Genomic DNA, 266,797 nt, shown 5'->3' on the forward strand with positions numbered 1-266,797 from the left:
GGTTCCATGTGATTCCAAGGCCACCGAAGTAGGCATAGGTCTCACCACAGTTGCCCCAACGCCACTACGAGCCGACGCCTGCGCCTCGAGCTCGATGAGCCTAACAGACAAAGCCTCCACCTGCCCCCGAAGAGTGGCCAATTCTCCTTGCGTCCGCTCACAACAACCACAGTCCCTACACATGACTATGTTTACCCTACTCTATACGGTGACAAATTCCCAAGATAATCTTCTGATGAGCTACTCTGATAATCAAGAAACACTCACTGAAATACGAGACGCGAAAACTACGCTAGGTTTTCCCAGAAAAACTATTTAAAAGCTAAGCGCAGCAAATAAGTACAAAAACGGTTTATACAAACAGTACTCGCTGCTGCTGGTGCTCTCGCTCTGGCTGTCACAAGACAACTGCTGATTCAAGTGACTAGTGGCTAACGGCCGCGAAACAAACAAAAGACGGTTTTAGGGCGCTTTCTGTTCTAAACGATCAAGAAAACACTAAGAAATCTAACACGAAAACTACGTAAAGTTTTATCAAGAACTGTTAGTTACTATGCAGAGCAGATAAACACAAATAGAATCCCTTCCTTAGTGGAAGGTCGTAAACAAAATGCAAAATAAACGCTTTATACAAACATTTGTTGGTCCAGATTGTCCCTCTCCTCAACGGCGATTCCGCGTAGATCCCTCAGAATGACTGGTGGGTCAGATCGTCCATAAACAGCCCTTATCGATCTATCCCAGGCATGTTCAATAGGGTTCATGTCTGGAGAACATGCTGGCCACTCTAGTCAAGCGATGTCGTTACCATGAAGGAAGTCATTCACAAGATGTGGACGAAGGGGGCGCGAATTGTCGTCCATGAAGACGAATGTCTCGCCGATATGCTGCCGATATGGTTGAAATATTGGTCGGAGGATGCCATCCACGTATCGTACAGCCGTTACGATGCTTTCCATGACCACCAGCGGCGTACGTCGGCCACACATAATGCCACCCCAAAACAGCAGGGAACCTCCACCTTGCTATACTCACTGGACAGTGTGTCTAAGGCTTTCAGCCTGACCGGGTTGCCTCTAAACACGTCTCCGACGATTGTCTGGTTGAAGGCATAGGCGACACTCATCAGTGAAGAGAACGTGATGCCAATCCTGAGCGGTCCATTCGGCATGTTGTTGGGCCCATCTTTACCGCGCTGCATGGTGTTGTGCTTGGACCTCGCCATGGACGTCAGGAATGAAGTTGCGCATCATGCAGCCTATTGTGCACAGTTTTAGTCGTAACATGACGTCCTGTGGCTGCACGAAAAGCATTATTCAACATGTGGCGTTGCTGTCAGGGTTCCTCGGAGCCATAATCCGTAGGTAGCGGTCATCCACTGCAGTAGTAGCCCTTGGGCCTTCTGAACGAGGCATATTATCGACAATTCCTGTCTCTCTGTATCTCATGCATGTCCGAAAAATATCGCTTTGGTCCACTCTGAGACGCCTGGACACTTCCCTTGTTGAGAGCCCTTCACAGCACAAAGTAATAATGCGGGCGCGATCTAACCGCGGTATTGACCGTCTAGGCATGGTTGAACTACAGACGACACGAGCCGTGTATGTCCTTCCTGGTGGAATGACTGGAACTGATCGGCTGTCGGACCCCCTCTGTCTAATAGGCGCTGCTCATGCATGATTGTTTACATCTTTGGGCGGGGTTAGTGACATCTCTGAACAGTCGAAGGAACTGTGTCTGTGGTACAATATCCACGGTCAACGTCTATCTTCAGGAGTTCTGGGAACCGGGGTGATGTAAAACTTTTCTTGATGTGTGTACAAATCCATGCCAGCATTTGCGAAGAAATAGAGGGTATGAGAGTATTTCTTCGGCATCACAAAACCGGGACTAAACCGGTGCCCCGAAAGCAACTTTTGGGATGCTCATATTTTTTAATACGAAACCGGGAGAGTCCTGGAAAACGGGGACATTTGGCAACCCTATGTCAAACACAACTGTCGGTAATTTTTCACCTATGTGTTAATGGAAATATTTGTTCATCTCGTCAATCCGATTGTGAGATACTGAATAGTGGCGGGGGGATAAAATGTAATATATATTGAAAACTGATTAATGATTGCTGTTTAAATAACTAAAAAAGAGATTTTGAAAGAATAATTTTAAAAAAATTGTTAGGTACATATATCCTGAGTGACCTTTAGCTGGCGTTAATATCAGCAGACCCTCAATATTCATATTCAATAAATTTAAATTTACGTACTTCTTTTCTCGTTAACGCGAGTGTGCATAGAGCTTAGTATGACAATACTGGTTCTGGATCGCCCCTCTTCTGCTCACGCAAGTTATTCTTGTCTGCTTCGATCCTCTTGATGCAGGATTCTTGGCACGTCGCGGAATGATGAACAGTCGGGTTTGGTCGTCGTGAATGTACGAATGAAATTTTCTGTCTCGATCAGTTTCTATTACACCTTTAAATGTACCATTGGAATATACATTTACTAACAATATTAACTCGGCGGAGCTACAACTTACAGAGACAGACAGATGAATATATGGAAATGAATTCCCATGCTGTTTGACAAAGTGTAGGGTAACGACGCGGGAGACCCACATCGTCGTACTAGGCAAGGTCCTAATGGAGGTGGTTTGCCGTTGCCTTCCTCCGACCGTAATGGGGATGAATGATGATGAAGAAGATGACAGAAGAACTCCCAGTCATCTCAGGGCAGGTGAAAATCCCTGACCCCGCTGGGAATCGAACCCGGGACCCCATGCTCGGGAAGCGAGAAAGCTACCTCGAGATCACGGGCGGCAGATGACGAATATATAGAGATTAAAAAATTGAAGAGTGTATCTCTACTTGTTTTATTTGTGACCCATTACTATTGCTGGTACAAAAAGAACGAGAGAGAAAAGAAAAAATAATAATATGTTACATTAAAATTGCCCCCCACTGTGCACTGACGTCATACAGGGGTGCACAGTTTCTGAGCTTATTTCTCTTTTTATGGGTTGATAACCCCGGCCGGTGTGGGCATAGCCTTTATTTTTCGGCCATTGGAGTTATCCTAAATGGTTACCAATTTATACAGGGTGAGTTACCTAACATTACCGCTGGATTTATTTCGTAAACCACATCAAATACTGACGAATCGATTCCACGGACCGAACGTGAGGAGAGGGGCTAGTGTAATTGGTTAACACAAACCATAAAAAAAATGCACGGAAGTATGTTTTTTAACACAAACCTACGTTTTTTTAAATGGAACCCCGTTAGTTTTGTTAGCACATCTGAACATATAAAAAAAATACGTAATCAGTGCCGTTTGTTGCATTGTAAAATGTTAATTACATCCGGAGATATTGTAACCTAAAGCTGACGCTTGAAACCTTGTAACAAACACGGGCCACGGTCGGCGAGCAGCATCTGCAGGGACATGTTTACGATGACGACCGTGTTTACGAGTGTGGCTGTAGTGCACTGTTGTGGTTTGGTCTAGCTGTCGCAGTGTCCGCATGTAGCGCTTGCTGCTATTGTTATTCTGCATTCGTCTCCGCACGCAGACCAACTGTAGTACACCGTGTACCGGACGTCTGTGATAGTGTAGTGTTGTAGGAACTGTGACCATGGTGTATTCGAACTCAGAGAAAGGCGGAGATGATACTCATCTATGGCGAGTGTCGACGAAATGCAGCTGAAGCCTGCAGGGTGTATGCAGAACGGTACCCGGACAGAGAGCATCCAACGTGCCGCACATTGCAAAACATCTACCGCCAACTGTATGCAACGGGTATAGTCGTAGCACGCAAACGGGTCCGTAACAGGCCCGTCACAGGAGAAGCGGGTGCAGTTGGTGTGTTAGCTGCTGTTGCCATGAACCCACACATGAGTACGCGGGAAATTTGCGAGAGCCGGTGGACTGACAAAGGGAGGCCGCCAATTGTGAAATTCAGATTCTATTCATACTGCGCATAATAAAAGCTCATGGCCAGAGGTGTAATGTGGCAAAGCACCAAGATGCACTTGTCAGCCGTTGTCGAGAAAATAGACAGTTAAAAGAAACCGTTGCGGTGAAATACTCTCGACGATTGGTAATTTTCTACAGTGTCGTGGCGCAGCGGTAAGCGCTCGGGTTCGTAATCCAAAGGTCACCGGATGGAATCTCGCGCCATGCAAATTTTTTTTATTATTAGTTTTTTGTAATTCAAATATATATATATATATATATATATATATATATATATATATATATATATATATAAAGTATTAATGAATTGCTTATGCATGTTGATGAAGGCGGATCGCTCTCCAATTGTACCGCCTCCATTTTTCCGTTTGTTTAACGGGGTGTACCAAAGCTCTCCCGTCCGCACTGATTTTCGACGATGTTATAAGTTGCGCTAGGGACCGCATGTACCTTCTTTCGAAGTTAGCAGGCAACTACGCTGTTATGCGGCGGCTCGTTTCGGCCCATTCAACATCTGTCATTCAAGTGTAACGAGCGAGTAACGGAGTTTATATTTCATTCCTGCCACAGCAAATTTGTGTTCGTGGGGTCTCTATTCTAATTCGAACGTTTGACTTACGCTATACGTATTCGTTTCGGAATATCGTTTCTATGTCTTCCGTTAACTATGCGTGGTTAACATTATGAAGACAATTAATAACATTTGTGAAATACAACTTTGTTTGCGGAAAACATAATGATGTTCGAAGTCGCCAGTTTTTCCACGACAAACGACTTTCAACAACTTATTATATGCATTATTGTTGCAATTGATTATATATATATATATATACCAGAGCGCTTACCGCTGCGCCACGATGCCGTAGAGAATTATTAAGAATTATTAATCGTAGAGAGTATTTCACTGCAACGGTTTCTTTTAACTGTCGATTTTCTCGACAACGACTGAGAAGTGCATCTTGGTGCTTTGCCACATTACACCTCTGGCCATGAGCTTTTATTATGCGCAGTATGAATCGAATCTGAATTTCGCAATTGGCGGCCTCCCCTTGTGAGTCAAAGTACTGTCATGCGCATACTGCATCGTCACCGCTTTCACCCGTTTCATGTGTCGCTACATCAGCAATTACATGGTGATGACTTTAATCATTGAGTGCAATTCTGTCAATGGGCATTAACAGAGAATGCGTTGCAGTTCTACGCAGCGGCGTGATCCTTTGTGAAATCTTCGATGCGGTGACAACTCGTTTCCATAACAGCAGCCCGAGGAATGTATTTCAACTCGTCGCTCGCACTTATTCAGTGGGGACACCGTCCGTGCATCCGACATCCGCCGACGAGGTAGGGTTCTTGCCATTTCTACGTCGTTGTCGAGCACAGAAAATTCAAGTTTTCACCACGTTGCAGAGCACAGAAGATTCATGTTACACGAAGTATTGTCATTTTTAGTTCATCACGTGCACTTAATACTTTGCAGGCAGGTTTCGTATGTTTTTGCGCTTCGGTTTTGGCCTTCTTTCATACCGTTGCATTACACAAAATTTCTGTAGTGTCCTTTCCACATACTATACACATAACAAGAAAAATACAACCACAAGAATAAACTGCTCCTATTCATTTGCCGACATGCCATTTTCGCTTCGTATATACATTGCAGTCTGATTGTCTTTTGTTCTAGTACATTTTGTTAAATTATAATTTCGTTACATTGTTCAATTCCAATTAGATGAGTAAACTTTTTACTCTCATTTGGTTTTACATTCTTTACATAAGATTCATACAACAATAGATTCGTTTTTCCTTTATGGCCTAAACTGACACATACATTTCATTTCAATTTACAGTGACTTCTTGTCGGAGCATATTTATCAAGTTCAAAGAATTAAAGAAGTAAACGATAGTCGCTACAACAGATTCTACGCGGAGCTTAAATAACTACGTGTGACCTCGCCTCTCTAGTATTCTCCAGGAAGGATCTACACATCACAGGCTTGAGGAAATTTCACGGAAAGGCATTTATGTGCTCAGTTACGTCTCGTTGCTGGTCATAACTACGTTCTCAAGAACAAAATAGCCTTTAATTGTCTCTTGTTTCGAGGAACAGGGCATCCAGTTTTTTTAGGATCTGACAGTATGCCTTCCGAAGAGATTACGTATACTAAAAATTTTACCTTTTCTCATCCGAAATTAGATTTCTTGAGATTTGCTGTTACTCCATATTCGGAAAAACGTCTCAATATTTGTTCAATTAATCTTAAATGTTCTACCCAAGTGGGTGTAGTGACTAAAAGGTCGTCCACGTATACTGTTACCCTACTCAAAAGTTCGGGTCCTAGCACCCTATCAAAAATAAATACACTTGCACTTACGTTCAATCGAAACGGTAATACTTGAAATTCGAAGCTCCTGCCCCCACACACGAAGGCGGTTTACTTCCGACTTTCTTCATGTAGTTTTATTTGCCAATATGAAGACTGGAGGTCGATTATAGTAAGAAATTTAGCACCTGTGGAATTTCATAAGCTATTCCTCTAAATTGTCTGGACGTGTTCGGACTGGTACAGTAATCTTATTAATGTTATGTGCATGAGGACCAAGCGCACCTTGCCATCTGGCTTGCTTACAGCCAAGATAGGACTACAATAAGGGGAAAATGATGGTTGTATTGTGTCCCATTCAAGCATCCTGTTAATCTCTTTTCTTATTGCTTCCCTCTTTGTACATGGTATAGGGTATGAGGTAGAACAAAAAGTTTCGTGAGGATACACTTCCTTAATAATATCTGGTCATTTTTCAAATACATGTGTATAAGCAAGTATCAATTCCGTAAGTACCCACTTGCTGTTCTTTAGACAAGCACTTTGATTCACTTAATTTGTGCTTACTGTGACGACGTTTATTTCTTCTGCTGATGACTGTTCGTTATTGTATGTGTTGACAAACGTAACTATGAGATTTACCAATTGAACTTCAAAGTCGTGAGTAACTTCAGTCTTACATCTATTAGTACTTCCCCTGATTAGGTCTATTAGAAATAATTGGTTATTTACAGTGAAATGACATTGGCTTTTTCCTATATCAGTTTGTACTTGGTATGTCCTAGCTGTATCCATATCGATTAAACAATCAACTATTAATATCTCTACTATCAAAAGATTGTATCGTACAGAAAACTGTCCTAATTGTACAGGAATTGAGGCTTGTATCTTGACTCCATTTCTGATCAGTGGCAGTTTGTACCTAGCAATTTTGCACTGGCAGTGTGGGTATACGTCCACATTTCTTCAATACTTGAAAGAATCCCTGTGACATCAAATTAGTCGTAGCACCTGCGTCAAGCACAACGGATACTTCAAGGTCAAATATTTTGGCTTTAATGGTAGCTTGTACCTTGTTCTCTATCAAGATTTTCTGCGTAACCTCATTACCTTGATACAGATCATCTCTCACATCATTACCATGATCGTGTCTGATAAAGCAAGTCTCGATCAAGCTCGTGTCCCCACTCCCCTCCAAGGTCACAGAACGGGAGCCTCCCGTGACCGGTTCGTTTTCGGGCGTCACGATGGCATCGATCTCTAGGTTAGGCGTAACTTCCACTATGTTGACCACTGGTGTTTGGTTACGCCAATTAGTGTACTGAGAGGCTCTTGACTGAAATTCTGTTTGGCTCTGCGTGTTATTTGGCATATTTGTGTTACTTTGCTGGCCGAATTCCGTTGTTCAAAATGGGTCAAATGGCTCTGAGCACTATGGGACTCAACTACTGAGGTCATTAGTCCCCTAGAACTTAGAACTAGTTATACCTAACTAACCTAAGGACATCACAAACAACCATGCCCGAGGCAGGATTCGAACCTGCGACCGTAGCGGTCTTGCGGTTCCAGACTGCAGCGCCTTTAACCGCACGGCCACTTCGGCCGGCTAATTCCGTTGTCTGTGGGCTATTCCGTTGCCTGTTATTGTCATGCGTTTGCCATGCCTTCGGCAGATTATTGCCGGTAGCTTGTGTCTGCCCATATTGTACAGGCTGGCCATAAGCTACTCGCCCATTTTAATTGTTTCTTCTAAATTTTTGCCCATTTCTTTTATATTGACATTTGTATTTACGGCTTTGTCCATTGCCGTTGTGTTTACCGTTACTATTACCATAGGTTTGTGTGGCGTAACTTTGCCATTCGTGTTGCACTACACATCCGTTGTTCACTTGTTGGTCCGTAAATCTCTGTGTCGTTATCGGCGTATTAACAGGTTTCGGCTGTACTGGTCTCTCTTCCTATATTAAATCTATGGAGTCCAGTACAGATAGAAAGTATTGAGTGTCGTGTTCCAGGATGGTAATCAGTTTTTCCCTAATGCGGGCAGGAAGACGGCTCTTTAAAATTTTCAGCATGTCTTCTTGAGATACTGGGTTCGCCTAGTATCTGGTTTTATTCAAATATTTTTCAAAATGACCCCTTAAGCTTTCATACTTGCTATTGAACGTAGCTGGGTTGAATACTTCAAGTCTGAGCCTCTCTTGTGCGGCCTCCGACCAATACTTATCCAGAAATGCTCTCTCAAATTGTTCATAATAGTGGCAACGTTCCGCCATGTCCGTAGCCCATAGCAGAACGTCACCCTGTGTGTATCCAGCAACAAATCTAATTTTCTGGGCTTCGGTCCAGGTACGAGGTAAAACATTTCGAAACGCTCTGATAAATTCCACAGGGTGTGTTCTTTTCCCTTGAAAAGCAAATATCGGATGCCTAAGTGATCGCTCATCTACAAGTAATGTTGACAAACACGCCGCACCGTTAGTGACAGGAGTGTCTGTGTTCGCTTGTGGGGTGGCGCATGGCAACTGCGCTTGGTCGACAAATGCAACTGCCGGCAACTGTTGTTGCATTGTGCAACCTTCACTATTTTCCTTCGACGGGCTAACCCCGTATTGTGGGTAACCAGTGAAGGTATCTAACTTCTCTAAAGGCATAGGTTTGCTTTCTGTCATATATTGTTTTGGAATACCAGTAGTTTTAGCAACACTGCCTCGTAACGTTTCCTCTTTCTTTAAAGCCGAGTATATTTTAGCTAGGAGTTGACTTTCTTTCTCCTTTAGAGCTTCTTCTACAGCATCTACATAAATTTTTGCATTCTGAAACTACTTTTTCAGCAAGGGTGCTGCCCTTATCCAGTATCACATCTTCAGCCATTTCAGTTATTTCCTTTACATCTGCACATAACTTAACTCTCTGTTTCTTCACAAATTCTGACTGTAAACTTAACTGATCTCCTCTTAGACTCAACTTGTGTATTTCTGTAGTAGGTGTTTGCGTACGTCTTGCAGCTCGCTGACTACATTCGTCACATTTTTTTACTGACACATCCACTTGGCTTTGCGTCTCCTGAATATGCTTCACTGAGGTTTTGCAACTCACCTGCAAGTTGTTCCTGTTTACAATATACGGATGTCACCTTTTCCGTTAACGTATTTACAGGATGTTTCAAAAATGACCGGTATATTTGAAACGGCAATAAAAACTAAACGAGCAGCGATAGAAATACACCGTTTGTTGCAATATGCTTGGGACAACAGTACATTTTCAGGCGGACAAACTTTCGAAATTACAGTAGTTACAATTTTCAACAACAGATGGCGCTGCAAGTGATGTGAAAGATATACACTCCTGGAAATGGAAAAAAGAACACATTGACACCGGTGTGTCAGACCCACCATACCTGCTCCGGACACTGCGAGAGGGCTGTACAAGCAATGATCACACGCACGGCACAGCGGACACACCAGGAACCGCGGTGTTGGCCGTCGAATGGCGCTAGCTGCGCAGCATTTGTGCACCGCCGCCGTCAGTGTCAGCCAGTTTGCCGTGGCATACGGAGCTCCATCGCAGTCTTTAACACCGGTAGCATGCCGCGACAGCGTGGACGTGAACCGTATGTGCAGTTGACGGACTTTGAGCGAGGGCGTATAGTGGGCATGCGGGAGGCCGGGTGGACGTACCGCCGAATTGCTCAACACGTGCGGCGTGAGGTCTCCACAGTACATCGATGTTGTCGCCAATGGTCGGCGGAAGGTGCACGTGCCTGTCGACCTGGGACCGGACCGCAGCGACGCACGGATGCACGCCAAGACCGTAGGATCCTACGCAGTGCCGTAGGGGACCGCACCGCCACTTCCCAGCAAATTAGGGACACTGTTGCTCCTGGGGTATCGGCGACGACCATTCGCAACCGTCTCCATGAAGCTGGGCTACGGTCCCGCACACCGTTAGGCCGTCTTCCGCTCACGCCCCAACATCGTGCAGCCCGCCTCCAGTGATGTCGCGACAGGCGTGAATGGAGGGACGAATGGAGACGTGTCGTCTTCAGCGATGAGAGTCGCTTCTGCCTTGGTGCCAATGATGGTCGTATGCGTGTTTGGCGCCGTGCAGGTGAGCGCCACAATCAGGACTGCATACGACCGAGGCACACAGGGCCAACACCCGGCATCATGGTGTGGGGAGCGATCTCCTACACTGGCCGTACACCACTGGCGATCGTCGAGGGACACTGAATAGTGCACGGTACGTCCAAACCGTCATCGAACCCATCGTTCTACCATTCCTAGACCGGCAAGGGAACTTGCTGTTCCAACAGGACAATGCACGTCCGCATGTATCCCGTGCCACCCAACGTGCTCTAGAAGGTGTAAGTCAACTACCCTGGCCAGCAAGATCTCCGGATCTGTCCCCCATTGAGCATGTTTGGGACTGGATGAAGCGTCGTCTCACGCGGTCTGCACGTCCAGCACGAACGCTGGTCCAACTGAGGCGCCAGGTGGAAATGGCATGGCAAGCCGTTCCACAGGACTACATCCAGCATCTCTACGATCGTCTCCATGGGAGAATAGCAGCCTGCATTGCTGCGAAAGGTGGATATAGACTGTACTAGTGCCGACATTGTGCATGCTCTGTTGCCTGTGTCTATGTGCCTGTGGTTCTGTCAGTGTGATCATGTGATGTATCTGACCCCAGGAATGTGTCAATAAAGTTTCCCCTTCCTGGGACAATGAATTCACGGTGTTCTTATTTCAATTTCCAGGAGTGTAGAAGACAACGCAGTCTGTAGGTGCGCCATTCTGTACGTCGTCTTTCTGCTGTAAGCGTGTGCTGTTCACAACGTGCAAGTGTGCTGTAGACAACATGGTTTATTCCTTAGAACAGAGGATTTTTCTGGCGTTGGAACTCCACCGCCTAGAACACAGTGTTGTTGCAACAAGACGAAGTTTTCAACGGAGGTTTAATGTAACCAAAGGACCGAAAAGCGATACAATAAAGGATCTGTTTGAAAAATTTCAACGGACTGGGAACGTGACGGATGAACGTGCTGGAAAGGTAGGGCGACCGCGTACGGCAACCACAGAGGGCAACGCGCAGCTAGTGCAGCAGGTGATCCAACAGCGGCCTCGGGTTTCCGTTCGCCGTATTGCAGCTGCGGTCCAAATGATGCCAACGTCCACGTATCGTCTCATGCGCCAGAGTTTACACCTCTATCCATACAAAATTCAAACGCGGCAACCCCTCAGCGCCGCTACCATTGCTGCACGAGAGACATTCGCTAACGATATAGTGCACAGGATTGATGACGGCGATATGCATGTGGGCAGCATTTGGTTTACTGACGAAGCTTATTTTTACCTGGACGGCTTCATCAATAAACAGAACTGGCGCATATGGGGAACTGAAAAGCCCCATGTTGCAGTCCCATCGTCCCTGCATCCTCATAAAGTACTGGTCTGGGCCGCCATTTCTTCCAAAGGAATCATTGGCCCATTTTTCAGATCCGAAACGATTACTGCATCACGCTATCTGGACATTCTTCGTGAATTTGTGGCGGTACAAACTGCCTTAGACGACACTGCGAACACCTCGTGGTTTATGCAAGATGGTGCCCGGCCACATCGCACGGCCGACGTCTTTAATTTCCTGAATGAATATTTCGATGATCGTGTGATTGCTTTGGGCTGTCCGAAACATACAGGAGGCGGCGTGGATTGGCCTCCCTATTCGCCAGACATTAACCCCTGTGACTTCTTTCTGTGGGGACACTTGAAAGACCAGGTGTACCGCCAGAATCCAGAAACAATTGAACAGCTGAAGCAGTACATCTCATCTGCATGTGAAGCCATTCCGCCAGACACGTTGTCAAAGGTTTCGGTTAATTTCATTCAGAGACTACGCCATATTATTGCTACGCATGGTGGATATGTGGAAAATATCGTACTATAGAGTTTCCCAGACCGCAACGCCATCTGTTGTTGAAAATTGTAACTACTGTAATTTCGAAAGTTTGTCTGCCTGAAAATGTACTGTTGTCCCAAGCATATTGCAACAAACGGTGTATTTCTATCGCTGCTCGTTTAGTTTTTATTGCCGTTTCAAATATACCGGTCATTTTTGAAACACCCTGTATATTGCAGGACAAGTCGGTAATTATTTCTTGTTTTAGTTTTTAACCGAATTCTGTCAACTTCCCGGATAGTGCGTATAGTTTTGCTCACTTCACTGAATTGTTGACTATTACTAATCTTGAAATAATTAAATGCCTGATTTTGCTGTGTAAGCTGTTGCCCTATATTTTCCTGATATTCTGTGAACTGCTGTGTAAACTGTTGTCCTATATTTTCCTGATGTCTTGTGAACTGATGTGTTACACTCTTAAGTTGCTGTGTTACAATTTCTTGAAACTCCTGTTGTCTGGTAAGCTGTTGTGTTATTAGTTGCATGAATTGTGTCAAATTGTGGGTGTCACTAGTATTTACATTGCCTTTTCGAACTGTTTCCTTCTCTTGCGTTCGCGACGTCGTGAGCAAATAATCAAAGGAATTTTCGCTGTCGCGCGCTTCAGTTTCACTATTTGAAAAAATGTATTCCGGTAAGAACTGAAAAATTGTCTCATCGATCGTCATAAAAGTGACGTGGTGATTAGTTATATTACCAGTGTAACCATTTTTTAATAGTGAGACGCCAACTTAGTTGTTTTGGTAGCCATCGGGCAGTTCACGAGTTGGCTCGTTACTTCCAACTGTTTCCAAGCTCGGGTTTCTGACATCTTGGCATATAGTATTTCGTAATGAGTTTACAACAATGGCCATTTCCTTTGACTCCATTGTGAACAATGTTTAACAAAATTATGAAAAGAAAAAAAAAAGATTTTGTTTGTACCGGTACTTCTCAATTAAAGTAGATTTATATGAGTAGTCATTAATGCTCCTAATTATTTTCAGATACGGCCTTACAGAATCTGAATGAATTATTTTGCACTCTAGTGTTGACTTTACACAAATTTTCGTCTTTCCTATAGGAATGCATTTTTCGTAAAGGATATTAATTGGAAGGAAAAGATATAATCTACTGCTGTATAAGCATACAGCGTAGCAGCTTCCTACACTAACCGCAGAAATTCGCATTCCCGGCGCATCTTAAGTGTAGGCAGAGTTTAATTCTAATTTGCTCCTTCAAGTTTTTATTAGTCCCAATCTCACGTACATGTAACGAGAGCAACAAAGGCCTCATTAGCTTCTTGTAACGATAAAATGAATCATTTATCTCAACAATTGAAAGATCTGATCATATTTCGCTCGGCGCCGTCCTTTGAACAGTCGCCATTGGACAGTGGCGGGGGGGGGGGGGGGGGATTAAAATGTAATATATTATGGAGACTGATTAATAATTGCTGTTTAAATAATTAAAAAAAAGATTTTGAAAGCATAATTGAAAAAAATTGGAAGGTACACTTATCATGAATGAACTTTAGCCGACATTAATGTCAACAGACCCTCAATATTCGATAAACATATTCAGCATTTAAATTTACGCACTTCTTTTTCTTGTTACCGCCATTGTGCATAGAGCTTGGTATGACAATTCTGGTCTCAGCACACAGCCTTAAGGCGGTACTTGTACAGCCTCAGCAGTGGCTACACAGGCGCCCAGCGCCCAAGTTGAACGGCTTGCAGATGGACAGATTGGATCTTCGTCTATGGAAGATCAGTCCGGCCTCCATCTTCAGTCAGTCACCATTGTGACCAGCAAGACTGCGGATTGCTAACCAGAAGTCCCCTCCCTGGTTGGACAGTTCTAGCTTATAGCAATAGACTCCAAGTTTGCGACTGCTTGTACACATTGAATTTAGCAGAGCAGCCCACAACACAATAGAGCTGGTCTTCAATCAGTACCCATGATGCAGATGTAATGGCCTGACTATGAGAATGAGCTTGAGGAGGGCACAGGTTTTGTTGCAAGTGATGACGTGATCCGCTCCCAAACTGGTAACCGAATGTACTCTCGTTTTCTGAGTCTGCCACCGCTCTCACCTGCTATAATATTTAACTTCAAGGTTTCAGGGCGTTCCTTTATGGGAAGTCTGCATCCTGAAAGGCGTTCTTATGACATCTCTGTATGAAATTACTATATTTAGCCTCGTTACAGTAGAGCGTTCTGTCTGCTCCACGCTGCTGCCAAAGCGCTAAATCGGTTGACCTTGGCTTCCTTCTCACATAGTCTGATGAAACGAGCTTCCAGTTTTTTGTACTTTGGGCTTCTCATGTTGACATTGGTTAGAAACTTGCGCAGCCAGCAGACGTGCCCCATTGAGTGACGTCTCAGTAGGTTTCTAACCAAATTTTATTCCTGAAATTGCTTACTGTTCTAGTGTGCAACACTGCATTTAATTCTCGCTGCTGCTGATAAGTCTTCACAACTTTGTTGCTACCCACTATCAAGCATTCACATAGGTTTGTAGTGCATGGAAGTGTACATGTGCGGAGAGGGCAGTGATTGTCATTGGATAGTATTGCGTCTGCATGTTAATATGACTGCGTTTCAAGACACACAGAGCCAAAAAAGGTATATGCATTTCTTCGCCATCTTAAAGATAATGCCAGAAGAGATGAAATCTGAAAGGCACCGCTGACTGCAACAGCAAAGATATATAGTGTTTCTGTATAGTGTTTCACTGCGAATCATACAGAGAGTTAATTGCAGAACAACGAGCAATGGAAATCTCTGTCAAGAAATGAAGTTTCAATCTCCGAGAAAAGATATTATGGGAAGAAGAATTGTCATTCGTTTTATTTTCCAGGAAGGCGTTGTTATCGTAGTATATTAGAAGATAAAAGATCTTTTAAATGACGAGACTGCTTGCACAAGAGCTTTCCATTCGAGTGGAAGAAGTCTTTGGGTTTTAGGTAGAAAATGCAATGATGGAAGGCGCATTGTGATGGAGAGATCCGATATTGTAGTAGCTAGGGCTACTTTTCTGCGAAAAAGAAACAACGCCAGGAAAGAAAATCACCATAGCTTATTATTTACCTCATGAGACCTAGCACAAGCAAAATCACATCAAAAAGAACATCTGGCAGGATTCCAAAGGAAGTGGAGGACTGAAGGTACCGACTGTCAGAGGAAACAGACTTAATTGTGTGTCATGCCAGATCCTTTGAATATGGCTGTATCGAAAGCGCAAAGCTATTACTTACACACTGCAAATCCGGTGATTATCATGAAGAAATGAACAGTGATGTGTTTAAACACAAGTTTTCAGATTTATTACGTGATCCAGAAGAGGTCGTGTGGTCGTCTTGGATAACGCCAGTTTTCATTCAAGAAAAAAGGAGAAAATTCTTAATTCAAATATAGAGAATAAAGAAAGTGCACAGTGACTGGAAAAGTATTTCAATTTCAGGCAACCACATAAAAATGGAGATGTTAGAGGAATTCAGGCGCCACAGGCACCTTAATCAATATGAACTCGGTAGTTTATCAACAGATATGTGCCACGAGGTTGTGAGTCTGCCACCTTACCAAAGCTAATACCATGCCGTAGAAAATGTGTGGGGCCTAGTACAAAGAAAAGTCGCATACAGAAACTGCAGAGTCAGAATGAAAGATGTGCAGAATGTACTTTATTGTTTATGTATTACAACATGCTCCTTTATAATATATATAATACTAAATGTATGTATTGTGTGTATGGAGTGCAGCGTAATGTAATGTTTGTGTTGTATGATGATGATGATGATGATGATGATGATGACGATGATGAGAGAAGAGAAGGGGCGAAAGCCGGTGACAGGACATAGACTACTCCTCGCCAATAGCACCAAGGGGGCCGCCAAGTTTAACGTCCCCATCCTACAGACGAATCACCATCAACAGTCTCACATAACCTCACTTCAACTCTCTACCTCGTCAATGACGGATGGAGGGCTGGACAGCCTTCTAACTAACGGAATAGTGCTGCTGGGACGTGATTGGATTTCGAGAGGATTAGCAGGGGTCTGTGACTTGGCAGGGGACATCTCTTACTTGTCGAAATCGTGTGCATTCAAATGCTATGTATCGAAGAATGGAAGATTCGTGAGAATATGGCAGATAAGGGATATTCTGACGAAAGGGGAGTTGAGATGTGAGCTCTATACCGCTTCTTATAAGTTGTGAGGTAACGGGCGAGTCGTCGTGCCCTGAAAATATAAGCTCGCAGGAAGCAGTGGCCGCACGGACCGCTCGGCCAGCCGGGGCCCGGCAGCAAACAACTGGTGCCGAACGTTAGCCGGACGAGAGGGGTAGCCCCAGCGCGTGGTCCATCGAGCAAGTGGCTGGGAATTCCTTGGTGAGGCTGTGCGCCGGGAGGGCCAAAGATGGCGGACTTTGTGAAACCTTAATGGCAGACATTTCACAGTTTGTATAGAAATTAATAATAGCCAGATGAATCATGATACCTCAAAAAGAAACATGAACATTACTATTATTTGCACGACGATTCTGATGGTGTAATCAGATTTTCAATATCTTTATTACATAAAAAGTTCTCGGTTTACTTGCTGCGTCAAATTTGAATAAAAGCCCAAGCTTTTGATGACTACCTCCGTCATCTTCGTCAGGGGTAAGACTGACAGTCGTGGACCAGTGAGGCTTCAGCTTTTATAAGCAGTGGACAGCTTCTCATTGACTGGATGACGTCACGGTGAAAACGGCGAGTACGGAGCTGGCAGCCTCTCTGTCCACAGGTTTTGTTTGTGCACTGTATCCAGCGTTGCTTGCAGCGCCATTCATCGCAACAGGCGCAGAAGTGCGAGGAATGTAAGAAGTCTCCCTCTGCACTCTTTCTTTATCAACTGCGCGCTTCCATGCATTGCTGAGTGCATATCCGAAGTCTCTGTCGAAATTATTTTCACATAGTCTAATTTCAACTGCTTCCCTGATGACAGAGTCCCAATAGTTTGAAGCGGGAGCATGTATTCTTGTTTCATCGAATAAAATCTTATGTTTATTTAACGAACTGTGCTCAGCCACCGCTGATTTTTCTAGATACCGGTATTTCAGGTGACGCTGATGTTCCACAAAGCGATCGGCAACAGTTCTTATAGACTGGCCCACATACTTTTTGCCACACTCCCAAGGAATGGTGTAAATTCACGGTACTCTCAGGCCGAGATTATCTTTCATGGGTCGCAACATTTCCTTAATCTTCCTGGGTGGCCGAAAGACTGGTCTGATTCCCTGCCGGCTCAGGACTCTACCGATCTTTGATGGTCGTTGCACCGCAGAATGGTAGCCGCGCGATCTGTTGGTCACCTTGATCTGTTCGAACAGCGTCCTCCCTAGGTTTCTTCGCCAGAGTAGATCTGATATCACGATCAGAATATCCATTTTTTCTGAATACCTTCGTCAGATGGTTAATCTCGGAGCCGAGATGATCCTTGTCCGAAATAGTCCTTGCTCTGTGTACCAAGGTATTCAGCATACTCTCTTCTGAGCTGGGTGGTGAAAACTACGTGCGTTTAGATATAAATCTGTATGCGTCGGTTTTCTGTCCACAGAATGTCCGAGACGTCCATCTGATATTCGCTCCACCAGCACATCTAAGAAGGGCAACTTCCCATTCTTCTCCATCTCCACTGTAAATCTTATGTTTTGGTGTATAGCATTCGCCGGCCGGAGTGGCCGAGCGGTTCTAGGCGCTAAAGTCTGGAACCGCGCGACCGCTACGGTCGCAGGTTCGAATCCTGCCTCGGGCATGGATGTGTGTGATGTCCTTAGGTTAGTTAGGTTTAAGTAGTTCTAAGTTCTAGGGGACTGATGACCTCAGAAGTTAAGTCCCATAGTGCTCAGAGCCATTTGAACCATTTGCATACCATTCAAATGATCAACAAACTGCTGCAGTGTCTCATTGCCATGTGTCCTGATTAAAAATGTATCATCAACATACCTGAAGAAGCAGGATGGAGGTAAGGGAGCACTGTTCAACGCTCTTTCTTCGAAATCCTCCATGAAAAAGTTAGCTATGGCTGGTGACAGTGGCGAACCCATGGTTGTTCCATCAGTCATTTCATAATATTTTCCTCCATTCAAAAAATAGATGGTCGTCAAAGTGTGTCGAAATAACTTCAGTATTTCAAGAGAGAAATGAGCAGCCAACAGTTTTAACGTATCTTCCACCGGTATCTTTGTAAACAAAGAGACCACATCTAGGCTGACCATGATGTCATTCGGACCTATCCTCATCTGCTTTATGATATCAACAAACATTTTGGAGTTATTAATATGATGGCTACAGTGGCCGACTATAGGTGCTAATAATTTGGTTAAGTATTTTGCCAACCGATATGTAGGAGACCCAGTAGCACTAACAATGGGTCGCAACAGGACCCCATCTTTATGGACCTTGGGTAGACCGTATATCCTGGGTGGCCTTGGTGCTCTTGGTCGCAGATTCTTCACTAGTTCTTCTGGGAGGCCAGAGTTCTTCAGTAGCTCCCCTGTCTTCCTGCTAAGTGCTGCTGTGGGATCCCGTTTAAGAGAAGCCGTCCACTGCTTATAAAAGCGGAAGCCTCACCGGTCCACGACAGCCACGACAGTCAGTTTTACCCCTGACGAAGATGACGGAGGTAGTCATCGAAAGCTTGGGATTTTATCCAAATTTGACGCGGCAAGTGAACCGAGGACTTTTTATGCAAGGGCTCCGTCGTGAAAGACTTCGTAGTAATATCACTATTAGTTTAAAGTTTAGTATCTGACGGTAAATTATACAAGTAACACCCAGCAACGAATTTCCAAAAATCTAAACAGTTCTTCCGATTTCGTCGATCTACATGTCTTTAGAAAGCTGTTAGTGTAAACCTAAATTGGTATGAATTACAGGCATGTAACTTAAATAGCACATGAGTTATTGGAGGTCAAAGTCACCGATTACTATCGATCACGTCAGGCCATAAGTACTCCACAGTGACAAGAAAAAACGGTAGCAGCATGCTTGTTAATATATTTATTCCTCTATGTCTTTGTTTATATTCGGTATATACTAGTGATGAAGAAATTGGTTAAATATTTACTGTGTTTTAGAAAGCACAGAGACATTAGGCTACTGGCCTACCTTTTGTTCTATTTCTTTGATACACGTTTATTTAATTTCTTTATGTATCTAATAATGTGTGTTAGAGCGTGTTTATGGTCCAGCCATAGAAATATTTATTTAATTTAAAGTTATTTAAATGTACAGCTTCTACAGTGAAGACGTAGTGTGCGTTTAGAATTGAATATCTCGCGAGCTGTGTTGTTGTTCATAACTAATTATGTGCTATAGGAATCTACTGTTTCCCTGTTATTCAACTTATATTTTATTTAATTGCTGGACCATCGACGCCAATAAGTGTTTTGCAGAGATATGCCGCATTCTCAAAAGTACTTGTACTATCGTTCTCATCATTTAAAGTCGTTAAGATAGTACCTGCAGATTTTATTCAATTGCAATCTTTCATTTATAAATTTATATGTTACATTCATAATTCGCAATTGCCGAGTGATAGAAACATTCGACCATTCGATTCATGTGTGTATTCTTATCGTATACTGTAGACTCAGCAGTATTTGGCCTGTAATGCGGCAACTACATATCCCAGCCCCTAGACAACGACACCAGCCAAAACTTTTAATATTACAACTTTGAGTTGGAGGGTACGTTGTTTGAAAGTCTGCAAAGTGTTGTGGTCTAACATATTAAAACCTTCAATATACGTCTCGCAAAGTGACTGCAATAAGAAAATTGGGGGTTAACATGAAGATTTCTACAGAAAGACAGCCAGTAGCAGAAGTTGCATCGTTTGTTTTCTCGATAAATAAGAGGCAAAAGTCTTCTGTGAGTTTTGTGTATCTATCTGACATCTTTAACAGGTAGACTAAATTTACATCTACATCTGATTGTGTACTTCGTAAAACATCGTATGGTGCGTGACGGAGGGTACCCTGTACTACTAGTCATTTCCTTTCTTATTTCACTCGCAAGTAGAGCGAGGAAAAAAAAAGGCTATCTATATGCCTCTGTCTGAGCGTTAATTTCTCGTCTCTCCTCTTTGTGGTCCGTACTCGAAATGTATGTTGGCAGTAGTAGAATCCTTTTGCAGTCAGCTTCAAATGTCGGTTCTGAGAAGCGTTGCTCGACTAGAACATCGCTTTCCCTCCAGGGATTCTCATTTGAGTTTTGAAACATCCAATCATTAATTTTGCGGGAGCCAATAGGAACGCTTCTACCGGTCTGTATTCTGAGGGAAGCCCAGTTCTGCAGGTTCATATACATTTCAGACGGGACAGGTATTTTACTATTGTTCACTGGGTCAGCCTTTCTGGCATATTTCGGAAACACTTTTCAGAACATTTCGGTTTGCAGGTGGATGGAGAGAAAGCATATTGTTCAATGTCTTGGTATTTACCCCAGCGACACTTAAGCGCTCAGTCCTTCTGAGAAGGACAGGACAATTTTCGCGAGTCTGAAATCATTAACAGCTGTCTGGAACGGGAAGCCGTGTCTTGTTGGCTGGGTGCGGTACAGCCCCGACATGCATGCAGAGGTTTGTGACCCAGTGGGTGCGGTCACAGCTGTTCGCATGTGACGCGGTGGCGGCGCTAGGGACGGGGTGGAGGCATTGCAGAAGTGGAGAAGAGAGTGAAACATCCAACTGCCCCCATAGACCGACAGGTCTCAGCAGGATTAGTTCGGGAGCAGTATTCCGGAATTCTAGGTGACTTATTTCCACCAGGATGATAAGGCTGACATACAGAACATAATTAGCGTTGGATATCTTCAGCTATTTGACAACGGTTACCACAAAGTTTGGTATCGGAGGAAAGGACTACTTAGCCTTTGGGAAGCCCCTAAAGAAGCCACAGACGCGTCTGTTACTGTTACTAGAGAGTGTAACCCGGCTACAGGAAAATAATTAAGCACCATGTAAAGGGACTCCCATGATCAATTTAATTAATTAGTCAATTTTCGTCGGGCGGGTGGGAGTGAGGGCGAGATTACCACGGATATCATTCGCGAGTTGGTGAGGTAAACAGGCGTTTTATCGTTGCAGTGAGATCTTTTAACGAAAGTTCAATCTCCCACCTACTCAGGGAGAGATGGCCGCCGTAATGAAATCAGCTATATTACCGAATTTATAAACAGATATGAAGTAATAACCTGACATTTACAACTCCTCTGTGCAGCTAATTGTCTACCTGAAGAGACTTTGTAGATGACGAGTCACTGGTTATCTTAAGAGAGTTAGAAAGTGAGGAGGCATCCTGTGGCAGAGGTAGAGCATCGTCTCAGCAGTCCGTCGTGAGCCAAAAATGATTTTAGTGTTCTAGTCCTGTGATGCAGGACGTAACAGTTGACAAAAAGAAATTTTTTTCACGTAATGACGGAACACTAAGGGGAAATATAGCCTTTGCCATACTGTTGTACAAGACTTTCACAAGTAACGATACTTTAGCGATTTGGAAACGCATGTATGCTTCAGTGTCTTTTGTCTTCGAAAATAACTTTGTATAAAAGAAACGAATCCACATTTCGCGAGAAATTCTAGATATGTGATCAACAACATACCTGTCTCGTATTTCCTAATTTGGATTTTTTAAACTGGGGAGAGTCTATGTCGGAGGGGAGGAGGAATTGTATTTAGAAATATATGTCCAAGCCAGGCCTGCTTGTCTCGAAGAGTGCCGCAGCCAGTAGCAGGGACAGTCATATGGGCTTGGCCGATGGAAGCAGAGTCTTAGCCTATGCCGACTGGTTATGTACAAAGAAAGGCTGCAGTTAGTCAGGACTTGCCCACAGCTGTGGGGACAAGTCCCTGCAGCAGTGCACGTGTCGCCATCTGGGTGGTTGCGTTGTGAACTAACTGGTGTGCTGGTTGAGCAGCAACAGAAGCAGACGCTTGTGTCGTGTTTATTCTCTAATTTTTATGTGGGAATTTGGGAAGATTCAATATGATGAGTATTTGCGCTGGACGATTATTTCCCCCATGTAAATTGATTAGCCTACAACTGGGTGGTCACGGTGAAAGTATCTCCGGCCTCCGACCATCTGGTATGGCCAGCATGTGGATACCGGGAGATGGGCACACAACTACCGGCGTGGCTGTTATGTGTGTTGGTCTCAGTTCTTTCCCGATCGGGGCGGCCGTGGGTCTGGACAATCCTGCAGTCGATATTTCACGATCATGAGTGTGTGCAATTGGAAGGTTTTTCTCCAGATATGTTCATTGGAAGCTGGAAACGTTGTGGTGGTCGTGGTGAATAGTGTAGTACGTGAGGGAGGTGGCTCGTATTCTCAAATGTCAGTGGATACAAGAGCTCGGAAATGTACAGTGCTACAATTTATTTTTTGCGGAAATTTAATTACTTGATTTTGCAAAACGCATGTGCGTCATTCACAGACGTTGAAAACATGTTCTATTGTGAATAAGAATCATCAGAAGGTAGTGGTGAGTATTTTAAGCGATCTATTTGACTTACACTTTCGAGAGCTCTTTTCCCTACCTTGTGTCCTGTAAACTGTTAAGCAGTTGAGTGAAGTAGCCACTTGAGAGAGAGAGACAGAAAGGAAGGCAGGCAGGAAGCGAGCTGGAATTTTCCAACCAAAGAAATGCTGCCGCCTGTTGCTTTGTTCAGGGCCACAAGAACAAAGGGAGGTCTCCCAGGCAGGTACGCATGTATTAGCACACAAGACTCCTATCGACCGACTGTGCAGCTCCTGACAGCGGTTTCTCTGCACGCAGTGTGGTCTCACAATTGGTGTGGCAGTGGACTGTGCAGCCCCTGACGGTGGTTTCCTTGTGTGTGGTGTGACCGCGTAGTCGCTGCAGTACGTCCTCATTCCATCCTACTGCATTACCATTATTTGCTGAAAAGTATTCCCCCCTACTCTCGTCCATTATCATCTCCTTCCATTCCTCGTGTAATAGGCTATAGATGCAGTCATCTGTTGTACACTTGTGAGTAACACACATATTAAATCCTCTCTGTCCAACAACAAATAAGACCTTCCTTTCCGACCTTTCTCCTGTCAATTCACAAGTGGGGGAGGACCCCTGTCTCCTACAAATTGTTTAAATAAAGAATATGCAAACTGAATTTTGTGTCATAAGATTCTTCCTCTCCAGCAGCTCAGCATAGACAGAGAAGAGTATTTGCTCTTGCATCAACATCCCACCAATTCCCAAGTGGAAGAAGGGAAGGAGAGTGGGGGTAGGGAGAGGAGGCCTAGGGGGGTATTTTTCAGGAGGAGGAAAAGTAGCTCAGAACTGAACTGGTGAGAGGAGACAAAAAGAAGTTTCCCAGGATTGACATCCCTTTTCCCAGAGTGGTGGGGGAGGAGGATAGGGAGGGGAAGGGTGGGGGTTTCTCAGAAATGTGGATTACCTCCAGGAGGTCATAAATCAATCTCCAGAGACTCATTAACCAATGAGCATAACAATAGTTTAAGGGCAGAAGGAGGGGGATAATTCGCCCTTGCATGTATGCGTGCCCCTGAATTTATGCAACCTGCACAAACAAAATGCACCATAATCGGCTTTGCGTAGCTACCCTTCTTCACCTGTGCTGCTCAAAGCAATTGCAAGTGGGGGCAGAATGCTCCCCTGAAAAGGTGGACATGGGGAAGGAGTACAATGTCACAATAATGTTGACTGGGAAGTGTACTGAGCTCAAAGATTTGGAGATCAGGATCCCCATGCAACATTATATCTCCCCAAACCAGAACACTTCGACCACTGAAACGATCACGTTCCGACAATGTTCCTGAGTGCATTATTTTGTGTCCTGCCTGGGAGACGGCACGTGGGTCTGCTCCTGAGATCTGCAAAAAAGGTCGAATGAAGGAAGCGAGTAGGAGCAGGTGAGGTCAAGCACTTTGGTACTGCAAGTAAAGTTAAAGCACTTTTCCTGATGTACAAACATATGCAAACATATTACTTAACTTTTGGTACAGATGAGCACGTAGGTGTGAAGCTGTTCATGTATCAAAGCAAACAGTTACTAGAAGTTACAAAGGCAAAGTCTGTAATGGCAAGCCCTCCTACAAGTAGAAGCTAAGGTGCTAGGTCGTCTGCTCTTGGTCAACTGGGCTGAAAGTGGAGAGGCGCTCGTTGAGCTCCACAGTGTTGGCTAGATGGTGCTGTGGTCGGCGTAGTTCGTTCGCTCTCGTAGTGCCAACCTACGAGCGTGAACCTACGCTGTGGCATCGGAACTACCAATGCCACACATTATATGTTCCCAGCTGTCACCAGTTGAGAGTATGTCCATAATTACTCCTGATGCTGAATCAGCTCTGATCCAAAAAAATCACATGACTCCACACCTCATTGGTCGGCTCCCTGTGCTCTTGGCACTATAGCAAAAGGTGCTACCAATGTGCAGGTATTACCAGAACACAATGTACCAGGTGTCAAGATCAGCAACATGCTGTCACCATACCATTGTAGAGCGTGAGATTCTATGCCTTGCAGTCCTGTTAAATGTAGTTCCAATTGCACCTGCTGTTTTATGTGGATCCCTTCTTGCCTGTAGTACAATGTAGCGGTCATCTGCTGCTGTATTTGCTATGAGCACTTGCTCACCTCCGCTACACTGTAAAACACAGCTCCTTTACTGAACAAGTGCTCGTAGCTCTTTAGGCAAGCATTTCAGAGCCTGTGTTTACTAAACAATTTTACCTTGTTTTGATCCATACAATCTACTCCCAAAACATGGAAAACAAAGAGCTTGCACTAGAAGTGAATTGTTTCATAGTATCAAAGATGAAGAAGTGCTCATAGCTCTTAAGGTACGCATTTTGAACCGATGTTTACTAGAATTTTTGCTTCGAATGATCGTTCCTGTCGTATCTGCGAATATTGGTAATTACTTCTGGAACACTCCATATACCCTACAACCTAGAATGAGATTGTTCATGTCGATGACGTAGTTATTGTACATAAGTGCTGTATTTTAGCTGGGAAACATTTTTTCTCAATCCAGCACCAGTCGTGAGTAAACCGGAAACCTTTTTTGTATCACGGTTGATTGGTGGGAAAACCTCTTTAAAGCTGGTATCCAGATATTATATAAAAATGTAACCTTCAGGCAATGACGACACGAGAAAGAACAACAAATAATTTCAACATTCTTAGTCATGAACTGAAAGCAAAAGTAGATAATGAGGAAAGAGCGAGCAAGTGATTTAAAAAAATTCAAAAAGCTAGCGCGCTAGAAGAGCAAATTTCATCACATGCAAGGATTATAGGTATCTGCCAGATGAAGTGGAACATTTACCACCTTGCAAGAGAAGGGAAAAGACGTGAACAGAGATATATACGTAATAACCTGTTTACAGACGAGAATGAATATGAAACTTCCTGGCAGATTAAAACTGTGTGCTGGACCGAGACACGAACTCGGTAGAGCACTTGCCCGCGAACGTCAAAGGTCCTGAGTTCGAGTCTCGGTCCGGACAGTTTTAATCTGCCAGGAAGTTTCATATCAGCGCACACTCCACTGCAGAGTGAAAATCTCATTTCGGGAATGAATATGTTAGCCGGGAGGGGATCATTTCCAAAGTCTTTATGGAGCATGACCATCTGATTATACAAAAACAGCTCAGCTGTTACAAGATCTTATGCGCTCATATATATATATATATATATATATATATATATATATATATATATATATCACATGAAAGTGTTATTACTTTGTCAGAACCTGTATCTGAAGAAGAAACAGGAGGCATGATAAAAGTCATGCCAAATCACAGGAGCCTAGTAGACGGTACCTCCTATGAATTTTATAGAACTTTCAGCCCAATCATAAAGAACGAGTTCTCAGAAGTAGCGAGGGAGAAACAACGCTGTAAATATTTACATTCTGGAAATGAACTCGGAATTACCCGGCTCGTCCCCGAGAAAAATAAGCCACAAAGAATAATGGACTTCAGACCGATAAAGGTGTTATAAGCAGACTCGAAATTCATATCACGTGTCATACACTCAAGATAAAAAAGACGCTTACAGCATTTGGGAGAATGGTTTAGTAAGAGAGAGTTCTCAAACACTTTAAGGTACCACCAAAGAAGTATGGCCGGCCGGGGTGGCGGAGCGGTTCTAGGCGCTACAGTCTGGAACCACGCGACTTCTGCGGTCGCAGGTTCGAATCCTGCTTGGGGCGTTAATGTGTGTGATGTCCTTAGGTTAATTAGGTTTAAGTAGTTCTAAGTTTTATGCGACTGATGACCTCAGAAGTCCATAGTGCTCAGAGCCATTTGAACCAAGTGTACACAATAAAAGCATCATAAATGAAATTTGTTCCTTAAGAGACATAGCCTTCTACTGACGGCAGCATCATGCATACAAACATTAGGGCTACTGAACACAGGTTTAGAGAAGGAGTTTGTTGTAGCATTTCACATTTCCATGAGCAACAATAGATTTACAGCTACCAAATGTGTATGAAATGGTTTCCAAAGTGCAAATAAATGGATATCTTGTAGAAGCATTCTCAGTGCAGTGTCCTGTCGGACATATCGGGACTACACAATGGTTCACGATAGTTCACCATCAATGTCTATGCTGATGATATTTTCATAATACCTGCAGAACCCCAAGACATCCTCCAAAATCTTGGACAGCATGGATGTTTACGAGATAGCACTGTGAGGAACTATGAACAATGATGGAACACAACTCAATGAAAGTGTGATGAAACATAACTCAATGAAAATCCACGTCCCTTGCTAAATCATTTTAACGAATGTGTTGAAATGGAAGTGATGGTTGCGAAACTACCTGCAAGACACAAACGACCTAATTGACGTCAATTACAAGGAAATGGTACAAAAAATAAGAGTATCTCTAAGAGCAAATAGGGAAATTGAACATCATTCAAAGGACTCAATGCGCTAACACATGGGCCCTGTCCAAATTGTTGCATGTTGCACATGTCATACCCACTGATAGAAAATATATAGCAAAAATAACTAAAATACATAGATTGGTTCATTTGGAAGGGTGTATTTTTCCATGTAGCCAAGGGATCAGCTGACGAAATCACCTACAGAAGGTGGCCTAGGTTTCATAGACTGTGAGACAAAGTCTTCAGCCCTTGTCGTGCAAAATCTATTAAATACACTGAAATTGCCTGCAAGACGATCGGATTTACTAAAGAGTGCCTGAGAAAACGTGACAGGAAAACATATGTTACTGACAGATGCCAGCAGCTGTATGTCGGGCATTACAAACTGCAACATATGTATTAGAGAAGATTCCTAATGAAATGTTAACGACTGGGAGAACGGTGTGCTGACACATTCCTCTCCTATCCGCATCCTCAGCTGAGGATGACATGGCGGTCGGATGGTCCCGATGGGCCACTTGTGGTCTGAAGACGGAGTGCTTGCTAATGAAATGTATTATAGGTCAAAGACAATAATGGAAACATTTAGAGGAAAACTCCATGTGCAAGATGACATGGGCAAATCTTACCAACAAACCCATCAGCTGACATACATGCTCACTGGCATGCATGTTTGTAAATGATCCAATCCCAACAGCATTGTGTCGCCACAAAATGAAACAGAGTAGTCATCCAGTCCTTTGGGGCAGTTCGAGATAATTTTCCCACACAAGCAACTTACCGTTTGGCACCCAACTCCTGGCCCCTTTCCCATCTACCACTTTCACCTGCATCAGGTTTTCGTTACGAATTGTGATCTACAATGTATACAAATCTTGGATCTAGGTGCCCCTCTCAGGTTTGCACCCTAAGCAGCCGCTACTAATTCTGATATGTGCTGTATGGCAGTCTTACAGATGCGCCTCTGGCGCCCCTCTTAGCTCGGTGCCCAGAGTGGCGGCTCGTGTCGCTTGGACCTTAAACTGGTCCTGCATAGCGCCAGAACTGCGGTATAACTGACACACCCATATACTGAATAGCAAGTTGCCACAAAATTACAGGTCTGTGGAAAAGGGTAAAGTTTGATGTAGCAAGATTGTTATCAACGAATGTTGACGAAATAAACATGAGGAAAATAATTTATGCTACGGTTTATCAGCATGGATGATATTTGCACCCACAGATTTGAGCAACTTTTCTCAAACCTACAAATTCCAGGTTTACGCATGTCTCAAATTGCACAAATCTTCTGTTCACATGGGCAGATGTGATGTGTACAGATAGAACGCTGCATGTGGACTGGTCTTTATGGAAAACTTTGAACTACTTATTTGTGCATGTCAAAGAGGTGGTGGGGACATGCACATGTATAAGTTTTAATTAGCAACTGTCTGTTGGTTTCCTGTGGCACACAGCACTTTTATCTTCCAGTGCTGTAAAAGTGTTTGTGGTCCCTAATTTATCCCTGTGCGAAATTAATTTCGGATCCAACATTTAGCTTTCATCTTCCTAGTATTTAGGTCTTGTCACAGCTCTAATGCCATGATCTGATCTATAAAACATTGATAACTGTCAATGTGATTTCAGTTGACACCATACTGAAAGCTGTGCGAGCACATAGAATTTGTGGCATGCCATGATCTGTTAGGGATCACAGAACCTCAAAATATGAGAAGTGCACGACCCGTGTTCAGGCCTTGGTAAACGAGAAAATTTGTTTATCAACTTCGTCTTCGTCTAGCCACGGATTTGTCAAACAAACCAGTACACATGTTCCGAAGCTGACATTGTTCGTTTCCGTGAGTATTTTGACAATAGTGAGAATGGCTACAAATGCGGACGAAGCATTTCTGGCCTTGTCTTGGGCACTGTGTTTAAAGAAGAAGAGGAAGAAGAAGAAGAAGGAGAGAAGAAAACAAGATTCTGATCCAAGGAATGACTTAAAACGAGAGAGAGATTTAACGATTAAAATCTGCTAAAGAAAATATGACTCTCAGAACCCAATGATTACATCAGCTTTCTTCGACTGGGCAATGAAGTTTTTAATATCTTGTTAAGGCCCTTGTAGAAGAAGAAACTCATTTCTCGATTCGCTCTTATCTAGCCACAGTTGTGTCAAACAAGCTTGTACATGTACCAATAAAGCTTGTCAATGTAACCTGAATTCTGCAGCGGATTCTTTTTCTGTATGCTGTATTTTGACTGTAGTGGGAATAGGCTACAAATGCAGGTAAAGCATTTCTAAAACATTGTCTCTGATACTGTGTTTAAAGAAGAAGAACAAAACAAAACGCTGGTCTGGGGAGTGATTTAAAATGAGAGATAAATGTACACACGAAAACCTCTTAAAAGAAATTACACTCAGACCTTGATGATTACATCAACTTTCCATGGATGGACAGAGAAACTTTTAATAACTTGTTTGGTATTACTTTGTCCTTAAACTGGAAAAGAAGACACAAGTATTCGAAAATTTATTCTCTTCTACTTGGTGTTATAATTACAGTTAGTTAAAGTATCACTATATGGGAACATATAGCTCACATCATCAGTGGAAGAACTGGAGAAGAAATTGTTGATTTTCTCCTTAACCTCTTCCTGTATAATATAAGGCTGGGAAAGATGTGACACCACCACTATTTTGGTAACTGCAAGTGCTATTATGTTTTTATCTTTGATCGGAGTTTCCATGCTTTTTGAAACTCACAATACAGTCAGATAAATTGTAATAAAACTATTTTTCACTAAACATACTCAGCGAAACGTCGAATCAAACAGCGACCGCCATCTTATCAAACTTTCTGTCAATCAAAATTTCTCACAAACACAGCAAACACGATTTAAGCTGTTGTAGCTGTTATCAAACGGAAATTATGTCCTGATTACGACCTTCTTGTGCATGCTATGCTCTTTGAATTGCAATGTAACTGTGTTGCTCGAATTATGATTAATTTTTGCTCTCATCTATAAGATTGGGTGGGGTAAATAATACCATATTTGTTTTTGCTTCATATGAAATAGAACAGGGCTGGCCACAGCAGGGCAAACTGCATGCATGTCGCATGTGTGGGCTGCTGGTGTGCCACAGCCCGGCCTGTCTCTGCTACAGTCTGGGACCGCGACTGCTGTGGTCGCAGGTTCGAATCCTGCCTCGGGCATGGATGTATGTGATGTCCCTAGGTTAGTTAGGTTTAAGTAGTTCTAAGTTCTAGGGGACTGATGACCTCAGAAGTTAAGTCACGTAGTGCTCAGAGCCATTTGAACAATTTGAACCGGTCTGTCCCTCAGCTTTGTTTGGTCCTTCTCAGAGGTACTTGGAGCAGTGTGCCATTTCGTTTAGCATTATGGTGCGGCATTTCTCGGTAGGTACAACTCTCTGAGTTTAGCAAAATCGTGCTGTCAGCGCTGTTTAACCTTCGCTGTTTGTTCATGCTATGAACGACACGCACAGGTCCAAGGGCTATTTGTGTAAAAAGAGGAAGTCTAGAAATCTCGCGTTGCTGTCCCTTAAAATGAATGGGAATGACAGAAGGGAGGGATGAGAATTCTCAATTCGCATAACGACAGATACTGCATATTTACTATGAAATGACATTACAGTACTATGAAGAAAGAATTTAAAGGTTTAGCTGATAAAGCAAGAGCAAAAAATTTCAACGATTGACAGACAGGATTCATTGTTCTGTATATAAAATGCACTTTGTGCTAAATATGCAGGCCTGGATCACTTGAAGAAATTGGTCGTTCAAACTGTAAAATTTCTGAAGTCGCATTGTCAGTTGTAACTGATTTCAGTGGAAGAGTATGGAGACTTCATATATTACTGCAAAGTGTGTTGATTAAGTTTTGGTCAACTACATCTTATCTCCATCCGATGAAGAGATGCAGTGTTGTAGTGAAGCAATAACTTTTTATTTTTTCTCAAGCTCGAACACCAATCAACTCAGAACACAAGTAAATACAAATAATACTAATAAAAATCAAAGAGTAAAGCAGATCTTCTGAGCGCTCTTCGGCACAGAATAATGCTGCGTTTCTTATGCATTCACAGGTGTTCTTCTGGCGACTGCCACAAAGCCTCCCCCCCCCCCCTACTGTAGAGCAGAGCTCCAGGAATGTAGGGGTATTTATATTTCATCCGACGTCCAGCTCTCGTGTGTACTGAAGGCACTGCTTGAACTTCTTCAGTGACAGTGACAGTCCTGTTTCCTCTTGTGGCACTGAGACAGTGTCATTCATGTCCAGTGCTGTGGAAGGTGACACGTCATGTTCAGCATGTACATCTTCTTTGATCGGTAACATATGTGCAGGTTTTAAACGTTCCAATGGAACCACTTGGGTCTTCCCATTTTGTTCATCCTGTGAGAGAACCCTGTAGGGCCCAGACTATGGGGGCTGCAGCGATGACTTGATGGCGTCTATGTGTACATCACATGTGTACATGACCGTAGGTTATTGCCCCATGTCTTGAGACAGCAGATGGGCGAAGTGTGGCCATATGCTTGTGCACCATTTGTAGTACATAAGGCAATTCAGTCTGTCGTGCCCCGGTTTGATTGGTGAAGAATTCTGCAGGCAGTCTTAAGGGGGTCACCATAGAACAATTCTGCAGTGGATACCCCTAATCTGCTTTTGATGCTGTACAAAGGCCCAACAAAACCAGTGGCAATGCTGATGATCAAGACTGTGTATGGCACATTAAAGCGGCTCTTAACATTCTGTGCCAACGTTCCGCCATTCCATTGCTTGCTAGGTGGTCAGCCATGGTACAATGATAGTGAAAACCGCAGAGGTTGGCCAATTCTGAGAACAGCGTCGATTCAAATTGACGCCCCTGGTCTGTGGTGACATGTAAAGGGCAGCCGAAATGTGCAATCCATGGCGAAAGAAAAACCGTGCCACCATTTCCATGGAAATGTCCGATAATGGAACCGTCTCCGCCCATCTGGTGAAGCAGTCCACTACAGTGAGGAGGTAACGGTATCCTTCTGATGGCAATAGAGGTCCCCCGATATCCAGGTGCACATGTGAGAAACGTTGTAAGTGGGAAGTCTCCCACTGCTTTGTGCACGTGTCGCCCAGCCTTGGCCCTCTGACAATCTAAGCACGTATTTGCCCGACTATGGCAGACCTTCTTTATGTTGGGCCACACAAATCTTTCCATCATCAGCTTCACGCTGGCGTTTATTCCCGGATGACCCAGCCCATGGATGCTGTCAAATAATTGCCATCGCAATTTCTTAGGTACAAAAGGTCTCGGTTTTTCCTGTGATGCACCGCACCAAACTCGCAAATATTCACCAGCAGGCTGTATCTGCCGCAGACGTAACCTGGATGTACTGTAGAAACGGAATTCGGGGAGTTATTGGTCTGTCTCTTGCACAGCAACCAGCTCCTTGTGGTCAATAGCCTGAGAGATCGACTCCAGCCGAGGCAGGAAATCCGCCATGACGTTCTCAGCTCCTTTTATATGCTGCAGGTCTCTCGTGAATTGGGCGATGAATTCAAGTTCTCTAAATTGTCATGGTGAACATCCATCCTTGCCGATGTAGTCGCTCAAGGAGTAACTGTTTAAAATGCGTATACTTACGCATGGAGGAAGGGTGGAGTATTATATTCGTGCTGATCGTTGCTGTTTTTACTGTCGAGCGCTCTAACAGCGATCAAAAATTTAGTATCTTTGTTTACAATGCCGTGGTGCTGGAAAGTGAGATTGAGCATTGCAAGGCATAATTCTGGTTTATCAGGAATGAACTGCGGTGGGCGTATCTTGATCTTGCTGGTGTCATCCGCAGACGGCTGTTCCTTGACGCAATAGAAAAGTTCAAAGCAGCATTTTCCTGGTTTTCAATGTCGCGTCGTAAATCTTCGATGTCTTTCAACAAAATATCGCGCCGATCCGTAGTACTCTGTGAGTCGAGCGGACGTGCCGACTCTGAGGCAGATGACACCGATCGGTACTGCATTTGCTCGTCAAAAACGGAATTCAATATACGGGGTCACCACTTTGGTCAACTACAGATTATGTAGATCTGCTGAAGAGATGCAGTGTAGTAGTCAAGTAATAACTTTTTATTTTTTCTCAAGCTCGAACACTAATCAACTCAAAACACAAGCAAATACGAGGGTCACTCCAAAAGAAATGCACACTATTTTTGTAAAAATACAGTTTTCATTCTGCATGTGCAAAAGTTTTACAGTATGTAGATACGTCCTTCCCGCTTGTTTTCAAACTTAGTTCAACCTGTTCCCGTGAGTGGCGACGTCACAGCATGTCTTCAAGATGGCTGCTACACTTGACGTTCGTCAGAAGCAACGTGCTGTCATAGAACTCCTGTGCTGTGAAAACGAGACAGTGAGAACATCCACAAGAGATTGAAAAAGGTGTATGGAGATGCTGCTGTCGATCATAGTACAGTTAATAGGCGGGCAAGCAGGTTACATGATGAAAGTGGGCATGGCAATATTGAGGATTGTCCTCGCAGCGGCAGGCCTCGTAGTGCACACACTGCCGCGCGGGATTAGCCGAGCGGTCTAGGCGCTGCAGTCATGGACTGTGCGGCTGGTCCCGGCGGAGGTTCGAGTCCTCCCTTGGGCATGGGTGTGTGTGTTTGTCTTTAGGATAATTTAGGTTAAATAGTGTGTAAGCTTAGGGACTGATGACCTCAGCAGTTAAATCCCGTAAGGATTCACACACACACACTGCACACACTCGAGACAATGTGCAAAGAGTTAACGAATTGGTGACTGCTGACAGACGCTTCACAGTGAACGAATTGTCACGCTACGTTGGGATAGGGGAAGGAAGTGTCTACAGAATACTGAAAATTTTGGCGTTAGAAAAGGTTTGTGCCAGGTGGGTTCCCAGGATGTTGACAGTGGCTCACAAAGAAACGAGAAAAACGGTACGCAGCGAACTTTTGGAACAGTACGAGAATGGTGGAGATGAATTTCTTGGAAGAATTGTGACAGATGATGCAACATGGCTCCATTATTTTTCACCAGAGACGAAGAGGCAATCAATGGAGTGGCATCATACACATTCACCCAAGAAAAAAAAATTTCAAAACCACACCTTCTGCTGGAAAAGTTATGGCTACGGCGTTTTTCGATTCCAAAGGACTCTTGCTTGTGGACATCATGCCAAGTGGAACCACCATGAATTATGATGCATATGTGATGACACTGAAGAAACTTCAAGCTCGACTGAGACGTGTTTGACCACATCGGCTGGATGTTTTGCTGTTGCACGACAATGCATTGCCACATGTCAGTCAAAAAACCATGGAAGCGATCACAAAACTCGGATGGACAACACTGAAACACCCACCTTACAGTCCTGACCTGTCTCCTTGTGACTATCATCTCTTAGGGAATCTGAAAGACTTTCTTCGTGGAACAAGGTTTGAAGATGATGACTCCCTTGTGCATGCTGCCAAACAGTGGCTCCAGCAGGTTGGTCCAGAATTTTACCATGAGGCTATACAGGCGCTGGTTACAAGATGGCGTAAGGCAGTTGAGAGGGATGGAAATTATGTGGAGAAATGAAAATATTGTTCCTAAAGGATGTTGTGTCTAGACAAGACAGCCTAGACACAATGAGAGGAAGCCGAAAGGCACGCGCTAAGCCAAAGCAGGGTGCGTGAGGTCTGAAACAGGATACGTAATGAATGCTATAAAGAAAAGTACGTAGTTTCTGGAATACTTAACTTTAATCCATCCTTTTGGTACATCTGGAGATTGTGGCGATACAAGTGAGACTCTTTAGATACATGCAATGTTACTAAAGGCGCCTTGCTAGGTCGTAGCCATTGACTTAGCTGAAGGCTATTCTAACTATCTGCTCTGCAAATGAGCGAGGCTTCGTCAGTGTGCATCGCTAGCTACTTCGTCCATACAACTGGGGCGAGTGCTAGTCCGTATCTCGAGACCTGCCTTGTGGTGGCGCTCGGTCTGCGATCACACAGTGGCGACACGCGGGTCCGACATGTACCAATGGACTGCGGCCGATTTAAAACTACCACCTAGCAAGTGTGGTGTCTGGCGGTGACACCACAAAGGATGTATCTAGACACTATAAAACTTTCAAAAATGTAGAATAAAAGATGGATTAAAAAAATAGTGTGCATTTCTTTTGGAGTTACCATAGTACAAAGAATATTAATAAAAATCGAAGAGTAAAGCAGATCGTCTGTGCGCTCGTAGCTGCAGAATAATGCTGCGTTCTTGTGCATTCACAGGTGTTCTTCTGGCGACTCCCACAAAGTCAAGGGACACGGCTGGAACGATTTTTCAATTTAAAACTCGATATTGTTGAATTTGTGATGGAAAAGGAGTATAAGAACGAAAATTAGAACATCTGGAATGGAATTTTAAGTGGACTAGGCAGCACACTGCCCACAGTAAGATATTGTAAAGTAACTTCTTTCTGATTTGAGGGGATGCATTTAAAAAGAAAATAGCGTTGTAGAAGGGTCATATTCTGACAAAGACACTCCACTACCCTAAGCTCACTACCATTAAATAAAACGCGAGGTCTGCGGAATTCATTGAGGCCTTGCAACAATTACAAGAATAGTTTTATAAAAATTTTGAGTACGGTGTCAATCTTACATCGGTTTCTGTGCTATTTTTGTGATCATTTACTGTTTCGTTGCAAGCAGCCCTGTGCATATGCCGATGTAACTGATTGACCTAGAAGGTACTTCCATTTGTAATATACGCGCAAACGAAGTTGACTCTCGACACGGTGGCTGATGGGAGCGACTGTAAATGGGAAATGCCTTTACAGTCGCTACCATCAGCCACCGCAGCGAGTGTCTATTTTGTTTGTGCGTATAGTAATGACAAACATTTTCACGTCAAAACTGTCCAGGACGTCTACATTGCTTTCCTCAGGTAGTGTTTCCAAGTCTCCATAACGAGATTGCAAAAGTACTACAATATTTCGATGGACGTATTTGCGCGAAAGACTTTTTCGATTATGAAACTTAAAACTTCACGACTACGTGGCAACTTGGGGGCGAATCTCTTTGAAACAGTCTGTGTCTATAAATAGTCATGCCTACAGTTCAGATGAAAATTATATTATGTCTTCAGTACGCCAAAAATAATGAAATAACACTGAAAATTTGTTTCGTTTGTGACATATGTTGTTGAGAAATGAGAAGTATAAGATCAAATAGTATGCAGTGGGACTGCATTGCTATTTAACGCCGGCCGGAGTGGCCGTGCGGTTCTAGGCGCTACAGTCTGGAGCCGAGCGACCGCTACGGTCGCAGGTTCGAATCCAGCCTCGGGCAGTCACATGGAGCCAGGTCAGGACTGTAAGACGGGTGTTTCAGTGTTGTCCATCCGAGTTTTGTGATGTGTGTGATGTCCATAGGTTAGTTAGGTTTCATTAGTTCTAAGTTCTAGGCGACTGATGACCTCAGAGGTTAAGTCGCATAGTGCTCAGAGCCATTTTTTTGCTATTTAACTGCGAGCGTTCGCAGTTTTCTGCTATTCCTCCTTCTCGCGCTCTGACAGCGTGACAGAGCGGTGGGGGAAATGAGAAGCAAGCCGAGCACTTTGGGACTCGCGCCGGGAAAAGCCCACGAGCCGAAATCCTGCCCGCCCCTGAAATAGATACTGTTTTGTCACATGATATTCTACGGACTCATGTTTTTTTTTTTTACTAGTTACGTATCATATGTGAATAGGTAGATTTAAAAACACGGTAAGTATTCTAAATTTTTGTTGCCACACGTTTTTCGTACTGTAGCATTTAAGGGATACCATAGAAATTTTCAGTGGCTTGTGCTAAGGGGTCCTTATTGCATTATTGTAGTATCTGTTAAAAACATGTGAAAACACTTGTGTAATTACTGTCGCACTTTTAGGATTGCAAGAAAGACTGCTCTACTCACCCGGACAACAAAGCGTAGGCCCTACTACCTACATCTCCTTACTCCACGAGCCACTGTGAAATGCATGGCCCTCATGGCAAAAAGCAACACCATTCAAAGCAGAATTACATATTCATTCCGTGGTAAGATATAATAAGTGAATTCTACATTAAATCTGTTAAAATACGGGAAATGGACTCAAACAAAATATAGAGTACAATACTAGCAATATACTTGCAATCCATTTAAATAGAACAATCGGCACTCAGAATCGTAAGTAATAACAGATACAGAACACTATGCAACGAAAGCAGCTTCTTTTATAAAACAAAAACAAGTTTGGAATCGTTTACCCCACCCAACACTGCGAAAGCAACCACAATACGAGTAAAATATTTACAACGCAATTCAGCGTGTGCAATACACAAGAGAAGTCTTAAACAGGTGCACACCGTGATGAAACCAACGTGGAATACTAAAAATCAGCCAATAAGAAAACTAGATGATGGATTGATTAACATGCATCGCTTCAGATGGCGTGGCATCGAACCAAAGGCATGTTACCAAAGGTCATATTACACGCACAAACAAAATTGACACTCGGCGTGGTGGCAGATGGGAGTGACCGTAAAGGCATTTGCCATTTACGGTCTCTCCCATCAACGACTGTGCCCAGTGTCAACTTAGTTTGCTCGAATATTACACGAGTTTCTGTCTCGTGTGAGGTTTCACATTACTTGTGTATATAATTTCGGCGTTCAAATTCATGCCTATGGAAATCCGGCTTCATATTCTAAACTCTTTGGGCAGGGGAAGTGCGATCTCTGTGCAATTGTACTATGATTGAGAGTCTCTGAATCGCCTCTCAGTGTTTGTTTTGAAAACGTAGACCATGTGTTCGAAAGAGCTTCGTAATAAAGTTTTGTTCTTTTTAGAGAACAGAAAATATGCAAATAATCTCGTCGACATACTTTCCTTAATAGATGTTAGTTCAAGATTATGTCTGATTCGAGAGTTGTTTGTGTGTAGGTGGTGATAATTTTATTTTTTAATTTATGTTTCTCGTATGGCAGGGCAGTGAGAAGAAATCACAGGCAGCGATACTTGCATTGGAGCTTGCATTTTCAGAAGTACTAAAACGAGGAGACTTGCATAATGTGCCCCAGAGTATTACACTAAATGGTAAGTTCAGCTTGTCTTCAGAATTAGTCTGAACGGACAGGTGGTAGTGCCCTTACTTATCATTTTTTATTTACACACTAGTTGAGAAAAGGCATAAACTAAAAGCTAGAACCTGTCACGTCATCAGAGGAGACAGATGTCGATCTCTCTGTCAAGTATCCTGTATGTCATTGGTAAGAAGCATGAGAGTAAATTTGCTCAGGGTTTAATATTTTCACTGGGCGATAAATTGTTCTGTGCTCACTTGTTTATTTAAAGCATTAAACATTTAGATACAATGTAATTAGAAAGGTTTAGATAATTGAGGCGGCGTGCCATATAAAAACTAAACATCCTGCTAACTGAAAATGTGGAGAATTGAAATTGGATCAACATTGTGCATGTGCAACAGCATAATTAAACCTTCGGTTTAGATTGAAAGTTTAGAAAAGTTACGTGGTGGTGTCGCATTGTTTGTAGTTTATGTGCAATATATTATGTACATAATGTGCTCAAAATAGTTGCCAGAGATTGGTCTATTATACAGGGTGTTTATAAATGAATATAGGAGTTTTAACGCTTTATAATATTTATTATATTAAACTTGCAATTACAAATGATATGTCAAATGAAAGAGCTACTCAAACAGTTTTACCAAGAACCTTATAAATGTTCAATGTGAGCACCATTTGTCACACGGCACACACAAAGTCTATAACGGAGTTCTTCCCAAATGCTGGATAGGCTGAAACGGGCACTATGACAGGGCTTGCTTTGCATGGCCTCCACGTTCACCCAACCTAATTTTTAATGCTTTATAATATTTATTATATTAAACTTGCAATTACAAATGATATGTCAAATGAAAGAGCTACTCAAACAGTTTTACCAAGAACCTTATAAATGTTCAATGTGAGCACCATTTGTCACACGGCACACATAAAGTCTATAACCGAGTTCTTCCCAAATGCTGGATAGGCTGAAACGGGCACTATGACAGGGCTTGCTTTGCATGGCCTCCACGTTCACCCAACCTAATGCCATGCGATTTTTTCCTTTGGGGCTTCATCAAGGACTGTGTGTACGTGCCTCCGCTACCAGCGAACCTCCTTGAATTAAGAAACTGGATTGAAGCAGCTGTTGCTACAATCACTGAAGTCACACTTACTAACGTTTAGGAAAAACTTGGCTATAGACTTGATGTGTGCTGTGTGACAAATGGTGCTCACATTGAACATTTGTAAGATTTTTGGCAAAACTGTTTTAGTTGCTCTTTCATTTGACATATCATTTATAACTGTAAGTTTGACATAATAAATATTATAAAGTGTTAAAACCCCAGTATTCATTATAAAAGCCCTACATAATACAGCATTTCTCAATTTAGTCCCTCTGTACTGCTGCTTATTTATAATGTGAAGACGGTTAAATGTGGAGTGAATATTGACTAATATAGATTCACACTGAAATTGGAAATAACCACACAAAAAAGGAATTACTTGTCATAGGAATCATGCGTAGCATTAAAAACTTGGTAAATGTTGTCAGTGATTAGTGTAGACCTCAGACTGTATTGCAAACCAGTCTTTTACCACAGCCTTCATATTCACATTCACAGGCTTCACCCAGTGTGAACGAAATTGTCAGCCTCCTGTCTATCCTGTAATGTTAAGCTGTCACCATAACCAGATTTTCTAACACTATTACATTGTGGTAAGGTAGCCATGGTAAATACTTTCCCCATCTTTGCCCTACAGAACTAGACTATCTGTGGAAGTGACTGTAAATTATGAATACCTAATATACTGATTCGTGATAACTTTGTACACCTGTTCCATGCATTGAGAACAACACACAACTCATCATGGTCTGAATAACTTTTACATTTTTAGCCATGATTTTATCTAGCTGGACCAGAAGTTTGGTAACAAAAGGCTTTTTTCTTCTAGGAGACTCACTGTGTATTCTGAGCAGCATGGACTTAGCAGAGGAATATCATTCTTATAGGATTTAATAAGGGACTTAAAATGACTACTGAGACATTGCCCAGATTGGAGTTAATGGAAACGTCCAATTCCACCCATCTACTTTGACCAATGACGTCACCAATATAGCAGAAACGACCATTCACAACTACTCCCATATCGCGACTATGACATCATTACGTAAACATGACAATAAACATGAAAAGTCATTGTAACCCTCCCAACCCAACCCACTATAAGAAGCAAGCCCATTAGAAACTACAGTGCTCCCCTGTTCTACATACTCCTGAATTAACTCCACTAACTCCCTCTTTGTACGATGTTCAGCAACCCTAAACACACATTGAGAAGACCCAGACCCTGATACCACAGCCCCCCCCCTCCCCCCCACGCACATAAACCAACCACAGGCGTACTCCTCCCATACTTCCTCCTACCGAACTGTGACTCATGAATCTCAACCACTACTCCAGGCGCACCCAACTTACCCTTGTATTTAATGTACTCTGAACAAACCATGCGGCAAAAAGAATACCAATCAAGGACCATTTGCTCACTCACACTCACCTCATGCGCACAAAAACTGTGAGAGGACTGAAAATAAAAATGATAACTCATCAACACAATTTCACGCGTGCCCAACCTAGACTTCTAGAACCAAGTGCCAAGCGAATGGAGCGCTAAATGTTATCATGCCGGTTCCTCTACATATAGCCGTCCCTGGCCCGAGACACCAGAACTTTCCTTAACTTTATATATTCACCACATGCAGCACATTTCACCAGCTTGGCCAAAAGTCCAAACAGTTGCAGGAATTTGATGAGCGACGTAGTACTGTCACCCATCGTGCCCCACAACTGAAAACTGTTGACTTTATCGGCCATATCCATTCCTAACAATGACATAAGAAAAGTAATGTAAAAAATTCAAAGACAACACACCACATATGACACTACATTAACATAGGAATAACCAAAAATTAAACCATCAACTCACTCCAAAATATTCCACTAGAACTTCACTAATCGCCAGAAGAACACCCAACAATGTCAACAACTCCAATGAACCCAATATGACACACAACACACAAACCCCACCAGAGAGCACCACCAACCACAACCACACACCACCTACAAACACATCACAAGTGCACACTAAACCAACAACAAAACGATACCCGCAACCCATGAACACGCCACCAGAGAGTACCACCGACAGCACAACAAGGCATCTGCAAACACGCAACACTCACAAACTAAACTTTGCGCCGTTGTGACGTCACACACAACAATAGACTTATGTCGCGGGTCAAAGCCAGCGGGTGGTATTGGACCCTTCTGGTGACCCCAAAATTGTATGTCCAGCTTGACTGGTTGAATGCTGATTATGCCCTCTGCCCTCGATTGTGATGAGGGCTGATCTGTGGTCTATGCTTACATCATAATTAACATACTCATTGGTATAAAAATTACAACTTCTAGATAAAATCAGAAAAGGTGTGTTATATAGCAATCAAATCACTGAGAAGCCTTTCGTTGCGTATTACGTAAGTAGGGCCTACATATATTTTGCATCAATTATGAGAAAGGCAAAGGGACCACTTCATCATCCATTTTCATACAGTGTATGTGTGCTGTGGCACAACAAGCAATTACAGTATTCTACATTGATACTCTACAAACCACTGTGAGGTGCATGGCAGTGAGTATATCCTGTTGTACCAGATATAAGGGCTTTTTCCCTGTTTCACTCACATATGGTGAGCAGGAAGAATGATTGCTTAAAAGCCTCTGTGCACACTGTAATTAGTCCAATCTTGTCTTCGCAGCCACTATAGGTATGATTCATAGTGGGTTGTAATACATTTCTAAATTCATCTCTTTGAAGTTGGTTCTAGAAACTAGTGACACTCTCCTATGGGTCAAACAAAACTGTGACCAGTTGTGCTGCTGGTCTTTGTCTCTGTTTAGTATCCGGGATTTTCCATGTAAAGTAGGACACACTTTCGATATGTGAAAGTTTAAAATTTGGTACTTTTTATAATTTTTTTGGAAAGGCTGAAGTTTTTACTGTTTGGCAACAATGGTTTGTCGCCCATTATTGCTTTCCCTCCACAATTTGTAGCCATTTTTATAATGCCATGTATTTTTCATGCGATGGAGTGTGAATTATTGGAGATTTTGGAACTTCATTTCAACTAATTGAAAGGTAAGAATTAGTATATCATTATTTGCATTGCTGTTACATATCCTAATGTATTGCATAAAGAGTATAAAACTGAAGTAGGTAAATTATAGGTTGGGGTAAATAATATAATACAACACCATGAACTTTCATGTAACATGAGTCACTTTCAAGTAATTAAGTTTTTATACCAAGAGAGATGTTAGAGGTAACTTTATCTTGTTCAGTAATTTCCTTCTTAGTGTGAATGTGTAACTAATATCACTACTAATAACTTCCCAATTTCAACCAGTAATGTAAAAGCAGAACATTAAATGTGTATCATGAGTCACATCGTCTGAGTCACAGTTTTATTATTTTAAGGTTAGAAGAGGAGGACGCTCTTAGCAGCAGGCTGAGTAAGAGGAGGGAAAAGTTAAAAGAGTCAAAGAAAATATGAAGAATTTAAGAATCATCTGGAAGAAGCTCAAAAAATTCAACAGAAGCAGAAAGAAAAGTCTCTACAATTGAGTCAACATAAGCAAGGACTGTTGTTAGAAGAAAGAAAAGCTAAAAAGAGTGAGAGAGTTAGAAAACATAGGCAGCATAAGATGCAAGATCAGCAACCTAGTAAAGCAAGGTAGTCACTGTATAAGCCACATAGTGCTCTGGATAAAGCCATGACTCAAGTGCTGCAATTGCTTACATTATCATGTACTGTCAACTATACCTGAAAATGTAAAGGTACTTCCAACCTAGTCAGATGGACTTGCCTCACAATTTAAAAACAAATATGTTACTGCTGCTGTACCCCAATTTCAATCATATCTTAATGTGGAAATCCATTGGAACTTATTTGCTACAGCCCATGGTAAAGGAGCCATAGATGGAATTGGTGCAGTTGCAGAACAGCTAGGGGGTATGCAGTAAAAAAGCAAAAATGTATAATAGGTGATGCATCAACTTTCGCTCAGGTAGCTGCAGGTACCACAACTATGCAGGTTTTTCATGTGTCTATTGATGAAATTCAAGGAATCAATACGAAACTTAATCTGGCTTAAATATTTTCTTCAGTGCCTCAGTACCAAACATAAAAAGCGTTCACTGCTTTCACTACAAGAAATGAGTACTACAAATATATCTGCTGTCTCCAAAGAATTGTGCTGCTGCAGATCATCATACTGAAGAAACTAAAGAAAGTATGAAAATTGGAGACTGGCACAAAGTAGAATATAACAGTAAATATAATGCTGGAGAAGTACGTGCAGTTTTTGGAAATTCTTACTTAATTAGTGTAATGGAGTGTGCTGGTTACTATTGGAAATGGTCTGTAAAATTTGCTGAAATTATAAAGAAAATTAATCAACTTGATGGTGTCAGCGCAAGGGCACATTTTCAGTTTTCTGATTTTTAGTTGAATTTACAGTTCATTTTCCCAGATATGCTCTTATAATTTTTCATAATGTTTGAAAAGTGAAATGTTGATGTTAGGTTTATCTTATTTGGCACATAATGTCATATTTTCATTTCTCTGCTAGTAAGAAAAAAGTTTTTCGAATAAGAAGTAGCAAGTAACATGAGTCATGTAACATTGAGTCACACATCTTTTTTAATATATTACAATATTTCACATGGTATAAATATTTTTAGAAATCTGTAATTCTGTCATTTGAATGCCAACCTAATATGCATTTTCTGTGATCAAAACCAGATCCATACTCGTAATAGTTTGAGGACACTTTTGACCTGAAATGCACATTAGGAATAGGATGTCCCAAATTTGTAATGTGAGTCACAACATAAATTACATTGTTATTCTTTAATTTTAATGCTCTGCCCTGCTTAAATAACACTTCAAGATCTTTGCCTGAATAATGCAATTTATAATGATGATTTGCATAAGAAAATATGGTTTTATAGATTGATAACAAGTCAACCTAATAAAACAGTGATTTCAAAATGTAACGTGAGTTACCATGGAATCTCCCACCCCATTAGTCCTACATGGCATGAGCATGACAGATGAGCAGTTTTCTAGAATGGATCGCACGAGTGTTTTGTGTGCTATCTCCTTCATAGGCTGATTGCATTTCCTTAGTATTCTGCCAATGAGCCACAGTCTGCCACTAGCTTTACATACGATAGAGAATATTGTGTGATCGTTCCATTTCATGACACACACACACACACACACACACACACACACACACACACACACACACCTCCTGTGCATCTACATGGTGCTGGCTGGATGGACAATGCCAGGATTGCAGTTTGGCAGGTGGCAGGTTGTAAGGGGTGGGTGAGTAGATGGAGAGAGAGGTGGGAGGCAGGATTAATGGTTTGGGGATACATAGCTAGCGGCTGGGAGAGAGACAACCAGTTTGCTGGCTAGGAGTGTGGGAGGGGTGGCAGATGCACAAGTGTGGCACATGATATATGGGTGTTGGAGCTGTTGGGAGGTGACAAATGATGGTGATGTGGAGGTATTAATTGGGAGTGGGTGCTGCTACTGAGTCATTCTCATCGACCTACCTCCCTGCTTTCCAGCCCTTGCAGACTTTCTTCAGTGGGAAGTCATTGACAAACTTCATTCCAGTGACCACTTTCCTTGTCACATTAACCTACTGGATGGAGGATTGCTTCAACAGAACCCACCACAGTGGATGGTCAGCAGGGCTAGCTGGATCTTTTCAGCCAGCTGGCTGTGTTTGAACACCATAATGGCCTCCAGGAGTGAGTGGACCACATTACGAGAGTGACCCATCATGCTGCTGACTTATCCATCCCGAAGTCTTCACGTCATCTTAGGAGGCGACTTATATGTTGGCGGACTGATGAGTGCCCTTCGGCAATCCAGTATAGGCATCCTGTTCTTTGATGGTTTAAATGCCACCCAATTGCAGACATCATAGCCTTTCAAATCTTGAGAGCCAAGGCTCAACATATAATTAAGGAGATTAGGAAGAGGTCATGGCAAGCATTCCTGGACTCTATCAATGGTTCCACTTGGTCTGCAAATGTTTGGGAAGCCAGCCAGAGGATTTCCAGTAAATGGAGTCATTTGCCAATAGCAGTAGTCGTGAAACAGAGGTGTCTCCAAACACCTCCCAGAGACATCATTCAGACACTGGCAGAGCATTTTGCAAAAACTACGGCCCATTCCAGCCAGCAACAGATGTTTCGCCACTACCGTGTGATGTGGAGAGGGGCAAGTTGGACTTTGGACCCAACAATTCTAAGTCCTACAACTCCCCTTTCTCCAGGTCACTTTCCCAACTCATGGTGAAAGGCAGTTTTGATACCTCTCCTCAAACCAGGAAAGGATCTCGTGTGTATCAGTAGTTACCGGCGTATCACCTTAACAAGCTGTGTTGGAAAGGCCCTGGAGTGGATGGTCAACTGTTGTCTGTCATTTTGTTAGAGACCAGACAACTCCTTAGCCACTCTCAGTGTGGATTCCGGAGATTTCGGTCCACCGTCGACAACCTGACCCTGCTAGAGGTGGTCATTCATCAGTCTTCCCTACATAACCATTACTGTATCAGCATGTCCTTCAGTATCAGTAACGTGTGCGATACTACTTGGAGACACAGTATTCTCACGCAGCTGCTTCAGTGGGGCTTTCATGACCACCTCCCCATCTTCCTGTGGTCTTTCCTGTGTTAGCAGTTTTTTAGGACTCGAGTTGGTGACACACTGTCCAATCATATTAAACAGGAGAATGACATCCCTCAGGGCGGTGTTTTAAGTGCTGCCCTCTTTGCCATAGCCATAAACAGCTTCATGTCTATGGTAAGGTTCTTGTACAGTGCTCCTTATTTGTCGACAATTTTGTTGTTTTCTCTTCCTCCTCTAGTATTGCAACAGCGAGCAGTCAGTTGCAGCTTATGTTGTGGAGCTTAGATGAGTAGGCTGTAAAGACAGATTTTCAGTTTTCTGCAGATAAGAGTGAGTGAGTGTGTGTGTGTGTGTGTGTGTGTGTGTGTGTGTGTGTGTGTGTTTTCACTTTAATCATTCTCATCATATTTTTAATTTACCAAACTTGCATATGAGGAACACCACCCTACATTCTTGAGTCTCAGTGAGGTTTCTGGGACTCATTTTTTGCTCCAGATTGTCGTGGCTGCCACACCTGAGAGACCTGAAAGACAGAACCCTCAAGGCACTGAACATTGTAAAATGCCTTAGTCACAGATCTTGGGGAGCGGACAGGGTACATCTGTTCCAGTTTTACAGGACTTATGTGCGTTCGCTTCTGGACTGTGGGTGCACAGTGTCTGGATTGGTGAGGCCTTCTTATTTGATCATTGACGCTGTCCACCACGAGGGAATTGGGCCAGCCTTTTCTCCACTTATTTGTGTGCAGCATGTGCTGGAGTCATTTGGTGTGGAGCAAGTACATCATCAAACCTAGGCTTTTAACCGTCTACCACCAAGGTTAGGGCAGAGGCCCAGAGTAATTTTAGATTTGGTGCAGTATAGGAGAGATTGCACTCCTGCTTCTGTTTTTCATGCGATATTATCTGACATTTTATATGAGCATCACAACTATGAAGCTCTCTTTACAGAGGGTCTAATCAGGAGGCCTCAGTTGGTTGCTCTGTGTTTTGCCAGATTGTGTCCTCAAGGTCTGACTGCCTGAGACTTTACTGTCTTCGATGCAGGTTGATTCATGAAGATATGCAAATATTTTAATATGTTATTCTACAAGTAAAACTAAAGAAAAAAGTTCATATAAACATAGGCCCGCAAATCTTTAGTCACAGAGTTATGTCTAATAAAAGATTTTTCCTGAAATTAGCAACTTTGCTAATATGAAGCCATCAAAAAACTATACGAAGTTAAAGTAAAGCACAGTTCCCATTTATTTTGTTGTTATTGATCTTTTGAATCTAATAAAACATGTCCCAGACGTGTATCTGCAGTAGTTTTCCATAACATCCAGAGAAGCAAAGACGTAATTTTGCAAAATTTTTAATTTATTAACTACTTGGCCCAATTTGTTTTTTAAATTCCAGACAATTGCATAAAGTTTCCAACAGAAGTTGTAGAGAATTTAATTTTGGAAAAATGATGGTAATAACTTTAACTGTAACTGTATGAATGTGTCAGATAATCTGCTTTTATTAATACCAGCACACTTGAATTCATGTTAAACCAGAAAAAACAAAAGCTCAGTGTTAAGGAAGTTGTACAGTGTACATACAATTTCACAATACATTCACAATAAATGTTCAAAAATGTCTCCACCGAGGCATCCCTATTTCATAAATAACCTACAAACTACAACAGTTGCTATGTGGCTTCACTTAAATACACTGTCGTTATTATGTACTTTCACTGAACGATACAGAAAACTAACTGTTTCAAGGTCAGGAAACAACTGAAACAATGGTTGCCAACAATGACATAAATGTTTCTACATTCTTAATGGAAAGTAAGCAAATTTACCTGTATAATAATCTTTGCTTCTCTGGATATTCTGGAAAACTACTGCAGATACACATCTGGGACATGTTTTATTAGATTCACCAGACCAATAACAACAAAATAAATGGAAATCATGCTTTGCATTAGCCTCGTACAGTTTTGTGACGGCTTCATATTAGCGAAGTTGCTAAATTTCGCGCAAAATCTTTTATTAGCCGTAACTCCGTAACTAAACATTTGCAGACCTTTGTTTATATGAACTTTTTCTTAAATTTTACTTGTAGAGTAACATACTAAAATACTTGCATATCTACAACCAATGTACCCAGCAGATAAAGTAGTCCAGAATATCCAGGATGCCCTGCTCAAACTACCATGATTGAGGAAGGTGGTGTCTTTCTGCTGGGTACCAGGGCAAATGGGTATTGTGAGGAATGAAAGGGCGGATCTAGCAGCCAAGGAACTGTGTCATGATCCTCAGCTGTTTCAGCATGTCATCCCCTGCATGCTGTAGTCTCGCTGTTGTGCTCCAGAGTCTGGCATCAGTGATAGGATGAGCGACTGGAAGTGAAAAACAATAAGCTCTGTGTAGTAGAGTCCACAACTCAGCCATGGCATACCTCTTTCCAGCCATGTCGATGGGACAAGGTCCTCGTTACTCGTCTTTGTGAAGGTCACAGCCCTATGATGCATGGCTTCTTGCTCCAGCGGAGGGCCTTCCAATGTGTGGTGCTTGTGGCGTACAAATCTCTGTACACCACATTTTTTGGCCTGTGTTTTATTTTCTGACCAGTGGGCCATGGTGGGTTTGCTGATGGATCTGCCCTCTATTTTAAGTAACTTTCAAACAAATGTGGTTCTAGTTTTAAAGTTTTGTGAATTGTCCAACATTTTTCCCAAGATTTTTGGGAGGTGGTTTTAATGTATTAACAGGGTAACTGTCTCACCCATACTTTTTCCAAATAGTCAGCTAGTGACGTTTGCATGTGCCTTTCTGTTACCTCCCATGTAGTTTTACTTGTATTTTAATCTGATGCATAGTTAGTTTTAATTGTGGAACAATTTTTGAGTTTTTAGCCACATCCGTCTGTTTTGATGAGTGTAAGGGCACTGATAACCTCACTGTTGAGCACCCATAAGCTCCAAACACAAACACACACACACACACACACACACACACACACACACACACACACACCATAAGAAGTTATGCAGTAATACCAGCAGAGTTGGTAGATGACAAGGTTGCTTTCAAAGGTGGTCCTACCTCTGATGGAGTAGTATAAGCCTCTGACCTGACAGGAGTAGGAAGCGCAGGGTGGGTGGGTTGGGGAGCTTTTGCACCTGGGTCTTCCAAAGGTATATTATCCCAGAGGCAAGGGTTTAGGAGAGGGGAATAGTGTAGGGATGGACTAGGATGTTGTGTGGTTTGGGTGGGTGGGGTGTGGGAAGGATCTTGGTAGGATGTTCCTCATTTCAGGACATGGTGATTGATAATCAAAGCCCAGGCGAATGACGAAGTTAATTTGTTTCAGTCCAGGTTATATTAGATGATGGGGTAGGTGCTCCTTTGTGGCTGGTTCTTCGGGGTGAAGGGAGGATTAGGGGTGTGTGAGGAAATGCCACTGGGAATTTTTTTATGGGCTGGGTTTGGGGGGGGGGGGGGGGGGGGAGTCTCTCCAGGCTCTTGTAAAACTTTAAGCATACTGGGCAAGGGAGTTCTCATCACTACAGATAAGCCATTTGTGGGTGGCCAGGCTGTGAGGGAGGGACTTTTTGGTGTGGAAGGGACGACAACTGTTGAAATGCAGATACTGATAGTGATTAGTGGATTTAATGTACAGAGGTGTGGATTGAACCATTGGGGAGGTGGAGTTCAGCATACAGGAACGTGGCATGTTGGATTCAGGAGGACCAGGTGAAGCAGATGGGAGAGAAGGTGTTGAGGTTGTGAAGAAACAGTGACACTTGAGTGGATATCATGAAGATATCATCTGTGAAGCTGACCCAGACAAGGGGTTTGGGATTTTGGGAAGCTAGGAAGGTTTCCTCTAGATGGCCCATAAAAAGGTTGGCACAGGAGGCTGCCATACAAATTCCAATGGGTGTGCTGCAGGTTTGCTTATATAATCTCCACTGAAATTGGTAGTAGTTGTGCGAGAGGATGTAGTTGGTAAAGTGTATGATGAATGAGATAGTGGGTTTGGAGCCTGAAAGACATTGGGAGATGTAGTGTTTGATAGTGGTAAGGCCACGGGCATGAGGATGTTGTATAATGAGACAGCATCAACAGTAGGGATCAGGAGGTGAAGTGGTGGGGACGGTAGAGAGTTGTTGAAGAAAGTGGTTAGTATCCTTGATGTGAGAGGCTAGGTTTTGGGCAATTGATTTGAGACGTTGATGAACAAGAGTGGAAATCTTTCAGTAGAAGCACAATAACCATTTACAATAGTGCATCCAGGATTGTTGGGTTTATGAATTTTGGGGAGCATATAGAAGTTGGGTGTGCAGGCCCTCGTTGGGAGAGGTTATGGGATGGACTTTAGGATCTCAGAAGGAATTGGAGGTTATGTTGGACTTCTGGAATGTGATCACTGTAGCGGAGCTTTTAGGTGGAGGGGACAGATGGCTGACAGAAGCCATCTGTCAGGTAGTCTCTATGATTCATCATAAAGTGGCAGAGCCTTTGTCTATGGGGAGGATGATTCAGCCAGGATGTGTGGCTGTTCTTTCTCCTGCTGAGAGATTGGTGTTATTTTGATGGGACCTAGGGAAGGATGGTAAGGCCAAGTTGGAGGTAAGGGATTCCTGGAAGGTGAACAGGAGGTGGCTGGGGGAGGGGGGGGGGGGCGGACAAGGTCATGGTTGGATGGTAATATGAACTGGAGAAGACAAGGTTCATTGTTTGGATTACATTGGCTTTGGTTGGTAGGATTGGTGACAAAGATGTGTTCTCACTGTGGGGATCGAGAGAAAGGGAATAGGTATCTGTCAAGTCCAGTGTGATTACACTTGGGTGTGGGGCTGAGTGACGCATTTGGCTATGACTGAAACTTCAGTAGGATTGATGTTTCTGGTGGGAAGCTTAACAACAATGTTTCATGTTTGGGTTCTGGATTTCATTGAGTGTTGAAAGTGAGTTTCAGAGGATATGGCAAATGGAAAAGGTCATGTAGGCAGGGCCTGGATGCTGCGAGGGGTGGATGAAGAGCTTAGCAATGGTAGGCATAGGAGTTGATGGGTAGCAGTGCTCCAAGCAGGGAGTGAGATGTCAACAGGTTGGACAATTTATCGATGTATTGTGTGGAATGCTCTTCCAGGTGTTAGAGGGCAAGGGTTTCAATTTTGGAGATGTGTTTGGGATTGCATAGTAACATTATCTTGCAGAGGGAGCAAAGTTGTTTCTGGGATGCCTGTGCCATGGAGATATGTTTTTGCAGTATCAGGTATGTAAGGGGTAATGAACTGCCATTATTGGAAAAGGTGAAATGAAGATTGTTGTGAGAGGAGGGATGGGATCAAAAAAAAAAATTATTGTATGATCAGAAATATTATAGTTAGGCTTTTGAGTGGTGGTCCATTGCTTAGGCAGCAATTAAGAAACAAAATGTGGAACTGGGGTCTAGCTATGGGGAGTGACACTTTACTGAACAGGTGCAGATAGATGGAGCAGGGGTCCAATTGGGTTAGGTTGGTGCTAGGAAAATGGGAAATGGGCAAATGAAAGCTTTAGGTGGCTGTAAAGGTTTCTGGATAACAGACTGTGAGTTTGGAGATTGAAAAGGATGGATGAAATTGTTCCGAGGGCAATAGAATTGTTACATATAAATATTTGTATGAGATGACAGTTTCCAGCTGTGACTTATTGATACCGTAGTCATAGGATACCCTTTTTTTGAGGTACACAATATTACATTTCTAAATATTTTAAAGTAAGCTACCAATCTTTGCATCACTTTGAAATCTTATCAAGATCTGACTGAATTTGTGCAACTTTTCTGAGACAGTACCTCATTATCTGCATAAAGTCTGAGGTTACTATTAATATTGTCTGCAAAGTCATTAATATACAACACAAACAGTAATGGTCCCAGCACTCTTCCCTGGGGCACACCTGAAGTTACTTCTATCTGTTGATGACTCCCCATCCGACGTAACATCGTATGCCCTCCCTTCCAATAAATCCTCAATCCAGTCACAGATATCACTTGATCTCCCACATGAACATACTTTTGATAATAAGCATTTCTGCAGTACTGAGTCAAATTACTTTTGGGGGGTCAAGAAACATGGCATCTTTCTGACTGCCTTGATCCGTGCACGAGGAAGACCCCCCAATGGAAAGGCAGAGGGGGAAAGGAATAGTGGAAGTTTAGACTTGCAGTGCTGAGTGGGAAGTATTGCTTGCCAAGGTGGTTTCTATTCATACCTATGAGGTGGGGCACTTATGCCTCATTGACTGCTTGAAGGGTTGCGGGGCCACTGCTCGCCTGCTCTGGCCCTGGGGACTCTGGCCTGGCTCATAACTTTCTCACCTTTTTGTCCTCATTTTTTTATGGTTGTTGTTTTGTCTATCCTAAAATGTTATCATCTTGTGTGAGCTGCTCGTTTTTATGGGGTAATGGAGGGTGAGGTACTGGTGGTTGGATGAAGAGGGTGCATCTCCCACTGCATGCCGTGTCCCAGGGACCTCCAGCTGCATTCTGGGCAGGTCACCTCACCCACTCTGTTCCCTGTCACTCGTCTCCTGCATCTCCTTGCTTTTATCTGTGTCTTATTGCATCTTGGTTACAGTTGGGCTTCCAAGGATTTGCCATTTGTGTCCTTTTTCTGAGAGTTATTCCTGGTTCGATACATATAGGAAGAGGCTGACGACCTCGCAGTTTCTACATCTACATACTTACTCTGCAAGCCACCTCATAGTGCATGGTAGACGATTCTCTGTACCAGTACTAATTCCCCCCCCCCCCCCACCCCCCCCCCTATTACGTTCACAGATAGAGTGAGGGAAAAATGATTGTCTATATGCCTCCGTATGAACCTTTACTTCTCGTATCTTATCTTCATGGTCCCTACATAGAAATGTGCGTTTGCGGCAGTATGATTGCTCTGCAGCCAGCATCAAATGCCACTCCTCTAGAACTTTCTCAGTAGTGTTCTTCGAAATGAATGTCTTCTTGCCTCCAGGATTTCCCAAAGCGTATCTGTAACAATTGCATGCTGATTGAATCTAGCAACTTGCCTCTGAACTGCTTAGGAGTCTTCTTTCAATCCAACCTGGTGCGGATCCCACACACTTGAAATGGTCACACTAGTGTTTTATATGCTGTCTCCTCTACAGATGAACCACACTTTCCTGAAATTCTTCCAATAAACTTAAGTTGACGATTCGCCTTCCTTACCACAATCCTCACATGCTCATTCCATTTCATATCACTTCTCAGCGTTACACCCAGATATTTAAGCAACGTGACTTTTTCGAGTAAGACACTATTAATGCTGTATCTGAAAATAAAGTTTTTTTTTTCCCCTACTCATCCACATTAACTTACATATTTCTACATTTAGAGCCAGCGGCCATTCGTCACACCAACTAGAAATTTTGTCTAGGTCATCTTATATCATCCTGCAGTCACTGATCTTCAACACCTTCTTGTACACCACAGCATCATCAGTGAAGGACTGTATATTGCTGCCCACCTGCTAGATCATTTATGTATATAGAAAACAGCAACGGACCTATCACACTTTCCTGGGGCACCCGTGATGTTACCCTGTCTTCAATGAACACTTGTCCTTGAGGACAACATACTAGGTTCTATTATATAAGAAGTCTTCAAGCCTGTCATGTACCTTGGAGTCAATTTTGTATGCTCGTACCTTTGTTAACAGTTGACAATGGGATACGGTGTTAAATGCTTTTTGGAAATCTATGTATATGGAATCTACCTGTTGCCCTTCATCCATAGTTAGCAGTATATCTGAGAGAAAAGAGCAATCTGGGTTTTGCATGAGCAATAATTTCTAAAGTCATGTTGATTCATGGACATGAGCTTTTCGATCTTTAGGAAATTTATTACATCCAAACTCAGAATATGCTCTAGAATTCTGCGGAAAACCAATGTTAAGGAGTTTGGTCTGTAATTTTGTGAGTTCATTCTTTTACCCTTCATATACAGGAGTCATTCACACTTCTTTCCAGTCACTTGGCCTTTTATGCTGGTGGAGAGATTCACGATAAATTCATATCAAGTAAGGGGCCAGTGACATAGACTACTCTTTGTAAAACCAACTTGGAATTCCGTCCAGGGAACCTGGTGACTGATTTATTTTTCTCTCTTTCAGTTGTTTCTCTGTGCCAGGGATGCTTATTATTATGTCATCCATATGGGACTTTGTGTCACGATCAAATGATGGTACATTTGTAAGCTTTGCCTGCGTGAACGGTTTCTTAAATGTGGTCTTCAAAACTTCAGCATTCCTTTTGGTGTCTTCCACTGTGAAACCAGACTGATCAATAAGTGATTGGATGGAAGCCTTAGACCCAGAACCAGAATTTTATTGGGTCCTCCTCCAGATCTTTAGCCACGGTATGACGGTGGTGGCTGTTGTATGCTTCACACATAGATCTTTTCACAGATCCACAAATCTCTACTAATTTTTGCCTGTTGTCATTTGCGCATCGTCTTTTGAACCGAGAGTGGAACAGCCTTTGTTTCCTCAGCATTTTCTGAATTTCACTTTTAAACCATGGTTGGTCTTTTCTACCCTTAACCCACTTACTAGGCATATACTTACCCAGAATATAATTTCCAATCTGTTTAAACTTTGCCAATAATTCCTCTATGTCCATCATTCTGGTGCAGTTCATTGTCTAAGTGAGATGCTAACAGCTGCTTATCTGTTCTTTCGAACAGAAACACTCTCCTAGTCCTCTTGACTGATTTATTAACTTTCATAACCATAGTTGCTATGATATCATGATCACTAATCCCTGTCTCTATACTGACACCATTGATAAGGTCTGGCCTGCTGGTAGCTACAAGGTCCAAAGTATTTCCATTGCATGTGGGCTGCAAAACTAGTTGCTCGAGACAGCTATCAGAAAACTTGTTCGAAGGTGCTTCACAGGACTGCCTGTTTTTCCCCTTTAACTCCAAGAAACCAACAAACAGACCTCGATTCATGGCTTTCAGGATGACATGAGAAAAGCTGGAGTGAGCTTTCACATGATTGATAATTTCAGAATCCATGCTGGATGACATGGAGAAGATCCCCCTGTTTGAGATACCTCATTACGTTTGAGCTCAAAATGTGTTCTAAGATTCTGTAACAAATGGATTTCAAGGATGTTTGTCAAGGATGTTGGCCTTCTTGTAGATGGGTGTGACCTGTGTTTTCTTCTAACTACTGGGCACAGTTTTTTTGTTCAAGGTATCTTCAGTATATTATGATTAAAAGAGGGCTAAATATGCCACAAATTTGGTATAGATTCTGATTTTGATTCCCTTAGGCCTTGGAGCTTTGTTCAATTTGCCAACTCTTAACACTTACTTCTTTCTTCTTGGCTGTGGTAAGGAAATTAAAGAGGGTCACTACTGCTGGGTGTTCTTTTGTGAAGGAACATTGGAAAACTGAGTTAAGCATTTCCACCTTTCTTCACTGCTCTCAGTTTCAGCTCCTGTCTCATCCTTCAGTGTCTGATGCCACTAACAGCCTTCACATACGACCAAAATTTCTTCAAGTTTTGTGAAATGAAATGTTTGTTGATAATATTCTGCTAAGGTAGTTACTGAAGGCTTCATGCATTGCACCCTTGAAAGCTAAACAAATTTAATTCAAAACTCTCTACCTGTAGCCCTATGCTTTGTTTTACAAATATTATGCAGTACCATAAACTGTGTATACTTTGACAGATTTTCAGATCCAGATGTGATTATTGTAACTGTTTTTTTTAACTTCTGTGATAGTTATGTTAGTGAACATAGGAGCTTTTATGTAAGGATTACATACTAATTAATACAGTACATTTTCTAAAATGCAAAGGAAATATTAGAAAAGATTGTGGTTGGGCAAAGTTAGCATGGATTTGGAGATTGGCCTCTACTTCCACCATAACTGTCAGCTACGTTCCATTTCTGGTCAATATTTCAGAAATGCAATGAAACTCTGACCACCCAGAAATAAATACAATTTTTTAAGTGTTCTATTAAGTCTTATAAAAGAAAAAAACCTAGTACGGTATATAAATTAAACAGTATGACCCATTATCAAAATTATAAATATACTGAAAGGTACTAGAATAGAGTACCACACATGTAGCTCCAAATTTAGTTTCGCATAATACCTTAAATTCAATCCATCTTAAACCTAAATCTTCAATGGAAAACACCTGGTACTGTGAGAACGAAGGTTATCCATTCTTCATTTAATGAACCAATACCTGGCACTTCTGGCAAAATAAACTTCATTCAAAGTATCCAGAGATATTTGACATTGTATGTTATACCTGAATCACCACCTGGACCACAACAGCTCGCAGTTTGATCTGTGTATGACTGACATTTGCTTTTCTTAGTTTTTACAATTACAAATGAGTCTTCGTCTATGTACCGATGGTGGCCTTAGCAACCAGAGACTGCAGTCGTGTGTGTGTGTGTGTGTGTGTGTTTTCTATCTCCGAGGATGGCCATGTTGGCTGAAAGCTCATTTTCTCACTCTTTTGTTGTGCCTATCTGCGACTCAGCATCTCCTCTCTATGGTGAGTAGCAACTATACTTATGTAAGATGGTTAATTTTTGTTTTCCTCAGTTCCACACTGTCATGGCATCAACACTTTCGTAAATTGTGGGTGTGTGTAATCCTGGGGTAACAATGACCAGCGGTCAAAGTAAATCCAGATTAGATTAGATTAACACATTACAAAAATGTAATTAGAAAAACTTGAGTTTCATTAATTTTAATGATCCTCAGTCAATAAACAGTAAAATTATGTACATGAATTAAATTCAAACTTCTAATATTTACAGGTTTAATACTTACATCTGCTTTCATTAAATCCATCATTCAGACATTTGCTAGTTTCTTGGATATTACAACCAAGCATTGTCAAAAGTTAAAGTAAATTATTCATTTCAGTGATCCTCAGTTAAGAACAGTCAGATTTTGTACAAGATTTAAAATTAAACTTCCACTATTTACAGACTTAAGACTTCCATCTGCTTTCCATACATCCATCATTTACACAGTAGGTGGTTACTTGGCTGTTACAACCAAGTATTGTCAAAAATTAAAGTATAATAAATTTTCATTAAAATGGTCTACTGCACTTGTTGAGAAACTCAAGGATGGAATAGAAGGAGTTGGCCACCAAAAATACTTTTAAATTATGTTTAAATTGTGCCTTGTCTGAAACTAAACTCTTAATGGTTGCTGGTAACTTATTGAAAATATGCTTTGCTGAATACTGGACTCCTTTCTGGGCAAGAGTAAGTGATTTTAAATCTTTATGTGTATTGTTCTTATTCCTAGTATTGATACTGTGTACTAAGCAATTAGTTGGAAAAAGAGATGTATTATTTACAACAAACTTCATTAAGGAATAAATATACTGAGAAGCTGTGGTTAATATGCCCAATTCTTTGAATAGGTTTCAACATGATGTTCTGGGATTGGGCCCAAACTCTTTGCCTTTGCATATGTCTGCTTGTCACGGTATATGTACGGATGGATATGTGTGTGTGTGCACGCGAGTGTATACCTGTCCCTTTTCCCCCCTAAGGTAAGTCTTTACGCTCACGGGATTGGAATGACTCCTTACCCTCTCCCTTAAAAACCACATCCTTTCGTCTTTCCCTCTCCTTCCCTCTTTCCTGATGAAGCAACCATGGGTTGTGAAAGCTTGAAATTTGTTTGCGTGTTTTTTATTGTTTCTATCTACCAGCACCCCCCCATGAACCATGGACCTTGCCGTTGGTGGGGAGGCTTGCGTGCCTCAGCGATACAGATAGCCGTACCGTAGGTACAACCACAACGGAGGGGTATCTGTTGAGAGGCCAGACAAACGTGTGGTTCCTGAAGAGGGGCAGCAGCCTTTTCAGTAGTTGCAAGGGCAACAGTCTGGATGATTGACTGATCTGGCCTTGTAACAATAACCAAAACGGCCTTGCTGTGCTGGTACTGCGAACGGCTGAAAGCAAAGGGAAACTACGGCCGTAATTTTTCCCGAGGGCATGCAGCTTTACTGTATGGTTAAATGATGATGGCGTCCTCTTGGGCAAAATATTCCGGAGGTAAAATAGTTTCTCATTCAGATCTCCAGGAGAGGACTACTCAGTAGGACGTCGTTATCAGGAGAAAGAAAACTGGCCTTCTACGGATCGGAGCATGGAATGTCAAATCCCTTAATCGGGCAGGTAGGTTAGAAAATTTAAGAATGGAAATTGAAAGGTTAAAGTTAGATATAGTGGGAATTAGTGAAGTTCGGTGGCAGGAGGAACAAGACTTTTGGTCAGGTGAATACAGGGTTATAAATACAAAATCAAATAGGGGTAACGCAGGAGTAGCTTTAATAAGGAATAAAAACATAGGAGTGCGGGTAAGCTACTACAAACAGCATAGTAAACGCATTATTGTGGCCAAGATAGACACGAAGCCCACACCTACTACAGTAGTACAAGTTTATATGCCAAGTAGCTGTGCAGATGATGATGAAATTGATGAAATGTATGATGAGATAAAAGAAATTATTCAGATTGTGAAGGGAGACGAAAATTTAATAGTCATGGGTGACTGGAACTTGACAGTAGGAAAAGGAAGAGAAGGAAACGTAGTAGGTGAATATAGGGAGACGAAAATTTAATAGTCAGGGCTGACTGGAACTTGACAGTAGGAAAAGGAAGAGAAGGAAATGTAGTAGGTGAATATGGAATGGGAGTAAGGAATGAAAGAGGAAACTGCCTGGTAGAATTTTGCACAGAGCATAACTTAATCATAGTTAACACTTTGTTCAAGAATCATGAAAGAAGGTTGTATACATGGAAGAAGCCGGACGATACTGGAAGGTATCAGATAGATTATATAATGGTAAGACAGAGATTCAGGAACTAGGTTTTAAATTGTAAGACATTTCCAAGGGCAGATGTGGACTCTGACCACAATCTATTGGTTATGAACTGTAGATTAAAACTGAATAAACTGCAAAAAGGTGGGAATTTAAGGAGATTGGGCCTGGATAAACTGACTAAACCAGAGGTTGTACAGTGTTTCAGGGAGAGCATAAGGGAACAATTGACAGGAAGGGGGGAAATAAATACTGTAGAAGAAGAGTGGGTAGCTTTGAGGGATGAAATAGTGATGGTAGCAGAGGATCAAGTAGGTAAAAAGATGAGGGCTAGTAGAAATCCTTGGGTAGCAAAAGAAATATTGAATTTAATTGATGAAAGGAGAAAATATAATAATGCAGTAAATGAAGCAGGTATAAAGGACTATAAACGTTTCAAAAATGAGATTGACAGGAAGTGCAAAATGGCTAAGCAGGGATGCCTAGAGGACAAATGTAAGGATGTAGAGGCTTATCTCACTAGGGGTAAGATAGATACTGCGTACAGGGCACTTAGAGAGACCTTTGGAGGAAAGAGAACCACTTGTATGAATATCAAGAGCACAGATGGGAATCCAGTTCTAAGCAAAGAAGGGAAAGCAGAAAGGTGGAAGGAGTATATAGAGGGTCTGTACAAGGGCGATGTACTTGAGGACAATATTATGGAAATGGAAGAGCATGTAGATGAAGATGAAATGTGAGATATGATACTGCGTGAAGAGTTTGACAGAGCACTGAAAGACCTAAGTCGAAACAGGGCCCCCAGAGTAGACAACATTCCATTAAAACTACTGGCGACCTTGGGAGTGCCAGTCCTGACAAAACTCTACCATCTGGTGAACAAGATGTATGAGACAGGCGAAATACCCTCAGACTTCAAGAAGAATATAATAATTCCAATCCCAAAGAAAGCAGGTGTTGACAGATGTGAAAATTACCGAACTATCAGCTTAATAAGTCACAGCTGCAAAATACTAATGCGAATACTTTACAGATGAATGGAAAAACTGGTAGAAGCTGACCTCGGGAAAGATCAGTTTGGATTTCATAGAAATATTGGAACACGTGAGGCAATACTGACCCTACGACTTAACTCAGAAGATAGATTAAGGGGAGGCAAACCTACATTTCTAACATTTGTAGACTTAGAGAAAGCTTTTGACAATGTTGTCTGGAATACTCTCTTTCAAATTCTGAAGGTGGCAGGGGTCAAATACAGCGAGTGAAAGGCTATTTACAATTTGTACATAAACCAAAAGGCAGTTATAAGAGTCGAGGGGCATGAAAGGGAAGCAGTGGTTGGGAAGGGAGTGAGACAGGGTTGATGCCTATCACCAATGTCATTCAGTCTGTATATTGAGCAAGCAGTAAAGGAAACAAAAGAAAAATTTGGAGTAGGTATTAAAATACATGGAGAAGAAATAAAAAGTTTGAGGTTTGCCGATGACATTGTAATTCTGTCAGAGACAGCAAAGGACTTGGAAGAGCAGTTGAACGGAATGGACTGTTCTTGAAAAGAGGATATAAGATGAACATCAACAAAAGCAAAACTAGGATAATGGAATGTAATCGAATAAAGTCGGGTGATGCTGAGGGAATTAGATTAGGAAATGAGACACTTATAGTAGTAAATGAGTTTTGTTATTTGGGGAGCAAAATAACTGATGACGGTTGAAGTAGAGAGGATATAAAATGTAGACTGGCAATGGCAAGGAAAGTGTTTCTGAAGAAGAGAAATTTGTTAACATCGAGTATAGATTTAAGTGTTAGGAAGTCATTTCTGAAAGTATTTGTATGGAGTGTACCCATGTATGGAAGTGCAACATGGACGAAAAATAGTTTGGACAAGAAGAGAATAGAAGCTCTCGAAATGTGGTGCTACAGAAGAATGCTGAAGATTAGATGGGTAGATCACATAACTAATGAGGAGGTATTGAATAGAATTAGGGAGAAGAGGAGTTTGTGGCACAACTTGACTAGAAGAAGGGATCGGTTGATAGGACATGTTCTGAGGCATCAAGGGATCACCAATTTGGTATTGGAGGGCAGCGTGGAGGGTAAAAATTGTAGAGGTAGATGTAGGTTGCAGTAGGTACTGGGAGATGATGAAGCTTGCACAGGATAGAGTAGCATGGAGAGCTGCATCAAACCAGTCTCAGGACTGAAGACAACAACAACAACAACAACATTCAGACATCAGTCAATTTGATAACATGAAGATCACTTTCTGCTTATGGGAGGTGGTGTGGTGGGGGGCGCAAAGGGGTTGATGGTTGGGGGAGGGATGTTTTTTCCAATTGAATTGGGTCCAGCACTGTTGACGTGCATAGTGTTAGTGACAGCAGTGTGAACAACGGTGCTCACTACAAATGGTGTATAATTTTGAAGGGTATTCATAAATATTACAAGGTGTACAACTTTTCTTTCGCTGTTTGCCGATAGGTGGCGACAACAGTAAGTAGCGGTAAAAAGAAACAGATCGCAGATATCAGGCAGTTAGCTTGGACCTCAGTCAACATAACATTATTCAAACATTACTCGATTTGTGTCTGCATCATAAAGTTGTTCTTGATTGAAAATGTCAGTTTACGAGCGTAATTCTCGTCATTTGTGGGAGGTGTTACTGTTTTGTTTCAGTATGAGGAAAACTACGGCTGAGTCTCATCAAATGCTCTCAAGTGCGTATGGTAAGGACGCTGTTAGTGAAAGAACATATCGTGAGTGGTTTCAATGCTTCAAGAATGGTGATTTTAATGTCGTAGACCAGCATAGTGGTGGAAGAGAGAATGTTTTTGAAGATGCAGAATTGGAGACATTACTGAGTGAACACTCGCTTCAAACTCAAGAAGAATTGGCACGATTAGTGGTAGTGACACAGCAAGCCATTTCAAAATGTCTCAAGGCTATGGGCATGATTCAGAAAGAAGGAACTTGGATCCCGTGTGAGCTGAAACCAAGAGACGTTGAACGGCATTTGTGTGTTTGTGAACAGATGCTTCAAAGGCAAAAACGAAAGGGATCTCTGCATTGCATTGTGACTGAGGATGAAAAATGGGTTCATTACGATAACCCTGAACGCAAAAAACATGGGGATATCCAGGCCCTATTTCCTCATTGACGGCCAAACCAAATGTTCACGGCTACAAGATCGTGCTCTGCATTTGGTGGAACCAGTTCGGCATCGTATACTATGAGGTGTTAAAACCAAGTGAAACAATCACAGGTGCTCATTATCTAATGTGTTTGAGGAGAGCAGTAAAAGACAAACAGCTGCAATACAGTGAGAGGCACGGTAAAGTGCTTTTGCAGCATGACAACGCTCGACCCCACATTGCAAAAGAGGTCAAAAGATACTTGGAAACTTTAAAATGGGAAGTCCTACCCCAGCTGCCGTATTCTCCAGACATTGCTCCCTCTGACTATAACGTGTTGAGATCAGTAGCGCATGGCCTGACTGACCAACACTTTCTATGAGATCAGTAGCGCATGGCCTGACTGACCAACACTTTCTATCTCATGAAGAAGTCACAAATTGGATCGATTCGTGGACTGCTTCAAAAGATGAACAATTTCTTTTATGCGGGATTTGTACACTGCCTGAAAGATGGGAGAAAGTAGTGGCCAGCGATGGAAAATAGTTTGAATGATACATGTGTAACCAATTTGTTTCATTAAAGCCTCAAATGTTGGGGAAAAAATGGCGAAAGCAAAGTTGTACACATTGTATTATTTTAAATTATTCACTCCACACTTTGAATATAGATGCTGTTTTGTACACATCTGCATCTCGAATTGTAGAAATCTTTCCAGTGTAATAGAAAATTTAATACAAATTGTAGTATGATACTACACTTGACAGAATTCCACTGTGTATGTCAGCCTGTGTGTCTTGAATAAAATTGGTGCTGGTACTTTGTATTCTGCTACAAATACTGTTTTTCCTATTCTGTAATTTTTTTATGAATTTTACAGAGAATATTTTTTTCTTACATTCTGACATTTTGAAACAGATGCTGCATATAATCAACATAGTTGTGCTCTATAAATGGGTATTACATTGCAGTCATATCAAAGACAGCAAAAAGTGGATGCATGTATAATGCGTAGTTTTCTCCCATTACCATTAAAGTATGATTTGGCCCTAAGTATAAACTTTTTGAACTTGGTATATAACTCACACACTTGTGACTGCTGTTGAAGTGTGTTTCGTTAGCTCAAGTGGAAAGCAAATCCTCTTGTCATCAGTAAAGTACCACATGAAAGTATTGTGTGGAGTTATGGGTTTCTGAATGGGGCACCTTCTATTGGGCAGTTGAATGACCAGTCCATTGTTGAAGCAGATTTATGGGAGCTTCCTTTGCTACTAACTTGGAACTCATTAGCACATTAGCAGAAACAAAGTCTGCATTATCATGTTGGCATTGAAGTATCAACCACCCACTGAGGATTACGAGGTAAACTATTCCCTTCACTATGTTCTGTTCAAGAAATAATGACCCGTACAACTTATTTACCAACACTGCACGAATACATTAACTTTTTGCGAATTATAAAGTTTGTAAATTCATATGACATTGTTGCCCGAGATAGCTTGGTCAACAAATTCAAAAGGGAAACACTATGAGGTAGTGGTTTTACTGTATTCTATAAAACTGTTCTTCTCAGGCAGCATTGCCTAAGGAAAGACATTAACAATTATGAGAAGGATAGATTGGTATTCACCATAAAGATGACACGTTAAGTTGCAGACAGGCACAATGGAAAGACTGTTACACACTGAGCTTCCAGCCAAAGCCATCTTCAAAAAAGAAGAGAAAACACACACACATTCACACGAGCAGGCACTCCTCATGCACATGGGACCGCTGTCTCTGACCTGAGTCTTGCCTTAGTGACCAGAGATAGTTGTCATATGTGCATGCTCATGTGAAAACGTGTGTGTGTGTGTGTGTGTGTGTGTGTGTGTGTGTGGTTTTATTTTTTTTTCTGAAGAAGACCTTGGTCGAAAGTCGACCTGAGTCTGGCTTGAATGGCTGCAGATAGGGGTCGTGTGTGCAAGTGTGTGCCTGCTCATGTTAGTGTGTGTGTGTGTGTGTGTGTGTGTGTGTGTGTTTTCCTTTCCTTTCTGAAGATGACTTTGGCTGAATGCTGAGTGTGTAATGGTTTTATTGGTGTGCCTGTCTGCAACTCAATGTGTCATCTTTACGGGAGTAACAATCTATCCTTTTCATAATTGTTGGTATCCCAACCTGGACTTTCCAAAGAAAGACATTCCTGTTTCACTAATAGCTATTGGGTGTAAATAAATTCTTTATTTGGCATTAGTGCCCAATTTTGATCTTAGGTTATTGTTGAGCTATGCTATAGGTGTGCTGAAAGTGACCTTCTAAGATAAAAACTAGGCGGAAGTGTAGAATAAAGCACAACCAAACTTCCTTTCTCAGAAATTTTGATGTCTTTGAATAAGTGTTGCTATTCAGTGTAGATATCTATGATAGGTGTAGTGTTGTAATTGTGTTGAAATGTTGTCTTGTCACCAATGTCTTAGTGTCCGTCTGCATAAGACACTAAAAAGAAGAGCTACGTGGCACCACCCTTCTCTATCACGTTTTTACTACACTTTATTCAGATGTTATAAAACTCACACTGACTAAGCAACATGACTTTTTCTTTTTTTTCTTTTATGTATGTGCAGACAAATCTTCCATCACCTTAGACAATTTGTGTTTTGCTTTTTTGACTTAGTTTTCAACCTTTCAAAACATACAGCAAACACTGTGTTTTGGCAGCTTTCTGCCATCCCCTTCTTGCCCAAATACAAGTCATCAAAATGTTTTCCACATAAAAGATTTGAACCAATTTCTACTTGTTTGAAACCTGTTGCACCAACAGATGTTAGGAACCAAGACTGATTACAGCACTCCGTACAAAACGGCCACTGGTTTTAAATACTGTTTTGTCACAAACATTCTTTTCTATTTCTTGAGATACTTAATTGTATAGAATGGTGATTGATAACCCAAAATAAGCCAAACAAACAAATCATTTTTCACATTTCACTGCTGCAATTCCACATGCAATAGGACAGGTAAGTTTTTCATCCTAAGGTAAAGTTTGTAGAAGCTGTGGTTTTCTATCCTACTTGGTGTAGATAACGAAAGTTCAGTATCAGTCTGCTCACAGTGACTACTGGAATAAATTGCAGTTTTGAATGGTTGGTAACAATTAAGATCATGCATTGGACAGCTGGCTTGGAACAGAGTCCAAAGCGCAGTAAGGTGCTCATAAATGTACAAGATCAGTTCAGAGTGAATCCAAAAGAAAGAAAACCGTGAAACAAGCAACTGCCAATCTCAGTATCAAATGGTAACAAGCAAATGGCACTATCTGGTCGTATGCTGATATTTAAGTGGAGAACTTAGCAAAAGGGCATAACCATTGTGCTTTCGGGTTGAGCCACTGCAGAGCCACGAGTAATTGTTACTATTGCCAACCATAGCATTTCATACTCCGTATCAATTCTGCAGTAGGACAAGGAACCCGAATAACTGTTGAACACAAGATGTATTCCATAGGCTAACATTTTCTAAACTGCTTTCATTGTTTGAAAGGTGTTTTGTAGAATTTCAAACACTTTTTGGAGCAATTTAGGTATACTTCAGGAATATAATTCTCTGTTAACCATACAAGAACATTTGGAGATCTGAAATGTCTTGCTTTGTCCATAGTTGGAATTCCTTGTTGATGGGTATTAGATATATTATGTTGTGAAAGTTCTTAGTAGATCAGAGGTTGATTTCATTTTCACCACTTCCAGCACATACATAAAAGGAAAAAGGTAACTGCAGTAACTTCATGCAGTTATGTAATATTACAACAAAAGAGCGAAGTGACCAAATCATTTCTTCTGTACAGCAGAGTAGTTATTACATTCTTGCCAGTCTGATTGATATCTTTTTTTGAATGTCTGAAACTGCCCTTTTTCTGCTAACTGTTTGATTTTTTATGGCAGTTCGTATGTTGTGTTTTTTTATGTACCAACATCGAGTGTCTGCAGTTTTTTCATTTTTTGCATGGACCTTGCTGTGGGAACCATCAGGTTTTGTCTTCTGAATGGAAAGGGTGCTACAGTATTTTATGAAACAAAGTGAAGCTTCACCGGGATTTAGAGGATGTGTGATATTATGTCAATGATTACAAAATTGAGTCAAATTTACAAAGAACTTGGCAGTATGAGCCCACTTATCAGTACGATGTTGCACTCCCTTTGCCATGAATACGTATGGTTGGGAAGTGCATCGTAAATCCATTGTATCTTCTCCTGATGAAAACTCTCCCACAACTGTTGTATTTGGTCCTTGATATCCTGTATACTGGAACTGGGGTGTAGTTGACATCCAAGCTGATCTCACATGTTCTGTTGGGCACAGATATAGGTATCTTGGTGGCTGCAGGCGTACCACATCACGTTCACAGAGAAAGTACCATGTGTGGACAAGCATTATCCTGCTGATAAATGACATAACAATAGTGTTGCATGAGAGGCAATGCATAAGAATACAAGATGTACGTGACATAAGATTGTGCCATCTGAATTACCACAATCACTACCAGCCATGTCCAGAAATTATACTCAGTGGCTCCTCACACCATGTTGTCGGCAGTAACACTGCTGTCTGTGCCTCCCCAAGACAATGGACGAATGAGACGTCTTCCGAGGTTGCCACAGCCCTCGCTGGCAATGGTCATGTGGGGTAGTGCACAACTTCATCGATGAACACAGTGCACTGCCATTCATCACCAATTCATGCTTTCCTGTCGTGACACCATTGCAAACACAACCATTTGTGTTGCAACATTAATGGCAGTCTATGCATTGGACAGTAATTCCATAGTATGGCTGCTGCTAGTCTCTGACTGACGGTGCAGAATGACATAGAATTTTGCCGGGGGTCTATTACTTGCTTTGAGATGGTAGGTGCAGATGAGAAGAAATTACAATGTGCCTGGTGCACAGCGATCCTCCCTTGTCTCGATCAGATGTTGTCAACCAGATCCTTGATGATGAGTATGCCTGCCCTCACATATCCATACGGTCCAACATTGGCCGTCTGTCACATCTGGATGTCCCGGAATTTTGGGTATTGCAGGATTTGACCATTGGACCAAATGGAGATACACAATGGGGCTCCTTTCAAACTTTGTCAGGTGCTGGTAACACTGTCTCACATGGTATGTGGCACCTCCACGTCCTTCTCAGAGGTCTCTCAACATCTGATGCTGTTCATGCCCCACATATACTGGACCAGGCCTAGCAGCAACACTAAACACAAACAACATTAATGTACTCTGGTAGCCATTCTACCTGTTACAGAAAATTGCAACTCTAATCATTTACATATTCGCTGACGGTGGAGTTTCATTGACATTCAACCATGTCTTCTGGGTGCTTCATAGGCAGGGTAATTTATAAATGTTACCTTAGCAATGTATTTAGCTCTTTGTGTAACCAGTGCTCTCAAACAGGTCTTTCCCAGACAGACAAATATTCAGTGATGAAGTGTCTAAACAAGAAAAAGAGAGAAAATTATAATCATCATAAATTGCAATATACAATAGTATTGTTGCTTGTTTCTTATAGTGGAGCTCTGGTTTAGCAATGGATTTTCTAATGTACAGACAATGTATTCCTTCTTCCTCAACATAGTGAAAGATATAAATGAAAATAGCTGTGCCTATTCATTATCTTTTATGACTTAACAAAGACTTTTCGACTTTGTAGACCACGAAATACCACTACAAAGACAAGGCATAAGGAGTTAAGGGCAAGGCATTCAGTTAATTTCAATATTATTTGATCAGCAACATTAGTTGATCTCATGTGGTGCAATATTTAAGGCCAACTCAATTCAGGAACAAAGAATACTTTTTGGGTGAAAAATGAGTATTTGATGTTAGTTAATAAGTTTGTGAATGTTTATTTAGTGACCAGAATGAGATTTTCACTCTAGTGAGTTGGGGATTCTTGCATTGGCATCTAATATGAGACCGTTTATCCTGCCGTGATTGTATTTATTAACAATGAAGCGACAGATCAGTTTTGACACCTTGGTCATTGTCAAGTGAACATGATCAGTTAGATCATATGTCACTCCTCATAAAATAAACATGTGTTGGTGACAGTGCATGATAGCGAACAAAAAACATTAAAGCAGTGGCAGATACAGAAAAAACTCAAGGAGGTGGTGCTAAATATTTCTGCTTCTGAATGTAAACTAGCTTCCTAATCTGCAATTAGTTCATATTTATAACGCTACATATCGAAGGTTCTGTGTACAAGAAAACAATAGAATATTCATGACTTCTCTCAAACAAATGCCAGACGGAATATTGTATCGAGATCACTAGAATGGCCGTGGCTTTTCTCGTAGGTATGTGTTAGCTACCAGACAGAAACGTTTAAAATACAATGACGCATGTGCTACATAGGAAAGTACAACTACTCGATAACTCAATTCAGTCGAGTCGACTGTGGGATGACTGATGAGGGCGGCATGGCCCGCCACTGCATTAAAGACAGCACTTTCAGTGGTTGACATGTATTGTCATGTCTTAATACCTTCAAATAATTTTTATTTTATTGGCTTGATCTTTTTCTAGTAGGTCATGTATGATGAGTGACAAACATATTCCCAAAATTGGGCAGTAACTAGCATAATTATTAATAAATATTGGATAAATACTGTTGAGATATTCATTTTGTCCATTTACTGAAGTACACAAAGTACAATACATCCACCTATGGGAATGATTGTTAAAAACATGAAATTTTTAGATGGCACAGCAAACAGTAAATATAAGACATAAGAGTATTATCAAATTCCTTTCAAAAAACAGTGCAACACTATGTAACCTACATTTTAAACTGTTTCCAGCAGAGCTTTTAGTGACAAACCACAGGGTTTCATACCCAAGTTGAAAGCTTTTCGCCTGATAATCTATTTTCACAGGAATGCTTTAGGTTCACTGAATAGTATTGCAGCAGTGTAACTCACTGCCATTAATGGAGGAGTATGCGTTGCACTTGTTGCATAATATTTTCTCTGCTTGATTATGTTATGGTAACTGTTCAAATGAATATGAAAGTGAAAAAAACTGTTAATGTAAAGTGAATACAGACTTGTTTACTTGATCCAGCCATCCAGACCTTTTTTTTACCCATAGTTTTTCCTATTCATTCCAGATGAATGATGAAATAGTCCATACTTATAGACCATCGCCAGCACATTCCCCTTCAGTATCCCTTTTAAATGGAAATAAATTCTTAACCTAGCATGCCTGTTGTTGTTATATCACTGTCACTCTGTAATTTCATAATTGAGCATTTCATTATTCTGATATCTTTCTTTTAATAAGTTGCAAGTGTATTCTGTGAACTTGCGCCATTGATACAGTAGTCCATTTGAACAAAAATAAATATTTTCTGTTTCCTCTATCATTCTACTTCAGTTATTCTTTATGTGTTCTTTGCAAGTTTTAACACAGTTCACAGAAAAGTACTCGAATACTTCCATAATTCACAAATAGTCTTGGGCACATTCGAGTAATTTAGGAGTCCATTCAACAAATAGCAGAAGCATTGAGCTGTTGACAGGCACACAAAAAGAGAAGAAAGATTTACTAGCTTTCGGAATCAATCCTGTCTTGAACTAGAGTACAAATACACACACAAAAACCACACATACTCACATGCAAGCGCACACACATATGTGCCCCTACATGGTGCCATCTAGATGTGCAGTGCCATGACTGTGGTTCTGCAGGTGGTCTGGGTGGAGTGGATATTATGTCAGGTGGGGTGGGTAGAGGCAGAGGAACATGGGAGGCAGGAGGAGAAGTTGGAGCGGAGTAGCTAGTGGCTCAAGGCGAGGTATCTAGTTTGCTGGCTAGGAGTCCAGGAGGGTGGGGGAAGAATGGCAAGTGTTTGGGGTTGGCATGTGATACACGGCAGCTAGCTAGTGGTGAGTTGTGCATGATGAAGATGCCATAGTGAAATTAATTGGGAGAGAGTGCTAGGACAGAGAAATAGGTAACTGTTGGGTGGAGGGTATGGGGACAGTCGGTTAATAGAGAGTGAGGCCAGGAGGGTTAAGGAGCGAAGGATGCACTGCAAGGATAATGCCCATCTGCAGAATTCAGAAAATCTGGTGGTGTAGGGAGGAATGCAGATGACCCGGTTTGTGAAGCTGCCTTGTAATCGAGCATTTTGTGCTCAGCTACATGTTGTGCCACTGACTTGTCAGCTCTGCTCTTGGCCATAGATTGGCAGTGGCCATTCATTCTGGTGGACAGCTGCTTGGTTTCATCATACCAACGTAAAAAGCTGTGGAGTGATTGCAGTAGAGTTAGTATATGGCATGACTGCTTTCACAGGTGGTCCTGCCTCTGATGGGGTAGGATAAGCCTGTAACCAGATTGGTAGAAAGTGCTGGGTGGGGGAATTGGGCAGGTCTTCCACCTGGGTCTTCCACAAGGACATGTTCCTTGAGGCATGGGGGTTGGGAGTGGCATACAGATGTACTAGGATGTTGTGTAGGTTGGGTGGTTGTGGAATATCACTTTAGGAATGCTGGGAAGGATTTTGGATATGATGCTCCATTTCAGGGCATCATGATTAATAATCAAAGCTCTGATGAAGGATATGGTTCAGTTTTTCCAATCCAGGGTGATAAAGGGTGACGAGGGGACTACTCCGTTGTAACTGATTCTTGGGGGTGGTGGGAGGATTAGGGGTGTGTGAGGATATGGCGTGGGAAATCTTTGCAGACTAGGTTTGGGGGCAATGGCTATGCTTAAACGCCCATTAAGTGATTCTGAATTACTGTATTAACATTTGTCTGTCTTATTGCAGAGAGTGATGCAGAACAAATATATAAATTGTGGCTGCGAGAAAGATATGAGGAATACTTCGACAAGTTGTTGTGGACCATAGAGAAAGGAAAACTTGCAGCACAGTTACAAGCTCTGTCGAGTGCTGTGAAACTTTACATTGTACTGGAAGGAAGATACCCATTGGAGAATACAATAAATAGTGAATACTATTTTCCTTTGAACAGGTTAAAGGTAAACCTACTTTTTTGCTTTTTGTGGCTTGCTGTGCAAGTACTATTAATCTCCCAAATTTCTTTCTTAGTGAAGAGATATTTTTGTTTCTGAATATATATTTATCTTTTATGTCATGCTGAGAAAGTAGGAAGATTTTCTCTTTACGCTTTTCACACTGGATCTTGTTTAGTCTATTTGTTTGACTCAGGTATTTAAATAAGTAAAAGTAAAATGTTGTGTAAGGGGTGACCAAAAAGTTTTCATTAAAGGTGCTGCTGCATTGTATATGCAATGTAGTGTAACTCTAATGTGGGTATATAAGCATTGACACGTAGTCATAGGATTAGCGTGTGATTCATGTCTTTCTGGTGTGCATGTGGTAAACCCAGAATCATAAATTAGAGTGACATTATTACCAAATGCATCCATACAGGACCAAAGTACTATTATTATTTTCTGCTAAAGAACAAACATCGGAGACATCCATTAGAGAATGAAGGATGTGTGTGGAGGAGCACATCTGTCAAAAATCACTGTTGTGGAATGGTGCGACAGGGGTGATCTCCCCCATGCAGTTAAAAAAAGTCCTGAAGGGTCAATGATTTCTGTCGGACAAGGATGTGCAGCAGGCAGTTACAATCTTCTTCACACAGCAGGACACAGTGTTTTACCAAATGGGTATCTTCAAGCTTGTGCATCGGTTGGATGATTGCTTCATTGCACATGAAACCTTCTGCCTGATTGGCGTTCCGATTCTGAAGTGGAAACTTTTTGATCACCCCTTATAATTCACACCTAAAACTAGCGGAAATCTGTTGTGCCATACAGTACAAAATCTTTCAAGCATTATAGATGACTGATATATTTGATGTATTATTTCCTTCAAGCAGACTCTTGTTTTCATTACTACAAGTAATAAACAATGCTAATTAAAATTCTAATCTTGTTCTGATTTCCATGGGAAACTCTCATTAAAATTGAATAATAGAAAGGTGTAATATATATGATTCTAAAAGAATGAGAATTACTTTTCCGAAAAAGTATGGTGTTTTAACTCTTCGTAGATACTGGGGATAACAGTTGCCGTATTACATAGCTTGAGACCTCTATTATGCATCATACATGACAACCACAGGATATTTCATCTATTAGTGTTGCCCTGTATTACTGTATCAGCTTGCCCATTCCACCCAGATTGAGTATTAGTGTTTCAGTGTGTTGCATTGTGGCACACAGACTGCAGTTGTCAAATGTGAATACATTCAATGAAGCACAGGCAGTAGACATTTCAACAGCTTACAAGCTACAAAGGCAGTCACTTCGGTCCAATAAATGACTTTAAATGGCAATAAATGACATTTTGTCGTGCATGCTTCAGATCTGTCTGTCTGTCATTCATCAGTTGTGGAAGTGCTAAAGTGACACAGGTCAGGCCACAATTTATGTTGGACAACATTCGTGACTCATTACTGCCCACAGGAAGACCAATATCATGGCACACTTGTTGTGGCATTATACAACTTCTGCAAGAGAACTGCAACTACCCAGTAGGATGACCACTGATGCCTTTGTGTTCAATTCGACTGTATGGAGTGGATAATGAAAATTGATTTCACAACCCTATTAAAGTTCTTCACTCAGGTTGGCAACATAGCTCATATTCTGTTGGGTTGTACCAAACCAGTGGGCAACTTGCAATAAATGACTCAAAATTTCTGCTGATTCACATTATGTGCATGTGCAGGGGAATGCATAGTGAAGTTTTAATGCAACATGTTTCCAACAGTTTTGCAGATTTGAGCAAGATTTTATGGTGGTGTCACATGGCATAAGTAGTTCTGGCTGTTTGGATCTTGCTTTTGTCCATGTTGAGTACATCAAGGACTCCTGTGCTGCATGTGTTATCTACTAAGTATACTGTCTGTGCTGAATTTTTTCTACTTACCCTATAATATCTGGGCACACATCTGCACCATTATCAACAGTTTACAGAACTTTCAAGTGATACAATTCAAGTGCTGCAAAGGTCAGTGATGAGTCCTTTATCAGTGACACTGAATACATGCCAGACAGATTTGTCAGACATTGTGTTGCATCACTGACTCCTGAAGATAGTATTTCACAGACATGCAGAGGCATGAAATTGAAAGACTCTAAGATGTGATGATAAGAGGAATGTAGACTAATGAAAATAACAGCTATGGGAAACTTTATATGCTACCTGTTTTGAAACTGGAGTTTGCGGCAGTGGGCAGACAATACAGTACAATGCAATGCAATGCAATACAATACAATACAATGCATACAACGGAGCAAATGACTGTTTACTTACTGAATTTTCATGCTCCTCAGGAAGATGAAAGGATACCACTAATGTTGAAGATAAATTAAAAGTTCAGATGCAACACTTCGTAGGATCAGCAGTGTAGAAGGAGCTTGATTTCCTTACAGCATTTTGTGTAATGAATAGCTGAAAAACTGTTACTGTTATATTCAAGATTGTACTCAGGACTTGTACTTTGGTGCCACGAATGTTCACATGTTTGTTTGACTCAAGAAAACAAAAACATGACTTGGTGTACCCTACAAGATAGATGTCAGTCCTGTGAAAGTCTACGTACAAAGTTTCAAGAACCTGTGTTAACTACAATACTAGAGAAGGAAAGTTGCTACTCACCATATAGTGGAGATGCTGAGTCGCAATAGGCACAACAAAAAGATTCGGACAATTATAGCTTTCGGCCATTAAGGCCTTTGTCAGCAGTAGACACACATACGCACACGCGCGCACACAGACACACTCACACAAACGCAACTAGCACACATGTCTGCAGTCTCAGAGAACTACAGAAGTACAGGATCGTGAGGCGTTCTTCAGCACCTATTGTCACTTCCATAGGGATTGTGAGGACAAGATTATACTAATTACAACATGCACAGAGGTATTTAAATAGGCATTCTTCTCTCACTTCATATGTGAGTGGAAGCAGAAGAAACCCTATCATGTGGTACCATGCTAAGTGCCCTGTGCCATGCATTTCATGTCATTGTATGTAAATGTTGTTAGGTACAACTCATATTATATTCATGGTGAATGGCAAAATATTTTGGAGATTTCCACAACAAATGCTTCTTGCTACACTTGCTACAGGTTAACATCTATTACATCTTTTGACTTTCTTCAAACTGATATTTCTGTCTATGTGCCAGAACAGATTTGAGATCACATTTATATTTTTTGGGAGGGGGGGGATTGCTGTATTTTTCATTTTTTACAAACACAATTGGATCATATAAATATAAAATTTTTCCAACAATGGAATATCCGGGATGAAATAAGCCTCCGCATCCAGAGATGTTAATGGCCATGTGGGTTTTTATATATCTGACAAAGGACTTTGTCCAATAGACTCTATTTATAAATGTGCCTGTCTGCTACTCAATGCCTCCTCTATGAATTATAGAATGTTTTTCATTCATTCATTCATATATTTAATGAAGAATCTAAGCACAGAACCCTGTCCCATTTACATAAACTGTTATTGAGCAGTGAAGTCATTTGTTATTTGTGCAAAGCACAACAGAATAGCATTTTAACAAGAGAAAGTCATAGTCTGTTCAGCTAGAGTGATTTCTATTGTTGCTCTGGGAGCATTCAGGACCTAACTTGTGTGTGTAAACTACAAAAATACTGCTTTCCACAACAATTAAGTCCTTAAATGTTGGTAGCCCTGTGCCTGCTGTACGGACGTCTGAGTCACAGCTCTCGTACAAGATAAGTAATTTAAGTAGTAATAAACTGTTTTTAACACTTTAAACTAATTTATTACATTAATTATAGTGCTCTTCAAGCGTACCATTAAAGGTTTTTGTCTTACTCGTGTATTTTCACAGTAATCACGTAAAGTTCGTTTTGTTTACATATCACGGCCAGGCCGAACTTTTGAGCTTTCAGACTAAACTTCATACTGCAATTTTAAGTGCATTTACTGATAGTTTAGTGTGCTAAATACGTTTGCTGCCCCTTTATATCTGTAGAGTATCGTCATCTCTTAAGTAATTTCCAGTAATAAACTTCTGAACCACTGTTTACATTGTCGCGAGTAGGCCTAATTTTTCGTACACGTATTTTCATTGTTTTCCGGTAACTTAATTGTCTTTCTGTCACTAAAATCGATTTGTACCATGAGTGTAAAGTGCCTGACGTGCCGTAGAATCGTTAGCTCCAGGGTCTGGTGTGATGGATGTAGTAACTTTTTTCATTGGGGTGATTGTAGTGGCGTGGGAATTTGGAAAATGAGCGAGACTCATCAGTGGTTCTGTAGGCTATGCAATAGAGACAGAAAGATTGTGGAACAGGAGGGGAAAATTGCTGCCCTTCAGGCTGATTTAGATGAGGCTAGGCGAGAACTGGGCAGGTTAAGGGGGGAGAAGGGTAAACAGGGGTGGGAAGTGGCAACAGGCATAAGGAACAGGCCAAGAAATTCTTCTGACAGCTTTGTTATTTATGTACAAAATAGGAGTGACCTGTTGCCTCAGTCAGAAACTGATGAGCCACTCACAGAAGTAGATGTAGACAGGGCTCAAGAAGCTTTCAGCAGCAAATTGAATAAGAATGTAGGGAAGTCTGCAAAGAAAAAGAAAGTCTTATTGCTAGGCAGTTCGCATGCTAGGGGTGTGGACCAACTTCTGCAGGATGAATTAGGGTCAGAATACCAGGTCACAAGTTTTTTCAAACCTAGTGCTGGACTGGGGCAGGTTACAGAGGATTTAGGTTCGCTATGTAGAGGCTTTACTAAGGAAGATACCGTGGTTATTGTGGGTGGGCCGGGCAACAGTATTGACAGAGATCCGGGGTGCAGCATAGAGTGTGACCTGGCAAAGATTGCATCAACATCGAGTCATACCAGGGTTGGGTTTGTGTTGGTTCTGGAGTGCCACGACCGACCTCATTTGAGCTCTTCTGTCAGGAGAGTTAATTTGGAGTTGGAACGGGTACTTGGATCTGGTGCAGGGTCACACATTGGTGTGGTCCCTGTTGATTCACTCTGTAGGTGGGACTATACTAGACATGGCCTACACCTCAACAAGAAAGGGAAGGGTAAACTGGCTGGGCTGATAGCAGGAAATTTAAAGGGGGGAGGAACTACATCTCATGGTGGAAACTCTTTTTTAGTGTAAGATCAGTGTCCAGTGGGAAACTTAGCCAGGCAAGTACTAAAGATGTTAAAAAAGTTCAAGATACTCACAAAAGTAAAGTGAAAAATAATGTTAGTATATTTCATCAAAATATTGGGGGATTGAAGAATAAAATTGATGAGCTTCTGCTTTGTTTAGAAGATATAGAAACTAAGAATGTAATAGATGTACTATGCCTGTCTGAGCATCACATTGTCACTGATATGCAAAAGGTTAGCATCAATGGGTACAAATTAGCTGCACATGTAAGCAGAGATAATATGATGAGAGGAGGAGTTGCCATATATGTCAAAAGCTTCCACAGTGTAAAAAATTTAGAAACTAAAAAATTTTGTGTGGAGCAACATATGGAAGCATGTGCCACTGAACTAAAACTAAATGATGGCAGTTTCATAATTGTAACAGTGTATAGGTCCCCCTCAGGGAATTTCCAGCTATTTCTAGAAAACTTGGATGCTCTGTTGTGCTATCTGTCAGACAGGGGGAAGCAAATTATCATTTGTGGGGATTTCAGTGTTGATTCCCTGAAAGTGTGTAATAGGAAGAATGACCTTGTAGTATTACTCAGTTCTTTCAATTTGAGCTTCGTCATTGATTTTACTACTCAGATAACAAAGAACAGCAGGACATCAATAGATAACTTTTTTATAGACCAAGATAAGTTTAAGAACATAAATGCTTATCCTGTTGAGAATGGTCTTTCAGATCATGGTGCACAGCTAGTTACAGTACATGACATAGCTCCATGCAGTATATCAAATCAGAATTTCAAAGTAGTGCGTTCAATTAACAATATAAGTATTGCAAACTTTAGGGAAAGCATGCAGCAGATAGACTGGGATGAAGTGTATAAGGAACCCGATGCAAACTTGAAATATAACTTATTTCACGATACATTTTTAAGGGTATTTGAAAATTGTTTTCCCAAGAAAATAGTTAAACACAATTCCAAGAAAACATATAAAAAACCTTGGCTAACTAAAGGAATAAGAATATCTTGCAACCATAAAAGAGAACTGTATCTAACAGCAAGAGGGAGTACTGACCCCGAAATTGTTCAATATTATAAAAACTTTTGTGCGGTACTAAGAAAAGTTATTAAAAAGTCCAGAAGCATGTGTATCATGTCTGAGATCAGTAACTCTGATAATAAAATTAAAGCAATTTGGAATATTATTGAAAGGGAAACAGGGCAACCAAGAGCAGGGGAAGACTTTAGTGCCATAAAACTGAATGGCAAGTGTACTAACAAACAATCAGAAATTGAAAATATTTTCAATAATCATTTTTTAAATGTTGTGGAGAAAATAGGATCTAGATCTTCACTAGAAGAGGCAAGGCTACTAATAGAAGAGGCCATACCTGTGCAGTTTGAAACAACTGTATTTCCACCAACCTCTCCCTCTGAAATCAGTAAAATAATAAACTCACTGAAAAGTAAAAGCTCTTACGGAATTGATGGCATTTCCAGCAAGGTACTTAAAGCCTGTTCCCCACAGATAAGTAGGATTCTCAGCCACATATGTAATAGCTCTTTGGAGCAGGGTGTTTTCCCCGATAGACTGAAATATGCCATTGTAAAACCATTGCATAAAAAGGGGGATACGTCGGATGTCAACAACTACCGCCCAATCTCTCATCTGACAGCTCTATCAAAAATTTTTGAGAAAGTAATGTATTCAAGAGTAGCCTCCCATATTTGTAAAAATAAAGTACTAACAAAATGTCAGTTTGGTTTTCAGAAAAGGCTTTTCAACAGAAAATGCTATATATGCTTTCACTGATCAAATATTAAATGCTCTGAATAACCAGACATCACCCATTGGTATTTTTTGTGATCTCTCAAAGGCCTTTGATTGTGTAAATCATGGAATTCTTTTAGATAAGCTAAATCATTATGGTTTGAGGGGGGCAGTGCACAAATGGTTTAATTCATACTTAACTGGAAGAATGCAGAAAGTTGAAATAAGTGGTTCATGTAATGTTAAAACAACAGCTGATTCCTCAAACTGGGGGGGCTATCAAGTACAGTGTCCCACAGGGTTCGGTCTTAGGTCATTTACTGTTCTTGATATACATTAATGACTTACCATTCCACATTGATGAAGATGCAAAGTTAGTTCTTTTTGCTGATGATACAAGTATAGTAATAACATCCAAAAACCAAGAACTAAGTGATGTAATTGTAAATGATGTTTTTCACAAAATTATTAAGTGGTTCTCAGCAAACGGACTCTCTTTAAATTTTTATAAAACACAGTATATACAGTTCCGTACAGTAAACGGCACAACTCCAGTAATAAATATAGACTTTGAACAGAAGTCTGTAGCTAAGGTAGAATTTTCAAAATTTTTAGGTGTGTCCATTGATGAGAGGTTAAACTGGAAGCAACACATTGATGGTCTGCTGAAGCGTCTGAGTTCAGCTATGTATGCTATTAGGGTTATTGCAAATTTTGGTGACAAGAATCTCAGTAAATTAGCTTACTATGTCTACTTTCATTCACTGCTTTCGTATGGCATCATATTCTGGGGTAATTCATCGTTGAGTAGAAAAGTATTCATTGCTCAAAAACGTGTAATCAGAATAATTGCTGGAGCCCACCCACGGTCATCCTGCAGACGTCTATTTAAGGATCTAGGGATCCTCACAGTAACCTCACAGTATATATATTCACTTATGAAATTTGTTGTTAATAATCCAACCCAGTTCAAAAGTAATAGCAGTGCACATAGCTATAACACCAGGAGAAAGGATGATCTTCACTATGCAGGGCTAAATCTGACTTTGGCACAGAAAGGGGTAAATTATGCTGCCACAAAAGTCTTTAGTCACCTACCAAACAGCATCAAAAGCCTGACAGATAGCCAACCAACATTTAAAAATAAATTAAAAGAATTTCTAGATGACAACTCCTTCTACTCATTGGCTGAATTTTTAGATATAAATTAAGGGGGGAAAAAAAACAACTTAAACATTAGTGTCATGCGATATTTTGTGTAATGTAATATCTTGTACAGACTAATCTTTTATTAACCTGACACGTTCCACATCATTGCGAAGTGTCGTATTCATGATCTGTGGAACAAGTATTAATCTAATCTAATCTAATCTAATCTTCATTTGACATTGTAATGGTGTGCCAGTACATACTAATGAATGTCCACAGAAAGATCCAACATGTCTGATAAATTGTTTATTCTGAAGACTCAGCAGATTTTTGAAATATGAACTTACCATTTTCAGTGCAGATTTACTCATTTTTTACAACACAAGAGCAAATGAAACAAGATTATCAGCTGAAAATTTTGGTAGCACATGTCGAGTTAGTTGGCGCACCTAGCATTGCAGACAAGGCAGTTATTGATGACCCAGAGATTCTTTTGTCATCAGGAGAAGGAATTCTTTGAGGCAAAGAGAAGTCACCCACTATAACAAGAGGAAGCTCTCTTTTACTCTATATATGACAATAGATTTTTGCTTTTGCTCAAGAAAAGTATCAAAAGTGTTTACTGTTTATGACTCACTGATGTCAGTGGCACAAATTTAACATTATTTTACCTTGCTGCAAAGTGTGCATATTACTGGCCTCTTTTGTGTGTTGATGTACTGAGGGACATATACTTCATTTTAAACTTTTTATGAAAAAATGTGGAACATATTTTAAAGTTTTTGGTGTTATCAGGATTTTTCCCACAATGCTTGCCAAAGACCTATGCTGAAGACATTGCTTGGTTCATCCTGTTTCTCTTGAAGAGAAAAGCAGACTGCATGATCAGCATATTACAAAGATTTTTGTTGGAATCTTTTTACTATTCTTTGTTCAATTAATTCAATGATATCTATATAATTTTATTTTTCTGAAATATGCGTGTAATTGATTTTGTCATTCCACATTGTATATTAACTGTTTTATCTACACTCATTTATCCAAATACTTTCTTCTCAGATATAGAAAAGTGAAACTTAATTGTTACTATGAATAGCAGACTTACTTCTTGGTAGATTTTAGTACAGTGATTACTTTTTTTATTGAGCATTATGAATGTTGGGTAGCAGCCAAACTTTTAAAATTATGATTAAATTTTAAAAATATGTGCTCTTCTTTTACAGTTTATCGTCAGCAAACTTCTGTCAAATGAGAGGGCAAACAGTCAACTAATTACCAGGCTACTTGAATATACATCTTGCAAAGACTTCTTACAGTTTACTTGGAAGGTGCTTCCTTCAATAGTTGTTATGGAAAGTAAACCCAACGAGATTTTTCTTAATAACTTAATTGAATTACTGGATAAAATTCCAATCCCAAGGAAGGAAGAGGAAGGAAAAATGACTTTGTTGCTATACAGCAGTGAAGGTTTGCTTTCCTGTGTCCTTCTTTCTAGAATTATAATTCATTTAACAATTCTGAAACCCTTACCTGCTATTTTTATAAAGATAAGCAGTCTAGAAGTTTTCATTTACCTTGGCATCAGTATTATGTGAAGAGATGTCCTGCAAACTGTTCAGAAGTGCCATTAATTATATCATGTACCTCTACATCTGTACTCCTATTCATATTCAGCAAAGCATGCCTGCTTGTACTGTCGATAGTTATATGCACCTTTCTCAGATAATATGTGGAAGACCGTTGCTGAAAAATGTCTTGCTAGGAAATGTAACGTGCTTCTCTACATTCTTCTCTATTCTTGTTTATCCGGATGAGCTCAAGTAGCTTAATTTTTTTCTGTGGCTTATTTTCACTACTTTGTTTTCGTAACAGAGACTTTGTGAATTTTTAACATGTTTATAATTCTGTCACTTACTTTATTGAGGAGCAATTACCTACAAGTCTGCTTATCTAGTACTGCATGTCCTCAAATATCCATTACCTCTCATTTTTGATAGCATTGCAGATTTCAAACAAGTGAGCATAGCAATCAATTTATGTACCAGGTGATCAAAAAGTCAGTATAAATTTGAAAACTGAATAAATCATGGAATAATGTAGATAGAGAGGTACAAATTGACACACATGCTTGGAATGACAGGGGGTTTTATTAGAACCAAAAAAATACAAATTTTCAAAAAAGTCCGACAGGTGGTGCTTCATTTGATCAGAATAGCGATAATTAGCATGACAAAGTAAGACAAAGCAAAGATGATGTTCTTTACTGGAAATGCTCAATATGTCCACTATCATTTCTCAACAATAGCTGTAGTTGAGGAATAATGTTGTGAACAGCACTGTAAAGCATGTCCGGAGTTATGGTGAGGCATTGGCATCGGATGTTGTCTTTCAGCATCCCTAGATATGTCGGTCGATCACGATACACTTGCGACTTCAGGTAACCCCAAAGCCAATAATCACACGGACTGAGGGCTGGGGACCTGGGAGGCCAAGCATGATGAAAGTGGCAGCTGGGCACACGATCATCACCAAACAATGCGCGCAAGAGATCTTTCACACGTCTAGCAATACTCTGTTTTTTTTTAAACCCACGTTATTCCAAGCATGTGTGTCAATTTTTACCTCTCTATCTACATAATTCCGTGGTTTATTAAGTTTTCAAATTTATACTGACTTTTTGATCACCTGGTATGTTGGGTTCCACAGCTGCTTTGAATTTGTTGTTAGTTAAAAAGCAAGGAAGGAAAATGGGCACACTTCAAAGAATGCCCTGTGGGGCACCATTGTCATGTTTTAAAGAGACAAGGAGTTAAAAATGATCTATTAAATGAAATGTTTGAAGTTGTCAGAGGGGCCTCATGTTAAAAGCTGCCTGAGGATAATTTACCTACGAGTGCCAATTTGGTTCTTCTCATTATTGCGATAGGAGGAAAATCTATTGCGTGAAGTCTGTCAACGAAAGTTTTGTGTAGCTGTCTGCGATAGAGTTCAGATATCATTGGTGGAGGGATATTTTCTGGATCCACATGAAAACAGCTGAGAAACTATTTGGACTCCCAAGATCCAGATGAGCCAGTGTCTTTCATTCCTTACTTCTCTGTGTGAGACGCACAACATGCTGTAATTCATGCTGTTGTGACTGCGTAATGTATCACTGGCCAAAAACAATGCAGAATCCAGATCTCATATGGAAATGTATGATTTGTTGTTAAACTAATCAAAATCCAGCTGCCACTTGAGACCCGACCCCTCACAATGTGCAAGCACGTTGGCGTGCCAGAAAGCTGGATACTGACTGAGTCGATAACTCTGACGAAATGTAACACCAGTAACACCAGTGGTGGCCCATTGTCTTCGTTCAGTAATGCACCACCTGGGCACAATAGGATCAATAACAGCAACTTGTGCACCTCACACAGAGACTGATAAAAGCAGAAGAGGAACAAGTTACAGTTACTGGAACTAACTACACAGATTCAACCGAGATGTGCACTCCATACTGCAATGTGATTAAAAGGCGAATGATATTAAGTATGATGTATTTTCCTTTGACAGGGAGGTGCACCAGTTACCATAGGAACTTGGTATACCATATTTTAAAAGAAGAAATGTAACAAGGGAACCTTACTGATTAGCTCTCTTCAATTTTCCTTGTACTTGGAGAATTTGAAGCTCGGTGCCCAGAGAGCAATATCCTAAAGCATTACAACATAGCTCTAAAATATAAATTATTTATATAGTCACCTGTAGCTAGTGCACCACCAAAAGTCTTGTGTTCATTGTAATCTTTAATAAAAATAATGTCCTTTTGTTTTTAATTACTTTTATTTATTTATTTGCATCTAAATGTAACAAAACATGCATTAGCAACAATTTTATGAAAAAGATTGCTACTTGCCATAGAGAGGAGACTTCGAGTCCCAAACAGGCATAGCAGAAAGACAGCCATACATTTTAGCTTTTGGCCGAAAGGTCCTCTTCTGAAATAGAAAGCACGCACGCAGTCACACAAGCACAATGTGCACATGACCACTGTCTCTGGCCACTGCAGCCAGACTGATTTGTAACTGTGCATGATGGAAGCAGCAGTCTGGTGGTGGTGGTGGTGGTGGTGGTGGTGGTGGTAAGGAGAAGGCATGGTGCAGGAATAGGAAGGGTGGGGGAACATATAGTATCGCTTGATGTATCATGCAAGGACAGTGTAGGGCTGGTAGATGCAGTCAGAAGGTGTGAGAGGAAGGAAAAAGAGACATAATGAAGGTGAAAAGGAATAGTGGATGCATTGGTGGAACGAAACACTGTGTTGTGCTGGGGTTGCAGTTAAACAGAGAACCGACTCGTGGCGATAACATATTAGACCTTCTGGTGACAAACAGACCCGAACTATTTGAAACAGTTGACGCAGAACAGGGGATCAGTGATCATAAAGCGTTTACTGCATCGATGATTTCAGCCGTAAATAGAAATATTAAAAAAGGTAGGAAGATTTTTCTGTTTACCAAAAGTGACAAAAAGCAGATTACAGAGTACCTGATGGCTCAACACAAAAGTTTTGTCTCAAGTACAGATAGTGTTGACGATCAGTGGACAAAGTTCAAAACCATCGTACAATATGCGTTAGATGAGTATGTGCCAAGCAAGATTGTAAGAGATGGAAAAGAGCCACCGTGGTACAACAACCGAGTTAGAAAACTGCTGCGGAAGCAAAGGGAACTTCACAGCAAACATAAACATAGGCAAAGCCTTGCAGACAAACCAAAATTACGCGAAGCGAAATGTAGTGTGAGGAGGGCTATGCGAGAGGCGTTCAATGAATTCGAAATTAAAGTTCTATGTACTGACTTGGCAGAAGATCCTAAGAAATTTTGGTCTTATGTCAAAGCGGTAGGTGGATCAAAATAAAATGTCGAGACACTCTGTGACCAAAATGGTACTGAAACAGAGGATGACAGACTAAAGGCCGAAATACTAAATGTGTTTTTCCAAAGCTGTTTCACAGAGGAAGACTGCACTGTAGTTCCTTCTCTAGATTGTCGCACAGATGACAAAATGGTAGATATCGAAATAGACGACAGAGGGATAGAGAAACAATTAAAATCACTCAAAAGGGGAAAGGCTGCTGGACCTGATGGGATACCAGTTCGATTTTACACAGAGTACGCGAAGGAACTTGCCCCCCTTCTTGCAGCGGTGTACCGTAGGTCTCTAGAAGAGCGTAGTGTTCCAAAGGATTGCAAAAGGGCACAGGTCATCCCCGTTTTCAAGAAGGGACGTCGAGCAGATGTGCAGAACTATAGACCTATATCTCTAACGTCGATCAGTTGTAGAATTTTGGAACACGTATTATGTTCGAGTATAATGACTTTTCTGGAGACTAGAAATCTACTCTGTAGGAATCAGCATGGGTTTTGAAAAAGACGATCGTGTGAAACCCAGCTCGCGCTATTTGTCCACGAGACTCAGAGGGCCATAGACACGGGTTCACAGGTAGATGCCATGTTTCTTGACTTCTGCAAGGCGTTCGATACAGTTCGCCACAGTTGTTTAATGAACAAAGTAAGAGCATATGGACTATCAGACCAATTGTGTGATTGGATTGAAGAGTTCCTAGATAATAGAACGCAGCATGTCATTCTCAATGGAGAGAAGTTGTCCGAAGTAAGAGTGATTTCAGGTGTGCCGCAGGGGAGTGTCGTAGGACCGTTGCTATTCATGATATACATAAATGACCTTGTGGATGACATCGGAAGTTCGCTGAGGCTTTTTGCGGATGATGCTGTGGTATATCGAGAGGTTGTAACAATGGAAAATTGTACTGAAATGCAGGAGGATCTGCAGCGAATTGACGCATGGTGCAGGGAATGGCAATTGAATCTCAATGTAGACAAGTGTAATGTGCTGCGAATACATATAAATATAGATCCCATATCATTTAGCTGCAAAATAGCAGGTCAGCAACTGGAAGCAGTTAATTCCATAAATTATCTGGGAGTACGCATTAGGAGTGATTTAAAATGGAATGATCATATACAGTTGATTGTTGGTAAAGCAGATGCCAGATTGAGATTGTAAGGGATCCGTGATCCCACAAACATAGATGCTAGTATCCGATGCCCAGGTTGATAGCAGACAGGAGTGGATTGTTGAGCGCTGCAGGAGGCAGTGAGACCTAGTGTCAAGTGCAGAGTAGTACTAGAAAATGTCGAGTGAGCTGTAGTGCTGGAAAGATGGGCAAGAATGGTGGTCGAGTGAGTTGTAAACGTTAAAATTCAACGGAGTATGACGTGTGAGCATGTCCCCCTGATCGTCGTGGGGTTGACCTTCACTAATACCGATTCGCGAGTGATATGAAACCAAAAGTGGCAAGTGCCGAATTACGTGTTTCGTGTCAACCGTGTCGGCCAGCAAAAACCGTGGATTGCAGTGAGGATTGTTGTGGATGTTAACCATCATCATTGCGTGTGACGAAATACCTGAAAATCAGCAACCAATAAGAGATATAACCGTAATTAGATGTGTAAGGCGAAGGTAGCAACTGCCTCAGAATTTGTGTGTTAGTAGAAAATATACAGTTTGTACATCGCAACCTTTATGGTCCTTAATAACAGACAAACTTTCAATCATTCCACTATTCAATTTCAAAACAGCTGCACTCGGTTGAAATGCCCCGAAACTACAGCAGAAAGCCGATAGCCTTTCATCCATTAAGCACACGGTCATATAATCATAATAATTAACTGTTTGGCGGCTGCGATAAGTTATACCAAATCCAGTAAAGGAATTTAAATGGGGGTGTTTCAAGATTCATTGGAAGAATCCTAAGGAAATGCAATCCGAAAAGAGAGGAAGTAGGTTACAGTACGCTTGTTCGCCCACTGCTTGAATACTGCTCAGCAGTGTGGGATCCGTACCAGACAGGGTTGATGGAAGAGATAGAGAAGATCCAACGGAGAGCAGCACGCTTCATTACAGGATCATTTAGTAATCGCGAAAGCGTTACGGAGATGATAGATAAACTCCAGTGGAAGACTCTACAGGAGAGACGCTCAGAAGTTTCGAGAACATACCTTCACCGAAGAGTCAAGCAGTATGTTGCTTCCTCCTACGTATATCTTGCGAAGAGACCATGAGGATAAAATCAGAGAGATTAGAGCCCACACAGAAGCATACCAACAATCCTTCTTTCCACGAACAATACGAGACTGGAATAGAAGGGAGAACCGATAGAGGTACTCAAGGTACCCTCCGCCACACACCGTCAGGTGGCTTGCGGAGTATGGATGTAGATGTAGAAGGGGATAGATAAGTAAAGGACAGGGTCTAGTTAAGATTTGAGGCCAGGGGGCTACAGGAATGTAAAATATGTTGCAGGTAGAGCTCCCCCTGCAGAATTCAGGAAAGCTGGTGTTAGTAGGAAGGATCCAGCAATCATTGAAATGAGGTACATTGTGTTGGGCAGCGTGTTCAGCAACTGGGTGGCCCAGCTGTCTCTTGACCACAGTTTGTCAGTGACCATTCACATTAACAGACAGCTTGTTATTCATCGTGCAGTTTAGTTTGTAGATCAGATGATCCCTTTCACAGGTAGTGCTGCCTTTGATGGGATAGGAGGTGCCTGTGACTGGACTGGAGTACATGGTAGTGGGAGGATGTATGGGACAGGTCTTGCATCTTGATGCATGGACACAAGCCATGAGGCAAGGGTTTGGGGGCAGAGGTAGAGCAAGAATGGACAAGGATATTGTGTAGTTTTGGTGGGTGGTGGAATACCACTGTGGGAGGGGTGGGAAGGATAGTGGGTGGGGTATTCCCCATTTCAGGGCACAACAAGAGAGAGTGAAAACCCTCTCAGAGAATGTGTTTAGTTGCTCCAGTCCTGGACGGCACTGAGTCACAATGGTTCTGCTCCTTTGTGGGCAGGTGTGTGACAAGTGGTAGGTGACTGGAGAGACAAGGCACAGGAGATCTGTTTCTGAACAAGGTTAGATGTGTAATTTCAGTCTATAAAGGCCTCAGTAAGACCCTTCCTATATTTGGAGAGAGACTGTTCGTCACTGCAGATCTAACAACCACGGGTGGCTAGGCTGTATGCAAGGCGCTTCTCGGTACAGAATGGATGACAGCTTTCGGAAGTGGAGGTACTGCTAGTGGATGGGTGGTAGATTGAATACAAACAGAGGTACTGATGTGACCATCCTTTAGGTTGAGGTCTAAATTTTGGGTTGAAGATGGAATGGAGGATCGACTAACAAGCTGTCTGTCTCCATGAATAGCCACCGGCAAACTGGCCAAGCAACAGCTGGACCACCCAGTTTCTGAACATGCTGTCCAATACAATGTGCTTCAGTTCAGAGACTGCTTCAAAGACTGTGTCATGTGGATCCTTCCTACCAGTACCATCTTTTCTGAACTGCACAGGTGGGAAATCGTTTTGCAATATATCCTACATTCCCATAACCCTCCCTGTCCTCAACCATCACTAGTCCCTGTCCTGCACTTACCCATCCCCTTCCCTGCTGCCACTCCAGCACAACATAGCCTTCCATTCCACTAACGCATGCACTAGTCCTTTTCCCTTTCAATATCTCTCCTTTTTCTTCCTCCCAAACTTCTGTATTGCATCTAACAGCTCCATGCTATCCCCACCATGTCCCTGTACACTCCCATAAGCTACACTACACATTTCCTTACCCCAACGTGGTATCCCCTCCCCTCCCTGTCCTGAGCATTTTCCTTATCCCCACCACTGGATCCCCCAGGAGGCTCGCCAGTCTTTGGCGAGTTGGTGCTTGGCTACCACAGGGCCCCAGCTTTATCTGTCCTCTTGATATTCTTTTTCCCCTTCCTTGGGGAACATGTCTAGGGTGTTATTGGAAATGTTTCGCAATGTCTGTCGCTGACATAAGAACAGTCTCAGCTTTGTATTTTCCCTTTCTTTGTTTCCCTTCTCCTCTCGTTCCCCCGCTTCGATGTTTGAGGTTCCTCTTTCTCTTCTTCCTCTATGTGCACTTCTGAAGGCTGGTCCGCACATCTGATGTGTAACAAGTGACTGGGTAACACGTAATTCTCAGCCCCAAGTCGACATGAAGGGTTCACACGTACCCCGTGGTACAGGCCAGGCCCAGGAAGGGGTGACTGCCTGTGCTGCAACCTTCCCAAATTGCCAATTGGTCCCTCTGTCAGGTGTTCGGGAGGTGTGACCTGAGGTGTGGACAATCACCTAAGGCGGATGAAGGGGGTGCCCCAGTTGGAAGGAGCATCCCATTGGAGACGCTGGCAATCATGGGGTATTTTCTTGCAATGATTCAGTTATCTTCACAATCAACGCCTCCAAAAGGTAAAGTTAATGAGGCTAATGATTCAGAGACCCTTCCCGCTCCACCCCGGTTCCTTGTGGTCTCACGTACTGAAGATGGACAGTCCTTCGCCACGGTAAATCCATTTATTATTCAGAAAGGTGTTGAAGCAATTGCCAGCCCTATGAAATCCTGCTCTCCTTTATGGGATGGCACTTTGCTTTTGGAGACTACTTCTGATTCTCAAGCACAACAACTGCTTTTCACCTTGGTGTCATTTACACTAGGCTGCTCGATGGTCTAACTGAGGCTGAAATCCAATCTTACCTATCTGATCAGAGTGTCATTGCCGTCTATCGTGTAATGAATATGGTATATTCCTCCTTAGTACCCAACCGCACTCTTTTTCTCACCTTTGATAGAGTGGTGCTTCCATCCAAGATCAAAACAGGCTATGAAATTATCACAGTCCGGCCATACATTCTGAACCTGATACGCCACTACCAGTGCCATCATTTCAACCACCCTAAGATGTCTTGTCAACACCCAGCCAAATGTATCACCTGTGGTAGGGATGTGCATGAGGGTGATTGTCCGCCTCCTCCTCCCCGCTGTATCAACTGCAATGGCGGCCATGTTGCCAACTCTCGGGATTGTCCTGTGTATCTTAATGAGCGGACAGTCCAAGAGATCTGAGTAAAGGAAAAAGTGCCTTACCCAGTCACTTGCAAGTTATTGGCTAGTCGCAAACCCTGCGTTCTCCCGTCTGGCACCTATAGTTCTGTTCTTGTTACCCCTCAACCCATGAAGGACATCGCCATGCGGACATGTGACGACCAATTCAGCTCTGAGGCTGTGAAAACACCCAGTGTCAAGGTAGCATTGCCATCCCCCTGTTCAGTTGTGCAGCAAGCCATCAGACTGTCGCCTCAAGAGGCGAAGCCACCAGCTACACAACCGGTAGACTGGAAAGGACAGAAGTAGTACTCCCACAAAGACATCCTCCGTCCCTCCAGCCAAGCACCACCTGAATCTTCCTCTAACGGGAAAGGCTCGAAGAAGTCCACCAAAGGCAAATGGTCTTCTCCTTCGCCAACTTGAAGATCCTCTTCGGCGGTGTCACCATGCGATAACTTAGCCCGGGCGGCCTCTATGTCACCGATGCACACCACCAACCATTTTTCAGCGTTGGACTCCACAGACCGACCACATAAGCAAGCCAATGCTTCTGTGGACCCCATGGAGCAGGATCCTCCTGCTTCTGTGCCCTGTAGTGGTGATTCTTCACAGTCTGGCACTCTGCAGCTGCTGAGGTAACACCCCTACAGCTCTTCTTCATGGCTCTCCTCCAATGGAATGCTCGCGGCCTTCAGTCCTGCAAAGAGGATTTACAGCTGGTTTTAGCATTTCAGCGTCTCCTTGTATTCTGCCTTCAGGAAACAAAATTGTCCCCTTACGACTGCTCTCAGCTTTCACATTTCTTATTGGTTCGTTTTGACCTTCCCCTGAGGTTGACATTCCACCTGATGGGGGTGTCATGCTGCTCGTACGGGATGACATTCATAGTTAATCCATTTCCCTGACTACCCATCTTCAAGCTATGGCAGTTCGCCTGTTCCTTCCCACTGACCTTTTCCCCCTGTATCACTTATGTCCCTCCGTCATTCAGTGTCACCAGGGCAGACTTCCTTCAGCTTATTGGGCAGCTCCCTCCCACATTTTTGCTACGCAGTGGCTTTAATCCGCACCTTTGGGGTTCTCCCAGGACCTGTCAGAGAGGTGCCCTCATGGCCGACCATCTTAACCATCTTAAGCTCTTCTGCCTAACACTGGAGCACCTACTTTCCTTTCTGACTCCTCGCACACCTATTACCATTTGGACCTATCCTTCTGCAATGCCCAGCTTCCCCTTCACCTTGATTGGCTTGTTCTTTCTGACACCTACTCGAGTGAACATTTCCCCCCGTGCTATCCATTTGCTGACTCCTACCACATGTGCGTGCACATCCAAATGGCAGCCTACTGAGGCTGACTGGCAGCTTTACTCCTCCCTGGTGACCTTGGCGACCTCCAAAGAACAAGATTTCCCCAGTTGCAATGACCAGGTGGAATATCTCACAAACGTTATCCTTACTGCTGCAGAACGTTCCATTCCTCGTACTTCCTCTTTACCACATTGTGTCCCAGTCCCTTGGTGGACTGAGGCATGCCGCGACGCAATTTGCGCATGGGGACGTGCTCTCCGCATTTTTACCTGTCATCCTACGCTGGCAAACTGCATTCATTATAAATAAATGCATGCAAAGTGTCGTTGCATTCTTCGGGATAGCAAAAGAGCTAGCTGGATTACATTCACTAGTTCTTTTATAAGTTCCACCCCTCCCCTGTCGTGTGGGCCAACCCCACTGGCTCTCTGGGACCAAGATCCACTCCCCAGTTTCTGGCCTGACAGTAGAAGACGATGTCATTGTAGACCCTATTGCCGTCTCCAACACCTTGGGCCACCATTTTGTGGACATTTCGAGCTCTTCCCACTATCACCCTGCCTTCCTCCATCGGAAATGAGTGGAGGCGGCTCGGCTGATACCGCTCTCTTATCCGAAACATGAGTGTTAGAATGCTGCCTTTACTATGAGGAAGCTCAGTTCATCCCGTTCCTCCACTCCAGGGCCAGACACCATCCACATTCAGATGTTGCAGCACCTTTCGCTTGCGGGCAAGCACTTTCTGCTTAACACATACAACCGCATCTGGGCAGAGGGCAAATTTCCCAGACGTTGGCGTGAATCCACCATCATACCCATACCTAAGCCCGGTAAGGAAAGAAACCTTCCTTCGAGCTATGCCTCATTTCTCTCATCAGCTGGGTTTGCAAGGTGATAGAACATATGATTCATACCCAGCTGGTATGATGGCTCGACTCTCACAAATGTGGATTTTGAATGCGGTGTTCTGCAGTTGACCATCTTGTTACTTTGTCCAACCATGCCATGAATGGTTTTCTGTGGAAATCCCAGACTGTGGCCATGTTTTTCGATTTGGAGAAGGCCTATAACACCTGCTGGAGAATTGGTATCCTCCATACTCTTTACGGATGGGGCTTCCGTCGCCAGCTGCCCTCTTTCGTTCAGGAATTTTTAAAAGACTGAGTTTTCAAGGTGCGTGTGGGTTCTGCCTTGTCGGACACCTTTATCCAGGAAAACGGTATGCCTCAGGGCTCCATCCTGAGCTTTGCCCTCTTTGCTTCCACCATTAACCTTATAATGGCCTGTCTCCCGTCAGGCTTCTCCAGCTCCCATTTTGTTGGCGATTTTTCCAATTGTTGCTATTCTCTACAGACCTGTCTCACCGAGTAGCATCTTCAGAAATGTCTTGATCATCTTTCCTCCTGGAGCATTGACAATGGCTTTTGTTTTTCCACTGATAAAACCGTCTTTATAAATTTCTGGCAGCACAGTTGGCTTCTCCCACCATATTTACATCTTGGGCCTGTTGCCCTACCATTCATTGAAAATATGAAATTTCTGGGGCTCATGCTCAATAGGAAACACTCTTGGTTCTCCCATGTACCTTACCTGGCAGCCCGCTGTACGCGGTTCCTTAGTGTCCTATTTATTATATTTTAATTAATTAATTTATTTAAGAAATTTGTTTAAGAAAATTCTCTGCTTCTTATTTATTTTTGGTATTTTTAGTTATTGGTTTTTATTCAGATTTTAGTTTCAGTCTTTTGAAAGCTGAAGAATATAAATCCATGGTTTTAAATAGCACAGGAGAGCTAGATATATGTCCCGCAGCGTCAATCTCACTGATACTCTTCGTCAGAACTGCTCCATCTGAAATCTCTAAAATTTTTATTTCGCTACGAAGATCGTTCAGCACAACTTGGTGCTGTGTTGTATGATGTGTATGGATTGATGTGTCTAACTTTTTTATCAACAAAAAGTTTATTGCTTCTTCTCTCGAAGAATATTGACCATGAAAAGATGCAGACCTTGAATGCGTATTAATTTCTTGAATTTGTTTATTGTGCCATTGACTAACTAAACATTCACAATGAGCTTAATAGTGTCACACAACAATAACAAAATCTCTCCAACGTAAAACACATCCGGTCTCTGTAATCACTTCACACAGAGTCCCCAAATATACATCTGTAGTTACTTATTCCAGAGAGGTGTGTCCGTAGCATGGAACGTCCAGTTCTCGCAGGCAGTTTATACTACTCTCGGCATTAATAATTTGCCGCACCTGAGTCAAAGTTTTTCACCATTTATGATCAATTGCATCTACATTTTCTCAATGGTACTTCCCGGGGTGCCGATCGAACCACCCAACTCTGTTTGTACCGGTCCCTTGTCCATTCAAAATTCGACTATGGGTACTTTGTTTATGTGTCTGTATGTCCATCCCTCTTATGCCGTCTCAACACTATCCACCATCCATTTGGCCACTGGCACCTTTTACGCTAGCCCGATTGCCGATTGAGAGTCTGTATGCTGAAGCTGCTGAACTACCACCGTCCTACCACTGTGACTTTCTCCTCAGCAGGTATGCATGCCGTTTGTCTGCCATGCATGGCCACCCATCCTATGCCTCCTTCTTTGATGATTCCTTTGATCGCCAGTATGGGGCGCGTCCCTCTTCTCTGTTACCTCCTGGAGTCGGTTTTCGGCTCGTGATACAGCGACTTAACTTCACACTACCTGCAACTTTCCTGGTGGGTGTGAACCCTTCACCAACTTGGCTTTGTGGTGCAGTCCACGTTAACCTTGGCCTTCATCCACTTCCTAAGGACACTACTCCAGCCTCGCTCTATCACCTTCAGTTTCATGACCTTCGCATGGAGCTGTGCGATAGTACCTTTGTATACACTAATGGCTCTCGGACTGACCATGGGGTTGGGTATGCCATCATCATTGGCACCCGTGTCTTTCAATATTGGCTTCCGGCACACTGCTCAGTATTTACAGCCAAGCTCTTCGCCCTGTGTCATGCCATAGAGTACATCCAGTGACACAGACCTTTCAATTGTGTCCTCTTCTCAGACACACTCAGCACCCTTCAAAGTCTATGTGCGCTGTACACCGCCCATCCCTTAGTGCAGCGGGTCCATGAAAACTGTCACTTGCTCAGTCTTGGTGGAGCCAGTGTGATGTTTCTGTGGGTTCCTGGTCATGTCGGTCTGCCAGGAAACGAGGCTGCTGACGCTGCTGCCAAGGCTGCAGTCCTCGTACCTCAGCCCACTAGTTCCTATATTTCCTCCCATGATCCTTGTGTTGCTGTCTGTCAGGAGGTGGTGTCCCTTTGACATTGCCAATGGTTCTCCCTTCACGGGAATAAGCTCCGGCTTATCAGGCCTCTCCCAGCAGCTTGGACGACCTCCTCTCAGCTCTCCTCTCGGGAGGAGGTCATTTTAACTAGGCTACATGTTGGGCACTGCCTTTTTAGCCATCATCATTCGATAAGTGGCACTACCCCACCACTTTGTGCACACTGTGCCAAAGTTTTAACTGTCCGCCACTTCTTGATGGAATACCAATTTTTTAACCATTTACATTCCAGCTTGGTTTGGCCGTCTGAGTTATCGGCCATTTTAGTAAATGATGCACAGGCTATCGACTGCATTTTACTTTTTATCCGCCAAAGTAATATTGCGAAGGCTATTTAATTTTTAGTTTTGGACCTCCATTTCTGTACAGTGTCTTTCTTAGCCCTTTCTCCATGTGCCTTTTTTTTAGCTGTTTTCTCTTATGTCAGTTGGGACTAACATACAGTCACTTTTTAACTCCTCTCTGTCTTCGTGTTCTATAGTTTTGACTTGGGTGTGTATGACCCCAGTTGTTTTTGCGCCCTAAAGCAAAACAAAACCAAACCCACCACTGGACTGCAGTTACACTGCAGTTGCACCTCAGTATGGTTGCAGCGCCCAGTGACAGTGGCCGAATGTGTGCATGTTGTGCTTGTGTGACTCTGTGCGTGCTTTCAACTTCACTAGATCTTGTTGCTTGAAGCTAAAATATATAGCAGTCTTTTTGTTGTGCCTGTTTCCAGCTCAACATCTCCTGTATATGGTGAGTAGCAATCTATCCTTAACACAATACTGTTCTTATTCCATCCTGGATTTTCTGTCATTTGAATTTATAACATTATACATTTAATTTTTTCATCCACAGGTCACTAGCACAATACTCTGCATTTATAGTTGAAATTTTCTTTAGTTGCATGGGCATATGTAGTAATAATGAAAAACACTAATAGCACAATACTTTCGATTTTACTTTTACATGACTCTGTTATTCATTTCTGGCCATATGGACACTTTGCTGTAAGCCATATCTTAAGGTCTCTCTTATGTTTTTTGGCCGTTAACTTTTTGAATTCACTGTGCTTCTTTGATATATGGACTGCTTTCCATTAGTCTAAGTGAAAAATCTTCCTACCTCCTTGTACTTTAACCATGAAATTCCATCTTTCTGCTAGTACCATGCAATGAGTCCAATATATATTATCTTTAATGTTTCTGACTATAGATGTTGCCTATAGATGTAGATGTTAGATTAGTACACACACTTGATGTTTCCAATACCCAATTAAAGTACTACTGACCACAGGAAAATATGAGTATTCACTGGAAAATAAAATTTGTACAAACATGTGAAACATCAGTAGAAAATAAAATATTTTGTTTGTAGAAATTTAACAGTATTATTGATGTATATAACTTTCTCATTTTAACAACAAGGCCTTTTGTATGTCTGTATATAGTTTTAATTTATTTTCCTATGACCAGTAATTAAAATAAAAATGTTGTTTTTACTAAAAATTATTATTCAGTATTTGTTAACTCACACGGAATTTAAATAAAAGTAAGAAAAAAGGTTATTGTTAATTAAATTTGAACAAGTTACTTTATGACTGCGTAACTCTTACTCTGTACACTAAGTTACCTGTGGCAGTGTTTAATAAGCTGCAGTCCAATTTATGAGCGATGGCAGTTTACGCAGGTCGAGGCACAGGCGATAATTGCATTGTTGGCAGTTCCAAGTGACAGTTGCAGTATGCACATGCATGTGCTTTGTACATGAAGAAAGTCCTTTGAATTATGTCTCTTTCACTTGCTTATGTAGTATTTCACTCTTATCACAACCATCAGTGGTGTCAAATTGCAAAAAATTGAATAAAAATTTACTAAATAACTCACTCTCTTCACATTGGCTACTACATTCACAGTGATTGCTCAAAACACTACTGAATGCTCATTGACAGTGCAGAACAAGCTGAAACTCGAATGCCTTTGTTTGTGATTCAAGCTATAGAAACGTTTTGTACTTAACTGTACTCTGAAATATTCCAAATTTAAAAGCAATTTTTTGAGATTGTGGTTATAAGATTTTAGGAAATTGATGTATTGCCTTTGACCGTCAAGTCCTATAAGCATCAAGAAAATCAAAGATTACCAGTCCATGAGGTCCACTTGTAAGTTTATTTCAAGATTCAAGTATAAATGTGAATCAGACCACACTCCATATTTTGGCTGATGGTTGATGAAATATGGTTTTACCAATTTGGCTAAGAGGTTGAGTAGCATTCATGCATCAAGATATTTCACAATAATGTTCGTTCAAAGGAATTGTAGAGGCCAAGGAGCATAGGTAAAAGAAGAGTGTCCTTATACATTGCGCACAATTGTATTTAAAGGGAATACGAGGTCTGTTCAAAAAATTCCAGAACATTAGTAATTTAGCACCAGTGGTGTGTTGGAGCAAAATATTGTTGATATCCCTGGACACTCCTGTGTTTAATGTGTAACTGCTGGAAGTTTCATTTTTGTATGTCAGTTAGTTATTGTTCAGTGCTGTATTGAGTATAATGTTGTGTTGCACAGTTTGAAAATTTCGAGATGGCTGAGTTAGAGGAGCAATACGTATGCATTAAATTTTGCATGAAACTCCAGAAAACCTTTACACGGACATGCCGAAGTTGCAGTAAGCCCACAGTGATGAGTGCTTAAGCCATACTCGGTGTTATGAATGGTTCACACAGTAACATTTCAATTGGATCATGTCATTAAATCCTGACACAGCATCTTGGAATGCATTGTGTTGCCACAAAATTCATCCCACAGCTCATTAATCAAGACCGGAATGACCTTCACCTCACAATCTGTGAATAGCTTTTGGATCACACAAATGAGAACAAGATGTTCTTTAAGAGAATCATAACTGATAATGAGACATAAGTCTACAGTTATGAGGTTCAGACAAAGGTTCAATTTTCACAATGGGTCAGGGAAGGTCCTCAAAGTCCAGAGAGAGCTCATCAGGTGAGGTCAGATGTCAAAGCCATGCTGATAGTTTTCTTTGACTTTGAAGGATTAATTCATCATGAAATCGTACCACAGTGACAAACTATCAATCGATGGTACTATCGAGACGAGTGCGAGAAAATGTAAGAAGGAAACGGCTTGAAATGTGGCGAGACAATTCATGGCTCTTGCTTCACGATAACATGCCTGCACATTCATCCCTGTTGGTGCATTACTATTGCACAAAAAATGAAATTACTGTGCTGCCTCATCGTCTGTACTCTTCAGACCTGGCTCCTGGGAAAATTTTTATTTCCAAAGTTTAAAACCTGTTGAAAGGATGAAATTTTGCAATGATAGATGAGATAAAAGAAAATTTGCAGATGGCGCTTCGCGCGATCCAGCAAGAGGCTTAGCAAGACTGCTGCCAGAAATGGGGACGGCAGTGGGAGCTGTGTATCAATTGGGAGGAGAGTATTTCAGAGGATACCATGCACAATAAGTAAAAGGTAAGCATAGAAAAATTTTGTGGATAAAGTTCCAGAATTTTTAGAACAGACCTCGTATTATAGTAAGTTTGATTGGTGTGCTGATTTATACTTTCCTAATCGTTCTGAAAATAAGTCCAATGTTGTAGCTAAAGGGTGGTCTTTTACAATACGTTCTTATCGTAGAAGTGCGAAAACAAAGCAAAATGTTTATCAACAGTCTTCCAAAGAGAGGATGGTATGGCTCTCTATGTATGTATGTATGTATGTATGTATCTATCATGAGGGAAGTTCTGGTATGTGCGACTTGAAGGAGTACACATAATGTAATTCAGTAGATAAAAAATCTACTCACCAAGTGGCACAGAACCCGTGCTTGAAAGGAGGCGATAATTATGCAAGCTTTCAGAGGCAGTGGCTCCTCCCTCCGGCAGCAGGGTTGGAGGGGAAGGAAGAGGGGTGAAGGGAAAGGACTGGAGAGGTCTAAGAAAAGGGGCAGATTTTTCAAAAGTCATCCACAACCGTGGATCAGGGAAGACTTACCAGACAGAATGAGAAGGAATTTTAGCAAAACATTAAAAATTAACCCTGTATATTGTGAGTGGCACAGTGATCAAAACATTTGATTTGTGTTCAGGAAGAAGGGGGATCATATCCACATGAAGCCATCATTGCGTAGATTTCCTGCTGCTCCCCTCTGTCACATGCAGCAATGCCAGGATGGTTCTTTCAGTTGAGATCATGGCCTTCTTACACAATTGTTCATCTGAAGTAGTACTCAATCTCTATCAATTTCAGTATCAGAATGTTGTTGAACTGGAAGCTTTCTTGTTTTCTTGAACAAGGCACTCCTAATTCATGTTTGTCTCTTGTGATTACTTTCCATCTAGTGGGGTATAACGTGTTCTGCGTGAAAATAAATTTCTACTACAGTTGCAATGTTATTGAATCTTTTGTGAGTGTTTCTGTACTAACAATAGTGCGGGATTGTTTTTAAAGCCTTCCAGTGCTGGAAATATTGTGCCCCCTTACTGATATTTCCCATAAAATTGAGTGTGTCGTCTGTAAGTAATGCAGTGTCTGTCTCACAGTACTGCGTGGGAAGTATCTCCATCCTTAGTGCCACACTTGATGTTTTATCTTTGGATTATTTCATTGAATAGTGGAATGAAATTACCTAGGTTATGTGGAAAGAAGGTATTTGCAGTTATCTCAACCCTTGACATGTTATTTTGATTAATATTACAGGACTTGAGTAACCATTCAAATAGATGCTCACACACTGAGATAGTGAACAATGTCAGAATAAGAAGTTTCTTATATAATGTAAAAGTATTTGTTAAAGGAAGTATTAATTTTTCATGTTTCAGAACAGAACTGTTTTGTGCCTAAAACTCAACTTATGCAGAAGTGGCTTAACAAAGTTTGGAATTGTATGAGCAAGTGGGAGTACTGGAATTACTCTCCAGTAACTCAACGGCATTTGCTTGTAGTTTTGCTTGAGAAACTCCTTCCACATTTGGAAAAACCACTGCTTCTTACAGACTATTTTATTGACTCTATGGATGTGGGTAAGTATCCAAATGTACTTTCCATATGAAATGTGCTTGTGCTTCTAGCACTCTAGTTGGTGTCAGACAATGGAGTTAAATCTATGTGAATGAATATTATCTGTTGACAACTGTGTATATGGGTGTGGGGGGCATGCATGGTAGATCCAACCTCATTTGACACTTGGAGAAATTTATTTTCTAATAATTAATTCTTTATTGCATTGTGTTTTGTATACAAAAAAATCTAAAGTGTACTGTTTCCTGACGAATAGCTCATTTGATCTGGTTAATTAATTTGAAGTGAAGTAACCAAATCTAGTTTCACAGAACGACATTTTTTCATGACAATCTGTTTCAAACCTGTCAGTGAACACAGCTCCATTTCAACCAGTTTCTGAGCAAACTCGCTGAGGGAACTGCATGAAACATGTGTTTGGAATCGGGTATACCTCAAAAGGCCATTGCTCACAGCAACACATTAAGTTGCTTGTGTTCAGTAGACCAAACAACGTAAAAATTGGATGTAGCTGACTGAAGGCAAGGAGTGCGGACTAGTTTTTGTTTTCCTTCTTTTCAAATGTTTCAAGGCATTGAATGCGCCAGTGGGCATTTAACCCACAATACTTGTTGTGTGTAGTTCAGGCAGAAGTGTGCTTTTTTTAGGGTGTTTTCTGGCCCAGTCATTCAGGTTTCGTGAACGTGGACCTGGGTGTTTATTTCAACGTTCTAGTGTTGCCCATTCTTCTGTTTCTTCATGATGACTACTCCTGTCTTCCAAGATGATAAAAGTCTTGTTCAGCAGTCTGCATACATACATTTATGGTTTTTCAAAAAGACATGCACACTATGACATCTTAGTTGGACAAATTAATCACTCAATCTTAATCCCATAGAAAATGATGGGGATTATTTGGAACAACAGGTGAATGTAGCAGTCAAGACACCCGCAATTTAGTGGTTCTACAGGGCCTAATCATGAGTGTGTGGCTTCACCTAGATATGGTTTACCTGAAAAAACTATTGGACTCATTTCCTCGTCAAATTTAAGTTGCTATCCAGGCTTGAGGTGGTGTTATGTAATATTAACATGATGCCTTTTGGGGGGACTAATCTTTTATCCAGTTTGCTTATAATGGTAAAATAAATGTGTAAGTCACTTGTAGAAGATGACTGTCTCCATGAAGCTGAATGAATCAAGTGTTTTTTTTTTTTTTTTTTTTTTTTTTTTTTTTTTTTTTTGTTTTTTTTAAGGCAGGGAAAATTATTTGCCTTTACACAAACTTTCCCCTTAGATTTATCATAGTTGCGAAGTTTGTGCATTTCAGTCTGAGCAATAACTCTATGTGACCAGATAGATATTTCTGTGCAGTTTTCATTACATCTGTTTTATTTCGTCCACGTATTGTCTCCACATTCCTGTCTTCCTATAGGCACCGATTTCCCTCTGGACTCTGTCACTTTTTACTACCTCAATAGTGACCAGTAAACTGTTTAGTAGATGTAAACAATATTTGTGTAAGCTTTCGCCATTTATATTTGTTGAGATATGTACCTTTCTTTACAACTAAGCACCTGTTGTGAATGTTTAACTAAGTTGGGGGACACCCACACTTGCCAGTACATTTTTTACATTTAAAAATCGCAATAAAACACTTTGAAAGTTTGTAATACCTGTATTTCTACTCTTTAGCCACAAAGCAATTAGGTCTGGGACAACACAAAATGGAAGTTATGGTATATTCTGTGCAGAAAGTACAATTTCCTCCTGCATCTTTAAGAGAAGTGGTTACTTAGAAGCCTAGTAGCTGTAAATTTTGAAGCAGCTGTTGAAATCAACTGTGTGATGTGTTATAGGTAGGGACAGGAAAATATTGTTGGATTTCATGACTAATTTCAGTGTTATTTTCTGCCAATTTCAGTGTTGTTTTTGCTAAATTTGTTGTTATTTGTTATGACCGGTAAGGGTTCTGCAGAACCCTCATTCTCCTTATTCTTTAGAACATAACTACACACATATTACTCAAGCCTATTTGAGTAAATAGTCATTACTTGAGAGCAACAATCTAATTTATTGCCATATTTAGATGCAATAGACCTATCCAATGTAAAGGATCTCAAACAACTCTGTTATGTAATATCCAGCAGTGTTTTTCTGTGGAATGCTTCTGCTTAAAGGATTCCCTGGAGTGACAATGGTGTTTGAGGTTGCTCTTCTACATTGGTCCTCATGTCAGAGCATCACCCATTGTGTTCACAACAGTACATGAAAGCCAATGAATACCTCAGACAGAAATTACAAAATACAGCCAGAAACTTAATCTAGTACATGTTACAAATCAAGTTCACTGCATTTATTGACATCATAGATCACATTTATTTAAATTATTAAAAAGGAGTAATATGTGTTAGATATAATCAATTAAATAAAAGTATTAATTTGCAGTTTCAGTAGAAAGCATTGTTATAACTCCGAAGTTCTGTTCTGAGACATTATGTTACTCATCTGTCAACACTTCACTGTAGTCTGGAAACAGCCACCCAGAGTGTAAAATTGAACACAGAAGACAAACTACCTTCATCACAGCACCTGACATTTGACAATGCCCATATACCCTTCTGATATGGGAAGTTGCTGTTTCACTAAATTATGAAGGGAGTCGTACATGGCTGAGATTTGCCGTTCAAGGTATGCATAACAGTCTCACTGCCATGTCAGCTTTAGTAAAGTTCATCATCATCATCATCATCCTGTGACTAAAAGAAAAACTTAGAACTGTGAACACAGTTTACATAGATCTGTGGCAGTAAGAGTTGTTAGCCTAATTTGAAGGTGCAACTGTTTCCTTCACCTCTGCCTGAAGTATTCGTCCCTTCATAGTTCTCAAAAGTTTCCTGGTTTATCGCCAAAACTTAACTTTTCCACAATAATCCCACAGTCTTCATTTTTAACTTGGAGTACAGATAAAGTTCTGACCTGGCAATGTCATATTTCCTGATATTTTTGTGGAACAGATTGTACCACAAACAAAGCAGTCTGGGAAGATCTGTAAGGTGAACTGCACACTTTTTGTAATACGTGAGTATAAGAATGAAAATAACCAATTACAACACTTCAGCTTCACTATTAAGTTACCCGACATGGCACCCACACCTTTTAGTTCTTTCAGCCACTCAGAGAATTGGACACACAAAATCATGCAAATGTGTTCCTGGCAGTAAAAGAGAACACTAACAAAGTTTATTTCAATATGTATCCAATTTTATTTTTACTGTTTAATGAATGAAGTTTGTGTTGACTGCATGATTTGTTGGGTAGACAGGGGCCCGGGTTAGGTCGAAATGTGATCAGATACCTTGTTGATTTACATGATTCAATAAATAATGTGCTGAATTTGGTTTTTTCATATTTGTACTTGTGTACCATGTAAATATGTAGTTTAATTAATGCGTCACATTAACAATTTCTCAAAACAATATGACTTTTTTGTGCAATCAGACTATGCAAAAGAGTCAGGAGATTTCATGGCGGTAACTAAAACCCTTACTGGAATGGTGATCGTTGGAAACTGAATATTTTCATTTGAGGTCACATCTAAAGCCATAGTTCTTTACACAGAAAATCAGCTGTCATCTTACACAATTGTCAGCATTGATTACACACAATTGTTAGCATTCACAAGAAGAGACAAAATCCACTTTCAGCATTCAGTAATTGTCAGTTACCAATATTAGTAAACTGCTATCCTCAGATTTACATTTTGCTCCCGGAAATAGGGAAAAGCCAGATTTTGTAACGTTTCACAAAAAAAAACTGATTTTGCATTGTGTTGATAGAAATCAGAGATTTCAAAGAATTTTTTCTTAATTGTTGATGCAAAATTTTCCTATCCCTAGTTATGCGATACTGTAGAAGTGAAGAGAATATAAGTTCACCACAGCACATGAATACGTCAACAGCTGTTCTTGAATGATATCTGTGAAATAAAACAATTTCTTACCTGTTCTTCTTGCATTAATTTTTTTAAATGACCAGTACTGGTTCAACATAAACCATTTTCAGATTCGTAGACCACAATATAATAATTAATTAGCAAATACTGTACGAAATACAAAATGTTACCATACTATGCCAACACCAAATGCATCGAAACTTTCCTGAATGTATTGGTTACAAGAGTCCAATTATCAGCAGCCACATGATAAAACAGTGACTTGGTAGAATCCACACTTTAGCATAGCTGCTGACATATGGTATATTTGTCACATTTGAATAACACACCCATACTGAATTAATAGTAAATTTTGTTGTTTGGTGTGAATAGTGTTCTTGGAGGTACTTAATTAAAATTTATTTATTTTATTTACACGTCAAGTTCCATAAGACCAAATTTAGGAACAAATCTCCAAGGTCATGGAACGTGTTAGTACATAAAATTACAACATAAAATTAATAACAGATAAAAATAAAATGTTTATGAACCCGAAAAAAGTCAATCCATAAGTTTAAGTAAACGCAATCATCAATACAACAAGAATCTGCTTAATTTTTCAAGGAACTTCTCTACAGAATAGAGGTGACCCATGAGGAAACTCTTCAGTTTCGAGTTGATAGTGCATGGATTACTGCTAAGATTTTTGAATTCAAGTGGTAGCTTATTCAAAATGGTTGCAGCAGTATACTGCACACCTTTCTGCACGAGAATTATGGAAGTCCAGTCCAAATGCAGGTTTGATTTCTGCTGACTATTAACTGAGTGAAAGCCTCTTATTCTTGGGAATGAGCTAATATTGTTAACAAGAAATGACAGTAAAGTATATATATGTTGAGAGGCCAATGTCAAAACACCCAGACTCGTGAACAGGGGTCGACAAGAGGTTCGTGGACTTACACCACTTATTGCCTGAACATTCATTTCTGAGCCAAAAATATCCTTTTAGAATGGGAACAGTTACCCCAAAATATAATACCATATGACATAAGTGAATGAAAATAAGCAAAGTAGACTAATTTTCATGTCGAATGATCACTCGCTTCAGATACCGTTCACATAGTAAAAATGGCAGCATTAAATCTTCAAACAAGATCCTAATAGTGGGCTTTCCATGACAGTTTCCTGTCTATCTGAACACCTAGAAATTTGAACTGTTTGGTTTGATTAATCATATGCCTATTATCTTAAATTAATACGTCAGGTCTTGTTGACTTGTGTGTTAGAAACTGTAAAAACTGAGTCCTACTGTGATTTAGTGTTAGTTTATTTTCTGCATGCCATGAGCTTAGGTCATGAACTGCACTATTTGAAACCAAGCCAATGTTGCACAAAACATCGTTTGCTACCAAGCTAGTGTCATCAGCAAACAGAAATATTTTAGTTACCCATAATACTAGAGGGCATATCATTTATATAAATAACGAACAGAAGTGGCCCTAACGCTGATCCCTGTGGCTTGTCAAGATTAAGATATATTATCCGTGGTGTTGCTGTGGGACTGTCTTCTTTATGGCTTGCTTTTTCATGTGATAACTGTTTTGGTGTTGTGCTGTGAGACTGCCAGTTGTCTGCCAACAACAACCATAGGCAGAGGGCCACATAGGAGGGCCCCCACCCATCACCGTTGTCAGGCGCAGCACATACATTCTAGCTGTCCCACCACACATTTCTTGTCCCCTATCATCTTGGATATCCGTATGCAACAATCATCACTGTAGTAAGTCATCATAAATGTTAAAATAGACATTACGATTGACTTCAGTCTGTTCATTCAAGATCGTATTTTGATCTTGCTTTTTGCGAGTGGAAATTTCTAGTTCCTCCAAGACATTAAGGGGTCATCCCTTTTTGGACCTGTGTATTATTTCCCAATTTTGCCCAGTGTTTGTGATTGAGTGCTGTAAGGTTTCTGTATACGCACCAAATTCTGTTTTGTTCTGAGAGTATGTGTGGTCCTTCCCATTTGACCTATGTACTGTTTACAGTAATCATTGCATTTAATCCTCAGCACACTTGAATCCCGAAACTCATTCCTAATATTACCGATTTAATGGCAGAGCTTGTTGGTGTGTGACTAGCATCATAGGACATTCCTGTGAAAGAAATAATAGAAGTCACCAAAAAAAAATCTCCTCACATACAAAAAATAGTAATAGGTGAAGTGACTGAACTAGTGGAAATGTTGCAAATGGTATTTTTGTTCAATTACTTCACATTCAGTGATAAATTTTTTTAACAGAAATGTGGGTTGACTGTGCATGACAGTTCAGTTGGAACCTTGGCCAATATTTATGTAAACTACTGAGAAAACAATTTCTTTGATGAAAATTACAAAATATCATGTGTTACATGAAATATGTAGATGATTCAATTTTATTACACAAAGGAGATAAAAGTGACATTAACCCTAGAACAGGCATGCTTTTTAGTGTTGCAGAAGCAGGCATGTAGTGTATTATGTACACTTTGATGATAAGTAGCTATTTATTGCTATTGCTTCATCATTTATTGCAGTAATTTACATTACATCATTTAATGTGTGCAATTAATATTTAAGTACAACAAAAAACCAGTTCAAACTTGCAAATTTCACTTTTTTTATCCACTCGATGTCTAGTTTCAGGCCAAGACACGTTTTGAAATCATTGTACATAATGAGAAATGGTATTTCCGAAAACGTAAAAACCATGTCAGAAATGTGCAAACAAACAGTTACAGCACATACAAATTGTTCATTTGCACATTTTTGACATGGTTTTTACATTTTCGCAAATACCATTTCGGAGTACATTACAGTGATTTTCAAATCTGCAACTTTGGCCTGATTTTTTGTTGCACTGATTAACAGAAGTTCCACAGCTATTCCAACATGCTGGAAGTTCATAGTAACATTTATGCTTATGCTCAACAATAGATTATAAATGCTAGTTTCATACATAGGAATAATTTACTTGCAAATTAATTGTCTTCGACTTTGGATGAATGCACACTACATTTTTGGCAGAGAACTGTTGTCTAGAATGAGAGAACTGTTGTGTAGAATGATTTCTGCAAACAAAATCTTTGCGAAAGCTGCATCTTATTGCCGTAGAGCTATTCTGTGCCCTTTCACCAATTCCACATCTACCTTTTTTCTACTTTAGTTGCTCTTGTATGTGTGTCTCTTGATCATTGAAACATTGCAGGTGTGAGGTGTGATCAGAAATACACATGAATTTTTTTTTTAAGTATCTTTATTTATTTATCAACATTAACATTGTCCTCTTCAGAGCAATCCCCCTCAGATATAATACACTTGTGCCAGCACTTTTTCCAATCTTGAAAGCACTTCTGGAACTCACTTTTCATTATGCTCCTCAGCTCGTTAAGTTCTGTGGATTGCTTCGCACGAACCACATTAAGTTCCAGGTAGTATACCTTCTTGATTGTATAGTCATAAGGCAGGAACTCGAGATGCACTATCCCATTATTATCGAAGAAGACACTGAGAAGAACTTTCATATGTGATCGAACTTGTGAAGTTTTTTTTCAGTCTTGGCTCTTCAGGCAGTTTACAGAGACTTGGTTTTGCCCTCATACACATATACCCATGTTTTGTCACCTGCTGCTATCTTCTTTAGAAGTTGTGGATCATTGTCGACTTCATTCAGCAATTCCTGAGCGATGTCTATTCAATGACGTTTTTGGTCAAAATTCAAGAATTTCAGAACAGACTTCAATGCTACATGTTTCATGCCCAAAACATCCAAAAAAATGGCTTGCGTGAGCCAAATGGTATGCTGCATCATCAGCAACATCTCTGATGGCAATTCGGCAATTTTCGAGAATCATTTTCTTTACTAATTCTATGCTGTCATCAGTAATTAATGTGCTGTGCTGTCCAGGACGGTCGTCATCTTTAAAGTCTTCTCAATCCTCTTTGAAACTTTTAAGCTACACATAAACTGTTGTCTTACTCACAGTAGATTTTCCAAAATCCACAGTCAACATTTGGAATGTCGTGCTGCACTTTATTCCATTTTTCAAGCAAAATTTAATGCAAATTCTTTGATCAATCTTGTTGGAAAATAAAAGTTTGTCGAGCACTCGAGAACAGCTATAACTTTTTCGGCTGTCAACATTAAACTAAACATTTAAAACGGCTGAAAATACAAAAATACATCAGGATCATGTGTACCAACAAGATAAAAAAAACAAAAACGAAAATATGATTTATAAAGTCCACAAAATTAAAAAATTCCCATTACTTTTTGATCATACCTCATACATGCTAATATCACCTGGTAAACTTGGTATTGCAAATTTCTTGTTACAATGTGTTTTCATGAGATGTGAGAAGAAACTTTCTTTAGAAAAACTCAGCAAGGCCGTTTCTCATTCTTTTGATTTGCTTGAAACATCAGCACATTGAATAAGAGCCACATTAAACTAGGTGTACCATATAGCTATTGTCCATCTTCTTGTCATTCATGTTACTGGATATTATTGCGCATTTGATCAATGGCATCAACTCTACCCTTTGTCATATTATAAACTAGTATAATATGAGGTTTGTTAGTGACCGCACCCAGGCAGGATTTCTTTTTTATCCGTTATTTGGGTTACAACACAAGTGATTTAGTTTTGCAGCAGAGAGAGAGAGAGAGAGAGAGAGAGAGAGAGAGAGAGAGAGAAGAGAGAGAGAGAGAGAGAGAGAGAGAGAGAGAGAGCCATCATTGAGCTAGTGTACCAGTTATTTATTTTCGCTTTTTTATTTGTCCTTTTTATCTGCTAGGTTAGTCTACATATCAAATGTCTTATTATAAACACAGAATGGTTCTTGTGTCTTTTTGCCACAATACACTTCCGACACACTAGTGTAAAATGAATTAGCACCATGCAGAGCAAATATTTTGATGTCATATTTAGCTGGTTTGTTGGGAAATGTATTGTATGAAACTGCAAAGACCCTAGAATGCTTCTAGTTTCTCACCAGTAATAACAAATTCTCGAATTATTCATGTATTTCTCACAAATGCGTCCAGAAAGCTCCCAACAGCTGCTCATCTATCTGTCTCACATCCCTAATTTCTTTATCATAAAATCTAGTACACCTGAGAAGCAGTAAAAATATCTTGTCACTCATGCAGTACCTCAGAACAATCATTCTAGCTCTATCATTTGATCAAAATTCCAATTCATTTGTGTGTTTTCCAACTTTTGAGGCCAATCAAATAAAGAATACCTTATTCTGCACAAATTTCGTTTCAGTCTGTTAATGTGGTATCCGTATCTCTAGAATAATTTTCTTCTTGACTTTTTCTGCAAATGTGTAGATTTGTTAAATGCACAGTTTCATCTGTCATATGAGTACTTATGATTTTATGGAATTATTACATTTACTGTACATTATCTCACACTACCATTTTAGGACCTGGAATGATCTTGACAATATTTATTGCTGGTACACAATCTGTCTTTTTATACACATCAGTTTTCATCCATTTTGTTTGTTTCTACCAGTAAATGTATTGTTTTCAGTATCAGAGGAAGGTAACCTTCCATCACACTCAATTTCAGAGTCACTAACATCACCACTTTATAATATTACTTCATCCTCTCCATCAGAACAAAAATCATCAATATCTCCACAGTTGTTCTCTTCCACAAGCACCTCTAAAAAGGTTTCGTTTGAATACTCCTCTATCGAGTATTTTTTGGCCCTAAAATTACAAACACAAACTGTTGTTAGTGACTAATGGAGTATAGTAATGGAGGCATCTAAGAGATACCATTTTTAGCATACCTCTTCATGTAAATGCACAAGAGATAATGTTGACAGTTTGAAGTAGTGCTTATGTGACCAGGCATGTGGTGTATACAGTACTCAGGTGCTGCGCATCCAGAATAAGTTATCGTTGCCCTTGACCGGTTGATGCTGAGATCACTATGACACAACTACAGATAAGCTAAACTATGATTAGAAAGGTATCAACAATTACACACCTATAAAGCTTAGCATTTTTCCGGTAGAAGGCAAAAGGGACTCTGGTGTAAAAGGTGATTCTGGTGTATAAAATATACCAGTTAGTGTTAAAAACTTAGCACATAAAATGAGTTCACAGTATCTGAAAGTTATATTTACCATGGACTTTCAGGAGGATAACCTATTTAACACTAAACAATGCAAGTGAGTGTATTTTAATGCAATGGTGTATAGGTTATAAAAATTGCTGCTCAGCCAGCAGGAAGTATAAAAAGAAGTGAGTGTGTTAAAGCAAATGGGTACAGGAGCAAGGACACGGTGAAAAGTTATAATAATGTAAAGAAGCAGCAGCTAAAAGAAATAAATGAAAGTCACATTGCAGTTGAGAATAACAACATGAAAAGATTTGTGGCTGTAATTTACAATGAAAAGGCTTGCGACAAAATTAAGAGATGTTTTCATAAAGCAAGTATTAAAATTGATTTTTGTACAAACAACATGTCAAAATTGAAGCTCCACCAGAAAACCAGTAAAAAACAACTGCCTTTAAACTTGATTTCGAAGAATCAGTGAAGTGTCCTCAATCTCAGGGCTGTGAACATGACACAGTACTCCAAACAAACTATTGATGTCACTACAGCACAGTCTCATTGGAGCAAAAGAAAAAGGCTTCAAACTCACTCTGGCACCTTGTATGTGAAGTTGCTTTAACACTCTGAGTGAGCAAATTCCGTCTTTGCAATCGCAAAACCAGTAAGTCAGGTTGTGTGTGTGATAACCTAAAGTCCCTACAGAGTTCATTAAGTTCACCCTGAGTATTGTGATGAGGTGATGTTGATTGTGGTGGCTACACTTGAATCTGGGCCAGTAAGTGCTGTGCTGGTTGCTGCTGCTGCTTCATTCTCACTGCTGTCAGATAGCATCACTTGCTGGATTAGGAGGTGGAGAAGCATTATGAGGAACTGGCTGCGTATGGCTGAGGGCAGGTATGGATACTGAATAGCTTGTTTTGATTTTGCAGAATACTCTTTCACTTTGGTCAAGCAGAAATAGCAGTAGTGGCATGATCCTTCTGTTGTGCTACACCATTGATACCATAAATGGCACTGATGCTTAAGAACTCTGCAGCATACACACAAGTTACTTGCACGAATGTTACAACAAAGATGAGGAGCAAAAGGCTTATTGTGGTTCCCAACTCTACAGTCAAAATACAACTTATGTGCCTTCTTAACTAAGGAAGTAAGGTTATCCCTTTGAATCTTCACTGTAAATTCCCCACAGATGTAATAAAACATATTTGTCTAGACATTGTGCAGAAGTTTCTGTCAAAATATACTCGTATATCACAAACTTCACATAGTGACAACATGCAGCACAGTAGGAACTGCCGTTGCAGTGTAGCACCAACTCTCTGTCTTCGAAATTGCAGGAAAACTTACCAGGTGGCAGCACGAGGCACAATTGTGACTTCTGTGTGATGGCTAACACCAGATGGAGAAACACAGAGATCGAAATACTTGTTTAGAAGAAAGCTTCCATGTTGTATGTGAAATGAAACTTCCTTCAGTTAAATTAAAACTTATTTCCGTACCAGAGAAAAAAAGCCTGATATCCAGAAGAAACTGTATGTAAGAGAAAAACTAAAAACAGATAAGAATTTAACAGAAGAATATTAGTCATAATCATCTATTTTCATGCAGAGGGCAAAAAGTGAGTTGTGCAATGTTGTTGGTACACCATTCATTACTTTGAATAACTACAAATTATTTTATGCCCATTTATAATTTCATACACCCACAAATAAATAATTCATATCTGAAGTGCTCCTCAGAGAAAAAATTGTTTTCTGTGTGACAACAGACCAAAAGAGGAATGGGGCTACGAAGAAGTGACAGCATACAAATCTATGTCATCTCCAGGCAGTATCTCATGTATTTCCTACAGGTATTTACTTGAAAAGTACTACTTTGCTTACAGTTGTGTTGCACCCCCCTTTCAAAAGGATCTGTTAAAGCATACTCTCTCAAATTTACTCTGTAAACACAAAAATAAAGTAGAAGAAAAAAATGAATGTTTTTGAGGAAAATTTATAGGACAGTAACGAATGCAAATTAGCTTGTTTTTTTTTAATATAATTTGCATATTAAAACTGGATATTCTGAAGCTTCTTGAAGAAAAAAGTGAGTCAATCTTGCAGAAAATTTGCATATTAAAACTGGATATTCTGAAGCTTCTTGAAGAAAAAAAGTGAGTCAATCTTGCAGAAAATTTTGCTAAAACAGTATTAGTATTTTTTTGTCCAATGATCATTTTATAATTATACTGGCTGTATCGATTTAACGTAAGGTTGTTACAATCCGTCCTGGATTTTCCATTGTTTGATTTGCGCCACAGATGAACATTGAAATGTCAGCAGTTGACAGTAAATGGATAACTGCTGGTATTAAAAAGTCCTCTGAAAATCTCAAATGCTTCTGACATTTAAAAAAAAAAAAAAACAAAAACAAAAAAAAAACTGTGGTAATCAAGAGTTCCTAAATTATAATGACAGTTACAAAAATTGTACAGTAAGGTACTGCTTGCTGCAAATAAATAAATAAATAAAAAGGAATGATATATAGTGCACAAAATAAAAATAAAGTAATATGAGACATAACAAAACAAGAAACCAAAAAAGACAGAACCACATACAATTACATAAAGATAAAAAAAATGGAACCAGGTTGGTAGAAAATATGTAAGAACTAGCAAATCTGAATAATGACCATTTTTCTGCTATACCAAAGAAACTGCAGGAAAATGTCGCTAAAATAGGTGTAGCATTGAAAATGAATTATGTAGCTGGTACAATGAGAGCAAATAGTTGGGAAGATAATACAAAAATTAAAAAATTAAAAGTCAACAGGGGTAGTGACGTACTAGTCTCTGTCCTGAGGACTGAATGGACAGCTTAGTAACTCCATTACCAAACATAATAAATGAGTATTTTAGTTTAGGCATTTGATTGCATTGATTGACTGTTTTGTCCACTTTTGGTAGAATATTTTATACGTTATGAATGAAAACATTCACGACACTGTATAGTATTCTACAATATTTACTATATATTTTACAAACTAGTTTTTGATTGTTACACCATCATCAGATTCAAAGATAAATGTGTGTTTAAAGCTCACACATACTAAAGAAAGCCAGTGGTAGAAAATATTGTAACAACAGACGAGGTTCCCTGATCTCATCACTCTCAAGTAATAGTAGTAGTAGTAGTAGTGGTAGAATGAGTCATGAAAGACACACTAATGTATTATCTGAGTAAATACAGCCATCGTATCGAAGCACAGTTTGAATTCCAAGTTAGCAGAAGTACAGCATTGTTTGTAGCAAAGTTCAGAAGAGTGGTATGTGAAGATCTCAACAGAGTGACTGTGTAATATACTTATTTTTGGACCTGTCCAAGGCTTTTGACAATCTTGGCCAGTTAATAAACAAAATAGAAGTGCTCGGTATAACACAAATGGTAAAAGAATGGTTCCAGTCATATTTTGGAAAGAGGGTGCAAAAGGTAGACATATCCCACACTTTAAATTATCCCAAATTTTTAGTGAAACATTTATCAAGCCCCAAACATATTAATATAGGTGTTTATTAGGGAACTATATTGGGGCCAATTCTGTTCTTAACATGCACTGTCCAGTTGCATTAATGTGACCACCTGCCAAAAGCCTGAGTAAACACCTTTTGCAGTGTGCACCACTGTGAGATGTGCAGGAAGAGAATCAGTGAGGTTCAGGAAGTTAGCAACAGGGATGTGGAACCATGCTGACTCCTGTGCTGTGGCCAGTTGCACTAGGTTTCTCGGTTAAGGATCAATGCTGTGAGCAGCCCGATCGGGTTCGTACCACATATTCTTGATTGAGCATAAATCCGGGTAGTTTGGTGGCAGATGAGTATGGTAAACTCATCCTGGTGCTCTTTGAACCATGCACGTACACTGTAGGGTTTGTGAGAAGGTGCATTGTCCTGCTGGTAGATGCCATCATACGGAGGAAAAACAAACAGCGTATAGGAGCGGATGTGGTCCCAAAGAATAGATGCATATTTTTATTGATCCATTGTGCAATGCCAAGGTCACCCAGGGAATGCCATTAAAATGTTCCCCAGACCATAGTGTATCCTCCTCAGCCCTGGACCCTTCCGGCCAATTATTACAGGGTGATTGCTTTCAGCCATTTCATCCCGTACAAGCAAAGGCCTTCTGTTTTGATTGAACCTGAAACATGTTACATCTGAAAAGGCCACTTGGTGCCACTCAGTGGATATCCAATTGTGGTACTGCTGTTCAAATTCCAGCCTTTGTGACTAGTGAACAGCATACTGCATGGGCGCATGAACCAGGCGCCTGCTTTAGATGCCGATACACAGTAGTGTTCGCTGAATGGTCATTGAGGGGACACTGTTCGTTATCCTTTTTTTCATCTGGACAGTCAGCTGCTCAACAGTTAACAGTTGCATGTCTGTCTGCCTATATACATCTCTGCAGCTGTTGTTCACCCCTGTCATCTGTGGTCCATGGTGCACCACAGTTGCCTTGGTACCAGTTTTTGATAGCAACATTTTGCCATGCGTGTTGTCCTTCAATCACAGCAGCACACAAACAATTTACAGATTTAGACATTTCGGAAATGCTTCCACCCTTGGCCCAAAAGCCAATGATCATGCTCTTTTGGCCTTTTACGACAATGACTGCATTGTTTTCCATGTCCTGTCTTGTCTTTCTCCCCCCCCCCCCCCCCCCCCCCCCCCCAAAATCCCCTTGCCCCCTACCCCCTCGCCTAACACACTTTACATACTCCACTCTCCAGTGCTGGTGCTGCCACCTGTCATCTGTAAATGTTTATTGCATGTTGACATTGAACATAGGCAGTGGTCACATTAATGTGACTGGACAATGTATATCAGTGACATTCGAGATTATGTAACACACGTCTCTTTTATGATCACAGCAACATTATAGAGACTAATAAAAATCAGAATTCTTAGCTGAGAAGGCAAATGAAAACCTCAAGGATATGTACGATCGGATGGTATGTAATAAATTAATACTGCATATAAAGGAAAGAAACAGCATGAATTTCAGCTTAGAGGGAAAACAACTCTATAACTTTAAGCGTAAATGATAAATCTGCAGATTGTATAGCAAATGCAGAGATTACAGGGATGAGTGTTGATTGTCAGTTACATGGAATGTACACACAGAGATACTGCCAAGTAGAATGTTATTAACATGTTATGTTCTGTGTTCCTGTCATCAGTGTGTAACTTTCACTAATGTTATATCATCATTTGCATTTGCAGTTTTGGTCCTAATTGTCTTCCTATATACGAGGGCCGTTCAGAAAGTAACCTCCGGTTGATTTAAAAAAATACACCAAGTTAAATAAAAATATTTTAATATATACATCTTACAACTACATCTTTGCACTATTTTTCTACATAGTCTCCATAGCGATTGAGGCACTTATCGTATCTCTTCACAAGCTTTGAAATTCCTTCTGCATAAAAATCACCCGCTTGTGCCTGGAACCAGCCTGTGACCGCATATTTGAGCTCTTCGTCGTCATCAAACTGCTGTGACCCGAGCCATTTCTTCAAATGCATGAAGAGGTGATAATCACTTGGCGCCAGGTCTGGGCTGTAAGCTGGATAGTTGATAACGTCCCACTTGAAGGACTCAAGAAGGGCCGTTGTTCTGCGAGCAGAGTGAGGACGGGCGTTATCGTGCAAAAAAACGATACCGGAAGTCAGCATACCACGGCGTTTGTTCTGTATAGCCCGTCGTAACTTTTTTATTGTTTCACAGTACACGTCTTGATTAATGGTCGTACCACGTTCCATGAATTCAACCAACAACACCCCTTTGGCATCCCAAAACACCGTTGCCATCAGTTTTCTGGCAGAAAAATCTTGCGAGGCTTTTCTTGGTTTGGTAGGCGAATTTGAATGTGCCCACATCTTTGATTGTTCTTTTGTCTCAGGGTTCACGTACTTAATCCAGGTTTCGTCACCGGTCACGATTCTGTTTGACAATGGTTCTCCTTCGTCCTCATAACGTGACAGAAAGTCTAATGCAGAGGCCATTCTTTGAGTTTTGTGGTGGTCGGTAAGAATTTTGGGCACCCATCGTGCACAGAACTTACGGTAACCCAATCTTGCTGTCACTATCTCGTACAAGAGAGTCTTAGAAATCTGTGGAAAACCAGTAGACAACTCCAACATTGAGAAACGTCGATTTTCACGAACTTTTGCATCAACTGTCTGAACAAGTTCGTCAGTCACCAATGATGGTCTACCACTCCTCTCTTCATCACGAACGTTTTCTCGTCCACTTTTAAATAAACGTACCCATTCACGGACAACTCCTTCACTCATAACTCTTGGTCCATACACGGCACAAAGCTCACGATGAATAGCTGCTGCAGAATATCCTTTGGCTGTTAAAAACCTTATGACAGCACGCACTTCACATTTGGCGGGGTTTTCTATTGTAGCACACATTTCAAACTGCCACAAAAACTAAACTAGCGCAGGTACGACGTTCACTCGACCACGGCTTGATGCCGACTGACCTGTTGAGTGCGTGAACGCACAGATGGCGTCGCTACTCCCCCCACAACCCGCACTATGACCAATCGGAGGTTACTTTCTGAACCGCCCTCGTATTTGATAGACTATATTAGCATTTTAGCTATTATTTGTGGCTACAGTTTTAACTGTATCTGACTCTGTAGTCATGCTTTCTCTAGTGAGGGGAACTCCAGTGAAGCGATCTATCATGGGATGAAAATACACTGCTTTATGTACTAGTGGGTGACGTGGTGAATTGTGTCTTATATGGGCACTTGTGACTGGCTTGCAGTGTGAGTGGGGTTTATGGACACCATTACGATTAGCTATTTTTATATCCAAGAAGTTGATACTGTTGTATGTTTCATAGATTACGGTAAATTTGGGTAAATTTGGTGCTGTTATTCATTTTATTGATTTGTTGTTTAAATTAATTAATTTTGTCATTATTTCCATTGAAGAGATGATGGTGTCACCAGTATCATGTCAGTAATAATGGATTTTATGAGCCATTGTATTTACATACAATATAAATCGATTTTCATCATAGATGTAAATTTAATAACAAACCATATCTCTGACACACAAATTGATATTGTAGTAGTTGTACTCAAATACAAAAAAATTGTGTGGGGGGGGGGGGGGGGGGCGCGGGCGTGTGGTGGTAAATAAAATGTAAAAAAGCAGCTCTGGTGGATTATTATTGCAGTAGTATGTGTTTCATACAGTATTTTGAGGCTACAGAATAGCATACACAAGTGCTCTTGCTCAGATGGTAGAGCACTTGCCCGCGAAAGGCAAAGGTCCCGAGTTCGAGTCTTGGTCTGCCACACAGTTTTAATCTGCCAGGAAGTTTAATATTCAAGACATTGCCCAACCAGGCTGTAAGCGCTGTGCCAGTGTGCCAGTGAAGAAAAATCAAGCTAAAGAAAACCATAAAAAGTATTCAATTCAACAGCTGTGTATAATCAAGAAAGTGATAACTAAATATGCTGTTGTAAATATTAAAGCCACTGAAAATGTGGCAAAACCTGTTAAATAAAAAAAGTGAACAGTGGTATTTGAGAGAAGAAATCCGAGAAAAATATAAATGTAAAGATTTCTCAGATAAACAGCTTACATAGCACGTATGAAATTAGGAAAGCTTTAGCCCACACTCATTTTGATTAATAATTAATTCAGTGACCAAATATGTTATCTGCATCAATTAATAATGCTAATGTTAAATTCATAATTGGCCATTGTAAAGAAGCATTGGGTGTAGTAAATAAAGTTACTAATAGTTAAATGAAATCTCATAGGTAGCAAAACTACAGGTTTTGTTGATAAGGAACTACAGCTGAACAAAAGTTTGAGAAATAATAATGATGATGATGATAATAGTAATAATCACAAATGAGGGATACAGATATCCCATCCGACACTCCACTCGCGGCGGGTGCCACTGTGTGGGGAGACGCTGACTAGAGCGGAGCGCTTGCTACTGGTGTTGCTGCCGTCGCGTCGCTAGCTGTTGTACGTTCGAGATGCCGCCCAAGACTAGCGGGAAGGCCGCCAGGAAGGCTGGCAAGGCGCAGAAGAACATTTCGATGGGCGACAAGAAGAAGAAGCGCAAGAGGAAGGAGAGCTATGCCATCTACATATACAAAGTGCTGAAGCAGGTGCACCCTGACACGGGCATCTCGTCGAAGGCGATGAGCATCATGAACAGCTTCGTGAACGACATTTTCGAGCGCATTGCTGCCGAGGCTTCTCGCCTGGCGCACTACAACAAGCGCTCGACCATCACGTCCCGCGAGATCCAGACCGCTGTGCGGCTGTTGCTGCCTGGCGAGCTGGCCAAGCACGCCGTGAGCGAGGGCACGGAGGCGGTGACCAAGTACACGAGTTCCAAGTAAGGAGGTGGCTCTGGAATGGAAGGAAGGAAGGATGGAGAAGGCACCTCCGTTGCGAGAGCGGCAATCCTCGTGGAGGCCCGGGAAAAGAATAGGCCTCCGGTATGTTCTGCCAGTCGTAAAAGGCGACGAAAAGAACAAACCACTAATAGGGCTAACCCCCCCTTTTAGTGTGATTAGTTGGTTCAGGACAGAACTAAAGAAGCCGCGGACAAGCGCCGTCATGGTCGGGGACGACGCTTGAACCCTATGCCCACCCACAATGGTAACGACACTGCTAGCCAACTGGAAAATGATTTAAATCCAAATAGAGGTGTTTTGCAGGATATGCTTCCTGCAACCACCCTAGAAGGAAAACAAAGACAGAGGATGAGATGGTCAGATGAAGTTAATCGACACCTCATGTTCTGTTATTACCAAGCAACAAACCTAGGAACCAACACAACTGGATACAGATCACAAGTATACACAACATTTATTACCAGATACCCAGAATTAAAATTTTTAACAGAACAACGACTAGCTGATCAGATCCATGTAATAATAAAAAATAACAGGATACCCCAGTCAGAATTAGAAAACATCAAACAACAAGTACAACAAATACTGGAACAAAATAATGTGCAATCAGAAGAAGAAGAAAATACAGTAATGGACTCAAACATCCCAGAGCAAACAAACAAAGAACAACACGCACCAATTAAACAATCAGAGGAAAACGAAATCTTAAGACAGCCACCAGAACAAGCACAAATAGAACACGAAGTGACACAGATGTTAGATATAGAAGAAAAATTTCAGCTAACATATATAGAATACAAAGACACAAATACAGACATTAGACCATTCTTGCATAGACCACCAAATAACCCACAAGTCGAAACAACAATAAAAACTATCAACACAATCATACACAACAAAATAAATGAAAACACAACTATGGAAGAGTTACAACTACTGGTTTATATAGGAGCACTCACTACACTAAATAGACACACTAGGCAGAGATTAGGACCAACCAACACACAGAAGAAACCCACAAAACCAGCATGGCAACACAGGCTACAGATCAAAATAGAAAAACTGAGAAAAGACATCGGACAGCTAACACAATTTATAAGAAATGAAAACTCGGAAAAAAAACGAAAAAGGTTAGGTAAAATCTCACAACAAGAAGCGACAGAGCAATTAGACGAAAAGAAGCAGAAATTACAAGCATTAGCCAAACGACTCAGAAGATACAAAAAAAGTGAAAATAGAAGGAAACAAAACCAAACATTCAACACAAACCAAAAGAAATTTTACCAGACAATAGATAACACACACATTAAAATAAACAATCCACCAAACATAACAGACATGGAACACTTCTGGAGCAACATATGGTCAAACCCGGTACAACATAACAGGCATGCACGGTGGATACAAGCAGAAACAGACACATACAAGATGATACCACAAATGCCTGAAGTGATAATTTTGCAACATGAAGTCACCCAACCAATTAATTCTACTCACAATTGGAAAGCCCCTGGAAATGATAAAATAGCAAATTTCTGGTTAAAGAAGTTCACCTCAACACATTCACATCTAACTAAATTATTTAACAGTTACATTGCAGACCCATACACATTCCCTGATACACTTACACACGGAATAACATATCTGAAACCTAAAGATCAAGCAGACACAGCGAACCCAGCTAAATATCGCCCCATAACATGCCTACCAACAATATACAAAATATTAACTTCAGTCATTAAACAGAAATTAATGACACATACAACAGAGAACAAAATTATAAATGAAGAACAAAAAGGCTGTTGCAAAGGAGCACGAGGATGTAAAGAGCAACTGATAATAGATGCAGAGGTGACATATCAAGCTAAAACTAAACAAAGGCCGCTACACTACGCATACATTGATTACCAAAAAGCTTTTGATAGTGTACCCCACTCATGGTTACTACAAATATTGGAAATATACAAAGTAGATCCTAAATTGATACAGTTCCTAAACATGGTAATGAAAAACTGGAAAACCACACTTAATATCCAAACAAATTCAAATAATATCACATCACAGCCAATACAGATTAAGCGTGGAATATACCAAGGAGACTCATTAAGTCCTTTCTGGTTCTGCCTTGCTCTGAACCCACTATCCAACATGCTAAATAATACAAATTATGGATACAATATTACTGGAACATACCCACACAAAATCACACGTTTGCTATATATGGATGATCTAAAACTACTGGCAGCAACAAATCAACAACTCAACCAATTACTAAAGATAACAGAAGGATTCAGCAAGGATATAAGTATGGCTTTTGGAACAGACAAATGTAAGAAAAATAGCATAGTCAAGGGAAAACACACTAAACAAGAAGATTACATATTGGATAACCACAGCGACTGCATAGAAGCGATGGAAAAAACGGATGCCTATAAATATCTAGGATACAGACAAAAAATAGGAATAGATAATACAAATATTAAAGAACAACTAAAAGAAAAATATAGACAAAGACTAACAAAAATACTGAAAACAGAATTGACAGCAAGAAACAAGACAAAAGCTATAAATACTTATGCCATACCAATATTGACCTACTCATTTGGAGTAGCGAAATGGAGTAACAGAGACCTAGAAGCACTCAATACACTTACACGATCACAATGCCACAAATATAGAATACATCACATACATTCAGCAACAGAAAGATTCACATTAAGCAAAAAGGAAGGAGGAAGGGGATTTATCGACATAAAAAAACTACATTATGGACAGGTAGACAATTTAAGAAAATTCTTTCTAGAACGAGCAGAAACTAGCAAAATACACAAGGCAATCACTCATATAAATACATCGGCTACACCACTGCAATTTCATAACCACTTCTACAACCCCTTAGATCACATAACATCAACAGATACGAAGAAAGTAAATTGGAAAAAGAAAACACTTCATGGCAAGCACCCGTATCATCTAACACAGCCACACATCGATCAAGACGCTTCCAACACATGGCTAAGAAAAGGCAATATATACAGTGAGACAGAAGGATTCATGATTGCAATACAGGATCAAACAATAAACACCAGGTATTACAGCAAGCATATTATTAAAGATCCCAATACCACAACGGATAAATGCAGACTTTGTAAACAACAAATAGAAACAGTAGATCACATCACAAGCGGATGTACAATACTAGCAAATACAGAATACCCCAGAAGACATGACAATGTCACAAAAATAATACATCAGCAGCTTGCCTTACAACATAAACTTTTAAAACAACACGTTCCTACATACAAGTATACACCACAAAATGTACTGGAGAATGATGAATACAAATTATACTGGAACAGAACCATTATAACAGATAAAACAACGCCACATAACAAACCTGACATCATACTCACCAATAAAAAGAAGAAATTAACACAACTAATCGAAATATCCATACCCAATACAACAAATATACAAAAGAAAACAGGAGAAAAAATTGAAAAATACATCCGACTGGCTGAGGAAGTCAAAGACATGTGGCATCAGGATAAAGTTGACATCATACCAATTATACTATCAACTACAGGAGTCATACCACACAATATCCACCAGTACATCAATGCAATACAGCTACATCCAAACATATATATACAACTACAGAAATCCGTAATTATTGATACATGTTCAATTACCCGAAAGTTCCTAAATGCAATATAACACATACCGTACAGTTAAAAGGAAGTGACGCTTGATCAAGGTCTGCGTCACTCCATTTTTAACCGGACTTAACGTCTGAGAAAGTGAAGGAAATAATAATAATAATAATAGTGCTTGCTTTTAAAAACATCAACAAGAAATTGCAACCACACAATGCTTTGCAGTAAAAGCAGACAAAGGCAATATAAAACAAGTTATGTGTAAAGAAGACTATATTACAAAAACAAACAAAGAATTTAGAACAGGTAAGATTGTGAGCTTAAAGAAAGATCCAACAAACAAATTTCAGTCACTTATTAAACAGCAGTTGAGAAATGTAATTTTCTACTTTCTGGTAAGAAAATGACTAGTTGTATAATGATAAAACTAGAAGCACTTAAACTAAGAGCACAGTGTAAAATACACAAACAAGGAATTTGCTTTAGACCTGTTGCAAATTACATAAATATTGCAGCATATCTACTTTTAAAAAAATAATTAATTTCTAAACCAATACTGTACATCTACCAAGAAATACAAAATTAGAAAAATCATGGACCCAGATTAAGGGGAGATGGAATGCCCTAGCTCGACAATCTTAAATTTTGTCATTTGGCTGTACTTCAAAAACCATTGAAGCAATTGACATAAAACTTTTACAGGATGTTAGATGTTACATTCCAAGTCTACTGAACTACAGTCATTGCACCTCGGCCACTGTTTCTGCATATACAATTTTTCATTACATAGTTAAAATTTTTTGTACTTTCTCCTAAATAATTTTATGCTTAACATTATGTTTTTCTTTTAGCTCAGTAGACTGTGAATATGTTCGTTGCTACTCTCTGAAAATATAAATCCTCTATTCAGAGTGGTTTCTGAGTCTTAGGGAAAACTGCAACAGAAAATGCAAATTTTCAGGAATGGCTTCTCAAGTTTCAAAACACTAAAACCTATTTTTCTTTCATCAATTTTCTGACTGGTTTGATGTGGCCCACCACGAATTCCTCTCCTGTGCCCACTTCTCCGTCTCAGAGTAGCACTTGAAACCTACGACCTTAATTATTTGCTGTACATATTCCAATTTCTGTCTTCCTCTATGGTTTTAGCCCTCTACAGCTCCCTCTAGTACCATGGAAGTCATTCCCTCATATCTTAACAGATGCCGTATCATCCTGTCCCTTCTCCTTGTCACTGTTTCCCGCATATTCCTTTCCTCTCCAATTCTGCGCAGAACCTCCTCATTCTTTACCTTATCAGTCCACCCAATGTAGCACCACATCTCAAATGCTTTGATTCTCTTCTGTTTCAGTTTTCCCACAGTCCATATTTCACTGACATACAATGCTGTACTCAAAACGTATATTCTCAGAAATTTTTTCCTAAAATTCAGGCCTTTGTTTGATACTAGTAGCCTTCTCTTGGCCAGGAATGCCCTTTAAGCCAGTGCTGGTCTGCTTTTGGTGTCCTCCTTACTCCATCCATCATTGGTTATTTTGCTGCCTGGGTAGCAGATTTCCTTTAGTTCATCTACTTCGTGACCCTCAATCCTGATGTTAAGTTTCCCACTGTTCTCATTTCTGCTACTTCTCATTACTTTCGTCTTTCTTTGATTTACTCTCAATCCTTATTCCGTACTCATAAGACTGTTCATTCCATTCAGCAGATCCTATAATTCTTCTTCATTTTCACTCAGGTTAGCAATGTCATCAGCGAATTGTATAATTGATATTGTTTCACCTTGAATTTTAATTCCACTCCTGAACCTTTCTTTTATTTCCATCACTGCTTATTTGATGTATAGATTGAACAGTAGGGGAAAAAAAGACAATACCCCTGTCTTACATCATTTTTAATCTTAGCACTTTGTTCTTGGTTGTCCACTCATGTTTTCTGCCTTGGCTCTTGTACGTATTGTGTATTATCCACCTCTCCCTATAGCTTACCCCTATTTTTCTCAGAATTTTGAACAACTTACACCACTTTACATTGTTGAACTCTTTTGCAGGTTGACAAATCCTATGAATGTGTCTTGATTTTTATTTAGTGTTGTTTTCATTATCATTCACAACTTCAGAATTGCCTTTCCAGTGCCTTTACCTTTCCCAAAGCCAAACTGATTGTCCTCTAACACATCCTCATTTTTTTTTTCAATTCCTCTGTATATTATTCTTGTAAGCAACTTGTATGCATAGGCTGTTAAGCTTATTTTTTGATGATGATAATAATGAGCGTATGGCATTTGTGGCCGGGAGACCCCTTGCGGGACGGTTCGGCCGCCGCTCCTCAAGTTCTTTAACGCCACTACGGCGACTTGCGAGTGAATGAGGATGAAATGATGACGAAAGACACACAACACCCAGTCATCTCGAGGCAGAGAAAATGCCTGACCCCGCCGGGAATCAAACCCGGGACCCTGTGCGCAGGAAGCGAGAATGCTACCACAAGACCACGAGCCACGGGCATTTTACGATAATTCTCACACTTGTCAGCTCTTGCAGTCTTTGGAACTGATGGATGATATTTTTCTGAAAGTCAGATGGTGTGTCGTCAGTCTCATACTTTCTACACACTAACCTGAATAATCATTTTATTGCCACTTCCCCCAATGATTTTAGTAATTCTGATGGAATGTTATGCAACCCATCTACCTTATTTGATCTTAAGCCCTCCAAGGCTCTCTTAAATTCTGATTCTAGTGCTGTATTCCTTATCTCTTCTAAATCGACTCCTGTTTCTTCTCCTGTCACATCAGACAAATCTTCCCTCTTATAGAGGTCTTCAGTGTGTCTATCCTCTCTCTCCTCTGCATTTAACAGTGGAATTCGCATTGCACTCTTAATGTTACAACCATTGCTTTTAATTTCACGGAAGTTTGTTTTGACTTCCCCATATGCTGAATCGGTCCTTCCGACAATCATTTCTTTTTAGATTTCTTCACATTTTTCGTGCAGCTACCTCATCTTAGCTTTCCTGCACTTCCTATTTATTTCATTCCTTAGCAAATTGTATTTCTATATTCGTGACTTTCCCATCAATATGTTTGTACTTTCTTCTTTCATCAACCAGCTGAAGTATTTCTTCTGTTACCCATGGTTTCTTTGCAGTTCCTTTGCCTTTGTTATTTTTTTCCCAACTTCTGTGATTGCCCTTTTTAGAGATGCCCCTTCCTCTTCAACTGTACTGCCTTCCGAACTATTCCTTATTGTTGTATCTATAGCCTTAGAGAACTTCAAGTGTATCTCGTCATTCCTTAGTACTTCGGTGTTCCACTTCTTTGTGTATTGATTCTTCCTGATTAATCTCTTTGACTTCAGCTTACTCTTCATCAATACTACATTGTGATCTGAGTCTACATCTGCTCCTTGGTACACCTTACAATCCAGTATCTGATTTCAGGATCTCTGTTTGACCATGATGTAATCTAACTGAAATCTTCCCGTATCACCCGGCCTTTTCCAAGTATACCACCTCCTCTTGTGATTTGTGAACAGAGTATTCACTATTACTAGCTGAAATTTATTACAGAACTCAAGTAGTCTTTCTTCTCTCTCATTCCTTGTCCCAAACCATATTCTCCAATAACCCTTTCTTTTACTCTTCCCGTTACAACTGCGTTCCAGTCCCCCACGACAATTAGATTTTCTTCTTGCTGTACATACTGTATTACCCTTTGAATATCCTCATATAATTTCTCTATCTCTCCCATCTTTAACTTGTGACATCGGCATGTATACCAGAACTATTGTCATCAGTGTTGGTTTGCTGTCGATTCTGATAAGAGTAACACTATCACTGAACTGTTCACAGTAACATACTCTCTGCCCTATCTACTTATTCACAGTGAATCCTACTCCTTTTATACGATTTTCTGCTGCTGTAATTGATATTACCCTATACTCATCTGACCAGAACTCCTTGTCTTCTTTCCGTTTCACTTCACTGACCGCTACTGTATCTAAAGTGAGCCTTTGCATTTCTCTTTTCAGGTTTTGTAGCTTCCCTACCATGTTCAAGCTTCTGATATACCATTCCCCAAATCAGAACAGTATCCTTTCGTTGATTATTCAATCTTTTTCTCACAGTCACCTCGTCCTTGGCAGTCTGCTCCCAGAGATCCAAATGTGGAACTATTCAGGAATCTTTTACCAGCGGAGAGATCATCATGACACTTTTTCAGTTACGGGCCACGAGTCCTGTGGGTACTCATTATGTGTCTTTAATGCAGTGGTTTCTGTTGCTTCTGCATCCTCATGCCATTGATCATTGCTTATTCTTCCTCCTTTATGGGCAGCTTCCCATCCCAAGCACAAAAGAGTGCCCTGAACCACTGTCCACTCCTCCACCCTCTTTGACAAGGCCATAGGCAGAATGAGGATGACTTGTTGTGCGGAAAGTTTTCAGCCACCAATGTTGATTATTAATCAAAATTTAAGTATTGGTGGGTTTTGAACCTGGGACCAAGGATGTTCTGATTACTAATCAAGGACACTACCTCTAGATCACAGATGCATACTCTTACTTAAAATATGCTTTTTTTTAAAATTATTTTACTTATCTAGGAGCACCCATCTCCATACTGTGTATCATCCTCTTCGTCTTTTTCCAAGGTTCTTACTGTTTTCTACTGTCTGGACTCCTTAGTGGCCAATTGTGCTGCATAATCTGCTTTATTGGTGTGAACCTTGTCCATCCATTCAATTTCTCTGATGCAGTTTGCTCCAGGATTAATTCCCATATGGTGTAGCACTTTCAGCATACCAATGTTGCCACCATTAAAAGCTATGATAGCATCACTGACCCCACCCCCCATTTTAGTGTATTCATTATAACAAAAAAAAAATTGGTAAGTGAATCCATGTGAGATTACTGAAAGATTAATTTGGATTTTGAGTCTGACCTTGCAGACACTTAATTGATAATTCAGGATTTGCCAGGTCTCTGTAAATATGTTTTATGACATTCATGACTGCTGCTTCGATTAAATGTTTCTGGCTGTGTGAACTGGTGAGTACTGGGCATTGTGGTAATTGCACCTTGAATCCGGTCTGGGTGGGCAAAGTTAATATATTGGTTTTGTTCATCTGTTGCAGTCTGTGGAAGAAGATATCCATATTGTAGTTCATCAGTAATTTTGTCTGCCAGCCAGTCTCTTATGGTTTTACCATCAGAAAGTTTCTTGTCTTTCAAACTTTATTTCAGCTTTGTCAACCTGGTGTCCATCCTCTTCTGGACGTGGCCAACACATTCCAGTTTTGTGACACTCATATCACAATAAGGCTGAGTGGCTATTACACTGTTATATTCTTCTGAGTCCTCATCACCTAAGAACTTAGTGTAACAGATACCCCTTACATTCATAGATAAAAAAAAGAAGAAAAAAAAAATCAGTAGCTGCAGAAGCCTCCACACCACCACTTGTTCCTTCATAATTTCTGTCACAGATACGTTCTTCTTCATTTTGTGATTTACATTTATTACAATGTTTTGGTACAGTCTGGAAGTCTTTCCAGTATCCGCACTGGTCACCATAGCAACAGAATTCATAGAGCTGTAGCCATACTTCTGCCGAGTGCCATCAAAAGCTGCTGGTATGTGAGTCATACCATAATTTGTTTCAACAGCTTCATTTGCAGCACCCTTCATTTACCCACAGGCAACAGATCCCACAGCAGCTCCAATAAATCCTGTGTATTTGTTTATTTTACAAGGTGGGCATGGTATATTCATCACAGCACACATCATTTCTGCTGTAGTGTGTCCCTTGCAAATAGCTCTCAATCCATAAAACCTAAAATTTACTTTAAAAAAATCTGTACACTTATCAGAATTCCAAAATGAATGAGCATATTTACAACTAGCACAATTGCTATCTCAGTGGACATCCCAGGATATGACAATAACTTAACAGGCGAGAGGATGGTGCAGGGTGAGCCATTTGTTGCTTCACAGTAGTTCGTAATCCTTTATTGAACAAGGTATACTGAAAACACCAATATCATACAAATAAGTAGTAACTGTTTGAGATTGATTTCAGGGCAACAAACCAGAAAGACCAAACTTACAACAAAGTAGCCCTGACAGAACAGGAAGTTTAAGGCAAGTTAACACAAGTTACGTAAAGTAGTTTAAATACCCCTTTAAGCAGTTGCAATATTTTTTTACAGGACAAGTAATGCCTCTTTAAAATAACAAGTTCAACATTCATAAAAAATACAACTCAAGAGCCCATTAGTACACATAAAATTTCAACCAGGCAAATGCGACTTCTCTACAGTTGGAGAAAGAGCATAAACAGTAGTACCGTAGGGTAGGGCAGGTGGTTGCCAGAGAAATCATCGTGGTCACAGCACCCACATCAGCAGTTTGCCACTCCCAAATCCAGATAGTCAACTGGGTGAAACAGTATAGAACACAGCACTCCACACCAACACGGCCCTGTACAAGTAGTCGTCCACTTGGACGAGCAACAACTAATCAGGCTCTGTAATGGCATGCTCAGCGTTCATCATCCATTCCTCTCTCTCATTGTCCCATCATCCATCAACAAGCTGCCTCCAACTCCCTCTAACCAAAGAGCCCAACTACAAGACGACCGAAGCACCACCCACTGGTGTGATAGGAAAACGGATTGCGCCAGTAAGTGAACGTATAACAGCAGAAAACAAACCAACATGGCTCAACAATCAGTGATATGTTTCCTGGCTCTTCCATTTGATACCTCACTGTCTTCATGTAAACTAACTAGCCCTCCCATGCTTCACCACACACACATTCACCCAGCACCTTTGTTAGTATGTTTAACTCTATTGGAATATAACTTAACATATCTTTTACATCAGTTCCTTTTTCAGAAAACTGTGTTTCACAGTGTTTTATTTTATTCTTCAAAACACTAATGGGTACTTCTCTAGATACTGACAATTTGGGCTGTGTTCTGTGATCTGTAACTTCACATGCCACATGTTCAACACAGTGTTTCCCTTTCTTTGAAAATATATTGTCACGAAACCTATGTTTCTTAAAAATACCTCATTTTGATGTCACACTTTATTTTTTTAGAGATGTACCTGTTTATTCATCACTTTTCCTCAAGAAAACATTAGCACTTCCACATACAATGTGTGTTTATACTACAAAATTGTATGATACTGTTTTCAACAGTGCTACCAGTTCACACGTTATTTCACCTTTATAACACTGTAATCCACAGCCTTGTACATAAAAAGTTAACAATACTGTTAGATCTTGGAGTAATGCATGTAAAAATTTTAACATTTTCGACCGATATAGACAATATTAAAAAAAAAAAAAAACTTCCCATGCAAGTTTGTAAGTGATACATATACCATTTTATTCAGAAAATTGCAAATGTTATAATGAAATAAAAAATCCAAAAAATGTGAAAAAAAAACCAGTAAGTGAGGAAAATTCATTTCTTTAGATGTCATTAGTCTCTAATCAAATGTTCTATATATTGAAATCACAAGAAATAACATACCAGAATTTGGCAGATTAGCCAACCAGAAATATATGAACTGGCCAATCTCCCAGAAATAGAACTATCACAAAATTACTTCAGTTTCCAAGGAGAGATATACAAACAGAATGATGGGTTGCCATTGGGGAGCTGCCTTGCAGAAACCCAAGCAAGTTTTTTTTCTTAGATACGTACAAAATAAATGAAGCATAAGAAAATAGCATCAGATTTACTGTAGAATATGAAACAGACAAGAGCATAAACTTCTCGTACAAAAAAATAGCTAATGAGAATAGCAACCATAAATCTGACATATTTTGTAAACCAACCACAAGTGACTGTATAACATATAATTCATGCCGTCCACTAGCACATATAGCAGCTTATTTTCATGCCATGGTAGATTGCATCATTCAAGTTCCACTTACCAAAGAAAACATGAACGCCGAATTGGATACAATTAAAATTGTAGTCACAAATAATGCTTAAAATCCTAATATAGGTGATTAAATATACAGAAAGAAAATTAAGGCCAAATTTGCAAATGAAAATGATGAAATAGCATTAGCAAAAGAAGAAAGAAAGCTTCATTACCGTATCACCTTTTGAGAAATATTTCTCAAAAAATGAGAAACACATTTTGTCATAGTAATTTTAAATGAGCTTTTGCACTGAAAATAAACTATCAAAGCAAAGCTCCACATTCTGGCCCTGATGGGCCAATAGTGACCAACCAGTTGCCAAGTCATTCTACCAATGGCATCGTTTAATACAGAATGGAGGATGTGATGTCAGCTCACAGTCTTCCAGTAGTTGTCGGCTTTCATGGCCTTTGAGCCATCACTTCTCGTTCACCTTGCTCCTATGTTGGCTTCAAGAGCCTAAGTGCGCTCCATTCCAGTCCTCCTCCCAATGAAAAGTCCCTAACAGCACCCAGAATTGAACCAGAGTCCTCAGCATAGCAGCCAGACAAACTAACCATTGATCTGCAGAGCTAGATGAAAATAAACAGGGACTAAATATAAGAAATGGAACAGACAAAACTAAAAAAAAAAAAAAAAAAGACCAATCAGGAATATATAAAATTAAATGTAATGACTAAATCAAACAGTTGAAAATTCGGGTAGAATGTAACAATATTATGAAAAGGATAGTTGCTGCTCACTATATAGCACATATGTCACACTATCACACAATAGACTTTGTTAAAAGTAGAATACACTCACACACTCTCTCTCTCTCTCTCTCTCTCTCTCTCTCTCTCTCTCTCTCTCTCTCTCCCTCCCTCTCTCTCTCCCACACATGCAAATGCAACTCACATACACTTGACCACAGTTTCTGGCAGCTGAACCAGACTACAAACAGGAACAGCAGTGCACGATGGGAGAGACCTCTCCTCTCATGCACTGCTGTTTGTAGTATGGCTTCAGCTGCCAGAGACAGTGGTTTTGTGTGTGTGTGTGTGTGTGTGTGTGTGTGTGTGTGTGTGTGTGACAAAGGCCTTGTTGGCCAAAAGGTTATTGTATGTCAGTCTTTTTTGTTGTACCTATCTGCAAGTGAGTATCTGTGCTATATGGTGAGTAGCAACTATCCTTTTCATAATATTGTTAAATGTAATGGCTGTAACATTTCTACACCAGACAAGCAGGATAAAAATTCACTACAAAATACAAAGAACATGTGATATATTGAGAACTTTGCCAAGATTCTTAGACGACAGAATTCAGAACAAAAGACAGTGCTAAATATTACAGATAACATAAATCAATTTTTATCAAACATATTTTAATATATAACCATATCTCTTGCCACAAATCAATGTTGTAACAGTCATACAGAAATATGACAAAACAAAAGCAGATCATAACTGAAAAATAACATGTAGGATATTATACTGAAAGTAAAAATTACACATACGGTATGTATATAATGTGTAGTCAAATGAAAATGAAATGGATGGAAAAAGTAAGTAAACTGTGTATTATTTCAAAAGTAATCATCATAATTGTTAATACATTAATCCCACTGTGAGACAAGATCGTCAGTGCTTTCATGGAAAAATACTTGCAGTTTGCCTACGGAACCATGATTGTACCCAAGCATGCACCTCTTTGTCCAAAGCAAATTGATGTCCACAAATGTCTTCTTCAGGGCTCCAAAAGTATGGATATCATTGTGATGTTTAAAGCTTTCCTGGCGTACTGATTGTTCCATAAAAACACAGGAGAACTGCCGGATGTCAGTAATATCCTACCACGATATTTCAGCGCAGAATCTTCTGGCCATCTTCAGGTGAGAACTTACTGTAGTAGTAGTAGTAGTAGTAGTAGTAGTAGTGGTGAGTACGCGCTGAGCTCTGCTATTTAAAGCCATGCTGAGGTGACATTGCGCATGCGCTGCTCAGTGTTGCTTGAAATAGCAGAACTCAGCCTGTACTCGCCAGTACTACTACAGTGGTACTCACCTGAAGATGGCCAGAAGACTCTGCACCGAAATATCGTGGCAGGACGTTACTGACATCCGGCAGTTCTCCCGTGTTTTTATGGAACAATATGGATATCAATTGACATTATTACATTCAACTGGAAGTATGAGGGTGTTTCACCTGTCTCATATATCTTGCACATCATTTGGATTAGTTTTGTCTTGGCTGGATTTCCTAAGAACATCTATAATTCCGAGGGAATGTCATCTACTCCAAGGGCCTTGTCTCAACTTAGATCTTTCAGTGCTACTGTTTTTCCTTCTCTTCCTTGGAATTTTGATATGAGCCGTGAAGAGACTTAATGATCAGTTTATAATTGTTTTTTATGCTATCGAGCTAACTTTTTCCAAGTATATAAGGCATAAGATTGCTGAATGTTTGAAATAGTCATGTGAGATAATGCATTTTTTGATACAAAGGCCTCTAATTTGGGAGAATGAGAAGGCTCATGCTCTGTCCAGCCATCCTGGCTTATGTTTTATCAGGAGAGCGGATGAAAGTTTTGTACAAAAATAGCAAGCATGAAGTGAAAAATGTCATATAATATGTAAACAATCTTAATTTATAAATTGTGTACAGTTTTCAAGTGCTTTCTGATATGGATTGTGGAAAGTGATAAATTTCTCAAAACCTGTAAGCACTAATTTTGTCAAAATAGAGCAGAAATCTGTTTCAAAATTATATCAGTCGTTGCCAGCATGGTAACTCATAATCATCATTCCTATCCATAGTATATCTTGATCAGCTGGTTGGGAGACTTACTGCTCATTTCACTTTAATTTATTCATTTCGTACTTTGTTTGTGATCCTTTCTCTCTCAATTTCTCATTACAAGTTCTGAGGTCATCTTTCAGATGAAATGTGCTTAATCCATTGAATTCTGATATGCAATGAAAAATCTGCAGTTACTAGATTTCTGTACTAATACTACCTCTGTAGCTTAAATTGTCTTTCATGGACCAAATAATAATTATCTTTTAATATTTTTCTAGTATCATCTAAGAGGGAAGGCTGAAATAATTTTGTTTGATGAAGCTGTTTCTTATATGGTTCCATGTGCCTCACACATGCATTTTTTTCTTTTAAAAGGCTTTAATTTTTTTTGTTTTTCTCTTCTCTATTAGGTGGTCCTGTTAGTTTACTGGCACTACAAGGAATTTTTACTCTCATACAACATCATAATCTGTAAGTGACTACATTATAACAACTTTATGTTGCTGGTATTGTGTGCTGTAATGAGAATAGAATTTTATTTTTTATAGGGAGTATCCTAACATTTACAAGAAGCTATATTCATTATTTGAGCCAGAGATATTCCACACTAAATACAAGGCTCGGTTGTTCTACTTATCAGATATTTTTCTGAGTTCGACGTAAGTATGGCCATATTTGTTTTGTTTCTTTCTTCTTTTAGTGCTGATTTGAGCTTTATTAGGATAATACTTTTCTTCTATCTGTTTACAAAGTGCTTTTATTTTTTCGTTAATCAAAATTATATTACTTTTCTGACCTCCATTTAGACATCTTCCAGAGAACTTAGTTGCAGCATTTGTGAAACGTCTCTCAAGGCTTGCTCTTCTGGCACCACCACAGGACATTTTGATCATATTAAGATTTGTGGGAAACTTGTTAATACGCCATCCAGGTCTGCAGATACTTGTGAACTGCACGCAAGGACAGCAAGGTATGCATTATAGTAACTGTTGCAATATGCTAAAACATCATTTATTTTGCACCACATTTTTCAGTCCCTGTAATTGCAGAGGTTGCGTAAATTTTGACCATAGCTCAAGAACCATATTGTTATTTACACTATACTGGCTGTCCAACAAATGAGAAGTTACTGCTCGTATTCTCCTCCCCCCTCCTCCTCCTCCTGAAAAGATTGAAGAAATATGTCCTATAAAGGAGTGTGTCCACTAGCAAATAACTTCTGAGACGTTTGCTGAGGGGTTTACATTAGAACAAAAGCGTGTGCAAGTTTCCTTCTGCAAGTCAATTCAGCAAGTTAAGCCCAGGAATTTGCAGCAAGCACATGCAGAAGTGTTTCCACGAGAGTTGCATTGTAAGATAGGCAGGTGAAAGTTTATATTGTCATGCTTAAGAACAAGAGCAGGTGGCACTGGTGTTGCATTATTATTATTATTGAGGAAAAATCATTATGAAAAACGAAGTTAAGAAAAAAGAAATGCTTGGGTGAAGAAATGGATACAGAGTTATGTATATTTTAAGTTGTGAAGAGATACTATTGAATGGAATAAAATCAGAGAACATCACTAAGCTTGAAAAAGCTTTCTGAGAACGTCATGTACTAATTTTGAACATCTCTTTCCTGTTGTACAATCAAATATTCAAAAATGGGATGCAGATCTGCAGCAAGCTCTATCACCAAGAGATGACCTTTTCTGTACTCTTCGATTTTTACAAACAGTATTTATTAATTTTGTGACAAATGTATCACATTTATGTTTCTGCCAACAACAACAAAAAATCAGGTACCATTTAAAGACATCTATACTGCCATTCCACTTCCTCTTCTGGTAAAACAAAGTAATTGACAAATTCATTCTGCAGTGCCTTGCCTATGGTGGTCGGCTATGTATGTTTAAGGGCTCCAGTGGTACAATTGCTCTCTTTGCACCATTCTTCTTTTTGACGCTGACAATTCCATATTGGTAGGGAATTTGTGCAACTCCTGCAAGCTGAAGAAAAACTTCCAGCAACTGGCAAGTTCGACACCTACTTGCAGCAAGATGTTAAGAAACTGTTTCCTTTAACTCACAGAAGCTACTTCTGTAAGATGATGAAATTTGCATAAGTTGACTTGCTGGTGCTACCTTTATGTGAAAGAACTCGCAGAAGCAGCTGTTGCAAGTGACTTACAGGAGTTTACTTGCCAGTGGACACATGCTACGATACAAGACAGTCCCTGAAGCAAGTGACTTTGATCCAGTAATGGTAAGCCCTGGTAGGATTTAAATAATCTAGGAATAGAAATAACAGCTCACTGAATAGCACACATGCATGCATGCGTGCACGCACGCACGCACACGCACCACACACACACACACACACACACACACACACACACACACACACGCACACCCACACCCACACCCACACACTTACTCTCCTGTTCATTGTCATTGAACACTTCTCAAATTCACCTGTACCAATGCCCGTGTAACATTCCTAGCCAAGAACTATCCTTCCCCAACCGTCCAGCCCTCTCCCTCCCTCCTTTCTCCACTTGCCCACTCCACCCAATACACTTTGTCAAGCTACTGAACTGAAACTAGCAAAGTTTCAGTGTTGTTTATTTCCCTCTCGATAACTCAATGCACCTACTGTTTGATGAATTGTTGCCTTTATTCCTAAATTACTTGACTAAGACCATTCGATACTATTAGAAATGAGACTGAGATCCACATCTTCCATTTTGTGATTTAGCTTTAGAATAACTTTCCTAAATTATGTCACATGAGTAGCAAGATAGTTCCTTAAAGTGCACTGTCAATGTCATTTTCTTATTCCAGCTGTAAATTCAGAAACAGTCATTTCCAGTTTGTTATCATCAGCACAGTTCTAGTAGCACTCTGTTAAAACCAGTTCTTTTCCCCACTGTGGCTTTCTATTATCACACTTAAAGATGCATTGAAGCAGAAAATGAGTCAATTTTGTATGCAAGCAGAATTTGTTCTAGATGCTGCATTTATTGATATGCATTGTTTTGTTAGTCCCCAATGAATGTTGGGTAGATCCACTTAGAAATCATATGATTCAACAGAATCTTACTGGTGATGCATTAATAGTAAATTTACTTGTCGATGTATAAGCTTCATAGCAAACACGACTACCAAAACATTAATATAACTGACTGTGAAAACTCTTTGTTTGTCAGTTAAAGATAAATGTAATTTTTTTGTTTTATCTGTTTTTTTTTTACACAATATAGTTTGTTTTTCAAGGCAGTTCATAGTTTTTCACAAACTGATTCCTTGCTGCAGGGGATTATTGTCTTCTAATTTAGGGGATCCAACATGATCAGTTATTTGGGTGTAAAAGTATGTCAAACTTTGGCTCAGTTTGAGTTAAACTAGAAAATAACATGGTGTCATGTGGTTAAGCAAAAAGTGTTGATTTTAAGATTAAAAAAATTGAAAATATAAGCACAGTAAAGTCTGAAGAAATTCTAATTTGAATGTAAAAAAGAGCATTATGTTGTTTTAAATTACAATTGTTATGCTGATAATGTTTGAAGTCATATCAGAATGTCAGTTTCTATTTATTTTCCTTCCACTTAAAATGAGGGATCTTCGAAATGGTGCTCTAGAGTCAACGTGAAAAGTTAATGAGCCACTTGATGCATGACATATATAACCTGCCATGAAACAAAGCTATTCTTGGAAATTCTTATGGAAGTTCTCCCCTTACAGCAACAAGAAATAGAATCAGTAGCATTTACCTGAACTTTCCCAGTATTTGCCTGCCAAAGTATCATTTCTGTAGAAAAAATATTGAGTTTACTTCTACAGGAGTCCATATTAGACTTTATGGTGGGATTTCTTTGCATATGGGAGATGTGGCTGTTTAATGTTTGCTTGATTCAAGTGTTGTATTGTAACAACAAAACACTTCACTGAAAAAAAATTTAGGTGGCTGTGCAGAAACATATGATTTTTTAGTAATTGTTCTCTGTATGCCCTCCAGTACAGCTAAAAAGAAGTCGATTCTCTGGACATGATATTGTGCTAAACTTAACTTCTGAGGAAAGATATCTGGTAAATTTTGTAAAGTACATAGTATTACAACTTCCAGACAAATTATAACTGAATGCTGGACTGTGATTCGAACCTAGGACCTTTTCTTTCACGAGCAGTTTGCTTACCAACTGAGGTATGCAAACACAACTTACAACCAACAGGTCATGTCATGTTTTGAGTAGTGCCTTTGTGTCTCCATTGGTAAGAGCATTGCCCCCTGAAGGCAAGGTTGAGAGATCAAGTCCCAGTCCAGCACACAATCTTAATCTGCCAGGAAGTTTCAAAACAGCACACACTGTGCTGCAGGGTGAAAGGTTCTTTCCAGTAGCCAGTATTAACTTAACAACTGATTTTTCAGTAAGTATTACTAGTTGTGTTTTGTGACTACTATCTTACACGCGCATATGCATACGCACACGCACACGCACACTTCCAGTCACTACAATCACTTCCACCTGCAGGTTCGGGGGTAAGAATAGGCCCGCGGTATTCCTGCCTGTCGTAAGAGGCGACTAAATGGAGTCTCAAACGTTTCAGCCTTAATGTGATGGTCCCCTAAGGGGTTTGACCACTACCTTTCAAAATTTTCTGTTAGTGCGTACCTTTTGGGGAAGGACACCTTACGTGGTGTATTATATATCCATCTTGCCCTAAGATCTGGCACAACCGATTTTGTCATGGAGTTGGCCTTCCACCGTGCTTCCAGCCACATCAGCTGCTGTGTGTTCCGGGCAGCATACATGCCCTCCATTATGAACTTCCATCTTTGCCCTCCTGACACATATGGATATTAGACACCCGACATCCAGCACGGTAGCCAGTCCATTGTGGTGGGGTCGTCATGTACCCTCTTGGTGGTAGCCCCCTGACTACACAAGGATCGCACTGCTGATGCCTGAGCTGCTACCTCCCCACATATTCCGAGGAGTAGATGCCTATCCCTCTGGGGCATCGGGACTCCCAGCAATGGCCACCCTGCCAGGTGGTTTCTGCTGTGGCTGGGTGGCGCCCGTGGGGAGAGCCCCTGGTCGGAGTGGGTGGCATCAGGGCAGATGACTCGCAATGAAGCATGGTACATCATCTCTCGCTGGTGGGCCTCCACCAGCAGTCTCTAAGCGATCGAGGTCTAACCTCAATGGCAAGCAATTCAATCCAAGATCATTTCCCTCCCTGGCCACTCCATGGGAGGAACGTATGGCAAAAGAAGGCAGTGGAGAATATTCACCCCGGTTCCTTGTGTGTACGCGAGTTGATGGGGAATCGTTTATGTCAACCAAGCCCCAGTTTTTTGTGGAGCATGTAGAGGACAAGTTCGGGGAGGTGGAGGGCTTGTCCAAGATGCGCTCTGGTTCTGTGCTCATCAAAACGGCATCCTCTGCCCAGTCCCGGATGTTGCTCAATTGTGACAAGTTGGGGGATGTTTCAGTTAGCATCACGCCGCATAAGAGTCTCAACATGGTCCAGGGTATTATATTCCACAGGGATCTTCTTCTGCAGTCCGACGATGAATTACGCGCCAACCTCGAACGACGAGGTGTTCACTTCGTCCGGCGCGTCCATCGGGGTCCGAGGGATAATCAGGTAGCCACCGATGCCTTCACCTTGGCCTTTGCGGGTGATGTCTTACCCGAAAAGGTTAAGGTGATGGTTTACCATTGTGATGTGAAGACATATATCCCTCCTCCGATGCGGTGTTTTAAATGCTGGAAGTTCGGGCACATGTCATCTCGCTGTACTTCCAGGATCACCTGTCGGGATTGTGGACGTCCTTCGCATCCTGATGCTCCATGTGCCCCGCCACCTATCTGTGTTAACTGCGGAGAACACCATTCCCCCTGCTTGCCGGACTGTAGGATATTCCAGACAGAAAGGAAGATAATGGAATATAAGAGCCTGGACCGCCTGACCTACCCCGAGGCTAGACGGAAATACGAGCAGCTCCATCCTGTGGCAATGACGTCAACCTACGCCGCTGCTGCAACGACGGTTCTTCCATCATCACGACTCGGCTCTAAGATCAGTCAGCATCCACCAGCCCCCTTGCTTGTGGGGGGCACTTCACAATCTGTTGCTCCTGCTCCATCTACTTCAGGAGCAACACCCCCCCAACAATCGGAGACATCAGTTCCCCCTTCCCAGCCGGAGAAGCGTCAGACTTCTTCGGCTACTCTCGCAAGGAAGGGGTCCCTTGGGGACCTCCCGTCACAAGTTCCAACCAGCGGCACAGCAGGCACCCGCAAGTTTCTGAAACAACCACCGGTCGCTGGTCGTAGGGCGTCACGGTCGTCTTCAGTCCCTGAGACTGACCTGGTGCGGCCCTCCCAGCCAGAACCACCTAAGGCACAGCGCGCAAAGCAGACCAAGAAAAAGGCTCCCAAGCATACTGACATTGCGGTGGCACCTGTCCCACCGCAACCTTCTCACTCTGCGTCCGAAGATGAGGTGGAGATTCTGGCGTCCGCTGAGGACCTGGATCTCGCCAGTCCCTCGGACGCAATGGATGGCTGTTGTACAGGTGGTGACTCAGTAGCAGCAGGGGCCCAGGAGGCGTAATCTGCCTCCCCAGTCCCTCCACGTCTTTCCCATCCATGGACAATACCATCCTCCAGTGGAACTGCAGCGGTTTCTTCCACCATCTAGCTGAGCTCCGACAACTTATCAGCCTTCACCCTTTTTTCTGCATTGCCCTTCAGGAAACTTGGTTTCCCGCAATGCGAACCCCCGCCCTCCGTGGCTATCGGGGTTATTATAAGAACCGGGCAGCTTATGAAAGGGTGTCTGGTGGCGTCTGCATATATGTCCTTAACTCTCTTCACAGCGAGTTTGTTCTTCTACAAACAGCTTTAGAGGCTGTCGCTGTTCGGGTGTGGACGCCACAGGCTGTTACCGTCTGCAGTCTTTACCTTCCACCAGATGGTGCCGTCGCGCAGCATGTCCTGGCTGCTCTGATAGCCCAATTGCCGCCACCTTTCTTGTTGCTGGGCGATTTCAATGCCCACAACCCTCTATGGGGTGGGACTGTCTCCGATGACCGCGGTCGTGCCGTGGAGCATTTGTTGGCTCAGCTCGACCTTAGCCTTTTGAACACCGGTGCTCCCACGCATTTCAGTGTGGCCCATGGCTCGTTCTCGGCCATCGATCTCTCTCTTTGCAGCCCCGGCCTTGTCCCATCCCTCCACTGGAGAGTGCATCCTGACCTGTGTGGTAGTGACCATTTTCCCATCTATTTGTCACTGCCCCAGTGTCATTCTTCTGGGCACCTGCCCCGCTGGGCTCTCCACAGGGCTGACTGACCGTCTTTTACCTCCGCTGCAACCATCGAGTCTCCCCCACAGGGTGACATTGACGAGGTGGTCCGTGTCTTAACCACGTCAATCATTTCGGCGGCTGAGGCTGTCATCCCCCGCTCTTCTGGAGTCCCTCGGAGGAAGGCTGTACCCTGGTGGTCGCTGGTGATTGCTGAGGCTATTCGCGACCATAGGCAGGCCCTCCAGCGTCATAGGCGGCACCCGTCTCTAGAGACCCTCATCGCCTTTAAGAAGCTCTGTGCCTTGGCCCGTCGTCTTATTACACGGTGTAAGCAGGAGTGCTGGGAGAGGTATGTCTCATCCTTGGGCTCCCGTGTCTCCCCCTCGCTCGTGTGGTCCCGGATCCGGCGGATTTATGGATACCAGACCCCTATGGGTGTCCCTGGGATCTCCTTAGACGGCGCTGTCTGCACGGACGCTGCCGCCATTGCTGAACACCTTGCTGCGCACTTTGCTAAGAGCTCTGCGACTGCAACTTATCCCCCCGCCTTTCGCTCTCTCAAGGAGCGAGCCAAGCAGACGCCATTATCATTCCACACGCGTCATTCTGAAAAATGCAATGCTCCTTTCAGCGAGAGGGAATTCCTCGCTGCCCTCGCCGATTGCCCTGATATAGCACCAGGACCAGACTGCATCTACGCACAGATGCTGAAGCATCTCTCCAGGGACTGCCAGAGACACATCTTCACCATCTTTAAGCGCATTTGGAGCGAGGGCGTGTTCCCGTCGCAATGGCGAGAGGGTCTTATTGTCCCCATCTTGAAGCCCGGTGCGGACCCACTGGTGGTGGACAGCTATCGTCCCATTACCCTCACCAACATTTTGTGCAAATTGCTCGAACGTATGCTGGGGTGGCGTTTGTGTTGAGTCCTTGAGTCGCGCGGTCTCCTCGCTCCATCCCAGGGTGGCTTCCGTCGGGGCCGGTCTGCAGCGGACAATTTGGTGCGGCTGGAATCTGCTATCCGTACGGCCTTTGCCCGACGTCAGCATCTCGTTGCTGTATTTTTTGATCTGCGGAAGGCGTATGACACCACATGGAGGCATCACATCCTTGCTACGTTGCATGAGTGGGGTCTTCGTGGTCGGCTCCCGACTTTTCTTCCAACCTTTCTATTGCGCCGCTCTTTCCGGATGCAAGTCGGTGCCATCCCTAGTTCCTCTTATACACAGGAAAATGGGGTCCCGCAGGGCTCGGTGTTGAGTGTCTCCTTATTTCTAGTGGCCATTAATGGTCTGGCTGCAGCCGTGGGGTCGTCGGTGTCTCCTTCTTTGTATGCCGACGACTTCTGCATCTCATTTAGCTCCACGACTAAGGGAGTCGCCGAACGCCGGCTGCAAGTAGCCCTTCGCAAGGCAGCATCATGGGCTCTGACTCATGGTTTTCAGTTCTCTGCAGCCAAGACTCGAGTTACGCACTTCTGCAGGCGTCGGACGGTCCACCCTCATCCTGAACTTTACCTCGAGGGCCACCTGCTTGAAGTGGTGGACACTTGTCGCTTCTTATGACTCGTCTTTGATGCCTGGCTCACATGGGTTCCTCATATTACTCAGCTGCAGCAAAAGTGCTGGCGGCAACTCAACACCCTCCGCTGCCTGAGCCACACGTCTTAGGGTGCAGATCGCTGCATGCTGTTGCGATTGTACAGAGCCCTTGTGCAGTCCAGGCTTGATTATGGGAGCCTAGCCTATGGGTCTGCATCACCCTCAGTGTTGACGTTGTTAGACCCCATACACCACTGTGGGGTTCGGCTTGCAACTGGCGCTTTTCGTACGAGCCCCGTGGATAGTCTACTGGTGGAGGCCGGGGTTCCCCCGCTGCGGATTCGCCACCATCGACTGCTTGCCGACTATGCTGTCCATGTGCATTGCTCGCTGGGCCATCCCAATCGTCGCCTGCTTTTCCCTGCCATGGTCCTCCATCTGCCCGAAAGGCGACCTAGGTCTGGGCTTTCCATAGCTGCCCGCGTCCAGTCCCTGCTGTCGGAACTGGGGTGCTTCCCTCTTTTGCCTCCCTTCCGGGTCCGTGCACCTACGCCTCCCTGGTGTTTGCCCTGGCCGTCCATCCGTGTGGACTTGGCAAAGGGACCCAAGGACTCGGTTCCGCCTGTGGCCCTCCGTCGCCGTTTTCTTGCGCTCCTCGCCTTTCGGGCTGTGAGGCTGTCTACACTGATGGTTCCCTGGTTGATGGTCGCACTGACTACGCTTTTGCTCACACTGCCCATGTTGAGCAGCGCTCCTTGCCGGCTGGCTGCAGTATTTTTACGGCAGAGCTGGTGGCCATATTGCGCGCTCTTGAGCATATTCGTTTCTGCTCAGGTACGTCCATCGTCATCTGCAGTGACTCCCTGAGCAGCCTCCAGGCCATCGACCGCTGCTATGCCTTTTCTCCTCTGGTGTCCTCTATTCAGGAGTCGGTTTCCGCCATTACCCGTTCTGGTCATTCGGTGGTCTTTGTTTGGATGCCAGGTCACGTTGGCATCCCGGGGAATGAACGTGTTGACAGGATGGCCAAAGGGGCGCTCAACGCCCCAGCTTTGGAGATCGGCCTCACGGCTCGCGATCAGCAGCTGGTGTTGCGCCGTAAGGTGCTTGGGATGTGAACTGCTGAGTGGCGTGGCATGACATCCCCGAATAAACTGCGGGCTGTCAAGGAGACGACCGATGTGTGGTGCTCCTCCCTGCGGGCTTCTCGCAGGGACTCTGTCATCCTGTGTCGGCTACGCATCGGCCATACCTACCTGACGCACGGCCATCTTTTGCGTCAGGAGGATCCCCCCCTGTGTCGGTGTGGGTCCCGGCTGACGGTAGCCCACATTTTGTTGGAGTGTCCCCGACTGCACACCCTCCGGCAATCTTTTAATCTCCCGGGCACTTTGTCTTTGGTTTTATGCGATGATGCCTCCATGGCTGACGATGTTTTAAATTTTATCCGTGGTAGTCCTTTTTATGGTTCCATTTAGGGAGGTCCTGCACCTTTCCCTTTCTGTGTCTCTTGTCCTCAAGTCTCTCATATTTGGTTGCAGATTTTAGTGTGTCGTAAGATGGTTGACTCTTTCCCTTTTTTTTTGTTCTCGTGGTCAGTCAACCAGTCTCCGGCCATCTTCTTTTCTTCTGTTTCTTTCTGTCTGGTGTTTATCTGTACTCTTCTTGTCTGTCGTGTTCGTTGCCTAATTTGTGTTATTTTAGTGCCTGGGGGGGATTCTCCTTCCCCTTGGGGTTTTACCTGCTCCGCGAATTTATGTCTCGCCTGTTTTGTGGAATGGGGGACTGATGATTAGCTGTTTAGTCCCCCTTAATCATCCCAACAACCACCACCACCACCACCACCACCACCACCACCACTAGAATCACTGATATCCAGAGCAGACTGTTGTGTGCCAGTAAACTCTTAAAAAAATAGCACCTGTCCCATTATTCAGTTTCCAGTAATCCATAAATTGGACACTTATCTTGATGATAATATTAACTTCAAATTCAGTGAAAAGGATAGTTGCTACTACCCATATAGGAGAGATGCTGAGTAACAGAAAGGCACATCAGAAAGACTGCCAGAAAGTTAGTTTTCGCCCAACAAGGCTATTGTCAAAAATAGACACCACACACACACACACACACACACACACACACACACACCACAGTCTCTGACAGCTGGAACCAGACTGCGAGCAGCTTACGGGAGAGGCAACGATGTGATAGTAATAGGAGACTAGGGCGGGCAGGAGGAGGAATAGGAGGGTAGGGATGGGGGACAGTAAAATGCTGCTGGGAGCATGCAGGGAAGAGGTGGAGAGTGGGGCAGCTAGGTGCAGTCAGTAGGTTAGACGGAGGAGGCGAGGGGGAGAGAGGAGGTTAGTGGAAAAGAAGTAAAACAACTGGGTGTGTTGGTGGAATAGAGGATTGTGTAGTGCTGGAATGGTAATAGGAAAGGGGCTAGATGGGTAGGGGCAATGACAAACGAAGATCAAAGCCAGGATGGTTATGGGAACATAGGATATATTATTGCAGGGAGAGTTCCCACCTGTGCAATACAGAAAAGCTCCTATTGGTTGGAAAGTTCTAGATGGCACAGGCTGTGAAGCAGTCATTGAATGAAAGACGTCATGTTGGGTGGTGTACTCAGCAACAGGGTGATCTACTTGTTTCTTGGCAACAGTTTGTCAGACGTTCATGCGGACAGACAGCTTGTTGGTTGTCATGCAGACAGATAGCTTGTTGGTTGTCATGCCCACGTAGAATGCGGCACAGTAGTTGCAGCTTAGCTTCTAGATCACAAGACTGGTTTCATACAGCCCAGCTTTTGATGGGATAGGTGATGATTGTGACAGGTGTGGAGGAGGTGGTGGTGGAAGGATGCATGGGACAGGTCTTGGATCTAGGTCTATTACATGGATATTACCATGAGGCAAGGGGTTAGGAGCAGGGGCTGTGTAGGCATGGATAAGGATATTGTGTAGGTTAGGTGGGCGGCAGAATACCACTGTGGGAGGAGTGGGAAGGATAGTGGGTAGGATTTTCTCATTTCAGGGCACAACAAGAGGTAGTCGAAACCCAGACGGAGAATGTAATTCAGTTGCTCCAGAGCTGAGTGGTACTGAGTCACGAGGGGAATGCTCCTCTGTGGTCATATGGTGGGGCTTTAGAAGGTATTGGGTGACTGGAAAGATGAGGCACAGGAGATCTGTTTTTGTACAAGGTTTATGATCCGTAAAGGCCTCTGTGAGACCTTGGTATATTTCGAGAGGGACCACTCATCACTACATATGCAACATCTGCAGGTCGCTAGGCTGCATGGAAGGGTCTTCTTGGCACAGAATAGGTGGCCGCTGTCCAAGTGAAAGTATTGCTTATGGGTAGTAGGTTTGATATGGACAGAAGTATTCATATAGTCATCCTTGAGGTGGAGGTCAATTCAACCCATCAAGCCACCTTCCTCGATGTTGACCTCCACCTCAGAGATGGATATATCAGTACCTCTGTTCATATCAAACATACCACACACATACCTCCACTTCGACAGCTGCCACTCGTTCCATACCATGAAGTATTTCAAGTATTCCATACAGCCAAGCCACTTGTGGCTGACACATTTGTAGTGACGAGTGGTCTCTCTCGAAATATACTGAGGGTCTCACAGAGGCCTTTACGGATCGTAATTACCCTCCTAACCTTGTACAAAAACAGATTTCCCAATCCGTATCTTTTCAATCACCCAACACCTCCCAAAGCCCCATTGTCCAGCCACTGAGGAGCATTCTTCTCATGACTTAGTACCATTCTTCTCATGACTTAGTACCACCAGGACTGGAGCAACTGAATTACAACGAACTATGGCCAAGAAACAAATGGACCACCCTGTTGCTCAACAAGCCACCAAATATAAAGTCCTTCATTTCAGTGACTGCTTCAAAGCCTGTGCCATCTGAATCCTTCCCACCAAACCAGCTTTTCTGAATTGCACAGGTGGGAACTCTTCCTGCAATATATTCTATGTTTCCGTAACCCTCCTGGCTTCATCCTTTGTCAGTCATTTCCCTTACCCCTGTTCCCATTCTAGCACTGCCCAGCCCTCTATTCCACCAACACACCCAGTCTTTTTACTTCTCTCCTTTTCTGCTAACCCCCTCCTTTCTCCCCCAGTCTCCGTCTAACCTCCCAACTGCACCTAGCTGCCCCACTCTCCATTTCTTCCCTACATGTTCCCAGCAGCACTTTACTGTCCCCCACACTACTCTGCTCTTCCTCTTCCTCTCCGAACCAGCCCTCCTCCTTAACTCCACCCGGTTGCCTCTCCCAGAATGCCCCGCTGCTCGCAGTCTGGCTCCAGCTGCCAGAGATTGTGGTCGTGTGTGAGAGTTGCATTTGTGAGCGCGCGCGTGTGTGTGTGTGTGTGTGTGTGTGTGTGTGTGTGTGTGTGTGTGTGTGTCTGTGTGTGTGTAACTTTCCGACAGTCTTTTTATTGTGCCTCTCTGCGGCTCAGCATCTCCGCTATCTGGTGAGTAGCAACTATCCTTTTCTTGTTACATTCCGTTGAGGATTTTCCATTGTTTAACTTCTAATTCTGCACTTATTCGTGATTTAAAAGTAGTACTCAGATGAAACATGAATTGCCACTAACGCTTACTATTCTATGCCTACAGTGATTGCATAACAACCTCAACTCCTCTTCTTTCTTTGTAGTTCCATATTTTACTACTACTACCCCCTGTTGTATTTTCCTTTCTTCTATTCATGTCATTTTCAACTGCTTATTTTTTGTGTGTTCTAAATCTAATATCTTATTCTTAAAACAGTTGCTGCTGTTTGCTTTCTGTTTTTTCCAGTTATGTGATATTGTTTCTATTTAGTTCTTTTCTTGTTTCTGTAATCCTTGCTGTTGCTACTCCTATCGTGTTCTCATTCATTCAGTGTAGGGTTTCCAGAGAAGATTAATCTGCACTTTGCTATTACTTCTACTACTTTCTATATATTTTGATAGTGCTCCTTGTTATTCTCATGTTCCAGCCATGTGTAGTTTGTAATACACCCATTACTTTGCAATAATCCATGTTTCAAGTATTTCTATTCTCTATACTTTATAGTTCATTGTTATGCATTCACACGCTTATAAGCATACTGGTCTTACCACTATGGTATAATGGTTTAGTTTTGTATTTTTAGAGGTGCAATTCTTGTAGTAGATTATTTTAGTTATACTGTATGCTCATTCCATTTTACTAAAGTTTACATCTATTGCAAATATTTCTAATCCATACAGCTGCGTTGTTATTCCAATATATTTAAATTTACTAACTTGCTTGATTTTACCTGTTCATGTTTCTATTTTGTTGTATGTTTAGATTACTCATGAAAATCCCCCCCCCCCCCCCCCCCCCCCCCCCACTCCCCCAGCTCAACTTATGGGACTAGTTTTATTGCCTATTCTCTGATATGTGTATGTGGTAACACTTAAGAACCACAGTAAAATAACAAGTAATGGAAAATGTACAAAAGGAGAGTTGTGCTTTCACTCATGAGTTTGGCATTAATTTGTTGCTGTGTTTAATGAAACAAAATTCATTTTCTGTTTCATGTTTTCTGTTGCTTTATGGTTTATCAGCTGACTCATAATCTGTCTTTACTGAGTTCTAGTGCATATTATCTTTTATATTGTAAGTTACTATCCAATAACTACTTGTTGTGTATGCTCCTTTTTCGTTTTCCCTTGCATTTAAGTGACAGGTGATCCCTTCATTATGGAAGAAAGTGATCCAGTAAAAAGCCATGCAATTGAAAGCTCATTGTGGGAAATCCAGGCTCTGCAAACACATCATATTCCTAGCATTGCATCTGCAGCTAGGTTTATCAACTTTCCTCTACCATCTCTGGAGTGGGATCTGTCAGATGTGTTGGAGGTGTCAGCAGATGATGTAAGTTCTCTCTCTCACCAAATATGAATACTCTTTCTTTTTTTTTTTTTTTCATGTTAGTATCGTATCCATCGACTGTAGATCACATTTAAGACAATGAATGATTTCTGCAAGTGTTTGACTGTGCCTCTTTGGTTCCATATATTTTAATATCCATTATGCATACACAAAATACATCTATTACCTTATTACATGAGTAATACATCTGACGATAAGAAAAATTGTAAGGACATGAAGTGCAGATAAGTGCTAACAGCTCATATCAACAATTTGAGATATCTTGTCATAATCACAATTAGTTTAAATTGTTGAGTGGCACAAAAGCTAAAGAATAAGACAAGAACAATATTTCATTTGTGGTATTATCTTCTGACAAGGAATCTAGAAGTGATATAGAAGCTCTGTGGGAAAACACAAATTATCGATATGGTTTACGATCTCTTATGAATTGCAGCCTTATCCTGTAAATTGTTCCTTTTTAGGGTTTCATGTTTCAGTCATAAAAACGGAACCCTTATAAGACTGCTTTGCCGTCTGTCTGTCAGTTAAAAATCCTTTTTGTCGGGAACGGCTACATGTATCAAGTTGAAATATATGTCTCATATTGAGGTCCATGGTTCCTTGGCAGAGTAAAATATTGAAGCTTCTAAGTCGATGCAATTAAGAGATATAGCAATCTATGTCACATATTTTGATACTCGTGAACCCACCATCAAACTCTATAGGTTACTTCCCGTTGACATAGAATCATGAAAATTGGCAAGAAGCAACATTTCACAGTAAAAGTACAGGAAAAATCCAAAAATTGTTAATTTGTAATTATAACACAAGAAACAAATATATTTTTTTGTCTTTTTTTGTGTGTCATCAAACTTGAGATTATAATGATCGGTAGTTCTACATTCAGTGGTACCACTGCAACTCAGTCAGCCTGACTGGAGAACTACTGATTATTATAATAATGATTGCCTGTGCGCTGCATGACTTTTTGTCAGATTTATATCACTAAAATTAAAACATTCTCGAAAATCTTGGATTCCCTGGGACTGATATATTGCTTGTATCATTGTTAATAAAAGGCAAAAATGGTCAAGATTCTCGATTCACAGAATGGATGAACTGTCTATATATATATAATTAAGTTTGTACAGAACCCTCAGTGTGCGAGTCGTACCTGCACGTGGCCAGTTTTTCTGATGTGAAGGTAGTTGTAACACAAGTGGATGTCAGTGTTTCAAATTGTGTAGTCTCATGGATAAAGTGATCTGCAGGTTACAATACTGCTCATAGCATTTGAATCACCTTGTGATTTTGAGGTCTCCCACCTGCAGATACGACCAAGTAAGTTGTCAAGATGTTAGTGCATTCTTATGGTGGACATTACGAATTGTCTGTTGCATGTCCAGTTTTTTAAACCATAAACAATTTGTAGGAATAGTTGAGCACTGTTGGTTTCTGTGCTGTCATGTTTCTTCCCACTATTCCCTGTGTTATATGCCCTCATTTAAATTTAAAGATATGGCTGGGTACTTTGAAATGGACCTTTGTCACTTGTATTGTTTGTGAAAAGGTCCATATACTAATTTTGTTGACTGCATTGGTCCACTGGTGTCCAAAGAATGTTCACCAAAGTTCCATACCACTGAAGCTCAATCACCGGCATTACATACATAAGATGAACATAATTGTTTCTCCGTATTGCTTGGGTATTGAGCACTGATAGTACACTTAACAAGTTAGATGTGACAGGAGCTCATTCACTCGTAAGGGCCTGACAAACTGAGGAGCTGACGTTATGCTACTGCCTCTGCGGTAGAGACTTACCTCATCTAAGGAATGGAGTAAGCTGTTACTGCTTGTACTTTAGGGCAGAAAAAAAGTCTTAACCACATGAGGTTGATCAACTTTTTTTCCTGTCAGTGAATTTTTGAATCACACCTGTAATCGGGAATTACAAGGATCAGGAAAATGAAATGGAAGGACTAGACCCCTGTAACTAATGTCATTTATCCTTGGACAACAACATTTACATTTACTGTATTTACTCGAATCTAAGCCGCACTTTTTTTTCCAGTTTTTGTAATCCAAAAAACCACCTGCGGCTTAGAGTCGAGTGCAAAGTAGGCGGAAGTTCTGAAAAATGTTGGTAGGTGCCGCCACAACTAACTTCTGCTGTCAAATATATGACTGGCGTCAAAACCTCTGCGTCAGTAAATATACTAAAAAAAAAAAAAAAAAAAGCGGGTGGAAGACAAGCTTTTTCCTCCGCTCCGAGTTTCGACCACTGCATTTTCATACATTATCCAACGAAGTGAATGCAAATTCCGTATTGTTCATCTTTGAATGTAGCAGCATTTCAATGTACTACGAAAATCCGACTGGCAAGACTGTTTGGGATGTTTGTCAATATGGCCAACTCTACATTCTGAATTTTTTCCTACCTGTGAGAAGAGATGGTTACTAATAGGAACTTATATGAATTGTGAATCACATGCAGTATCCTCTTCACCATAAGAATAATACGAATATAAACATTTTGCAATGTATTCTTTCGTGTTCGCTGCTATGTCATTTAAATCCTGTCTGCCTAATAAACTACGAAACTAGAGTGAGACAACAGCAAACGCACAAGAATATACATATCATGTCATGTTTATATTCGTATTATTCTTATGCCTAATAGTGATAAAGTCAGAAATGAAGCACGGCTATTGACTAGATTTTTATCTAAGATGACCCTAATTTCTGTGCAGAATGTAATGTACTAAAGAGGCGTCTGCAAAGATTTTTAAACGGAGAAAATTTTTCGCTAAACTCTTGTTCAGAACATCTTCTACCATACGCAGTCTGTTATTTGGTTCTTGTTGATCATTATCAAAGTAAGCAGCAGTGTAAGTAACAACAAATAGCAGTCTATTGTCATTGTTTCGCTAATGAGACGATTCCTCTCTCTCTTTTTTTTTTAATTGTAAGCGGCGGTAGCGTGCACAAAAGCAAGCCATGCTGCGGGCGGCGACAGGCCGTAAACACTCGTTATCACAATGCGACAAACAATGCATGACACAGCAAAGTAATGCATTTTCAGCTTAGAGTGACATAAACACCTATAACAAAGAGAACGGCACTTATCAGATCAAAGAAAAATAAGCAATCAGTTCAAACCAGACGAAGCACGTGAAAAAGGAAAGATACCCGTATAAATATGGACGGAGCGCCTGACGCATAGCAATGGCTACCTGCTGAAGCTTAACTGCTAAGCTTACGACTCCAACCAAACCACTGTAGCTGTATCGTCATTCATTCGACCTAAATTGTGTCTCATATTACAATGGACCAACTTTGTTTCGATTTGGAGGTGCGGCCTAAAACTTTTCTCTCCCCTTGAATTTTGAGTCTCAAATTTCAGGTGCGGCTTAGATTCAGGAATTTTTTTTTTCCTTGATTTCGAGTCTCATTTTTCAGGTGAGGCTTAGATTCGAGTAAATGCAGTACATTTTTTTTAAACAGGTAGAAAAAATTGAAGTTAATTTGGCATTACAGGCATTCAAAATGGTGAATGAGACAGCCATTAAATTACAATAATCGTAACCTCAAAGACATTCAAGGAATAAGACCTTCATAATATTGGCTATTTAAAAATTTTTAATTTATACAATTTTAAATAAACCTGCCAATTAAAATAATTACAACAGTTTTAGATAAATTTCTTCAAGCAAATTCAAGTCTTAGACATCAGGCAAACCCCCAAATGATATACAGGGTGTTACAAAAAGGTACGGCCAAACTTTCAGGAAACATTCCTCACACACAAAGAAAGAAAGTATGTTATGTGGACTTGTGTCCGGAAACGCTTACTTTCCGTGTTAGAGCTCATTTTATTACTTCTCTTCAAATCATATTAATCATGGAATGGAAACACACAGCAACAGAACGTACCAGCGTGACTTCAAACACTTTGTTACAGGAAATGTTCAAAATGTCCTCCGTTAGTGAGGATACATGCATCCACCCTCCGTCGCATGGAATCCCTCATGTGCTGATGCAGCCCTGGAGAATGGCGTATTGTACCACAGCTGTCCACAATACGAGCACGAAGAATCTCTACATTTGGTACCGGGGTTGCGTAGACAAGAGCTTTCAAATGCCCACATAAATGAAAGTCAAGAGGGTTGAGGTCAGGAGAGCGTGGAGGCCATGGAATTGCTCCGCCTCTGCCAATCCATCGGTCACCGAATCTGTTGTTGAGAAGCGTACGAACACTTCGACTGAAATGTGTAGGAGCTCCATCATGCATAAACCACATGTTGTGTTGTACTTGTAAAGGCACATGTTCTAGCAGCACAAGTAGAGTATCGCGTATGAAATCATGGCGGTGAATCGCGGAAGTACAGTACGTACTGACGAAACTAAAATGAGCTCTAACATGGAAATTAAGCGTTTCCGGACACATGTCCACATAACATGTTTTCTTTATTTGTGTGTGAGGAATGTTTCCTGAAAGTTTGGCCGTACCTTTTTGTAACACCCTGTATATTAACAAACATAACACAGGGATTACTCAAAAGGTTTACACAAAAAAAAAAAAATTTCAATAAAATTTGGAACAAGAATACAATATGTATTAAAGACAAAATTTCCTGTGTGAAGCCACATAATCAATGGCTGACAACAAAATTTTGTTCATAGTGCAAGTCAAATAACATAAGATACTAAACTTCAGCAAAGACAACCAGGACACTTGACTGCAAACAAATAGCAAATCGCGCTAGGAAAAACTCGAGAGCCATACACACGGCCACAAGTAAGCCAGGTCCACGCAGCAAGAAGCTGCTGACATGGAACACACTCCCTACGTCATAGTAAGTGCTATTAACAAACAAGAAAAATAAATTTCTGACTGGCTTATACTACAAGTAAAGTTGTGGTTTAACAACAATTGCACTTTTAGAGTGTTTCCAATAAGTTGATATACCATAGGAAATAAACTTCGCTGACAGAGAACTACAGAAAGAGAGCTGGAAATTCTTCTGGAAAGGGATATAATAAACAACTGGCTACAGTCTTACCATTAGCTGAAGCTCACAACATGCTTAAAAGGACTGGATAACAGTAATACCAGAGCACACCAGCTTCTACAACATTATGAAAACAGATATTAAAACCAAGAACTGGTTCTTTTGCATAAATCTTTTAAAACAAACTTCTTTTTTAACTAGATAAGATGTAGGCCCTCAAAGCACGAAAACTGGGCACATTACATAACCTTGTTGTTGTTGTTTTTGTTCTCTTCAGTCCTGAGACTGGTTTGATGCAGCTCTCCATGCTACTCTATCCTGTGCAAGCTTCTTCATCTCCCAGTACGTACTGCAGCCTACATCCTTCTGAATCTGCTTAGTGTATTCATCTCTTGGTCTCCCTCTATGATTTTTACCCTCCACGCTGCCCTCCAATGCTAAATTTGTGATCCCCTGATGGCTCAGAACATGTCCTACCAACCGGTCCCTTCTTCTAGTCAAGTTGTGCCACAAACTCCTTTTCTCCCCAATTCTGTTCAATACCTCCTCATTAGTTATGTGATCTACCCATCTAATCTTCAGCATTGTTCTGTAGCACCACATTTCGAAAGCTTCTGTTCTCTTCTTGTCCAAACTATTTATTGTCCATGTTTCACTTCCATACATGGCTACACTCCATACAAATACTTTCAGAAACGATTTCCTGACACTTAAATCTATACTCGATGTTAACAAATTTCTCTTCTTCAGAAACGCTTTGCTTGCCATTGCCAGTCTACATTTTATATCCTCTCTACTTCGACCATCATCAGTTATTTTGCTCCCCAAATAGCAAAACTCCTTTTCTACTTTAAGTGTCTCATTTCCTAATCTAATTCCCTCAGCATCACCCGACTTAATTCGACTACATTCCGTTATCCTCGTTTTGCTTTTGTTGATGTTCATCTTACATCCTCCTTTCGAGACACTGTCCATTCCGTTCAACTGCTCTTCCAAGCCCTTTGCTGTGTCTGACAGAATTACAATGTCATTGGTGAACCTCAAAGTTTTTGTTTCTTCTCCATGGATTTTAATACCTACTCCGTATTTTTCTTTTGTTTCCTTTACTGCTTGCCCAATATAAAGATTGTGTAACGTTTAAAGTACTACAATCAGCTCTAACAGTCACTTCGCTGGTTAAGAATCATGACAAGTCGCCATTGTGTAACCCCAACCATGCTTTCGCAGTTCAACCCCCATTGGAAGGAATTGTATCTGTTTACAGAAAAAGATGGTCAACCCCCATTGGAAGGAATTGTATCTGTTTACAGAAAAATATGGTGTTGCAAATGTTTAGTATGTCACAAAACGCCGAATTCTTTTAGGAAATTTAATTTGCAGCGACATTACATGTCGTACCACGCGAAAGACTACGGAAGTGGAAAATGTGATGGACCAGATCGTGCACAGGAAGTTATAACTTAAAAGGAAGCTATCCGAAGACGAAGAAAAATCAACTGAGGCAGCTCTCAGAGTGAGTTACAAAATTGCTTTGCTTTTAGCAAAATCCCTGCGCCCCTTCACTGATGGCGATTTAATAAAAGAATGTTTGGTAGTTGCAGCGGAACAATTGTGACCATCTCAAGTTGAACAGTTTCGGATTGTGCCATTATCTAACATGACCATTATGCGTCACATACAGGATATGGCAGACGACGTCCAGAGCCAGCTTGCAAATTTCTGTAAAGATTTTATGGCATATTCTCTAGCTCTGGACGAAAGTGTTGATATCACTGGAACGGCCCAGCTTGCCATATTTATTAGAGGTGTTAATAGAGATCTTCAGGGGAGGGAGGAGCTCCTCGATGTAGTAGCCATGAAGAACACTACAACCGGAGGTGATATTTTAAGTAGTGTTGAAGAAAGTGTTGAAAATATAGGATTGTCGTGAAATACTTTAGTTTCGGTGTCTACAGACGGTGCACCAGCGATGACATGGAAAAAATCAGATTTCGTTGCGCTGTTGAAAGAGAAAATGGAAAAACTGACCGTGCCGAATGAAATAAGGGGCGTTCACTGTGTGATCCACCAGGAAAACTTATGTGCAAAGAGTATCACTAAAAAATTTGATGAGTGTTCTTCATACAACCAATTATGTAAGGAAGCATGGGCTACAACACAGGCAATTTAAAAGCTTTCTTGAGGATCTAGAAAGCAAGTATGGTAGCCTGCCTTATTACAGCGAGGTCCGCTGGCTTAGTCGTGGCGAATTATTAAATCGATTTTTTTGCCTATTAGATGATATAAATATGTTCATGGAAATAAATAACATGTGTGTTATTGAATTGAAAGAGCCTTCATGGAAATGTGATCTCGCGTTCTTAGCAGATTTAAATAGCTATCTGAATGCTTTGAACATTTCACTACAAAGTAAAGATCTGCTAATTATTCATTTCATAGATCGAATACGAGTTTTTAAAATGAAATTGTCACTTTGAGTGAGTCAGCTGGAAACAGGAAACCTAGCTCATTTTCCTAAATTATGATCCATGCAAGATGTTCACAAAGACTGTGAACGTTATTCACATAGTTTAGTTGCCCTTAAGCAAGAATTTGCTCAACGCTTTCAAGATCTGACAGCATTAGACAGTGATTTTGATCTGTTCTCCTCTCCGTATTCAGCGAATATTGAAGAGATTCGTCCTGAGCTGCAACTAGAAATTATTGACCTGCAGTTTGACAGAGAATACAAAGACAAATTTCAGAACAAGTAAAATATTGTGGAATTCTACAGACACTTCCCTCAGGATAGATTTCCTCGTTTGCACAAACTGGCGCCTACAATAATATCAATGTTCGGTTTCACGTATATTTGTGAACAACTGTTCTCTGCAATGAAATGTAACAAGACGCGCCTGAGAAACGCATTGTCTGATCGAAATTTAAACTGCACGCTGCACCTACAATGCACAAGAACAATTACTCCAAACATAGACGCAATTGTAAAGGGCAAAAAGTACAAGATAACCGAGAATCCCACACTTGAGTGACACCTTTTATTGTGTAACAGTTCACAAATTAATACGAATGTAGAGGCATACACTAAGCTAATAAAATTATGTGGGACATGTACATTCTCCTTTATTTGTTTCATTTGTCGCAGTAATAATTCATGAGTGATATCCCTGCAGGAGGCCGCGGATTTACATTGACTGGCGGCAGCTGTTGTGTGCCCCACGTGACTCTCCCCACTCTCCGCTCTGGTCCGGTAGTGGGGGTAGTGTGCTTGCGCTGCTCCGTGCTCGCGCCTTGCAGCTCACAGCTTGCTCTGTGAGCACCTATGTTGTGAAGCCCTGCTCTATATACTCCTTCCACCTTTCTGCTTTCCCTTCTTTGCTTAGAACTGGGTTTCCATCTGAGCTCTTGATATTCATACAAGTGGTTCTCTTTTCTCCAAAGGTCTCTTTAATTTTCCTGTAGGCAGTATCTATCTTACCCCTAGTGAGATAAGCCTCTACATCCTTACATTTGTCCTCTTCCATCCCTGATTAGCCATTTTGCACTTCCTGTCGATCTCATTTTTGAGACGTTTGTATTCCTTTCTGCCTGCTTCACTTACTGCATTTTTGTATTTTCTCCTTTCATCAATTAAATTCAGTATATCTTCTGTTACCCGAGGATTTCTACTAGCCCTCGTCTTTTGACCTACTTGATCCTCTGCTGCCTTCACTACTTCATCCCTCAGAGCTACCCATTCTTCTTCTATTGTATTTCTTTCCCCCATTTGTGACAATTGTTCCCTTATGCTCTCCCTGAAACTCTGTACAACCTCTGGTTTAATCAGTTTGTGCAGGTCCCAACTCCCTAAATTCCCACCTTTCTGCAGTTTCTTCAGTTTTAATCTACAGTTCATAACCAATAGATTGTGGTCAGAGTCCACATCTGCCCCTGGAAATGTCTTACAATTTAATATCTGGTTCCTAAATCTCTTTCTTACCATTGTATAATCTATCTGATACCTTCTAGTATTTCCAGGATTCTTCCATGTGTACAACCTCCTTTTATGATTCTTGAACCAAGTGTTAGCTATGATTAAGTTATGCTCTGCACAAAATTCTACCAGACAGCTTCCTCTTTCATTTCTTTCCCCCCAATACATATTCACCTACCATGTTTCCTTCTCTCCCTTTTCCTACTCTCGAATTCCAGTCGCCCATGACTATTAAATTTTCGTCTCCCTTCACCACCTGAATAATTTCTTTTACCTCATCACACATTTCATCAATTTCTTCATCATCTGCACAGCTAGTTGGCATATAAACTTGTACTACTGTAGTATGTGTGGGCTTCGTGCCTATCTTGGCCACAATAATGCGTTCACTATGCTGTTTGTAGTAGTTTCCTGCACTCCTATTTTTTTATTCATTATTAAACGTACTCCTGCATTACCCCTATTTGATTTTGTATTTATAACCCTGTATTCACCTGACCAAAAGTCTTGTTCCTCCTGCCACCGAACTTCACTAATTCCCACTATATCTAACTTGAACCTATCCATTTCCCTTTTTAAATTTTCTAACCTACCTGCCCGATTAAGGGATCTGACATTCCATGTGCTCCGATCCGCAGAACGCCAGTTTTCTTTCTCCTGATAACGATGTCCTCTTGAGTAGTCTCCGCCCGGAGACCCGAATGGGGGACTATTTTACCTCCAGAATATTTTACCCAAGAGGATGCCATCATCATTTAACCATACAGTAAAGCTGCATGCCCTCGGGAAAAATTACGGCCGTAGTTTCCCCTTGCTTTCAGCCGTTTGCAGTACCAACACGGCAAGGCCGTTTTGGTTAGTGTTACAAGGTCAGATCAGTCAATCATCCAGACTGTTGCCCCTGCAACTACTGAAAAGGCTGCTGCCCCTCTTCAGGAACCACATGTTTGTCTGGCCTCTCAACAGATACCCCTCCGTTGTGGTTGCACTTGTCGTATGGCCATCTGTATCGCTGAGGCACGCAAGCCTCCCCACCAACGGCAAGGTCCATGGTTCATGGGGGGAAGTACATAACCATAACAACATTAATCATGGCAAATTTTTTGAGAGAGAATGCTAGCCCACAGATAAGCTTAAGGTACTTCAAAATCACACAGGGCAAACAGGGCAATACACTAGTCCTGGAATCACAGAACCAAATAAGGCATCCATGATGACTCAGTGAAGCAAACACAAACATATATTCAAGCAGCTTACGGAGTGAGAAATCAGTGTATAGAGCTGATCAACTAGTTGCACACAACATAAGCAAACCATACCTTTGCGTTCTGCCCAGTCCTGGTGAAGAAGAGTGAACGATTACCCGGGAAAGAAGTCTTACTGGTTCGTGCTGCATGGCCGTTGCTCCAAGCACTGCTGCTGCCCCCGGCTCCACTCTGTGCAAAAACTGCCTGTGCCGTTATCTTCAAAGGCTCATCCTTAGGTGCGACTCTAGGAGATGCTTTTGAAGACTAGGTGAGACATGGTAACTACACAAGGGAGTAACCCACACCCCCTGGTGGGACACTAGCTAGAAGTTATTGATAGTGACAAGGAGAAATGAGCCGCCATGGCTCAGTCTCTCACTCTCAAACCTAAAACCCTACCCCCTGGGTTTTTTTTTTTTTTTTAATGAGAATAGGAGAGAAACACATTACTTAGCTAGTTTTTATGTCGATCACATGAAACTTCAAGATTTTCCCAGTCCCCAGGTTGTGCACTAGCAGGTTAACGGAACTTCACAATTGCACATGGTCCCACAAACCTAGGAGCAAGCTTCATGGTGATAGCATTACCCTGATTACCACCCATGCTAAAATTCCAAATAGAAACCTTATCTCCAACTTGGTCACAAAAGGGTCTACTTCCCTGTTTATACCATCTTGCTTGATGGTGATGGGCAAGGTCAATGTCCTTTCTAGCTCTATCCCAGTTTTTCTTCATCGGGCAAAGGGTAATCCAATCAGGCACCAGATCCTTTATACTCCATAAATCAGCCAAGAGTGAATCCTCATGCTGTGCTGAACTGAAGGCAGCAGTCATCCAAGGGATGGAAATGTTCCATTTGTTCTGATTCTTAGCATGATAAATAATTCAGGCAGCCTTAAGATTACAATTAACCCTCTCTGAAAAGGAAGACTGAGGGTAATAGGGGATGATCGCAAAGTGCTTAAAGGCAAAACAAAACTGCTTAAATTCTTGTGACACAAATGCAAGGGCATTGTCACTGACAAGCACCTTTTGTGTAACAAAACAGGAAAATATTTGAGTTAAATGGCAAATAATTAGGTAGGCAGTAACCCCTCTATTTAGAAAAGGCCACACAAAATGAGAAAAGTCATCCACAACAATGACATAAAATGGTTTCCAGCTCTTGTTCAAGGCAGGGGACCCACATAATCAGTGAAGACTTTATCCATGGGGCCTTGTTCCCATTCAGAGCACAGTAAGACTTTATGTGTGTTGGAATTGGGCTTCACCATTTTGCATGATTCACACTCCTGAACCAATCATCAAATATCTATGTTATATGAGCATGGACCTTAGAAGATGTTTTATAGAGGCCCAGATGCCCACTAATAAGGGACTACAAAAATAACAAGATACAGATGCTACGAGTTCAACAGGTAAACAAATTTTTGGCTCAACAAATTTCCCAACTTCACGAGGAAGTATACCCTTTCTCAAGGAATAACTGGGAAGTCACTCACCCATTAACAACTAACTCCTTATAGGATCTAAATAAGGATCTTGGTCCTGCTTATTCCTGAGGTCAGAAAATAATTGAGGTATCTCAGTTAAGACTTTAAAAATGGGTTCGTGGGCACCCTTCTCAAATATACAGCTGAGCACATCGGTCACCTGCTTATCTGAACTCCTAATACGGTGGGGCAGTCCTGCCTGTCTTCCTTGGGTGAGCCAAAACCCAACTTAAGGCTTGGTTGTTAGTCTCTCAGTCAAATTCTCTGTTCAAGATAAAACTGAAACTTTTGAAGAGTGAACAGAACTGCCAGAGCCTCACACTCATACTTAAGTTCAGGTCCCACCAGTACTCGCGAGTCAAAGGCAGAAGGTCATCTCTCACTTGCATCTTCCTGCAAAAGGACTGTGGCCACCCCAGCGTTACACACATCAGTTTGGAGATTGAATCTCTTTTCAAAATTGGGAATCGCTAATACCTGCAGGTTACTTAGAGCTGTCTTAATCGCCTCAAATCCAGTCTGCTGGCTCTATCCCCAAACAAATTCCCATCCCTTCTTATGAAGATTGTTAAGAGGGACATCTAACTGCCAGAGAGCCCACCAGCTTCTAAAACATCATGAAAACAAATATTAAAGCTTAGAACAGATCTTTCACATACATAAAAATTTTAAAACAAACACAATTAAAAAAAGAAAAAAAAAAGAAAAAAAAAACTAGATGTAAGCCCCTGATATAGCTGTGTGTGACAACTGGGTGCATTACATGACCATAACATCATCAACCATGGCAAATGTTGTGAGATAGAATGCTGGCTAGTGATGAAGACAAGTTTCTTCAAAATCACGCAAAGCAGACGGGGCAATACACTGGTCCTAGAATCACAGAACCAAATAACAAGGCGTGCATGATGACTTAGTGAAGTAAACACTAACATCTGTTCAATGAGCTTGCAGAGTGGGAAATTGGAGCATGAAGCTGCTCAACTAGTTGCAGACAACATAAGCGAACCAGACCTTTACCTTCTGCCCAGTCCTGGTGAAGAAGAGTGAAAGACAACCTGTAAAAGATGTCGTGCTGATCCGCACCATGTGTCTGTTGCTCGAAGCACTGCTACTGCTCCCGGCTCTGCACTGTGTGAAAACTGCCTGCACTGCACTCTTTGGAGGCTCCTTCTTTGACGCAATTCTAGCGGACACTTTTAAAGACTAGGCGAGGCAGCAATAATCACACAAGCGAGTAACTTGCGCCCCCTGGTGAGATGCCAGCTAAAGGTTATCAATAGTGACAAGGAAAAATGAGCCGCCTCGGGCCACACTGAATTTGCATGGTAGTTTTGAATATATAGCAAATGTTCAGTGTTCACATTTGGGGAGAAAATGAATGCAGCACAAAACAGGCAGCTGAGAAAAGGTAATTTGAATTGTTGGTTCATCTGACAAATGATTAGTAGAGAAATGTTCTAATTGAGTAGTGACTACTATTCAGTAGCACACTTTTTGTTTCCGTAGCAGGATAGTTATTTATTTGAAGAAGCTCCTGCAGAGCTGCTAGTTTCTGAATAATTAGGGGCTCCAGAATTTTGATCCTTCACCACATAAATTTATCCACAAGGAACTTGGGCCAGATATGAAGAGGTACTTCAACTGCTTTCAAGAGCAAAGCATTGGTTGATGTAGAAGGTATTGCTTCAACACAGATTCTAACAGTGGTACTATCTAATTTGGTTGAGTGTTAAATTGATGCCACTGCAGTAGAAGATCATGGCATTATCTAATTTGAGGTTATGCCAGCAACTGATCCAGGGTGAGCATTGTTAAGCAAAGGCCCACTCCTTTCCTGCCCATCAATATGAGCCAGTGCACAAAGAACTTTTAACACTTGTTGTAGCCTCGGGAAGAGATTTGATTCGTAAGATAGTCCCAGGAATCATATAGTCAAGGTCAATCTATCGAGAAAACTGCTGTTCATTTTTGCAAATAACCATCGCTACTTAGGGTTTGTGAAGTGATACTGCTAGCCAGTTTTTTAGGGTTAGTGGAGTCAGTATTATGTCAGTAAGATTAAAACTGTGGCAGCTGTAATGTACATCACAGTTGGTAATGACTGTGGCTAGGATTTTGATGATTGGCCTTACATTTTTGGTAAGATTAACATGTTTCTTAAACACATGTAAATGCTTGTTGTGAAAAAACTAAATAAGTTACTGTAATTTGTTACATCATATTTGCACGTACATGAACATTTCTCTCTGACAGATAATATTTTAGTTAGTAATGGACCACATTAATTATATTTTTACTCTTTCAAGAAGTAAAGAACTTTTCCTGTGCAATTTCTTTCTTCCATGTTTCATGTCTCAGAATTACACATCTCATTTTGTTTCCTGGAAAATGGCAGATATCTACCGCCCTACCCTATTTTGCTTGTAATGACACTGTGGGCTTCACCTTTACACAACAATAGCCTATTGTTGTTCTAGGAACAGGTAGTTGCTTAAGTCATCTGTACCCTGGACTTCAGACAGGTGCCTCATTTTGTTAGTCTGTCTTGTTGAAGTTCAAGGTTTGTGCAGTATAGTTCAGAAAAAATGCATAAAGTAAAGCAGAGTATTCAAGTAAACTCCCAACAGTTGGTGTCTCACTATAGTGAGAGAGTATTTACAGCTGATGGTAAAACACTGTATTGCAAAATGTGCGACAGAAGAGTTACTACGGAGAAGTCATTTAACATTCAGCGGCATGTGCCCACAGAAAAACACAAACATGGAGTGCAACAGATTGAAAATGAAAAAGACACTACAGCAAATGATCCTTGCGGTATCTTGACAGTCATATTCACCATTCTGTAAAGAACTTTTTACGTATTTCCCTTGTACAGACATTCACTTAAGTAAACTGAACACACAGACAAATTTCTTTCTGATTCTTCCACACTTTCAAATTACCATTCAGCCATCTACATTTAAGTTTTTTGTGATTTCCCAAAATCGCTCCAGTCAAATGCTGAGATGGTTCCTTGACAAAGACACGGTCAGTTTCCTTCCCCTACCTTTTGTAATCTGAGCTTGTGCTTAATTTCTAATGATCCTGCTGGCAATAGGAAGTTAAACTCGACTCTTCCTTCTTCCACGCTAAGAAAACCACATCAGCTGAAGCTATGAGAAAACACTGTAACAAATCAGACAACAGGTTGCAAATTAAAAAATACAGGTATCACTTGGTGAAAATACACTTTGTTGGAAGATATATTGCAAATGTCATTGTGGGAACTTTGGAAGAAGATAGCCCAGATGAAAAATTTCTAATAAACTGTGAACATTTAGAAAAAGTAAATTTTTTGCACCGTTAGTAAATTGTTCAGTGGATCTATGAATGCCATGTGGCCCAAAGGCGTTAAGCATGCCAGTGTATTGTATTTGTAATTGATGCTGTGCCTTATATGGTGAAAGCTGCTGATTCACTAGAAGCATTATACAGTAAAACTGTGCATGTGACTTGGTTAGTTCACATGTTACAGAGTTGCAGAAGAGATCTGTCATAAATCCAGTGACACAGTGTTCCATTTCAATGATTTGTGTGAGTGTAATTTCTCTTTTAATCATTTACATTTAGAGTCAAATGGTATTGTCCATTTTAAATGTGCTTGTCTTGGGTCAGCTGAAGTGGGAAGTAGTTTTTCGAAGTACAAGGATTCCATGACCAACAGTAGGAAATCTCTTTTATTTGAAAATTTGCACGAGGTATTCATTGTTTATTGCAACTAGAAATTGAAGAAAAATGAAGATGTCCAAAAAATACACCTTAGGTTAACTATGTTCCGATAATGTTAATAGAAAGCATGCACCAACACATCAAATTCCATAGTTTAGCTTGCTTCTTATGTGCATTTAATTCTTAAATAAACATTTCATTATCATAAACTGACTTTTTATTTTACAAAGAAATTTAACCTTATTTTAATATTGTTAGGTCGTATTCTTTCTGTTAATGTGCATATTTTTGCAAATTTTTTTACATAACATTTTTTGGTGCATATTGTGAGGATTTTTTAGGTCATAAAAATCCTAGCCCTAATAATGACCATGGTGTTAAAATTGGCTGATGGTAATAAATAAAACATTACACACACACACACACACACACACACATCGCAGGCCACCATACAGGGCTTGGTGGAGGGTACCCTGTACCACCAATAGCCATTTCCTTTCCTGTTCCACACCCAAATAGAGTGAGGGAAAAAAACTGTCTATATGCCTCCATATGAGCCCTAATTTCTCATATCTTATCTTCATGGTCCTTAAACACAATGTATGTTGGCGGCAGTAGAATTGTTTTGCAGTCAGCTTCATGCGCCAGTTCTCCAAATTTTCTCAATAGTGTTTTCCAAAAAGCATGTCACTTTCCTTCCAGGAATTCCCATTTGAGTTCCTGAAGCATCTCTGTAACACTTACTTGTTGTTCGAACCTACTGGTAAAAAAATCTAGCAGCTCGCCTCTGAACTGCTTCGATGTCTTCCTTTGATCCCAGACACTCAAGCAATACTCAAGAATAGGTTGCACCAGTGTCCTATTTGCAGTCTCCTTTAAAGGTGAACCACTCTTTCCCAAAATTCTCCCAATAAACTGAAATCAACCTTTCGCCTTCCCTACCACAGTTCTCACATGCTCGTTCCATCTCACATCCCTTAGCAACGTTATGCCCAAATATTTAGACAACTTGACTCTGTCAAGCAGGACACTACTAATACTGTATCTAGGTTTGATATTCCTACTCATCTGCAATTATTTACATTTTTCCACATGTAGGGCTAGCTGCCATTCATCACATCAACTGGAAATTTTGTCTAAGTCCTCCTGTATCTTCGTACAATTACTCAACTTTGACACTGTGGCATCATCAGTAAACAGCAGCAGATTGCTGCCCACCCTGTCTGCCAAATCATCTACATATATAGAGAACAACAGTGGTCCTATCGCACTTCCCTGGGGCACTCCTGATAATACCTTGACTCTGATGAACACTTGCTGTCAAGGACAACACACTTCGGAAATCTAGAAATATGAAATCTGCCTGTTGCCCTACATCCATAGGTCACAGCATGTCATGTGAGAAAAGGGCAAGCTGAGTTTTGCACGAGCGATGCTTTCTAAAATCATGCTGATTCATGGACGTAAGCTTCTCAGTCTCAAGAAAATTTATTATATTTGAACTCAGAATACATTCAAGAATTCTGCAGCAAACAGAAGTTAGGGAAATTGATTGGTAATTTTTACCCTTCTGATGTATTGGTGTCACCTGCACCTTTTCCCAGTCACCTGGGACTTTGTGCTGGGTGAGAGATTAACGATAAATGCAAGCCAAGTAAGGGGCCGGTGCCATAGAATACTCTTTGTAAAATCGAAATGGGATTCCATCCAGACATGGTGATTTATGTACTTTTAAATCTTTCAGCTGTTTCTCTACTACTAACCTTCGTGTGTCATCATTTGTGCTCTTCCTTTTGATCCGAGAGTTCAGCAGCCTCAGCATCCTTAGCGTCCTCTGAATTTCATTATTAAAGAATGGTGGGTCTCTTCCATGCATTACCCACTTATTAGGCACATAACTCTTCAGATCACGATCTACAGTCTGCTTAAACCTTCCCATAATTCCTTTACATCCATCTTACTGGAATTAAGCGATGCCAATTCACTGTCTAAGTGAACTGCTTATCTGCTCCTAGCCTTATTGACTGATTTATTAACTTTCGTAATCATAGTTGTTATAATGACATCATCATCGATAATCCCCATTTCTGTACTGACGTTATCAATAAGGTCTGGCCTATTTGTAACTACAGAGTCTAAGATATTTCCATTGTGTGTGGGATGCCGAGCTGTCGGCTCAAGATAGTTCCCAGAAAACACATTCATAACTATTTCGTTTGACTGTCTGTCTGTACCCTCCCTCTCCCCCCTGCACCACAATGAATACATAGACATCTCGGTCTACTCTCGGTAGTTTAAAGTTGCCTCCAACTAGTATTGCATGATCTGGGTATTCACATGCTATTGACCATAGACGTCCTTTGAATGACTCTAGAACTTTCAAAGCAGAATTGGGTGGGCGGTAAAAACATCCAACAATTGATTTGGATTCACCTACACCTGATATTGCGTTCAGGTAACTTCACTGTCACACTCCACTTCAACCTCATTAGAGACATTATTTTTGTCAACAGCAATGAACACTCCCCCTCCAAAGGTCTCTAATCTCTCTTTCCAATATATGTTCCATGACTCGCTAAATATTTTTTTTGGGTCTCAGCCAGCTCTCAGTCCTAAGAATAGTTTGAGTGCGAGAACTTTCCTGGAGGGCAGTAAATTCGGTAACTTTATTACGAATACTTCAATAGCTTACCGATAAAATTATAACAGTTGAAGTGTCTTATTATGAAAACTGTTTGACTTCCCTTGCTGGATATTGATTGGTGATTGTTCATTAGAGCACCTCAAACTACTGCTTCGCCTAAAAACACTCGTGTACTCCACAAGTACTCTGCTACCCAAGTATTTGCTTTCTTTCTTTGTGTAGTGCACCCCTGACCTATCAGGGAGAGTCCTACAGATCCCCACAGAGTAACACTGGTCTAGAAATCTGCAGCCAAGACCATCACAGAGTTGACAAAGTGGTTGAGACCTTCCACTCGCCTCCAAACCAAAGGACCTCGATAAACTCTGGCAACAATGCTGCAAATTGCGAGCTCTGCTGGCATCCCACACACAAGGCCAGCAGTCTTAACCACCTCTGCCAGCCACATGTACGAACTGAGGATTGTCTCAGAATCCATGCAACAGGCGTCATTGGTACTGACGTGAGCCACAACTTGCAGACAAGTGTAGCCCGCACGCTCGATAGCCGCAGGCAGGACCTCCTCCGCGTCTCAGATAAGGCACCCCAGCAAACATACCGAGTGCACATTGGCTTTCTTTCCAGCCCTGAATCCTATCTCCATAACGCGCCTACCATTGGAGCTTTCAGTAACTAGTAAACCCCTCCTCCTGTGTGCCTGCTCGGACCCTTCTGAAGGAGCGGCCACCTGTTCATTCACAGGGTGAATGGGTGAGGCATGAGGACCAAACTATTAAAAAAAAAAGTTGAAATCATTGTTGTAAACAATTCACCTGATAGCTTATGTACAGTGTCAAGAGCTAATGTGGTGATCACACAGTATGAAGTAATGTTCTTTCTGGTATGTCATAGTTTCGTACATATATAGGCTGTTGCCACCTTTCCTGTCAGTCTGAACTTATTGAGTTATCAGTGTGTTTTTACAAACAAACTGGGTAGTTTGGCTTGAACAATGTATCTGCAGTTGCCAAGATTGATGGCTGAATGGTATGTGTCACTTGGAACAGAGCTGGCTTCCTCTATAGGATCTCACTGTTCATACAATCCATTAGACAGTTTTAAGTCTCACTCATTACAATGAAAATATGGATGATTATTTTTATGTTTGTGCTAAAACCATTTTGTTACAACACATTAGACTCTCCAAAGGAATAGATAGAGAGACAAACTTTGATAAGAATAGAGCAGTACAGTCATCATAGGTTAAGGAGAAATCTGCTTTTGGAATATTTTAAGCAAAACTAGTCCATAGCACAAGCTGTAATACCAAAGAGCAATCTAAGAGAAAATAAGACACTAGTGGAGATCTCATTAATGGCTTAGCGAGAAGTTATAGACAACACTCATGGTAAATACAGCACTGAGTGTATGCTGGAGAGCTAGCCTCTTTAAGCACAGGCAACTGGCAGACCTGCTGCCCTCCAGACTCGACAGGGGCAACACTTGTCTGAATTTGCACAATTGTGGGTGTATAGTTGTGAGCTGCGTATTAGTGCGGGGTAAGGATGTTAAAATTGTATCTCTAATTAATAGCACGGCATATGAAGCCAGTTGGCCTATGACAGTCTGAAGTATTAGTACTAAAACAAGGTTGTGCATGTCATCAAGCAAGTTTTGAGTTTTATTATGAGCTAAAGTATTGGCGCTTACGTGATCTATATGTGACTGACAAGTGACAGTAGGTTTGTACCATCTACCATGTTACTGCGAAATATGGCCTTTGAGCTGCTGGAGGAACTGAAAATTGTGACAGTCAATATAAATGTTGTAAATGGGTCTTATAACTGTTTTGTTGTTGATGGGTTACGAACACCATATTCCTATCTTCTCCTGCAGTCGATTTATAACAATGGCTCATGGCACCTTGTGAGACATACCCATCTCTGGCTGTGTTGGCCACCATCTCTGGCAATGTTGGCTAATGCAACCTATGGTGACTGCATTGCTAGAAGTGTTGTTGATGTGTTATATCTGAGTTATGGCTTTGGTCATGACTAGTGGAGCAGGCAAGTAATGTGGAATACTTATAACTGACTAAGAATATTAATAAAGGACTGCCATAGTTAATCCTTCCTGGATAACACACTATTGCACATTATACGTTTATGATACTCTATGCATTATTTGTCTGTGATGGAATTAGCTGGTTAGTAGTACCCATCCAGGAGGCAGTGTTCAGAGCACAGAGTTCACTTTGTGAGTTATAACGAGTTTCTATTAACAAGAAGAAACTTATCTTTTTATTTACTGTATACATTCCAGTCTAAAATATTAAATTTCTTGTGTATTTGTGTTTCTAGTGGCCACAATTTAATGTTTTAACTACTGTGTAGTGTATATTTCTGCCATTTGTTTTGCATCAGGTGTTCATTTCATCTCAGTAGACAGTAACAACTGTAGAACTTGTTGGTCGGTCAGCAGCTCCTGTCTAGGCAGCAGCACTTCAGAGCGTAGTGTTTCGTTTGTGAGTTCCACTTTTTACTTACAGATTATTCTATAGTTCCCCTGCCTTTAGGATGGATAGAGACTGTGATTGCAGTGTTTAGATGTGAACTAAGTTGGTGAACCTTTTCTCGCAGCTGCAGGTGGTGCTGGCTTCAGTTATGCAGCTCGAGGCTGTTGCCTCTGGGCTTCTCTGTGGGGGCTGGACATGGGGATGCAAGGTACGTCCAGCACATCCCATGTGTCCCTGAATCAGTCCACTACTGTGACTTTCCCGGGTTCTGCTCACGTTGAGAATGACCCTTCACCTGTGGTCAACCGGGAATTTCAAGGTTTGGCAGGTAGCGAAAGATTTTCGGGGGAAGGGGGTTATGGAAGGGCCTCTCTGGTTTATCTGACGAACAGGTTTCGGGTGCTGTTGATGGCTGACAAAGCTCCTGAGCCAGATGTAAGCACTTGCCATGTTCCAGAGGAAGCTTCTCGGCATGCAAGATCTGGGCATTCACAGAGGGCAGGTTTACATGTAGTTGAGCACTCCAGTGTCAGCCACGTAATGGGGCCACTTAGGGATATGGCTGCCAAGAAAGGGGAGAAATTTATTGTGCACTCTGTGTGCATACCCAAAGGAGTCATTCCAAATGTGGAACAAGTGCTTCCAGATTCCATGAGGAGCACAGACTGTAGCCAGCTGCAGGTGGTATCTCACGTTGGTATTAACAGTGTGTGTCACTTTGGGTCAGAGGAGATTCTCTCTGGTTTCAGGTAGGTAGTTGAAGTGATGAAGACGGTCAGTCTTGCTTTTGAGATGAAAGCAGAGCTCACAATTTACAGAAACATAGACAGGACCAACTATGTGGACTTCTGGTACAGAGCCGAGTGGATGGTGCAGATCAGAGGCTCATACGATTTTGCTACTGTTAGGTTGCAGATTTCTCGATTTGCACCGTAGGATGGTGGTATTTCTGGTTCTGCTTAATAGGTCAGGTATCCACAACACACAGGAGGCGGCAGCTACACGGGTAGCGGGAGCTATTTGGAATGGACTGGGTGTTTTTTTTTATATGAGAGGGTCATGGGAAAGTGCAGAAAGGGCTTTAGTTTCAAAGGGTACAGGGAAAAGAGCATAGATGTAGCAACAATCAGTATTGTAGTTGCTAACTGTTGTAGCTGTGTTGGAAAAGAACCAGAGCTCCAAGCATTAATAGAAAGCACTGAAGCTCAAATCATTACTGGGACTGAAAGCCAGTTAAAGGTGGAAATAAGTTCAGCCAAAATTTTTACAAAGGACCTAACAGTGTTTAGGAATTTAGGCAGCAGCAACCAGCCAAGACAGACACAGTAACAGGGAAGTAACCAATTTTGTGATTTTTACAAGTTCCTAACCAGGAGCAAATAGTATAGTATCATCTGTGTGCTTTAATAGTGTAATTTCTTGAGTTTCTGCATGTTAATTTAATATCTAATAGCCACAATTCTCGCATTTTTGTTTGCGTTGGAAAGTAAACCAATTTTGCGACAAATTACAAGTTCCTAATCGGGGAAAATTATTTAGTTTCACCTGAGTGCTTCGGTAGTTAGGTTTTTGAATCTCTGTGTATTAACCTAATTTATTAGACACAGTTTCTGCATTTTTGTCTCAGTAGAGTTCTGCAGCATGTGCCAATAGTCCTTTTATCTGGGTAGTTTAGTTTTCCATGGTCTTTAGTATGGACAGGGATTGTGATTGTTGTGCGTGGATGCAAGTCAAGTTTGTGACTCTTCACTCTCAGCTGCAGGCTTTGATGGCTTCGTTTACACTGATTGAAGTTGCAGTGGATGGGCACTACTGTTGTGGTCCGGCCGTAGGGATCCAACGGACGTCCAGCTCATCCGAGTCCTCCAATCAGTCCTCACCGGTGGCCAGCCCAGTTACTGCTCATACTGAGATTGACCACACACTTGTGATCAAGTGGGAGATTGCCCTGGGGCAAAGCAGGTGGCGAAAGACTTCCCAGGAGGCCGCTCATAAGGCCTCCGTGGTTAGTCTGACAAACAGGTTGTGTGTGCTGTCTGTGGCTGACACGGTCACTCAGCCAGATGCTGTCGCCTGTCGTGTTTCAGAGGAAACCTCTCAGCCTGCAAGATCCGGCCAATGACAGAGGGTGGGATTGTTGATATTTGGGAACTCCAACATTAGGCGCATTATAGGGCCCTTTTTGGACATGGCTGCCAAGAAGGGGAAGAAAGCTAGTGTGCATACTGGGTGGAGTCATTCCAGACGTGGAACGGGTTCTTGCGGATGCCATGAAGAGCACAGGATGCAGCCAGCTGTAGGTGGTGGCTCACATTGATACCAATGATGTGTGTCACTTTGGAGCAGCTAGCAGAAGTGGTAAAGGTTGCCAGTCTTGCTTGCAAGATGAAAGCAGAGCTGATCATTTGCAACATAGTCAACAGGACCGATTGTAGACCTCTGGTTTAGAGCCAAGTGGAGGGTCTGCATCAGAGGCTCGGGTGACTGTGTAGGCTGTAGATTCCTCAACTTGCGCCATAGGAGAGTTGGATTTCGTGTCCCGCTGAATAGGTAAGGAGTCCACTATACGCAGGGGACAGCTACACAAGTAGCAGGGGCTGCGTGGCATGGACTGGGTGGTTTTTAAGGTTAAAGGGTCTCGGGAAAACACAAAAACGGCTTAAGTTACAAAGGGTGCAGGCAAAACACAGGAAGAACATAGTTACAGGAACCATCAGTATAACAGCTGTAAATTGTCATAGCTGTATTGGGGAAAGTGCCAGAGCTCCACGCCCTAATAGAAAGCACTGATGCTCAAATTGTTATAGGCACTGAAAGGTGGCTAAAGCCGGAGATAAGCTCAGCCGAAATTTTTGCGAAGAACTTAATGGTATTCTGAAAGGATAGGCTAAACACGGTTGGCGATGGCGTGTTTGTTGCAGTTATAAGTAGTTTATCTTGTCGTGAAATTGAAGTAGATAGTTCCTGTGAGTTGGTATGGGCATCCAGAATAAAATAATAATTGGATCCTTTTACTGACCTCCCAATTCAGATGGTGCAATTACTGAAAGGTTGAAAGAAAACTTAAGTTAGATTTCAAACACATACCCAGCTCATACAATTATAGTTGGTAGTGACTTTTATTTATCCTCAATATGTTGGCAAAAACACACATTTAATTCCAGAGGTATGCATAAAACACCATCTGAAATTGTGCTACACGCATTCTCTGAAAATTATTTTGAGCAGTTAGTTCATGAGCCCATGTGAATAGTAAACAGTTGTGGGGACACACTTGACCTCTTAGCAACAAATAATCCTGAGCCAATAACAAGCATCAAAAAAATACAGGGATTAGTGAACACAGGGTTGTCATAGCTAGACTGAATATTGTAACCCCCAAATCCTCCAAAAATAAACAAAAATATGCCTATTCAAAAAAGCAGATAAAAATTCACTTGCACCTTCATGAAAGACAATTTCCACTCCTTCCAAATTAACAATAAAAGTGTTGACTAGATGTGGTTTGAATTCAAAGAAATATTATCAATAGCAATTGAGAGATTTATACCAAATGAATTAACCAACAATGGAGCTGATCCTCTTTGGTGCAAAATGGGTTGGAACACTGTTGCAGAAACAGCATTAAAAAAAAACATGCCAAATTTAAACAGAGGTATAATCTCCAAGACTGGCGATCTTGTATAGAAGCTCAAAATTTAGCACAGACTTCAATGTGAGATGCTTATAACAATTTCCACAATGAAACTTTGTCTTGAAACCTGGCAGAAAATCCAAGGAGATTCTGGTCATACATCAAGTATGCTAGTGGTGGCAAGACACAATCAGTGCCTTCTCTGCGCAATTGCAGTGGAGATACTATTGAAGACAGTGGTGCCAAAGCAGAGTTACTAAATACAGCCTTTCGAAATGCCTTCACAAAAGATGATGAAATAAGTATTCCAGAATTCGAATCAAGAACAGCTGCCAACATGAGATTAGGTTCCTTTCATAGTATGCTGATGCAATAGCTCCTTACTTAACATCATATACAACCATTCGCTCGATAAAAGATCCTTACCCAAAGATTGAAAAGTTGCACAGGTCACACCAACATTCAAGAAAGGTATTAGGAGTAATCCACTAAATTACAGGCCCATATCAGTAACGTCGATATGCAGCAGGATTTTGGAACATGTATTATGTTTGAACATTATGAATTACCTCAAAGAAAAGAATCTATTGACACACAGTCAACACGGATTTAGAAAACACTGTTCTTGTGAAACACAACCAGCTCTTTACTCGCATGAAGTGTTGAGTGCTATTGACAAGGGATTTCAAATTGATTCCTTATTTCAGTATTTCCAGAAGGCTTTTGACACTGTACGACGTACACGGCTTGTAGTAAATGGAATATCGTCTCAGTTATGTGACTGGATTCGTGATTTCCTGCGAGAGAGGTCACAGTTCATAGTAATTGACGGAAAGTCATCGAGTAAAACTGAAGTGATTTCTGGCATTCCCCAAGTTAGTGTTATAGGCCCTGTTCCTTATCAGTGTAAACGATTTGGGAGACAATCTGAGCAGTCGTCTTAGGTTGTTTGCAGATGATGCTGTCATTTATCAACTAGTAAAGTCATCAGAAGATCAAAACAAATTGCAAAACAATTTAGAAACTATATCTGCGTGGTGCAAAAATTGGCAGTTGATCCTAAATAACGAAAAATGTGAGGTCATCCACATTAGCGCTAAAAGGAAGCCAGTTAACTTTGGTTACACAATAAACCAGTCAAATCTAAAGGTCATAAATTCAGCTAATTACCTAGGAATTACAAATATGATCAACTTCAACTGGAAGAAACACATAGAAAATGTTATCGGGAAGGCTAACCAAACTGTGTTTTATTGGCAGGACACTTAGAAAATGTAACAGATCTACTAAGGAGTCTGCCTACACTACACTTGTCCATCGTCTTTTAGAATACTGCTGCGCGGTGTGGATCCTTCCCAGATAGGATTGACAGAGTACATCGAAAAAGTTCATAGAAGGGCAGCATGTTTTATATTACCATGAAATAATACAGGATTTGGGATGGACATCATTAACACTAGAACAGCAAAAGGGGTCCAAATGACCCCTATCATACACTTTTCGTTCATTGTCATATCCAGTTTATTTACTTCGTTATTCAAATTGTATTACTTTTTCTAATTTTTTTCTCTTCTTTCTGAAGATGTGTTAAGAAACGAAAGCGTTGGTATGTTGATAGAGACGCTAACAAACACACACACAAAATTCAAGCTTTCGCAACCCACGGTTGCTTCATCAGGAAAGAGGGAAGGAGAGGGAAAGACGAAAAGATGTGTGTTTTAAGGGAGATGGTAAGGAGTCATCCCAATCCTGGGAGCGGATAGACTTACCTTAGGGGGAAAAAGGGACAGGTATACTCTTGCGCGCGCGCACACACACACACATATATATCCATCCGCACATATACAGACACAAGCAGACGTATGTAAAGGCCACCTTTTCCCCCCTAAGGTAAGTCTTTCCACTCCCGGGATTGGGATGACTCCTTACCCTCTCCCTTAAAACCCACATCCTTTCATCTTTTCCTCTCCTTCCCTCTTTCCTGATGAATCAACCGTGGGTTGCGAAAGCTTGAATTTTGTGTGTGTGTGTGTGTGTTTGTGTTTGTTAGTGTCTCTATCAACATACCAGCGCTTTCGTTTGGTAAGTTACTCATCTTTGTTTTTATATATATTTTTCCCACGTGGAATGTTTCCCTCTATTATATTGAAGATATATTAGTATTTACAAAATATTTTAATTTTCTTCACCATTTCATTCAGTCTATGTAGAACGGCAGAAGGGATCAATTTGACTCCACTGTAATTTCTCTTCTGAGTACAAGTAAATTATCCAACAATACAGTAGCAACAGTGAGCAGTAACACAGAGTAGTTGCTCCTCATTTTTGCACCTTGGCAGGTGTACATTCCAGTCCGCTATAGCTTATGTTGTGTCACTCAGGCAGTCTTTGTCCGTGAAATGTGTTTTCGAACATGTATCATCAGCATGGACTTTCTGAAGAAGTGGTGTTACATCTCTTAGAGAGTTTCAAAGCTGAATCAGAAATTGACTTCGCTGAAGATATGATGCTTATAAACCTGACACAAGTGAAGATGAAGACATTGTGAACGAGGGGCAATTAATGGAAGAGGATTCAGATGCTGATACATGTCAATTATCACCTCTTTCATCACATCAGATACAGTTGGAAGCAAGTGCTCAGATGATTTTAAGGGACGGAACCATGTGAGAGATTGGAAATTATTCATCTTCTGGAAGGCGGTCAGCTGTGAATGTTCTGAAGGAGAGAGGAGGTCCAATTTGCTTATGCTTGCCACCAAGTAGACAGTTCTGCCATCAGTGCCTTCTCTCTTATTTTTGATGAAGCAATGCTGCATCTTATGAAGAAATACACAGAATCAAATACTCAAAAAGTACTCAAAAACAATTAATGGACTGTATCACCTGAGGAGCTGGAGAAACTGATAGCCATCACGTATGTTCGGGATGTACTTGGGCATGAAAGGTATGTTTGTGGATGATCTCTGGTCGCACTCTTGGGGCCTGATTTTATCAAGGAAATTATGCCAAGGGACAGATTTCAGGAGTTTCTCAGATTTCTCCGTTTTGATGAAAAATCAACCTGAGCTGAACACCTTTCAGCCAACAAATACGCTCTTATACCTGAAATTTGGGGAAAGTTCATTGGAAACAGTATTCGCTCTTACCACCCTGGAGAAAATTTAACCATTGATCAGCAACTGTTACCGAGCAAAGCAAGATGCAGGTTTACCCAATTCATGTCCAACAAACCAGATAAATATGATCTCAAATTCTGGTCAGCTGTTGATGTAATGACAAAGTATGTATGTAATGCTGTCCCATACATCAGCAAAGAGGACACACACAGAGAGAAACAACCGCTTGCATCTTGTGGAGCCATTTGTATATCAAGGAAGAAATGTAACCACTGACAACTTCTTTATGTCTCTTCAACTTGCTAAAAAACGCAAAGAAAAGAAAACTTCATTAGTTGGTACAATGGAAAATGGAAATGAACGTTTGGCGTCATTGGCCGGGAGGCCTCTTACGGGGCAGGTCCCGCCACCTTGGTGCAGGTCTTATTACATTTGACGCCACGTTGGGCGACCTGCATGCTAGATGGGAATGAAATGATGATGAAGACAACACAACACCCAATCCCTGAGCGGAGAAAATCCTCGACCCAGCCGGGAATTGAACCCGGGCTCCTTAGGACAGCAGTCCGTTACGCTGACCATTCAGCTATCGGGGCGGACAGTTGGTACAATGAACAAGATCCGCCGTGAAATCCCCAATGAAGTAAGGAAGCCGAATGCTGAAATACACTCTACCACAATACTGCACAGTAGTGACAAAACAGACTGCAACTTGGCTGTATACCAAGGAAAGAAGAATAAAAATGTCATTCTTCTGAGTACGCTGCTTGTTGAAGTAACAATAAGCGAGGAAGGAAAGAAAAAACCTGAAACCGTGATGTTCAACAGTGCAACAAAGTACAGGGTGGACGTGGGTGATCGAATGACCCGTAAATATACTATGAAGGTTGCATGTAGGAGATGGCCAGCGCATGTCTTCTTCAACACTGGTATAGAACTTTTAAGTGTTACAGGGTTTAGGTTAGCATCTCACTATTGTAGATCAGAAATGGAGAAAGGAGGAGTTGCCACATTCGGCAGGAACTGTCATAAATTTAAGAACATAGACATTCATAAATTTTGCCTAGAACAGCATATGGAAGCATGTGCAACAGAATTAGATTTTCACAAAAAATCTTTCATAATATTAAGTGTATATCGAGCACCTGCAGGTAACTTTAATCTGTTTGTAAACCACCTTGAAGCTGTACTGGCCCATTTAACAACCAAAAACAAAGAAATAGTGGTTGCTGGTGATTTCAATGTAGATTTCCTTAAAGACTCTCCCAATAAGAACCTATTTGAGTTAGTAACACTATCATTCAACTTAATTCCCACAGTAAAGTTCCCCACTAGGATAACCACTTGCTCACAAACAGCCATTGATAATATCTTTATAGAAAAGTCAAATGAACAAAATTATATTACAAAACCAATAGTCAATGGCCTCTCAGACCATGACATGCAGTTCCTTCTGTTAAATGTTAATACTGAACAGGATATAAAATCTGTTAAATCTGAGCTCAAGAGGGTAATCAGTAAGCCAAAAATTGATTATTTTAGGACACTCCTCAGAGACATTCACTGGACTGATGTTTACAGTGCTCATGGCATGAATGAAAAATATAACATTTTTGCTAATAAAGTGCTTACCTTATTTGAACACTGCTTTCCCCCAAAACTTACCAAGGTTAGAGCAAAGTCTACAAAGAAGCCATGGATTACTCGAGGAATAGGGGTATCTTGTAAAACAAAAAGAAAACTGTATCTGTCAATCCGAAACATTTCCAATGTTGATGCTATAGCACATTATAAGAAATACTGCAAAATATTAAAGACTGTAATACGGATGTCAAAGCAAATATATTACAAGGAAAAGATAGTCATATCAGATAACAAAATAAAGACAATATGGGATATAGTGAAGGAGGAGACCGGTAGAACCAGACATGAAGAGGAACAAATAGCATTAAGAGTAAATGATGCATTGGTGACAGATGTGTATAGTGTTGCAGAACTTTTTAACAAACATTTTATAACTGTTACTGAAAAGATGGGGTTGTCAGGTTCGGTAGATGCTGCTATGGATTACCTTAGACCAGACATTTCAAGTAACTTCCATAATATGAATTTGACCCTCACTACCCCAACAGAAATAATGTCCATCATAAAATCTTTAAAATCAAAAACATCTAGTGGGTATGATGAAATATCAACAAAGCTAATTAAAGAATGTGATTCTGAGCTAAGTAACATATTAAGCTATCTGTGTAACCAGTCGTTTATCAGTGGAATATTTCCCGAATGGCTGAAATATGCTGAAGTTAAGCCACTGTTTAAGAAGGGAGATAAAGAAATAGCATCAAATTTCCGTCCAATTTCACTGTTGCCAGCATTCTCAAAAATTTTCGAAAAAGTAATGTACAGTCGTCTTTATAACCATCTTATCTCAAATAACATACTGTCAAAGTCACAGTTTGGATTTCTAAAAGGTTCTGATATTGAGAAGGCTATCTACACTTACAGTGAAAATGTACTTAATTCATTAGACAAAAAATTGCAGGCAACTGGTATATTTTGTGATCTGTCAAAGGCATTTGACTGTGTAAATCACAATATCCTTTTAAGTAAACTAGAATATTATAGTGTAACAGGAAATGCTGCAAAATGGTTCAAATCTTATATCTCTGGCAGGAAACAAAGGGTGTTATTAGGAAAGAGACATGTATCAAGCTATCAGGCATCATCCAACTGGGAACTAATTACATGTGGGGTCCCACAAGGTTCCATTTTGGGGCCCTTACTTTTTCTTGTGTATATCAATGACCTTTCATCAGTAACATTACCAGATGCCAAGTTTGTTTTGTTTGCTGATGATACAAACATTGCAATAAATAGCAAATCAAGTGTAGTCTTAGAAAGATCAGCCAATAAAATATTTGTAGACATAAATCACTGGTTCCTAGCCAATTCTTTGTCACTAAACTTTGAAAAAACACACTACATGCAGTTCAGAACTTGTAAGGGGTGTCCCAAGAGTATATGTCTAACATATGATGACAAGAAGATAGAAGAAGTGGACGGTGTTAAATTCTTGGGATTACAGCTTGATAATAAATTCAACTGGGAGGAGCACACCACAGAACTGCTGAAGCGTCTTAACAAATCTCTGTTTGCAATGCGAATTTTGTCAGACATAGGGGATATAAAAATGAAAAAGCTGGCATACTATGCTTACTTTCATTCCATAATGTCATATGGGATTATTTTCTGGGGTAATTCATCAAGCCAAGCTAAAGTTTTCCGGGCACAAAAACGTGCAGTAAGAATTATATGTGGTGTGAACTCAAGAACATCCTGCAGAAGCCTGTTTAGGGAACTAGGGATACTAACTACAGCTTCCCAATATATTTATTCCTTAATGAAATTTGTCATTAAAAATATATCACTTTTTCAAACCAACAGCTCAATTCATGGAATCAATACTAGAAATAAGAATAATCTTCACAAGGATTTAAAGTCACTTAGTCCTGTACAAAAAGGTGTGCATTATTCAGGAACACACATTTTCAATAACTTGCCAGCAGCCATAAAAAGCTTAACAACCAATGAAATTCAGTTTAAGAGAAGCCTAAAGGATTTATTGGTGGCCAACTCCTTCTACTCCATTGATGAATTTCTGAGGAAAACCAACTGATTTGTATATAAGTACAACATAACTTCTGCACAATTTCAGTGCAGTAATGTGTTCACTGAAAATTTGTGTGTGTGTGTGTGTGTGTGTGTGTGTGTGTAAGTATAATCTAACTTCTGCACCATTTCAGTGCAGTAATGTGTTCATTGTAAATAAGTATTACAGTAGTTGTATTACATGTTTCTTACCTTATAAATAAATAAAAAACTTTTTTATTTTAAATTCAGTGCAATAGTATTTGTAAAATGACTCTTAGTGTTCATTAAAAAATGACGATCATTCCACTTGGGACCTGTGGAATGGTACATTAGCTTATTTGTTTTAGTTTAAATATTTGTCATGTATTGTTGTTTTTCTGACATGTTCCACATCCTGGAGGACCTCCTCACTACGGATCAATTGGAATGAAAGTAAATCTAATCTAATCTAATCTAATCTAACATACTGGACATGGTGAAAATAAATGCGTGGGTCATCTATAACATAGTAACGAACAAGAAAATGGAAAGGAAGAAGTTCATACTTCAACTGGCAAATGAACTCAGTGGAACGAAAGAGCAAGAACATCAGGCAAAGGAAGAGCATATGGGACTGAAATCACCTAGAAAGTGGAGGAAGTGCCAAATCAGCCTCTGCAAAGACGACAAGACCAGCAAAAACTATGTAAAGTGTCAAAAAGCTACGTGCAGAAAATGTGCACATAAAACAGAAATCACCTGTGCTAAGTGCGTCTAGCAGCTTCAAATGACTTAAGTGGAAAGTAATACAGAGCTGTTTGTAAAGCACATGTGAGAGTAAAATGGACCAAATATACTAAATGTGTCTAGAAGGTTGTATGAATACTTAATAAATTAAAATCTATTGTTAAGAAACTTGTTAGCAGTAGCAACAATAAATTTGTACAAGACATTGTTGTTCAAATGAGTTAGTAATTATTATTTATAATTTAAATAACTGTTGTGATTATTAGGAATAAAGTATGCATTAACAAACACTAAAGAAGTACTTTTTTAAGTCAAATATGAAAATATTTTATGTGCAGTCAAACGATCCCTTTCCACCATTTTAGGAATGTCAGAAACTCCGCCGTTCTAGTGTTAAAACAAAGGCGTTTTTTGTTGTGGTGGTATCTTCTCATGAAATTCCAAACACCAACTTTCTCCTCCAAATGCAAAAATATTTAGTTGATGCTGACCTACACAGGGAGAAACGATCACCATGATAAAATAAGGGAAATGAGAGCTTGTACGGAAAGATATAGGTGTTAATTCTTTCCACGTGCTATACGAGATTGGAATAATAGAGAATTGTGAATACGGTTCAATGAACCCTCTGCCAGGCACTTAAATGTGACTTGCAGAGTATCCATGTAGATGTAGATGTAGAAATATAAATATAGTTGGTGGTGGCATCTCTGATCTCTGTTCTTGTTAGAAGTAGTTTACTTTGTAGTGAAATTGAAGTACATAGTACCTGTGAGTTATGGTTAGAGTTTACACTCGACAACCAGAATAAAATAATAGTTGGTTCCTTTTACCAACTCCCCCCCACCAACTCAGATGATAAAGTTGCTGAATAGTTTAAAGAAAACGCAAGTTTCATCACAAATAGGTATCTCATGCATGCAATTATAGTTGGTGGTGATTTCAATCTACCTTCAGTTTGTTGGTCAAAATACGTAATAAAAACTGGTTGTAGGTATAAAACATTATCAGTAATTGTAGGTATGGAACATCATCAGAAACTGACCAAATTGCTTTCTCCGAAAGTTATTTTGAGTAGTTAATTCAGGAGCCCACTCAAAGTGTAAATGGTTGCAAAAATGTACTTGATGTCTTAACAATAAATAATCCTGAGCAAATAGGGAGCATCATGATGCGTACCATGATTAATGACAACAAGATTGTTGTAGCAAGACTGACCACAACTACTTCCAAATCCACCAAAACTAAATGCAAAAAGTTTCTACCTAAAAAAGCAGATAGAAATTCACTCAATGCCATCCTAAGAGAGAGCCTCCACTCCAACTAACTATGTAAATGTAGATGAAATAAGGCTTAAGTTCAGAGAAAGAGTATCTGAGGCATTGAAAGATTTATACCAAATAAATTAGTAAAAGATGATGCTGATCCCTCATAGTACACGAAAAAGATGAGAACACAGTTGCAGAAGCAACAAAAAAAGTATGCCAATTTTTAAAAGACCACAAAATCTCCAAGATTGGCAATTTTTACTGAAGCTGGAAACTTAGTGTGGACTTCAATGTGAGGCACTTTTAGTAACTTCCAAAGTTAAACTCTATCTCAAAATCTGACAGAAAATACAAAGACACTCTGGTTGTAGGTGAAGTACACCAGTGTTAAGAAACACTTAATCCCTTCACTGCACTATGCTAGTGGTAGTATTACCAATAGCAGCACCACTAAAGTGGAGTTATCGAACACAGTTCTCAGAAATTCCTTCGACAAGGACAATGAAGTAAATATCCCAGAATTTGACTCAGAATAACTTTCAGCATGAGTAACTTAAAAGTAGATATCCTTCGTGTAGCAAAGCAGCTTAAGGCACTCAATAAAGTCATGTCTTCCTGTCCAGACAGGATATCAGTAAGGTTCCTTTCAGAGTATGCTGATGCAATAGACCCTTACTTAGCAACAATATACAGGTGCTCACTCAAAAAAAAATGATCTGTGCCTAAAGACTAGAACACTCCATGGGTCACACCAAAGCTCAAGAAAGGAAATAGGAGTAATATGCTGAATTACAGACCCATATTACTAACATTGATTAGTAGTAGGATTTTCGAACATTACGAATTACCTCAAAGGTAACAGTCTATTGACACACAGTCAGCACGGATTCGTAGTGAGTGCTATTGACATGTTTCTAGATTTTTAGAAGACTTTAGACACCGTAGCGTCACAAGAGACTTTAAATAAAATTGTGCCCCTGTCGGGTGCAACTGGATTCTCTCAGGAAAGTTGCAGTACATATTAGTTGATGAAAAATCATCAAGTAAAATAGAAGTGATATCCAGCATCCCCCAAGGAAATGTTATAGGCCCACTGCTGTTTTTAATGTACATAAATGGTTTAGGAGGTAATCTGAGTAGCCCTCCTAGATACTTTGCAGATGATGCTGTCATTTACTGTCCAGTAAAGTCCTCAGAAGTTCCAAACCAGTTGCAAAATGACTTAGATGTGAGATCTGAATGCTGAATGGCAGTTGTCTTTCGATATGGAAAAGTGTGAGGTCATTCACGAGTACAAAAAGAAATCTATTGAATTTTGATTGTATCATAAATCACGTAACTCTAAAGGCTGTCAATATTGTTACCAGCCTACAAGGGAGAAATGATGATCATAATAAAGTAAGAGAAATCCTACTCCATACAGAAAGACTTAAGTGTTCATTTTTCCTATGTGCTGTTAGAGTGTGGAACAGTAGAGAAATAGTGTGAAGGTGGTTCGAAGAACCCTCTGTCAGGCACTTATGTGTGAATTGAATTGCAGAGTAGTTATGTAGATATAGAAATGTTACCCATTGCAGCTGGCACATTTAATATATGAGACAGAATGAATAAAAGTGGTAACTTATTGCCACTGTTGTTTGGCTTGTCTGTCAAGCACGCAGTCAAGGAAGAGAGAAAATTTCAAGATAAAAGGGGGATCAGGCACCAGTTATGATTCAGAGATGACATAGTCCATCTGGCTAAGAGTAAGGAAGGCTTTGAAGAACTGTTGATTAAAATTGACAATTCACACCAGAATTTGGACAGTAGATAATAAAAACAAAAGATTAAAATATAGATCAGGAGGAAGGAAAATAATTTGTTTAATAGCAAAACAAGGGTAGACACAGTAATACTGAAAGATTACCCACTATCTGATCAGAAGTATCCAGACACCTATTAGTGGGCATTAATACGAGATGTGTCCACTCTTCTCCTTTTGACGGTTTGAACCCTGTTGGGGTCATTTCCAGTGAGGTGTCTGAATGTAGAGGAATCGCAGCCCATTCCTCCTTGAGCCAAAACCAGACAAGATAGTGATGTTGGATGCTGGGTTTTAGAGTGAAGTCAAAGTTCTAACTTACCCCCAAGATGTTCCGTTGAGTTCAGGTTGGGACGCTAGGCAGACCAGTCCATTTGAGGAATGTTATTTTCCACAATCCGTTGTCTCAAAGATGCTACTTTGTGTCATTGTCTCACAGACGCTGCTTTATGACACGTGTGTTTGCGTACCGATCCAACCAGTCATTGCCTCAAACTGTTCCTCAACTGCAGGCAGTACTCAATAAAATAAAATGTGTTTATGTTTCATTGCTTTTAGCATTTTTGTAAGTGCAATAAGGGCACCACTCCTTAACCAAGAAAAATATATCTCCATATTGTAACACCAACTTCTGCACACTTCACTTGAGTTCTCCTTACTCATATCCTTCGATTGGGTTACTACAGGGTATAAGGTGATATGTCACTCCAAATCACTTGCTTCTAGTCATCCATTGTCCAGTGGCATTGCTCTTTCCACTACATGAAACGTCACTTAGCTTTGATGAGTGAAGTGTTTGGCTTAAGAGGAGCTGATCATGATATCCCCTTGTTTTATTTCCTACACATATTTGTTGTGCTAGCTGGACTGCTGGGAGCACTTTGGAACTCACGAGTCATCCTTCCACTGATTTCATACCATTTTTTACAACCACCTTCAGCAATGCTTGGCAGTCCTTGTCCGTCAGTAAAAGATTGCACCAGGCCATTGACCCACAGAGTATTGTTATAGAAGTACGTGAGGTCTGCCTGATCTTGGTTTAGCCGTGTTTGTTTCTTTATGTTTCTGCTTCACAGTTGCTTCAACAGTCGAGTGGGGCAGCTTTAGAGGTGCTGAAATGTCCATATGGACTCAGGTGACATCTAGTGATCAGTCCACATTCAAAGTCAACTGAGCTCTCTTGGCTGATCACCATGCTGTTACTGCTTCTCTACAAACAACACAATACTGCCCATCTCCTTTTTTCCTGCAGGTCCCCCTCTCAAGTCATCTAGTGATCAATTCCACTTTAAATACTGATTTCCAGAAACATTTGCTCAGATACTGTTTTATATAAGAAACATGACTGCTGAATATGCCTTAAGTAAGGTAAAGAGAAGCTACGGATTGGCACGAAAAAGAAAACTTTCTCATCAAAAGAGATCACATGGAAATTGAGGAAGGTACTTCTGAAGCAATGAGTCTGGAATACAACATTGTATGAGAGGTAAATATGAATTGTTGGGAAATCAAGAAACAAAAAGTTGACGTTTTCAGTAGTGGATGTTAAGTGTACCATCCTTTGAACTAATCTTTGTGGCTTTTGGGTGCAATTCTGTTGTTCTTTATATTCAAAATGGTTAATGTTGTATCTAAATGCAGAATTATTATAGTTTGTAAAAGTTATGTACATCATTCACTTCAAGAAAATTATTATAAATATTCTGTTAATATGACAAGACTGCGCTAACCCTTATGTTTTTCCTTTTCCTTTTCTAGATGTTCGAAAGAGAATTGAAGAAGAAAGTTACAGATGTCATATTAACTTTTGAAAAACCAACATCTCTTTCATTACCAAGTGGAGAGAGGCTGTCGGATTATTGGTCTCTTGTATGATTATCGGGTGTTCTGGACAGGGTGACTTTTGTGACATTGCCCGTGAGGACATGAAGTATATGTAATAGAACCTTGACATGCATTCCAAGATTTTTTTTGTCTTACACACAACGAATTTGAGATTGCTAATGCGTATTGCTAAAAACTTTGGCTGTACTTTGATCTGCTTTTGTATGCTTGTACATATAACTTAAGTAACAGATGTTCTGTATTATATTAAAGCTTCTCATTCACTTACACTTGTGATTCCCATTTTCCTAGAGGATGATCACCAATCCATTGGTATTATTTTGTTAATGATTGTAAAATGTTAACTGAAATGATTTGATAATTTTCAGAGGTATATAGTTTTGCTATTACTCTAAAATTATAAGAACTGTATATGTGTTTATTTTAGAATTTTACTGGAGATATCAATAATATGTGGAACTGTGCCACTGATATGTTTGATGACAACTCATTGGCACTGAACTGACTAGTATTAAATGTACTATTGATATGTTAACCAAAAAACCACATATTATGTAATAAATTATATAACATTTTATATATTATAAAAGCACAGAATTTCTGTAACACTGCACATACAATTTGCTAAGCATTTAACTATTTTGCAGCTGGGAGTAATAACAGCAAGGCACAAAAACTGAAATAAAATGTGCATGTTAGAAGCCTTATAGTTGCATGACTTTGCAACCAATGTTTTAACATACAAGTAACCTGACAATGTCTCAGATCAGTCAGATGAAGAATGGTTACAGCATATAGATTTTGTAAGACTGTGATTTATGCAGTTGGCCATCTTTAATATTTAGTTGAAGAGCGGTATAGTGCCAAGAATAGTGGTTTGAGTATAAAGTGTTGGGTACGAAACTATGGATATTCCCTTCAGTTGTGTTGGACAACTACATGACCCATTTGTGGTTCCAAATGATGTTGTTGACATTGGCAGATTTAACCCTGTTAAGCTGTGTGGCAATAAGGTCAGATCCCTACTAAAATTCCAAATTTTACATAATAATCCATGTAAACCCTTCTTTGTTATTCACATGCTATGTACCAACTTTTTCTTGAACATGAAAGATGGTTCCTGTCACATAATATGTCACAGGTACTTATTTATTTATTCCCATTCCTCCTTTTCACCATTTTGTGGCTTGAGTTCTAAGTGTGTCACCTTACATAGAACCACAAAATCTCACCTTACATAGGGCCGTAAAACCTCAAGAAAAGCCTCCACAGTTCTGTTGCCACTTTGTCGATACATCCAACTCCATCATCGATAAATATATATCCATTAAGCTGCAGAAGCTATACAGTCTCTGTATGGTCCAATTCATTGAGATATAGTAGATGGGACAGGATGAAAGATGAGTCTGTGGTAACAATGCATACCAACAAAGAAACATAAATGAGTACTACAGAAACCAAGCTTGGGGCTGAGTCTTTAATGTCATCCAAAATTCTTATATCATGGAGGAAATGAACATTAGTCCTAAGTCTCCATCATAAAGACTCAGATCTGAAGAAGCCCTTGCAGATTAGTTTCTTAGTTTTTCTCAAAATGAAAATATATTTGATTCTGATATGAACTGTAGGTCTTTATCAGGAATTAACGCACGGTACAAACCAAAAGGGACTGACATTAGTTTCAACACTAAAACACAGTATATAAATACAGTTACCCAACACATGGACATGGAAACACACAAAAGTTGAAGCTGAGCAGTTAATTGCAGTGGGGCCAGTATTACACATGGAGCTCATTCAGGTGACACACAGTGCGCACAGGCAAACAAAACAGAAATTTTGAATCATGCAACTATATATTAAAAGAATGAAGTCAATGTGATTCAATGCTGAGAAAGATGAGATGACTATTTTACATTTAAAATGTTAGAATAAAAAAGAGAAAACTGATAAGTCTTATAGGAATTTATAGTAGAATGAAAATACTTTAGGATTAAAGGAGATGACTCACCAAAATGCAGAAGAATGGAGTTGTCAATAAGAACACACACACAAGGAAGAAAACTAGCCTTTGAAGTTATCCTTTGATGAGCTAGAGTAAAATACACAAACGCCCCCCCCCCCCCCACCCCGCACACACACACACACACACACACACACACACACACACACACACACACACACTTCTGGCCCTACATTGTACCAGCTATACTAACAGTCCCAACACTGTTTTGCGGCAGGTGGACTAGTTGTATTGGGGGTAGTGTCGGATTGGGTGGGATGGGTAGAGGGAGAGGGTCTGGGAGAGGGTGGCTTGCAGCTTGGTGGAGGACACTGATTTGCTGGCCAGGAATGCAGGAAGGAATGGTGGCATAGGTATGTGGGCTGGCATGACTGTAGCGGCCTGTGGGGGAAGTTGCACATGCTGAAGGTGACGTGGGAACATGAATTTGGAGGGAGTGACAGGACAGAGGAAGGGAAAACTGTTGGGTGGAGAATGTGGGGCAATGGCCATTCATCCTGGTGGATAGCTAGGCAGCACCTTCCTGGACATTGACCTCCACCTCTGCGACGGCTCTATCCACAACTCTGTTCACATTTAATCCATGAACCATCTACAATGCCTACATTTTGACAGCTGCCATCCCACCCAGACCAAAAAATCCATCCCATACAGCCCATCCACCCGTGGACAATGATTTGCAGTGATGAGAACTCCCTTGCCACTATAGGGCAATACCTCTCAAAGCTAGCCCACAAACAGATTTCTCATGCCATATCCTACACACCCCTAATCCTTCCACCACCACCCAAGAATCAGCTGCAAAGGAGTGCCCCCATCGCCCAATATCACTGTGGACTGTAACAATTGAATTATATCCTTCACCAGGAGTTTGATGATCTCTCATCCTGCCCTGAAATTGGGGACATCCTACCCAAGATCCTTCCTATCCATCCTAAAGTGGTGTTCCATCGTGCACCCAACCTACACATCATCCTAGTCTATCCCTATGCCACTCGCACTCCCAGCTTGTTGCCACAAGGATCATATCCCTGTGGCGGACCAAGTTGGAAGGCCTGCCCGATCCACTCACCCAGCACCTCCTACTTCAGTTGTGTCAGAGTTCTGTCCTACCCCATCAGAGGCTGGCCACCTGTGAAAGCAGCCAAGTCATATACCATCTCTACTGCAAAGGGTTTGTGTTGGTATGATTCCCAGGCAGCTGTTCACCAGCATGAATTGCCATCACCATTCAATTGTCAAGAACAAAGTCAACCACTCAGTGGCACAACTTGCAGCTGAGCACAATATGCTCAATTTCAGTGGCTGCTTCACAACCTGAGCTATCTGGATCCTCCCTTCACCACTAGCCTCTCTGAACTACACAGATGGGGATTATCCTTGCATCTCATCCTGGCTTCAATCTCAGGTAACCCACTGTGTCTGCGCCCCCCACCCAGCAGTTTCCTCTTCCTCTGTCCTGTCCCCCCACCCATTTCACATCCGCATATCATTTTCAGAGTGTGCCACTTCCCACTGGCTGCTACAGTCATGCTAGCCCATATACGTGCAACCCCTCACTCCTGCATTGCTAGTGGGAAAACCGGCTGCCTCTCTCCGTGGCACTAGCCACCCACCACAGTCCATCTCTCTGCCTCCCTCTCCCTCCACCCACCCCACCCAACACTACACCCACTACGACAGCTCACCAGCCTCAAAATAGCATTGGTACTGATAGTCTACCTGACACCATACAGGGGCATAGACATGCATGTGTTTGTGTATTTTACCCTAGCTCATCAAAGGATAACTCCGAAAGCTAGCAAGTTTCTTTCTTTTGGGTGTATTTATCAACAACTCAACACTTTGCTTCTGTTTTTTGGTGAGTGGTCTCCTTCGAGAGTGCTCATACCTGGGGCAAGAAAGGGGCATGCTCCCTCCCCCCAACCCCAGCTCTCAGGGAAAGGAACAAAATATAGTATAGGCAGGTATTTTTCTTTTGAGAAAATGATTTAAAAGTCGAAATAACACAGATTTTTTAACAGGGTCAGAACTGGAACTTTTTATAGTTGCTTGTAAGTCACCATTCATCTTGCAAAATATTAAATATACTCCATACCCCTCTCCCCTCCCCTGGTCTTGGTGGTGCCTACAAACTATCATATGGGCACTCTTGATCTCTTTTAATTCTAAAGTATCTACAAAGATGAAACTGAACTATTCATAATATAGTGTAAAATGAACCAGATAAAACAAACCAGAATGCCTGTATTATCTTTCAGTGCAGAAATATTGTAAGTCCATTTAATTATATTATTAGGATGCAGTGTATTGAAATGGTGATATTGTTGGTATATGAGTATTTAGAATTGTTTTGATAATTGTAAATAACTAAAATGCATTGCAAAGTGTGAAAGCTGTTTGTATAAAGAGAATACATGCTTTTTAGCTGATCCAGCTCACTTTAGTTGCATTTTCCATGGTTTGTCCCAAATGATCCTAGGCAAATGTTATGCTCTGAAGGATTATGGCCAACTGTGTCCACTTTTATTACACATTTGTGAAATGATGTAAATTGTTACACTTCATTTTCCAATATTATTGTCACTATTATTGGTGCTATTTTCATTCTTACAATTTATAGTTCCATGTTTTACAATTTTGTTTTGTTTTCTTTCAGTATTTTCTGTGTATATTATATTGTATCATATTAAATGCTCTAACATGGATGCCCAATTGCATAAATAACGAAATAAAGTCTGATAACTATTTGAGTATAATGTAAATTCTCTCTTCTTCTATGTAAATGAAACTAAATGATGGTATCAACAAATTATAATCTTTTTTAAATTTTAATTTTGGTTTGAGCAGCTCTTTACAAATGAGTTACAATAAATTAAGGGAGGAAACATGTTCTTATAGAACTATATTCAGAGACTGGACAGAATAATATAAATACTTATGTGAAAACTCATATCTGAAATTTGTTTTTTTGATTTCCTAATCCAATAACAATGCAGGATTTTGTCTTCCCCTTTTATTATAACATCTCAAAAAGTGTTCTGAGCCACACGGTAGTGTTCAGCTGATCTGCTGTGATATTACACACTTCCAAATATTGCATATTGTTGACACCTGTTAGTTGTGCAACTTAAGGTATCCTGAGCTATTGTTTCTCTAGTGACATGACAGAACTTGAAATTCATTAGAAATGTGATCAGAAAAAAGCTCAATAGTCAGCTATAGTTAGGCCTGGATAGGGACTGTAGGATATTAAAAAGGATAGTTAATTTTCATGAGAAGATCAATACCCTGAGATTGATTTCTGAGTTTAATATCTAACTAGAAAGTAAAGTATCCCATAGTTCAAAATAAGAAGGTGCCTAGGTAGCACTGAGCAAAGGAAGTTGATATTTACAAAAAAGCAAACAAAAGAAAACATGGACAACAGAAAACAAAAAGAAACATGAGAGATCATCCTGATCCAATACAATAACTTGTCACTCATTCAGTATAGCTCCAGGAAGGTGCGAGATCAGAATCAGTTGCGGTCACAATTGGTGGTTCTACTAGCATAGACATGGTCCTGATGCAAGGTATTGGAGACTCATCATATGGCACTCAGATTCACGGTCCGTTTCAGACTCGAGAGAGCTGCAGACGGCAGTCCTGTAAGGGCCATGCAATGTATGGATGCAAGGAAGTAGCTGGTATAACATGGCTTCTCAGATGTGAGATAGTGCTAGTTGTGTCATTTGATCGTGGCACCCTTGTTATTGCAGCAGATGTTTCAGTCCAGTGGAGCTGCGTCAGCTGCAGGTGTCTGGCAGGGTGGCAACCTGCAGGGCAGTGGTGTGTGGGATGTATGCTGAGTCATCAGGCACCAGCCATACACTATAAACTCCCCTTCAGAGGGAGATAGCTTTGCTATCTCAATGTGTAGACGGAAGCCACGGTGAAAGCAACAGCCAAGAACCCAGCAATCTTCTTCTCCACAGAGGAGACAGGACACTCAACTGGGAGAATCAGACTGGACAACAGGATTGCCAATGAAGAGAAGAGGCCAGTGTTCTGTTGAGAAGAGAGGATCCTCGAGGACGGAGGAGATGTCTGGGGCCACGACCAGTGCTGTACAGTACACAGCGGCAGTGAGAAGAGGGCACATTGTGCACCACGACAATGCCTGTTGGGAAGAAAACATGGTGCATGCGAGAAAGCAGACGGCTGGGAGTTGATGTAGATGGCTGGGGACATGTGTGAAACACTAGCAACACAAAGGAAGGAGGATAGCGAGTGACCCATGTGGGCACGCGGATGGTGCCAGTGGCCAGTGCATTGTTCATGATGGCCGTGGAGCACACAGGCAGGCCAGCAGCGGCCATGGAGTGCATCACTGGAGTCAGCGGCAAGTGTGCTGACGGCACTGGAGTAACCGACAGGAGAAGCTCGGCATGGGGCCTCAAGGTTTGCAGGAAAAAGCAGGTAAAGGTTGTCTGGGAGGAGGCCTGGAAAAACAAAATACTTAGAGAGTCATCATCAAGAGGCACACGCAGGTATCCAAAGGTGTGGCTGAGCCTTGTGGTGTAACTTCCACACGCCATGTATGGGAGAACGGGGAAGTCTACGAGGCTGCCAGCGAAGGCCATGAGGAAAGACAACTGATGAGTCAGCACGCCTTCCAGGACCCCACTGAAGGCCGAGTGAAGGAAGAACCATCAGGAGGAGACAATCACCTTAGCTGCGAAAACAGAAGAAGGATGAGCCATGGTGGGAGCGAAAGAGCAAGAAAAGCCACATAATGGGTGGGCACCAAGGGCACTAGGAGGCCAGGAGTTAGACAGAGAGGGATGCCAATGGGGCTGGTTGCAGTGCAGGAGCCAGTGACATCAGAGGCGATGGCAACGAGGTTCTACGGGAGGGTGCCATGGGCATGAGAGCCAGCACCATTGCATCAGGTGGGTACCCCATTGGGTGGCAGTGCCACATATCGAGGGGGTACAGGAGCAGACTGAGGCTCCGCACTGGGATGTTCCAGAGTGGGGGTAGGAGCTGCATTGAGAGGCACTGGAACAGGCACTTGAGCTGCATCCGGAGGGTCGGAGCAGGCGTAGAAGCCACATTGGGAGGTGCCAGGTTAGGCTTAGGAGTCACAGCGGAAAGTGGCAGAGCGGGTGTAGGTTGGTGGCCAGGGCCAAAGTGGCCAGTCGAGAAGCATCCGGAAAAGCAGGTCAGGTGGTCCAGCGCAGCAAGGAACGCAGGCCAAGAATCCACAACCCCTACGAAGTTGGATGGAACCGGGGATAATGACGTGTCAGGACAGGTGAGGTGCCAACGTAGGAGCTCTGAGATGCACAGGAAGTGCCTAGTACAAAGCAGAAGTGGTAATGTCGTTGCTGTAGCACCCATCTGAAGCCTTGATATTTCCTGGTTCAAATGAAGCAACTGCTGACCCTGCAACTGAAAAAGCTGCAGAAGCAAAAGTTCTGGTGCAAAAGAAGCCTTCACAAAAGACTAAGTGAAAAGAGACCATAAGGGCATCAGTCGAATGTGCGTGGAAGGGCACAATGTGGAGAGAGGGCTATTTGGTTGAGTGTTGAGCACAGACACTGGAACAAAGTTCTGAAGAAAAGGAGTCATAAAAAGTTTACCCTTGTCGCAATTGAAGCATCCTGTTGTGGGATGGTGCGTGCAGTAAAAAAAAAGGTGTCCATGTATTATTGAGAATGGAAGTTTATTTTTACAAGAAAGTAAACAAAAAAATATTAACAGCAGAAAACAGGTTCACCACGAAAGAAACATAAGAGATCATCGTGATCTAAATAGAATAACTGCAACTCATTCAATAAAGTTCACAGAACGCGTGAGAGAAAGCACACAGTCTGTCACCATAAGTTACTTTGCTGCAGACAAGGTCGGAATTGGTTGCAGTCACAGTTGGTGGCTGCACTAGCATAATACTGGACCTGGTGCATGCTATCAGATACTCGCCGTATGCCACTCAGGTTCACGGTCGGTTTCTGTCCCTGTTCCACTAGTATTGTTAGCATTAATACGTCGCAGACTGAGCAGACAAAGGTGTATCTTGGCCATCTTAGTGAGCCTGATGCTATTCAGTTAAGAGATCATTTGAGTGAGATTCCTGATGTGCTAACTGATCAGTTGGGGTGACCAACAAGATTCAATACAAGATCCGTTTAGTGGATGATTTTCCAATTTGCCAGGCTCCTCATCTGTCAGCGCATAAAATGAAGATTTTAAGGCAAAAGGTCGAGACCAAGCCAGTAAAGGAGTGATTAAACCTTCAGCTTCTCCATATGCCTCACCTATATTTTTGATGACTAAGGGACAGCGCAAAGAATTTAGACTGGTTGTTCATTATAGGATCCTCAATGAAAAGAATCATTTCCCATTCCGAATCTCCATAACGGTTTTACTTGGTTTGCTGAAGCCTCCTATTTTTGTGTACTTGATTTAAATAAGGCTTGTTATCAGTTACCATTGAGTAAGGATTCGAAGTCAGTTACAGCCTTCTGTACAGACTGGGATTTGTATGAACTCAGACGTGTACCCTTTGGCGTAGCCACTGGAGCTGCCATGCTTTCACAGATTTTGTACCATGTTTTGGGGAATTTGAAGTTCAACTGTGTTTCTAATTATCTTGATAATGTTGTTGTGTATAGTCAGTCCTTTGCTGACCATCTTTTGCATCTTCAATAAGTCTTATTGAGGCTTCGGTGTGCTGGTTTGACGATCAGACCTTCTAAGGTCACTTTCACGAAGCAGCAAATTTTGTTTTTGGGACATCTGGTTTCTAATGATGGAGTCAGAATCGATCAAGAACGTACTTCCGATCTTAAGAAGTCTTCTACCCCTAAGAACAAAAGAGGAGTTGCTGAGTTTATCGGGTTGGCCAACTACTTTCGGAAGTATGTTCCTAATTTTGCTCAGTTAGAGCCACCCCTCTTAATGATCTTCTTAAGAAAGGACAGGAAATTGTTTGGGTTGAGAGCCAGCAGGCCACATTTGAGGGGTGATTAAGATGGCTATAAGTAACCTGCCAGTATTAGCGATTCCTAATTTCAAAAGAGATTCATTCGCCAGACCGACAAGTGTAACACTAGGATAGCCAAAGTCCTTTTACAAGAAGATGCAGGTGAGAAACGACCTATTGCCTTTGCCTCACGAAGGTTGGTGTGACCTGATTTTAAGTATTTGGTGTAAGAGTGTGAGGCTCTGGCTGTTCTGTTCACTCTTGAAAAGTTTAATTTTTATCTTGAACACAGAGAACTTGACCTAGAGACTGATAGCCAGGCTTTAAGTTGGGTTTTGGCTTGCCTAAGAAAGACAGGCAGGATTTGCAAGGTGGATGATCCTTATATCTGCCTTTCATTTCAAGGTTTACCATATCAGGGGTCCAGATAACCATGTGGCCAATGCACTCAGCAGCATGTTTGAGGAGGGTGCCAACAAATCCAGGAAGTGTTGTTCAGCCATCAGATCTTCTGGTTTTAACATCCTAACTGAGATACCTCAATTATTTTCTGATCTCAGGAATCAGCAGGCTCAAGATCCTTATTTAGGTTGAAAAAGGTGTTTGTGAGAAACTTCTCAGTTATTCCTCAAGAAAGAGTATACTCCTCTCTGTGGGACACCACCTTGACAGAGCTCTGTCCATGCGGTTGGAGAGGCTTGCGTATCCGCAGGAAGCTGTGAGCTATGCCGAAGGTAGAGGACCTACTGCCGGAAAGGCCACAGCCAATGGAACAGATTAAGAGTGTCCCACAATGTCCCATCTTCCCTATCCACTCCTAGTCCTACCCTATTCCCTGACCCAACCCAAGGTGTGATGCAATCCGTGCTGAGGGGTGCTTGGCACATGGGAAGATGGTTCACAAACGGAGTCTCAGGGATACCGGGTGACCTCTCTGAGTAACCAGCCTTACACTGCATGGGGTATTCATGGTGTGGATCTTCTAGATCCCCAAATCTCGTGGTACCAATATGGACATGATTATAGAAAATAAAGAAAAACAAACTGAGGGGCAAATTGAGACCTCAGATAACCAAACATTGGGGACAGAACCGATGTAAGGCATTCCCACTACTGATTCAGGGTCTAGACCTGAGTCAGAAGTGGGAACTGTAACCGAGAAGCTGGACCAGATTAAGATCAAAGGCTTGTCTGTGGCCCAGAGGAGGAAGCTACTCAGGAAACAGAGGAAAAAGGAAGGGAAAGAATGGCTTCCTAAAGACAAGTGGAGGGAATTAAAGGGACTAGAACCTAAGACCCCCAGGAAGAAACTGTCTCAGTTTGAAGGGGACACACAGACCCCCACAACGTCAAAGACAGGTAGTAAGCAGATAAGGGAGGAATCAAAGCCTCACTCCTCCCTGGATAAGTGAGTCCAAAAAAACTGAGGCAAGAAATAGGGAAACAGACCCATGGTACTGCAGTCTTGGTTTTTAGGATGGCAGTTGTCCAGGAAGGTTATCCACTGGTAGCCATCACTTCGCAGCAGGAGGAACTGGTACAGATGGCCCTCTTTGAGAAGATTGGGGGGGGGGGGGGGGGGGTGCTGGCCCAGGATCCAACTTCAGGAGGGTCTATCTAGATCACGGTGCACTCATTTTTGTCTGTAAGGGGGTGCACGTGGTAGAATGGCTCAAGAACAGTGCCCATGATATCCCCGTGGGAAGAAGCGAAGCTGGTGGTTAAGACGGTACTGGACTTTTGATTTCATGATGATGGGTAGCTATGTCAAACAATGGCGTGTGGTGTTGGAGCCATCCTCATTGGATCACATGTACATCAAATTCAAGGTGGAAATGGGAATCGGACAGACCATGATCTACAGGAATCCCAGGAAAACAGAGTGGGAGACATGTAGGAGGGACCTTGACTTAGGCTTATCGGAAATTAAAACCTCAATAAGGAATCCAGTAGAATTTGAGGAAGTAGCAGATGCTGTTACCTCTGCCATAGTGACCTCATATGAGGACAACTGCACAATCACCAGGAAGTGTACAAATGGGAGTGTTCCTCGGTGGAATGACAAACCGGAACGGCAAAGAAAACAAGTACGGAGACTGTTTAATATTGCGAGGCATAAAGGACAATGGGCTAAATATCATGAGACCCTTGTCAATTACAATCTTGCAATCAGACAAGCAAAGGAGGCATCCTGGAAGGCATTCTGTGAGGAAGTGGAGGGCACAGCTGCACAAGCCAGACTTCAGAAGATTTTCACTAAAGTACCAACCAATCCAGGAGGTACGTTAAGGAAGGAGGATGGGGACTATACAAAGGCAGCACATGAGACGCTGGAATTGCTCCTCGAAACTCACTTTCCTCAATATGCTTCGCCTGACAACACAGACCAGTATGTGACCCCAGAGAGATACGGTTCTCAGGCACTCGAAGAGAGGACTGGGAATCGGTCAAGGGGTGTGTGAACTTCAACAAAATCCAGTGGGCAGTGGGAATATTCTAACCATTCAAGTCACCTGCCCCAGATGGAATTTTTCCAGCTCTCCTGCAACAGGCAGGAGGAAAGCTCATTTAGAGTCTTATGCAGGCTATTTAGAGTTAGCCTAGCAGTAGGAATCATTCCCAATGCTTGGAGGGCAGTGAAGGTTGTCTTCATTCCAAAGCCAGGGAGAACTGATCATATCAAGGCCAATGATATGAGACAAATCAGTCTGTCCTCCTTCATTCTCAAAACATTGGAAAAACTGGTTAATGTATATGTTGGGGAGAGGAGGCTAAGTAGGGTACCTCTACACTTGAACCAACACGCATACCAACCAGGTAAATCACATGAGACAGTTCTCCACCAACTCGTTGGGAAGGTGAAAATAGCACTTCACTTCCAAGAAATAGCCCTCTGCATCTTCCTGGATATCAAGGGGGCCTTCAGTAACACGACCTTCGATTCCATGGTAAGGGCAGCAGAGGTGCATAACCTGAGCCCACTATATGTAGGTGGACCAGGGCCATGCTTAGCGGAAGGAAGGTAGAGGCTACCATGATGAACGAAAAGATGGTAATTAAGACCACTAGAGGCTGCCCACAAGGAGGAGTTTTGTCTCCTCTATTGTGGAATCTAGAGGTAAACGAACCCATTGAGGAACTAAGTTCTACACAATGCTTCTGCCAAGGATATGCAGATGACCTTGTCATAGTAATACTTGGCAAATTCATTGACACGGTTAGGAATATGGCACAAGGAGGATTGGAAATTGTGCAAAAATGGTGCATTAAACAGGATCTGAGAGTTAATCCTAAGAACACTGTTGTGGTGCCATTTATGAAGAGGCGTATTCAACACTCAAGTTGGAATCTAAAGCTCTTCGATGAAACTCTACCTGTGAAGGGGATAGTGAAATATCTAGGGGTAACCTTGGATGAGAAGCTAACTTGGGCCCCTCACATTAAGAGCATCTGCTCCAAGGCAAAAAGTACTCTAGTGAGTACTAGGAGGGCTTGTGGCAAAAACTGGGGCCTAAGCTCCAGTGGTATGCTCTGGATTAGACCTAGGATTTCCTACGGGGCTGTAGTGTGGTGGAAGAAGGTATAACAGCGGGTTGCTGCTAAGGAGCTTGCTAAGGTGCAGAGATTGGCCAGCTTAGCCATAACAGGTGGAATTAGCAGCACACCAACTGCTAGAATGGAAGCCATTCTGTATATGCCTCCACTTCACCTTTGGGTCAAGATGGAGGCAGCAGCTGGGGCACACAGATTTAAAACTGGCGAAAATTGGGTCTCATTTGGATATCTAGAATCAAACACTAATGTAGTGAGTGAGGTAAATATAGGAATGGCTGGGGAAATGCCTGCTGTCTATATAATAACTCCCAACTGCTTCGACAAGCCTTACAACATTATAATTGGAAGTGGGGAGCAGTGGGGAAAAAACAGTTCGACACCGTATGGGGAACATTGTTTGGTTCACCGATGGGCCAAAAACAGACCAAGTCATTGGGGCAGGGTTATACGGGTTTCAGGCAAGACTGGAGAGCATCATTTCGCTAGGAAAACTGGCCTCTGTATTCCAAGCTGAAATTACTGCAATCAGGGCATGTGTGGAGGAGAATATGTATAGGTGCTACAATGATCGTAGCATCTACATCTATTCAGACAGCTCTGAAATCATTGACAGCTCCTGTAACAAGATCTAAGATTGTTTGGAAAAATTCAGTCTTCATGAAAATACATTTAAGATTGGTTAGGGTGTTCGGGGTATAAGTGGATGTCCCACGATATTCAAAATGAAATCATTGATCTACAAGGAAAGTCAGTGTTGAGAAAGGTATTGGCTTCAATCAAGAAGACCAAACATTTTTCTATTATGATTGATGAAACAAGTGATTCCTCAATTCACGAACAAGTGTCATTTTGTGTTCATACTGTCGATGATTCCTTAATCGTGAATGAAGACTTTATTGACTTATATGAGACCCCAACACTGAATCACAAACTCTGTTTAGTATTTTCAAAGACATTTTCACTCGTCTTGATTTGTCTATGGATAACTTAAGAGGACAGTGCTATGATGGTGCCTCAAATATGAGAGCTAAGTTCAAAGGACTAAAAAAGTTAGTTTTGGATGTACAACCAAAGGAATCCTTTTCAAGGAATCAATTGGCTCCACTCTTTACCATAATTTACTGTAGATCATACGGTAAGTAGCTGTCACCAACAAAAAAATTTATACAGGGTGATTCAGCTGTCCCTACCGATAAGTTTTATGCAACCCGCAACACCTTCAAACACCACACAAGATTTTCATATTCTCTCGCTCCCTACGTGCAAATTACTAGTCTTGCAGAAAAATGAATGGGGCATTTTTGTAGGAAATTTATTGTAGTTGAATTTTATACTGAGATACATTTTCGCTAGAGGTCGTAGGTTCCTAATTTATTAATTAATTAAAACAGATTTGAGGGTAGTCATTGCTGACTGAAACCTGTAGTCTAAGGACCTAACAAGTTTTGAATCACAGACGGAAATAAAGAAATTTATTCTACACTTCCTGGACCACTGTTCTATTCGGGACCATGAGGTAGTTTGTGAAATTTAAGAAAAATATACAAAAGTGAGCTCCAAACGTGTTTTTCTCGAATAACTCGAAAACAGTGGTCACCAGCAAAAACGTATCCCAGATCAAAATTTAATTATATTAAATTTCCTACTAAAAGGTCATGTTCATTTTTTCTGTAGGAGTAATAATTTGTGTGTAGTGAGCGAAATAACATGAAAAATCTCGCATGTGGATTTTGGATACATTGTAGATTGCATAAAACCTATAGGTAGTGGCAGCTCAGTCACCCAGTGTACCGTTATTTTACAGTATCAGTTGCACATTTTTTTACAATCTGACTAGATTCGACCTCCATGGATTAATTTCAGAACAATGCACATGCAGAGGCAGTCAAATGGGAACATTTAAAAAATTATCACAAACTGGATACTTAAAACAAATTTTATTTCTGTTTTTGACGTGAATCTATAATACACGAATGAAAATTAATAGTTTAACTTACTGATCTCTAAACATGGCATCGATCAGATGGCGTCTTTGATTTCGCACACATTCTCAAAATCTGAGGGTGACTCTGGTCATGACGTTACATAACATCTCCAAAGTAGTGGCGCTGCTCACAGTTCGGACTTTTCGGTTGTAGACAGTCTCCGCCATCTGATGTCTATGACGGATGTTATGGCTTTAGCCAAGGACTTTATAAACACTGTAAGGGAATCCAACAAAAGGGTGGGACTTTTCAGAGGCATACGCTGTTAGAGCATCAACAACCAAGCTGGTCTATGACCCCTTTGCCTGACTTGATGGACTGTGAGCTTCTAGTATCTTGAGAACATTGAAAAACTTTGAAGAACTTCTAGAGTTTTTTGAAACATTTTCTGCAGAGGACAAACAGAGGCAGGTTACAAATGTGCAGGCTACCTTGAGTCAATGTTACAATTGAAGACTTATTTACGTCTTTATTGCCATGCAGTGAACCCAGTAGAGGATGTCACTGAAAAAATTCAATGCCCTCATCTAAGTGTTGCTGATCTGAAGAAAATATATGAGTATTGAATGGAAGGTGTGATAGTTTTGAACACTTTTGGGAATTATGTTAAAAAAAGAACCTTCACAAGTCGATGATCCTTCGCTTCCTGGGAATCGAAGTATACCAAAGAAGTATGAAAACAATGAAGCCAGCTCTCCTTACACTTTCAAAACACCAAAGGAATATTACAAAGCTATTTACATTGAATTTTGTGAAATGGTGCAATCTTGCATTACTGAGCGATTTGCCTCAACTGGACTCACGTAGATCATTGCAGTTGAACAAGAGTGCTTGCTTTTAGTAAGCAGAGGTGAAACAAATTTGGAACAACCAATTGAGTTTTTCAAAAATGACCTAGACATTGAGAGACTGTGCTGACACTTGAAAATGTTAGCCGATATCGCTAATAAAAAACAACTGGTATTAAAAAACAGGCGTGAAGTAAGAAAGTACATTACACAAGAGAAATGTTATGTGAAGTAGTGAAGAGCACTAAGCTTCTCGAAGTAGTTCCAATCATGACAGCAACAGCAGAATGGTCATTTAGTGCCCTTAGGTGTCTGAAGTCATATCTCCAATCAACAATGCGACAGAAGCGATTGAGCAACTTGGCTGTTCTTCATGCCTAACAATATGTTTTGGATGAATTGGATATCCAACCAGTCATCAACAACTTTATACTCAGTAATCCAGTCAGACAGTCGACATTTGCACCTTTCTAAAGACACTCGGGCCCTAATAATGGCATTTAGAGCAATATTAAAAATCTTTATAAAATAGAGAATTAAATACATACATGTAAGGGTCTATGGGTTTGCATGTAGTCGTACAGTATGTAACACACGCTTGCCAGCCGACCTATCTTGGAATGCTGACAATTTGCTTGGTCAGTAGACGTGTGTCCGACCACAGGGGAGTAAGCCACTGGCTGCCATCCACAGCCCGCAGTATATCAAGCATGGCCTCGGGTGCGAATATGTCTCTCTTCTTAGCTCACCATGGAGCCCTTTGATACAACCGTAATTAGCCAGTGTTAGGATGTCAGACACAGGGATGATGGGTGCACGTAGCGAGTGTGTTTTACAATCATCCTTTTGTTAATAAACTCTTTAAATGTACTTCTTGGTGTTCACGTATTTCTGTACCTCAGGGACCCACTGCTTACAAATCTTGACAAATATTTCATGTAATTATCATCCATGGGCAACAACACAAACAACCTCCTTATAAAAGTGCTGTCAGAAATGGGGATAATTGTGGAAAATCTACAGTCCTGAAGAGGCGTGGCACAACGTGAACTTCGAGCAGCAGCAGCATGAACACCTTCTGACTAGGTGGGGACATCGAATGCTGGAGTTCAGATTGGTCTACTGCAGTTTGACTAGGATACAAAAGGCAGTGATGAACTTTTATTTTACACTTGAGTGACTCATTGGCGTTAAATTAGACGAAATGCCGCAATCCAGTCAGAGTAATGTTGTCAATCTACAAACTGTTATTAATTAACTGCGAGAAGAGATTCAGCAGTTCAAAGCAGAAAGAAGCGAGCGTAACATTCCGAAAGACTTGTCAAATGATAGTGCATGCAGTACAAGTATATCTACAATAAAGAATTTTTCATTATTGCCATCAGTACCAGTGTTTAGCGGGACACCCAAAGATGATGTGAAAATGTTTTTTCGTAAGCTTGAAGGTGCCACCTTGTTAGGATCATGGACAGATTCCAATAAGCTAGTAGTTGCCAAATTAATAATTCGGGGAGCAGCACAATATTTCATTAGCGTGGAGCCTACTTGCGTGAAAACAGAAGATTACAATGAGTTTAGAACGTTATTGTTCAAGGATTTACACATAAAAACATGATCAGGTTTTACAGAGAGCAGCTTTACAGTTTGCAACTGTGACGAGACAAATTTATCAAGCAGTTTGCTGACAGAATTCAAAACATCAACACTCAAAGGTATGAGTTAGTAGAAGATGACAATGAAAATCGTATTCACTTGTTCGAGCAAACCAGAGAGCCTTGGACACATTTATTCATGGGTTGTATGGAGAGGAAGTAAGCAAAGCTGTTAGATTGGCATGATGTAAAACATTTCAGGAAGCATAAGAATCAGCTGTTGGTTTCGTTGAAGCACTAAGACAACCGAATGAGATGCAGAAACAAGTACGCAGAGTTTTCAACACAACAGTACAATGCTATAGATGCAGTAAGCTGGGTCACAACCATAAGAATTGTAAAGAGAATCGAATCTGCTATCATTGCGGAATGTAGGGTCATGTTTCGAGAGATTGTTGCAACAAGAAGAAAGGTAATATGAACAACAGACAATCTGCCAGATCTTTAAATGGGTACGGGAACGTATGGACCACCACTCCATCTGCCCTCTGCCAGAGACAGTGATTTCTGTTAGTTCCAGCGAAAATCAGATTGAAAATCACTTCATGATAGGTGCTGTATATCGTGGCAGAAACATCAAACTACTTATTGACACAGGAGCACAGACCTCATTAATGTGGTGTTGCATAGATGAATGGGATAAATTTAAACTGCCGCTATTAAAAGTGGGAGGGTTAAACAGAGGAAAACTACATAACTATGGAGAAGTTGATGTAGAATTAATTCTTGGCCCAGGCCAAGATGAAGATGGAAATAAAGATAAATACACAGGAGGGGTGCAAGTAGTTTCAAATAACGAAATGCGTTACGACGGTGTACTTGGATTTGATTTCTTGTCCACTAGCGAGGCAGAGATATTTGTCACAGAAAGAAATATCAGACTAGGCTGTAGCAACCTAGGAAATTGTTCTTCAGATCATACTCAAAGGAGCAGCAATACTGACGACACGGGAATGGACCGCCCAAATGATGCATCAGCTCAAACCATCCGAGTCGATGTTCAAATTGATCAGCCTCAGCAAATTCCCAAGGGAGCAGGAAAGACAATGTACATTGAAGTTAAGTCATCCCAATGCAAGGAAGGAACTTTGTTATTAATTGAACGATCCAAGAAAAATGAGTTACTGGATACAATGCATTGTTATGTTGCTAGAAGTGTAGGTGTCACTACAATGGTGAGATAGAATGTTGCAAAAGTCCCAGTTATAATAATGAATATGAGGAACAAGGATGTTCTTTCGCCCTCATGGAACGAAAGTTGCTGAAGTGCCAAGTGTAAGTAAAAGTGAAGTAATACAGATTCCAGATGACGTAACAAATGCTGCAGTTATAAACACAGATTGTCGTAACAGTACCGCAAAATTGCAACAAGGAGATGAAGTTAATAATGAACTGAAGAAGCACAAGATTTGGAAGAAGATAGAACATTTGACAGTTCATGAACAGTAGATTTTAGTGCCTGTGTTGGAGTATGCAGATTTATTCCGAGACGTGCAAATTTACCTGTAACTCATTTAGTTCAGCATCATATCCATACAGGGAATGCAGCCCCAATCACACAGAAACCTTACCGAATACCATTCAGTCAAAGAGAGTTGGTAGAAGACTTGGTTAAAGAACAATTATAAGCTGGAATTATAAAACCAAGAGATCCTCCAGACCCAACGTTGTGTTCACCTGTTGTAATTGTAAAGAAGAAATCAATTTCTGGAGAACCACAGATCTGTTTTAGTGTTGATTTTCCAATCCCAAAGAAATCAATTTCTGGAGAACCACAGTTCTGTTTTAGTGTTGATTTTCCAATCCCAAAGAAATCAATTTCTGGAGAACCACAGTTCTGTTTTAGTGTTGATTTTCCAATCCCAAAGAAAGCAGGTGTTGACAGATGTGAAAATTACTGAACTATCAGTTTAATAAGTCACAGCTGCAAAATACTAACGTGAATTCTTTACAGACGAATGGAAAAACTGATAGATGCCGATCTCAGGGAAGATCAGTTTGGATTCCGTAGAAATGTTGGAACACATGACGCAATACTGACCCTATGACTTATCTTAGAAGAAAGATTAAGGAAAGGCAGACCTACGTTTCTAGCATTTGTAGACTTAGAGAAAGCTTTTGACAATGTTGATTGGAATACTCTCTTTCAAATTCTGAAGGTGGCAGGGGTGAAATACAGGGAGCGAAAGGCTATTTACAATTTGTACAGAAACCAGATGGCAGTCATATGAGTCAAGGGGCATGAAAGCGAAGCAGCGGTTGGGAAGGGAGTGAGACAGGGTTGTAGCCTGCCCGTGGTGTTATTCAATCTGTATACTGAGCAAGCAGTAAAAGAAAGAAAAGAAAAATATGGAGTAGGTATTAAAATCCATGGAGAAGAAATAAAAACTTTAAGGTTCGCCGATGACATTGTAATTCTGTCAGAGACAGCAAAGGACCTGGAAGAGCAGTTGAATGGAATGGACAGTGTCTTGAAAGGAGGATAATCGGATGTAGTTGAATTAAATCAAGTGATGCTGCCGGAATTAGATCAGGAAATGTGACACTTAAAGTAGTAAATGAGCTTTGCTATTTGGGGAGCAAAATAACTGATGACGGTCAAAGTAGAGAGGATATAAAATGTAGACTGGCAATGGCAAGGAGAGTGTTTCTGAAGAAGAAAAATTTGTTAACATCGAGTATAGATTTAAATGTCAGGAAGTCGTTTCTGAAAGTATTTGTTTGAGTGTAGCCATGTATGGAAGTGAAACGTGGACGATAAACAGTTTAGACAAGATGAGAATAGAAGCTTTCGAAATGTGGTGCTACAGAAGAATGCTGAAGATTAGATGGGTAGATCACATAACTAATAAGGAGGTATTGAATAGAATTGTGGAGAAGAGGAGCTTGTGGCACAACTTGACTAGAAGAAGGGATCGGTTGGTAGGACATGTTCTGAGACATCGAGGGTTCACAAATTTAGCATTGGAGGGCAGCGTGGAGGGTAAAAATCGTTGAGGGAGACCAAGAGATGAATACACTAAGCAGATTCAGAAGCATGTAGGCTGCAGTAGGTACTGGGAGATGAAGAAGCTTGCACAGGATAGAGTAGCATGGAGAACTGCATCAAACCAGTCTTAGGACTGAAGACCACAACAACAACCGATCTCTGAATGCTACGACCACACCCAACATTTACCCCTTACCAAATTTAGTGGAAACCTTGGATTACTTGGGCTGAAGTCAAATTTTTTCAGTATGTGATTTAACAAGTGGCTTTCACCAGTTAACAGTGCATCCACATGATCAACAAAAACTTCATTTGTAACTGCAACAGGAGTATACAAGTATCTTTGTATGCCAGTTGGACTTTGTAATGCTCCAGCTACATTTCAATGCCTGATGGATTCAGTTTTACGAGGGCTCACCCCAACACAAGCACTTGTTTACCTTGATGATGTAATAATTTTTGGTGAAAACATGAAGCAGCATACTGAGAGACTACAGATTGTTTTTGAGCATATAATAAATCCAAAATTGTTTTTGTTAATAGATAAATGCCATTTTGCATGAAGTAGAGTTAACTACCTTGGTCATGTTATAACCACTGAAGGTGTTCGACCTGATCCAAAATTAATTGAAGATTTAAAGATTTTTTCTGAACCACAGGATTTGAAAGAACTGCAGTCATTCTTGGGATTGTCAAATTTCTACAGACGATTTATAGCTGGTTATGCGAATATAGTATGTCCAATGACACAGCTACTGAAGAAAGGAGCCACATTTAATTGGTCAACAGAATGCAAAAAGGCAAAGGAAGAACTTAAAACTGCTCTAACCACAGCCCCAGTGTTAGCCTATCTGGATTTCAGTAAACCACTTATTCTTTCAACAGATGCATCCAGTTTTGCAATTGGATCAATCTTGTCTCAAGAAGTTGATGGTCATGAACATCCAATCTCATTTGCTTCAAGACAATTAAACAAATCGGAATGTAATTATACTACTACTGAGAAGGAGCTTTGTGCTTTGGTCTTCGGTATAACACATAACAGATGTTTCTTAACAGGAAGAGAATTTACAGTTATTACAGATTATGCCACACTTAACTGGGTATTGAGCTTAAAGGATCCAAGTTCCAGGTTAATAAGATGGGCATTAAGACTGAGTGAGTACCAATTTAAGGTTATTCACTGACCTGGTAAACAAAATGTGAATGCTGATGCAATGAGTCGAAAAGTCAATGTTTGTGTTACCATAAGTTGGGAAAAAGAGTTAAGGGTAGCTCAAGAAGAAGATCCACAATGCAAATTATGGAAAAATGATCAATGGTTTGTCAAAGTAGATGAATTATTGTACAAAATCAGTAGTAAAGGAAACCATCTAGTTATTCCAGAAAGTATGAAAGAGCAAATCATGAGAGAACAACATGATTCTTTGTTATCGGGACATTGCGGTAAACAAGCAACAAACATTAAAATAGCTCAAATATTTTGGTGGCAGAGCCACAAAGCTGTCATTTTTGAGGTTGTTTCACAATGTGTAAAAGATGGAATAATGTAGGAAAAAGTAGAGCAATAGTACAAAAACTCCCAGAGACAAGTGAACTATTTGAAAGAGTGGGACTAGATGTTGTAGGACCATTGCCTAAGAGTAAAGATGGTAACAAATACATATTGACAATGTTAGATCATTTCTCTAGATTCCTTCTCATGATACCAATACCTGATCAGAGTGCTGAGACTATAGCTAAAGTTTTTTTTTTTTTTTTAAAGAATGGATTCTTAAGTTTGGATCACCATTAAGTATAATTAGTGGTCAAGGAACGAATTTTATGAGTGAATTACTTAAACAGACTTGTAAGCTCATGCAGATAACTCAGTTAAGGACTACACCAGCACACCCTGAAGGAAATGGAAGAGTTGAGCAAGTCCACAGAACAATTATTAAAATGGTTAGCCATTATGTGGGCAGCAAACACGACAATTGGGATATCTGTTTACCGTACTTGGTAAGTTGTTACAGTGCCAAAATGCACAGCTCAGCTGTCCGAAGTCCATCTGAGATCATCTACAGAAGAAGAATGCATTCAGCCTTGGACTTTGCATGAGCGACTGCCGGAATCAGCAATGAACACGTAAGGGATCTAGCATGCAAACTAAAGGAAGCACGGAGGGGAGTTAAACAGTGAAACCATCAATCCTTTCTTCAGTAAGCAAGACAACATGACTGCCAAGGAACAGTGCCACAGTATCAAGTTGGAGATCTTGTGTATCTGAGCAACACGGTGTTAAAGAAGAGTCAAGTCAAAAAGTTTAAGAAGTTTTGGAAAGGACCATATCCAATCTTGGAGGTGTTGTCACCAGTCACTCTTAAGCTCCAACTGCCCTTTCATTCAATTGTCATTCATGTCAATCGTGTAAAGCCATTTCTGGGTGGATTTCCTGTAGCAAGATGATGAGGACCGACTGAGTGACAGACCTGCTGTTCTCAAACCCAGGAAGCGAGAATCGCGAGGTCGCAGTCCAGACTTCGAGGCCGAGGCATTGCCATGTTCTGAGCAATCCTGTTCCAGACACCCCTGCAATCTGCGTAAACGTGTATATTGTGTGAGAATGCAATGTGTGTGTTTATTTCAGCCATGTGCTCATGTGAATGTATGGTGAAAATTTAGTATTGAAGCTATTACACAAGTGCACAAGTGAAACTAAACCTTTTATTCCACAGGTTACCACAAGAACCTCATTTATTTTATGTTCTTTGTTAACTTTAGTATTTAGAACTAATTAACCATGTTTATTTTTATTCTAATGTTTGCTATGATAGTGTAGTCATAGTACCACAGAGTACAGGTGTTTTGTTTAAAACACAATCAGACATAGAAGTTTCAACAAGTAAAGCAAAACTTGTACTCAAGTACAATCTGAGTGAAATCCAGCAACAGTTCAATTCTGTGAAGAAGCAAATTGATCTAATTCATTCTGTGAAGGGTAATGATACAAGTTTGGAAATGGGTGCATTTTGGTATAATAATTGGATCACAGCCAAAGTTCAGGTAGAGTCTACATTTGGTAATTATGAACAAGAGATTTACTTTTTCTTTTCAAGCTTTTGCCACATAAAACCTTGTTTAGGCGTAAACGTGCCTACTTTGATTTTGGAGGGAGTATCCATTGTACTGTATTTGGCTCTTTAACTAGTTGAGATCTACTGGAAGTTAAAGGCAAAATGTTAGCTCTTGAACAACAGTCCAGTACAAATTCAACTAACATGAAATTATTGTATTAAAGAATATGCAAAGAACCATTACTAACCACACAGTTTTCATTGAACAGATTGTAAAGCAATTTATCTCACATTTCCACATAATTCGTAATGAAATGAATGCAAATATCCAAGAACTATTCCAAGGATTAAATGCTGTGAGTGCACACTTAGATTTAAACACTCTTTTGTTAAGGATTACTGATAGTTTATCAAGTGCTAGAATTGATGCCCTTAACTTAAGAACAGCCTTAGAAAGTAGTTCAAATGATTGTATGATTGTTTGAGCAGTGTACTACTACATACAGGACAATTTTTACAGATCCTACTATCAATCGAACGAAAGCTAGATGCAACATATACTATGATTGTTCCATAAAAACACGGGAGAACTGCCGGATATCAGTAATGTTGTGCCACGATATTTTGGCGCAGAGTCTTCTGGCCATCTTCAGGTGAGTGCCACTGTAGTAGTACTATGATTTACCCTGTTATCTTTTACAATTTATATGCTTACTACTCTCCCCCCATGAACCATGGACCTTGCCGTCGGACCGAGCGGGGTGGCGCAGTGGTTAGACACGGGACTCGCATTCGGGAGGACGACGGTTCAATCCCACGTCCGGCCATCCTGATTTAGGTTTTCCGCGATTTCCCTAAATCGCTCCAGGCAAATGCCGGGATGGTTCCTCTGAAAGGGCACGACCGACTTCCTTCCCCATCCTTCCCTAATCCGATGAGACCGATGACCACGCTGTCTGGTCTCCTTCCCCAAATCCAACCAACCTTGCCGTCGGTGGGGAGGCTTGCGTGCCTCAGCGATACAGATAGCAGTACCGTAGGTGCAACCACAATGGAGGGGTATCTGTTGAGAGGCCAGACAAATGTGTGGTTCCTGAAGAGAGGAAGCGGCCTTTTCAGTAGTTCCAGGGGCAACAGTCTGGATGATTGACTGATCTGGCCTTGTAACACTAACCAAAATGGCCTTGCTATGTTGGTACTGCAAACGGCTGTAAGCAAGGGCAAACTACGGCCGTAATTTTTTCCTGAGGGCATGCAGATTTACTGTATTGAAAAACAATGATGCCGCCCTCTTGGGTACAATATTCTGGAGGTAAAATAGTTCCCCATTCAGATCTCCGGGTGGGCAGGTAGGTTAGAAAATTTAAAAACGGAAGTGGATAGGTTAAAGTTAGACGTAGTGGGAATTAGTGAAGTTCGGTGGCAGGAGGAACGAGACTTCTGGTCAGGTGAATAAAGGGTTATAAATACAAAATCAAATAGGGGTAATGCAGGAGTAGGATTAATAATGAATAGGAAAATAGGAATGTGGGTAAGCTACTACAAACAGCATAGTGAATGCATTATTCTGGCCAAGATAAATACGAAGCCCACACCTACAACAATAGTACAAGTTTATATGCCAACAAGCACCACAAATGATGAAGAGATTGATGAAATGTATGATGAGATAATAGAAATTATTCAGATTGTGAATGGAGACGAAAATTTAATAGTCATGGGTGACTGGAACTTGACAGTAGGAAAAGGAAGAGAAGGAAACGTAGTAGGTAAATATGGAATGGGAGTAAGGAATGAAAGAGGAATCCGTCTAGTAGAATTTTGCACAGAGCGTAACTTAATCATAGCTAACACTTGGTTCAAGAATCATAAAAGAAGTTTGTATACATGGAAGAAGCCTGGAGATACTGGATGGTATCAGATAGATTATATAATGGTAAGAACCTGGTTTTAAATTGTAAGACATTTCCAGGGGCAGATGTGGACTTTGGTTATGAACTGTAGATTAAAACTGAAGAAATTGCAAAAAGGTGGGAAACTGGGGAGATGAGACCTGGATAAACTGAAAGAACCTGAGGTTGTAGAGAGCTTCAGGGAGAGCATTAGGGAACGATTGACAAGAATGGGGGAAAGAAATACAGTAGAAGAAGAATGAGAGATGAAATAGTGAAGGTAGCAGAGGATCAAGTAAGTAAAAAGATGAGGGCCAATAGAAATCCTTGGGTAACAGAAGAGATATTGAATTTAATTCATGAAAGGAGAAAATTAAAAAATGCAGTAAATGAAGCAGGCAAAAAGGAATACAAACGTATAAAGAATGAGATCGACAGGAAGTGCAAAATGGCTAAGCAGGGATGGGTAGAGGACAAATGTAAGGGTATAGAGGCACATATCACTAAGGGTAAGATAGATACTGCCTACAGGAAAATTAAAGAGACCTTTGGAGAAAAGAGGATGACTTGCATGAATATCAAGAGCACAGATGGAAACCCAGTACTGAGCAAAGAAGGGAAAGCAGAAAGGTGGAAGGAGTATACAGAGGGTCTATACAACGGCGATGTTCTTGAGGACAATATTATAGAAATGGAAGAGAATAGATGAAGATGAAATGGGAGATATGGTACTGCGTGAAGAATTTGACAGAGCACTGAAAGATCTAAGTCGAAACGAGGCCCCGGGAATAGACAACATCCCATTAGAACTAATGACAGCCTTGGGAGAGCCAGGCCTAACAAAACTCTACCATTTAGTGAGCTAGATGTATGGGACAGGCGAAATACCCTCAGACTTCAAGAAGAAGATAATAATTCCAATCCCAAAGAAAGCCGGTGTTGATAGATGTGAAAATTACTGAAAAATCAGTTTAATAAGCCACGGCTGCAAAATACTAACACAAATTTTTTACAGACGAATGGAAAAACTGGTAGAAGCCGACCTCGAAGAAGATCAGTTTGGATTCCGTAGAAACGTTGGAACACGTGACGCAATACTGACCCTACGACTTACCTTAGAAAATAGATTAAGGAAAGGCAGACCTATGTTTCTAGCATTTGTAGACTTAGAGAAAGCTTTTGACAATGTTGACTGGAATACCCTCTAAAGCTGGCAAGGGTAAGATACAGGGAGCAAAAGGCTATTTACAATTTGTACAGAAACCAGATAGCAGTCATATGAGTCGAGGGGCATGAAAGTGAAGCAGCGGTTGGGAAGGGAGTGAGACAGGGTTGTAGCCTGTTCGTGATGTTATTCAATCTGTATATTGAGCAAGCAGTAAAGGAAAGAAAAGAAAAATATGGAGTAGGTATTAAAATCCATGGAGAAGAAATAAAAACTTTAAGGTTCGCCGATGACATTGTAATTCTGTCAGAGACAGCAAAGGGCCTGGAAGAGCAGTTGAATGGAATGAACAGTGTCTTGAAAGGAGGATATAAGATGAACATCAACAAAAGCAAACCGAGGATAGTGGAATGTAGTCGAATTAAATCGAGTGATGCTGCCAGAATTAGATTACGAAATGAGACACTTAAAGTAGTAAATGAGTTTTGCTATTTGGGGAGGAGGAGGAGGAGGAGGAGGAGGAGGATATTAGTGTTTAACGTCCCGTCGACAACAAGGTCATTAGAGGCGGAGCGCAAGCTCGGGTGAGGGAAGGATGGGGAAGGAAATCGGCCGTGCCCTTTCAAAGGAACCATCTCGGCATTTGCCTGAAGCGATTTAGGGAAATCACGGAAAACCTAAATCAGGATGGCCGGAGACGGGATTGAACCGTCGTCCTCCCAAATGCGAGTCCAGTGTGCTAACCACTGCGCCACCTCACTCGGTATATTTGGGGAGCAAAATAACTTATGATGGTCGAAGTAGAGAGCATATAAAATGTAGACTGGCAATGGCAAGGAAAGCGTTTCTGAAGAAGAGAAATTTGTTAACATCGAGTTTAGATTTAAATGTCAGGAAGTCGTTTCTGAAAGTATTTGAATGGAGTGTAGCCATGTATGGAAGTGAAACGTGGACGATAAATAGTTTAGACAAGATGAGAATAGAAGCTTTCGAAATGTGGTGCTACAGAAGACTGCTGAAGATTAGATGGGTAGATCACATAACTAATGAGGTGGTACTGAATAGAATTGGAGAGAAGAGAAATTTGTGGGACAACTTGACCAGAAGTAGGGATCAGTTGGTAGGGCTTATTCTGAGTCATCAAGGGATCACCAATTTAGTATTGGAGGGCAGCATGGAGGGTAAAAATCATAGAGGGAGAACAACGGATGAATACACTAAACAGATCCATAAGGATGTAGGTTGCAGTAGGTACTGGGAGATGAAGAAGCTTGCACAGGATAGAGTTCCATGGAGAGCTGCATCAAACCTGTCTCTGGACTAAAGACCACAACAACAACATGCTTACTGCAAGTTAACCACCACACCGTCTGTAATGACTGAAGATGAATTAACTGTTATTGTTTCTATACCCATTGCTAGATCAAAGCATAATTTTGAAATGTATAAGATTTATACTTACCCTGTAAAATGGAGACAGGCAGGTATTCATGTAAAGTACGTACTAAATGATTATCTACTGATCAGCAAGGATCGAACATACTTTGTGTCCCTAAATGAAAATGATTTGCGTAAGTGTAGACATAGTCATAAGTTAATTTGCCCTGAATTGGCAGTATTTCTTAAATGATGTTCTGAAGGAATAATTTTCTCATTTAACTCCACCCTTGATGTCTCATTTACATGTCAAAATTGTGATACACCTGAGCTACCCTTTAAACTCAAATTGAATAATAGTGGATTAATCTTGAATGTCACACATTGTGATTTATCATGTGAAGTATTTGATTTACCTAGTGTATTGCCAACTACATTTCATGCAACTGGACTTTTACCATTAACAAGAATGTTATCTGTTTATTACAATGATTGGTACATATTAACATGTGGAAAGCATTCCTTATCAAGTTTTTCTGAAGACAATGATTTAATTAAGGATATCCATGAAACTATAATTTCTTCCAATAATGAGTCAAACTTCATTGAAGCAGCAAATAGATTCCTTCGATTCATCCAGTAATGTTAACGCATACTTGATTGGCAGTATTGTGTTTTTATTGCTTTTACTAATTTGTCTTTTGTCATCAGCATTTGTCATGTACGAAACTGTCATTCTCAAAGCTCCCTTTTCTGTGCTGAATGTTACTGCATCTGCAAACAAAATATATGTTGCAATGCCTTCTGATGTCACAAATGGTGAAATAGATTCATAACACCCAGGAGGTCATTTTGAGCCACCTATGGTTGCATGTTTTCTCTGGTGAGAGAGCTGTAAGGGTCTACGGGTTTGCACATAGCTGTACAGTACGTAACACGTACTTGCCAGCCGAACTATAATGGAATGCTGAGAATTTGCTTGGTCAGTGGACGTGCGCAGTGTGCCACAGGGGAGTAAGCCACTGGCTGCCATCTGCAGCGCACCATATAACTAGCGTGGCCTCGGGCAAGAATATGTCTCTCTTCTTAGCTCACTGTGGATCCTTTCGATACGACCATATTAGCTGGTTTTAGGATGTCAGACACAGTGATGATGGGTGCGTGTAGCATGCATGTTTATAATCAGTCTTTTGTTAATAACCTGTTTTAACTTATTTCTCAGTGATCGCATATTTCTGTACCTCAAGGACCCACTGCTAACAAATCCCGACAAATATTTCATGTAATTGTCATCCGGGTGCAACAACACAAACAACCTCCTTATATATATAATGTTAAATTTTCTGTTTCGGAATATTAGTACTAGTTTAGTACTGTATAACTATATTACTGTATTAGCTATTTCAAATACTTAAATATTTTTATGGTGTAAGACTCAATTAAGTATTAGGCATACTGTATTAACTTTATTAACTGTATTAAAGCAATCACTTTGAGATATTGTTTTTATTTAATGACTCCTGAGCCTTATTCAAAGTAAGCTTAAATTAGCCATTTCACTTAGTAATCAAAGTGCTATTACTGTCATGGTAGAGGCATGGCTGATATAGTGAAAAGCAGTTTTAATGCTGCCGATGTTTATGGAATTGTGAAGCCAGGTGCTAAACTTCAAGAAGTTGTAGCGGGGTGTGATCCTGAAAAAGTAAAAAACGAGTGTGTGATCTTAATAGGTGGCTCAAACAACGTTGCCTGCAACGAAGGGAATGATGCCATACAGTCGCTCAGGAAGAAAATATCGGCGCTTCATCAGTCTAAGGTATTTGTTGTGAACATTCCACAGAGACATGACTTAATTCCACAGTCCTGTGTAAATGAGGCTATCTCACAAACGAACTCTAAGTTAGCAAAGTTGTGTAAGCATTTTAAAAATACTTGTGCTGTAGATGTAAGCAGTTTTGGACGAGAATTATTTACAAGACACGGTATGCACCTGAACAGATCAGGAAAAAAAGCATTAGGTACCCTCTTAAAAACAAAAATATTGGAAGAAGTCCACAAATGTACCCCAAAGTTGGAACCAATCGCACTTGAATGGCTCCAACCATCAAGTCAGACTCGGTTTCAAACTCAAATGTTTCAGGAAATTGTTAGTAATGAACGTACTGTGTCTGTAGCTACAGATAATTTTTTAGGCAAAAGTTTAGATCTGTCTCTAATTCCAAAGAAATGACGATTTTTCACCAAAATGTGGGAGGACTTGGTAAAAAAGTAAATGACATTACTGTTCTGTTAGAGGAACCACAAGGAATAAAAGATACTGATGTATTATGTTTTAGTGAACATCATGTGAAAGATATTGAAAGGTTACAGCTAAGTGGTTACTGTCAGACATCGCATTACTCAAGAACCATCATGGAAAAAGGTGGAGTGGTAATTTACGTAAAAAACAACATATCTTACAATGCATTAGATTTAAAGAGCCATTGTATAGAGCAACAAATTGACGCATGTGGTGTTGAGATTACTGTAAATGACTTCACGGCTGTAGTGTTAGCACTGTATAGATCTCCCTCAGGGAATTTGAATGTATTTCTTAAGCACTTAGATTCTTTATTATCCATACTGTACTCAGAGTCCAAGAACTTGATAATTACTGGTGACTTTAATGTTGATTTCCTAAATGAGAGCAATAGTAAAGCTGATTTAGTACATTTAATGGAGTCTTATAATCTGATGGCAATAGTAGATTTCCCAACTAGGGTTACTGTTAACAGTAAAAGTCTGATAGATAATATATTTATAGATAAGTCTACATGCAATGAGATCACTGTACATCCAATCCTTGGCCTTTCTGATCATGGTGGTCAATTGCTTAGGCTCAATTACATCAGTGTGTGCAACAGTTCCGAGCATTCTTGGAAATCTTTTAGGATAATAAATGAACAGGGCCTTAAAAAATTCAATGATAGCCTAAAAGAGATAGACTGGAGCCGAGTTTATAGGGAAACAGATGTAAACAAAAAGTACAATTCATTTTTAAATGAATTCATGTCTGTATTTGAGTCCATCTTTCCCAAAAAAGTAGTTAGAAATAGTCATATAGGCAATGCCAAGAAGTCTTGGATCACTACAGGGATAATAACATCTTGTAGAACAAAGAGGATGTTATACAGTTCTCTCAGGACTTGTAATGATCCAAAGAAACGACAACACTACAAACTTTACTGTAGCATTCTCAAGAAGGTTATAAATAAATCTAAAAGTATGTGCATAAAATCAGAAATTGAAAGCTCAGAAAATAAAATTAAAACTATATGGAATGTAATAAAGAGGGAAACTGGCAGGACAACAGGGAACATGTCTCAGGTAGAGATTAAAACAGGGGACAGTATCATAAAGAAACCTGAGTTGGTTGCAGAAATATTTAATAACCACTTTTTGAGAGCAGCAGAGAAGACAGGCTGTAATGGTTCCATGGAAGAATCATTGTCCCTCCTACAGAAAGCTATTAGCAACAGAATCCCATAGTTATCCTTATTTCCAGTTACTGTAAGCGAAGTCATAAGTGTAATTAGATCATTAAAAAATAAAAATTCTGCTGGTGTGGACAATATTTCTAGTAAAATACTGAAACACTGTTATAAATTTGTTAGTCCCGTCTTATGCAACATATACAATGCATCCCTACAAGATGGGATTGTCCCTGACAGACTTAAGTTGGCTGTAGTGATTCCTCTCTTTAAAAAAGGGGATAAAAGCATTGTTACAAACTATCGCCCAATATCCCTATTAACTACCTTCTCGAAAATTCTAGAAAAACTCATGCACAGGAGGATTGTAGACCATCTCAACTTCCACAATATCTTAAGCAAAAATCAGTTTGGTTTTCGTGCCGGTCTTTGTACTGAACAGGCAATATTCTCTTTCAGCAACCAAGTTTTGGAAGCCATTAACAAAAAAAATGTCTCCAGTGGGTATTTTTTGTGATCTTACGAAAGCCTTTGACTGTGTAAACCACCAAATTCTTTGGAAAAAGGCAGAATACTATGGTTTAGGTGGTACTGTTGGCTTGTGGCTACAATCATAGCTACAGGATCGGAAGCAGGCTGTAATGCTAAATGGCTCTTCTGGAGAACCTGCCTCGTCTGAATGGGGCACGATAACGTGTGGTGTGCCTCAAGGCTCCGTTTTGGGCCCACTGCTTTTCCTCATCTTTATTAATGATCTTCCTCTTTGTTCTGAGACAAACAGCAAATTTACCCTGTTTGCCGATGATACCACAATTCTAATTGACGATTTGATTGATCATGATCTTGAAAAAACTACAAATACTGTTTTTAATGACATCTTAAATTGGTTCTCCTCAAATGGTCTCTCACTCAATGCAGATAAAACTCATTATATGAGGTTCCATACATCACAAAGTAATCCCGATGAAATTGACATAAAATGTAGAGATCAACCAATACAGAAAGTTGAAGACACAAAATTCCTGGGTGCTTACATAGACAGTAAATGTAATTGGTCAGTTCACATTCTTCATCTATGTAAAAAACTTAGCTCAGCAACATTTGCACTACGGGTAATTTCTTCAGTGGCTGAAGTTGACACTATTAAGGTTGCCTACTTTGGCTACTTCCACTCATTGATGTCATATGCTATCACTTTCTGGGGGAACCAACCACTTGCAAAAAAAGTTTTCACCATCCAAAAAAAAGCAATCAGAATAATGTGTGGGGTCCATCAAAGACACTCTTGCAGGCACTTGTTTCGGAAGATAGGTATCCTAACAACTGCCTTACAGTATATTTTTTCCTTGCTGACCTTTGTGTGCAAAAATTATTCCATCTACCAAGACAACAGTAAATTCCATGTTTATAACACCAGAAACAAAAACAATCTACATTTAGAAATGAAACGTCTCACTCTGGTACAAAAAGGAGTTTACTACTCCAGCATTAAGCTGTTCAATGCTCTACCACTACATATCAAATGTGTTCATACAGAACTGCCAAAATTTAAACGAGTTCTCAAAGATTACCTGACAGAGAAATCTTATTATACTGTGGATGAATACCTGAAAGAAAATGTATACCATCACTAAACTTATTGTGTCTAGAAGTAGTTCAATTGATTTTATTGTGCATTTGGGCATTAGCACACTTTTTGTAACAACAGATTGGCTGTACATGTATTTACTCTTGATTTAACTTTGTGCTCTTATCTTTAACCTTTATTTGAAACTCCTTTTTCTGTCAAATGGTTGTTATGTTATCTAGCTGACATTGTATCTGTTACTGTATTTATAGTATGTCTTACTTAAACTATGTACAATTTGCCATTGAATTGCCCTTGTATTTATTGTAAGTTTAAATTGAAACCTGTACAATTTGACACGTTCCATATCCTTGTGATTGACTCACTAACTGGATCTACGGAACAAGAAATAAATAAATAAATAAAATAAAAGTGTGACAGCAATATTTTATGTATTATTCTTTTAATGATAGTTTAGGATTTATTTAAATATGATTTCAGTCTTTTCAGAGCTATATATTCACTGCTCTGTAATAGTCTATAACAATGATTATTACTGCAAATGAAATTAGCTTTTTACAAAAATATTGTCTGTGTTTGTGTTTTGTTTCTTTTTTCAAAGCCAAAAAATGTGTCAGGCTTGTTGAGTTTCCTGGAGTGTCAAGTTATTAAGAGTTCAGTTTTTGGGGCTCTAATATTGATCATACGATTCTAAAAGGCTTAAAAAGACTTTAAGACTCACTATTTTTCATATAAAATTTAGAAAATTTCCCAGGGCAAGACCCTCAGTATGGGCCCCCCCAATATTTTTTATAAGTCAGCGTCCCTGAACACAGGTGGTAAATCAGGGTAACGGTATTATTAGGACGTTTGTGGGACCCTGTGTAAGTGTTAAGATCTTAAGTCCTGTTAATATGGTAGTGTATAACCTGGTGCTGCCTGGTGACTGGGAAAATCTTGAAGGTACATGTAAGCCAAATAAAAACTAATTGATTTGTTTCTCCCCCAAACTCATTATAAAAAAAAGAAGAAGATGATGATGATGATGGGTTTTTTGACTTGAGTGGGGGAATCATCATGCACAGCCTGTTACTTGACTCTGTGATTTTGTGAATAGTTTATTGCCGTGCCTGCTCTGTGCAATTTTGAAGTAATTTGTCTTAATCTGCTGACCAGCATTCTCTGTCAAAACAAATTCGCCATGGTTAATGTTGTTATGGTTATGTAATGCCCCCAGTTTTCATGCATAGCTGTTTCAAGGGCCTACATCTTACCTAGTTAAAAAAGAAGTTTGTTTTAAAATTCTTATGCAAAAAAAAAACAGTTCTAGGTTTTAATATTTGTTTTCATGATGTTTTAGAAGTTGGTGGGCTGTCTGGTATAACTATTATCCAGTCCTTTTAAGCATGTTCTGAGCATCAGCTAATGGTAAGACCGTAGTTAGTTGTTTATTATATCCCTTCCCGGAAGAAATTACAGCTCTCGTTCTGTAGTTCTCTGTTAGTGAAGCTTATTTCCTAAGGTATATCAACTTAGTGGAAATGCTCTATAAGGGCAATCATTGTTAAACCATAACTTTACTTGTAGTGTAATCCAGTCAGAAACTAATCTTTGTCAACAGCACTTACTGAGTTGCTGGGATAGTGTTCCATGTCAGTGGGTTTTGCAGCAAGGGCCGGGCTTACTAGTAGCCATGTGCATGGCTCTCAAGCATCTCCTAGTGCTGCTTTCTATTTGTTTGCAGCCACACATTCTGGCCTTCTGTGCTCAAGTTGAGTTTCTTATGTTATCTGACTTGCATTGTAAATTAAATTTTGCTGTCAGCCAAGCGACCTTTGACTGACTGGCTTCACACAGGAAATTCTCTCTTTGATGTTTAATACATACTGTATTCTTGTTGTAAGTTTTATTGTAGATTTTTTGTGTAAATCTTTGGGTAATCTCTTTATCATCTTTGTTAATGTCTGTCTCTTGGGGGTCCGCCTAATGTCTGAGACTTGAATTTGTTTGCACAAATTTATTTAAAACTGTTTTAATTATTTTAATTGGGTGGTTTATTTAAAACCGTATAATTTAAAAAGGCCAGTATTGTTCAGGTATATTTCTTGACTTTGTTTGATTTTATTATTATTGTAATTTAATGAACTGACCTTTAAAATCACTGAATATCATCATCTGAACTTTCTCCTCCTCCTCCTCCTCCTCCTCCTCCTCCTTCCTCTTTGTCATCATCACTGTCTTGTTCATGTATAATATGGTCTTCACTGCAACTGAATGTGTTGCTTATGCTGCAGTTCACGAAAGGTTTAACAATAATCCTCTCACTCTAGATCACGATTGTTTTATCCACTGACACATTTGTTTGATTATAGGTCATTTTAAAGTGGCACAAATTCTTGTTGGGTTTCAGCCATCATCCATTTGTTCCATTCCTCTCTCACATACACTTAAATGGTTTACTTAACCAGACATCAAGAGGTTGCAATTGTGAAGTAAGTCCTCCCGGAATAACAGCAAGGTCTGTATTTCCGTGTCTCAATTTCTCTTTCACAGGATTTTTCAAATGACTGCTAAACTGATCTAGCACAGGAACAGAACTCTTATTCAATAAAGCACCTTTCCTTCTTTCCCACACGCTATTAATCCATAATTTCATACCAAACTTGTCTATGTAATCCTTGGCATGTATGTGAACACCACCACCTGGTGGTATCTCAGAAGTTTTTGGCATTGTTTTGTACCTGAAAATGATCAATCAATTGAATTTAGTACCACCAGCACAGCTTGAAAGGACAACAGTGAATTGCATCTTTTCATGTCCACTTGTTTTTATAGTTACAGTTTCAGCAGCTTTCATGGTGACCATTCTCTTGCTTGGCACTTCAAATGTTAGAGGAGTTTCATCCATATCCACAATTCTTAAAGTATGTTAAGTCCCACTGTAGCACTAGCTTAAAAGTGTGTATCTGAATGATTTTTTTATTAATTCCAATGCCATTTTGACAGTTTCCTTGAATCCATTTCAATATGTCTTCTAGTTTCGGACATTTTGCATTCAGTCCTCTATTTGCACATTTGGTGTTCTTCATTTTTTTTCAATTCTTCTTTACTAGCCTGCCAATTGCAAATGGTTTCTTTCAGTTGGTGGAGAGCCAAAATGCCACTCAGATGCTCTTTTTCCATGTTGTTTTGCATATACTATTACTTTCAATTTATATCTCACATCATATGAATACCTTTTACTTTTTTACCATTACAAAACTAGCTACTAACAAAAATATTGTACTCTTACCAATAACATAAATCACTTTAAAGTTCACTGGCACTGTAGATTACAGTCATGCATATAGGCTAGACAGTGTTCTGGGTTTGTGACAGCGGGGCAGTGTCATTTTTAAGACTGGTGGTTATTTTAAATCAAACACTGGATTTTTTTTACATATTAATTTTGAGTATAAATTGCACCTGAATCTTGGAGACAATTTTTTGAAGAAGAATGCTTTCTGTTGTCTGTAAAATAAGGTATGTGAAAGGATGCTAACACGTCATGTCAATAAACATATTGATTAACTTTCTATCTATCTACATCATTGATGTTGAACTTTAAAACTGCAAAAGAATTAAAGATTTTATTTACAACTGAGACTTGCTTATAACATAATATTGCATTAGTTTGTGCATATCTAAGATTTTGTGCTGAAATTTGTAATAATCAAGCCATATTATTTCATATTACAAGAATCTAAATTCTGAGCAGGCTCTGCTGCAAGATCTTCTCTACACTATCAGAAGTTCTTGTGTCTGACATTATGGCGTAAGTGAAAAATATTCATGGCATCACTTACATACTAAGCATATCTATTACATGAGAGAAGAAAATAAGAACACTTAGAACTACATCCTCCCACCATCACCTACTTCAGTCCAGCCACTAAAATCACCTATCCCATCAAAGGCAAGGCTACCTGTGAAACCAGTCATGTGATCTACAAGCTAAGCTGCAACCACTATGCTACATTCTATGTAGGCATGACAACCAGCAAGCTGTCTGTCCACATGAATGGCCACTGACAAACTGTGGCCAAGAAACAAGTGGATCGCCCTGTTGCTTAACATGCTGCCAAACATGACAACCTTCATTTCAATAACTGCTTCACAGCATGTGCCATATGAAACCTTCCCACCGACATCAGCTTTTCTGAGTTGTGCAGGTCGGAACTTTCCCTGCACTATATCCTATGTTCACATAACCCTTCCCTGTTCCCATTCCAGCACTACACAACCGTCATTCCACCATCACACCCAGTTTTTTTACTTCTCTCCTTTTCCGGTACTGTCTCCCCCCCATCTTCCACCTGTCCCTTGCCCTCCATATAACCTGCAGCACTTCACTGTCCACCTCCTCCATCATACCATCCTTTCCCCTCCCCACTCCACCCTCCTCCTTATCCCCACCCAGTCACCACTCCCATCATGCACTGGTGCTGCTGCTCGCAGTGTAATTTCAGTTGCCTGAGACTGCAGTCGTGTGAAAGTTGCGTTTGTGTGTGTGTGTGTGTGTGTGTGTGTGTGTGTGTGTGTGTGTGTGTGTGTGTGTGTGGTCTATTGTTGACAAAGGTCTTAATGGCTGAAAACTTTATTTGTGACAGTCCTTTTGTTGTGCCTATCTGCGACTCAGCATCTCCGCTATGTGGTGAGAAGCAACTTTACATTTCATAATGTTGTAACACTTAGAACTGTTATGTAAAATAGTAGAACTACTGCATACCAATGGTGATCATTGAATATATTAATTTCAAGTCTTTATAAGGGTATAGGCCCTTTACTTTGCAATTTTCTTCTGTCTGCTACACATCTATGCAGAAAGCTACATAAATAATAAATTTTAAATAATAAATTTTGTAATGATGTGGAACATGTCATTTTAACATAAGTTTTCTTTACACAAAATAATTAATTAATTATTTTTTTACAGTTACTACTTCATATCTAAGAATTCTTGTATTGAGTAGGAGTTGTCATTCAGAAATTCTTTTAATTTGCTTTTAAATGTTGATTGGCTATCTGTCAGACTTTTAATACTACTTGGGAAATGGCCAAAGATTTTTGTGGCAGCATAATTCAGCCGTTTCTGTGCTAAAGTGAGATTTAATCCAGAGTAGTGAAGGTCATCCTTTCTTATAGTGTTGTAGCTCTGCACTTCGCTGTTATTTTTGAATAGAGATGGATTATTAATGGCAAATTTCATAAGAGAATATATGTATTGCAAAGGTACTGTGAATATCTCGAGTTCCTTAAATAAATGTCTGCAAGGTGATCTTGGGTGGGCTCCAGCTATTATACTGATTACACGCTTTTGTGCAATGAATACTTTCTTTCTTAGTGATGAATTGCCCCAAAATATGCTGCCATATGAATGCGGTGAATGAAAATAGGCGTAGTAAGCTAATTTACTGATTTTTTCTCACCAAAATTGGCAATAACATTAATAGCATAAGTAGCTGAACCTAACCGTTTCAGCAGATCATCGATGTGTTTCTTCCAACTCAATTTCCCATCAATGCACACACCCAGAAATTTTGAATATTCTGCCTTAGCATCAGACTTCTGTTCATAGTCCATATTTATCAATGTTATGCCATATACTTTATAGAATTGTATAAACTGCCTTTTCTCAAAATTTAGTGAGAGTCCATTTGCAGAGAACCACTTAATAATTTTCTGAAAGACATTATTTACAATTTCCTCAGCTGATTCTTGCTTGTTGGGTGTGATTACTATACTTGTATCATCAGCAAAAAGAACTAGCTTTGCATTTTCATGAATACAGAGTGGCAAGGCATTACTATATATTTAGAACAATAAGGGACCCAAGACTAAACCCTGTGGGACATCATTCTTGATACCTCCCCAGTTAGAGGACTCTGATGATTTTTGCAGGCTATCTGTACTGTTAATTTCAACCTTCTGCAATCTTCCAGTAAGTATGAATTAAACCATTTGTGCACTATCCCACTCATACCGCAATACTGAAGTTTATCTAGAAGAATTTCGTGATTCACACAATAAAAAGCCTTTGAGAGATCACAAAATATCCCAATAGGTGATGTTCGGTTATTCAGTGCATTTAACATTTGATCAGTGAAAGCATATTTAGCATTTTCTGTTGAAAAGCCTTTCTGAAAACCAAATTGACCTTTTGTTAGTACTTTCATTAGTAATATGAGAGACACTTTTGTGTAATAATAATTACATTTAGTTATTAATATCTGAGACTTTCATGCCATTCATATTATTAAGAGCACCATTAAAAAAAGTTAGATATTTCCTTTAGTGGCTGCCTCTGTGATTGGTTGAATGTATCAGGCTGTGTTCATAGTGGCACAGACAGTGGTCATGACACCATCGCCGTAGGTCGCCCGATAACATGGCTGTTTGTATGGTCATAGTGTGCCCGATTTCCTTCATCAGTTTTTGGCAGGGTCAAAGGAATCTATTCTATATATGAAGTTGGTTAGATTTTAACCTCTTAGGGTGGAGTGGATACCAAGATGCCTTTGTGCTTGGATACGAATGCTGCATGGCGGCTTTTGCCATTAAAGAGACGTTGAATGCATGTGAATGAGCTTTCCTATCTCGTAAAGAACGTGGCTAGTACTACACTCCTGGAAATGGAAAAAAGAACACATTGACACTGGTGTGTCAGACCCACCATACTTGCTCCGGACACTGCGAGAGGGCTGTATAAGCAATGATCACACGCACGGCACAGCGGACACACCAGGAACCGCGGTGTTGGCCGTCGAATGGCGCTAGCTGCGCAGCATTTGTGCACCGCTGCCGTCAGTGTCAGCCAGTTTGCCGTGGCATGCGGAGCTCCATCGCAGTCTTTAACACTGGTAGCATGCCGCAACAGCGTGGACGTGAACCGTATGTGCAGTTGACGGACTTTGAGCGAGGGCGTGTAGTGGGCATGCGGGAGGCCGGGTGGACGTACCGCCGAATTGCTCAACACGTGGGGCGTGAGGCCTCCACAGTACATTGATGTTGTCGCCAGTGGTCGGCGGAAGGTGCACGTGCCCGTTGACCTGGGACCGGACCGCAGCGACGCACGGATGCACGCCAAGACCGTAGGATTCTACGCAGTGCTGTAGGGGACCGCACCGCCACTTCCCAGCAAATTAGGGACACTGTTGCTCCTGGGGTATCGGTGAGGACCATTCGCAACCGTCTCCATGAAGCTGGGCTACGGTCCCGCACACCGTTAGGCCGTCTTCCGCTCACGCCCCAACACCGTGCAGCCCGCCTCCAGTGGTGTCGCGACAGGTGTGAATGGAGGGACAAATGGAGACGTGTCGTCTTCAGCGATGAGAGTCGCTTCTGCCTTGGTGCCAATGATGGTTGTATGCGTGTTTGGCGCCGTGCAGGTGAGCACCACAATCAGGACTGCATACGACCGAGGCACACAGGGCCAACACCCGGCATCATGGTGTGGGGAGCGATCTCCTACACTGGCCGTACACCACTGGTGATCGTCGAGGGGACACTGAATAGTGCACGGTACATCCAAACCGTCATCGAACCCATCGTTCTACCATTCCTAGACCGGCAAGGGAACTTGCTGTTCCAACAGGACAATGCACGTCCGCATGTATCCCGTGCCACCCAACGTGCTCTAGAAGGTGTAAGTCAACTACCCTGGCCAGCAAGATCTCCGGATCTGTCCCCCATTGAGCATGTTTGGGACTGGATGAAGCGTCGTCTCACGCGGTCTGCACGTCCAGCACGAACGCTGGTCCAACTGAGGCGCCAGGTGGAAATGGCATGGCAAGCCTTTCCACAGGACTACATCCAGCATCTCTACGATCGTCTCCATGGGAGAATAGCAGCCTGCATTGCTGCGAAAGGTGGATATACACTGTACTAGTGCCGACATTGTGCATGCTCTGTTGCCTGTGTCTATGTGCCTGTGGTTCTGTCAGTGTGATCATGTGATGCATCTGACCCCAGGAATGTGTCAATAAAGTTTCCCCTTCCTGGGACAATGAATTCACGGTGTTCTTATTTCAATTTCCAGGAGTGTATATACTCTGTCCTCAGTTATGGGAATAACCAGACAAATTTTAAGAATATAAGAGATGACGGGAGAAACGTTCTCTTACATATTCGAGGTAATTCGTGGTGATCTTAAAAAGCAAGTTAGAAACACTGCTTCACTGTATTTGTTTAAAGTTGTGCAGACATACGTCAGTTAACGTTCAATGACTGTCATCTGAAAGTCAAGCGTAAAGTTTCTGCAAACCTACAGCAATTAAAGTGGAAATACATACCGTCCACCACATTTGCAAACCACTTCATAATAACAGAATCACTACAGTTAACGTTCAATGACTGTCATCTGAAAGTCAAGCGTAAAGTGTCTGCAAACCTACAGCAATTAAAGTGGAAATACATACCGTCCACCACATTTGCAAACCACTTCATAACAACAGAATCACTACCCTACTGGCATAAAACGCCAGTAAGCAGTAATAACAATTTGTGGACAACTAATGACAACTTTCCACAAGAAAGATCCAGTACAATAGTAGTAAGCATACTAGATACCCACCCTTTCAACAAATTATTTTTTTATGTTATAATCTATGCCTAAAACTTCCAGTACAGATTTTGCCTATTTGAGGTTTCGAATAAACCTGCGACATCAGTCCATAGATTCCGAACTATATCCCGAATATGATATTTCATCCACAGGATGATTCGTCTGACAAAACTTATCAGATTCTCACAGCCCATACTTAGTGTCGTGTTGGCCACTATGACAAAAAAAAAACTGATTTGAATTTTACCGATTGTTGTCAGAAATTTTTAAGTTATGGCGATGATAGTGATGGTACACGTATCGGCGTAATGATTTGAAAAGATCTGCTGATGTGTCGTCAGTGGAACCCACCGATATCTTTATTTGCCATTGATCATTAATATAAGGGAATAGGCTTTAAGTCTTATACATAATACTGCTGTTTTTAGTTATTTACACAATTACAGATATTAATTGTACACTATAAGTTTTAAAATATGTTTGGTATACTTTGCTACATGTTCGATCACAGAGATTTATAATTAATCATATATACAATTACCAGCATTTATACCAAATTACCATATACTTTAAATTTTAACATAACGTTCAATTTTTTTCGCAAAAAAATCTGTAATTTTATAAAACAGATTTTCACCCAGCCAGCTGTACAGTTTTCTTTAAAATATATTGGAAGGCATGGACCACGCTGAGAGTGGTAATTTGTTAAACATTTTTAGGAAGCTGACTGTGGACGAGTGGCGTATTTTTACGCCAGTGTATCGAAATATCCGTTTAATTTTTCTTCTGGTGTTGTGCTCGTATTTGTCTCCTCTTATATGAAATTCTTTGATATTTGCAGTGATGAGACATATATATACAGCTTTGCAGTTGTTAAGTATATTGCCTGCATCTCGTGGTCGTGCGGTAGCGTTCTCGCTTCCCACGCCCGGGTTCCCGGGTTCGATTCCCGGTGGGGTCAGGGATTTTCTCTGCCTCGTGATGGCTGGGTGTTGTGTGATGTCCTTAGGTTAGTTAGGTTTAAGTAGTTCTAAGTTCTAGGGGACTGATGACCAAAGAAGTTAAGTCCCATAGTGCTCAGAGCCATTTGAACCATTTTTTTGTTAAGTACACTCCTGGAAGTTGAAATAAGAACACCGTGAATTCATTTTCCCAGGAAGGGGAAACTTTATTGACACATTCCTGGGGTCAGATACATCACATGATCACACTGACAGAACCACAGGCACATAGACACAGGCAACAGAGCATGCACAATGTCGGCACTAGTACAGTGTATATCCACCTTTCGCAGCAATGCAGGCTGCTATTCTCCCATGGAGACGATCGTAGAGATGCTGGATGTAGTCCTGTGGAACGGCTTGCCATGCCATTTCCACCTGGCGCCTCAGTTGGACCAGCGTTCGTGCTGGACGTGCAGACCGCGTGAGACGACGCTTCATCCAGTCCCAAACATGCTCAATGGGGGACAGATCCGGAGATCTTGCTGGCCAGGGTAGTTGACTTACACCTTCTAGAGCACGTTGGGTGGCACGGGATACATGCGGACGTGCATGTCCTTAGGTTAGTTAGGTTTAAGTAGTTCTAAGTTCTAGGGGACTGATGACCAAAGAAGTTAAGTCCCATAGTGCTCAGAGCCATTTGAACCATTTTTTTGTTAAGTACACTCCTGGAAGTTGAAATAAGAACACCGTGAATTCATTGTCCCAGGAAGGGGAAACTTTATTGACACATTCCTGGGGTCAGATACATCACATGATCACACTGACAGAACCACAGGCACATAGACACAGGCAACAGAGCATGCACAATGTCGGCACTAGTACAGTGTATATCCACCTTTCGCAGCAATGCTATTCTCCCATGGAGACGATCGTAGAGATGCTGGATGTAGTCCTGTGGAACGGCTTGCCATGCCATTTCCACCTGGCGCCTCAGTTGGACCAGCGTTCGTGCTGGACGTGCAGACCGCGTGAGACGACGCTTCATCCAGTCCCAAACATGCTCAATGGGGGACAGATCCGGAGATCTTGCTGGCCAGGGTAGTTGACTTACACCTTCTAGAGCACGTTGGGTGGCACGGGATACATGCGGACGTGCATTGTCCTGTTGGAACAGCAAGTTCCCTTGCCGGTCTAGGAATGGTAGAACGATGGGTTCGATGACGGTTTGGATGTACCGTGCACTATTCAGTGTCCCCTCGACGATCACCAGTGGTGTACGGCCAGTGTAGGAGATCGCTCCCCACACCATGATGCCGGGTGTTGGCCATGTGTGCCTCGGTCGTATGCAGTCCTGATTGTGGCGCTCACCTGCACGGCGCCAAACACGCATACGACCATCATTGGCACCAAGGCAGAAGCGACTCTCATCGCTGAAGACGACACGTCTCCATTCGTCCCTCCATTCACGCCTGTCGCGACACCACTGGAGGCGGGCTGCACGGTGTTGGGGCGTGAGTGGAAGACGGCCTAACGGTGTGCGGAACCGTAGCCCAGCTTCATGGAGACGGTTGCGAATGGTCCTCGCCGTTACCCCAGGAGCAACAGTGTCCCTAATTTGCTGGGAAGTGGCGGTGCGGTCCCCTACGGCACTGCGTAGGATCCAATGGTCTTGGCGTGCATCCGTGCGTCGCTGTGGTCCGGTCGCAGGTTGACGGGCACGTGCACCTTCCGCCGACCACTGGCGACAACATCGATGTACTGTGGAGACCTCACGCCCCACGTGTTGAGCAATTCGGTGGTACGTCCACCCGGCCTCCCGCATGCCCACTATACGCCCTCGCTCAAAGTCCGTCAACTGCACATACGGTTCACGTCCACGCTGTTGCGGCATGCTACCAGTGTTAAAGACTGCGGTGGAGCTCCGTATGCCACGGCAAACTGGCTGACACTGACGGCGGTGGTGCACAAATGCTGCGCAGCTAGCGCCATTCGACGTCCAACACCGCGGTTCCTGGTGTGTCCGCTGTGCCGTGCGTGTGATCATTGCTTGTACAGCCCTCTCGCAGTGTCCGGAGCAAGTATGGTGGGTCTGACACACCGGTGTCAATGTGTTCTTTTTTCCATTTCCACGAGTGTATATTGAGTTTTCTAAATAGAGGTTGGCAGTGATCTGTTGTTCCAATCCTACACATTTCTCTCATAGCTTTCTTTTCTTCAGTATATCACCTAGATGTGTAGAATGGTCCTATACTAGTAGTACATAAGAAATGTGGGACTGGAACAATCCAAAATATGTCGATCTTAAATAATTAGGTGTAACTAAATCCCTCAGTTTCCACATTAGATGTGTTACCCTTCATGTATATATATGCAAATGTGACTGATATATTCTCCCCAGATAAATTAGGAGTCAATATGGAATCTTATAAGCTTAAATGCTTTAGTTTCTATGTCATTAGATAGTTCTAACAGAAGATGCTGAGTCTTGTCAGGATTTCCGAGCAATTTGTTCGAGTAGAACCATTTTACTGCAGCATTTAGTGATTCCAGTGACATTTGTGATAATCCTGATGTGTCCTAATAAGCAGCAATTATAGCTGTGTCATCTGAATAACAGACTACAGATTGAGGAGCATTATGTGGCAAATCAATCATGGCAATTACGAAAAAGAATGGTCCAAGCATTGATCCCTGTGGTACCCCTGTCTCTACCATTTTCATTAGATAATGTCTTTTACTCACTGAAACATATCATTTTCTGTGACTTAAGTATGAAGCAATTATTTTTAGTGCTGTAGTTTGTTCTCCATAAAATTCAAGTTTCTCAAGCAATATTTCATAATGGATACAATCGAAGGCCTTACTTATGTTACATAAAACCAATGAGACTCTATACCTAATTTTAAAAGCAGTGATTTTTCTGGTTTACAATGTGAAGAACTGCTGAAGTGGTATTTTTTCCTCATCTGTAACCAAACTGTTTGTTCAAAAGGGGGTATTTTCTTCAAAATAATCACTTAATTGATTTATATAAGAGTTTCAAGTATTTTGGAAATACTATTGAGGTTGGTCGATAATTTTAGGGGAGATCTTTGCCTCTTTTTTTAAAAATTCATATAACTTCAGAAATGTTTAATGATGCAGGGGAAATTCTGAACTGAAGACATTTGTTCAAAAAGAAGTCTAAAGGTTCACAGATGACAGGAGTACTTTTCTTGATATAGTAGTTGTATTGTCAATAATTATCCATAATTTTAGAGTTGGAGGATTTTTTTTACTGCTTTTATTATATCAGTGGATGTGATAACTTTCCGCTGGAAAGGCTGTTTCACTGACAGCTAATTACCAAGTAATTCACTTCGAGATGTCACAGTCAAATTAATTCTGTTTACAATTTCTTTCATTGAAGACACAAAGAACTCATTCAGTTGGTCTGGTTCAAGTTATACATCCTGTGTGGTTAGGGCAATAATCTTGAGTGATAATCTGCCATGCAACTTTGCAATTGTTTTGCACAGTTTCTATAAACCTTTCAAATGCTATTTTTTTCTTATTAAGCAGCTTAGTTTTATAATTTTTTTATAATTACGATACTTCCTATAATCTATACCATCTTGTTTAGTGTCACTGTTATTTTTATATGCATTTCGAAATAATAATATTTGTTCCCTAATGTTTTCAAGTTCCTTAGTATACCAATGTGCTAACTTTGTTTAACATTCTTTAACATTTTTCTGAGACGGGAACAAGTGTACCTCAATTCAGTACATTTGCTAAAGAATCTTCCAAACACAGTTTCAAGATTAGTTTGTCCAATCTGTGTTTCATGTAGCAAAAAAGTTCACGAATTCATAATCCTGACCTCTCACCTAAGTCACCTCATTTTTGTAGTGGGTGATTTTACTGATGTGACATGACAATTTTCAGTAGTGTATGAGGTGTAATGGTTCATACCCAGAGAAACATCCACCTGCATGACTTACAGTAAAAATCTCGCTACAGAAGTTAAAAATTGTATTATTTAAACAGGCTACTCTATGAATAGCACTTTTATTTGTACAGAATAAATTTAATGACCTTAAGATATAGAAAAACATTACTGATGCTTGTTTGTTAGAGTTTGACATCTCTATATTGAAGTCACTGCAGATAGCGAACTTATCTTTTTTCCTTGATATTTTTTACCCAAGAAGATCAAAAATTTTCAAGAATACTTCTACCAATCCATTCAGAGATCTAGAGAGACATAAAACTATCATATTCTCGTCTATGAGCTTTATGCAGTTTAACTCACAATCTGCTTCAGAACAAAACTGGCTTACATCAATTTTTTTGAATTTCAGACTATCTTTTAGAAAAATTCCATCTCCACCAGTTTTTTTCGCTTTTCTACACATAATGCTGATCACAATACATCCTTGAGGAACAAAAATATCTATTTCAGATTCAGTTAACCAGCATTCTGATACACAAACTACATCCACTTTCTTACTTCTACAATAATGTTCTAATTCTAGTATTTTATTCCTATTGCTGCACATGTTGATTTGAAGCACTGTGAGTACTTTGTGAATTCTTGGATCTATTGATCCTGATGATGTTATTTCTTTCTTTGCAGAGAAGGGGGATTTCTTATAAAGATAATGACACTGATAATTTTTAGGCTGAGCCATGTAACTTATGGTATGAATCTCTCCTCATTCTTCCCTGATGCCATCAAAAACTCCTCATCCTGCATTGTGGCTCTTCTTGGTCTCAGCTGCATTCTCTGTTTCCTTGCTGTTGTTGTCCCAGATGATAATTTTACTACATTTCTTCTGGGTCTGAGGGCCATTTTTTGGATTTATGGTGGTGCTGGTGTTGATTCTTCTATGGAGTTTTTGAGATTTAGATTTCTTTTTGCTGATGATTTTAGAGGACTCACTTATTCACTAGCAGGTTTATTTTGTGTACTGTCCTTGTTTGATTGACATCAGTCAGTGGGGAAGTGTCCTTTTGGTAGTGTTAGCATTAATTGCTTGTTGCAATTTGTAAAAGTTGGTTCAGTACATACAGTCCTTGCTTTCGACATTGTTTTCGTCCCAATTCTTCGTTTTCTTGCTATCCAGTTAGTAATCGGCAATTGCTTACTTGCTGTTTTCTTTTTGAATGTGATCCTCAGTTGTCCTAAAGCAGAGACTATTTTCCTTGCCATTTCCTAGGCAACTGAGGTTTAGTCCATGCTTTGTATGGAATCTTCGTCCTAAACTGCCTATTTCTACAATTTGTACGTTCTTAAAAGTCCTACACTCATTTCTTATTTACAGGCTTGTGCTGCAGTTTCACTGTTAACACACGACCATGACGGTAAATCCTATCACTGCGCAATGTTTATGATTATCACATCTGTATGTTTTAGGTTATCGAGACATTTGTTTTTTGCATGTGACAGCCTTATGTGATTGGTTTCTGTATACGTCATTTGAACCCCCTATTAGCACAATAAAGTTCTTCAAGTTCATCTTCGTTATTTCAGCTGACTTGGCGCCAGGTTCAGTGAAGCTAAAGACCTTACACTAGAGTTTCTTCTAATGCTTTCGGTTCTACCACGTTCATGACTATCACCCAGAATAATCTTTGCCCCTTCGTTTTTCTTGTGTTTAATGTTGTTCTTTTCGTTCATGAGTCTGCTTCGTCACTAGAAACATTTCATTAATTTGATCCAGACCTAATACCGTTGACTGTTTATGTATCTTTTCTATTTTGTTCTTTACCTACAGCTATTTTTGTCATCTTTGTATTGTTTTGGCACTTTCTTTGTCATCATATATATCCAGAACGCTGTACTTCTTGCTGGCTCCACATATTTTCTGATTTACGTGAAAAGTCTCCTTGGTGCTTTGACTTCTGATTTGTACACTTTAATAATTGTTCTTGTTCACTGACGTATTTGTTGGCTTCTTTTCTATTCCTTTGTAGTTACTGTATGTCGCCATCCTTAAAACCAACACTAGTATTTTTCAGGTCAATGATTTCAACAGTTAACACTGTGACTATTCCATTTATGCTATCTTTCTTCAAGAGCTTTCGGCCTATGTGAGCATCACATTTTATGGATACCTATATTTTCCGTTTTTGTTCAGCATTCACACAACTAAAATGTTGTTTCACTTTGCACTTAAACTTATTCAATTCCCTTTATCGATCGTTTTCCACGTCTTCTTTCAAAACATGCGAGTAATCGTGCCACTGTGACCGCAGCATAATTGGTAAAGGCTATTATACAACAAAAGGTGTGTAAAAGATACAAATATTTTAAGCGTTGAAATTATTTAATGTATAACAGTAGCATTACTTGTCAAATAATCCTTCCCTTTTTAGAATTTAGCTCCATTTGCAGCTTCACAAGGATATCATTGACGAGCTGGACCAGCAGCCATTAAGCGGTACATGTGAAATTACGCAAACTGCGTGAGACAAGTGCAACTTGAAGCAAATTAATTTAAATATTTTCTCTTTCAGCACTGCGGCAGATGAGAATATGTGTCTCAAATTAGTTGTTCAGTTGATTAGTAATTAATAGAACAGACTTGCGTCGGAACATAGAATTTTGTTTGCATATTTCTAATGTTTTTTCCTCAGTTAAAAGCATTTACGTAACGAAATCAGATTAACAACAACAGAATGTGTGGTATTTTCAGCTTATTTAACAAGAGCAAGCTTTATACTTCTGTTTAACTTACGCATATTGTGAACCACGTAAGAAATATCTCTATAAACTTAATACATTCTTTTCGTTTGAACAATCAATCTCGTGCAGAAAAGATAACAGTACTTTTTATTTCAGTCAAGGTTAAATATTATTTTTCAAACAATAAAATTAAATAGAAACAGGAGAGACAGTTTAAAATGTCACCCAATAGCACAGAGATACAAATGATTTTCTTTCACGAAAATTATGTAGCTTATAGTTGTATGTTTTTGTATGTATATACATATTTCATGTATTAATTGTGACGTACCTTTTTTTACATGTATCCCAAGAGAGGTGTTGAAACGAGGAAGAATTTTTAAGGAAGAAAGACGAAAGTAAACTATAAAACCCTGACAAGGAATCCCTTGAATGCGAGGTCGCAAGCTCAGTCTTTAGTGACGATCATTTGAAAGTGTTGTGTTCACAATTATGACAAGGAAAATATTAGCTGCTAATGACTCACTGTGTACGTCAGGAGACAGACAGAAAATGAGTGTCTGGGAGGTTAGATTAGATTAGATTAGATTAATACTAGTTCCATGGATCATGAATACGATATTTCGTAATGATGTGGAACGAGTCGAATTTTCCAATACATGACATAATTAGGTTAATTTAACAACATACTTAAGTTAATATAACAACTTTATTTTTTGTGTTTTTTTTTGTTTTTCTTTATTTTTATTTTATTTTATTTATTTTATTTATTTTTTTTATTTTATTTTATTTTTTTTATTTTTTTTCTTAATTTATATCTAAAAATTCCTCTATGGAGTAGAAGGAGTTGTCATTCAGAAATTCTTTTAATTTCTTCTTAAATACTTGTTGGTTATCTGTCAGACTTTTGATACTATTTGGTAAGTGACCAAAGACTTTAGTGCCAGTATAATTCAACCCTTTCTGTGCCAAAGTTAGATTTAATCTTGAATAGTGAAGATCGTCCTTTCTCCTAGTATTGTAGTTATGCACACTGCTATTACTTTTGAATTGGGTTTGGTTGTTAATAACAAATTTCATAAGAGAGTATATATACTGAGAAGCTACTGTGAATATCCCTAGATCCTTAAATAAATGTCTGCAGGATGATCTTGGGTGGACTCCAGCTATTATTCTGATTACACGCTTTTGTGCAATAAATACTTTATTCCTCAGTGATGAGTTACCCCAAAATATGATGCCATGTGAAAGCAATGAGTGAAAATAGGCGTAGTAAGCTAATTTACTAAGATGTTTATCACCAAAATTTGCAATGACCGTTATTGCATAAGTAGCTGAACTCAAACGTTTCAGCAGATCATCAATGTGTTTCTTCCAATTTAATCTCTCATCAATGGACATACCTAAAAATTTGGAATATTCTACCTTAGCTATATGCTTCTGATTAAGGTCTATATTTATTAATGGCATCATACCATTCACTGTATGGAACTGTATGTACTGTGTCTTATCAAAATTCAGTGAGAGTCCGTTTACAAGGAACCACTTAGTAATTTTCTGAAAGACAGTATTGACAATTTCATCAGTTAATTCTTGTTTCTCAGGTGTGATTACTATACTTGTATCATCAGCGAAGAGAACTAGCTTTGCCTCTTCATGAATATAGAATGGCAAGTCATTAATATATAATAAGAACAACAAAGGACCCAAGACTGACCCTTGTGGAACCCCAGTCTTGATAGTTCCCCAGTTTGAGGAATGTGCTGATCTTTGCATGTTACGAGAACTACTTATTTCAACTTTCTGCACTCTTCCAGTTAGGTACGAATTAAACCATTTGTGCACTGTCCCACTCATGCCACAATACTTGAGCTTGTCTAGCAGAATTTCATGATTTACACAATCAAAAGCCTTTGAGAGATCACAAAAAATCCCAGTGGGTGGTGTTCGGTTATTCAGATCATTCAAAATTTGACTGGTGAAAGCATATATGGCATTTTCTGTTGAAAAACCTTTCTGGAAACCAAACTGACATTTTGTTAGTACTTCATTTTTACAGATATGTGAAGCTACTCTTGAATACATTACTTTCTCAAAAATTTTGGATAAAGCTGTTGGAAGGGAGATTGGATGGTAATTGTTGACATCAGATCTATCCCCCTTTTTATGCAAAGGTATAACAATAGCATATTTCAGTCTATCAGGGAAAATGCCCTGTTCCAGAGAGCTATTACACAGGTGGCTGAGAATCTTACTTATCTGTTGAGAACAAGCTTTTAGTATTTTGCTGGAAATGCCATCAATTCCATGTGAGTTTTTGCTTTTAAGCAAGTTTATTATTTTCCTAATTTCAGAGGGAGAAGTGGGTGAGATTTCAATTGTATCAAATTGCATAGGTGTGGCCTCTTCCATTAACAGCCTAGCATCTTCTAATGAATACCTGGATCCTACTATATCCACAACATTTAGAAAATGATTATTAAAAATATTTTCAACTTCTGACTTTTTGTTCGTAAAGTTTTCATTCAATTTGATGGTAATACTGTCTTCCTCTGCTCTTGGTTGACCTGTTTCTCTTTTAATAATATTCCAAATTGTTTTAATTTTATTATCAGCGTTGCTGATTTCAGACATGATACACATACTCCTGGATTTTTTAATAACTTTTCTTAATATAACACAGTAGTTTTTATAATTTTTGATAGTTTCTGGGTCACTACTCTTTCTTGCTGTCAGATACATTTCCCTTTTCCGGTTACAAGATATTTTTATACCCTTAGTAAGCCATGGTTTGTTACAAGGTTTCTTACGAGTATATTTAACTATTTTCTTGGGGAAGCAGTTTTCAAATGCATTTACAAAAATGTCATGAAATAAATTATATTTTAAATTGGCATCAGGTTCACGGTACACCTCATCCCAGTCTAACTGCTGTAGGCTTTCCCTGAAATTTGCAATTGTTAAATCGTTGACTGAACGTACTACTTTGGAGGACTGTTTAGTATTGCTGAATGGAGCTATGTCATATATTGTAACTAGCTGTGCACCATGATCAGAAAGACCATTCTCAACAGGCTGAGTATTTATCTGGTTAAACTTATCTTGGTCTATAAAGAAGTTATCTATCAGTGAGCTGCTATCCTTTACCACCCGATTAGGAAAATCAATAACGGGTGTCAAATTGAAAGAACCGAGTAATACTTCAAGGTCATTTTTCCTATTACCCTCTTTCAGAGAATCTACATTGAAGTCCCCACAAATAATAATTTGCTTCCCCCTGTCTGACAGATAGCACAACAAGGAGTCCAAATTTTTCAAAAATAGATGAAAATTTCCTGATGGGGACCTATATACAGTTACAATTATAAATGTGCCTTTATTTAATTTAAGCTCACAGGTACATGCTTCTATATGTTTCTCTACACAAAACTTTTTTGTTTCTATACTTTTTGCACAATGATAACTTTTGACATATATGGCAACTCCTCCTTTCTCCATATTTTCTCTCATTACATGTGCAGAGAGCTTATAACCACTTACATTTACCTTATCCATATCAGTAACAATGTGATGCTCAGACAGGCATAGTATATCTATTTCATTCTCAGCTTCTAAATCTTCTAAACAAACCAGAAGCTCATCCACTTTATTCAAGCTCATCCACAGACCAACCTTCTACGGGATGTATGTATTACATTTCACAAAATGCACATTGTGAACATCCGAGAAATGTTTGAAACAAATCACACTTGCACGTCACAGGGATCACAAAGGTTTGCACCATAACATTGACGGCGAACGTCTCGGGCGCCGTTGGCAAGCGGGATGCGCTCAGCCCTTGTGAGGAAAATTGAGGAGCTGCTTGACTGAGAAGCAGTGGCTCCGGTCTCCTAAACCGACAACTACCGGGAGAGAGGTGTTCTGACCACATGCGCGTCCATATCAGCATATTGTGAGGCGAACATCTTGGGCGTTACAAACGGCACAGGACGTTTAGCTTAAACTAAACCAAACTCCGTCCGAACACGCCTCAGAAAGCCTTGACATCCTACCTCCCATAAAAAAACTCAATTAATACTGGGTGGGATTATATGTGACGGGAGAGTAAGAACTTTCCAATAAAATTACACTCTTTATTGCCACTTAGCTAATAACTTTCTCTTTTGTGTGACGTGTAATTAAATTTAGGAAACATAAAAGCAGTAAAGACAAGAGACAAGCAAGATAGTACACATTTCTTCAAACCTTAGACTCAGCATTTTTCTCTCTCTAATCTTGCTACAGCTTGACACGACATGCTTTCCTTTCTGCAAAATAATCTATTATCTCATCAAAGTTCGTCAAACGTTTTGCTAAATGAAAAATCAAAATGTTTTCTAATACCGAAAAAGCTGTATGGTACCCACAACTGCTGTGGCTTCTTGATTTGATTACGTCTATTTTGTCACTGTCTGCTAGATAAAACGAAATAGGCTTTTCTAATATTGCAGCAATTGTAACACACGCCAAATAAGCGAGACAATTTTAGCACAAATGGTCATTTTTATCTCTCTCATTTACATGAATAACACAACAGAGTATACCCCACGAACCACCAATATCAAATGCCTATTAGGCCTACCACAAGCAAAAAGTTTTATATTAGAAAACAGTTTCACATTTCATTCACATGCTCCAGTTTCTCAAGCATGAGATCGTGAGCTGCTGGTAGTACGAAATTATTATACAATTTTGGAATTGTCATATTCTTCCACATAATTTGCTTTATGTCCTCATTTCTTCTCTTTCCTCAATCCAAAAAAACAATCTTGCAATCACTAATTCTGTAACTATTCCTGCCACAGTCAAAACTTATTCTCTGGTTAACTTCAATAACTATGCCACAATCACCGGTTTAGTTATCTCACGTTTATTCTCCGGTTCGTACAACGCGTTTTCTGCGCTATTTCGAGAATAGAATTAAGCGGCTGTTAACAGGGTACTGTACAACTGGCCGTTAGTAGTGCAGCGATCTGGCAAAAATTTTCTGTCAAAATTTCGTTTTCTTGGATTCACCGGAAAGATGTGTAATCTTTGTTACCTGTTATTCCTGTTAGTCGTTTATTTCCACTTTGATAATCTGAATCTATGGATTTCTCTATTAATTATAACAATGATTATCATTCGTCCACCAGTCAACCACGTAAACAAACAGCGATTGGCATTCACCCATTCAGGTTTCTTCATATCAGCTCGTGGAGCCCTATCACCTTTTGTCTGCGGTAAGTTTTTTTTATTTCTACACTGTAGAGCCAAATAAACTGGTACACCTGCCTAATATCGTGTAGGCCCTCACGAGCATGCAGAAGGGTCGCAACACGACGTGGCATGGACACAACTAATGTCTGTAGTAGTGCTGGAGGGAATTAACACCATGAAATCTGCAGGGCTATCCATAAATCCATTGAGTACGAGGGGGTGGAGGTCCCTTCTGAACAGGACGTTTCAAGGCTTCCCAGATATGCTCAATAACATCATGTCTGGGGAGTTTGTTGGCCAGTGGAAGCGTTTAAACTCAGAAGAGTGTTCCTGGAGCCACTCTGTAGCAATTCTGGACATGTCGGGTGTCGCACTGTCCTGCTGAAATTCACAAGTCTGTTGGTATGCACAACGGAGATGAATGGCTGCAGGTGATCAGACAGGATGCTTACGTACATGTAACCTATCAGAGTCGTATCTCACACCATTACAAAGTTCCACCAGATTGAACAGTCCTCTGCTGACATACAGGGTTCATAGACTCATGAGGTTGTCTCCATACCTGTACATGTCCATCTGCTCGATACAATTTGGAATGAGACTCGTCTGAACAGGCAACATGTTTTTATCATCAGTCCAATGTCGGTGTTGACGGGCCCAGGTGAGGCATAAAGCTTTGTGTCATGCAGTCATCAAGCGCACACGAGTGGGCCTTCGGCTCCTAAACACCCTACCAATGATGTTTCGTTGAATGGTTCACATGCTGACACTTGTTGATGGCACAGCATTGAGATTTGCAGCAGTTTGTGGAACAGTTGCACTCCTGTCACCTTGAATGATTCTCCTCATTCGTTTTTGGTCCCATTCTTGCAGGATCTTTTCCGGTCACAGTTATGTTGGAGATTTGATGTTTTACCAGATTCCTGATATTCACAGTGCAATCATGAAATGGTTGTATGGGAAAATCCCACCATGAAATCTGCAGAGCTATCCATAAATCCGTAGAGTACGAGGGGGTGGAGATCCCTTCTGAAGAGGACGTTTCAAATTTTCCCAGATATGCTCAATAATGTCATGTCTGACTATGACACCACGTTCAAACTCAAATCTTCACAACCTGCCATTGTAGCAATAGTAACCAATCTAACAACTACACCAGACACTTGTTGTCTTATACAGGCATTGTCGGATGCAGTGCTGTGTTCTGCCTGTTTGCATATTTTTGTATTTGAATATGCATGCCTATACCAGTTTCTTTGGCGCTTCATTTTAAATGCAATGGGGATTCCCCTGGCAGGGACACCACATACACTATGCACACATTCAAAAATCGCCTTATGATTCCTTCAGGTATCAGCTTAAAATGTGTTCAAAAATGTTCAAACCACAGGGATACGGTTCAATATCATATCAACAATTGATAGACCAATGTGCGCTGGATGCTAGGCGCTTTGTGAAACAAGGTTTTTTCCTTCAAGATTATGAATTTGGCACCTATTCCTGATCCTTTTGAGGAATTTTTCTGTAAACTAGAAGAGGGCGATAGGGAACACGATAGGCAGCTCGCCCTTAAATTGGAAGTGCAGGAAAGGAAACAGGCACAAAAGTTGGTGTACGCAATGAGGAACGAGAATAGGCATTAGATCAAAAATTAGAAGAATGCAACCAAGCTATGGTTAATCAATTAAAAGGAGAATCGTCAAAAATGCGAAGTGAAGTAAATGAGATGAAAAAAGTGTGCAAGGGTATAACCTGTCGAATGAAATGCAGAAATTGCAGGCAGTACATACTGTGATGAAAGATGAAGTGCAGAACTTGTCTAGTCGTTTAGAGAATCTAGAGCCTGAGGCTAAACAGAATATTAATCAGCACCTTTCTGACCAGGTGAAAAAGGTAGAGGACCTTTCTGACCAGGTGAAAAAGGTAGAGGAAGAAACAAATCAATGGTTCCAAAACAAAGACACTGAAATATTGACACTGTGATAAAGAATGCCAACCCAAAAGTCAACAGTGATGGACTTTGGAAATAAGAAAATGCTGAGACTATGAAGGCTGAAATAAATCTGAATAAAGATAAATTAAAGACTGGGATTTCTTGTTGGCAGACATGTCGCGAAATGCATCTCAGAACTTGAAAAGGAAGGAGTAGACAAACAGCAGATACTGATGTCAGTGTTGCCAACCCGTGGGATTTGACAATTATTTTTCAGGAACGGACAAAGGGATTTTTTTGTTGTTGCAAAAAGTGAGATGAATATGGGACATTTAATTGCTGCCTGTAACATAATGTAGTAATAGATGTGTTACATACAGCAAAGATGAACATGTCACAGAAGTTAAGAGCACAACACCCACCAACTGCCATTTGTACAACCAGCAATCAGTGTTCTCACTGTGGTCGCCATAGGTTTGCTTTCACAGCAATAACACACATGCACTGTTATAGGTATGATTGTCACATATCACGGAAATAAGGTAAAACAGCTCATGGAAGTAATTATACAACACCCACTGACTGTCATTTGTTGAACTAGCAGTCAGCACTTCCATTGTAGTAGCTATTCTTAGTTCTAATTTCCGTTTGTATGCACAACTTAAGTGCACCATTATTTACAAACGAGAAGCACGTGCGAAACATTGTCGAATTTTTGAATATACCATGCATCTCAAACTGCGAGTTAGACGGGAGGACAATTCCAGCGCCACGTTAAGCTGTAAAGTAGCTAGTTGTTATACGGTATTGTCTGAAGTGGCTTAATTTGCTCAGTTCAGTGTCATTCAGAGGCATTACCCGTTGGCTCTCGGTTGGACTTTGAGTCTTGTGTGCGAATCTAGATATTGTTAAATAATAATTGTTTCCAAGTGGTTTGTTTTGTACACATTAAGACTGTCAGACTGCGGTTCTTCGAGTGCAAAAAAAATCGAAATTTGTGTGCAGTGAATTAGAGCCAGAAAATTGTACTAAAACTTTCCAATACTCTTGGCTTCAAATATAAAGGGTGGCTGGAGGAACGTTGAAGGTGACAGAAAGGTGCGGTGTAGAGCATGTAACGTGAATGTTACTTGTGGTAAAAGCGAAATCGAGAAAGCATGCTTCTGTCTGTTGTTGAGTGTTTTTCGAAAATGTGTGATGAAAGCAAGCTTGTGGAAAAAGTGAAAACAGTTTAAATAATATTATCAACTTTTTTTGTGGAGCATGATGAGTTTTCAACAGTGCATCATCTTTTTCCTGTGTTAAAAGATGTTTTCCCTGTCTCCAAAATTGCATTCAGAGGTGACTTTAAGTTGTACAAAGTGTACCAATATAGCGAAAAATGTTATTGCAAAGGTGAAATTGAAAATTTGTGTTAAGGTCTTACAGAACCAAACTCCTGAGGTCATCGGTCCCTAAGCTTATGCACTACTTAATCTAACTTATACTAACTTACGCTAAGGACAACACACACACCCATGCCCAAGGGAGGACTCGAACCTCTGACGGGGGAATCCGAGCGGACTGTGACAAGAAGCCTTAGACCGCACGGCTACCCCGCACGGCCTGCGAAGATGAAAAACTGATAAAACAGTTCAGTTACTGAAGGATATTAAATTTGAAGAGTAATGACATATCAGATAGCAAACATATATGCATTTTGGTTAAATACTGTTGCCAATCGACGGGCGTGTGAAAACATTACTTCTGGAATTGATCCCTTTGAATGCCGAAGACTGCTCGCCAGAAAACCTGTTCATAGGTTTGGAGAGAGTATGATGGAAGAGAAGGATATTCCAATTACAAATGTAACTGGGATGGTTTGTGACAATGTGTCTATAATGGTGGGAAGTCATAATTCAGTCATAAAAAGACTTGGAAAAGTAGTATCAAATCTGATTTTTCTCAACTGTATATGCCATGCATCTGCTTTAGTTGCAAGCAAGACATGTGAGAATTTTCCTAGATTCTGTGAAGAGTTAATAAAGTCTGAAGCAAGCTACGTATATGGTAGTGCAAAGCGCTGCGCTATTTTACAAGAATTTCAAGAATTTTTTGGAGTCGTACGTAAAAACAGGTTTAAATTATCAGCTACGCTATGGCTTGTTTTACATGTATGTGTTGTTTGCCTGCTGGAAAACTGGGATATATTTTTGCACTACTTCCAATTAGCAACTCCTGAAGATAAATCAAAGCCTGCAGAAATGATTCGTCACGAAATAGAAAATTCGTTTACCACAGCTTACATGTTGTTTCTGCAGTATGTTTTGGTTTACTTCAGCAGGTTTGACACCCTTTTCCAATCGGCATAATATTATTTCACAAGCTCTCTGAAGATCCTTTGCATCTGTTTCAAAGCATTTGTCAAAACTTTTTAAGCCCTCGTGTTCTCACTGAAATGCACAAGATTCATACACTTCAACCATTCCATTATCTCCTATCAGAATCCCTCTATCTTGGCCTCAAATGTGAAAAGTTATTACAATCTCTCCCTACAGAATGTGGAAAGGGAATTAATCAACTGAGGCTTAAATGCTTTGATTTCTGTACTGAAGAAATGTTTACCTGTATATGACAATTTTTTTGGAAACCTTAAAATTCATAGAAACAAATATTGCATTAACAGTTGACGCAAGGTCTCAGATAAAGGCTGTATCATGCGTTGAATCAAAGTTTGGAGGATCTGATTGAAATACTTTAGCAATTGAATGGAGAAGTTTTCCGTTTGTGCCAGAGGACAGGAGGAAGGAACCTTCAGAATGGACTTGGATTGTATGTGGAGTGAAATCTCAGAGTTGAAAGACTTTCAGGATCAACTGTGGTTTCAAAATATCAGTAAAGTTGGTAAGGTGGTTCTTTCACTTCCACATTCTAATGGTGAACCAGAAAATATATTTTCTGTTGTATGTGATAAAAAACAAAAAAACGGTACAGAATTGGAGGTGAGGATTTAAATTCCGTATGTGTTGTGAGATGTTCATTTCAAGCAAATGGAACGATTGCACAATTTATGAAATAGAACAAAAAAATCTCAAGCTTCACAATAAGAAAAACTTGTATCAAGTGAAAGTTCAAGTGTGTGATGGGGACTATAGGAAGGGAGAGTAATATTTCTACAAGAGGAAAGGTGTCTCTACTGAAAGGAGAAACAAGCGCTTCAGTAACACAAGTCTGATTTTACAGAAATGTAAGGTTGCTAGTAAATATTGTAGATTTGCACCCTAAACTATACTACAGTACTAGTTTATCATCCTGCATGTGGAATAATAGTCTTTTTTTCCTTTTCTTAGACCTACTTTCATTTTTTTCTCTACTGTGGGACGCTTTCCACAGAAAAGGGATATTTTGGGTACCTGGATGGAACTTTTGAGCTTCAGATATTGGCATCACCGACTGATGTGCCAAGACTAACATATTTGGAAATGCGCATCGCTCTCCACCTCCAAGAGCATATGAGCATTCGTAAGCATTCAGTACTAGAAAGGCTATGCCACTAACATAACAACAAACTCATGTTGTGAGACCAGTGCCTAGTATATCTCACATTATGGTGGAATAAAGTCTAATCAAGAACAAAAAATCACAAATTTTCACAGCTGAGAAACATTCAGCTCACCTGGCAGTATTCATAAAGGGAGAGAAAAGATTCAGTTTATTGTTTCACCTTTGGGAATCATACCTGACTCCAAGAAGATGACAGTAATAGAATAATTCCCCAGACCGTGGACGAAAAACCAATTAAAAGCCTTCATCGGGCTAGTTTCATTTTTTCCAGATTCGTGCCAGACCAAACACTAAATAATGATGTACTGTTAAATCTGTTGCATGAAAACATGCCATAGGTTTGATCGACTGAATGACAACAAGAATTTGAAAGTATTAAGCAAGCATTGTTAGATGCAAATATCTTATATCATCCCAAAATGGAAAACGATTTTTGCCTTGCTATAGGTGCGTCTTCTTGTGATCTAGGGGCGTGTTTGTTACAGACAGAAGAGACAGATAACAGAAAAGAGAGATCAGAATAATGGTTTTCACACGCAAAGTGCTTTCTTCAGAATAGTTTTCACAAGCAAAGTGCTTTCATCAGGTTGAAGTTTTTTGTGACCACCAAGCATTGAGCTTTTTGTTTACTTGCAAGCTATTGCATGCTAGGTTAGCTAGGTGGGCACTAACGTTGCAAGAGCATAGATTCCAGACTACGACGTCTGTTAGAAACATTCCGGAACATTGTCCACAAAATTTTTCTATGCTTATCTTTTATTTATTGCGCATGGTCTCCTTCGAAATACTTTCCTCCACTCCCAACGCTGTTTCCGCTTCCGGAAGCAGTCTTGGTATGCCTCTTGCTGCATCACTTGAGGTGCTGTCTACAAATTTTCATTTATTTCGTCTATCATTGCAAATCTTGGTCCTTTCAATGGGAATTTCAACTTTCAAAATCAAAAAAAATCCTCACGGGCCAGGCCTGGGGAGTACGGAGGATGGGGCAGCACAGTCATTTCGTTTTTTGTGCAGTAGTCATAGACCAACAGGATGAATGTGCAGGTGCATTATCGTGAATTGTCCCACTACATTTCAGACCGTTTTCCTATCACGTTTCCTCACAGGCGCCATAACACGATCCAACAGTACCATCGTTTAACAGTTTGTCTCTGTGGCACGAATTCATGAAGAACTAATCCTTTGATGTCAACGGGAACTTATCAACATGGATTTCACATGTGATGTGTCCTGACCTGATGAGCTTTTTCTGGTCTTGGAGGAACTTTTCTGAACCACTGTAAAGATTGAATCTTGGTCTCAACGTCATAACCGTAGACCCACGTCTCATCACCTGACTCTTCTAAGGAACATCTCGTTCTCCTTTGCGTGATTCAAAAGTTCTCCACAGATGGCGAAGTGAAGGTCTTTCTGGTCTTGACTCATGAGACGTGGGACGAACTTGGCGTTAACATGATGCATTCCAAGATACTGTGTTAGAATTCACGACATGATCCAACTGAAACGTCACATTCTTCTGCAGTCTCCCAGACAGTTAGTCTTCGATTGACACACACAATTTTGTTGTACTTTCTGACAAGAGCATTGTCATTAGACATCGAAGGGCGTCCTGAACAAGGGTCATCTTTAACTTATGTCTGTCCATTTTTAAACCGTGTGAATCATTCGTAAGATCGAGTACAGCTTAAGCACTCATCACTGTGGGCTTTCTGCATCACTTAGCGTGTCTGTGTAACGGGTTTTTTTTTTTTTTTTTTTTTTTTTTTTGAGTTTCGTGCCAAATTTAATGCAGATGTGTTGCTCCTCTAATTTCTGCCATCTCGAAATTTTCAAACTGCGCGACACAACGTTCCACTCAGTACAGCACTGAACAAAAACTAACCGACATACAGCAATGAAACTTCTGGTACTTACATATTAAACACAGGTGTGTGCTGGGATGCCAACCAAATTTTGTTCCAACGCACTATTGACGCGAAATTACAAATATTCCGGAATTTTGGAACAGACGTTCTAGTTTATAAATGGCAAAGACAAAGTGACTGGATGCATTATTGTAGAGGCTTGCCAGAGCAGACTGAACTAATACAGCAAGCATCAGAATATAAAATTTCATTAGTAAAGGACCAGACATATAGGCGGGGATTTCTGCAAATGTGAAAGAACATTATACCGTTAAAAGCTGCAGATCCTACCTGGGTAACATAACATAATCCATTGGACAGGATCCAACCAGGGAATATAACAGACAGTACAGAGTAGATGGTAATGTTTTATTTTATAGAAAGGATGTAAACTCAGGTGTATTGTGCATGTGCATTACTAGTCCATGCATTGAGGATTTTGTATGGCACACATACTTCATATGGGGACATACTGGTATAAGAAAGTGTGTATCAATTATAGATACTGTTACTTTCCAAATATGAAAGGCCAGGTACCAAATACTGGGAACATTCCAGTCTTGTGAAAAGACTAAACATTCTAAAGATGATGTAATACATAACTACAACCTGTAGTTCCTGCATGTCCACTAAATTTAACTTCCGCAGATATGCAGGACCCTTGCAACTTTCCTTTTTATAATATTGTTGAAAATTTCAACAGTTTATATAGCAAAGGCAACAGAATTGTATAATGTCACCTACTGTACTGGGTATAAATGGAAAGCATTTCTCAATGAATAGTAAATCAAACCATATTTCAGTATTCCATTTCCGTCTGGAATCTAGTCTAGTTGAAAGTTGATTCAGAGACTTCAGCCATTTCAAACAAAGATATATCCCTGATCAACATACAAGGCAGGTAGATTATGTGCCAGTTTTCGAAATGATTCACAATAGTTTGTCACTTTCAGCTACTGGGCACATCGCAGCTGAGATTATGTTGGGTACTGATGAGAACAATGAGTAGATGACACAACTACCTAAGCCACCTAGACCAGTGAAAATCAATAAACCTTTACTAAATCATTTACTGCCTAATGAGGTGTACACAAGCCAGTAAAGGAAAAGATGACAGACAAGTAAAAGAAAAACAACAGTTACAAACTTGCAACTTGGTTATACTTAGAAGAAATACGAAGTTGTCTGTGCTTAATAGGAAAAAAATGGTAATTAATCTACACAGCCACATGGATGCAGCTATTTCCTAGCATCTACATCTACATCCATACTCCGCAAGTCACCTGACGGTGTGTGGTGGAGGGTACTTTGAATACCTCTATCAGTTCTCCCTTCTATTCCAGTCTCGTATTGTTCATGGGAAGAAAGATTGTCAGTATGCCTCTGTGTGGGCTCTAATCTCTCTGATTTTATCCTCATGGTCTCTTGGCGAGACATACACAGGAGGGAGCAATATACTGCTTGACTCCTCAGCGAAGGTTTGTCTCAAAAGTTCAACAAAAGCCCGTACCGAGCTACTGAGCATCTCTCTTGCAGAGTCTTCCACTGGAGTTTATCTATCATCTCTGTAATCCTTTCGCAATTACTAAATGATCCTGTAAGGAAGCGCGCTGCTCTCCGTTGGATCTTCTCTATCTCTTCTATCAACCCTATCTGGTACGGATCCCACACAGGTGAGCAGTATTCAAGCAGTGGGCGAACAAGTGTACTGTAAGCTACTTCCTTTGTTTTGTGACTGCATTTCCTTAGGGTTCTTCCAATGAATCTCAGTCTGGCATCCGCTTTAGCAACGATTAATTTTATATGGTCATTCCATTTTAAATCACTCCTAATGCCTACTCCCAGATAATTTATGGAATTAACTTCTTCCAGTTGCTGACCTGCTATATTGTAACTAAATGATAAAGGACCTTTCTTTCTATGTATTTGCAGCACATTACACTTGTCTACATTGAGATTCAATTGCCATTCTCTGCACCATGCATCAATTTGTTGCAGATCCTCCTGCATTTCAGTACAATTTTCCATTGTTACAAACTCTCGATATACTACAGCATCATCCACAAAAAGCCTCAGTGAACTTCCGATGTTATCCACAAGGTCATTTATACAGGGTGGCCCATTGATAGTGACCGGGCCAAATATCTCACGATATAAGCATCAAACGAAAAAACTACAAAGAACGAAACTCGTCTAGCTTGAAGGGGGAAACCAGATGGCACTATGGATGGCTCGCTAGATGGCGCTGAAATAGGTCAAACGGATATCAACTGGGTTTTTTTAAAAATAGGAACCCCCATTTTTTATTACATATTCATGTAGTACGTAAAGAAATATAAATGTTTTAGTTGGACCACTGTTTTCGCTTTGTGATAGATGGTGCTGTAATAGTCATGAATGTATAAGTACGTGTTATCACTTAACATTTCGCCAGTGCGGACGTTATTTGCTTCGTGATACATTACTGTCGTAAAATGGACCGTTTACCAATTGTGTAAAAGGTCGATATCATGTTGATGTATGGCTATTGTGATCAAAATGCCCAACGGGCGTGTGCTATGTATGCTGCTTGGTATCCTGGATGACATCATCCAAGTGTCCGGACCGTTCGCCGGATAGTTACGTTATTTAAGGAAACAGGAAGTGTTCAGCCACATGTTAAACGTCAACCACGACCTGCAACAAATGATGACGTCCAAGTAGGTGTTTTAGCTGCTGTCGTGGCTAATCCGCACACCAGTAGCAAACAAATTGCGCGAGAATCGGGAATCTCAAAAACGTCAGTGTTGAGAATGCTACATCAACATCGATTGCACCCGTTCCATATTTCTATGCACCAGGAATTGCATGGTGACGAGTTTGAACGTCGTGTACATTTCTGCCACTGGGCACAAGAGAAATTACGGGTCGATGACAGATTTTTTGCACGCGTTCTATTTAGCGACGAAGCGACATTAACCAACAGCGGTAATGTAAACCGGCATAATATGCACTATTGGGCAATGGAAAATCCACGATGGCTGCGACAAGTGGAACATCAGCAGCCTTGGCGGGTTAATGTATGCTGCGGCATTATGGGAGGAAGTATAACTGGACCCCATTCAATTGATGGCAATCTAAATGGTGCAATGTGTGCTGATTTCCTACGTAATGTTCTACCGGTGTTACTACAAGATGTTTCACTGCATGACAGAATGGCGATGTACTTCCAACATGATGGATGCCCTGCACATAGCTAGTGTGCAGTTGAAGCGGTATTGAACAGCATATTTCATGACAGGTGGATTGGTCGTCGAAGCACCATATTGTGGCCCACACGATCACAGGATCCGACATCCCCGGATTTCTTTCTGTGGGGAATGTTGAAGGATATTTGCTATCGTGATCCACCGACAACGCCTGACAACATGTGTCTGCGCATTGTCAATGCATGTGCGAACATTACGGAAGGCGAACTACTCGCTGTTGAGAGGAATGTCATTACACGTGTTACCAAATGCATTGATGTTGACGGACATCATTTTGAGCATTTATTGCATTAATGTGGTACTTACAGGTAATCATGCTGTAACAGAATGCGTTCTCAGAAATGATAAGTTCACAAAGAGACATGTATCAAATTGGAACAACCGAAATAAAATGTTCAAATGTACCGATGTTCTGTATTTTAATTTAAAAAACCTACCTGTTACCAACTGATTGTCTAAAATTGTGAGCCATATGTTTGTGACTATTACAGTCATTATACTAGAGCATATTACGTGTTCCAAAATTCTACAACTGATTGACATTAGAGATATAGGTCTATAGTTCTGCACATCTGTTTGACGTCCCTTCTTGAAAATGGAGATGACCTGTGCCCTTTTCCAATCTTTTGGAATGCTACGCTCTTCTAGAGACCTATAGTACACCGCTGCAAGAAGGGGGGGAAGTTCCTTCGTGTACTCTGTGTCAAATCGAACTGGTATCCCATCAGATCCAGCGGCCTTTCCTCTTTTGAATCATTTTAATTGTTTTTCTATCCCTCTGTCATCTATTTCAATATCTACCATTTTGTCATCTGTGCGACAATCTAGAGAAGGAACTACAGTACAGTCTTCCTCAGTGAAACAGCTATGGAAAAAGACATTTAGTATTTCAGCCTTTAGTCTGTCATTCTCTGTTTCAGTACCATCTAGGTCACAGAGTGTCCGGACATTTTGTTTTGATCCACCTACTGCTTTGACATAAGACCAAAATTTCTTAGGATTTTCTGCCAAGTCATTACATAGAACTTTACATTCAAATTTGTTGAACGCCGCTCGTATAGCCCTTCTCACACTACATTTTGACTCGTGTAATTTTTGTTTGTCTTCAAGGCTTTGGCTATTTTTATGTTTGCTGTGAAGTTCTCTTTGCTTCCGTAGCAGTTTCTAACTCGGTTGTTGTACCACGGTGGCTCTTTTCCATTCTTACGATCTTGCTTGTCACATACGCATCTAATGCATATTGTACGATGGTTTTGAACTTTGTCCACTGATCCTCAACACTATTTGTACTTGAGACAAAACTTTTGTGTTGATCCATCAAGTACTCTGATACCTGCTTTTTATCACTTTTGCTAAACAGAAAAATCTTCCTACCTTTTTTAATATTTCTATTTACATCTGAAATCACTGATACTGTAACCGCTTTATGATCGCTGATTCCTTGTTCTGCATTAACTCTTTCAAATGGTTTGTGTCTGTTTGTCACCAGAAGGTCTAATATGTTATCGCCACGAGTTGGTTCTCTATTTAACTGCTCAAGGTAGTTTTCAGATAATACACTGAAAAAAATTTCACTGGATTCTTTGTCCCTGCAACCCATTACTAATGTTTGAGTCCCCCAGTGTATATCTGCTAAATTAAAATCTCCACCCAAAACTATAATATGGTCGGGAAATCTACTCGATATATTTTCCAAATTTTCCTTCAGGTGTTCTGCCACAACAGCTGCTGAGCCAATTACCATGTTTGAGCCCACTTTAACCGTGACCTTCACCCAAATTATTTCACATTTCAGATCTCCATCAATTTCCTTCAATAGTATTGCACTTTTTATCGCTATAAACACGCCTCCCCCTTCACTGTCCAGCCCGTCTCTGCGGTATACATTCCAATCTGAGTTTTGAATTTCATTACTGTTTACATCTGGTTTCAGCCAACTTTCTGTCCCTAGTACTATGTGGGCATTGTGGCCGTTTATTAATGAGAGCAGTTCTGGGACCTTTCTATAGACACTCCTGCAGTTTACTATTACCACATTAATATTGTCATTCCCTGCTGCATTTTGCCTACTGCTACCTTGTCGCGTCTCAGGTGGTGTCTTGTCGGGCCTAGGAAGGGAATTTTCTAACCTAAAAAACCCACATGTGCAGTCCACATGTACTCCACTACCCTTGTAGCTGCTTCCTGCGTGTAGTCACACCTGACCTATTCAGAGCGACCCTACATTTCTCCCCCCGATAGCAGAAGTTGAGAAATTTGCACCCCAGATCATTGCGGAATTGTCTGAGCCTTTGGTTTAAGCCTTCCACTCTGCTCCAAACCAGAGGACTGCGATTGGTTCTGGGAATGACACTACAAATAGTTAGCTCAGATTCCACCCTGCGAGCGAGGCTTTCTGCCTTCACCAACTCCGCCAACTGCCTATATGAACTGAGGATGACCTCTGAACCCAGACAGCAGGAGTCATTTGCGCCAACATGAGCAACAATTTGCAGTCAGGTGCACCCAGTGCTCTCTATTGCCGCTAGCAGGGCTTTCTCCACATCTCGAATAAGACCCCCGACCTTTCCGCTATTTCCCTAAGGGGTCTATCACCCGCCTTACATTGGAGCTCCAAATCACTAATAAACTTCTCCCCCCGTGTGCCTGCTCAGACCTTGCTGAAGGAGCAGCCACATGTCCACTCACAGGCAGAGTGGGCGATGCCACACGGCCAGCCTCCACATTGACCCTCCACCTCGTGCGACGTGAAAACCGTTGAACCCGCCACTCCCCTTGTGGAGAGGGTGGCCCAACCGCGCCTGGTACCCGCGAAGATGTCTCGACAGCAGAAACCATGGGTGAAGCATGTAACACCTGGGATGTGCCATGAAATTCACCAGACTCCCCACGGCCGCTACACTCTGAGGCAGCAGCCTGAAGACGGCTGACCGTGGCCATCAGCATGTCCAGCTGTTTGCGAACAGTGGCCAGCTCCTACTGCATCCATACACAGCAGCCACACGTATTATCCTTCCTAAGAAATCAACAATTTACTGTAGAGAGTTAAGTAACCAACTTTTAACTAGACTGCTAATTCACTAAAGCCAGCTGATAGCTGATTAAACTGTGGTTACTAGACTCTTCTTGTTGGAAACAGTGAAAATAAGCACTGACTGTCTCTGGACTGTATTCAAAACAAACATGAAATCTATGGAACACTATTACTAGTACTCAAAAATTAAAGCTTCCTAAAAGCAAAAACACACAGAAAAAGAAGTGACAAGTAAGAAAAACACATTTCTGCTGTGGTAGTGAGGGTCAAATTCATATTATTTAAGTTACTTGAAATGTCTGGTCTGAGGTATTCCACAGCAGTATCTAGAGAACCTGACAACCCCAGCTATTCAGTAACAGTTATAAAACGTCTGTTAAATAGTTCTGCAACACTACGCACGTCTGTCACCAATCTATCATTTACTGTTAATGCTATTTGTCCCTCTTCATGTCTGGTTCTACCGGTCTCCTCCTTCACTATATCACATATTGTCTTTATTTTGTTATCTGATGTGACTATCTTTTCCTTGTAATATATTTGCTTTGATGCCTGTATTACAGTCTTTAATATTTTGCAGTATTTATTGTAATGTGCTATAGCATCAACATCAGAACTGTTTCGGATTGACAGATAGAGCTTTCTTTTTGTTTTACAAGATACTCCTATTCCTTGAGTAATTCATGAATTCTTTGTAGACTTTCCTCTAACCTTGGTTAGTTTCGGGGGGAAACAGTGTTCAAATAAGGTAGTAATTTTATTAGGTAAAGTGTTATACTTTTCATTCATGCCATGAGCACTGTAAACATCTATCCAGTGAATGTCTCTGAGGAGTGTCCTAAAATAATCAGTTTTTGGCTTATTGATTACCCTCTTGAGCTCAGATTTAACAGATTTTATATCCTATTCAGTACTAACATTTAACAGAAGGAACTGCATGTCATGGTCTGAGAGGCAATTGACTATTATTTTGTAATGTAATTTTGTTCATTGGACTTTTCTATAAAGATATTATCAATGGCTAGTGGGGAACTTTACAGTGGGAATTAAGTTGAATGATAGCGTTACTAACTCAAATAAGTTCTTATTGGGAGTCTTTAAGAAAATCTACATTGAAATCACCGGCAACCACTATTTCTTTGTTTTTAGTTGTTAAATGGGCCAGTACAGCTTCAAGGTGGTTTAGGAACAGATTAAAGTTACCTGCAGGTGCTCAATATACACCTAATATTATGAGGATTTTTTGTGAAATTCTACTTCTGTTACTATGTTAACATCAGGAACTAATTGAAATTGCATGTGAAAAAATAGTTGCAGTGTGGGTCAGATTCTACATTAAGGGGTAAATTCTGACAGTGAAGTTGATACCATCTCTAACAGGACCTTATGTAGTAAAGCCTTGTGTGTTAATAATTGTCTGGCAGTGATGGCAGGAGAAGAAGATAAGAACACAGGTCAGAGAAAACTCACATGGGTGGATAGTTCACTGGTTGTCATGACCGTATCAATTTTATCCTCTCTTTGATGAAAAATGTTCAAAAATTGTTCTACAACAGTCACATGATGTACCATTATGAAACAGCATTGCTGGCCAATGTTTACCCTCAGGAGGTGAATTATCAGTGCTTCTGATAAACACATATAAAAATGCGTGACACTACCCTAGCGTGTGTAACTAGCTGTTTCTTGTTCAGGCAGTAGAGTTGGGGAATATTTGTAACAAAAGGCAGGTCACCCACACCTTAGAATGAGAGGAACCCAGCTGTTGTGAGAAAAAGAGGAAACAAAGAAGAAAAAAGTGTGGAATTGTAGGAGATCAAAGATGGTACAGGGTGTCTCACAAAAGATGTCTGGGAGGGGTCCATGAGTAACACAGCAGTGCCACCGGCCACTACCATGCTCAACTCTCGGGCTCTAATCTGCTGGTAGTTGGGTGTGTGCATGCTTCCCCTGAATTAACATAAACAGTGTTGACATCTGATTAACTTAAGCTTATCTTTATTTACAGTAGGTGCTCAAAATGATGTCCCTGTGCGGTAAGAGCAGCCTGACACCTCCTGAACATAGCAAACACTCAACGAATTTAGGCTGCCCCAGTCTGGGAAATGACTAGCCAAACCCTGTCTTCCAACTCTTTGAGCTTGTGGGGATTGGTTGCATACACCATATCCTTTAACGTTCCTCAAAAGTGAAAATCACACAAATCTATATCTGGAGAATGATGTGGCCAGTTAGCTATCCTATTATCAAAAACACTTCATATTGTTGTTGTGGAAACATTGGCAATGTGTGCTCTTGCATTGTCCTGCATGAAATAACCGTACATCTTTTTGTTAGTTTAAAAAAAAAAAAAAAGGATGGCGTATATTGTCCAGATACCTGTCGGAACATATTGTTTTGTGGAAAAGGATTGGTCCAGTAATCCGTCTTCCACTAATTGCACACCACACTCCTTTTTTCACATCATGCGGAGGTTGTTCATGTAATTCATAAGGATTTTCGGAGCTCCAGTGTCAATTGTTCTGAGGATTTACATACCCTGACAAATGCAGCCATGCTTCATCAGAAAAAAAATCTCAGGATCAACTTCCTCATCATGCACAGACTAACACCCAGTTGCAATAATGACATCGAGCAACAGTATCTGAGTTCCTCAGTTGATGCACTACCATTATTTTGTATGGTTTCAATTTCAGTTTGTGTACAGCTGTGTTAGCAGATGCTCTTGCCACACCAGTCTGAAATGCCAAACAGCACAGAGGTTTTCTCCAGCTCCTCCTCTAGCTCATCTAATTTATTTTTGGTTAAAACACTAGGTTCTCTAGGACTTTGTTTGTGTAACACAGATCTAGCCTCTTGAAATTTCTTCACAAATCTGTGTATTGTTGAATCATTGGGAACATGCACACTAGGAAATTTTCATATGAATTCATACCAACATTCTACATATGATTCTGTTTTTTGCACTCGTTGATCCGTTTTGTATACCATACTGAGTGGAAACTCGACAGGAAACTCAAAATAAAACACTTGAACACTCAGTCGCACCGTGTAGAGGACACACACACAGTGTTTCAGTCTGAGGACTGGACCCAGCAACATACAGGTAGTGAAAGTCACAGGCTTGGCATTTGCAATAATGATGTCTAATAACAATATTTGAGGCAAATAAACTTGACAAAAAACTCAAAAGAAAACACCAGTATATTCAGACACACCATGTAGGGGCCATGCGCAAAGTACTGGTGTCAGAGAACTATGCACAGTAACAACCAGCAGAAACAGTGGCAATGTGCTGCATGACCCACGGACACCTCTCGGATATCATTCATGGAACACCCTGTACGTTGGTAAGCACTTCTGTGCTGAGCTGAAGACAGAGTGAGAAGTAAAAGTGGATTAATGCAAGAGAGGGGGGAGAACAAAGAAGCTCAAACAAAATGAAAATAAAGGAAATGGTGGGACATAATACATAAAAATATATGTAAAACATAATGAAGAGATGATGATAATGAAAACAGAGAGGGAAAGTTTCTAATTGGGAGTTGCATCCAAGAGGTTGTTTGGATGCACAGATGTTTTGGAGAGCAAGTTCTGACCCAGGGCTCAGGGAAACTACTGTTGCATGGGAGGATCCAGACAGCCCATGAGTTGTAGCATGCGCTCAGTCACTTGAATCATGATATGAAGACTGTTCAGCAACTGGGTACTGGGTGCCTCCCAAGGTGGACAGTTGTCTGTCCATTCATGCATTTGGCTAGTTGACTCTTGGTTGTTCCAATAGGACAATTCATTTCGCTTCATCTAAATCCATCTGTCATCACCACCACTGGACTGAAGCTGACATGGCTCCTGCCACTGTACTATCTTTGACACACTCTCCCTGATGCATGCCCCTCTCTCCCACCTCCATTTCACCTTTACATCCCCTCTTCCTCACAACAGTTTGGTTGCTCTCATCCTAGGATCTTGAGTGACCTGCCTTTTGACCCACTCTCCCTGATGCATGCCCCTCTCTCCCACCTCCATTTCACCTTTACATCCCCTCTTCCTCACAACAGTTTGGTTGCTCTCATCCTAGGATCTTGAGTGACCTGCCTTTTATGAATTTGTATGAGGGGCAGTTCCTGCCCTGTGCAGAAATTTTCAAGTTTGTCATTGAGATATGACACTACTGATTTTTTAATTAGTTAACTGAACATAAATATCTTTCTGCTCATTTTAATTGTCCTTTGTACTTTGGCAATCATTGTTGCCACAAGTGCATTATGGTCACTGATATCAGTTTCAGTGTGAACATCCACAAAGAGTTCAGATCTATCCAATATACACTCCTGGAAATTGAAATAAGAACACCGTGAATTCATTGTCCCAGGAAGGGGAAACTTTATTGACACATTCCTGGGGTCAGATACATCACATGATCACACTGACAGAACCACAGGCAGATAGACACAGGCAACAGAGCATGCACAATGTCGGCACTAGTACAGTGTATATCCACCTTTCGCAGCAATGCAGGCTGCTATTCTCCCATGGAGATGATCGTAGAGATGCTGGATGTAGTCCTGTGGAACGGCTTGCCATGCCATTTCCACCTGGCGCCTCAGTTGGACCAGCGTTCGTGCTGGACGTGCAGACCGCGTGAGACGACGCTTCATCCAGTCCCAAACATGCTCAATGGGGGACAGATCCGGAGATCTTGCTGGCCAGGGTAGTTGATTTACACCTTCTAGAGCACGTTGGGTGGCACGGGATACATGCGGACGTGCATTGTCCTGTTGGAACAGCAAGTTCCCTTGCCGGTCTAGGAATGGTAGAACGATGGGTTCGATGACGGTTTGGATGTACCGTGCACTATTCAGTGTCCCCTCGACGATCACCAGTGGTGTACGGCCAGTGTAGGAGATCGCTCCCCACACCATGATGCCGGGTGTTGGCCCTGTGTGCCTCGGTCGTATGCAGTCCTGATTGTGGCGCTCACCTGCACGGCGCCAAACACGCATACGACCATCATTGGCACCAAGGCAGAAGTGACTCTCATCGCTGAAGACGACACGTCTCCATTCGTCCCTCCATTCACGCCTGTCGCGACACCACTGGAGGCGGGCTGCACGATGTTGGGGCGTGAGCGGAAGACGGCCTAACGGTGTGCGGGACCGTAGCCCATCTTCATGGAGACGGTTGCGAATGGTCCTCGCCGATACCCCAGGAGCAACAGTGTCCCTAATTTGCTGGGAAGTGGCGGTGCGGTCCCCTACGGCACTGCGTAGGATCCAACAGTCTTGGCGTGCATCCGTGCGTCGCTGCGGTCTGGTCCCAGGTCAACGGGCACATGCACCTTCCGCCGACCACTGGCGACAACATCGATGTACTGTGGAGACCTCACGCCCCACGTGTTGAGCAATTGGGCGGTACGTCCACCCGGCCTCCCGCATGCCCACTATACGCCCTCGCTCAAAGTCCGTCAACTGCACATACGGTTCACGTCCACGCTGTCGCGGCATCCTACCAGTGTTAAAGACTGCGATGGAGCTCCGTATGCCACGGCAAACTGGCTGACACTGACGGCGGCGGTGCACAAATGCTGCGCAGCTAGCGCCATTCGACGGCCAACACCGCAGTTCCTGGTGTGTCCGCTGTGCCGTGCGTGTGATCATTGCTTGTACAGCCCTCTCGCAGTGTCCAGAGCAAGTATGGTGGGTCTGACACACCGGTGTCAATGTGTTCTTTTTTCCATTTCCAGGAGTGTATTTGTATCATGAGTGGGGTTCTGAACTGTGAGTTCTAGGCAGTTTTCTGAGAAGATCCAGTTAACATTCTATGTCCACCCCTAATAATGAGTCGCGCACAATCAGGTTCACATGCAGCTGCAATTTCTGTTTTGGTGGATTTGACTTTCTTGCCTTCCCCAATAATCTCATTGCTATCAATTTCAGGTTTTAGCCAGCTTTCCATACTTATTGTACTATCAGCGCCGTTACGCAACCGGACATGAATTTTTCTGCAACACGGGTCTAGTAATACTAGGACCCGTGTTGTGTTGCAGCAGCCAGAAACTAAGTCCGAATTCAAGGTCAAGCGCAGTACAACGCGTAAAACACAATACCCACCCACCGTCCCCTCTCCTAAACTCAGTAGACCACCCAAACAGTACATATACTGTTTAATTAACTTATTTTTCAGCAATTATTCGTTATCAACGCCATAATCTCCATAAGAATAACACACACCGGAAATGAATTTTTCTGCAACACATATCAAGTAAATGTACGGGACGCTGAAAATTTCTAAGTCGGAATCAAGATCACGCGCAACAATCGTGCATCAATATTGGGTGTGTTGTGCTGTCACCTACTGCCAGGTACTCCTTGTCAGTGACCTCAGTATTCACTAGACACCGTGAGAGAGCAGAATGGGGCACTCCGCAGAACTCACAGACTTCAAACATGGTCAGGTGATTCGACGTCAATTGTGTCATACGTCTGTATGCAAAATTTCCACACTCCTAAACATCCCTAGGACAACTGTTTCCAATGTGATAGTGAAGCGGAAATGTGAAGGGACATGTACAGCACAAAAGCGTACAGGCCAACCTCATCTGTTGGCTGACAAGAGACCGCCGACAGTTGAAGAGGGTCATAATGTGTAATATGCAGACATCTATCCACACCATCACACAGGAATTCCAAACTGCATTAGGATCCACTGAAAGTACTATGACAGTCAGGAGGTGATAAAACTTGAATTTCATGGTCGAGTGGCTGCTCATAGGCCACACACGACATCGGTAAATCCCAAATGAAACCTCACTTGGTGTAAGGAGCATAAACGTTGGACGATTGAACAGTGGAAAAATGTTGTGTGGAGTGACGAATCAAGATACACAATGTGGTGATCTGATGGCAGGGTGTGGGTATGCCGAATGCCCAGTGAATATCATCTGCCAGCGTGTGTAGTGCCAACAGTAAAATTCAGAGATGATGCTGTTATGGTGTGGTCATGTTTTTCATGGAGGGGCCTTGCACCCATTGTTGTTTCATGTGGAACTATCTCAGCACAGGCCTACATTGATGTTTTAAGCACCTTCTTGCTTCCCACTGTTAAAGAGCAATTCGGGGATGGTGACAGCATCTTCAAACATGATCAAGCACCTGTCCATAATGCAAGGCTTGTGGTGGAGTGGTTACGTGACAATAACATCCCTGTAATGGACTGGCCTGCACACAGTCCTGACCCGAATCCTATAGAACACCTTTGGGATTGTTTGGAACGCCGACTTTGTGCCAGGCCTCACTCACTGACATCGATACCTCTCCTCAGCACAGTACTCCATGAAGAATGGGCTGCCATTCCCCAAGAAACCTTCGAGCACCTGATTGAACATATGCCTGCGATAGTAGATGCTGTCATCAAGGCTAAGGGTGGACCAACACCATATTGAATTCCAGCATTACCAATGGAGAGCACCACGAACTTTTAAGTCATTTTCAGCCAGGTGTCCGGATACTTTTGATCACATAGTATATTAGTATTGTATGTAGACCACTTACCAAACAGTACTGTCTGACACTTTATTTATAATATATACCTCTGTAAGCCTGAACTTACTAGTTGTTAACAGCTAAAAGGCTTCTTGTATACACTGCTGTATTTTTATGGATCATAGTGTTTTGAAGGGTTTTATGAAGCAAGTTTGTAGTGGGCATACTGCTGTGTCTTGTTTCAATTTAATGTATTTTTCATCCATCAATGTACAGCTTTGTGATTACTGTCCAGATGATCATTCTTCACATGCGCTTCCTTATTCATGTCTGTGTATACTAAGTATGTTTTTCTCATTCTTTTTTTTACAGTCCTCCGTGTTGATGGTTGCTGAACTGAAACTGGTTGAGGATAAAAGTGTATATGTAGTGCTAGTGACTCAAAATGCTTTCCCTCAAATACTTGACAACTATAAACAATTACCTACAAAAAGTTAAAAAAGTGTAGGGTCTGATGTCTACAATATTAATTATTCATAATTAGAATAAGCCAACTATTTCAATTAACTGGATGTAACAATCAGTAGGGATATGAAATGACCACATAGGCATGGCTGAAGGTAAGGCAGGATACTGGGAAAATACAGTCAGTCTAGAAAGGAAGCTGCTTACAAATCACTTCTGTCACAAATCTTACTCATTGTATGAGACCCATACCAGACTGGACTAACAGAGGCTATTTATCATGTACGAGGGGAATTTGAAAAGTCCGTGCAAAAATAAAAACTACTTACGTGTTTGGGGTAAACTTTTTTATTTTTTGACATAGTCCCAGACTTATACACTTCGTCCAATGCTGTTCTAATTTGTTGATCCTTTCCGAATAATAGGAATTGTCCAAGTCTGCAAAATAGCTGTTAGCTGTTGCAATCACCTCCTTGTTTGAATAAAATCTTTGTCCCACCAGCCATTTCTTCAAATTGGGGAACAAATAGAAGTGCAAGGGAGCCAAGTCTGGAGAATAGGGGGGATGTGAAATGAGTTGGAATCCTATTTCCATTAATTTTGCGACCACAGCTGCTGAGGTGTGTGCTGGTGCATTGTTGTGATTGAAAAGGACTTTTTTGCAGTCCAGTCACCGGCATTTTTCCTGCAGCTCGATTTTCAAATGGTCCAATAATGATGAATTATATGCACCTGTAATAGTCTTCCCTTTTCCAGAAAGTCAATGAGGATTATTCCTTGTGAATCCCAGAAGACATTCGCCATAACCTCTCCGGCCGAAGGAATGGTCTTCACCTTTTTTGGTGCAGATTCTCCCTTGGTAACCCATTGTTTAGATTGTTCTTTGGTATCAGGAATATAGTAATGTATCCATGTTTCATCCACAGTGACGAAACAATGCTTAAAGTCCTGCGGATTCTTCCTGAACAGCTGCAAACCATCCTTGCAACACTTCACACAATTCCGTTTTTGGTCAAGCGTGAGCAATCGTGGAACCCATCTTGTGAATAGCTTTCTCATGTCCACATGTTTATGCAAAACATTATGTACCCATTCATTGGAGATGCCCACAGCACTAGCAATCTCATGAACCTTAACTCTTCTGTCATCTATCACCAAAGCATGGATTTTATCAATGATTTATAGAGCCATAACCTCCACAGGGGGTCCAGAACGTTCAGCATCACTCGTGCCCACGTGGCCATTCTGAAAATTTTGAAACCACTTATAAACTGTTCTAATCGAAGGTGCAGAGTCACTGCAATGTTTATCAAGCTTCTCTTTAGTCTCCTGAGGTGTTTTGCCTTTCATGAAGTAATGTTTAATCACCACACGAATTTCTTATTTGTCAATTTTTTGACAATCACTCACCTTCCTTGATTCGCACCGATGCCAAACACAAAGAAATAGATCAATACGGCTGAAACTTGGTGTGCGTTCTTTCCAAAGATGCTACTAACTAAACATAACCTCGATATGTGCTGGTGGTGCCATCTCTCGGACTTTGCATGGACTTTTCAAACGCCCCTCTTATATAAAGAAGGGTGGACTAATGGCCTTGCTGCAATAGTAAAACCAGTTCCCATCAGATCACAGAAGTTAAGTGCTGTCAGGCTTGGCTAATGCTTTCACGGGTGACTGTCTGGGTCCATTGAGTGCTATTGGCAAGTGTGGTGCACTCAGCCCTTGTGAAGCCAAATGAGGAGCTACTGGATTGTGAGTTAGCAGATCTGACCATGAAAACTGAAAAGGGCCAGAAGAGCAGTATGCTGACCACATGCCCCTCCATATCAACATCCAGTGACACCTATCGGCTGAGGGTAATACAGTGGTCAGTGGGTACTGTTGGGCCTCCGATGCCTGTTTAGGTGGAGTTTAGTTTTGTAAAGAAGGGCAGAGTGAATGGTCACAGGTTTGTTTGATTCATGGGAGGGAACCACAGAAATGTTGAAAACCCTGAATTGGTAGATGCTTGAAGATAGATGCAAATTATCTCATGAAAGCCTACTTACAAAATTTAAAGTACCAGTATTAAGTTAAGTATCAAGAGAGAATTTTCTTCCCCCTACGTATCACTCCCATAGGGATTGTGAAACCAAAATTAGACTAATTACAGCATATACTGAGATATTTAAACATTCATTCTTCCCACTCTTCATGTGCAACTGGAAGGGCAAAAAAGTTTAACATGCGAACCATGCTAAGTACCCTCTGTCATGCACTTCAAAATGTTTTTCAAAATATGTATGTAGATGATTTAGATAAGCTTTTGATGATCTTCGGTTTTCTACTAGACAGAACCATCATCACCATCACCACCATCGGAGGAATGTTACTTGTTGTATAGCAGGTGATATAGTATATATCCAGCTGTCAAGACAGAAATATGTTTCACAGCAGACCTTGTATCCTCCCCATGGAAAGCCAGGATATTGAGCTTTCGGCTACCAGTAGAATGTTTTCTGTTGAGTTGCTATGCACTATAAATATAAACAATAGAAGTGTACTTCATTTATGGAAAAGTAGTTGTATCTTATAGCTCTAAAATACAGACAGGACCAGTTTTGCATGTTTTTCAAAAGAATTATTCCTCTTATGCATTTTCAACATTGCATTTTATTCACTGTAGTGTTATACAGGACCTAAAATCCAGCTGCATTGGTGAAGGCAATTTTTAAGCTTATATATGTACATCACTGGGCAGGGGGCAGTTCCCCCTCCCCACAGCGTAATTCATGTTGCTGGGATGACTCATTTCACCCACTCTTTCTTTAATTGATTTTTACTTGTGTTAGGCTTTTAATAATGATTTTTGTAACTATTATTGAGAGGACAGTGATATCTGAAGGGGGGGGGGGGGGGGGGGGGGAATTCTAAAAGTTAAAAATTAAAACAATCTTGATTGCATAACAATATTTATTACAATGTCGACTGATTTTAGTCAATTTTTATACTATTCTCTAAAGGTGGCAGGCAGAGTGGTGAACGGAGCAGCGACTATCTGTTGAGAGATATTCTTCTTTAGCTATTAATGATGACTTGGATTAGGTCATTTTTGGCCTCTAGAAATGTGTACAATATGATTTTGAATCAAACAATGGAAAATTCAGAATTGAATGTAACAATATTATCTCCTTCTCATAATATTGTTAAAATAAGAATTTGTACCTTTATGATATGTCTACAGCAGGGGTGGCCAAGATTTCAGCTCATGGCCCATGCCTGTGCCAAATTGCTCAGCCTCACTTCACATTTCTCCTATCGCCATGCCAAGCTGTCTGAGCATGAAGAGGGGTAAGAGGGGGAAACAGCGAACACACCACATTTAAATGGCAGTACAGGCATAATGGATGTGACTTGGTTTTGTATTTCATATTTCTCAACAATCTAGATCACAAACAAAACAAGTTTACAGTGTTAATTATTTTTGGCAGGCTGAAGACATCATATAATTTTTATCTGGTGCAAACTGTCGGCGTACAGACGGATGTAGACAATTACACAGAGTTTTGCACTCAAGTTGCCGTATAATTGCGACTTATTTAGTTTCATAATATCAGAAAAGGGTCTTTCACAGAAATATGTCGATTGAAATATTGTGGCAATTTTGCAACCTCATTAGAGAGACATGGAAAATCTACCCGAGACAAGCAATGTAGATGTCCTAGACAGTTTTAATGTAAAAAGATTTGTAATTAAAATTGGATTAACCTTGCAGGTCAATCAGTTGCATCTGCACATGCACAGGGGTGCTTGCAATTGAAATGGCAAACTGTCTTGAAAAAAGATGTAAGATCGACAGTGTCCTCAAAACCTTTAAAAGACTATTGTAATTTTTCGAAGGGCACAAAGAATTTGTGGCACTGATGAGGTCGACACCAGCATCGATCTGAGTATCGTCTTCGAACTAAACTACGATTATCTTTGGGCGAAACCGCCATGTTAGTTCTGTGTAACTCTTGCTTGTGTAAGGAGGTGAATAAATGAACTACTGTAAAATGGGAGTGTTGTTTGGTGTAACTGACCCAAACTTCCTCCTCAAATTCTTCAAACCTCAGGCTTTCTTTGAAGCCAGTGAGCTTAGGGAACTGGATTGTCTTCCTCAGAATGTGTCCCTTCTACAATGCAAGTTTCCTTTTAAATGTGTACCCGTCAAATGAGAAAGAAGTTACCTTGCAATGTCTTATTGTGGGCAGTGTGCAGTCATGTCCACTTAAAATGCAAAGTCTGCAGTCCATTCCGGATGTTCTAATGTCTCTTCCCTGCACTCTTTTTTTCCCCTTCATAAATTCAATAATAGAGAGATTTAAATAAAAAAATTATTGGCAGGCTCAAACTCTTTGTTCATTTCCATTGAAAATTGTTGCAACTGAAAATGGAATAATGAGTACGACTTCAGATAGTTTGCTATTCGTACCACCAATTTCTTCACATACTCCATACCTCTAAATTTAGCACAAGGTGCTTCTTGAGGTACAGAACAATGAAACCTATCTGTTGATTATTGTAGTTTTTTTTTGTCTTATATTGTTAACTAAAAGTTTAAATTTTTCTGCATGGTACTAAAGTGTCATTTTGTAGCAAATAAGCAGTACCTGTCACTTACACGATTTGATAATTCTCATCCCTCTTTCTATCATTGTCATTCCCATTCATTTTAAATGATTGTGACGATAGGTCACTATACTGCCTCTTTTTGTGCAAACAGCCACTGGGACCTGTGAATGTCCTTTGTGCCACAAGCAAATAGTGAAAGGAAACAGCACTGACACCATGATTCTTCTGAACTCAGAGTTGTGCAAAGGGCAAAATGCCGCACCTCAGTGCTAAATGAAATGTCGCACTGTTCCAGATACTTGCAGGAAGGAACGAGCAAAGCTTTGTGGCAACATGTGCTGCAAGCATGAAGTTTGGCATGCCTTGGCCGGCCCTGGTCAACAGTATAAAGTTAATCAATACTGCTTCTGCAGTGCTAACTCCAAAAGTTCCAGTAAGTCACATGAGAACACACTCTTGTATTTGCCGTAACACTACCATTTACTACAGTGCACCCATATGCTGCCTGCAAACATCACTATTTAACCTGTTGACTGCCACATGCTTAGTGACAGATGTTCCACTGGCAGGCCAGTGTTAGTAGGGATTGCTGGCAGCCACTCTGCAGTCAACTTGTCAAATCTAAAATCACTATAGGCTCTAATACCCAAAATTAGTATTTTTGGAATTGATAATACCAGGAGCAGCTGCCTTGTACATATCAATAACAAGTATGTATATGCACAGATGTCAGTGTGGTTTTTACCTTAGTGGCAACAGTTTTTTTGCGTGGCATCCCCACTACAGTCATCAAATGATTCCCACTCACCTCCCTGTCCATGTTTCCTTGGTATATTGTGATAGTACTACGAAGATAATACCCAACAGATGAGATTAATCTTTCTACTCCATTGAGTACACACATCACTTGTTGCAGGAGAGTTTCAATTGCAAAGCCCCAGGAAACTAATATACATCAATATCGCATGCCGGGCGGAACCTGTTTTCTTATTACCATTCAGCTGCTGCAGTGATCAGAAAGGGTACTGAAAGCTTCATCAAATCAGATGAATCTTGTACGCCATCACATTTCATTTAGTTTGGAAGGCTTGATTTATAGCATCCTTGATACATACTCAAATTCTGTCAACTTTTGTTACTGTATTCGTATCTTTGATAGACTTATATTTCCAAAGAAAGTACTGTCACTGGCTGGTGCATGTAAAATTAGCCTCACGAGCAGCTACTTCTTACAAAAATGGTAGTGTTATCACTGTGATTTTGGATGGCAGATAATTTTTTTATCTTTATACTGTGTCATCATACCTGTTCCTTCCTCACTTCATCTTTATGAAAATTTGCCAATAAAATGTAAATTCATATGAGTCTGTACACGTCCCTCTTTCATAAGTAACTGGTTAGCTGCTTCTGCATAGCCAATAACCGTCCCTCTTGAAAAGTGGAATATTTGTAGGTTTGCTAGGAATGTAAGGCTGCATTCTAACTTTTGAAACATCCATGTGCTGAAGACGTTCTCCCACCATCTTCTGCAATGAAGTTACGTAGCTGAGATTTGTCTTTTGATGTAACACAATCCCATGCAATCAATATCAGTTGCCCCTGCAGTTCCTTTTCTCTATAGTAGTGCTTTATTTGGTACTAAAGTTTCTCTACTTACTGTTCAAAAGTTCAAACCTAGTTAGTAAAATTTCTTGTTCCTTTTCAGCTTTCCCAGTAAACACTGTCTGTGTTCTGATGTCTGCAGTTTGTACCAATTCAGGACATCAGAGGTTTCTTGTTACTTTTATGTTTGAGTGTAAATTGGGCAGGGGAGATGGGTGTAAGTAGTTAGATATTGTACTAATACCGAACACCCAAAATTAGCATTTGAATAAACGCATTAACTCACACCCCCCCCACCCCCACACCCCCACCCCCACACACCCCCACCCCCACCCCCACCCCCACCCCCACCCACACCCACTCACTCTACGTGTTAATAGTCCTAGGTAAACTTCACAGTACATAGCAAATGTAATTTAGCAACATCTGTCTGTTCACGTCTAAGAGTTCACTAAATGGTGTTCCCTGTTTTAAGTCAGCCCTGCATGATGTTCTGTAACCAAGTAAGTGAGAGCTGCTCTTCTATCTTCTGAGTAGGCTTCTGTCCATTGTCATCCAGTCATTGACGGATTATACTCGACTGGCAAGGCAAAGTCGATATCTTCATCCTCAGCACCGCCTGTGGCACTGGTGGAACTCTTTCAAGTGGCGAGTCTATGGCAATGGCACCAGCTTGCACCTTTGCACCTGTGGTGGTTTTGCCCTGGCTGTTCCTTGTTTGGACAACACAGCAGAATCTACCAATAATATTTCCTAGACCACCTCAATCCAAAACATACCATTTTTATTAAATTACAACTACAGCAGCAACTAGGAGGTTCAGTTGTGATGCTCCGTCGATGAGCTGCTCTCTCAGCTTCGTGGAGGACATCCTTTGTCCTGTAGAAGAGAACTGTAGTGAACTGGGGACCTAGAAATGACGGAGGGGCTTCGTCCCCATTGCAGCCCACAGTGGTACACAACCCACAACAGGCTACAGCAGCCTACTCACCCCACTGCCGCCCCACACCGAACCCAGGGTTATTGTGTGGTTCAGCCCCCAGTGGCCCCCACGGGAACGTCTCACACCAGACGAGTGTAACCCCAATGTTTGCGTGGTAGAGTAATTAAGGTGTACGTGACATGGAGAAAGTGTTTGCTCAGCAATCGCTGACAGTGTAAAGGAGACGTAATAAGAGAAACCAGCCCACATTTGCTGAGGCAGATAGAAAACCGCCTTAAAAACCATCCACAGACTGGCCGGAACACCGGACCTTGACACCAATCCGCCAGGCGGATTCATGCCGGGGACCGGCATGTCTTCTTGCCTGGAAAGCAGTGTGTTAGACTGCACGGCTAACCGGGTGAGCCCTGCTGGAGCTATTGGAATATTTTCCACCATCAATCCATCAGCACGTAGTCTCACGCATTTTGCACATAGTGTCTACTGATTTCTCAACCAAACACATGGGGAAGGTGAGTAGTTTGAGATGGACCACCTCCTTGGCTACCAGTCACTAGATTTAATCCCTCGTGCCTTTTTTTTTATGCTATAGGAAGTGTTTTTTATGGGACTCCTTTACAGTCAGAAAAGATCTCATTGCCCAAGTTCTGGTGGCAGCTGAAATTATCCAGTACAATACATGTTAAAACATCCCTCCTTTTTCAGTCTGCATTAAATTAGCTAAACTCCTCCACTTCTTTTGGTGTTCTGTTTGGTAATTTAACTCCCTCTGTATCATCTGATTTAATTCAAATACATTTCATTACTACTGTTTTACTTTTGTTGATGTTCATGTTATTTCTTTCCAAGACACTAGCCATTTGGATCATCTGGTCTTCAAAGTCCTTTGCTGTGACCATAATAATTACAATGTTGTGACAAGCCTCGATGTGTGTGTGTGTGTGTGTGTGTGTGTGTGTGTGTGTGTGTGTGTGTGTGTGTGTGTGTGTTTTAAATTTCTTCTCCCTGAACTTCAATTCTGTTCCAAATTTTTCCATGGTTTCTTGTAACAATAGCTCAGTTTAGAGACAGTAACATTGG

The 266,797-nt window shown here is 40.8% G+C and overlaps 1 protein-coding gene across 2 annotated transcripts; it reads left to right on the forward strand.

Annotated features, from left to right (window-relative positions):
• The first annotated feature begins 37,932 nt into the window (after positions 1 to 37,932).
• LOC124616089 (nucleolar complex protein 4 homolog A) lies at positions 37,933 to 185,148 on the forward strand. 2 transcript variants are annotated; one of them, XM_047144345.1, is made up of 11 exons: positions 37,933 to 38,068; positions 38,157 to 38,265; positions 70,838 to 71,049; positions 80,345 to 80,588; positions 98,584 to 98,784; positions 132,052 to 132,112; positions 132,190 to 132,300; positions 132,448 to 132,611; positions 146,211 to 146,404; positions 167,104 to 167,187; positions 182,936 to 185,148. In XM_047144345.1, exons 1-11 carry the CDS (start codon positions 37,976 to 37,978, stop codon positions 183,050 to 183,052), a joined length of 1,590 nt encoding a protein of 529 aa, XP_047000301.1. In that variant the 5' UTR covers positions 37,933 to 37,975; the 3' UTR covers positions 183,053 to 185,148. The 2 variants fall into 2 exon arrangements, with proteins under 2 accessions (XP_047000301.1, XP_047000309.1); XM_047144353.1 differs by lacking the exon at positions 167,104 to 167,187.
• Positions 185,149 to 266,797: the final 81,649 nt, after the last annotated feature.

Source organism: Schistocerca americana, chromosome 1, assembly GCF_021461395.2.
Source record: "Schistocerca americana isolate TAMUIC-IGC-003095 chromosome 1, iqSchAmer2.1, whole genome shotgun sequence".
NCBI classification, from domain to species: Eukaryota; Metazoa; Arthropoda; class Insecta; order Orthoptera; family Acrididae; genus Schistocerca; species Schistocerca americana.

Excerpts from the sequence above, each read along its gene's own strand:
- LOC124616089 (XM_047144345.1), top strand. The coding sequence starts at position 37,976 with ATGTGTTCGAAAGAGCTTCGTAATAAAGTTTTGTTCTTTTTAGAGAAC. Across the intron at positions 80,589-98,583 it reads GTTGCTATACAGCAGTGAAG|AACAGAACTGTTTTGTGCCT; the intron begins GTTTGCTTTCCT and ends TTCATGTTTCAG. Across the intron at positions 167,188-182,935 it reads GCTGGACATGGGGATGCAAG|ATGTTCGAAAGAGAATTGAA; the intron begins GTACGTCCAGCA and ends TTCCTTTTCTAG.